This window comes from Mus caroli, unplaced genomic scaffold, assembly GCF_978045245.1.
Source record: "Mus caroli unplaced genomic scaffold, Mus_caroli_1 scaffold_2, whole genome shotgun sequence".
Lineage (NCBI taxonomy): Eukaryota > Metazoa > Chordata > Mammalia > Rodentia > Muridae > Mus > Mus caroli.
In genome coordinates, this window is record NW_028227257.1 from 155,330,740 (window position 1) to 155,574,532 (window position 243,793).

The 243,793-nt window shown below is 51.6% G+C and overlaps 19 protein-coding genes, 1 non-coding gene and 1 pseudogene across 39 annotated transcripts; 12 read left to right on the top strand and 9 right to left on the bottom strand.

Annotated features, from left to right (window-relative positions):
• The first annotated feature begins 4,584 nt into the window (after positions 1 to 4,584).
• On the top strand, positions 4,585 to 7,901 carry LOC110289389 (ficolin-1). Its single transcript, XM_021155565.3, has 10 exons — positions 4,585 to 4,780; positions 4,979 to 5,092; positions 5,198 to 5,251; positions 5,562 to 5,597; positions 5,888 to 5,923; positions 6,279 to 6,314; positions 6,431 to 6,558; positions 7,004 to 7,133; positions 7,220 to 7,354; positions 7,479 to 7,901. Exons 1-10 carry the CDS (start codon positions 4,693 to 4,695, stop codon positions 7,724 to 7,726), a joined length of 1,005 nt encoding a protein of 334 aa, XP_021011224.1. The 5' UTR covers positions 4,585 to 4,692; the 3' UTR covers positions 7,727 to 7,901.
• A 2,525-nt stretch (positions 7,902 to 10,426) lies between these two features.
• Positions 10,427 to 12,517, top strand: Tmem141 (transmembrane protein 141). The gene is made up of 5 exons (XM_021156089.2): positions 10,427 to 10,515; positions 10,764 to 10,830; positions 10,980 to 11,063; positions 11,263 to 11,370; positions 12,069 to 12,517. Exons 1-5 carry the CDS (start codon positions 10,462 to 10,464, stop codon positions 12,080 to 12,082), a joined length of 327 nt encoding a protein of 108 aa, XP_021011748.1. The 5' UTR covers positions 10,427 to 10,461; the 3' UTR covers positions 12,083 to 12,517.
• A 2,398-nt stretch (positions 12,518 to 14,915) lies between these two features.
• On the top strand, positions 14,916 to 23,677 carry Ccdc183 (coiled-coil domain containing 183). The gene is made up of 14 exons (XM_021156018.2): positions 14,916 to 15,033; positions 15,467 to 15,588; positions 15,953 to 16,030; positions 16,249 to 16,416; positions 17,052 to 17,156; positions 18,956 to 19,078; positions 20,352 to 20,477; positions 20,560 to 20,614; positions 21,019 to 21,119; positions 22,020 to 22,180; positions 22,555 to 22,723; positions 22,807 to 22,917; positions 22,992 to 23,088; positions 23,559 to 23,677. The coding sequence occupies exons 1-14, from the start codon at positions 14,964 to 14,966 to the stop codon at positions 23,675 to 23,677; spliced, it is 1,605 nt and encodes a 534-aa protein (XP_021011677.1). The 5' UTR covers positions 14,916 to 14,963.
• Positions 23,678 to 23,839: 162 nt separating this feature from the next.
• Positions 23,840 to 48,997, top strand: Rabl6 (RAB, member RAS oncogene family like 6). 2 transcript variants are annotated; one of them, XM_021155496.2, is made up of 15 exons: positions 23,840 to 24,243; positions 29,765 to 29,899; positions 30,877 to 30,924; positions 33,905 to 33,957; positions 35,512 to 35,603; positions 39,121 to 39,261; positions 39,625 to 39,730; positions 43,272 to 43,375; positions 44,339 to 44,691; positions 44,948 to 45,098; positions 46,164 to 46,373; positions 46,461 to 46,689; positions 47,054 to 47,222; positions 47,854 to 47,912; positions 48,026 to 48,997. In XM_021155496.2, the coding sequence occupies exons 1-15, from the start codon at positions 24,114 to 24,116 to the stop codon at positions 48,221 to 48,223; spliced, it is 2,178 nt and encodes a 725-aa protein (XP_021011155.1). In that variant the 5' UTR covers positions 23,840 to 24,113; the 3' UTR covers positions 48,224 to 48,997. The 2 variants fall into 2 exon arrangements, with proteins under 2 accessions (XP_021011155.1, XP_029329674.1); XM_029473814.2 differs by lacking the exons at positions 23,840 to 24,243; positions 29,765 to 29,899 and having other exon boundaries at positions 33,905 to 33,974.
• A 1,281-nt stretch (positions 48,998 to 50,278) lies between these two features.
• Ajm1 (apical junction component 1 homolog) lies at positions 50,279 to 55,072 on the top strand. Of its 2 annotated transcripts, XM_029474738.2 has the most exons (3): positions 50,279 to 50,422; positions 51,892 to 52,005; positions 52,090 to 55,072. In XM_029474738.2, the coding sequence occupies exon 3, from the start codon at positions 52,148 to 52,150 to the stop codon at positions 55,070 to 55,072; it is 2,925 nt and encodes a 974-aa protein (XP_029330598.1). In that variant the 5' UTR covers positions 50,279 to 50,422; positions 51,892 to 52,005; positions 52,090 to 52,147. The 2 variants fall into 2 exon arrangements, with proteins under 2 accessions (XP_029330598.1, XP_085691226.1); XM_085835100.1 differs by having other exon boundaries at positions 50,286 to 50,422; positions 51,922 to 55,072.
• Positions 55,073 to 57,116: 2,044 nt separating this feature from the next.
• On the top strand, positions 57,117 to 58,611 carry Phpt1 (phosphohistidine phosphatase 1). The gene is made up of 3 exons (XM_021156232.3): positions 57,117 to 57,362; positions 57,733 to 57,857; positions 58,333 to 58,611. The coding sequence occupies exons 1-3, from the start codon at positions 57,206 to 57,208 to the stop codon at positions 58,423 to 58,425; spliced, it is 375 nt and encodes a 124-aa protein (XP_021011891.1). The 5' UTR covers positions 57,117 to 57,205; the 3' UTR covers positions 58,426 to 58,611.
• A 2,923-nt stretch (positions 58,612 to 61,534) lies between these two features.
• Mamdc4 (MAM domain containing 4) lies at positions 61,535 to 69,147 on the top strand. The gene is made up of 28 exons (XM_029474385.2): positions 61,535 to 62,014; positions 62,091 to 62,264; positions 62,352 to 62,477; positions 62,656 to 62,786; positions 62,859 to 62,943; positions 63,088 to 63,213; positions 63,407 to 63,544; positions 63,628 to 63,716; positions 63,816 to 63,989; positions 64,231 to 64,315; positions 64,400 to 64,588; positions 64,693 to 64,806; positions 64,901 to 65,032; positions 65,135 to 65,259; positions 65,340 to 65,451; positions 65,588 to 65,704; positions 65,776 to 65,910; positions 66,017 to 66,153; positions 66,243 to 66,462; positions 66,552 to 66,689; positions 66,775 to 66,893; positions 66,987 to 67,077; positions 67,202 to 67,348; positions 67,463 to 67,597; positions 67,693 to 67,820; positions 67,898 to 68,006; positions 68,465 to 68,640; positions 68,803 to 69,147. Exons 1-28 carry the CDS (start codon positions 61,744 to 61,746, stop codon positions 68,863 to 68,865), a joined length of 3,786 nt encoding a protein of 1,261 aa, XP_029330245.1. The 5' UTR covers positions 61,535 to 61,743; the 3' UTR covers positions 68,866 to 69,147.
• A 913-nt stretch (positions 69,148 to 70,060) lies between these two features.
• Positions 70,061 to 74,279, bottom strand: Edf1 (endothelial differentiation related factor 1). The gene is made up of 5 exons (XM_021154852.3): positions 74,073 to 74,279; positions 71,921 to 71,972; positions 71,424 to 71,584; positions 71,061 to 71,154; positions 70,061 to 70,292 (listed from the first exon to the last, which is right to left on the bottom strand). Exons 1-5 carry the CDS (start codon positions 74,277 to 74,279, stop codon positions 70,231 to 70,233), a joined length of 576 nt encoding a protein of 191 aa, XP_021010511.2. The 3' UTR covers positions 70,061 to 70,230.
• An 8,687-nt stretch (positions 74,280 to 82,966) lies between these two features.
• Positions 82,967 to 113,910, top strand: Traf2 (TNF receptor associated factor 2). 7 transcript variants are annotated; one of them, XM_085835102.1, is made up of 12 exons: positions 85,699 to 85,715; positions 87,064 to 87,463; positions 93,832 to 94,071; positions 95,836 to 95,914; positions 96,206 to 96,304; positions 102,619 to 102,780; positions 104,797 to 104,871; positions 105,556 to 105,630; positions 107,678 to 107,959; positions 108,304 to 108,481; positions 112,336 to 112,484; positions 113,151 to 113,910. In XM_085835102.1, exons 3-12 carry the CDS (start codon positions 93,863 to 93,865, stop codon positions 113,367 to 113,369), a joined length of 1,527 nt encoding a protein of 508 aa, XP_085691228.1. In that variant the 5' UTR covers positions 85,699 to 85,715; positions 87,064 to 87,463; positions 93,832 to 93,862; the 3' UTR covers positions 113,370 to 113,910. The 7 variants fall into 7 exon arrangements, with proteins under 7 accessions (XP_085691227.1, XP_021012094.1, XP_021012097.1 ...); XM_085835101.1 differs by lacking the exons at positions 85,699 to 85,715; positions 87,064 to 87,463 and adding an exon at positions 82,967 to 83,036; XM_021156435.3 differs by lacking the exon at positions 87,064 to 87,463 and having other exon boundaries at positions 85,633 to 85,715.
• On the bottom strand, positions 89,110 to 89,417 carry LOC110289987 (cytochrome c oxidase subunit 7A2, mitochondrial pseudogene; annotated as a pseudogene).
• A 13,903-nt stretch (positions 113,911 to 127,813) lies between the features above and the next one.
• Positions 127,814 to 132,487, bottom strand: Fbxw5 (F-box and WD repeat domain containing 5). 3 transcript variants are annotated; one of them, XM_021150595.3, is made up of 9 exons: positions 132,382 to 132,487; positions 131,116 to 131,331; positions 130,740 to 130,897; positions 130,253 to 130,427; positions 130,023 to 130,171; positions 129,429 to 129,858; positions 128,969 to 129,116; positions 128,667 to 128,879; positions 127,814 to 128,586 (listed from the first exon to the last, which is right to left on the bottom strand). In XM_021150595.3, exons 2-9 carry the CDS (start codon positions 131,306 to 131,308, stop codon positions 128,331 to 128,333), a joined length of 1,722 nt encoding a protein of 573 aa, XP_021006254.1. In that variant the 5' UTR covers positions 131,309 to 131,331; positions 132,382 to 132,487; the 3' UTR covers positions 127,814 to 128,330. The 3 variants fall into 3 exon arrangements, with proteins under 3 accessions (XP_021006254.1, XP_029330211.1, XP_029330212.1); XM_029474351.2 differs by lacking the exon at positions 130,740 to 130,897; XM_029474352.2 differs by lacking the exons at positions 131,116 to 131,331; positions 132,382 to 132,487 and having other exon boundaries at positions 130,253 to 130,441.
• Positions 132,488 to 132,943: 456 nt separating this feature from the next.
• On the top strand, positions 132,944 to 134,595 carry C8g (complement C8 gamma chain). Of its 2 annotated transcripts, none has more exons than XM_085835103.1 (7): positions 132,944 to 133,167; positions 133,286 to 133,422; positions 133,606 to 133,676; positions 133,760 to 133,867; positions 134,130 to 134,226; positions 134,303 to 134,341; positions 134,423 to 134,595. In XM_085835103.1, exons 1-7 carry the CDS (start codon positions 133,030 to 133,032, stop codon positions 134,574 to 134,576), a joined length of 744 nt encoding a protein of 247 aa, XP_085691229.1. In that variant the 5' UTR covers positions 132,944 to 133,029; the 3' UTR covers positions 134,577 to 134,595. The 2 variants fall into 2 exon arrangements, with proteins under 2 accessions (XP_085691229.1, XP_021006267.1); XM_021150608.2 differs by having other exon boundaries at positions 132,950 to 133,167; positions 134,130 to 134,231.
• Positions 134,596 to 139,295: 4,700 nt separating this feature from the next.
• Lcn12 (lipocalin 12) lies at positions 139,296 to 142,292 on the top strand. 3 transcript variants are annotated; one of them, XM_085831021.1, is made up of 6 exons: positions 139,296 to 139,459; positions 139,783 to 139,919; positions 140,642 to 140,718; positions 140,792 to 140,908; positions 141,040 to 141,141; positions 142,196 to 142,292. In XM_085831021.1, the coding sequence occupies exons 1-6, from the start codon at positions 139,346 to 139,348 to the stop codon at positions 142,222 to 142,224; spliced, it is 576 nt and encodes a 191-aa protein (XP_085687147.1). In that variant the 5' UTR covers positions 139,296 to 139,345; the 3' UTR covers positions 142,225 to 142,292. The 3 variants fall into 3 exon arrangements, with proteins under 3 accessions (XP_085687147.1, XP_021012262.1, XP_085687143.1); XM_021156603.2 differs by having other exon boundaries at positions 139,318 to 139,459; positions 140,786 to 140,908; XM_085831017.1 differs by lacking the exon at positions 139,296 to 139,459 and adding an exon at positions 141,695 to 141,706 and having other exon boundaries at positions 139,777 to 139,919; positions 140,786 to 140,908; positions 141,040 to 141,151.
• Positions 142,293 to 146,017: 3,725 nt separating this feature from the next.
• LOC115030478 (small nucleolar RNA SNORA48) lies at positions 146,018 to 146,165 on the bottom strand. The gene has a single exon (XR_003836074.1). It is a non-coding gene; the product is annotated as a small nucleolar RNA SNORA48 (small nucleolar RNA).
• A 19,148-nt stretch (positions 146,166 to 165,313) lies between these two features.
• Ptgds (prostaglandin D2 synthase) lies at positions 165,314 to 168,351 on the top strand. Of its 2 annotated transcripts, none has more exons than XM_021156212.3 (7): positions 165,314 to 165,514; positions 165,960 to 166,099; positions 166,178 to 166,254; positions 166,876 to 166,992; positions 167,145 to 167,246; positions 167,719 to 167,777; positions 168,229 to 168,351. In XM_021156212.3, exons 1-6 carry the CDS (start codon positions 165,401 to 165,403, stop codon positions 167,736 to 167,738), a joined length of 570 nt encoding a protein of 189 aa, XP_021011871.1. In that variant the 5' UTR covers positions 165,314 to 165,400; the 3' UTR covers positions 167,739 to 167,777; positions 168,229 to 168,351. The 2 variants fall into 2 exon arrangements, with proteins under 2 accessions (XP_021011871.1, XP_029325802.1); XM_029469942.2 differs by having other exon boundaries at positions 167,719 to 167,744.
• Positions 168,352 to 173,715: 5,364 nt separating this feature from the next.
• Positions 173,716 to 179,598, top strand: Paxx (PAXX non-homologous end joining factor). 4 transcript variants are annotated; one of them, XM_085835104.1, is made up of 7 exons: positions 173,716 to 174,040; positions 174,112 to 174,172; positions 174,328 to 174,380; positions 174,468 to 174,658; positions 174,749 to 174,814; positions 174,964 to 175,048; positions 179,165 to 179,598. In XM_085835104.1, the coding sequence occupies exons 1-7, from the start codon at positions 173,916 to 173,918 to the stop codon at positions 179,166 to 179,168; spliced, it is 585 nt and encodes a 194-aa protein (XP_085691230.1). In that variant the 5' UTR covers positions 173,716 to 173,915; the 3' UTR covers positions 179,169 to 179,598. The 4 variants fall into 4 exon arrangements, with proteins under 4 accessions (XP_085691230.1, XP_021011708.1, XP_021011706.1 ...); XM_021156049.3 differs by lacking the exon at positions 179,165 to 179,598 and adding an exon at positions 175,125 to 175,340; XM_021156047.3 differs by lacking the exon at positions 179,165 to 179,598 and adding an exon at positions 175,121 to 175,340 and having other exon boundaries at positions 173,717 to 174,040.
• On the bottom strand, positions 176,031 to 177,990 carry Clic3 (CLIC family member 3). The gene is made up of 6 exons (XM_021156051.3): positions 177,902 to 177,990; positions 177,052 to 177,161; positions 176,848 to 176,973; positions 176,605 to 176,711; positions 176,347 to 176,522; positions 176,031 to 176,266 (listed from the first exon to the last, which is right to left on the bottom strand). Exons 1-6 carry the CDS (start codon positions 177,935 to 177,937, stop codon positions 176,108 to 176,110), a joined length of 714 nt encoding a protein of 237 aa, XP_021011710.1. The 5' UTR covers positions 177,938 to 177,990; the 3' UTR covers positions 176,031 to 176,107.
• A 6,815-nt stretch (positions 179,599 to 186,413) lies between the features above and the next one.
• Positions 186,414 to 206,600, bottom strand: Abca2 (ATP binding cassette subfamily A member 2). Its single transcript, XM_021183865.3, has 48 exons — positions 206,427 to 206,600; positions 203,142 to 203,235; positions 202,007 to 202,118; positions 201,759 to 201,922; positions 201,407 to 201,534; positions 201,151 to 201,261; positions 200,697 to 200,915; positions 199,967 to 200,334; positions 199,566 to 199,725; positions 198,722 to 198,850; positions 198,465 to 198,629; positions 198,292 to 198,388; positions 197,819 to 197,992; positions 197,647 to 197,749; positions 197,459 to 197,573; positions 197,155 to 197,345; positions 196,856 to 197,006; positions 196,575 to 196,779; positions 196,271 to 196,435; positions 195,989 to 196,169; positions 195,697 to 195,909; positions 194,530 to 194,726; positions 194,263 to 194,445; positions 193,883 to 194,067; positions 193,659 to 193,779; positions 193,148 to 193,384; positions 192,862 to 193,068; positions 192,518 to 192,620; positions 192,113 to 192,432; positions 191,825 to 192,038; positions 191,633 to 191,738; positions 191,431 to 191,542; positions 191,280 to 191,340; positions 191,023 to 191,197; positions 190,827 to 190,942; positions 190,598 to 190,745; positions 190,330 to 190,453; positions 190,063 to 190,195; positions 189,853 to 189,970; positions 189,551 to 189,729; positions 189,210 to 189,351; positions 188,976 to 189,110; positions 188,379 to 188,482; positions 188,213 to 188,305; positions 188,026 to 188,128; positions 187,804 to 187,941; positions 187,518 to 187,718; positions 186,414 to 187,117 (listed from the first exon to the last, which is right to left on the bottom strand). Exons 1-48 carry the CDS (start codon positions 206,490 to 206,492, stop codon positions 187,082 to 187,084), a joined length of 7,302 nt encoding a protein of 2,433 aa, XP_021039524.1. The 5' UTR covers positions 206,493 to 206,600; the 3' UTR covers positions 186,414 to 187,081.
• Positions 206,601 to 209,609: 3,009 nt separating this feature from the next.
• Positions 209,610 to 212,283, bottom strand: Fut7 (fucosyltransferase 7). Of its 3 annotated transcripts, none has more exons than XM_085831025.1 (2): positions 212,238 to 212,283; positions 209,610 to 210,625 (listed from the first exon to the last, which is right to left on the bottom strand). In XM_085831025.1, exons 1-2 carry the CDS (start codon positions 212,281 to 212,283, stop codon positions 209,610 to 209,612), a joined length of 1,062 nt encoding a protein of 353 aa, XP_085687151.1. The 3 variants fall into 3 exon arrangements, with proteins under 3 accessions (XP_085687151.1, XP_021012618.1, XP_085687152.1); XM_021156959.2 differs by lacking the exon at positions 212,238 to 212,283 and adding an exon at positions 211,596 to 211,749; XM_085831026.1 differs by lacking the exon at positions 212,238 to 212,283 and adding an exon at positions 210,731 to 210,758.
• A 14,638-nt stretch (positions 212,284 to 226,921) lies between these two features.
• Npdc1 (neural proliferation, differentiation and control 1) lies at positions 226,922 to 233,276 on the bottom strand. The gene is made up of 9 exons (XM_021155406.2): positions 232,983 to 233,276; positions 230,035 to 230,181; positions 228,668 to 228,808; positions 228,390 to 228,563; positions 228,224 to 228,290; positions 228,057 to 228,144; positions 227,729 to 227,808; positions 227,414 to 227,510; positions 226,922 to 227,315 (listed from the first exon to the last, which is right to left on the bottom strand). The coding sequence occupies exons 1-9, from the start codon at positions 233,092 to 233,094 to the stop codon at positions 227,223 to 227,225; spliced, it is 999 nt and encodes a 332-aa protein (XP_021011065.1). The 5' UTR covers positions 233,095 to 233,276; the 3' UTR covers positions 226,922 to 227,222.
• Positions 233,277 to 235,014: 1,738 nt separating this feature from the next.
• Entpd2 (ectonucleoside triphosphate diphosphohydrolase 2) lies at positions 235,015 to 240,462 on the bottom strand. Its single transcript, XM_021154064.2, has 9 exons — positions 240,255 to 240,462; positions 238,808 to 238,925; positions 238,170 to 238,320; positions 237,870 to 238,029; positions 237,561 to 237,788; positions 236,780 to 237,034; positions 236,578 to 236,697; positions 235,631 to 235,765; positions 235,015 to 235,559 (listed from the first exon to the last, which is right to left on the bottom strand). Exons 1-9 carry the CDS (start codon positions 240,369 to 240,371, stop codon positions 235,356 to 235,358), a joined length of 1,488 nt encoding a protein of 495 aa, XP_021009723.1. The 5' UTR covers positions 240,372 to 240,462; the 3' UTR covers positions 235,015 to 235,355.
• Positions 240,463 to 243,793: the final 3,331 nt, after the last annotated feature.

Below are 243,793 nucleotides of genomic sequence, written 5' to 3' on the forward strand. Positions count from 1 at the left end.
AAAAAAAAAAAAACAAGAAAGGAAGAAAAGGAAAGAAAGTCCATTCCATTTTCTGTTGTCCAGCCCAGGGACATCAAGAAGGCACCAGTCAGGGGCAGAGGTTGACTATGTCCACATGGAGGTCAGGGTTCATCACTGCTGGGGCAGAACATGGACCACAGGTGCCAACATGGCCTCCTGGACCACAGTGATGGAGCGTTGCCATGGGATCCCATGGCCATGCAGTTAGGGTGAAGGTGAAGGCATCGTTGTAAGGTATTGTACTACATCCCATGGAGCCTGTTGGGCAATGAGTGCACAACAGCCTCTCTCTCTCTCTCTCTCTCTCTGTATGTATGTGAGACCATCTTTCTCTGTGTCACTATCTCTCTCTGTGTCACCATCCCCCTCTCTCTGTGTCACCATCCCCCCTCTCTGTCACTATCCCCCCTCTGTGTCACCATTGCCCCTCACTGTCACCATCCCCTCTCTCTTTGTGTCACCATCCCCCCTGTGTCACCATCCCCCTCTTTCTGTGTCACCATGCTCTCTCTGTGTCACTATCCCCCCTCTCTCTCTCTCTCTGTCACCATCGCCCCCTCTCTGTATCACCATCCCCCCTCTCTGTCACCATCACCTCTCTCTCTCTCTCTCTCTCTCTCTCTCTCTCTCTGTCACCATTCCCCCTCTCTGTCTCACCATGCCCCCTCTCTCTGTATCATCATCCCCTCTCTCTGTATAACCATCCCCCCTCTCTATCACCATCCCCCCTCTCTCTGTCACCATCCCCCCTCTCTCTGTCACCATCCCCCCTCTCTCTGTCACCATCCCCCCTCTCTCTGTCATCATCCCCCCTCTCTCTGTCACCATCCCCCCCTCCCCCCATCACCATCATGCTTCCAGTCCATCCTTTCTCTGTTGTGCTGGCCCTACTCTGTTTTTCTCTTCCCACTGTTGAGGTTCAAGAGTGTCCCCACAAACCACAGGAATACCAGTCTCAGTTAAACAGGGATGGTTTATTGAATGCACACTCCAAGACGGATCAACCAGGGTGACAGCTCCGGCTGCACAAGTGGAAGCTACACACTGGACATTTCTCAGGGCCAGCTTATAAATCATAAAAACCACAATGAGCTCATATGCAGGTGCTGGAAGTGCTGCCCAGTGACCGGCCCTGACTCAAGCTGTTTTAGACAACCAGTTCATGGTGACCTTTAATTTGATGGGTCCTAAAGTGAAGCTTGTGGTTCTGGGATGTCTTGAGATTAACAAACCTCAGCACATACAAAACATATAAGGGTATGTGGTCATCTTGACCTTGCTCTGAGTCCAATTACTTTTCTGTGTCAATGACTGGCAGGCAGATTACAGCAACATTATGAAATAGCTGGGGAGTATGGAACAAAATGGCTACAGCTGTGCTGGGCAGAGGGGCCTCAACACTCACCTCTCCATCACATCTTTATTCTTTGTAGAGGCACTCACCACTCTGCACCTTGAGGTGGCAGGCAAGCCTGGGTCTGTAGCCAATACTTCAGATTCGCTGAGAGAACCTGTCTCAAAATATAAGGTAAGATAAATATCCTTGCATACCAATAGGCTTATATCCTAAGATCTTAATATACATGTTGAGGAAAATATATAAGAAACCCCCCCCCTAGAAAAATAAGATAGTGGACAACTGAGGAAGACATGGGTATCAGGCCTACACACTCACAAACTAGAAAAGTAATGAACGCTTGTATCCCTGGCCCTGGAGGAGCAGAGACAGGTAGATCCCTGACTTCGATGGCCAACCAGTCTGGCCTACTTGGCAGGCTCTAGAGACCTCTACCCCACCACCCACCTCTCTCAAAAACAAAAACAAAAACAAAAAATAAAATAAAACCAAAAAAAACCCAGTCAATTCAGCAGACGTGGTGGCCTGAGTTTAACCCCCAGAACCTCACTCACATAGAAAACCAGAAGCAGTTGTGCATGATCCCCGGGCCTCTGCAGGGAGTTGGGAGCTGGAGACTCAGCCAGAAGCTGCTGCAATATAAGCCGCCTGCTGCATACAACACTTATAAGCCGCCTGCTGCGTACAACACTGCAGAAACAAATGACCTTGCTTCAACAAAGTACAAGGCAAGAAATGAGTCTCAAAAGCTGCTCTCTGACCATACATGAATAGTGACAGGCACATCCCTGCACCCTCACAAGCATATCACAGCCCACATAGAGACAGACAGACAGACAATAGTAAACTTTATTTTAAAGGTAGACAGATGTTGAGCATGGTGACACACATCTTTAATCCCAGCACTTGGAGGCAAAATCGAGCAGAACTTCAGGGCCAGCCTGGTCTACATAGCTAGTTCTGGGACAGCCAGGCTACACAGTGAAGCCCTGCCTCAAAAAACAAACAAACAAACAAACAAACAAATAATTGACAATGTGGGCAGAAACAGCACCCAAGGCTGACCTCTGCCCTTCACATGCATGTGCGCACACAGAATTATCAACTACCGAAAAATACGCCACAGTGATCTTATAACCACATTAAATGGAACAGATAGAACTCAAGTGGGAAGGAATTTCTCCTCACAAGTTCCCAGTGAAGTTTTTATTTTGTTTTTGTCTTATTTTAGAAGTAGTGGGGAACAAAGCCAGTGCTTCATGTTAGCATCCTACCACTGAGCTACATCTCAAGCCCAGTTCAAAAAAGATGGAGTCTCATATGGAGTCTTACTATTTAGCCCTGAATGACTTGAAACTCACTATGTCTACCAGGCTAGCCTTAAAATTGTATAGATTTTCCTATCTCTGCATCCCCAGTTTCAGGACTAGAGGCATATGACACCATTCCTGTCCAAATTTAAAAATTAAGGAGGAAAAAAAAACTAAAATAATTCAACTGCATAGTGTAGGAAAGTGATTAGCAGCTAGGCGGTGGTGGTGCACACCTTTGATCTCAGTGCTCAGGAGTCAAAGGCAGATGAATCTCTCTAGTTCCAGGTCAGCTAAGGCTACACAGAAAAGCCCTGTCTCCAAAAAACCAAAACCAAGGAAAAAGAAAGTGATTGGCAGGGTTGAAGAGACAGCTCATCAATACTGCTTTTGCAGAGGTCCCAGCTCTCAAGTCAGGTGGCTCAGGACCGCCTGACATCCCCACTCCAGGAAGCCACTCTATTCTGGCCTCATCAGGTACCTGCTGTGTACATGCACACATACACACAAATACAAATAAAATCAAGAGGCAGGAGCAATGGCTTAGCAGCTGAGCACTGGCTGCTCCTCCAGAGGACCAGGATTCAATTGCCAGCCCCTTCATAGAGGCTCACAACCATCTGTAAACTCCAGCTCTAGGGGATGCAACACCTTCTTCTGGCCTCCATGGACACTAGGCATGCAGGTAGTGCACAGACATATGTGCAGGCAAAACACCCATTATGCATAAAGTAATAATCTTTAAACAGAAATAAAAATAAAATCTAAAAAAAAAAAATGATGCAGGTGTAAAGTTGGCTGAAAGGGGGTAACGCTGGAAAAGTTCTCCACATTAGACTCTTTTAGGTTTAACATTTTTTAAATGAATTATTTTATTTATTTACATCCCTAGACTTGTTATTTTTAAAACACCTTCGGCCTGGGCTGTGCTCAGCTTGCTGCAGTTGGAGATGGGGGAAGCCATTGCTGTTAGAGAGCTGGCTACTCCGATGAACCTCAGGGTTCAGGCCTGGGGCAGGAAAGAGCACTTCCTGCAGGAACTAGTGCCAGTGAGGATAGAAGGGAAGTCAGCAGCCTGGAGGGACAGAGGGAGGTCAGCAGCCTGGAGGCGTGCTGGGGAAGGAATGGGGGAGCACAGCTGGCCTAGTCCGGCCTGCAGGCACTCAAGTCCCTATGGATCCCCTGCTCACTATAAACCCTAGCCTGGCCGATGCCAGACTTTGCAGTAGGTAGGTATTAAGGTATACAGGGCAGGACTGGAGAGATGGCTCAGAGGTTAACAGCACTGCCTGCTCTTCCAGAGGTCCTGAGTCCAATATCCGGAAACCATGTGGTGGCTCACAACCATCTGTAATGGGATCTGATGCCCTCTTCTGACATCCAGGTGTACATGCACATAGAGCACTCATATACATAAAATAAATAAATCTAAAAAAAAAAAAAAAAAAGCGATGCAGACAGGGTAGTGAGAACGAGGGTTCTGCTGGCTTGGAGGGCCAGGCTCAGCTCTTTCATGGCCCAGCCAGAACCTCACACTCTCTCAGGAAGGCTTCTTCTGTCTGCTATCCATGGATGGGAGGCTGAGAGGTTCAGCTTTTGGCTCTGGGAGCTCAGTAGAAGCCTTGGCCAGCCTTGCCTTTCTGAGCTAGTTCTTTGGGAATCTATTCTTTGGAGAGAAGCAGAAGAGGAAGGTAGAGGAGGAAGAGGAAGGTGGAAAAGGAAGAGAAGGAAGTGGTGTCCTCCTGCCCCCAAATCCCCAGTGCTGACTGGGAAAGTGTGCTGAGTGTGTGAGTACTGTACTCATGTGCTACAGGGAACTACTGGGTGTGGCGCTGGCCATCTGGTGACACACAGGAAGTGTGCCTGGTGTTAATTTGCACGCCTTCTCAGGAAAAAAGCTGAGCCGTGAGGAATCCAGGCAGTGAAGGTCTTCACTTTGTTCATCAGTGCCTCAGCCTCCGTCCAGAGCCAGGGAGTCAAGAAGTGGCTGCTGGACCCAGAGCAATGCAGTGGCCTACACTGTGGGCCTTTTCAGGACTGCTCTGTCTCTGTCCCTCCCAGGCTCTGGGTCAGGAGAGAGGTGCCTGTCCAGGTGAGAGGGGTCTGCTCAGAAGTGTGGGCACACACATACCTGCATATGCCTACACATGTGGCAGCAGGAAATGGGACATTTTAGAAGGGCAGCCTGAAAAACACATCCAGAGACAGGCTGCATGAATGTTAGTGGGTACGGAGAGCTGTGGTTTTCAATGCTGCTCCAAAGCCACCCCTCTTTTTTTTTTCTATGCAGATGTTAAGGTCGTAGGTCTGGGGGCCCAGGACAAGGTGGCTGTCATCCAAAGTTGCCCTGGCTTTCCTGGCCTACCTGGGCCCAAAGGGGAGCCTGGAAGCCCTGCTGGAAGAGGTATCAATCTGGACGGGAGAGGGATTTCCCCTTAACCTCCCCTTGGCCCAGCTTCCTCTAATCCTACCTAGGAGGTGGGATCCAGTTTAGTCCTTGTGTTTACAGGAGAACGGGGCTTTCAGGGCAGCCCAGGGAAGATGGGACCTGCCGGCAGCAAAGGTAAGAGGGAATTCTCACATGGGTCTATCTGCCTAAGATCCAGACAGGTCTTGAGAGTGGTGCCAGTAGCACCTGAGCCCACACACACCATCCTCCCCTATGTCCAGATGCATGCCTGCCCACTTCCTACAGGCTGGGCATTCATGTCTCTCTCCTACAAGTTCTGCTCGCATGGATGGACACACAGGTGCATGCACACACACACACACACACACACACACACACACACACACACACACACACACTGAAGTGAAGAAGAGCCTCCTCCCTGGTGGAGGCAGCACTGTAACAATGTCCCTTCTGTCTACAGGAGAGCCAGGAACCATGGGGCCCCCGGGAGTTAAAGGTGAGCCTAATAACCAAGTCTTCTTAGGAAGGGACCAGGAAGGACAACTCCACATGGAGCAATATGGGATTAGGGTCTTGTTGGCTTAAGGGGAGTCTTGAATACAAAGAAAGGTGGGTGTTCCCAGAAGCACTACTTCAGGGATCCCCAAAGTCTCCCTGGATCATTATGCATATCAGAATGTTGGGGGCTCACAGACTAGGCGAGAGGCTGGAAGCTGGGAGGGGTACAGGAGAGGATGTGGCAGAATTCCAGCTCTGGGACAAGGCTAGTATGCTGTCTTCCTCCAGGGGAGAAAGGCGATACAGGAGCTGTGCCATCTCTGGGTAAGTACATCCCACAGTCTCTTCTAACGTTTCCAGGGTCTTTACCCTCTGGTGGTGAGTGAAGAAGAGTGAGCTTCAGGGGCTGAAGTAGCTCGAAGCATCTGTGGGACCAGCCTGCCTCCCAGCCAGCACCCTGACCTATCCCAATGCTGGATATGGTCACAGACATGACAATGCATAACAGCAGCCAAACACAAAGGAGCCTAAGCCAGCAGGGGCCAGCCAGGATGGGTGTGCTGGGCTCTTGAGCAGGAGGGTACGGCACCACGTATGCCAAGTAGAATATGGAGTCGAGGGGAGTTATAGGTGATGGGAAGGGACCAGGGAAGAAAATAACACTCATGACTCTGCCCAGGTGAAAAGGAGCTGGGAGACACCCTGTGCCAGAGAGGTAAGTGACCTCCCAGCTGGCCCCTCCTACTTCCTGCTATCAAGAATACAGCAGGACCCCACCCACGGAGTCTACCCCAGATACAGGCCAACCCTGCCCACTTCCCCATGGTACAGGAGCCCGGAGCTGCAAAGACTTGCTGACACGGGGCGTCTTCCTGACTGGCTGGTACACCATCCATCTTCCTGACTGCCGGCCACTGACTGTGCTCTGTGACATGGATGTGGACGGTGGGGGCTGGACCGTGAGTGAGGAGGCTCAGTGTGGGGCAAAAGAGGTTTGCGCACAGCAGCCACACTCTGGAGAGCTGAAGTCAGGGAGATAGCAGAGCAACCAGGAAAAAAATAATAATAATAATGTGGTGCTTCACCCTCCAGCGAGACCCAAGCACTGGTGGACCAGATCTAGAACTCTGTGAAGAGAGTTAAGTGGGCGACAGGACCCCAGTCACAACAGATGCATCAAAACATGTCAGGCCTGGGCCACTATCATCTACCAGTCACCTTCTCAATCCCCTGTACTCCTTGCCCCTGAAAACCAGTCCTCACCCATGAGGTTCTTTATAGGAGTGAGAAAAACAAAACAAACCAACAAAAACCAAATAGCCAACCAAAGCCCTGGCCTTGACATCCCTCGGGTTCCTGCTCTTAGGAACCTGATACCCGTATGCTCCCCTGCCCACGCCACAGGTTTTTCAACGACGAGTGGACGGGTCTGTCGATTTCTTCCGAGACTGGAACTTCTATAAAAGAGGCTTTGGCAACCTGGGCACAGAGTTCTGGCTGGGTAATGACTACCTGCACCTGCTCACAGCCAATGGTGAGGAAGCAGTCTCTTGGCCATCACCTGCCTTCCACTACGCTGCCAGGTCTGAGCCTTTTCCTTCCTTCCACCCATCCTGCTAGGGAACCATGAGCTCCGAGTCGACTTACGAGATTTCCAAGGTAAAGCCTCCTATGCCAAGTACAGCTCATTCCGGGTGTCTGAAGAACGGGAGAAATACAAGCTGACCTTGGGGCGGTTTCTGGAGGGCACTGCAGGTAAGTCACACAGAGAGCTTGAGGCCATTGGTGGGGATGGGGAAAGGGGCCTGCAAGTTGCCCTTGCCCATCTGGGATGGGCTCTGCCTTGGCCCTGAGATCTGACAGGTCTGAGTCTTTGCAGGAGACTCCCTGACAAAGCACAACAACATGTCATTTACAACCCATGACCAAGATAATGATGCAAATAGCATGAATTGTGCAGCTTTGTTCCATGGAGCCTGGTGGTACCACAACTGCCACCAGTCCAACCTCAACGGGCGCTACTTGTCTGGCTCCCATGAGAGTTATGCGGATGGCATCAACTGGGCAACTGGCCAAGGTCACCACTACTCCTACAAGGTTGCTGAGATGAAAATCCGAGCATCTTAAGGTGCCCCAGTCTCCACCCAGCCTTGCAGCCATGTCCAGGCCATGTGGGGACACTGAAGGGAGGGATCTCTAGAAGTTGAAGTCTGTGTGCTTAGCTATTGTGGGCTCTCTACACTCCCCTCTGGACACTGTCCAGCCCTGACTACTATGCACTAATAAAGGTCAGAGAAGCAGAGGCCTGATCACTGTGAGGGACTGCAGCATCGAAGGGCAGCAGGCAAGGGAGGACCCCACACATCCATGGTGGCCTTGAGGCTGAGACCCAGAAAGCCACCAATATAGCAGCACCAGGAAGGAGTCAGCTCAGCCTTCCAAGACCCGCTTCCAGAAACAAACCCATTAATGAGTGGAAAGGCCTACTGGACACCAACTCGATCCCTGCTGTAGCCCTGAACAGAGAAGTGCAGCAAGGGTCTCACGGGGCCTGGAGTTCCTTCCCACAGTCTCTTCTACCACAGCAACTCTATGGCTACCCTGGGCACAAGGGACGTAGATGAAAGTGGCCAGTGCTGAGTATAGTCTAGCCCCAGGAAACAGAAGGCAGACAACTGGAGGATGGTGACCTCAGGAACTCTGGGAGGACAGTGTCCTGCTGACAGACACAGGGAAGCCTTGGGGAGCCGGAGGCTCGACCAGGAGCTCAGAGGGCCCTGGGCAGATGCTTACACTGGGCAGACGGTCATACCATACCTAAGAGCAAACTGGGGCCCAAAGGACTGAGAGTTGCTGAGAGCCATCCTTGGCTTATTCTCAAAAAACAGGTTTCTCTCTCCTGGAAGGTTCAGAGGAGGTAGCCTACAGTCAGCCCCATAATAACGGAGCAGTGTTCTGTCCAGGCGTAGGCCCAGGAGTACAGAGACAGGACCCACCATGGGAAAGATGGTCCACGTGAGCAGGCAGGCCAGCCAGGAGCTCCCTGACTGTTGATAAGCACACAGCCAGCCTTGCCAATCATTTGGGATCCTGGAGGTCACCTGGCAGAGAAAAGCGAGCAGCAAGTGAGGGAGGTGGAGGAGCAACATGGGTGAGGCCTACTGACCAGGGCTCTGAGGAGGAGAAGCACCCAACAGCCAAGCCGAGAGAAATGGGGTGCAATAGGTGCCAGCATAAGGGGGGACACAGATAGTACCTTCACCCATGAGGACACACGGGCCATAGCAACAAAGTGGAGTCACTCTTTGGGGCAAATCTGGGGACACCAGGGACAGCCACTGTTCCTATGTTAGGGAAGCTGGTATCTTAGAGCCTGGGCCAGTAAACACAACCCAACTTGTCCTCCATGGAGCAGCAGGAAGGGCGGGGGAAGGGTCAAAAGCCAGGTGGGAGAAGGGAGACAACAGAGGCTGGAGTGGGGGTCTGAAGACAGAGGGGTCCCCACTCGGGGGCTTCTCCCTAGATACCCAGGGGCTCCCAAGAATCCTGAAGGGAACAGGCACTGACTGGGAATCCCTGTAGAGCTCCTTCTTCGTGACTCTTCCACTGTTTGGTACCAGCTAATGCCAGATGGTGACACTTGTGGGGCTTTTTTACTTTTAAAAGTATCTGTGTTGCTCTAGATTTTATTTGAAATATTATTTAATAAGCAATAATCAACCTTTTAAAAAAAACTTTTCATTTCGTGTGTGTGTGTGTGTGTGTGTGTGTGTGTGTTCTGCCTGCATAGATGTCTGTGTTGCACATGTACCTACTACCTGTGGAAGCCAAACAAGGAGAGTGGATCTCTGGGACTGGAGCTACAAACGGTTATGAGCTGCATGAGAGCCCTGGAAATCGAGAGAGCACTCTTAACTGCCAAGCCATCTCTCTAAGCACCCAATTATCATCTTGAAAGAAGGAAAGAAAGGAAGGAGGGAGAGAGGGAGGGAGGGAGGGAGGGAGGGAGGGAAGGAAGGAAGGAAGGAAGGGACGAAGGGAGGAAGGAGGGAAGGAAGGGAGGAAGGAGGGAAGGAAGGAAGGAAACGTGTAGCTGGGTGTGCTGACACATGCCTTTAGGCCCAGTACTTGGGAAGCAAAGAAAGGCAAAAATCTCTAGACTTGGAAGCCAGACTGCCCTACAGAGCAAGTTGGACAGCCAGGGCTACACAGAGAACCCTTTTCTTAAAGAAAAGAGGGGAGGGGGGAAGAAGATAAAGAGGCGGGGAGTGGAGGAAGAGGGCGAGGAACTCTGTGAACTTTTCCATAGGACCCCATGCCCTGATACCAAAAAAGGGCTCAAGTGAACTTCTGGAATTGCAAAGTCTCTACTCTGTTGTGGCTTTCAGAGAGAACCCTTAACTGTAGTCTTAAAGTCCCATCTCATGTAGTAAGAACAATCAATGTGGGGACTGGAGAGATGGCTCGGCGGTTAAGAGCACTGACTGCTCTTCCTAAGGTCCTGAGTTCAAATCCCAGAAACCACGTGGTGGCTCACAACCATCTGTAATGAGATGTGACTCCCTGAAGACAGCTACAGTGTACTTACAAATAATAAATAAATCTTAAAACAAACGAAAAAAATCAATGTGCTCTATGAGTATGAAAATGAGGGGTGAGGAAAGCTAGGCCTGGTTCAAGGTCACAAAACCCCCAATTTCAACTGCTCTGTCGCTCCCATCAGAAGCTCGCGGTTATAGGTCCCGCCCCCTAAGCCCGACAGTCAGAGCCTGACTGTCTCTGCTACGTTCTACGTTCTGCGCAGGCCCGAGTCTTGGGCCCCGCCCCGCCCCCAAGTCCTCCCTGGCAGAACCTGACCAACCATGGTGAATCTGGGCTTGTCCCGTGTGGATGACGCCGTGGCCGCCAGGCACCCGGTGAGAAGGCTAGCCTGGGGGCCAGAGAGCTGACCTGAGGCAAAATAGAGGCAGGGGAAGCCCCGTCAGGAAATGGTGGAGTGGGGGAACCCTCCTGCCTTAGGGATAGGGCACGCAAAATGGGTTTAGGGGAGGGTGGAATATATCCATTCTCCCTCGCCAAGGCCAGGTCGTGGCTAAAGGAGAAGCAGGAGGGAAGGAGGAAAGAGAACTGAGCCATGAACACCTTCCCCGCCCCCTAATCCCAGGGACTCGAGGAATATGCTGCCTGCCAGTCGAACGCCTTCATGAAGGGCGTTTTCACTTTTGTCACAGGTAAGAGGTCTTGGGGAGCAAAAGAATTCCTTAAAGGGGTAAAAATGTAACCTCTCGTCCCACCCTGTGCGTCCAGCAGGCGGCGCCAAGTCATCCTGCCTGCAGGTGCAGCAGGTACCCTGACCAGCACTTTGCTTGGCTCTTGGCAGGCACTGGTGCGACTTTTGGCCTGCAGATGTTCATTAAGAGGAAGTTTCCATACCCTGTGCAGTGGAGCTTCCTAGTGTCTACCAGTGAGTACTCCACGGTGGGTGCCTAGACCCTGAAATGCATCCATTACCAGTGACTCTACAGTGTTGGTGTGTTTCCAATAAAACCCAGACTGATCCAGCCTGTTTGGGCTGCAGCCTACCCACCCTATCTGCCCAGAAGTAGCTTGTGCCAGGTCCCCTTCTGAAAAGTGCACTCACCCTCCTGCTTCCTGTTCTCCAGTTGCAGGATCTGTGGCCAGCTACAGAGTGACAAGTATGGAGTGTCAGAAATGCAGCAATCTCTGGCTCTTCCTGGAGACCGGGCAGCTCCCCAAAGACATGAGCACAGGTGAGAGGGGACCAGAGGGACAGCAAGCAGTTTCAGGAAGGTAAGCCCACAAGACTCAAAAGACGGACTGAAGCCTTTCGATCTAGCCAGTCCTACTTCCCCCTGGAGAGGCTGGGGCTAGAAGCAAGCATAACAAAGATTGAGCAGTGCATTTCCAGAAGGAATATCCAGAAATTATGGTAACTCTGAGACAGAGGGAAGGGCCTTGTAAGGTGTGGGGCAGGACACAGCAGCTACACAGACAACCCAAGAAAAAAAGTGTCCAGGGCTGTGACCCTGAATTTGATACCAAGATGGTGACCTCAGGCCTTTTTTGTTTGTTTTGTTCTTTTTTTTTTTTTAAGATTTATTTATTATTATATCTAAGTACACTGTAGCTGTCTTCAGATACACCAGAAGAGGGCATCAGATCTCATTAGGGATGGTTGTGAGCCACCAGGTGATTGCTGGGATTTGAACTCAAGACCTTCGGAAGAGCAGTCGGTGCTCTTAACCACTGAGCCCTGTTTTGTTCTTCTGAGGAAGGGTCTATAGGCCAGGTTGGTCTTGAGTTCCTGCTTCTGCTGCTGCTTCCTCCCATGCTTGGGACCCTAAGTCTGTGTAACCACATCTGACAGGACCTTTTGTCATGATGGAACAAGATCGGGGACTCCAAAACCACAGACATAAATCCACCCGCCTCCCTTTGCCTCTTACAGATCCTCACAACTAGAAGCTCTCTGGCTGCTGAGGTGCAGGACGCGAAGCTGGGAAGATCCTAGAGCACAGATCTAATGTCATCTAACTCCAGGCTGGTCCTTCCTACCTCACCACGCACGCACACACGCACGCATCCTCTAGTGTCATCTCTCTCCTACACACACATGTGGACTCCTGCCTGAAAAACCTGTGAAGACTACTGCTGCTCCAAATCCAGGACTTGCCCAAGAGGCCAGCTCGGAACAAGGCTTGGGAGGGGGAGATCTTCCGCAGAGCAGCAAGGAGCCAAGATATCAGAGAGGCTTGAATCCTATTGCACCCAGCTGCTGGAGCAGCAGCCTGCATGTGGTGAGAAAGACTTGAGTGCTTTCTCTGATCTCTGCCCCAAATCCAAGGAGAATGTTGGAGAGTTGTAGCTAATAAATGGCTTATCCTTTTTCCTATGTGAGCTCTGAAGCAATTAAACATGTGCTCGTGAGGTTGTTCTGTGGGTGAAGCGCACCCTGGTATCTGAGCTTGATCCCCAGGAACCACACGGTGGATGGAGTAACCACTACCCCTGAAGTTGTCCTCCAATCTCCACATGCACACTGCGGCATATGGGTTCCCATTATGTGTGCACACGACATAAATAAATACAGGTCTAATAGGAAAAAAGAGAGGCCAGGCATAGTGGTGCACACCTTTAATCCCAGCACTTGGGAGACAGAGGCAGAAGGAGCTGAGTTCAAGGCCAGTCTGGTCTACAGAGTGAGTTCTAGAACACCCAGGGCTACAGACAGAAATCTTGTTTTGAAAAACCAAATAAATAAGAAAGAAAAGAAGGAAGGAAGGAAGGAAGGGGTAAGAAGATGTAATCGTACACCTCTATAGCCATACAGCTAACATTTTTTTTTTTCGAGACAGGGTTTCTCTGTGTAGCCTTGGCTGTCCTGGAACTCACTCTGTAGACCAGGCTGGCCTCTAACTCAGAAATCCACCTGCCTTTGTCTTCCAAGTGCTGGGATTAAAGGCGTGCGCCACCATGTCCTGGCAGCTAACATTTATTTTAGCTCACAGTTCTGGAGGATCAAGGCCCAATGGCTACTTGGTGGTGGCTATCATTCTGACAGAGTCCAGAAACATCACAGGCCTTCCTGCACATGGCCAGAAACAAAGCATACATGTTTCTTCCTATAAAGGCATCAAGGGTTGATTGTGGTGACCCTACCCTGATAGCTTAAATCCCAACCATCTCTCAAAGGCCCTACCTAACTAGAACACATCAGGGGTTAAACCTCGGCATGAACTTTGGAGGGCCAGACATCTTCAAACCTTGGCAGTGTTTTAAGAGCAGCACTGAGGTCAGGGACCCAGGCATCCTTCAATCTGCTCCCTGTTGTCATGGCGCTCACTTCCCAGTCTAGCTCATTCTGCCAGGTGGCTCCACCAGCTCCATCCCATTTAACAGGAAGAAGAAAGGGAGAGGAGGGCAGTTAATCTGCCATGTCTATATACACACTACTTGCCAGAACTAAGCCACTTGGTACATCTACTGTAAGGAAACTCAGGAAGGCAGCCCTGCTCTGGAGAGTCATTTGGCCCACTGTATCTGAGGGAAAAGGAAGAGCCAATAGCAGGGGATACAACTGACTCTGCCTCAGCTGGATACCAAGCCAGGTCACCTAGTGTTTCCTAGGGAGGTAAGGTGAGCAGTGTAGCCATTGGCAGCGCCTTCCAGTCCTCTTGAGGATGAGACATAGATCAGAAGGGAGGCAAGGGGTGAACATGGAGTTTAGACTGGACAGAAAAGTGGCTGAAAGGTAGGAGATCCATGCAAGGGGTCACAGGAAGAGAGGCACTAATGTGTCTAGAGTTACACACAGGGTCTGACTACATAACCTCCAAAATCAATACACTAAAATCTTAACCCCTGGGGACCTCAGAAGGTAATTACTGGAGATGGGTCCTTTGATGACGTGATTAGGGCTACTGATGCTGTGGGGACTAATCCCTTCTTTCTGGTATCCTTGTAAGAAGAAATTAAGAAACAGACAGGCACAGAGATACAACTATATGAGGTCAAAGGAGCTGAAAGCATCCACAGCCAAGGAGACACAGCAGCAGACCAGGCATGCAATACCCTGACTCAGCCCTCTACTCCCAGATTGAAGAATAAATGCCTAAAGAGTACTTAGTTATGCAGACACCTGCAAAGTAGGTGTCTGCACTAAGTGTCTCCCATAACCCATAGTGTTCTATGCTACTGATTGCTCCTGGCACACTGCTCTAAGGGACAGTACAGTGTAGGTGTGTGAACTAGTCTCTGCCAGTAATTTGTGACCCAAGATCTAGGGGGCTGAGGGATGCAGGAGTCAGGCAGGATGGCACCAAACAGGCCAACACAGGTCTGGGAAAGTTGGAAGAGATGGAACAGTGGTGGGCAGAAGCTGGGATGGTAAGCCAAGTCACCCAGTGCCTGGGCTTTGAACTGCAAGTATGGATTGGAGAGAAAGGTCTTACCGGGCACTGACTTGGCTTTACATGTGGGAGACTCAGTCAAGCTGCTTTGTGACCCTAGGGTCCAGGGAGGGAACAAGGATATGGGGAGGTACCGGGTGAGTGTGGCAGTAAGCCATCACAAATTCACTACCACTGTCAAGAGGGCTCTAGTGTTCAACAGAGCTCTTGAAGCAGCTGTCTCAAGACTCATTTCCCTTAGCACGAGAACCCAGAGATGACCCTAAGAATGGAATTCCAGAAGGATGGAATTTCAGGGTTCTCTGGGCATTGAGAACCTTAGTCCCCATCATAATGAGCTGAAATTCCAAAGACAATCTCAATCTGAGCAGGCAACTGCACAGGAAGGGTGAGAGGCACACAGAACCCCTGGAAGGGGGGGCCGTTAGGCCACCATGAAGGTACACAACGAAGCAGCTGTGGAGGCACAGATAACGGAGCTAAGGACCATCACTCGGCTCCAGGGTGAGCCTCACACTGGGTACTGCCGCTCTGCTCCGCTACCAGGCAGCTGTCCCTCCTACTACTCACCCAGGCCCCAGCAATGGGTCAGAGTCACAGAAGGGCCTGCCATCTGAGGGGTGACCTGTGCATTTCCCACAATATTGGCCCAAAGGTGGAGGGGTCAAGGAGAGGTCTGCCTGTTTCTCTGCAAGAGCTCTGAAAGAGACAAGGGTGTCCCACTCCCTTGGTGGTCTTGGCCTCTCCCTCTTTACTGGCCAGCAGATGACCACTTTGAGCAGGAAAGCTTGTGAAGGCCAGAACAGGGCGAGAGGAGAGAAAATGATCACAAAAGCGATGCAGTAATTCCACTGACCTCTCTGGATGCTTTGCGGAGATTCTCAGCCAGCCCTTTTACCCTACTGTCTGGAAATCTTGTTCCCTCCACCACTTACAGAACAATGTCGGGCACTCCAGATCCAGGGTGTGAAGGAGAAGACAGCACAGAACAAAGCTACAATGGGAATCCTGCGCAGCAACCTCCGCCGAGGAGCCCAAGACTGGGCTTTGGCTAAGAAGGTGCAAAAGCCCGCCCCCACCCCCGCCCCTGCAGCCTGAGATTAGGTGGTGGCTACTTATGCACACACTCTACCCATCTCTCTGGACCAGAAGGCCTGAAGGAGTGGGTTCCTCTGTAGCAAGTGCCCAGTGCAGGTTCCCCAACACCCACACAGAGTGCTTAGCGCCAACAGCAGAGACTCTTTGCGGACCCCATCACACCAGAGCAGGGATGACCCTGGAGGGGTCCTGTGCGGTCTGCTCAGGGGTCCCAGGACCAACGGTCTCCTTGCTGGGCTAGCAGCGAGTAAGAGGCACTGGGGGATATGCCTGAGTAATCAGTGCCAAGGGCCAGACTCCAAGCTCAGCCGCCGCCCCTCCACAGCATGATCAATGGACCATCTCCAAGGCCTGCGGGAAGGATACGTCCCTGAGGCTGGCACACGGCCGCAGTACTTTGGAGGTAACGAGGCAGGCGAGGACCGAGAGGATCCCTTGCCCCTCTCGGCCCCAGTCCCCGAGGCCCGCCCCCAGTAAAGGCTACAGAGCCGGCAGAAGGCAAAGCGCGTCCCCACCTCTTGCTTCCCAGTGGGGCAGCCACGGGTCTCCAGCCTGCTACCTTCCTGGGGTCCCCGCAGCGCTCCCTCTCGCACCCACGCACGGGCGCCCTCCCGGACCCAGGTGGCTCGGGAGAAGCTGCGCAAGTACGTCTTTGACCGTGTGAATACACACAACATACTGATCCACCTGGTTCGGCGTCGCGGACAGAAGTTGGAGAGCTTGCAGCTGGAGCTGGCCAGCTTACGGAACCAACCTGATGCTACTAAGGACGAACTGCGGCAGCTTCAGGTGACCGGGGACGGGGCTCCCAATTGAGCGCGGGAGCTTTCGAGAGGAGTGGGACTCAGCCAGCTAGGCTTCGAAGGGGTGAGTCTACGTTGGAGGATATGGAGATTCTGTTGCGGAGACCAAAGCCCCTTCAGACAAGGACTCTGTTATAAGGGCGGGGCCGCTGGTTAGACAGTGTTCATTGAGAAGAAGAGCGTCCGTGTAAGTCTGTTGGACTGCCCTCCAGTGGAGGGGTGGGGCAACATCAGAAGGGTGAGACGTGCGGGTGGGCCAGACCCTTACAAGGCTGTGTATACAAACAGGACAACTTACTAACAAGGAGCAGGGAACTGATGACCTGAGTTAATGTTTTATCACGCAGCTGTAAACATGACGTTGGGAATCAAAGCCATTTCAACATGGTGGCTGGGAGGTGGATAAGATGTACACTAATTACTTCATCTGCACGGCCTGAAATCAGGGGCAGGACTGAGGGAGCCCAGCATCCTTGTGTGAAAGCCTAGCCCCCGTCCCCACCCGCCACCCCTCTCACCCTCCTGGGCAGGGTTCAGTCGCTTCACACTGATGAGAGCTTATGAAGAGGTGGGTCTTCTCACCAAGCTTTTCCAATGATTGCATAACCCCACCACCACCAGATTATCCGCCAACTGGAGAACAACATTGAAAAGACCGTGATCAAGATCACCACCAGCCAGAACATCCACACGCTGTACAAAGTGCTGCTGGATTACCTCAAGAAGGTATAAAGCCCCTTGGCCAGAGCCCCGCCTGCGACTCTCCTCCAGGCAGCCCGAGAAGCTGCCCTAATGTGGAAATGTTCCTCTGAGAACTTCATTTTTGTTGTTCCACACAAGCATATTATGGGCTGCACCCAGAACTTGGGCTTAAGCCTGGGCATGGTAGCACAGATATATCATCTTAGCACTCAAGAGGCTAAGATGGGAAGATCCCAGGCCAGCCTGGGCTACACAGTGAAACTCTATTTCAAAAGGAGATGGGAATGATCACACACATCACAAAATCACAGACTTCTTTCTTTCACATATGATATGGCTTAGTTTGGAACGCTGAGGGTCCAAGATGGGCCATGCCCTCCCCCGCCCCCAGGAAATCCTGTGACGTGCGTCACATGAGTCTTCAGGAAAGACTCTTCTCTCTCTTCCCAAAATATGCTGAGCGCTCAATCTCCTGCCCACTTTGGATCTGGCTCTCCCCTGCTTTCTGTGAATCCAGGAGGAAGGACACTCTGACCCACGAAAGCCCCAGGGAGCCCCAGTCATTACTCTCGCGGAGCGCACTCCTAATACGGTGCTCATAGAGCAGAGCATCTGTAGTGGAGAAAGTGCTTCAGGGCAGCAGGGGTTCCTAAGAGCACAATGGTGGACAGACCTGAAAAGGTGGCCAGGCAAAAGTTAATACCCTCCCCCTCACGCAAGAAAGGGAGGTGAATGAGCGGCTTGGCTTGGGAGGAAGGGTCCGTGTGTGAGCAGTTACAGCAGCTTTCCCCTGCTGAGGTCACATGCCTGAGCCAGAATCTCAGTATCATGCTCTGGTCTGTCCCTTTGACCCGACCCTCATGCTGGAAGCTCAACTGGAGGCCCTCCCACCTGTCTTTCCTATGTTCACCCCTCCCCACACCCCTTCACTGGGGTATCCTTTGTAGAACTTTCTTTCCATAATAAACACACTTGAAACAAATCCCCATGTTCCACCATACTTTTTTAAAAATTGGCAAAGATTCAGCATGTATAGGTTTTGAAAGTAAAGTATTATCAATCCCCAGGCTGCCTTGACCATTGATGCAAGTGTGCTGCCTTACGGCTCTATTCAGCCTAACAACAACCTTTGACAAAGTCGGCATCACCATTAAAGGGCTGGGTATGACCACAAGATCACAGAGCTGGCTGGTTAGAGGCGGCCTTCACTTGGAGCCCTATCTAGTCCTATGCCCACCTTTCTCTCTTTCTCTCTCTCTCTTTCTTTCTTTCTTAAAGATTTATTTGTTTTATTTATATGAGTACACTGTAGCTGTCTTCAGACACACCAGAAGAGGACATTGGATCCCATTACAGATGGTTGTGAGCCACCATGTGGTTGCTGGGAATTGAACACAGGACCTCTGGAAGAGCAAGCAGCCAGTGCTCTTAACCACTGAGCTATCTCTCCAGCCCCCATACCCATCTTTCAAGCCCCTCTTTTCCACTTCAGATCAAAGATGTCCCCCAAGAAAACCCTCCTGGATTTTAGAGTTGGCCTTCGATGGGGTGGGTCTTTGAGTCATCATATCCTCTTGTCCTGGGTAGTGAGAGTCCATAGGTCACCAATGCCTATCCATGCTAGAACACTTCTTTCTCTTGCTCTGTACCTTGCCCAGATGCTGGGCCACAGTTGTAACCCCTATCGTGTCCTAGGGCTCACATAGTCTGAGCATGAAGGGTGGAAGAGAACCATAAGGCCCAGGAAAGCCAGCAGTATGGGATGATGGCAGGAAAGGAACCCATGGCTTCATGACCATTGTTGCCTTTGCCTGTCCTCATAGGTGCTGGCAGAGTACCCCACAGAGCTAGACAAGCTCCAGACCCTGGTGGCCAACTACTGCTCGGAGCTGTCAGACATGACAGTCATGTCCCAAGATGCCATGATGATTACTGACGAGGTCAAGGTCAGCCCCGGGCTTGGGGGTCTGGCACCAACTGGCTCCCCTGATCCTGCCTTGTGCAGGACCTCTCTGCACATCCCATGACTTTACTTCCTATCATCTCTCAATGGAGAAATCCCTTGTCAGTCCTCCCAGCTAATCTGCTCGCCCATGGGACATCTGAGCATAGAAGCCATGACAGATGCGGCTAGGACAAGAGGGCATCTAGTGACCTTGTCAGTGCCAAGATCCCTGCCTCTAGGGAGATGGGACTAGAGGGCCAGCCAGCCCTATCCTCCTGCAGTGGGGAATTCGTCGAGGAATCCACCACATCATATCTAGGTCACTGTGGCAGACAGAGACAGAGAGGTTCTGAGGTCTCCAGGGCGGCTTTCCAAGGAAATATGCTTGAATGAACTCTGAAGGAGCAGCAAAGTCAGGGGTAATCAGAGCTCAGAAAGAGAAGGGACAGAAGAGCCACAGCTCTGGGTTAATGCACAGAAATCTACATAGCCTCAGTGGAGGCAACAGGGTTCTCATGCTTACAGCCTCAGAGCAGATAAGGGGACACTTGATCAGATCCTGTTTTATGCTAGGTGTGGTGGCACAAGCTTTTAATCCCAGTACTCAGGCAGATCTCTGAGTTCAAGGCTAGCCTGGTCTACAGAGTGAGTTCAAGGACAGCCAGGAGCTACACCCCTGTTTTAAAACGCCAAAAACAAAACACAAGACAAAAACAGATTGTGTTTTATAATGGCGCACATTAACTACAGGTGCCAGAGCAGAAATCCTGGCTGTGTGGCCAGGCTGGCATAAGAGTTGGGGTGGCCAGAAGCAGAAAGGGCAGAGAAATCTTTAGGGGTGACCACAGTGAGCGTTAGTGACAGGAGTGTGAGAGAGAGCAAAAGCAAGCAAGGACGGACGGTGGTTTTCAGCTGCAGAGGCAGAGTGTAGGAGATAACAGGTTTGGGAATAAAGGGAATGAATTGCTTTTAGATGTGTTACATCTAATTTAATGAGTTCTAAGTGGAACATGTCAGGAGATTAAACTAAAGGCAAGGGCCCAGAGAAAAATAGAGCAGCTGGGCTACAAAGAAAAGCCACAGCATGTGTCAGCCAGGAGTCCTGGCACCAGAGGCAAAGGAACACCCAAGTGGATACTGGGAGCCAATAACAAGAATGGCCAGCTTTCTTCCACAGTCCAGTGATATGAAGACTGAAAACTGGCCACGGGCTTCAAGACCCTGGGAGGATCCTTGGTGAGATACCATCCCCACTGACTCTCTTGTGTCTCCAGAGGATCATGAGGCAAGGGGAGGCAACCTTCATCGAGGAGCGACGAGCCAGGGAGAACCGGCTGAACCAGCAGAAGAAGCTCATAGACAAGATTCACACCAAGGAGACGAGCGAGAAGTACCGCCGTGTACATCCCGAGCCACGCCCCATGGGGAAGAGCTGGGAGGACCCTCTCCTTCTCCTCCTCATCTGCTTCTTTCTCCTCTCAGGGCCGGAGGGACTTGGATTTCCCCTCCAATCTGATGACTATGGAAAGCGTAAAGGGTGAGTCTCAGCTCTTTGCCTTGTGCAGCCAAAGTCTCCAGTAGCCAGCAATGTCTAAGATCTCCCAGCCAGGTCACCATTAGGCCACAAATAACCTATGGTCACTAGGGTGAGGAAGCAGCCCCCCTGCCTCTCCCTGCCTGTCCCTGAAGAAGCTGACAGCCTTTGGCACAAGGTGGCTACAAAGATGCCATCTCTAACAACTAGGGCCCAGTTACCTGGTGAAATCTCAGAAAAAGTCCCAAAGTATTCTGAAGGGTCAGGCTGAGGAGAGCAGATACAGGTACAGGTCACATGAAGGCACCCACCATCCTCACTGACATCTCTGAAGCCTGAGGGTCTACAGAGCCACCAGGTAGCCATTCCTGCACACTGACTAGACCCTCCTTCTCTGCTCTGCCCAGTGAAGAAAAGAGAAACTTCCGTAGCAGACATACAATACCAGACAAAAGTGACTACTTTGGTAGAGAGGGTCAAGTCTGCTGTGCAGTGCTCCCACCTCTGGGTAAGTCTCGCTGGTGCTTGGAGGGTAGCTAAGTTAGGCCAGGGCCTGGGATACTCTGCAAAACGTTCACAAAGATTAGACCTCCCATGAAGGTCCCCAAATATGATGCTCCCAAGCCTGGAAAAAGTCTGGGATTTTTTTTGAGGTATGTAGCTCAGAAAAGAAGATACCCTCAGGGCCAGGCATGGTGGCGCACACCTCTAATCCCAGCACTTGGGAGGCAGAGGCAGGAGAATTTCTGAGTTCGAGGCCAACCTGGTCTACAGAGTGAGACCCAGGACAGCCAGGGCTACACAGAGAAACCCTGTCTCAGAAAAAAAAAAAAAAAAGAAGAAGATAGCCTCAGCACATGGCTGGCTTGTCCCCACCAGGTTCCAGGTACAGGACAGAGCCTACCAGAATCTGAAAGTCCAAATGCTAAGAACCTGGCCTCTCACCTCTGCTCTAGCCCCTTTCCAACTTGACAGCCACAGCGAACAGCTGCTTCTGACGGCCTTCTTTTGTGATAGACCCTCCTGAGTTCCCACTGTCAGTCCTTGAGCGCCGTCCACAGCATCTTGACTGAACGGGATACATGGTGTCTTCATGGTAGCTGAGGTTATTTACCCTCTGCCGACCATGAAAGCTACGTAACCAGGCTACACACAGGCTGCCATTCTGCCCAGCTCCTCACAAACCTCAGCACCCAAAAGCACTCAGTGTCACGACTGAGCCCCAAGTACCAAAAGCACTCAGTGTCACGACTGAGCCCCAAGTACCAAAAGCACTCAGTGTCACGACTGAGCCCCAAGTACCAAGAATTTGCACTCTCTACTGCAAGGGGCCCCTGAGAAACCAGGGCTAGGAAGCCCTACTGCCTCCCAAGCCCACACCTGTGTCTCTCTGCCCTGGTCTGGTTAGGACATAGCTGGCCGCTTCCTAGCTCAGAAAAATACAGAGGAGAACCTGGAGCTACAGATGGAGGATTGTGAGGAGCGGCGGACACAGTTAGAGGCCCTGATGAAGAAGCTAGAACTTGAGGAGGCTGTGCTCAAGTTCCACCAGACTCCCAGCGCTGTTGGGTATGTTCCCGGGCTCCTGGATGGCTCCACAGGTACAAGCTAGTAGCTGCACATATCCACTGCCAATGAACTTGTTCATCTGCAGAAGAGCTGAGGACCTACCCGCTTGACGGTGAATTATGAGCCTCTGAAGTTGCCACCTGGTTCTGGACCCCTGTGGGCCTACCCTCACTGCTGTGCCCACCTCCTCCTCACTGCTGTTCCCACCTCCTCCTCCTCACTGTTGTGCCCACCTCCTCCTCCTCACTGCTGTGCCCACCTCCTCCTCCTCACTGCTGTGCCCACCTCCTCCTCCTCACTGCTGTGCCCACCTCCTCCTCCTCACTGCTGTGCCCACCTCCTCCTCCTTACTTCCGTGCCTACCTCCTCCATAGCTTTAACTCTATCCAGAAGAAGATGAAGAACATGCTAGAAGAGGAAGAAGCAAGACTCAAGCAGGCCCAAAACAACATGAACAAGAGCCAGCAGCTGCTGCTGGTCATCCAGACAGGCATTGACAACCTCTACATCCGGCTCATCGGCATCACCTTGCCAACCTTCCAGGTATCAGCCCCGGGGAGGAGATGCTGTGTACAGGGTCCCTGTGTGGGACCACAGGAAAAACAAGCTGCTCCTCTGACCTACAGAAAGAAACAGCAGTCTCTGACACCCTTGATGTGTACGGCAAGCTGGATTATTGTGAGGGAAAGCTCATCTACCTGGCTGAGCGCATGCAAACGTTGTCCAGAAATGAGGAGGTAACCCTGGGCCATGGAGGGGTCCCCACAAAGCCCATGTGCTCTCCAAGGTGACAATGGGTGCTGCCCTGCAGGTTGACACAAAGGTGAGGGACACCTTGGAGTCATCAACTCTAAAAGAGAAACATAACACCAGAATTACCTTTGAGGACCCAGAAGAAGACATGATAGGTGAGGCTCTAGATGCCGGCCACAGGGAGATGGAGAAGGACGACAAGAACAATAGCTGCAACTAGATAGAGTCTGAACTCAAGACAAGAGATAGCATACATGGTGACTGGGCGCTGAAGGGAAAGGTTTTACTCGATAGACGTGACAGAGGTTTCTTTTTCTGAGACAAAAGGGGCGTATATCATGGGATGGGCCGGAAGGGAGCCCAGACCAAACTTTTAGAAGAATTTCTGCTACAGAGGCAACAAGGTGGGGTGAAAGGATAAGGACAGCTAGTGTGGATAATCTTGGCAAATCCTGGTTGTCTGGCACCTGGCCTTAGGTGACTTAGGGCAGGGGTCTCCAGTCATTGATACATGTCTGAAATGAGCTCCAAGCAGGAGATTGGCCTATGGCAGCAAACGCCAACGGGTAGAGGTGGGAAGCCTCTGGAAAGAGGGAGGCAGCCACTCCTTTTCTTGCCTGTTCAGAAACCTTCCAGTTTGCGGATGTGGACCATAGCTATGTCCCTTCGCGGGCGGAGATAAAGAAACAGGCCCAGCGGCTGATCGAGGCGAAGCTCAAGGGAGCCAAAAAGAAGAAAAAGTAAACCTGTCCGGGCTGTAGTACAGAAATAAACATTTTTCCAGAACTACACTAGAGGAAGGAGAAACCTCGGGACTCTTGAGGACCGGGAGGGAAGTTGATTGTTGGACCAGAGGGGGTTGGCGGCGGCGAGGTGGAGATGCTAGAAAAGGGCGGGACCTAGTGCGCTCTCTGCGCATGCGGCGGCTACGTGTCCCTTTTAGCGTCCCGTAGCCGCGCCGGCGCCAAGATGGCGGCGCTGACGGGTGCCTGGCTGCCGCGCCGAGGGCCGTGGAAGCCGGAGCGGAGCCACAGAGGCTGAGGCCCCAGAACCTCGCTCGAGGCCGCGCCCGCTCCGGCCTCGGGGGAAGCCTGGGCCCGCCGGACATGGTGCGAGGTGCGCTGTGCTGCTGCCGCTGCTGAGCTCGCAGGCCAGCCCGGCTCGCACGTCCAGCAGGAACATGTTCTCCGCGTTGAAGAAGCTGGTGGGGTCGGAGCAGGCCCCAGGCCGGGACAAGAACATCCCCGCCGGGCTGCAGTCCATGAACCAGGCGCTGCAGAGGCGCTTCGCTAAGGGGGTTCAGTATAACAGTGAGTGCGGGCCGCGCCGTCGGGCAGGCCGGGGCGGCTGGCAGGGCCCGGGGCGGCCACCCAGCCTACGAGGGTCTGCAAGAACCAGAGGGTAGGGGCGGACGGGTCCCTGGGTTCTGAGTAGTGGTCGTTCCTTGAGGGACATCACCTGACAGGAGACCTCCAGAGAAGAGCTGTGCGGCGACACTAGCGGAGCAGCGGTGGAGGACCCTGATTGGCGCGGGTACCCTGCGGAGAGAGACCATTACATAACCCGAGGGTGCGCGCGCGGGGCTGCGTGCGCCTGCCTCCTCTCCGCCCCCCGCGCCTGCTCTCACTTGAGGCTCCTGAAAGTCGGTCGGCAGTGGGCCTTGAGCCTTGATTTTGGTTTTTTGTTTGTTTGTTTGTTTTGGTTTTTGGGTTTTTTATTGTTGTTTTTGGGTTTGTAAGGGATATGCTTTTTTTTTTTTTTTTTTTTAATTCCAAGAGGCTCTTAACTCAGCATCCCTGACCCCACAAGAAGAAAAGTCCGCTCTGCCCTTCGTTATAAATTATGTATGTTGTGCAGCGAGAAGCACACGGTTCTCTTGACCTCTTTAGAGTTTTTCCATTTGCAGGTTGAACAATCAAAAGATTCTTGGGCAATGTCGTGGTCTGATATTGTTTACTTCTAAACTATTTCTATATTGCAAGATTTTTGAAGCGCGCCCGCACGCACACACACACACATACATACATGCACCGGCACATACACACAGTTCACTGTAAGTTGCGTCTCACAGGGTCAGTGATATTTAGGTAATAATGTGACATTATGAAACTTACTAGGAGGATTTTTTTGTGCATATTTAGAAGCAAACAGTGTATACGTGTTAACATGAAAGTTTGTATTTCTCTTGACTCTGGAAGAGAATATTGAGTCAAATATTCAGTGGTTTATGTTCTTTGAAATCTACGTTTGGATTCTTTATTTATTTTTATATAGTATTAATTTGCAGCCTAATTCTAGAAATTAGGCCTGAACTAGGAGCTTCTTGCTTTCTAAACTTACTACCCACTAGACCCACGCCCTGGGGTTCTAAAGAGGAGGGATCTAGAAGAGCTGAAGTCTTCCATATTTTCCAAGATGCCTTACTTAAAGGAACAAACCTGCAATATAATAACAGATTCAGGATTCTTGTAAGAGTCTCCACATTTTGAATTGTCTATTGCAGAATGCTGTCTGGGTGGCTCGGGAAGGCAGCACAACAATCTTTTTTGCAATATGTCAGGAGAATGAATAACTGAGGCAGGGAAAGTTGGACATGCCTTTAATCCCATCACTTGGGAAGCAGGGGCAGCTGGATCCTTTTTGGATCCTAATGGAGTCCAGGACAGCATGGGCTACATAGTGAGACCCTGTTTCAAAAAAGCAATGGAAAAAAGAACAAACTCAAAGAAAACCAGAATTTTAACAACCATAGATCACTGGGAGTGGTCTGAATTTCAGAAGCAAAAAGAGGAAACTGTGCCACCAGAGTAAAGAGAGTATACTAAGGGGCAGCACTGAGCTGATGACCTGGCCCTGAACAGGCCAGAATGCGCTGTGCTCGTGGTCAGTGTGAGATGGACAGCTTGCTGAGCAGAGGACCTTACAGAAACAGTCACTGCAGGGTGTTCTGTAGATAAGTGGAGCTTAAGCTGCAAAGGTAGAAGTAGGAGTTACAAAGCAAAGGTAAGCAAAGGAATAGGTCCATGTGCAGTAAGCCCTGAGTAAGCACTTGTTGTCAGTCACTGGTGATAATGTTTTCATAATAGACTTGGGGGCTGGGCTGGGTTGGGTTGGTTTGGTTTGGTTTTTAAACAATACTGAAATAGTTGGAGTCAGCCCCTAGCCCAGAATGGAGCTGATCAGAGTTAAGCATTAAGACTAGGGAGGAGGGAGGCATCACTCTATATAACTCTGGTAGTTCTGGAACTCACTTTGTAGACCAGAGTGGCCTTGAACTCATAGAGACCTGCCTGCCTTTGCTTCCCAAGTGCTACAATTAAAGGGGTGCACCACTGTAGCTGGCATACATTCAGAAATGTGTTGACTTTATTATCACAGTAAGTGTGGATGTTAAAATGTACATTACAACTTTTCCAATTATATACCAGGCAAATTGTGGGAAAGTTTGCCTAACTTAATAAAAGGCAAAGATGGCTGGGAGGAAACTATAATAGTAACTTTTTAAAAAAGATTAATTTATTTTATGTATATGAGTACACTGTAGCTATACAAATGGTTGTGAGCCTTCATCTGGTTGTTGGAAATTGAACTTGACGACCTCTGCTCACTTTGGCCAGCCCCGCTCAACTCCACTCGCTCAGTCTCTGCTTGCTCCACCCCCAAGATTTATTTATTATTTATTATTATACATAGGTACACTGTAGCTGACTTCAGAAGAAGGCACCAGAAGAGGGCATCAGATCTCATTACGGGTGATTGTAAGCCACCATGTGGTTGCTAAGATTTGAACTCAGGACCTTTGGAAGAACAGTCAGTGCTCTTACCTGCTGAGTCATCTTGCCAGCCCTAGTAACTTAAAATATCATTTTGAAAAATGTATTTCTTGGGAGGGCATGTATGCCTTGGTGCACACATGGCAAAGGACAGCTTGTTGGTTTTCTCCTATGTGCCTCCTGGGCATTAAACTATGGTTGTTGGGCTTGGTGGCAAGAACCTTTACATGCTGAGCTACATCTCCTAAACATTATTAAATGAAGTGGTAAGAAAAATTCCATTTTGCCAGGCAGTGGTGGCGCACGCCTTTAATCTGAGCACTGGGGAGGCAGGGGCAGGCGGATTTCTGAGTTCGAGGCCAGCCTGGTCTACAGAGTGAGTTCCAGGACAGCCAGGGCTACACAGAGAAACCCTGTCTCGAAAAACAAAAAAAGAAAAAAAAAAAAGAAAGAAAGAAAAATTCCATTTCTATTAGCAGACACAATGCATTCAAGAAATTTGAAGAAGGAGGAAAAAAACAAAGCAAACAACCCATCCCTCTAATTGGGCCCTGTGGCTTTGGGAGGATACATCTATAATATAACAGCAAACGGTAGGAGTAAAAGATGAAAAAGGATACTGGGTAAGTCTGAGCATAAGAAGACTGCTGAGCTATGGCCTGGCTCACTAGTGATGTCGTCTAGTGCACACTTCAAGGTGAAGCAATGGGTTTGGAATGAGGATGATACAGACTGATTCAGAAACAGGTTACCTGTACTTGACTTCCTCTGTCCCAACCTCTCAACCAAAGGACAGCCATAAAAACAGAGTCCCAGCAAACCCCTGAGGATGACAGTGAGTGGCAGTGGGGAGGTTGTATTCTGGTTTGGCTTTGTTCTGAAATAGTGCCTACTAAGTTTCTCCTCAAACTGTTAACTTGTATGCCCAACTGATCTTTTATCAGTATCTTGAGTAGCTGAGACTACAGACATCTCCTTCAGCTATCTTTTTGAAGCTTAAAAGCAGTTCTTTATTCTCCATTGCTGTGGGATGATTAATGTATAAAAAGTAAAAGTTTAGCACTCAGGCAACAGAGGCAGGATGGACTTTGGTTGGAGATGGGGAAATTAAAGATCCAGATGGTAACAGTTTCCGAGTAGTTTACGATGCAATGAAAAAAATTACCTGAAAATTAGAAAGCACTCTCTGCAGGTAGTGGTGGCACACGCCTTTGATCGCAGCACTCAGGAGGCAGAGGCAGGCTGATCTCTGAGGCCATCTGGCAAGTTCCAGAACCGCCAGAGCTACACAGAAACCTTATCTAGAAAAAAAAACAATAAAAAAAAGAAAGTACTTACAACTTATGGGTCCCAAGAGACCCATGTCCTCGTAAGACCCTGAGGTGAGATTGTAACTTGAAAGTCTGAAATAGTACTGGGAAAGTAGAAGGGAGGAAATGCAAGAAAAAACAAGAGCAGATTTTTAAAAAGAGCCGGTTGAAGCATTCAACAGAACATATGAGACGGTTGTAGGATGACTAATAGATAAATCTTGGACTAATGACTTAAAAGGCAAAACAGCCAGATAGGTAGCAAATACCTTTAATCCCAGCACCTAAGAGGCAGAGGTCTACATCGCTAACTCCAGGCCAACCAAGGCTCATAGAAAGGCTGTCTTAAAGGGTTGGGTGTGCAGAGATACCTCAGAGGTTAAGAGCACTGAGTGTTTTTCTAGAGGACCCAGGTTCAATTTCCAGTACCTACAACTCACAACTGTGTATGTACAACTGCAGTTCTCTCAGGGATCTGATGCCCTCAGGATCCTGCATGCACTTGGGGCACATGAACTCACACAGCCATACATGCATATGCATAAAAATTAAAGATTTTTTTAAAAGCAAAACTTAAAGAATTTATATCTAGAGCTGTAGAGCTCAGTGGTTAAGAATGCTTGTTGCTTTTCAGTGGGACCTTACAGTTGGCAGCAGGTGGGCATAGCTCTGAGAGCTTACATGTTACCCACAAGCAGCAGGCAGAGAGAAGCCCTATCCCAGGGACACCTCCTAATCTTCCTAAGCAGTCAACTAAGCCAACTGTTTGACCACTCATTCAAATATGTGCACTTCTGGGGGCCATTCTCATCCAGACTTTGGTTTGGAAATGGGGAGAGGCTTGACTGCAGGCAGACCAGACATCCTAGGAGGAAGAAGCAGGTGGGTAAAGGGACCCACAACCTTCCCCTCGCTCGCCCCCGCCTCATAAGCCTCCGTAGCTTCTTTAGACTCTCTCGAGGGTGTTTTTGGTGGCATTATCAGCCTCTGCCTGTCTCACGGTGCTGCCCAGGAAGCACCATGCTAACACCCATGCCTTCCCTGCCCATGTCATCATCCTCAGTCAGTCATGACTCTCGTCCTCCCCAGCAGAGGTGTCAGTCTGTCCTCAGCTTTGCTCTCGGTCCTCCTGGCTTTGCTGACACTGGGTCAGCTCCAGCTTTTTATTACCTTTTGGAAACACCTAGTGGTAAACTTCTCTAAAAGGTCTCGGACCTATGGCCAACACTCCATCCTGTTCACCCCATTCCTGGAACCCATGCCCGTCCCTGCCCAAAGTCAGGAGAGCCTGCTGAGTTCAGGCCTGGTACACCATGGAGTGAGTGAATTAGGATACAGACATACGGAACTACACCACAAACATGAGGACTGTGAGAAATGTCAGCAGGAAGCCATGTCCTGGGTACCGTCCTGGGCCCTACACACTGTTGGCTCAAGTCTGCAGCCCAGCCCTGATCCTAGGGCCCCTGGCAGTTCCTCAGAGTATATAACTCCAGGAGACCCAGGCCCAGATGAAGTACTTCAGTGCTGCCTCCCCTACCAGCCCTGGCTTCTGTTTCTGCCAGGTCTGCCAAGCCAGAATTGACCTGCTGGGGAACTGCTGGTATCCTCACGCAGTCCTCCCCTGCATGCCACTCGCCTGAGAAAATAGGGATCCGCCTTGACATGGAGCAGATGTGATACTTTAAAGTTTTTAAAGATGACTGATTAATCTTCCTTTCTCTTTTCTTCACCCATCCTTGCCCCAGTGAAGATTGTGATCCGGGGTGACAGGAACACGGGCAAGACAGCTCTGTGGCATCGACTGCAGGGCAAGAAGTTTGTGGAAGAATACATTCCCACACAGGAGATCCAGGTCACCAGCATCCATTGGAACTACAAAAGTGAGTTCAAGGCCTATAATAGTTCAATGCCACTTCTCCCCTGTACAGTATAGTAGTATCCTGCCTTCCTGGCTCCAAGAAGGTACTTTCTGAAACTGAGAAAATCCTACCCATGTGAGAGGCCCCACTAATTAAGGCTGCATGTGAATCAGCCCTTCTGGGTTTTGAATCTGACATTTCTCTGTGGTGCCTCAGGCCCAGGATACTCATAGTTACAAGTAAGGAAGCAAGGACATACCTTCAAAGACTAGAATTCCCTGGCCACCTCGGAGCAGATCCACGCAAACACATCAGCAACATACGTGGCTGCTTTGTCTGATAGGAATGCATTCTGTGATCCGTGGCAAGTGCTCACCCCTGGAGACCAGAGTGATGATTTTAACTCTTGTCTTCCCCTTCTGTGTTCTGGGGGTCTCCACCATCCTTCCAGCCCCGTTAGCCCTTAGGACATCCCAAAATGGAGAATTGCTACTGAGGAGGGCTGAAGAGTTAGCAAGAGCTTGTTCTCATGCAGCCTGAGTCTAGTGTCAGAGAAAGCCTTAGCAGTCTATGGGCCAGGTAGGCTGAGGACGGTGACGTAGGTGTCGGGGCTACAACTAACCTGGGCCTTTGCAGCTGACCTGCATTCTCACTGAGTACTGGCCAGTCAGGTAAAGGAGTAGGAGGCTTCGGGGAGATGTGACTTGGACAGCTGTGTTGTTTTCTCATCTGCCCAGGGTGTGAGTATCCGCTAGGGTACCTGAAGTGGCCCAGGGACCCACAGGCTTCTGAGTGTGAGTGGTTATGTGGCTTTGTCTGTGGGCTAATATATGCATTGCTCATGCCAGGGCCTGGAGGAATAGCCCTGAAACTCCTACAGCATGTATTGCAGAGGCCCCGGGGAGCTAGTGATACCAAATGCCCCTGGCCCCATTTGGGATCCTAGAAGGAAGGAGCTATGATACAATGGACTAATTTGAGAGTTTTTCTTGTTTCAGCTACTGATGATGTAGTGAAAGTTGAAGTCTGGGATGTAGTTGACAAAGGTAAGGTACATTATCTCCTTAATGCATGATAGACTCTAAGGCCCCTCCCCTTTCCACACACCCCTTATTTGCATGTCCTAGTACCCATCAGGTCTGGTTAGTCTCCCTTGGGTCCCATGTCCTACTTAGCTCTGTCACACAGAGTCACTTGTGGCTCAGAAGCATGTCACAAGCACCAGCTTTATCAACTCAAGAGTATAGGAGGTTTGGGTTTGCTGCCAACTGTTAACATCTGGGTTACATCAGAGTCCCTGTCTGGTCCCTTCCCTACGTGGTCTAGGTTGTGGGCCCTGGTCACTTCCATCCCATGTCTGGTGAGCAGAATAGATGTTCAACAGTGAACCTGTCACACATACTTTTCTCTTTTGAGCGTTTTGGGAGGGATGACCCTTATGAAGCACTGTTCCCAAAACCCTTCTGTGTATTTCCTCCTGTGTCAGCCCTGCACCCATAGTCACACTGAGCCCTAGAGTCTTAGTGGCTTGGCAGCCCTGCTCTGAGAGAGACAGAAGGGTACCTCTGTCAGTTGTTCTTTTACTAGGAGATGGCTTAATGCCATGTTGTTTGACAGTGACCAGTGAGTGGTCTCTAATGAGAATTTGTTTTCACAGGCAGATGCCCACAAGGCTCTTGCCTGACTTGGGTCCTGTTTATAGCTACCTGCTTAGCCCTCTGGCACTGGAGGTGGCCCTAATTATTGAGCTAGACAGTGTAAGTGCAGTGCACTAGCACAGTAGAAGTGTGCACCATGAGTGCGGAAGGATATGGAAGGTGGGGCCCAGTCAGTAGAGCAAGAGCACACTGGGGCAGCACGTGGGGCATGCAGGACTTCTTTCAGAGATTGCCCACAAGCAGTTTTAATTGGATTTAGAGAGAAGGCAAGCTGGAGTTGCATGTTGTTACTTGAACCCATCTCTGTCATGCATGTGGTGGAGGTCAGCAACCTCTATGTAGCGTTTCTTACTGAATGAGTCCCCAAGTCAGAGTACCTCGATAGACCCAGCCACACAGAGACCAGCCTCATCTAAACCTGCAGAGGTCAATGGCAGAACTCCTCAGAGTGGCCCTAATGACAGGATCTGATCTCATTCTTCTTACATTAGGTCTTAAGTTCCTCTTTGATCCTGGGGGTAGGAGTTCATAGTCCTCCCTGGTGCTGACATTGTATGTGTGCATGCAGGCCTCTGACCCAACAGGCATAGCATCACCTATTTAGCCACTAGCATAATAAACATGACCTCTGACCTCTCATAACCACTGGCCTCATCAGCATGGCTGTGCTGCATGTCCTCCAGGTACAGGACTTGGCCGGAAGATGTGTTAATAGATGACCTGCTACCTGAAGTCCATCAGTGTATACACTGAGGGCAAGAGTCACATCCTCATGAGGCCATCAAGTGACTTAGGCCAGCTGTTCTCCACAAACCATGACCCCATCAAGTCAGGCTGTGGAGCTACTGCTCCACAGAGGAGCCACCCCTTTGGAACCGCAGTGCCTTCCTAAGTTCTTGCCTCAGCTGCGGTCTCCACGTCTGCAGTCTGCTGCAGTGAATGCACTGTCCTATATAGACAGGGCTTTGAAGAGTGGGGTCAGAACTTGGGGCTGGATATCAGATGGGACAATAATGCAGTAGCCTCAGTCTCTCACTCAGGGCTCTTCGGAGTAGCATTTTACACCCTCAGCTGGCCCAGGAGCCCATGCAGCAGAGGTGACACCTCCACTGCCCAGGAGCCATGGAAGACTGATTCCTGCTGTGCTAGGCTCACACGCCCTCTGCCACCCTGCTCTGAGATCTCCACTCAGATCCCTGCTCAGATGCAGTCAGACTGAATCCCAGCACAGAGGTCCTAACTCTGGAAGTGCCTGCATGGTCACACCTGCTGCTACCTCTTCACCGTAGAGGGTTGGAAAGAAAGGACCTCTGCCTCTCCTTCCTCCCCCATCCCCATGATCTTGAATAGTGTCCACAGCAAGCAAAGGACCTTTAGATGTGAGAGAAGTTAAAGCAACTAAGGGCTCAAGGGCATTGGAAAGTTCTCCAGAGAACTGGCCAAGCAGTTGAGCTCAGCAGCTCAAGCTTTGTGGAGGCAGAGCCTCTAGTGCTTGTTCAGAAGCTTTCAGGGGAAAGCACATTTCCTTTACAGCAGCGTACAGCAAGATGCTGGGGGGCTAGAGGCCCATGCCTGATGTACCACTTGCCATTCATCCCATGATTCAGGCTGAATCATCACTGCCCTGAGCAGAGAGGCTGACCTGAGTGTGACAAGGACTCAGGAAGGACTGCAGAGTGTGTGGAGGTTCTGTGTAAGCACATGAACCTGAGTTTGTTCTCAGGAGATAATTTGTCTGCTGTGGAATTCCCAAGGTTGTGAAGAGCTCAGTTGGACATTTAGATGAAAAGGAGAAGGGACAGTGATGCCATCTTGTTATCCCTAGAGTCCAGTGTCAGACTGCTACAGGACCTGTGGTTGTCTGCCAGATAAAAACACTTCAATTACCATGAACAGGCAGTGTCAGGCTGGACGGACACTTCTCCGAGTGTGCCAGTGTCTTAGTGATACAGGGACTGTTTAAGGAACTCAGATTTGGTCTCCGAGCTTTGACTGTAGAAACCCTTTATCATGCTGTCCCCCATGCTTCCATGAGCAACCCCTTCATGAGCTGTCATGAGCGACCTCTTTACTCAAGGCAGACGTGGATAGGGAATCTTCCTTCCCGGCCTGTCCTATCAGCTGCTAAGTGCTGCATTTCCTATCCAGCTCTGCCAGCCTAGCTAGTTCACACAGTTTTGTATCTCTCAAACATGAGTGAGGGTGTCTGGACCTACCAGGAGGCTCTTTCAGATTGCAAGGCTGAATGGAGTGCAGTCCCATGTGGCATGAAGGCAGGTAGGAGGAGTCTGAGGAAGGATACTCCCCATTTATGCAAATCCTGGGCCCAACAATTTCATTCCTAATTTTTTGTTTGTCTTTTAATAAGGAAAGTGTAAAAAACGAGGAGATGGCTTGAAGACGGAAAATGACCCCCAGGAGGTGAGCCACATTGTCAGGTGGGTCTGTGCCAGTGTCATGAGCAAGGCGCCTGTGGGCACTCACTGGGCCTCCTGGACAATCCCATATGCTGTAGATGCAATAGTCACTGACTATCCTTAACTACTGTTGAGACTCTGTGCTGCCTGGGTTAAGTTTTAGGGTCACTGTCTATTTAGGGTGCCTGCCCTATGTGGTGCCTGCTCTGTTTCACTCCACAGACATCACAGTGAACTGTCATGTGAATGGCCTATTAGGAACCATATTTTACATCTCTGTCATGTGACTTTGTTCTTTAAAGTGCTGACATATGTTGGAGATGTGGCCATGACACCACAGGTGAGACCAGGTGGTCTTTGCTTGCTCCCTAGAAGCTAGAACACAGTGGACATGTTTGTGTAATCCTCCCTTCCAGTTGTTTTAGAGATTCCTGCCCTGTCTTCTCCTCTTTGAGGCTGGAAGTTTAAGTGATACATAGCCCCTTCCCAGCACTGTCCCATGCTATGTGTTCGGGAACTCATCTTGCTGGGGTTGGGTTTTGTTTTGTTTTTTTTTACCATTTGCATAATTTTGTTTTATTTTTTTGTAAATTTATTGACAGTTTCATTCACATATATATTCTGTTTACTCTTTACCTCCTCTTCTGTCTCCCTCCTACCCTGTCATCTGATCCCTCTTCCTACAAGTCCTGTCCTCTATGTGTGTCTGTGTGTGTCAGGAGCAGAGGACCCAGTGATTTTAAAGTAGGACCCTCTGTCTGACCACATGTTTGGAATTGTCCATTGACATTTGTTGTGCTCACTGTTGGGTACAGGAGTAGGACTGCAAGAGACCTAGCCTCCCTAGCCCGTGATTGACTGTTGACTGTGTTCCCTGAGTCTAGTTTACAGCCATGCACTAAATGGTCATTTATTCCCAACACTTTGAGCAACCAAAAGAAAAGATTTTTTTTTATGAGAGTAGCACTTATATACAGACAGAAACATAATATTAAATGCAGTATGGCTAAAGAACAGCTACGAGCCCACTCACCCCACCCATAGCTTGTGACTGCCCAGCCCTGGGGTTTGACCAGGTTTATTACACCATGTGTCGTTTTTTGTTCTTCCCCTGGAAACCATCTCAAGGGGCAGCTGACAGCTCCAGCACTTTCTTCTGCAAGTCCTAAGGCAGGCCTGCTCTGTAGCGATGGAGCTGGCTGCTCCAACTCCCAAGGCTAACCTTGTGTATACCCACAAGGGTTTCCTCAAGGTTTTTTTTCCCAAAAATGAAATGACTTTTTGATTAGAAAAGCCCCAGCCAAGCAGTGGTGGTGCACGCCTTTAATCTCAGCACTTGGGAGGCAGAGGCAAGCGGATTTCTGAGTTCAAGGCCAGCCTGGTCTACAGAGTGAGTTACACAACAGCCAGGGCTACAAGAGAAACCCGTCTCAAAAAAACAAAGCAAAACAAAAAAAGACTAGAAAAGCCCCACCCTGCATTTTTCAGGTGTTAGAAGGCCCACAAGTATGGGATTGGCCAGGGACACAGTCTTAGCCTTTCTTCCTTCTGTTTCTAGGCAGAGTCTGAATTGGCCCTGGATGCTGAGTTTCTGGATGTGTACAAGAACTGTAATGGAGTGGTCATGATGTTTGACATCACTAAGCAGTGGTAAGAGGGGCAGATAACAGGCAGTGGCTGCATGCCTTCATCATGTAGTACTGTGTGGTTCCTCTTAGTGTGGAACTACCTACTATGCCAGATGTGAGCAGAACCTCCTGACCTAGGGGACCGAGGTACCGATACCACAAGACGGGCAGAGTTTAGGCAGGAGTTGGCTCAGGCTTATAGCCAACAGTGGTAGGGATTGAGCGTCACCTTCTACAACCTTGCTGTCCTGAAAACACCATATAAAATTTGTCAGAATCAAGTGACCTGTTTTATTGGAGGGGCTCCCAGAAATACGCATACACATATACACACACACTCAGTAACTCACCAAGAAGACATATCTAAGATGAGTGACAACAAAGGACAAAGAATGAAGTGAGAAATGGGTCCAGAGGTTCAGTGAGCAGGTGCAAGCCTCCTGAAACCCACCACACTCCATTGAAAGGGGACATTGTGAGAAACTGCATTACATACCACTGTAAGACTGGAAACCCTCTTTAACCAACAGCAGGAAAACCAAGGGCCCCAGAGGCTTGCTTCCTCTATGAAAAACAGTCTCCTAAGGACACGATACTAGCTAAACATGGCGGTGCACACCTATTACCCCAGAACATGGGAGACAGAGACGGGTGGGTCTCTTGAGTTCAAAGCCTACATAGTGAGTTCTAGGCCAGCCAGGGCTACATAGTGCGATTCTGCCTTAAAGAAAACCCACTCCATTACAAGAAGGAAAGTTTTACTCTGCTTTTACAGTTCTATCAGTGTTAATGTGTGGAATCTGTGTTCAGATTGGAAAGAGAGAAAAGTGTTGTGTTACATCATGTAAGACTCTCATTGCAGATAGCTGAGCAGGCCAGCTAGATTTCTGTGCATCATCTATGTACAGAGGAACCATGTCTTCTTAGGCTTTGCACTTGTGCTATTTAAGAATAGTCACCCACTTGATTATACCAGCCTCCAACATGTGCACATGCTAAGCCTGGGATTAAAGTTTGCAGTGTGCATGCCACTGATTCTGGTTTGAGGGTCCTGAACTCATAGATCCTTGGGAGCCACCATCTACATAACATACTTTCTATAGCCTCTGTACAGTATTCATAGGCCCAGCTCCAACCTACCCAACCTTCGGGGACCTATGTGCTTAACTGTCACATGCAAGAAACCTATAGGGGCTACAAGAGGCAGGCTAGGCCATAAGCTCCAGTTCAGCAGTACACTTGTGTCATAGACACCCATATACAAAGCTGTTCTTCTCATGTACAGAGCAGAGTGCAGTGCTCTTTTGTACATGTACAGTGCGTTTGGCCGTGTGGGTGATGGTAGTCTATTGGTCTATTATTTGAGACGTGGCTTCTCCCATGTGACATTAGGTTTGGACACTGAAGGCCTCTATACTCCACTGAAGTGTCTTAGGATCTTTGCAATCTAACTTCACAAGACCCTATAGCTATAAGGGGGTATTATAGAGGAGTAGGTAGTGCCCTTAAGAACAGCGAGGACCCAAAAGACATGAGTTCTGGGCTACAGAGTAGGTAGGAGGCTAAGCCAGCTCAGGAAGGATGCACAGATGCATATTTGGGAGCCATGAGGCTTCATAGGCCCTTGTCACAAAGACCACAAGTACCACAGCCATGTCTTAGGGTCTGTCTTAGTCAGGGTTTCTATTCCTGCATAAACATCATGACCAAGAAGCAAGTTGGGGAGGAAAGGGTTTATTCGGCTTACACTTCCATACTGCTGTTCATCACCAAGGAAGTCAGGACTGGAACTCAAGCAGGTCAGAAAGCAGGAGCTGATGCAGAGGCCATGGAGGGATGTTCCTTACTGGCTTGTTTCCCCTGGCTTGCTCAGCCTGCTCTCTTATAGAACCCAAGACTACCAGCCCAGAGATAGCACCACCCACAAGGGGCCTCTCCCCCTTGATTGCTAATTGAGAAAATGCCCCACAGCTGGATCTCATGGAGGCATTTCCTCAACTGAAGCTCCATTTCTGTGAAACTCCAGCTGTGTCAAGTTGACACAAAACTAGCCAGTACAATTGACCCCTTGTTAGCTTGACACACAAACACATCACTAGTAAGCCTCAACCCTTACATTCTTATTCATCCCCAAGATCTAAATAACTTTAAAAGTCCCACAGTCTTTACATATTTTTAAAATTTTCAATCTCTTTAAAATATCCATCTCTTCTAAAATCCAAAGTCTTTTTACAATTAAAAGTCTCTTAACTGTGGGCTCCACTAAAATAGTTCAGCTTGTCCTGGGAGTCAGCAGACACTGTTAAGAGTCTGAGCACTGATCGTGAAGGATGGAAACATCCATGTTCACACAGCTGCTGCCATTTCAGGCTAGCAAGCACGCTTCAAGTGTCTTACAAGGATAAAAGGTGCAGGAGATGTTTCAAGCAAATGCAGCAAAAACAAGAGAAGCTGCCATAGTTAAAAACGTGTTTCGTTCTTAATTGCTTGGCAGGGAAGCTGGGTCATGCTCATTTCACTGACTGTGGGAGGTGTTAGTGATTTTTATAGAAACTAGGTCTCTGTGTAGCTTAGTCTAACCTGGAACGACCATACTTCCCAAATTGACCACAAACTCATAATCCTCTTAGCTTAGCTTTCTGAGTACTGCGGTTATTGGTATACACTACCACTCATGGCTCTGGGGAGGGAGGGGAGGGGAGCAGGGCATGGCTACTGGAGATTGAACCTAGGACCTTGCATATACTAAGTCAGTGCTCAACCACTGAACTATAGCCCCAGTCCTGGCTGGGGGTTACAAGCCATTTGGAGACATTGGGATGGCTTATAAAGTGGGACTACAGGGCACCCCCACATTAAGTCAGTCCTGGAGACCTGGAGACTTTGTAGACAGAATGGTCTACCCTGCAGAATAAGGAATGTCCTAGAGACAAACGCGTCACTAAGGACACTTCGGTGATGGTAACCAGGAGGCAAGAGCCAACAAGCAGGGAGAAGTGAATGAGCTACAACCCCAGCCTCAGTGTGTAGCAGAACTGAAGGACAGTTTACCTTAGGACATGCTCAGTTCAGAGTAAGTCTACAAACAGGTGAGGCTCTGGGCAGTTCTGGGGGGAGGGTGGGGCGGGTAGAAGGAAGTGGGAGGCTAGGGAGTTGTGTGATGGAGACCAGAGGACAGGCTATGAGAATCAGCTCTTTCCATGTGGCCCCAAAGATCAAACTCAGGTCATCAAGCCCAGCAGCAAGCACTTCTGTCCACCAAGCCACCCCACCAGCCCTTGAGGCCAATTCATAGCAACATAGACAAGTGTCATACCAGCTACAGACAAAAGAGCAGGCACCATGAATTGAGGTGTAGGGGAACTGTGCTCTCTGGGAGAGGCAGTGACCAGAGATGCAGGCTGAAGGTTGTAGCATTTGTTCATCTCTGAGCCCTGCCTGAGGTGACAAGTGCTCTGGGGAGTTTGACCAAAAAGGTAGTACATCCAGCTCTCTGAGGGTCCCACAGCTAAGGCAGAACACTCCCTCCCTTTTCAAAGGACCTTCAATTACGTTCTCCGGGAGCTGCCCAAAGTGCCAACCCATGTGCCGGTGTGTGTGCTGGGCAACTACCGTGACATGGGCGAGCATCGAGTCATTCTACCAGACGATGTGCGGGACTTCATTGAGCACCTGGACAGGTGGGTGCTACCACTTTTGCTCCTATGACGTGCTCTGGTGTTGTTGGGGGCAGCACAGGCAGGGTCTTATCCTGTATTGGAGATAAGATGACAGCACCTAGCCAGAGAGGGTAAGGAATTCCAGGTTTCCACGAGATGGTAATGCTGTAGAAGATGTGAAGACCATATATCAGGACTATGGGGCCTGCCTGGCTCTTGTCTGGTTCTTCAGACCACTCCCAGAGGAGTATGCTGCCGAACGTCCTTAGGAGCTGGCTGCCAGAAGGAAGCTTGGTGGTGGGATGCGTAGGCTTAGGTGTGGCCCTTGACCTTGAAGTCAAGCTACACTGCCCATCAAGTACCTTTATCTTTCTTTGAAAACAGACCTCCAGGTTCCTCCTATTTCCGCTATGCTGAATCTTCCATGAAGAACAGCTTTGGTCTAAAGTACCTGCATAAGTTCTTCAACATCCCATTTTTGCAGCTACAGGTAAGTGCGTACAAGGTAGGGCAAACAAAAGGGTAGCCATCATTTTTGTGACTGCACAAGAAGTGCCCTGCTTCCTAAGCCTGATAACACCCTTGGGCATCTTCTTGGAAGCTGGCTACTGATGTACGTAATGAGCTGGACATGGCACACACAGTACTCAGAGTAGTGGCCAAGAGTCGGGTAACTTGTCCTGCTCTTTAAGGGCATTGGAAGTCAGCACAGCCTGTAGAGGGAGCCCTTGTCCCCTGTGGGGCACCAGTTAAAGTGCACACTTCATTTCCCAGATAAACAGATAGCTATGGAGGAAGACCGAGGTGTCTTTCAACAAGAGGCAGGTTCCAGGGTATGCAGTTTCTGTGACTACATTCACGTGCTGGGCTGGCTGTGCTCTGGGAACCATGGCCCTCTGGCCAGCTCATGAAGAAAGGAAAACCTGTACCCTTGCCGCAAGCATCTAGCCTTCCTGATGCAGCGGAGGCAAGTAGAGTGGCCTTCAGGGTGAAGAGCTGTACCTATCCTGCTTTTTAATTAGTGCTCCTCTTGGAACCTTCTAGATGTATAGAAGTGGCAAAGGCTGTATGTGGAGGCACAGACCTGTAATCCCAGCACTCAGAAGGCTGAGTCAGGAAGATCACTTCAGGTTTAAGGTTACAGAAAGAGGTTCAGTAAGAGGGAGACCCATCTCAAAAACTCATAGTGGTACATGCCAGTAATTCCAGTACTTGGGAAGTAGAAGCAAGAGGATCAGAGGTTCAGGGTCATCCTTTCTATGTCACAGGTTCAAGAGCAGCCTGGGCTCCCTTTCTCAAAAACAGAAAAGGTGGCAGAAGTAGTAAAAAAAAAAGATGGCCATATCCCCACCCAGTCCCTATTGCCTGCAGTTTGTTTCTACAGTTGTCTAAACCAAAGGACCAGTATCAGTCTATAAACTAAAGGTTCCAGCTAGTCCCAATTTCTCCCCAGAATCCTACACTGCTTAAGCTCTGGTCCTTGTCTCTGGTCTTGAGGTTTGCTCTAGCTTCTCAGAGCGAGGAGAGCAATAGACTGTGGAAGGTGGAACAAGGCTCTGGGTCCTAAGCATAAGAACATAGAGAGGGCCAATCCCTGATCCACATCCCTTTTGGGACAAACAGCTTTGTATGAGGTCTCTGGTGAACAAGAAAAGGCTAAACAGGCCTGGCTACCTTTCTGGACCTGGGTACCTGTAGCCTCCCCTGCTCTTAGGAACCCTTCATACTTTATCCAAGACATCAAACTCACTTAGAAAGGTGAAGCTTTCCCTTCCTCCTCTCTTCCTCCTTTTGAGGAATGTGAGTCACCAAACTTCTTCTGGGGAGACATGCTTGGGATAACATGCTTATCTCCTCAATCCAGTTAGGGATCCCAACAGAGCAAAGTATGGATACCACCAGAGTCCAGCTTGGTGAACCAATGAGTTTTATTGGGGTAACTTACATCCATATGAATGAGGAGTTCCTTACAGGAGCAGAAATGAATCAAAGACGACTGCATCACCAAAGCCCACCCAAGCATGGGTGACAGCTCACACAAGCTGGGAACCTGGAGCACCCTGCACAGCCTTCCCATGCAACGATCTGGTCTGGATCTTCTTTGCAACCTTTCTTCTCTGATATTCAGCTTTTATTGCTTATTGGGCCAGGAGGGCCTCGTCAGTCTGGTCAGTTTCAGGGACTTCCTGAAGCTAGTTTCAGTTGTTCGCCTTCTTGTTTAAAGAGCTCTGCAGCATGGATGTTTCAGGCTAGGAGGAAACGGTTAAGCAAACTCCTCATGCTGCTCCATTCTGTGAAAGCTTTCCCACTGACTTAGACCGAGGGAGATCAAGGGACACAAAGGGATGCCAGAAGAGTCATTAGTGCTAAAAGCCTGAGCTGAGACCCAAACCAGTAGAGCTTTCCTCCATGGTTATTTGCAGGGAACCTGATGGCCACTGTCTGCTGGCAGGGTAGTGGGTACCTGGAAGCACCCATGGATTGAAACATTCCATCTTGGAGGGGCTGGCTGCTTTTCTAGAGAATGGCAGTTCAATACACAGCATCCACATGTTGGCTCACAATTGTCCATTGTCAAGGGATCTGAAATGCCTTTCTGAGCACCAGAAATGTACGTGAAACATAGACATAGCATGCAGACAAAACATTTACATGGATTAAATAATAATTTAAAAGAAACAAACATTACTTTTTGGATGTGGGAATGTAATTCTGTTAGGTTACTCACCTGCTATGCATGATACCCTGGGTTCAGTCCCTAGTACTGTACAAACCGTGTGTGGCACAGTCTGTAATCACAGTACTGAGGAAATGGAGGCAAGAGGAAAGGAAATTCAACATCACCTTAGCCGTATAGCTAGTTCCAGGCCAGACCCTGGTACAAGAAACATTAACCGGTCTTATTTTTAAAAAAATTTAAAAACATAAGTTAGGTGTGGTGACCCACACCTTTGATCCCACTGCTCAGAAGACAAATGTAAGTGGATCTCTGAGCCTTATCTACAAAATGAGTTCCAGGACAGCCAGGGCTTCACAGAGGAACAAAACACCATAATTCCACAATTATTTGAATCACCAGTTATTGGTCAGTATTCAGGGTAAGGTCTAAATAGACTGCATACAATATGTGATGTGGCTGTCTAGGCTGCTCTTGCTATAGCACGTGTTCAGCTTTAAGGTAGAGCCTCGTCAGTCTGTGGTACGCCTGCTTGCTGATCCTGAGTGGTGCTTGCATCGTTCTTGTGCATTTCTTTTCATTTTTCAGAGTATAAACAACCCCCAGGTCTCTTGGACTGTAGTTAACTCCCACTTTTTCTATTCGATTTGTTTGCTCTGTGCTGAAAGGACCCCACTGTGAGCCGGGGGCAAGCCCTGTTTCTCTGGAAGACAGTGCCTGTCTACCAGAGCCTCTTCCAATTAGGAACACAGTCCTTACACAGCCTGAAAAGCTGCTGTATTTTAAGATTTTTTTTTTTTTTTTTTTTTTTGGTTTTTCGAGACAGGCTTTCTCTGTATAGTCCTGGCTGTTGTCCTGGAACTCACTCTGTAGACCAGGCTGGCCTCGAACTCAGAAATCCGCCTGCCTCTGCCTCCCAAATGCTGGGATTAAAAGCGTGCGCCACCACCGGCTAAGATTAAATTTAAATGCAAGAAGCCATGTTGACTGACAGCCTTGGCAGTTGGACTCAGAGACTTGATTTGATCCGCTTTGTTCATCAGACTACAAGTGTGCGGTTTACCCAGGCTTACCTGGCAGAGCTGCTCACCTAGAGTTGCCCTGAAAGCTGCCCCTGCACCTAAAGCGCCTGTTTCCATGGTTTTGTGGCCTGATAGGCTATTGTAGCCAACAAAACGTGCTAGTGACCAAAGATGTGGAGCAGAAGGTGGCACTTTGTGGTGTGGTTCCCCATGGCCTATATCCTCCAAGCCATACAAGCTGAGCTTGCAGACAGCCAGACCTCGTGTCTCTCCCAGGAACAGACTGTAGAATGGGGAAGAAGCATACTCAGTTTTGTCTACTTCCTCTACAGAGGGAGACACTACTGAGGCAGCTGGAGACAAACCAACTAGACATCGATGCCACACTAGAGGAGCTATCAGTGCAGCAGGAAACCGAGGACCAGAACTACAGCATGTACGTGAGCCAGCATCTACAGCTCTGCTGGCCTTCACTACCCTGAGCGGGGAGGATGGGTCCTGTACCCTGTTGCCAGTAGGCTCTAGTGTCACAGATAAGAGCTGGGTGCCAAACTTTGGTCTGTACCTATGAGGCAGTGGAGAAAGCAGCATATACAATCAGCCTGAGTGTCTTGCAGCCAAGACCTCAGCAGTACTCTGTGTAGAGCAGTGTGGGAGCACCTGACTAGTGGCTCAGCAGCTCCTCTCAGCAGTCTAGGACCTGCATCCATGCTATTTGTCCTTGCCCAAAGCCCTTCCTGTTCACCTGTTGGGGGTATAATTATTAATAGTCAGATCAACATTTTTCTAGAACAGATGGACTAATACTTTGAATTGAGCTATGCTGACCTGGGAGCAGCCTCAGTCTCCCTACATTCCCTCTCAGTTCTTACAGAAAGTGAGGACATGAACTCCTGAAGATGGGTTGTGTCGACTCTGGCACTCCGCCCCCAAGTACTTTGGAGCCTACAGAACTTACAAAGTGCTTAGACATACACTATGGTTGCTATGTGTGGGTCAGCACATGCCTGTGATGAGAGCCACTCCTCATGTGCGATTGCTAACTTCCTCACTGACCATAACCAGCCACACTACTTCACTGTTGTTTGGCTAACAGCTACTGGCCTACCCAGATTCCACAGGAGTGGGTGCTCCTGCACCTCTGATGTGCAGCTCAGTTCCCCAGGCTGAGGAAATGCCAGTGCAGAGGGAGAACATGGGCTTGGGAGCTATGGTGCTAAAGAGACAGGATAGGCAAGGGATTAGTCTGGGTACCAGGGACTGGACAGTTGACTGGCAGACAGGCCCTATCCTCTGCCTAATAGTATAAATGTAAAAGGCACACTGATGCCTGAAAACCATGAGAAAGAGGGCCGAGAAGAAGCAGGTTCCTCACTCCATGCCCTTTTGCCCCTCCTAGCTTCCTTGAAATGATGGAGGCTCGAAGTCGAGGCCATGCATCCCCTTTGGCAGCCAATGGGCAGAGCCCATCCTCAGGCTCCCAGTCGCCAGTTGTGCCTCCAAGTGCTGTATCCACAGGGAGTTCCAGCCCTAGCACACCCCAGCCTGCCCCTCAGCTGTCTCTGGGTGTCTCCTCCACCTGTCCCTCAGCACCATCTCCTGTACCCTCTTTGGAGGCCATGCCCTCCTCTGTACACTCTTCAGCCCCAGCCCCAGCCCCAGCCCCAGCCCCAGCTCCAGCCCAGCGTCGCAGTATCATCTCTCGGCTGTTTGGGACCTCACCAGCTGCAGAAGTGACCCCTTCACCTCCAGGTAAGCCTGGGAGCAGCTCTCTCGTGTGAATTTGGGGCCACCTTCTGGCATCTTGAGCTTCATATTCCTCACTGGAATGTCCCTATGCCCCTGAAAAGTCACATGGGCCAGCCACTCCTTAGCCTGGTTGTAAAATAGCCTGGACCTTGAGCCTGGGTGCATGCCTTGTTAAGTCCCAATCCCACAGGCACAGTTTTAGGGCTTGCCTAGCATTGGGGCAAGGACCACATAAGGAAGAAACAGCATTTCTCTGTAGAGCCAGCTCCAGCTCTCGAAGCTCCAGCAAGAGTCCAGAATGTTGAGGATTTTGTCCCTGAAGATGGCCTTGACCGAAGCTTCCTGGAAGACACAAGTGTGCCTAAAGACAAGAAAGCTGGAGCCAAAGTTCCCCAGCAGGATAGTGACAGGTAAGGGTAAGCTTGATAGAGCCGAGCACAGGGTCCACCTCAAGGACCAACCAACAGAGCTTCCCCATCTCATTCATACCTGGGTCTCCAAAACACCATTGGGGGTTGTGGGCACAGCCTCTGGTGCTTACTAGGTTGGCAGTTAGCTTTGAGGACAAATGCTGAGCTGTGGCTGGAAGAACAGAAGGAAGGGCTTAGGTCATGTCAAAGCCCACTCAGTATAATCACTGCCATCCACCCTGGGGAATACAGACAAACGACTCCCCCAGGACTGAGGCAGAGTTTATGGCCACAGCAAACTAGAGAACATTAAGCTAAATCTTCCTAGGATAGCAGGACCCTTGACAGATGATGGCCTATCAGAGATACGGGCACTCTTTTTTTTGTTTTTGTTTTGTTTTTGTTTTTGTTTTTGTTTTTTGAGACAGGGTTTCTCTATATAGCCCTGGCTGTCCTGGACCTCACTCTGTAGACCAGGCTGGCCTCGAACTCAGAGATCCACCTGCCTCTGCCTCCCAAGTGCTGGGATTAAAGGTGTGACGCTGCCACGCCCAGCTAGGGATATGGGCACTCTTGAGGGCCCAATCTATGTGTAAGGTATAGTGAAGGCCACCTGGGTCTCCATATAGACCCAGAGAAGCAGGCCCTGGCCAGGTCTAATTTCCTGCAGCTAGCCCTTCTCACAGTCCCTTCTCTGAATTCTAATGACACTTGAACATCTGTCTACAGTTAAGTCTGAGATTATTCCCTCTCACAGATCAAATGTTGAGTGACTATTACCATCTCCAGCATCACCATGTTGTATGGGACCAAGGGCAGAAACAAATAAATTAGGGGCTTCTCTCTGGACTCCTCCCACTGATTTCGTCACTGACCAGCAACTAAGCAGTGCTTCCCTCACTATTTAGTCTCCCTGTTGTCAGCAGAATACCCCTGTAACAGCCCAGAAGGTCTTGCCACTGGAATATGGTACTACAGACAGGGCAGCTCTTCAAGCAGTGGGGTGGGTAATCAGCAACACACAGCCCCCTCAGAACCTCTGACTGCCTACCCCCCTCTTTGCAGTGACGATGGGGAGGCCCTAGGAGGGAACCCGATGGTGGCCGGTTTCCAGGATGATGTGGACATAGAAGACCAGACCCATGGCAAATCCCTGCTGCCCTCAGCTCCCATTCCCAGTAAGAACGTCAGTCTCTCAAGTGAGGAGGAAGCCGAAGGACTGGCAGGCCACGCTAGAGTGGCCCCTCAGCAATGCTCAGAGCCTGAGACTAAATGGTATGGGCTGGGATTCCCAGAGTATGGCCAGCTGAGGTGGCAACCCAGGGTGGCCTCTGAGTTCCTGGCATTTCTTCTTATGTGAAGGTCCTCCACCAAGGTCTCACATCCACAAAAGAAGGGAGCTCCCACGAGAGGCACGCCACTGTGGTCAGATGGTCTCACCACTGATGACTCTGAAAGACCCCAGGAAGGGAAGGACAAACAGGTGTCATCAGAGAGTGATCCTGAGGGGCCCATTGCTGCCCAGATGCTGTCCTTCGTCATGGATGACCCTGACTTTGAAAGTGACGAGTCAGACACACAGAGGAGAATGGTAAGAACAGGCGCTGCCTGGGCAGCTCAGACACCATCCTTCCAGAGATAGAGGACAATCAAGAAGGTCTGTTTCCCAGAGCCTGAGGAGAGGCAGGAGAATGTTCCTGGCTCCAGTGCCCCAGAGGCACAATCTTTTCTTCTTTACTGTGTGGCTGAAGCCTGCTGGAGAAAGTGAATGAGAGTCCATGGGAGAGGGCCCATTGTTCACATGAAGGCCCTGCTGATCTTTCTGAATCTGGGTCAGGTTAACCCCTCCCATCCAGCCCTAGCCCCTGGAGTCGTAAGTGAACTTGCCAACCTTGTTTCCCAGATCCCACGGAGTGGTCAGGGCACAATAGGCCTACCAGCTGCTCTCTTTCCAGGGCAGGTTTCCAGTAAGAGAAGACCTCTCTGATGTAACTGATGAGGACCCTGGCCCTGCTCAGCCGCCTCCACCCTCCAAGCTCCCAGGTGCTTTCAGACTGAAGAATGACTCAGATCTCTTTGGGCTGGGCCTAGAGGAGATGGGACCCAAGGAAAGCAGTGACGAAGGTAGGAGGGCCTGGAACCTGCTGGAACCTGGAGGTCCTTGTCTGTGGTACTCCTGTGTTTACATTTACATTGCCTATGGTTTCTCTTTTCACCGTAGTAATTAGCTGTGAGATTGGTGAAACTGTCACACCAGCTGGCAAATGTGCACCCAAGTGTGGTCCAGAATAGTCATCTAAACACTGTCACTGTCACTCCATCCGTGGTTCCCTATGGGTCCTCACCTCTGCCAAATGTTCTACCAACATTCCATGCTTTCAGGTGTCCCAAGCCTTTGGGACAGAACTCTTTTGGAAGGGGGAAAAACACACACACACAGGATGATAAAAGGTTACTGCAGGGAGAATACCTGGGAACCTTGGGCCCACGCTGCCTGGAGAAGTCCTTGGAGCTGCAGCCCAGGGACTTGGGCCATGTCAGCCCAGCAAACAGCTTAGGACTGTACTGTCAGGTTCTCAGCCCCATAGGGAGTGGAAGAAATTACTCGAAGGCTTGTCCAAGACTCACCAGCACAAAAATACATAGATTGCCTGTGGGACCACGCCCTGTTGGGAATGGGGTCCCTGCAGCAGTGCCTCTGCCTGACTCAACAAAGTGGTAGCAGGTAGGAGCTCAGCTGTCCTTCTCTGTGCAGATAGAGACAGCAAACTTCCCTCTAAGGAGAAGAAGAAGAAGAAGAAGAAAAGCAAAGAGGTACCTACTCTGTCACTAACCTCCCAACTAGCCAAGCCATCCAGGCTCTAGAAGGTGGGACTTAGCCTTGTGGGTTGCCCATTGACTCTAGTTCTGCTCTTCATGACCTTCAGGAGGAAGAAAAGACTACAAAAAAGAAAAGCAAACATAAGAAGAGCAAGGACAAGGAGGAGGGCAAGGAGGATCGGAAGAAGAAGAGGAAGCCCCCTCGGAGCAAAGAGCAGAAGGCTGCAGATGAGCTGGAAGCCTTCCTGGGGGGTGGGGCCCCTGGCAGCCGCCACCCTGGAGGTGGGGACTATGAGGAGCTCTAAACATGCCTAGGGCAATTGATTGTCTGGGAAGAGGTGGGCTGCCAGTGGCTAGGGAGGCTGCTGTCTATGCACCCACATTCCCAGGACCACCCTGCCACCTATGTCCCCCAGCCATTATGTCTGCCCCCATGTGGTCGGGCCCACTCTACATTGTTTTTTGTGCTGAAGACCTTGGTGGTGTTCAGGCCCTTGGGTCAGGCGCTGCAGGTGCTGGGCCTCAACCCAGCAGAAGCCTGCTCTGCAGGGAGGGAGGGGACAGAATAAAGTTGCAGCTGGCTTGGTGAGTCACCTGGCCTCCCAGAAAGAGCTGCAACCAGTCCCCGGTGTTTCTCAGGGATGTGCCTGGGGCCGAGAAGGGACCCACCAGGGTCTGTTTACAGAGGCAGGGTGTGGGGCTGCTTGGCTTCTCTAATGTCCACCACCCAGCCCCACTCCTGCTTGCCTTCCGGAGCTCTCCCAGAGCCACAGCATGGCTTGGGTTGTGGACCTTCTTCCCCATGGATCCAGAGTGGCACAGGGTCCTGCCCTGAGCACAGATGTGTCATGTGTCACTCGGGAGGGCATGGCAGCATCTGCTACTGCAAAGTGGCCCAGGCTCCACCCTGGGTAAGCCTGGCAAGAGAACACAACGTACCACTTCACCTGCGGGAGAGGCACTAACGGGCTGCCACTGTGTGCCAGCTGCGCCTCTGCCTGTTGAGCGCCTGCGCAGGTGAGCCCAGAGGGCACCTTCTTAGACACTCCAGACCCATACCATAAAGCTCTCTGATTTTACTGTGGTGTGTGACTCTTTTTCTGGTCCCCTAAACAGCTTGAGATGAGGCCAAACAATGGACCAGGTGCTGTTAAGCCAAAATGCTGGCCCAAAGGGTGGCCTGAGGACTTAGTACCTAGCCATACCATGTCATCCAGAGGACCAAGGTGGTCATGGCTCAGGGTTTACCACCACAGGCTGATACAAGGTTACAGCAGGGAGACTACCTGAGAGTCTCAGGCCCTGGTAAGGTAGTTGTGTCCTGCTCTGCACTGCCTCCCTGCCTGCTGGGAGTCTGGGGGCGCCTGCAATTGAGAATTTCGCCCCCGCTGGCAGCTCTCCACCCTCGCCCACTGTGGACACGTTGCCATGAGAACCCTCCAGAGGCAGGCAGTTATCACTGCTAGTGACGTTGGGGGTGGAGCATAGTGCTGCGCCTACTGTGGGCCAAGGCTGAGAGTACTTTCCTAGGACTTGTGGGGGTGCCATGAGGGGGGCTTCCCTTTCTCTTCTGCTAGGGAGCTGTGCACACAGAACAATTGGTAACTGAGCAGGCGCTATGGGACAAGCATTACCTGGCCCTTTAGCTCCCAGGCTTTGCACTCCTGATGTAGAGAAAGGGTCTACACGTAAATTACCCCCACTACTGCCCAATAAGCGGTAGCACCGGGAACTTGCCAGGTCTGGTGCCTAACTAGGCAGGTCTGGCGTTTATGGCCCATCATCTACCAAGCTAGGATGCTGGAAGGCCCAGTGCCTCTGGCAAGGGGCATGCAGGGCCAGAATGAGGTTGTGGCTTAAGGAGTGAACCTCATGAAGACCCCCCCAAGGAAGCAGGCGGCGGCCACCCAGGCCATATTGGACACTGGAGGTTGCAGTTATACTCCAGGCTGAGCAAGCCATCTGGCTCCCGGGCACCTGCCGAGATTTTGGCGTCTTCAGAGCCAAAGAGGACAGTTCCTGAGGAGAGGCCAATGGGGCATCTGCTCCCACCTGGGTCCAACCACAGACGTGTATTCTGGAAACTTCCCCAAACCCAGTGTCTCTGCAGACAAGCCAAGGCTTCTGGCTCCTTACAGGGCCCTGCCTGGAATCCTTCTGGCAGGCTTCTCTTGGTGCAAGGGACTCCCTGTTCAGACCGAAAGATTTGTGCTTTGGGGATGCTATACATTACCCTTCACTCTACACCGCCTAAATGAGAGCTAGGGCGTCTGTGGTCCCACTGTACACCTCCCTTACAACGCGGCCCCTTTAAGTGCCATTCTATTGGTAGCCACTTGGGGCAGTACTGAGCCGCCAGGCCAGGATCACAGCAGCTGCCTCCAAGCTTCTGCTGGTACCGGGTGTATGTATGTATATATATATTTATAGCGGGGCCAGGTACACACTGGAACCGACCTGGGTTATGCAGACTACTCGGGCTCGGCTCGTGGAGTAATCACCAGGTAAGAGGCAAAGCCAAACTGCCCAGCATGTGGAGCTGTTGGCACGGGAGGGGGCTGCACGGAAGGATGAGGAGTCCCCGCCCCCAAGCAACGCAGACTAGGTTCTTGCTGATGGCTGCTCCAGGACGGGCAAAGCAGGACTGGTATTTGGGAAGGGCCTTCAAAATACCTAGGATACAAGAGCAAGCCCCAACCCTATCCCAAAGGGAGCGTGTGTCACAGTGCCCGGCTCCTGACAGCTGCAACCAGCAAAGCCGACTGTCACCTTCCTGGGGCGGAGCCTCAGACCCTGTCATCTCACCCAAACTCTGACCTGGCACTGAGTTTAGAATGGAAGAGGTCTTAATAGGGTCGGCATGAACCTGGGTTTGGAACAAGCCTTGGTACTTAGTAACCCTGACTCCAAGGAACACCCCTCTAACAGCCCCTTGTACACCTGGACTAGAGACCTGAAAGGCCCATCCACTTACAAGTCCTGCCAGGCCCCAACACACTCTCAACTTCCTCTGGGGGAGATGTCCTGGGAGTAGGTGCATTATGGGGGGAGGGGTGTGTGTGTGTGTGTGTGTGTGTGTGTGTGTGTGTGTGTGATCGCCTTCTGAAACCCTTTCTCCAGCCAGCTCCAGGCCCTGGAGACCACAGACACTGGTGGCCCATATCTGAACATTAGCCTAGATCCTTTCCAGCCCATAGCTCCAGGGATGAACAACCACACGTTTCCATGGAGCTTTCCAAAGCCAGAGTGGGAAGGACTCTGTCCTGGGGAGGGGCTTTCCCGCCCTCTCCTCTGCCTCCTCCTAGCTGGCAGCCTCCTGGCTTGGTACACTAGTGGTAGTTTGCAGCTTAGGGGAAGGACACCATGAACTCGTGGCTCACATGGCCCCACGTGGTTCTGTAGCCTAAACCTGGCTTTAGCACACACTGGGGGTGGGGGTGGGGTCCATGTGCAATTCTGCAAAACTGGAGAGTCTTGCTCTGTAGCCTTCTCTGTTCCAGCAAGCTTGGTGGGTTTCATTCAAGAAACTGGGGTCCGAGATTTATGCAAAAGGAAGAGGAATTAGAGACCCAAGAAAACTCTCTGGGATCATTCCTCTGCCTAGGACCTCATCGAATTGAGGGGACTTACACCTCATCGAATTGAGGGGACTTACACTTGGTTAAAAAGGACTTGAGTGCTAGGAGAAGAGTTCTCTGCCCAGCCTAGTCGGCAGGCAGAAACCATTCATTAACTCACCTGGGACTCTGCATTTCAGAGGGGCACTCTGCCCGACTGATGGGAAGGGGCCGATCGTTCCAACTATAGGCACCAGAGGGCAGTAGTGCTGAGATCACGTACCGCTTTGATCTACCTAAGCCTGCCCAACCGACCCTAGTAGAGGGAGAGAATGCCTGGCAGGTTTAACTCAGGAGTTCCCTCTACAAAGAAGGTCCACAGTAGACTAAATTCTCCTGGACCATCTACCCCACAGGTCGCATGGACTGTGAGTTTTCTCCTGCAGGTACATCTAACATAGGCATGGGGTCAGCACCAGAAGCCTTGACCAAGACCTGCAGCCAAGGCTGCTCCATCCCCTATGCCCCAGGTAAGCCGGACCAGCACGTGGGGTGGGATGGGGTAAAGGGCTTGGGGTGCAGAGGAGGCTGCCCTGACCGGTATCTCCTCCCAGGGCAAAATCCCCGAAAGGCCGTGTGACTGGAGCTGCCAGCCTGGGGACGTCTTTTAAGATGACCCGCACGGACCCGCCGGACTTGCTGGTGTCGACCGTGTACCAGGACATCAAGGTGGTGGACCCAGGGCTCACATCCAAACGCCAGCCATGTGAGCGATCCGTGGCCCGGCCTGCTGCGCCCACGCCTTTCAACAAGCGCCACTGCCGTAGTTTTGACTTCTTAGAGGCACTGGACGAGCCCACCATGGAGACACACCCAGAGCCGCCACCTCCTGAACCTGCGCCACCGCGCGCCCGACCCAGAGACAGCGAGCCTCGGCGCCGCACCCGTTCCAAGAGCGCGCCCCGTGCGTCCCAAGGCCTGGCGACTGCTCCAGCTTCGCCCCCCGTACTGCAACGCAGAGGCCGGGAAGCCCAGCGTGCAGTGCGGGTGGAGGGGTCGCCGCGCCGGGAGCCCTCGTACCCTGCGCTGAGAGCTCTGGCTAATGAGCTGCACCCCATCAAGCTTCAGCCACAGCGGGGAGGCCCCGGACGCATCGCGCCTCTATGCGCCACCCCAGGCCGCTGCGCACCACCGGAACCACCCTCTGGATCTGTCCCCCATGTCCGCTGCCGTTTGGACATCAAGCCGGACGAGGCAGTGCTGCAGCACGCCGCCCGAAGCTCGCGATCTTGCGCACCTAGAGAGTCGACGTCCTGGGTTCGCACAGCCCCACAGTTCCATGGCCTTACAGTTCCCGGCCCTCGCCACGTGGCCCTGTCACGCACTCCCACCCCCAGTGACTTGTACTGTACAGACCCCAGAGCTCTGTACTGTGACGGGCCGCTGCCTGGGCCCCGGGACTACTTGGAGCACCGCAGTCAACCCTTCACAACGCCTCCAGGTCCCACCCAATTCTTCTACACCGAGGAGCCAGAGGGCTACGCAGGCAGCTTTACCACAAGCCCCGGCCTTCCCTTTGATGGCTACTGTTCCAGGCCCTATTTGTCCGAAGAACCCCCTAGACCCAGTCCAAGACGTGGGGGCAGCTACTATGCTGGCGAAGTACGCACCTTCCCGATCCAGGAGCCCCCCTCCCGTTCCTACTACGGGGAGACAACTCGAGCCTACGGTATGCCTTTCGTTCCCCGGTATGTCCCAGAAGAGCCCCGGGCGCACCCTGGAGCCCGCACTTTCTACACCGAGGACTTTGGGAGGTACCGTGAACGCGATCTACTGGCTCGGACTTACCCGCACCCGCGCAGCAGCCCACCCTGGGCTGACTGGGGTCCCAGGCCTTACCGCACCCTTCAGGTGATGCCGCCTCCCGCCCCTGGACCACTGTTGGCCTCGTGGCACGGCGGCACTGGCACAAGCCCACCCCGGCTGGCCACCGATAGCCGCCACTACTCTCGATCCTGGGACAACATCCTAGCTCCTGGCCCTCGTCGTGAAGATCCTCTAGGACGCGGCCGCAGCTATGAGAACCTCCTGGGACGCGAGGTTCGGGATACCCGGGGTTCATCCCCTGAAGGTCGGCGTCCACCAGTCGTAGTTAATCTGTCCACCTCACCCAGACGCTATGCAGCACTGTCGCTGTCCGAGACGTCGCTGACAGAGAAGGGCCGCGCGGGAGAGAGCCTGGGCCGCAACTGGTACGTCACGCCAGAGATTACCATCACAGACAACGACCTGCGCTCAGTGGAGCGCCCGACTGCCAAGGGCTGGGAATTGCCTGGAGGCCGACCACGGCAGCCCGTACCCACGGTCCCTGAGGGTCCTGCTTCAAGTCGCCAGCGCAGCCTCGAGCAGCTGGACGAGCTCATCACCGACCTGGTCATCGACTCACGGTCGCCAGCCCAGGCCCCGGAGCCTGCCGCGGAAGGTTTAGGCCGCCAACTACGCCGCCTGCTGGACTCACGGCCTGCGGGCCCTGGAGGGGCCACCCTGCTGGCGCCATCGCGCTCGCCCCCGGCCTCGGCTGGCAGTACTGAAGAGCCCACCGGCTCGGGGGAGGCAGCCGACGCCTCCCCGGAGCCCAGCGCAGACGAGGATGACTTGATGACCTGCTCCAACGCGCGCTGCCGGCGGACAGAGACCATGTTCAACGCCTGCCTCTACTTCAAGTCGTGCCACAGCTGCTATACCTACTACTGCTCGCGTCTGTGCCGCCGAGAGGACTGGGACGCGCACAAGGCGCGTTGCGTGTACGGCCGCGTGGGCAGCGTGTGCCGCCACGTGCTGCAGTTCTGCCGCGACAGCAGCCCAGTGCATCGCGCCTTCTCGCGCATAGCGCGCGTCGGATTTCTGTCGCGAGGCCGTGGAGTGCTGTTCTTGGGCTTCCCGAGCCCGGGCTCTGCCGACAACTTCCTACGCTTCGGCCTCGAAGGGCTGCTGCTATCGCCCACCTACCTGTCGCTGCGTGAGCTGGCTACACATGCGGCGCCCCTGGGTAGCTATGCACGAGAGCTGGCGGCCGCAGGAAGGCTCTATGAGCCGGCGGAGTGCTTCCTGCTTAGCGTGTCCGTGGCTGTGGGCCCCAGCGCTGCACCCCCGGGAGCCGCTGCCCGGCCCGCGCCGCGCACTCCTGGGCCCACAGTGCGCAAGTTCGCCAAGGTGGCTCTGGCCGCTGGCAGCCCGACGCGTCCTCCTCCTGCGCGTGGCGGAGAGCCAGATATGGAAACGTTGATCCTGACGCCACCTCCAGGTACTGCGGGCCTGGACGAAGAAGGTGAGGCTGGCCGGCGCGCACGTGAAGTAGCCTTCATCCATATCCAACGTGAGCTTCGAATGCGCGGCGTCTTCCTCCGCCACGAATTCCCACGGGTCTATGAGCAGCTCTGTGAGTTTGTGGAAGCTAACCGGCGCTTCACGCCCACAACCATCTATCCCACGGATCGGCGCACTGGCCGCCCCTTCATGTGCATGATCATGGCTGCATCTGAGCCGCGTGCACTAGATTGGGTAGCCAGCGCCAACCTGCTGGACGACATCATGTGAACCATGGAACTATTAGGCCCAGGCCCCGACCCCGAGCCCTGCCTACTCTACTCAGGCCCTGCCTGATCCATCACGAAGGCCCCCAGAGTCTGGACCAGTTGGTTCAGCGCCTTCCAAGTCCCTGGGCCTCCTTTAGTCTTATACAGATTCTCTGCCCTGAGCTCCACCCACTCCACACCTCTAATTTTGCCTGGGAGCCCCCAACCCCACCCCTGTCCCGTTTCCAACCAGCTGCTTCTTTTCTTTTCTGTTCGTAACCGGGCCATCCAAATTCCACATCCTGGGCTCTCCCTAAGCCAGTCAAGGAGAGGGGGCTCCCCAAGGGCCCGGTCCTCGCCCTCGGTGCTCCCCACTGGGAGGTGGGGTGGGACTGAGGACCTCTGGGCTCTGCTCTGCTACACTCATCCCATGGGGACAAACACAGTTGGTGTATGTTGTGGGTGCTTGCTATAGCTCTCCAACCCTTCTAGTCCAGAAATCCATGTTAACCAAAGCCCGATGTCCTTACTTCGAGCACTTCCCCTAACCCTCCTGTCTGGGGTGTGTCAGGCTCAGAGGGCTACTCCTTGTGCACCCCTATGAGGTTGAGGCAATGGGCGTGGCCAGCACTGTACACTTATCAGTGCCGCCTGTCCTTCAATGCTCTCACCATAGTCTGAGCACTTGTGGACAAGTTGGAATACTGGGGAATTTTCAGGTCAAGGCCAAGGCACAATCCACCCTGCCAGATGGAAACCTGAGCAGGGGAAGCAGTGTGGGCAGCGACCCAGCTAGAGTTAAGATCTGGGTAAGGATTTGAGTTCCCAACACCTACCCAACAAGATGGCCTTAAAAATCTGCCTTCCAGAGAAGATGGAGAGGTGGGAAGTGTGTGCTGATGAATTAGCAGGCAACCCTACAGAGAGCAGCTCCTACCACTGAATGACTTGGGAATGAGTAAGGAACAGGGCTGCCCCTAATTAGGAACTGGACTAGGAAAGGTGCTTAGTAGTGAGCCACCAAGTGTGGGTACGGTTAGGTAAGGACTCGGTGCTGAGACCTACCCCGAATCCAATCCTGTGTGCAGAAGTGCCCTGACTGCACTCCAAGCTGAGAGAGAAGCCAAAGCCTGACGTGTTGTGGAGAGGTCTAGGCTTCCCTAAGCCCCTTGCCTGACCCCTACAACCTAAGTGTACCTGGATCTGAGCCCAGGACTTTGTGGAGGGTGTGACCCAGAGAGGGCTTGCGACTAGATTCTCCAAGCCCTCTACAGAAGCCCCAAGCCCTTAGGAGCTCTCAAAGTTCAATTGCAAGAACCTAGGACACACACCTATGCACGAGGGTGTGCACACGCGCCAGCTACCCTCTACTGGATGTCCCCGGGACACTCCAGCTGGCTCTCTCTCCTTGGCCCCTGTCTTAGCACATGCCCGGATGCCGCTCTTGCAACACTTGCTGCCCCGCCGCCTGCCGCCCTCCCCAGGGACTCCACAGTCCCTCCTGCGGCAGACTGGCAAGAACGCCCCTGACGAGAAGGGCAAGTGCTTTCGAACCAAGTAAAATAGAACTTGAATGTAGCTGCTGCTAATAACTCGGTAGTGGTGGTGGTGGTCGTCGTCGTCGTGGGCGGGGGGAGCGTTCCGTCAAAGCTTTCGGGAGTAGGAGCTTAACAACCGGCAACCGGAGTATTGTGGAAGGGGAGGCCCGAGGGTGTAAAGTGGAGTATGCAGGGGAGTACTTGAATTTGGAGAGACCTGAGAGAGATCCTCGGGTTTACGGGTGTTGGGGAAGAGAGAACTTCGGATTTATGGTTTACGGATTGAAGCCTTAGGACTCAGGAGTGGAACCGGGGTGCGTCCTTGCATCCTCTTTTGCTGCCCTGCAGCGGGTTGATTTACAGCACCACCGGTTAACTTGTGCCTCGGCTCCTTTAACTGGGACTCAAGAGCCCGATCCCAAAGCTGCAAAGAACTGGGTTGCAATTGGCCAGTCCGTGTCTCAGATTGGAGGTACAACTGGCTGAGGCTCTGGGCTAGGTAAGCATTCCCTCACGGGATTGGCCGTGGCTGCCAAAGGGCCCGCCTCCCTACGCATAGGCCTGGGTCGGGTTTGGTAAGGGGCTGTGGGGCCCAGAGATCGAGCGCTTCGGGGAACATGGCGGTGGACCTCGGTCAGATTCCTGATGTAGACATTGATTCGGATGGCGTCTTCAAGTATGTGCTTATTCGAGTCCACTTAGCAGAGCCTTCCGGGGATCCGGCGAAGGAGTGCAAGGAAATCGTGCGTGGCTACAAATGGGCTGAGTACCACGGTGAGGGCGGGGCCTCTGTGCCCTTGGAGGCGGGACGAAGGTTAGGGGCGGGGCCTTACAGTTGCTGGTAGGGGAGTAGTGACTGCTAATATATCATGACTTGTACTAACACATAGCTAGGCTGACCTAGAAACGTCGGGATTTGGGCAGAAAGGAGTACCATGACTGGGATCTTTTTAATCCCGTCTCTCACTTCGAAAGTGTCTTCTTCCTCCCGTTCATCTTTTTGCCAACGGGGGAAGGGCTCATCTCCTCTTGGAAAATGACCACCAAGAGCTGGAGCTTCTGACCCCATATCCAGCCCTAGAGTTCAGTGTGGGGCCAACAAGGGCGACTAGGGCATATCCTGAGGCCACTCTCCCCACCCCAGCGGACATCTATGACAAAGTGTCAGGCGAGCTGCAAAGGAATGGCTATGACTGTGAGTGCCTAGGCGGCGGGCGCATCTCCCATCAGAGCCAGGACAGGAAGATACACGTGTATGGCTACTCTATGGTGAGCTCCAGTCCCCAGGTCTCAGCCAGACTGCAAAGCTCACCTTTGTGAGCCTGACCCCACCCCCACACCACCCCCACACCACCATTCAGGCCACCTCTGGGACTCTGAAAGTTAGAGCTACAGAACCCTTACTTAAGGGCTGTATGGGTTTTCCTTTCCCCACGTTTCCCAAATGACACCTTGGGCTACATCCCCGACTTGCTCCAGATCCTGATGGGTCTGTGTCCTGACTCTCTAGGGGCCCTTGGAGCCACCAGTGCTGGGGTCAAATTCACAGTCCTGACTATGTTGATCCTTTTTCCTAAAATCCACCTTAGACCCTCAGGCATCACTTGAAGAGCCCTTTAGTCCTCATCATGTTCCCAGTATGATTAGGATGGTAGGATTTCCTTACCATGACTGCTATTGCTGCAGCTTCTGGGTGGGCTCCCAAAGCAAAAAGCTAGCAAACTGGCGGTCCTCCTTTCTCTAGGGTTACGGTCGTGCCCAGCACTCTGTTTCAACTGAGAAGATCAAAGCCAAGTATCCTGACTATGAGGTCACCTGGGCTGACGATGGCTACTGAAGCTCTACCCCACCCCCCCAACCCCTGGACTAAGTCAGGTCTCTGCTCTTGCTGTGTTCTGTTTTGAGGGGCTGGCCCTGTGCTTTACTTTTGTACCTTAGGCAGCATACCACCTACCAGGCCTTAGAGGCCAGACCAATCTGGTCCATAGGAATTAAAAGCATTGATATGCCTACTAGTCCCTGACTTGTGTCTTGCCTTCTCTACCTTTGGATTGCACCGGACAGACCTGCTCAGCTTCAGGGGCCCTGGGGACTATTGGTGCACACTCAGCCCCCTAGGTTCAGATAAGGGGGCCCTTGCATTGCAGCCATTTATGGCTTGATTGCTCCTCCATGAAGCTGCTATCCCCAAGGACATCTGGGAGGGGGCCCCACAGGCCTTGCACAAGAAGTCAGTTCCTGGCCACCTAAGGCCTGGGGTGCCCACAAGTGCCCCCTTCCTGTAGTTCATCCAGGAGTCCCAGCAGGAAAGGGTCCTGGCAGCCATTATTCCATCAGCTGGCAGGCTACATTTTTTCATCTGTTCTCAGGCCAAGCCTGATATCCCTGAGTGATCGCAGGAACAGTCATGCTTGTGTCTCCTTCACTTGGGACTTTAACTTCGATGGTTCTTAGTCCCTGGACCATGCACACTCTAATTAATTCTCTGTACTAACCCCACTTCACCATACAGGACAGTGGGTGGGCACCAGCTTAACCCCTGCTCTAAAAAGTCTCACGCACCTTATGACATTATAGTGAGTCTTAGGGAGAGCCAGGGCTGGGGCCTCCCTCACCAGACTTGAGCCAGCCTTCGTCAGCCTCTGGAGACAGCATGCAGACACTACTGAGAGAGATACCCTGTATAGGCTAAGAGGCAGCTGAGATACCCTGTATAGGCTAAGAGGCAGCTGAGATACCCTGTATAGGTTAGGGGGCAGCTGAGATACCCTGTATAGGCTAGGGGGCAGCTGAGATACCCTGTATAGGTTAGGGGGCAGCTGAAATACCCTGTATAGACTAGGGGGCAGCTGAGATACCCTGTATAGGCTAGGGGGCAGCTGAGATACCCTGTATAGGCTAGGGGACTGACCTAAGGCGAGACAAGCCCCAAGGTCTCAGTCAGTCAGTCATAGGCAGAGTCTAGTTCCATGTGACAAGATCTTCAGAACTCTTGACAGTCTTCTTGCCTCAGCTGTGGGCCTTTTCATGGGAGAATGAGTTTTTGGGCTCATCAAGACTTTTTCCAATCACCAACCACACAGCACATATCTCAGAACAGTTTTTGTTTTGCTTCATTTTTTTTTTTTTAAAGATTCCTTCCTTTTTTTTTGGAGACAGGGTTTCTCTGAAGATTTGTTTATTTAATGCATATGAGTACACTGTAGCTGTCTACAGACATCAGATCCCATTACAGACAGCTGTGAGCCACCATGTGGTTGCTGAGATTTGAACTCAGGACCTCTGGAAGAACAGTCAGTGCTGTTAACTGCTGAGGCATCTCTCCAGCCCCTTGTTCGTTTGTTTTTTTGGTTTTTTTGTTGTTGTTGTTGTTTTTGTTTGAGACAGGGTTTCTCTGTGTCCCGGAACTCTCTTTATAGACCAGGCTGGCCTCAGACTCACAGAAATTGCCCTGCCTCTGCCTCCTGAGTGCTGGGATAAAAGGTGTGGGCCACACACCTGGCCACTCAGGGCAGTTTTTAAAGATGAATAGGAGACTAAAGATGGAGCTCGGCTGTTAGAGCTTGACCAGGAACAGGAAATCCCCGTGTTCAACCTAGAGTACCTCATAAACTAGCACACCTATGATCCCAGCACTTGGGAGGTGGAAGCAGAAGGATCAGAAATTATCCCCAGCTATGTAGCAAGTTCAGGCCAGCCTGGTCTAAGTGAGACCCTGTGTCAGTACACACACACACACACACACACACACACCCCAGAACAGTTGGCAGAGTGGCTTGAGTTACAGATGGTGTGAAAGAGAAGACACCACACCCCGACATGGGACTTGTACTGGTCCACAGCGGCAGGCTGCTGGTACTGGGTTTGTCCTGATCTGGTCCCCTAAGCACAGAGCAGAGGAAACTCTGGACCATGTGCTGGATGGCCATGTGCAACCACTGAGCAGACTGCCCTGATGTCCTTGACCTGCACCAGGGTAGGCTGTAGGCCCCAAGAGAATCTTAGAGCCTTGCAAGTGGGGTCCCCTGCTTTTCCACGCTCCAATAGAAACTTTCAATGGGAAGGGTAGGGCAGGGCTGGGTAGACACACAGGATGGCCAAGAGCCGACCTTTGGTCAGAAAGAGCCACGTAGAGGCCCCCTCTAGGGATACTTTTACAGCTGGATGCTTGGCCTGTCATCATCGGATTGGACCCAGCCAAGGGGCTGCAAGTATAAAGGAGCTGAGCCCTTCCCAGTGAGAGCTAAGTCAGCCTGTGAGGCCACGGTGGACTGATAACTGAGAAAAGTCTCCTCTAGACTTCACAGCCTCACTTGAATTGGGACCTCCTCTAGCCTGGCCATGTGCCTGCCTAGCCACCTTCTTTCAACCTGGGTCCTGTTTATGGGTGAGTAAACTGTTGCCTGATGCTAGTTGGTGTGATGGGGACATGCAGGACAAGCCAACAGGGCTGCAGATTGCCCACCTAAATCTTATCTCCCTGTCCTAGAGGAGAGGCCACAGGACATCATAGGTGACCATCTCCCTGTCTCTCTGAGCCGTTGCCTGCTGTTCCCATTGTAGAACTTGTACAAGTCCCTTGGTCATCTATCCATCAGTGTGTCTTCCTTTTTTCTTTTTTTCCCCCCTTTTTCTTTTTCTCTTTTGGTTTTCCAAGGTAGGGTTTCTCTGTATAGTCTTCGCTGTCCCGGAACTAGCTCTGTAGACCAGGCTGGACTCGAACTTAGAGAACTGCCTGCCTCTACCTCCCAAGTGCTGAGATTAAAGGCATGTGCCAACATCACCTGGCTCTATGTGTCTGCTTGTGGGGTGAGGGGTGGGGACGACCCTACTGGTTACCTTCTAGTTCCTGGTCATATGGCTCCTTCTTCTTAAGACCCTTTTTCCTGTCCCTGGCATGCAGGGGCTCTGTGGGGCTAGGGAGGTGGGAAGGCGTTCTGTTGACTTTCAGTGTAGATCCCCTGTGGCGGTTCTTGGTAGATGTCATGGTTCCTCTCTATATAATCTTATAGGGCTGAACTCCAAAGTCAGTTGACAAATATCCTGGCCTATTCAGGTCTGGGGTTTCTCTGGATATAGAATTCATACTGTTCAAAATAGCCAATCAGGGCTGGCAAGATGGCTCAAAAGGTAAAGGCATTTGTTGCAAAGCGTAATGGCATTTATCCAGTCCCTAGGTTCCACAGTGGAAGGAAATAGAAGATTCCCACCTCAGCTGTCCTCTGACCTTAACGCCTGTTGCACTACACATATATGTACACAAATAGGCACTCACCTTGCCCTCTGCTTACCTGGCCCCACAGTTACCCTGCCAGCTGCACAGTCGCTAGGCAAGACCCAGGTCCCCAACCACTGCAGAAGCCCCATCAAAGCTGTATGCAACTTTGTGTGTGACTGTGGAGACTGTTCAGACGAAACTCAGTGTGGTGAGCTGGGCCGGTGGGCGTGTCAGGGAGTGGTGGTATAAAAGGCAGACCCATGACCCCTAACCCACTCTCATAGGTTTCCATGGAGCCTCAACTATCCCAAGCACCTCCTTCACCTGCAACTTTGAGCAGGACTCCTGTGGCTGGCAGGACATCAGCACCTCAGGCTATCGATGGCTTCGAGACCGGGCAGGGGCAGTGCTGCATGGTCCTGGGCCTCATTCTGACCATACACATGGCACTGACTTGGGTAAGGCCTAGGGAATCCATGTCCACTCACCCCCTCCCTTCTAACTTGGTTTCTTGTCTGGTCTCCTAACCTCTGACCCTGGACCAGGCTGGTATATGGCTGTGGGAACCCACAGTGGGAAGGAGCCATCTACTGCGACTCTGCGCTCTCCTGTCATGCGTGAGGCAGCCCCTACCTGTGAAATGAGGCTCTGGTACCACATTGCCTCTAGAGGTACATGCTCTGGATCCCTGAGGCCCAAAGCTGAGTAGCTCTAGGAGAAGGCTGGGTGAAGAAAAAGTAGCTAGAGAAACAGGAGGATGCTCCAAAATGAGGGCCAAGGTACAGCTGGTAGACTGGAGGGAGACACCAAGGGGCTGAAGATGCCTCAGGACCACTCAAAATACTACAGATGTCGCTGAGCTGCGGCTGGACCTGACCCATGGTGTGGAGACACTGACTCTATGGCAGACCTCAGGACCCTGGGGCCCTGGCTGGCAGGAGCTGGCAGTGAACACTGGCCGCATCCAGGGTGACTTCAAAGTAAGCAGGATGGCCTGCCAGGCTGGGCACTATGGTGAAGGTTTTGGTCCTAAGGACCATTCCTCTCTCCAGGTGACATTTTCTGCCACCCGAAATGCCACACACAGGGGCGCTGTGGCCTTGGATGATGTGGAGTTCCGGGACTGTGGGCTACCCAGTAAGGCTGCACACGATCCTGTCCAAACCTGGGAGACCCCCTTTTGCCCACCTTCCTGAACACAACACCTCCCCCCACCTTATCCCACCCCCTGAATCCTGGGGCCAAAGAGAATGAGAGTGTGTTAACTATTTCCCACCCCAGTCCCTCAGGCCAGGTGCCCCCTGGGGCACCACCACTGCCAGAACAAGGCTTGTGTGGAGCCCCACCAGCTCTGTGATGGTGAAGACAACTGTGGAGACAGATCTGATGAAGACCCACTCATCTGCAGTGAGGCTGGGGCCATCTAGGGCCGGGCAGGGTGAGGGATTACAGAATGAAAATGGTAGACTAAACCTTGACCTCTGAGTCCTTCAATCTGGGTGGGGCAGCCACTGTTTCCCTGGAAACAGGGCCATCTGACTGCAGAAAGCCCTGCTCAGTGGCCCTGAGAGTTCTCCCCCACCCCACCCCCAATCCTTAGGCCACCACATGGCCACTGACTTTGAGACAGGCCTGGGACCGTGGAACCAGTTAGAGGGCTGGACCCGGAACCACAGTGCTGGCAGCATGGTGAGCCCTGCCTGGCCCCACCGAGATCACAGCCTCAACAGTGCATACGGTGAGGTCTCCAAGGGGCCCTGGCCATGGCCTTTTCCACCCAGCTTCTTGCAATGACCCTGGACCATATTTGGCCTCTCATAGGCTTCTTCCTCGTCTCTATGGCCAAGCCTGGCACCACTGCTGTCCTCTACAGCCCTGAGTTCAAAGGCTCAGTCTCCTACAACTGCACGGTGAGATGGATGTGTCAGAAAATGAGATACACTGAGTTGCCTTTTCTGACTCTCTAGATGCCAGAGACCCCTCACAGCCTGAGATTTCTTCTGTTCCAGTTCACCTTCTATTACTACCTGCACGGGTCTGAGGCCAGCCACTTCCAGCTGTTCCTGCAGGCACAGGGGCTCAACACCCCCCAGGCCCCTGTTCTACTGAGAAGCCGCCATGGAGAACTGGGGACAGCCTGGGTCAGAGACCGGGTTGACATTCAAAGTGCCCATCCATTTCGGGTGAGGCTAGTCAGGCATTGATTGAGATCTGGGGGTGGAATCCAGGGTCCAGGGAGTCTGGCCTAGAGCACACACAGGAGAACACTAGGGATTCTTTAGTCACTCCTGAAGACTGCTCAGTGGGAGAGGCTCAGAGTGTTGGGAAATTTATGAAGTATAGCAGTAAACAGATGGGGAGGGTACCAGAGAGACGACAGGACAGAATAGTCCTTGGTCCTTGCTGAGCCCTCCCTGCCCTCAGATCCTTCTAGCCGGGGAGACGGGTCCAGGAGGCGTCGTGGGCCTAGACGACCTTATCATGTCCAGCCACTGCATGCTTGTTCCAGGTGAGCTGCCCAAGGCCTTGCCCTGGCTTGCCCAGGAGGTGCAAGGCCATCACCCACTCTGACCTGACTTCAATTCTATTGTAGCTATGTCCACCCTGCAGTCATCACTTTCTGGACCTGTGCCATTAGCCCTCTATCCCCAGACATCCATCAAGCTGCCCCAGCAGACCTGTGAGCCCGGACATCTCTCCTGTGGTGACCTGTGTGTGCCCCCCGAGCAGCTGTGTGATTTCCAGAAGCACTGTGCAGAGGGCGAGGATGAACACAAGTGTGGTGAGGCCAGTCAGAGCCTGCATGGCTCCACACGTTTAGGGAGCCCAGGCAGGCCAGAGAATGCAACACTGCTGGGCTTTCAGAGCAGGCTATTGTTGTTACAGGCACCACAGACTTTGAGTCCGCCTCTGCTGGGGGCTGGGAGGACATCAGTGTAGGAAAGCTGCAGTGGCAATGGGTTGAAGCCCAGAAGAGCAAGCCTGCTGGGGATGCTCCTGGTGAGGCCCGCACTTCCCCACAGGAGCCCCTCCTCAGAGCGTTTGTAAATTACAGACACCTGAGCAGTGACGGGGTACCCTGCTCTTCCCACAGGGCACTTCCTATCTCTGCAGAAGGCCTGGGGGCAGCTAAGATCTGAGGCCCGGGCTCTCACACCTGCTCTGGGCCCCTCTGGCCCTCACTGTGAACTCCACATGGCTTACTATTTTCAAAGTCACCCCCAAGGTATTACATGTCCCTGGTCCCATTCAGTCCCCAGAAGCCTCCTGCATGGCAGACAGGATCTTAGGATGACCCACCCCCACCCATACTAATTCCCTTCATCAGGCTTCTTGGCACTGGTTGTGGTGGAGAATGGCTTCCGGGAGCTGCTGTGGCAAGCCCCAGGCGGCAGCAGCGGGAGCTGGACAGTAGAGAAGATTATTCTCGGGGCACGGCACAGGCCGTTCCAGGTGAGGCTGGCAGTCCAAGATGGGAAATCTGTACTGAGCTAGCCCCTAACTGACAGTCTTTCTCCCCTATCTGCCTAAAGCTGGAGTTTGTCAGTCTGGTGGACTTGGATGGCCCTGGCCAGCAGGGGGCTGGGGTGGATAATGTGACTCTGAGAGACTGCAACCCCATGGTGACCACTGAAAGTGACCAAGGTTTCTCCTGCCCATCTCCCATCCCTACCCAGGAGCTACTTACTACCTAGCCCACCTCTAACCCTGTCTTAGGACAGCTGGGAAGGGGGCAGATAGCAGTGCTGACCTCACCCCCCTCAACCCCCCACCCCCCCAGAGCTCTCCTGTAACTTTGAACGGGACTCCTGCAGCTGGCACACAGGCCACCTCACAGATGCCCACTGGCACCGTATAAAAAGCCATGGCTCTCAGCTTGACCACACGACTGGCCAAGGTAGGGGAGTCTCTTCGGCCTGGGAGGGGTCAACCTGAGAGTCTTTCTGTAGCTGTTTTCCTTCCCTGAAGGCTTCTTCATGTTCCTGGACCCCACGGACCCACCTGCTCGAGGTCAAGGTGCCCTGCTGCTCACAAGACCTCAGGTGCCAGTTGTCCTCAAGGAATGTCTCAGCTTCTGGTACCGCCTGTATGGGCCCCAGATTGGTGAGAGCCTCAGCTGTCAGAGCCTCTGTTCAAATTCTGGTGCCCACTGCAGCCCGAGGCAGCAGGAGTTGGGGGCTGGTCCTGTCTAAACTTCACTTCTTTGCAGGGACACTGTGCCTGGCCATGAGGAGGGAGGGGGAGGAAGACATACTACTGTGGTCCCGGTCGGGAACCCATGGCAACCGCTGGCACCAGGCTTGGGTCACTCTTCATCACCAGCCAGAGGCCAGCACCAAGTACCAGGTAAGGGCAAGCTTAGCACTTGGTAACCTTGTAGGGTCGCCCCACCACCACCACTACCCCCCCTTCCAATTACCACTCTCCACCCTCAGCTGCTGTTTGAAGGCCTCCGGAATGGGTACCATGGCACAATGGCCCTGGATGATATAGCTGTGCGGCCTGGCCCCTGCTGGGCCCCTAAGAGCTGTTCCTTTGAAGACTCTGACTGTGGCTTCTCCCCAGGGGGCTGGGGTCTGTGGACGCACCAGAGTAATGCCTCAGGCCTTGCTTCTTGGGGTCCTTGGATAGACCATACCACAGGGACAGCCCAAGGTACTTTGTATGGCAAACAGGGGTGGGGGTAGGTTGTTAAGAGGGCTAACCAGGGCAAGGCAAGCTGATGCTGGTCTCTCTTCCCCAAGGGCACTACATGGTGGTGGACACCAGCCCAAATGTACTGCCCAAGGGTCACGTGGCCTCTCTGACTTCAGAGGTACACCAGCCCCTGTCCCAGCCTGCCTGTCTGACCTTCTGGTACCACATGAGCTTCCCCAATCCAGGTGAGGAGCTATAGAAAAGGGAAGGACTCCTGTCCAGGCCTGGGAGCTACCAAGGCAGTGAATCTAGCTGGTTCTTGGTGTTTAGGCACCTTGAGGGTCCACGTGGAAGAGAGCACAAGGCGTCAAGAGCTCAGCATCAGTGCCCATGGTAGATCTGCCTGGCGCCTGGGCAGCGTCAATGTGCAGGCTGAGCAAGCCTGGAAGGTGAGTACCTGAGCGGAAAAGAGGAGAGCCACCTTACTTTCCAAGGGTTGCCAGGACCTGCCTGCAGGATCTGTGTGGCTCTGTATCCTATAGGTAGTGTTTGAGGCTGTGGCTGCTGGTGTAGAATATTCCTACATGGCTCTAGATGACATTTCCCTCCAAGATGGGCCCTGTCCTCAGCCAGGTGAGCAGCTTGCTATAGCCTGAGTAGCACTATATCTATACCAAAACTCTGACTTCCACCTAGCCCTGCCTGGGAGTAGTGCTACTCACTGAGGCAGCTATGCTCACCTGCCAATTCCTTGCAGGGTCCTGTGACTTTGAATCTGGCCTGTGTGGGTGGAGCCACCTGCCCTGGCCCAGCCTGGGCGGGTACAGCTGGGACTGGAGTAGTGGAGCCACCCCATCCCGCTACCCCCAGCCTTCAGTGGACCATACCCTGGGCACAGAAGCAGGTGTGCATTGGCTGGAGCAGGGCATGGGCTGGTACCATCTCACAGAACTGAGCAGTGCTCACTCAATTTCCTTCAAGCTAGAGATACAGATGCATCTCACCCTCTCATTTCCAGGCCATTTTGCTTTCTTTGAAACCAGCGTGCTAGGTCCTGGGGGCCAGGCAGCCTGGCTGCGCAGTGAGCCACTGCCAGCAACGACAGCCTCATGCCTCCGCTTCTGGTACTACATGGGCTTTCCTGAGCATTTCTGTGAGTGGCTGGGCCCTGGGTATAGGGGAACAGGGGCTCAGGTTAGGCACAAAGGCATCTTCAGGAACCTGACCTGCCTTGGTCCTTACTCTCAGACAAGGGTGAGTTGAGAGTGCTCCTGAGCAGTGCCCGAGGCCAGCTAGCTGTGTGGTACCAGGGTGGGTACTTGCGGGACCAGTGGCTGCAAGTCCAGATTGAAGTGTCCAACTCTGAGGAGTTCCAGGTGAGGTTCCAGGTGAGCTGTCCTCCCTTCCCTCTCGTCTGTACCTCCAGATACTCAGATTTTCCCTTCTCTGTCAGATTGTTTTTGAAGCCACTCTGGGTGGCCAGCCAGCTCTGGGGCCCATTGCCCTAGATGATGTGGAGTACCTGGCTGGACAACACTGCGAGCAGCCTTCACCTAGCCAGGGTAAGTACTGGACTCCAGCATGGCCAGACTTGCCCTGACCCTGCCAGGCTTAGGTTGGCGGTCCAGATAGCTGGAAGTACGCTGTGCCCTGCTCGAGAGACCAGCGGAACCAAGCCTGGATTCTGTGCTCTCCCCACTATGCCTCATGGGCTGAACATGGGGGCTGTATCAGCTTTTACTGTCTCCTCCTGGGTAAGAACTATCTCAAAGGAACTGCCAGGTTAAGCCAGAAACCCCAGTGGGTGTGGCAGTCACTGGCTACCATCATGTATGCCCAGAGGAAGAGGTAGAACAGGTCTGCCGAATTGTGCATACAGATCAACAAGAATCCTGGAGCCAGCAAGCACTGCAGGAGTCAGGCAGCCCCAGGCTCACTCCTTGACAGTAATCCTGGGATCAGAACCTGACAAAAGAACTGGGAGCTATGTGGAGGTTCAGATGGCCCTCTTTGTCCTCAGGTGAAGTGGCAGCACCTGTGTCTGTGCCAGTTGCCGTTGGAGGGGCCCTCCTCTTTTTCATGTTCCTGGTGCTCATGGGCCTGGGGGGCTGGCATTGGCTGCAGAAGCAGCACTGCCCCGGCCAGAGGAGTACAGATGCAGCAGCCTCTGGCTTTGACAATATCCTCTTCAATGCGGTAGGAACCACCAAATGTGGGCACATGGGAGATCCTGCCTCCATGTTTAATGAGGGGAAAGCAATAGTGGGCCAGGACGCAGGAAGAGACACCGCGTCCCATCCTGTCAGAGACACACTGCCTTTCAACAGCAGCTGTCCAATATTCCTTCCTTCTTCCTAGGATCACGTTACCCTCCCAGAATCAATCACCAGCAACCCACAGAGCCCGGCAGACCTGGCCTGACATGGCATCTCTCGCAGCATCTAACCCTCACAAGCACCTGACTGTCTGCATGTGGGCCTGGATGTCGGGACCGAGTCATATTTATCTTCGCCAGCTCTTTCTCTATCTGGTGTCTTTGCCCTCCTGTGTGATGGAGAAGGGTAGAGGGGTCCTTGTACCAAGAATAAATGCTCTACACAGTGAGGGCAACCCAGATATTCAGGCTGCACTCTATACATGTATTATGTACCTGGCAGGGTATATTGTAGCTGGCCTATAGGACTCTAAGAACCCACCACCCATGCCAGCAAGGAATGGCCTCTGCTTCTAACTTACCAGGCGGTTCTGTACCCAGTGAGGATAAAGCTACCCCACAAATGGGGGTCTTGGAAGTATAAAAGCAACTGGATATGGTACCATGAAACTGGTCTGGAAAGGAGAAACGTTACCGGCCCAGATAAAGGCCTGAACAACCCTAGGGCTGCAGATGGTGACCTGAGGTCACTGGGTGTGGCCATCCCCCTTCGGAGCAGGGCGCCAGAAGGCAAACTGCACTTCGGCCTTCGGACAAAAGCTTTACGAACAGATCTGGTGCTGTTACACCCAGTCAGGGGCCTGATGACGTGAGGGTGACACATCTGAACCGGAAACGGCTCCCTCCACGTGATGCCTCAGCTGTGGCTTCACTGAGGACTGGGGGCCCTCCGAGGGCTGTCCTCGGGGAGAGTGGACAACCAGACGATCCCTTCCTACACCAAGGAAACCTGTCCTCACCAAGGATACCATGTGTTTCAAGCTAGGCTCCTGCCTATCCAAAACTCAGCTGCATGGGAGGAGGCGGTGGGGCGTGGCCAGGAGCCACCCTGCATCTTCAGGCATTACAAGGCTGACTGATGCCCACTTCTCTGAGCAGACAGGGAAAGAACTTTCAAACTCTCGAGGTCCCTCTGGGGTAGTAGGTATCATGAAGGGAGCTCGTCTCCACCCTCCAAGCTGTGGTCAACGGTGAGGAGAGAAGACTTCAGAATGCTATGTATGTACTGCTCCTCTCCAGCAGAGCACAGGCTCTTAGATGGACAGGAGGCAAAGGTCGAGGGCATCCACACTCCTCCCAGGCCTCAACTTCCCTCTGCAACCATCTGTCCATCAGACAGAAGGTGCAGGTTCACACCCCTGCTGAGCGTCAGAAGGCAGGGAGGAAAAATCCAGGAGGCTATCACTTTACAAGGTTTGCTTTGTTTGACAGCAGTTATGGGTTGAGGGGGCACACAGGCCTGACCCCCCGTGTTCCGTTTGACCATGTGAGGAGACCCACGGCAGTGCTGGTGGTCCTGGGGGACCAGCCAGGAGAGCTCAGCCGGAACCACTGGCTTCGAGGCTTTGTGTTCATTTCGCCTTCGGCCCCTTCTCGATAGGCTTCCCGATGTCCTTCCCCCGGAGCTTGAGGCCTGAAACGAGCCAGCGAGATGCTGACCACTCTGCCGCTTCCTGCACCCACCCAACCTCCCTGCTCAGCTTGAGCCTTCCATCACCACTGTCCACTCCTCACGGGGCCTCCACACATACACACAAGGCTGCTTTCACATCTGACCTCAGAGTGTGGGCCAAGCATCTCAGAAAGGGTTGAGGGCCAGGCTGAGCACGGTGGCTCACGCCAGCAATCCCAGAGCTCAGGAGACTGAGGTAGGAAGGCTGATGTGAGTCTGAAGCCAGCCTGAGCTACAGTGAGTCTCTATATAAAAAAAATCTAAGCCAGACGTGGTGGCGCACGCCTTTAATCCCAGCACATAGGAGACAGAGGCAGGCAGATCTCCATGAGCTTGAGACCAGTCTGTCTACATAGTTGAGTTCCAGGACAGCCAAAAAGTAGGTAAGTATATAACAACAACAATAATAATAATAAGCCTAAAAAGATGAGAAGACAAACATCTTGTAATCTTGTCCCAGATCTGCAACACTGCATTAGACCTCCATGGAGGGGCACACAGAAGTAAGCACCCTAGGTATCCTGAGAGCAGCGTGCTCTGGCTGGACGCTAGCTTCAGAAGACCCCAAGACACCATTTGCTTAGGGTTCTGGAGTCCCATCAACCATCAAACCCTTAGGAGGGACTCTGGTGGTATGGCCTCAAGAGGACGAGGGCCTGCCATCTCAGCCCTCACCACCCCTTACAGAAGGGCAATGCTTTGCCCAAACCTGCTAGGGAAGACACTCACCGATGGCTCTCTCAATTTTGCCCAAAACCTGGTTATTCGGAATGGCCCGTCCACTTTCATAGTCTGCGATGACTTGCGGCTTCTCATTGATTTTCTGAAGAAAAGATGCACCTTAGCCATACTAACTCAATGAGATGGGCTGCAGAAGCCAGGGGAGGTGCCCACAGGCAACCACCTTTGGGGTCTTTGGTAGCCCCATACAGACAGGTCTTGTGCAAGAGAGAGCTTCTCTGACCTGGCTTTCCCAGAGGATTTGGGGAGTGCTAGGGTAAGGTCCCAAAGCTACCATGCAGTGAGCCCACCTTCCCTATCCTGTCTAGTCACCTGTCACCTGTGCCCGCACCACAGCTGCCAAAGCCTCACCGTGGCCAGGTCCTTCTGGGTCAGGCCTTTGCTCTGCCGGCCCCGCTGGATCACTTTGCCCACCTCCAGGGTCACCCTGTCGTGATGCAGCTCCTCTGTCTCCCGGTCTAGCTTGGCTGTGTTTTTAGTGATGGAATGCTGCTTGTTCTGGCCAGCAGCCCCTGGAGGCAATGTGAGCAGAACAGAGCAATGATGGCTTGCAATCAGCACAGGGGAAAGATTTCAAATAGAAACCAGACTGACAGGCCAGGTCCAGTGGACTTCCCAGACCTCAGAGCCCTGAATCTGAATCTTCCCAGAGTGGTAGGAAGAAGGTAACAGTCCCCACTGACTTCACGCCACACAGAGCTGTGACAACAAGTCAAGAATATTTCCTGGCTGTCCAGTCTCTGCTCCTGACAGGTCCTCAGGGTACCACCCCAGGGCATCAGACCATATCATCAGACAAGCAATTCCCAGCACACCCTTGCTTTGCAAGTAGAAACTTGAGTACCTACATTTCTTGGATGTCTCCACATCTTCTCCTCGTCGCTGAGCCGCTAAGATGGCCTAGAAAACCAAAAAGTGGTTTTCAATCAAAATGAGCCTTGGGGGAGCACGGAGCACAATTTAAGCAGCTGTTTATGGATCATGTGGTGCTAACTCTACAAGCCTGCCACCCAATGCTAGGTAAAGCCAACCAAACTCACCGTAAGAGTGTCCCCTGCCTGGCTCTGGTTTTTACTTCCCGTGTTTTTGGCAAACACATGGTCATCTTTAGTTCAGACACATACCTGGGAATTTCCAGGTAATAAACAATTCATAATTTTAAAATGTGTGTATTTTCTGAAAAGCGTGATGCGATTTCATACTGTGCCCACTGTTTCACCTGAGACAGTGTCTAGTGTCTGTCCTCTGTCCAGTGCTGTCTCAGCAGTGTATGCTACCTGCCTCTTACTCATCCATCTGTCAACCTTTTTGGATCCCAGATAACTGCCAAGGCACCAAAACAGACTTTACGTTCGAGAAATCATGATGGAGGAGCCTGATGCTACATAATAAAGGCTTGGTGATTCGCATGGCTTCAGAATATCACTGAGATCATGTACCACTTCATACCATCCCTAAAAGAAGGGTGCATATAGGACCCCAGGAAACCACACTGGCACAACTCCTATTATAGGGTACTGTTACAGCTGTTCTTTTCAACCATTACTTATGACTGGCTTACATGAGTATTTGTCTGCATACAGCACCCATAGAGCCAGAAGCGGGTGTTGAGGTCCACCAGACCTGGAGTTACTGGCAGGTGTGAACTGCCATGTTGATGCTGGTACCTGACCTTGAGTCTGCAAGAACAGCAAGTATTCTTCACCACAGAGCCAACTCTCCAACCCTTATTACTATTTCTTACTGTGCCTAATTTATGAACTTCTTCATGGGTGGGTATATATGAGTAGGAAAACACACACTACATACAGGATCCAGCACAACTCAGTTTCAGGCATCGACTGAGCAGCCTCAGAATGTGTCCCCAAAGAAATAGGGGTACACTGTATACAAATATCTAGATAACATGCATTGAACTACTGCTGAAAGAACCAACTCACTTTTACACTAAGACAGGTGTGAGCTGGGTATGGTGGCACAGGACTGTGATCCTAGCCCTCAGAGGGCTGATTCAAGCCTTCTTAGTACTAGATACACTAGACCCAGAATTCAATATCGGAGCACGCGCACACACGCACACACAGTACAGGCGATCAGGTTCTTTATTGGAAACAGAGCTAGTTCTCTTCCAAACTCTGCTTCAAAGCAGAAAGGTGTGGAATGCTGCCCTGGCTTCCTTGGCCAGTACGGTTCCTAACGAGAGATGACACACCCCACAGTAGTCTCAGTAGTCTCCCTGGAAGCAGGACCACTAACGATGATGCCTGGGCCACAGTAACTGAGTATTAACATCCTGCTTCAGAGGAGTGGCACGTGAGCGTCTCTGTGTAATATGCTCAGACTTTCTACACACTTAAGGATGATTCCAAGTTCTCCTGAAAAGAGGACTGTGGACTTGGCTTTGACTATGGCAAATAACTCCAGCTCTGGTCAGGGAACCACAGCATCCAGGGCTCAGGGACACAGAGTACACCTATGGAGTGGACATCAGACCAGTGTCTCACACAGCCCTCTTTATACGCTGACATCGCCTGAGTGGAAGCCACCAGTGATGCCAGCACAGGCTGATACAAGGTAAGGGCAAAACCTTCAGGCAGGACTGCCCCTACCCTGGTTCCCAAGTTTCCTGCGCCTAATGCCCACGTTGCCCACCCCACATTTAGTGACCAGCCAGGTTCTCTGACCCACACTTGCACCTGTTCTGAACCCTGTTTCCATCTCCATCCAGGTCCCCACCCAGGCCTGTCCCAGTCCAGAGCCCAGGCCACATTCCCATCCCCCTGCTCCGACCTTTGCCCCAGCCTCGCGCAGGTCAGCTGCCCTCTACCCCAGTCTTTTCCCGTACTCCATCTCCAAGGAATACCTGTTGTACCCCAAGGTCCCCACCCTCGAAAGGTCCGTTCGGGTCCCCACCCACTGCCGGATTCCCCGACTCGGCCCAGCGACCGCAGAGCGCCGTGCGGCCCTGCAGCTTCCCGCCGCCCCCCGCTGGCTGAGCACCTGCTTAGACTTGGCCTGTGCGGCCGTGGGGCCCTTCTTGCGCAGCACCGTCACGGTGTCCCAGTCACTCTCGGCCATGGCGCGGCGGGGGCAGCGGTCCGTCCGGCGGCTCTGGCAGCTGCTCGAGACCCGGCGCGGCGACGCGACGTCCCTTCGTCGCCTCCCCGCTTCCGGCGCCAGAGCCTCGGTCCCGCCCCTGGTTCCCATTGGCCGGTGGTTCCAGGAGCCGGCACTTCCCGAGCTCTGCGGCCAATCCGCACCCGGCTAGTCTAGGGACCCGCGGGGGCTGCCCGCGGGCGGCGCGTGGAGGGCGACGCCTGATCGCCGCCACGGTTCCAGTCCCTGTGGCTGCGCAGAGCGGAGCGCCAGGGGTGGGAAGTGTGTGGGGACTGAAGGGAGCGGAGAGTGAGGGACCCTAAAGGAGAGAAGAGCGGAGAGGACATGGAGAGCAGATGGGAGGACCGAAGAAGAGAGTGGAGGATCCCGAGAAAAAAAGTGCAGAAGAGAGGAGAACCTTAGTAAAGAGTGGGGACCCGGAAGAGAGCTGGGGCGGAGAGGGAACACAGGTATCTGCGAGGGGAGTGTGGCACGGAGAAGGGGACCCTGGAGACCTACACGCACGCCATGCTAGCACAGGTGCCGTACAAGTGGGATCCTACTGATCCCAGCCGGTCTCCACCACCTTTTACTTCTGGAGAACCTGGGCCAGCGTCCCCCACACCAGTGGGTATACACCTGTCTCCCAGGCCACGCCCTAGGAGACCCCAGGATAGAATAGAGTTAGATAGAATCCAGGTTCTCTTGTGCTTGTAGCTTAGCATTATACCAGCACTTTGAAGTTCCTTTGGAGGTGCGCTCTGGGAGAGAAACAGCAGTTGGCAAATTTTGTGGGGCCAGAAACATGTGAACCATTGATGGCTTCTTTGGAATACATTGAAACAAAATTACTTTAAAAATAAACTCAGCCGCGAGGTGGTGGCACACGTCTTTAATCCCAGCATTCAGAAGGCAGAGGCAGAAGAATCTTTGGGTACGAGGTCAGCCTAGTCTACCAAACGAGCTCCAGGACAGCCAAGGGTACATAGAGAAACTATGTCTCAAAAAACAAACAAAAACACCCTATAAATACAAAAATACACACACACAAAAGGAGCCTGGAGAGATTCTCTCTCCAGGAACTGCTCTTCCAGAGGTCCTGAGGGTCCTGAGGTCCCAGAAACCACTTGGTGGTTCTTGACATCTGTATTGGAATACTATGCCTTCTGATGTGTCTGAAGACAGCTACCGTGTACTCATATACATTAAATTAATAATAATAATAATAATAATAATAATAAAGTAAATTACTTCTGCAACACCAGTATTTGCCAGGTGGAGATATGAGGATCAGAAGGTCAAGGTTATCTTTAGCTACAAAGCAAGTTTGAGACCTTCCAGGGCTACATGAAACCCTGCTTGGGGAGGAAAACAAAATGATTATAGAGGGGCATAGTGGCTAAGAGCATTTGCTGCTCTTGCAGAGGAGCTGAGAACAACAGGGTGTAACTCTTAACTCCAGTGGCATTGATTCCCTCTTCTGGCCTCTCAGGGCACTAGGCACACAGTTGGTGTACAGACACATCTAAAGGCAAAATGCCCATACACTTAAAACAAGATGGAATACACACCACACACACACATACATGGTGGTGGTGGTTTGTTTGTTTAAAGGCTCACTGTGTGGACTGGCCAGTCTGGAACTCATAAAGATCTGCCTGCTTCTACCTCCTGACTAGTGGGATTAAAAGCATGCACCTTCACTCTGGATACCAAAAAATAAAATAAAATAAAAAATTTTTTAAATCACACTTTAATTTTTTTTAATTAAAAAATGGGGTGACGGCTTTGCAGTAAAAAGCACCGACTGCTCTTCCAGAAGACTTGAGTTTAATTCCCAGCACCTACAAGGTGGCTCCCAGCCATCTATAATTCACCTCAGGGGCTCAGATGCCTTCTGGCCTCCACAGATGTGGAACACATGCTGTGCATAGATTTACATGCAGACCAAATAGCCATAAATAGAAAATAAAAGGTTTAAAATCTGTGGGGGTTTTGTTTTGTTTTGTTTTGTTTTGAGACAGGGTCTCAGTATGTAACTTTTGCTGGCTTGAATTTGATATGTAGTCCAGGCTGGCCTAAAAGATCACAGGGAGCCACCTGCCTCTGCCTCCCGAGGGCTGGAATTAAAGGTGTGCACCACCACTCCTGGCTAAAAAATTTTAAAATAAATCTTAACAGTAAGTTACAGAAATACAGTTTTTTTTTCCCCTCCTGATGTGCATTTGTTTTCAATTTGGGGAGGGATGGTGTGTGTGGAAGTCAGAGGACAAGGTGGCACACACCTTTAATTTCTGCACTTGGGAAGCAGAGGCAGGTGGATCTCTCAGAGTCCCAGGTCAGCCAGAGATACACAGTGAGATCCTGTCTCAAAAAAAAAAAGTGGTGATAATATAAAATTGTATATTTATATAAAGTATATGCATATAAATATATATTCTATACATAGCATATAAGTATAAATTATATACTACATACTTATATAATTTATACTTATATAAATGATAAATATATATTTATAAATATAAAATTTATGAAGCCATATAAACTGTGTGCCTCTCTCTGCTTTTGCTTACTGTCTTCAGCTGTGTTCTCTGCCCTCTCATGAGCTTGGCAGAATTCTTTCCTAAGAGGATAACTCAGACATTTTCCAAGGGTTCATCCAGGTTTCTCCATCCTGAGAAAATTCAAGACATCTCACTGATGAGCTCAGTGGTAACAGGCACTACAGGGCTGACCCTGAGACAAGAGTTCTGATAAATACAATTGCGTCCGTGAATGGTAAAGGATCTTTTGGCTGCTCATTATGGAGCTCAGTCTGGCCTGGAACTCAGCTCCTTTCTCAGCCCCCTGGAAACCCAGGTGAGTGGCTGGCTGGTAGGAGTGTTTCTTTTCTTTTCTTTTAAATGTTGTATTTATTTTGTGTGTGCATCCATGTGTGGGTGGAGGGCTTCCCAGGAGTAGTGAGACACACTTGAGAGGACAACTTCTGAGAATCAGTCTTCTTCTGCCATGTGGGTCATGGAGAAAGGCCTCAGGTCGGCAGGCTGGGCAGCGAGTGCTTTGGCCCTCAGAACCACCTCAACAGCCTGAGCGTTTTAACTCTACTCAGATGGGGCTTGCGGGAGGGATCAATTCTTTTTCATTTTTGTACCTTGAATGATTGTTTGGAAAAGACTCCTGGTGAGTTCTGCATCTTTTGAAACTGTCTCTGCAAAGTGGTATTCTGAAGTGCTGCACTGGTACCCCCATCATCCCAGTGGGGACAGAGCTTGATCTTAGGGATGATAAGGACACAACTGAGAAGCTGAAGGACAAGAAGCTGATTCCCATCACCTACCCGCAGGAGCTAGCCATGGCAAAGAGATCTGTGCTGTCAAATACCTTCATCACTGTCATCACTCACACAATGAGGCCTCCAGCCAGTGTTTGGATGAAGCTATCCTAGGGGTTGTGGTAAATGTCTGAGCCCCTTGTTCTTGGCCCTGTCCTTGAACCTTTTTACCAATGCCCTGTTCAAAAACATCAGAGCCTTTGCATTTGATGTTAAGTTTGTTACAGATTTTTTTTTTTTTTTTTTTTTTTTTTTGGTTTTTCGAGACAGGGTTTCTCTGTGTAGCCCTGGCTGTCCTGGAACTCACTTTGTAGACCAGGCTGGCCTCAAACTCAGAAATCCGCCTGCCTCTGCCTCCCAAGTGCTGGGATTAAAGGCCTGCGCCACCACACCCGACTCAGATTAATTTTTTTTACAAAGCCATTTTGAACTAATGAACCAGTCAATAATTTTAAGGTTCTGTCTTAAATGTAACAATTCCAATTTACAGTCTATTAAAGTTCAGCTGTAAAATGAAAACAAATAAACAAAGCAACAACAACAGAGGAAAAGACTCCCCACTGCTGATCTCTTCCCCTTCACTTCCAGGTGACTTAAGAATCCAAGCACTGGGGCTGGTTAGATGGCTCAGTGGGTAAGAGCACTTCCGAAGGTCCGGAGTTCAAATCCCAGTAACCACATGGTGGCTCACAACCATCCACAACGAGATCTGACTCCCTCTTCTGGAGTGTCTGAAGACAGCTACAGTGTAATTACATATAATAAATAAATAAATCTTTAAAAAAAAATCCAAGCACTGAGCCGGGCGTGGTGGTGCACGCCTTTAATCCCAGCACTCGGGAGGTAGAGGCAGGCGGATTTCTGAGTTCGAGGCCAGTCTGGCCTACAAAGTGAGTTCCAGGACAGCCAGGGCTACACAGAGAAACCCTGTCTTAGAAAAAAAAAAAAAAAAAGAAGAAGAAAGAAAGAAAGAAAAGCAATATTCCTGACTGTAAATCACCTTAACCCATCCCTCTTAGCTGTGGACGATAAATTCAATAATCACACCAAATGACTTCACCCCACAAAGTGAACTGAGAAAAGAGCCTAGGTAATTTGATTCTGCAGATTTTCTTGTGGTGTTCTTGGCCTCTCTGACTCCTTCAAACTGTAAGTGTGAGGAGGATGGAGGATGAGAGAACTGCAATCACTAGAAGGAGCCTCTCTGGGACAAGATAGAAACCCAGGGCAATGAAAACTCCTAGGAATCTAAGAGGGTGACCCTAGATAAGACCCCTAGCAACAGGGGACATGGACCTGAAATGGCTATCTCTTCTAATGGCAAGACTTCTGATAGAGGAATGGGATTACCAACTCAACCACAAAACCTTCCACCCACAATTTTTCCTGCCACCAAGAGGTGCAGATATAAAGAGGGAGCAAAAGCGGGGCGTGGTGGCGCACGCCTTTAATCTCAGCACTCGGGAGGCAGAGGCAGGCGGATTTCTGAGTTCGAGGCCAGCGTGGTCTACAAAGTGAGTTCCAGGACAGCCAGGGATATACAGAGAAACCCTGTCTCGAAAAACCAAAAAAAAAAAAGAGGGAGCAGAAATTGAGGGTATGGCCAACTAATGACTGGCCCAGCCTGAGACCCATGCCATGAGAGGGAGCCCACCCCGATACTGTTAGTGATATTCTGCTATACAGCAGACAGGAGCCTAGCATAGCTGTCACCTGAGGCTTTCCCCAGCAGCTGATAGAAACAGAGGCAAGGATCCACAGCCAAACATTAAGCAGAGTTCAGGGAATCTTGTGGAATAGGAAGGTCTATATCCTGACCCACAGACAGCAAGGAAAGACTGTGCGCCACATTAGGGAAAGCTTGAGCATTTATGAGGCCTCAAAGTCCACCCACACAGTAACATACCTCCTCCAGCCAGACTACACCTCCTAATAGTGCCACTCCCTATAGACCAAGCATTCAAACATGAGTCTATGGGGGCCATACCTATTCAAACCACCATATCAAACCAACCAACCAAAACAAGACACCCAAAACCTGGAAAAAAAGAAACCAGACTATACTGTTATTTCAAAACTCGGTTAAGTGCTAGGCAGTGGTTGGCAGAGGCCTTTAATCCCAGCACTCAGGAAGCAGAGACAGGTGGATCCCTTGTGAGTTTGAGGTCAGCCTGGCCTACTGATAGTTTCAGGACCAGCAAAGCTACACAAAGAAACTCCATTTGGAAAAAACAAAAACAAACCAAAGCAGAAATACTGATCTGTTTGGTTTCAATTTCACGCTTATCTTGCTTTCCTGTGTAGCTCAAGCCCCGGCGCTTGCCTGCCTCCTGAGTTCTGGGACGACATGCAAACACTGCCATGCACTGCCATGCACTGCCATGCTTGGAGGAATGAATGTTTAACCCACCATAAAGTTTATAAAGGTGCAGACGAGGTACAACGATGGTGATGGAGCTGTGCTTCTCCACCAGCCAACTGTGAGCCCCTGCCAGATGCAGAAAGTGCCATGAGAAGGAGAGGCTACAGAGAGGGTCCTGCTAGCTGGACGAATTTGTCAGGATGGCCTAACACCTCAGGAAGCAGAAGACTGTCCAAGTTCCAGGGCCAGGGCCAGAGGCTCCATTTTGGCCTGTTCTTTGGCCCAGGGCATAATGGCTGAAAGAATGATAGTGCTCTGTTTTCCCGGAGACATATAGAGGTGCCTACTCTCTCCAAGTAAGGGACCAACAACAGCCCAAAGTACAAGTCTACTGCAGTCCAGCTTGGCAAACCAATGAGTTTATTGGATATTTACAAAGCATGGATAAGTGGTTACTGAGAGGAGCAAATCTCAAGACATCTGTAAAAGCCGGGGAGTGGTGGCTCACGCCTCTAATCCCAGCACTTGGGAGGCAGAGGTGGGTGGATTTCTGAGTTCGAGGCCAGCCTGGTTTACAAAGTGAGTTCCATGACAACCAGGACTACACAGAGAAATACTGTCTCGAAAAACAAAAACAAACAAACAAACAAAACATCTGTAAGAGTCTCACCTCAAGCCGGGCGTGGTGGCGCATGCCTTTAATCCCAGCACTCGGGAGGCAGAGGCAGGCGGATTTCTGAGTTCGAGGCCAGCCTGGTCTACAAAGTGAGTTCCAGGACAGCCAGGGCTACACAGAGAAACCCTGTCTCGAATAACCAAAAAAAAAAAAAAAAAAAGAGTCTCACCTCAGCACAGATATTGACTTCCTTATGGCTGTATAGATGGAGTCTCCCTTTCAGCAAGCCTTCCACCTCATATACTCTAGCACTTCCTGAGAACAAAGACTATGAATATTTGAGACAGAATTGCACACATCTGGCAGGGGGTTGAAGGCAGGAGGGACTGAGATCGCAGGCCCTTTCTTCTTTGAGGGTGTATCTTGAGGATCACCTGTGAATAGTCACAGCTACTTCTGAAGCTGGTGGTAAAGGCTGATATGCTTGGAGGACCTATGGAGAATATGGTATGGAGGGGCAGGGACACCCAGCTGTGACAGGAGCTGTAGACAGGAGACCCTGGGACCTCTTCTGTGTTGAGTTACAGCTGTGAGTCACCACAGGCATCTCAGACATGTGGATGAATGGCCTTGGGACTCCAGTTGCTGGGTCTGAGTGTGTGGAGAACCGGTGTAGGTGGGTGGATCACTGTGAGCCTGCCCTGTGACATCCCAGTCACCTGTCTGATGCCAAGATTCTGCCCATTCAGTGCTCTCACTCCACTTTCCTCTCTGGCCAACAGGTGGCATACTTGCTGTTTTCTGGGAAGTTTAGGAAGACCTATGCTCTCTCTGCCCATCATCTGACAGCCAGCCAGATTGAAGGATGGATGTCACTGGGCCCTGGACCACATGAGCCACAGTTCATAAATGCTCCCATTACATCTTGTACAGATGATGGGTCTGTGGTCGTGAGAACTCAGGATCACCAGGAAAGACAGCAGATTCACCCGGAGGCTCTAAAACCTGAAGGCAAATGCAGCAAGGGTGGTAGTGCTTGATGCAAAGGCTTTGAGGCCAGGCTGGGCCTTTCTCTCTGCCTCGGGTTGGTGGCATGTGTGCTGAAGATGTGACACATTGAAGCAGGTTGGAACCAAGTGAGCTGCCAGAGCGTGCTGGGGTGGGCTATGATGACTGGACAGGACAAGTGTGTACAGTAACATGTATGTGGAGGTCAGAGTACAACCTTGGGTGTCGCTCCTCACCTTACACCTGGAGACAGGGTCTCTTGTTTGACACTGCTAACTTAGGCTGGGCTAGCTGGTTTGTAAGCATCCAGTAATTCTCATCTCTGCTTCCCGTCTTGCATAAGGCACACTGGGACTACAGCGGTAAACAACCGCATCTGGCATTACACAGGTCCTGGGGGGCTGAACTCAGGCCCTCCCACTTGCACGGCAAGCATCTTACCCACTAAGCCATACAGAGCTCATCACTTACCCTGCATTCCTGTGCCTCCAGAGACTCCCTCATTCCTGCTGCCAGGACACTGGTCTAAAAGTACTCACTATGAAGTGAACATCACTGCCTGATGAACCCCTATAATGGCCCCCAAGGAGCCATCCAGAAAGGCCCTCAAGTCTCCTGTATTCCCCAGGCAGTTGCATGAGTGCAGACGATTTGCGAGTTAATATTGGCATGGGCCGTTCTGGAAAGCTCTAGTCAGCTGACTGCAGAGTAAGTGTGGAAACTGTCTTCTCTCAGAAGCAAGCATGGGGGCTGGCCTTTAGATGCCTGAGGAAAGGGAACACAAGAGTAAACTCTTAAGGTGAGTGGACATGGCACCTCTGGGACTGCTATCAACACCAGAGGAGCATCCTCTGTGCGGGATACTGTGAGGGACCATGTCAGCCTTTCTGTCTCCTGTCCCTTGCACAAACTGGGCTCTGTCCCAAAAGGCAGACTATCTGAAGTGAGGCGAGGGATTCTAAAGGGACAGCTCAACCTGGAGGTCCGAGGGAGCAATCAGAACCAGGTACCCCAGTGCACAAGCCACACCAAAGAGGCAAGAACGGCAAAGAGAAAGACAGCAGGGAACCGCATTGCCCAAAGGGTCACAGTTTGCTTTGAGAAGCCTTCAGACAGGAGTGGGAGGAGGGTCGCGCTGGAAGCTGACTCCTCAGAACCAGTGGGAAGCTACCTAGTGTCCTGGTCTTGGCCAAGTCAAGGCAGCTGGTGTCCAATACATCGGCTTTGATTTATAGTCAAGCCCACAGGCCCTCAGCTCACAACATTGTGACCCATGACAGCAGCTTTCTCTTTAGTACCCTGGCACCTGGGTACAGTCACATGGTCCAGGTCCTGCTGTCAGTGGTTCTTGGCTGACGCTAGTTCTCAGGGAGTAAGCAGGTGCCGTGTGGGTCCTCCTGAGTCTGCCCAAGGGACACCCCAACCTCTGCCTCACCCTCAGTGGCTGTCTTGCTGAGTAACTTTTGCTTTCTTTTTAGCAGGAAGAAACCCACATGGGAATCCCCTGAGTTGTCCAACAATCACAGTGACTCACCCATTTCCCAGCCAGTGAGTGAAATGATTCCCCAGGATGTCAAACAATTCTGTACTGGTGGGTGGGGCAGTGAGAGCACCTCCCATCTCTTGATCTGGTCTAATTCTGGTACACACTCTACAGACCAGCCCCTCTCATCCCCTCCCCCAAAGAGTGCACATAAAAATCTCCAAGTAGAAAAGTCTAAAGTGACATTTTTGTGGCAGCAGGTGTTGTACTGGTAGGCTATGGTTAAGGTTGATATGACAATGACAGTCTCTGGCTCTGTTGCCTTTAAGGTCTGTGGGCACAGTTGCCGATGAGATCTTTGGTGGATGTGGGTGAGGGAAGGTCTGGAGCATGGAGCACACCTGCATTTTGCCCCGAGGGAGCAGATGCTCTCAGCGAATGAGCTTACATTTAGGCTAGGCTGTTAGCTTCTCAGGCTCCTCGGGGCCCTCAGGAAACATCTCTTCCCACTGGTAAAGAAGGCTCCACAGGTGTGGACTCACTATCGTGAATAAGCCCCAAAGGCTCCAGGAAGCTACTTGACCCAGCAGTTGCCTGAACTTCAGCAGAAGAGGACAACTTTGCTGTCCTATGGGTGGGATTCCTGATTCAGTTAGGGGAATTCCAACTTCTACAGGAGCAAGGGTGTGCAGTCAATGTGGTTGGATCAGCAGTGCCTGCTGCAAGCAGCTTTTGTCCCAGAACCGTTTTCATAGCTGCAGGATCTCACTTGGACTCCCTCAGCTCCCAGAATCCTTGCAATCTTCATTAAACTGCTACCAGAGTTATTAGGGTCAGAGCCTGTTTTGGCATCCTGAACAAGCCCTGCTCAATCATTTGTCCTCAATAAGCTAATCAGAGGGGAACTTTACCAGTGAAAAGCAGAAAAGATCTATTCAATGTATCCATATTAGAAAGAAAAACAAAGAGATTCAATGACACAGCCTTCGCCATATCTACCTTCCAGCTCCTGGATGAAGTAATTAACTTCAAGTAGAGGCTGGAGGTGTGCATCACTAAGTAGCCTGGGTCAAGGTGTGGTCCTGTCCATCACTGACCCATCATTGTCTGAGCTCGGCTAGCCTGCAAGATGGCCTGAAGTTGCACATCTCTTCCCAGGAGACAAGTTTCTTCCTTGGTTGGCCCCAGGCTTCAGCCTTTTTTCTCCTTCTGAGACTCCTGGAGAATAATTAAATTTCCTGGGGTACATTGTTTCAAGAGTCTGGTTGCCAAAGAGAAGAGCATAAGTGTCTCTTAAAGTCAGTTACAGAATGAATGCAGGCAAGAGACAGAGGGTAGAGTGTGGAGGGAGGTGTCCATCCTTCCACACTGTGATATGACAGCTACAAATGTTGGGATGCTATCCTGGGATACATGCTGTGGATTGGACACCCCTGATGGTGAGCTCTAAATACTTTATGTGTATATACATATGTGTGTGGTGTTGTTTATATGTAATATATATATATATTTTTTTTTTTTTTGCCTTTTTGCAGGAAGAGCTCTCAGAGTTCTGAGAGAAGTTTGGTTTGGTTCCCAGCTCACAAGAGCCTCTAACTTTTTTTTTTTTTTTTAAGATTTATTTATTTATTTTATGAGTACACTGTAGCTGCCTTCAGACACACATCAGAAGAGGGCATTGGATCCCATTACAGATGGTTGTGAGCCATCATGTAGTTGCTGGGAATTGAACTCAGGACCTCTGGAAGAGCAGTCGGTACTCTTAGCCACTAAACCATCTCTCCAGCCCCGAGCCTATAACTTTTGCTCTAAGGAATAGAGATGGCCTCTTTGTATGGAATCCCTGGATACTTCACTCATGTGCACAGACATACATACTTATAATTTTTTAAAAAGATTTATTTATTATATGTAAACTCACTGTAGCTATCTTCAGACACTCCAGAAGAGGGTGCCAGATCTCGTTACAGATGGTTGTGAGCCACCATGTGGTTGCTAGGATTTGAACTCGGGACCTTCGGAAGAGCAGTCGGGTGCTCTTACCCACTGAGCCATCTCACCAGCCCCTTCAAACTTTTTAAAAAACCTTTTTATTGGTTCATTGTGCATTTCACATCATGCACCCCCATCCCATCCATCTCCCCCTCCTCTTGTACCTGCCTTTCATCCTTGCAACCTCTCCCACAACAGATGGAAAAAAAAATCTCGTCGCGGAAGCTGTAGTATTACAGTTTGTTCCACAGTATACCCTTTTGTCCACACTTCTTTGTTCGCAAATATTCATTGCAATGTTAACTCTTTTAAACTTTTAAAATTACATTTATTCGTCTATTTGTGTGTGTGATTAAATAATGCATAAACCCCTGCTCTCTTTCCACGATGTGGGCCCAGGGCTCGAACTCGAGTTACATTTGGTGGCAAGTGACTGACGTCCACGAAGAGAGAGGCTCAAGGCAGCTTCCTCAACAACCTTGCTAGGAACCGGAGAAACCAGCTTAGCCCCCACCCCCTGCGCCACTCTGACTAATCACCGCTCTCTGCGGTTCCGTGCTCGTTCCTGGTAGGTTCCTGCTTCCGTCTGTCAGAGGGCAGAGTCAAGGCGGCCTATTTGACAAATCGACGCCCGCTGCTGCTCCCTGTGAGCTCCTGGTAGGCGCGTACGTCTGTCCGTCAGACGGGGCGGGCCGCGGCAGCGGGGGTGTTTCCCGGCGAGCGCTGAGTTCCGGGCGCGCGAAGACCGTTGGGTGAGGCGGCGCGGATCTAAGCCGGGGGTCTACTCTCAGCGGCGGCCGGGCTGGGGTCAGGCGCGGGGTGGGAGTGGCGGTTGGGGGTCAGATGCGGGGCCGCCGCCGTCTGGGTGAGGTGGGTGGGTAGACTTTGCAGAGCGGCGGAGCCGGAAACTGAAAGTCGCGGGAGGGGGGCCGGAAAAGTTCGCGACGTCCGCAGCGGTGCGTGGCTGCGCGCCTACCGCCGTGGCTCGGGGTCACAGCTGTACGGTCCCTGCCCCAGATCTCGGTCTGGGATCGCGCCTGAGGGACCCACGAGCCCCACTTGTCCTTACTGGTCTTGAGCGAATACCTGGTCTCCCAGGCCACTTTTACAGCTCACCTCCCACCCACTTATGCTTTTTGGATTGTGCAGTCAAATTTGGTCTGCCAAATTTGCGTCGCCTTTTCTGATTCTGACACCGGGCTACACAAATCACGGACACCACCTCCCCCATAAGGCCTCTTCCCTCTTGGTGGTTTACCTTCCCTGTCCTCCTCTATTTTTTTCAGATCTCACCTTTCTGCCCCTCAGAACCTCTGTTTCTCTGGAAACAATCTTGCTTTTTGTAAAGCAGTCTGGCCTCGAACTACTGAGTGCTGGGATTAAAGGGCCTGCGCCACCACCGCCCTGGAAACTATGTTGATGGAATAGATGCATATGTGTCAGGGTATGGAGACTGATCCCAGGGCCCTTCACCTCCTGACGCCTGCCTAATGGAGGTTGGACCTAGTGTATATTCCACATGATGGACTTGAGGCCCTAAGTAGGTGGAAAGGACATGAGATTGATTAGAACTCAAAGGCGTACTCCCGGCGGGCCCCAAAATCGGAGAAACAAACTTACAGCTCCTTGGACACAATGCAAGGTCATTATTGTCTTGTGTGCAACTCACTAGCTTGGAAGTCATCTGTTCCTGGCTACCAGTCCCCCAGAGAAGTCACAATTGACCTTGCCACCACGGCCCCTCCCTGCCTGTGTAACTGACTGAGAAAGGTGGTATTTAGTGACCCAAAGTTAACTGTTATCAGGTGGAGACCCCAAGGAATCCCAAATTGATGTTTAAGTCTTTTAAAAATTAACTTTATTGCCGAATTCTTAATGACGGATTTATAAATACTTGAGTTTTAAAAGCTGAAGGGTTGTTCTTTATCAAGCCTTGTGTGTACAACTGGAAGGCTGAGTGCTGTCAGCAGTTGTGTCTCTGGTCTGAACTGGTGGCTTGTTGTCTGCCTAGCAGGTCTGTGAGGTGTTTATCTGTTGGCTGTTTTTTTCCCCTGGGACCCTCTAGTCTGTACCTAACCTGACTATTCTCTGACGATACAGGCTGCCTGGAACCCTGTTCCTCTTCTCCTGTTTGCCAGTCACCATGGGTGCCTCAGGAGTATCTCCACTATCTCCACACACCTGAGCAAGGGCCATGTGCATTCATAACCTAGTCTCACTGGCTCCTGGGCTGCAGCACACTGAGCACTTCCAGTCAGAGCTCTCTGGGAATCCCTGCTGTGGTTCCTCCTGCACCCGTGAAGTAGCAGCAGGCTGGACTGCACAAAGGACATGGCAGCAGCCAACTTGGAGAAAACCTTCTTCCAAGAAGGAAGTGTTTCCTGCTGTCCTCTCACTACTGGTTTCTGAGAGTTGGTTTGGGGTTTCCTTCTTGACAGTGGGGTGCCAGGCCTCCACTTCCCATGTGGTTGCTACATGGATTGTCAGTGTAGCTTGGCAGGTGGGTTTCATGGGGTGGGAGCTTTTGCAGGCATGGACAGGATGACCTGGAGATAAAAGAAAAATCTAGAAAGAGTTGTCCATAGATCCTCCAGATTATGCCAAGGATGGGCTGTGCGGCTTCCAGGCTTATGCTGAACATCTGTCCCTGTGTACTGGCCTTGCCCCCTTTACACAGAGGGTTGGAGACAGCTTGGATGCCACACTGGACATCCATCTCATAATTGTAGTGTGCTCGCCCTGTTCGGGTCCATAGAGGAGGAGACACGGTGGCTGCTGCATCTAGGATCTGGGACCCAGGTGGGCAGTGGAGTTGGTATTTGGGGCAGGTTGTAATTTGGGTGGATGGTTCAGAACTGGAAATTTGAGCTAAAGAAAGTCAATGATTTGGAACCTGGACATAGTCTCAGGGTTGCCGTGCTCAATTAGAGCACAGGGCATGGGTTGTGAGAGGAGGTGAGTTTGTGACAGGCTGGACAGTTGTGTTGCACAAACGGATTCTGTGCTGTGTACCTACTATCACTTTATGCCATTACCAGCTGGGCCATCTAGTTATTGATGTGGCTGCAGCCGTCAGTAAAGGGTCCAGGAGGGGAGAGCTATAGAAGCTGGCATTCCTCCTTCCTCTCGCTAGCTCTGCACTCCTTGCCTTCTGACGGCCAGTACCTGGGCTTATGTTGGGCATGGTACAAACCTGTAAGAACTGATGGGAGCCAGGGATAGGGAAGACAGGTGGGGTTGGGCAGCTGTAGCTTTAATGACCAGAGCTGGGAAGCCATTGAGGTTCTGAGCTGAGTTGGCCCAGACTTCATGCTGTGGTAAAGGTCCCTCTGACTCCCAGGAGGCCACAGTGGCAGCAGAGAAGCTATGCAGTCAGGGCTGGAGCTGTCCATTCGTTGTGTTTGAGTGTTGAGGTTCTAACAGCCCTGGTGCTACACACACACACACACACACACACACACACACGAGGGAGAGGGAGAGATTTGAATTCCAAATCTGTTATTGCTAGGCATGTGAGATTGAAGCAGAAGAGATTGCTTAGGGGCATATCTGGGAGGATAGACATGGAGTTTAAAGCCCTACTGTGTGTTGTGGCCTTTTTCTTTCCTTTTTTTCTTTTTTTTTTTTAATTTTTAATATTTTTATTACATATTTTCCTCAGTTACATTCTTTTTTTTTTTTTTTTTTTTTTAAATATTTATTTATTTATTTATTATATGTAAGTACACTGTAGCTGTCCCCAGAAACTCCAGAAGAGGGAGTCAGATCTCGTTACGGATGGTTGTGAGCCACCATGTGGTTGCTGGGATTTGAACTCCTGACCTTCGGAAGAGCAGTCGGGTGCTCTTACCCACTGAGCCATCTCTCCAGCCCCCCTCAGTTACATTCTTTTTTTTATTTATTTCATTTTATTTCATCTGTACATTGTAGCTGTACAGATGGTTGTGAGTCTTCATGTGGTTGTTGGGAATTGAATTTTTAGGACCTCTGCTCACTCTGGTCAATGCTACTCGCTCAGTCCCTGCTCACTCCAGCCCAAAGATTTATTTTATTATTATTATTTTTGTTTTTTTTTGGTTAAGGACTGCTTTATTGGTAGCAGTTAATAGACATCAATAAATATTGATCCCCAAAGAAGAACTCAGTTACTCATCAGATTCCTGGTCCATCGAGCGTTGATGAAACTGAACCATGTGAAGACTGGGATGACGACGTCAGTTCTGCTTCTTGGGAAATGCAGCCATAGCTAACAGATAGATGGCATAGGCTGTGCCACCAACTAACTGTCAGAGCCACTGTGGCTCTGTAGAGGAGGGCATCAGATGGACTGGCATCCCATTGTCCTCCTGAAACAGCTTTTGTTTCTCTGGAACTTAGTTTTCACAATGCCTTCGTGAAGTGGTGCTGATGGCCCTCTGGGCAATCTGACGAACGGCCAGCAGACTCCACAACATCTTGGTTGTTGCCCACCAACCGCGACTACTGAACGCCAAAAATCCTACTTTTTTTTTTATCATACATAAGTACACTGTAGCTGTCTTCAGACACCCCAGAAGAGGGCATCAGATCTCATTAGTTGTGAGCCACCGTGTGGTTGCTGGGATTTGAACTCGGGACCTTCAGAAGAGCAGTCAGTGCTCTTACCCACTGAGCCATCTCGCCAGCCCTGTGGCCTTTTTAAAATTAAGGTTTACTGAAAGTTATTTTTTATATTTTGTGTTTGTTTGCATGATCACCACGTGAGTGCAATGTCTGCAGAGGCAGCATGAGGACATTGGGTGGGTCCCCTGAAACTGGAGTTAAACAGGTGGATTGTTACCTACCATTGTGAGTGCTGGGAACCAAATCCTGGTCGTCTGGAAGAGCAGGGAGCACTCTTAGCTGCTGAGCCATCTCTCTAGCCCTACACTTTCTGTTACTTAAATTAATTTGCTCTTTTACAGTTGTGTATGTAAACGCCTTCCAATTACTGGTGCCCCCCCCCCCAGGTCAGTGTTCCATATAAAACCTATCCTGCATTCAAGTCTTGCTAGAGTTCTTTTGTGCCAGCTGGGGGCTTTGGCATGGGGTCTCACTGAGCTGCTCCGGACACCTGTAAGCTCCTTGGCTCTAGTGAATTTCATCTCACAAAGCAGATATAAATGTGATGCCACCAAAGAGAAAGGGACAGAGGTCTGCCCTCCTAACCAGGGCTAGTCACCGTCTTGGGCACTTAGAGTAGATGTAAGTTATACATATTCTCTATGAGCTAGGATGCAGGATTATGATTGGCTGTGGGGTGTGCCAGCTGTGTCCTGCAGGTGACAGACAATACAGCCTTGTCTTGGTGCTGTCACCACTGTGCAGGTCCCCTTCGGGAGTCTCAGCCTTAGACAGGGATGAGTGCCTTTGTAAAGGGTACCAACATGAGTGTGTAGGGGTCACTGTGCTGCTGTTGAGTGGTTCCCAGGGGTGAACAGGGAGAGAGGACAAGTTCGTGGTGCAGAAGTCATGTGTACTTGTCTTAGATCTCAAGGCTTTCTGCTTGTGCTCGCCAGTAAGTTCCCCCATTTTCAGGGAACAGATGAATTTTCTTCTTTGAGACACACAGAACAGTTTCATGTGAGCTCTGCAGGCTGCTGGGCTCTGTTCAGGTTAGGACTCTGGCTTCTGGACTCAACACCCTCAGTCAAAGGTTGGTTCACAGAAACCAGCAGGAAAGGCAGAAACAAGACACTAGTTCTGAGCATCTGAAAAACATGTGGTGAATGAAAAGAAGGTGGCAGGTGACAGCTGTCCTTAGTGCATTGTGAATGGTGTGGGATTGTTTTAATATGTGTCATCAGAATCAAAGTACGCTTGAAGGAGTAGTAAGCTACTTGTAAGAGTTCTTTATGATGAATGGTGCTTTGAAAGGCCATGCTGGTGTTTATTCAATCATGGCCTGTTGGTGCTTGGGTCTCTGAGCACCTGAGAAGGAGGGCCTAGGGCTGGAGTGTTTGAGAGCAAAAGGAAGCAGTGGGGTCAAGGTCAGGGGTCAGGGTACAGTCAGTGTAGCAGTTGTGTAGTTGGTGTTGTTCTGAATGTGGCTCGACGCTGTGGGCAATGATGTTTAGGTGTGCAGAACAGAGAGCAGGGTGTCCGTCAGAGGAGGCAGGATTGCAAGGGTTGGGCACAGAGAGGACTCAGAACCTGTGGGCTTGATAGGTCCCTAGGGTGTGGGGAATTGCAGGCTGGTCTCCAGTTGAGCTGAGGTCTGAACCCTGATGGTCATAATTCACCTACATGACACAGTAGGCGTTCCCTCATGCTCTTGGAACTCTGGCCCCTGCCTAAGGTACCACCTCCCACAGCCCCACAAGAGAAGCATGGTCAGTAGTTACATAAGCAGTGGCCCAAGCTGCTGACCTTCAGGCTAAACTCCTCCCCAGTTACCTAGCAACAGTGAAGACCATTAAAAGGGCTGTTCAGCCCCCACCTCACTCTCTTACCCTCTTATTCCTTTGTCCTCTCACCTCTCACTTCTCTTTCCTCTTCCCTTTCTGTTTTCTTCTTTCCTTTCCTCTCTTTCTCTCTCTCTCTCTCTAGCCTTCTCTCTCTCTCTCTCTCTCTCCCTCTCCCTCTCCCTCTCTCTCTCTCTCTCTCCCTCTCTCCCCTCTCTTTTTCTACCTTCTCTCTTTCTCCATGCATTTCTATAATAAAGCTCTTAAACCATAGAGGGTCTCTGCTCCATCAAGACCCGCCGCACACTCTGGTCATTGTTGGGAACTTCTTCCCCTAACCCTCTCTCCTACAACCCTGGGGCTTTAGCAAGGTAGCTCCGGGGTTCCTGATTGGGGGCTGCCCCTTTTCCACCACCCCCCCCCCCCCTTGCCATGGGTCAGGCATGCTCACCTGGGGCCAAGTAGAAAAGTGTCCCGCTGCTCTGCCTGTGTCCACCTGCCCAGAGCACAGGAACTCTGGCCGAATGTTAGGCCCCTTTCCTCCCCACTTTTCCCCAGAGACCCCCTTTATTTTTGTTCCCAACACTAGGGCAGGGAGGAGGGAGGTCCAGCCTTGGCTGACTTGCCAGTCATTTTTGCAGGCCAGTAGACCTAGAGCCAAGTGACTCACTGTGGCAGCAGACCCACAGTCTGATTTTCCACACCATAGCTTTCCACCAGTGGTTTGCTGGACAAGGCCTTGTTCATGTCAGGGTGTGAATGCCCCAAGGCTTTGAGGGACATGAAGACAGCAGGTCAGTGGGGCCAACAAGGTTTGAAGGACAGCAAGGCTCTGTCCAGCAATTGTGCAGGCATGAGGCGGCCATTGCTGCTGTCGTCCTAGAGCCGGGCGATTGCCTCTGGCACTAAGTGTGGGAATGGTTCTGGAAGGTGATTCGTTAACTGAATGAAATGTGACTGGGGTTTTGCTGGGAAGAGGACTCTGGGCTGCTGCTGCTCATGACCTCCCTGCCTTCAGCACACCTCAGATACCAGACACTTTACAATCTATATCTCAGGACATATAACCCACCTCTTCCTTAAGCTCAGCTGAGACTGAACCCCTACTTCAGAGCTAAGACCTTGGGAGGTCGTGGCCATCCTCCCAACCCACATCCCCAGATGCCTCCTTGTCTCATAGGGACTAGCCTGCTCTTTTGTGAGAACCAGCTGTATTCCCACACCCTTCAAAGGCTCTAAGGAACCCTGGTTGGCAGAAAGGATGGTTAGCAGCTGCTCCCGGCGTTTAGACTGTCTTGGAGATGGAAATACAGCAAGGAGGTTGTCACTGGGAAATGGTGGTCCCCAGATGTGAGAGGCTATTGGAAGACTTAGTGGTACCATGTTGCTACCTTAGGTCGTCCAGGACACCTGCCTCAGCCCGAGTAGACTTCTTCCCAGAGATCTACCTGAGAAAATGGGTGAGAGGAAAGCCCACTTGCTGTGTAATTACTCTGGGAGTTGAGAGGGAGCCCAGTAGAGGCTGCTGTGCTAGAGGATGAGGGAGGAACTTGGCATTGAAGAGCCAAAGTTGATAGAAAAGGAAAACGCAATGGACCAGGCTGAGGTGGCTCTTTTGGCATGGCCGGTGATGTTTAAAGGATGTAGGAAGAATGGGCTCCAGTTGGCTTTGAGCAAAGTGTCTTGGAGAAGATGACAAGTGCTAGATCTAGTCTGACGGGAAGAGGGGCTTGCAGGCTGTGGGCCCACTGTGTGTGTGGAGAACTGATACCGAAGAGGAAGCACAGTGATCAGTGTCTTGGTCTGGTTGTGTCTCGTGCCCAGGTAAGGCCACCACCAGGGTGTTGTCTAGGACCTGCCCTGCTGGCCTGTGGTAAGCTTCAGTAGCCGTCCCCATGTTTACTGTAGAGACGTGAGTGTGGAGTGGAAGACGCTGACTGTTAGTGTCAGCGGGAAGTACTTGCTCCAGCCAGGATTGGTACCAGCAGGTAGGAAGCTCATTAATTAGTTATTGTGGGAGCCACCAGACCTGTCACCCTGATTGACATCTCTTCCCACATTTGTAGCAGGGATTTAATTGTCTTATCTGAGAAGCTTCCCAGAACTTAAAATCCTGGTTTTAGATCCTCTTACAAGGTCAGTGTAGCATAATGACCCAGGTACCTCACCAGGTCACCTCCTGGTCGGCTCCTCTCCTCTCTTTTTCCCTCTAGAGCAGTGTTCTCAACCTGTGGGCCAGGACCATCAGAAAATAGGTATTTACATTACACAACAGCAACAAAACTACAGTTAGGAAGTAGCAATGAAAATAACTGTGTGGTTGGAGGTCACTACAGCATAAGGGACAGTAAGAAAGGGCGCACCATTAGGTAGGTTGAGAACACTGCTCTAGAGGATTGTTCTGAATTGAGGTGTGATACAGTCTGTGTTTTTTTTTTTTTTTTAGGGCTTTGTGGTGTGTGGGGGTTATAACTCACATGGCTGCAGCCAGTGTGACTTCCCCTGGCTCCCTAGATCTGCTACAGCCTGGCTTCTCCAAGACCCTCCTGGGGACCAGGTTAGAAGCCAAGTACCTCTGTTCAGCCTGCAGAAACATCCTGCGGAGGCCTTTCCAGGCCCAGTGTGGGCACCGCTACTGCTCCTTCTGCCTGACCAGCATCCTCAGGTGTGCATCCATTCTCTCCAGGTGGGTGGGTCAGCCAGGTGGCTCTGAAGTCAGATTGCACACTGTCCTGTAGAATGGTTGCCAGTACAAATTCTTCATGGATTCTGGAGGCTTAGCTCAAATCAAGAATGTAAAATTTATTGGGCTGGAGAGATGGCTCAGCGGTTAGAAACACTGACTGTTTTTCCAGAGGTTCTGAGTTCAATTCCCAGCAACTACATGGTGGCTCACAACCATCTGTAAAGTGATCAGATGCCCTCTTCTGGTGTGTCTGAATACAGCTACAGTGTACTTATATACGTAAAATAAATAAATAATTCTGTTAAAAAAATATAAAAAAAAATTGATTGTTTCTGGATAAGGTGGAACGTCCCTTAATTTCAGCGCTCAGGAAGCAGAAGCAGGAGACCTCTGTGAGTTCAAGGTCATCCTGGCCTACAACTGAGTTCTAGGGCTACCTAAAAAAAAAGAAAGAATGGAGAACTGATCATAGCAACGTATGGCAATAGTAGTATATTCTCTCTCTCTCTCTCTCTCTCTCTCTCTCTGTGTGTGTGTGTGTGTGTGTGTGTGTGTGTGTGTGTCTGGTCTGTCTGTCTCTCTCTCTCTCTCTCTCTCTCTCTAAATTTTTGTTCCCAACTCTTGGGAGGTAGAGACTGGAAGATCAGAAGTTCAGGGTCATCCTTGGCTGTGTAGCAAGTTCAAAACCAATCTCAGCTCTGTGTCTCAAAAAATAACAGACATCAGAGAACTGGCTCAGTGCATGAAAGCACTTGCTGCAGGTTTGACAGGCTGAGTGTGAGCCCTGTGATCCACACTTATGAAGGAGAGAGCTGACTTGTCCTCTGACCTCCACCAGCACACCTTGGTACATGTTTATACACACAGTACATTTTAAAAATGTAACTAAAAAATTAAAGAGGCAGGGTAGATAAAGTGCTTCCCATGAAATCAAGGCTTGAGTTTGGTCCTTTCCACCCATGTAAAAACCTGGGCATGGAAATATGCACTTGAACTCACATCATATGCCTGGAGATGGAGTCAGGAGGGTTCTTGGGGTTCATTGTTTTGCCTAATCTGCATGTTGTAGGTCCTGGTAAGAGTTCTAGCTGAAAAAGGTAGATGGCACGTAAGGAGAAGTACCTGGTATGTGACCTCTAGCTTCAGATACATGTATATGCACCCGTATTCATCTTCTCCCCCCCCCCCCCCCACACACACATTGGCTATATATTGGAATACTATTTTTGGACATGTAGGTTAAATATTGTATGTTGGTTTCACAGGCACTAGAAAGTTAGTGTGAGGATTATAGCTCCCTTAGGCTGCTCTGGGTGGGTAGATTGAATGTCACACAAGTGGGTGGCTGACATGTGTCACTTGCCGTAGTCTGAAAGGGCAGCAGCAGTGCACATGGAGAAATAAACACACCCACGTTTTTCTACCATGTAGTTTAGAGGCCAGGGCCTACAGTCAAGGCTCAGTGACAAAGCACTTACCTGGCATTCATGAAACCTTAGCTTGATCCCTGACATCACAAATTCAAAAAGAAAAAGGAGGAGATGGTTAGCCTTACAAGTTCAGGCCCTGATACCCTTTTCCACATTTCAGCTTCTCGTTTGTGGGTTTTCATGATATTGTACAGTTGATATACTAGTTTGTTCAAAGATGAGAAAAACAAAGAATGAACAGTGTGGAGCCGGGTTGTGGGCTGAGCAGGCAGTGCTCAGAGATTCTGCAGAGCAGGCATTTCAGCGGACTCTGTGTTTCCTCTGTTCCCACCAGCTCTGGGCCTCAGAACTGTGCGGCCTGTGTCCATGAAGGCCTGTATGAAGAAGGCGTTTCTATTCTAGAGAGTAGTTCGGTAAGTACTCAGTATTGAGAGAAACATGTCAAAATTAACAGAAATGTTTAGCAAGCGGTTTTGTTCTGTAGCACTGGTAACGGAATGAAGATTTGGGCGCTGAGAGTGGCCTCTTCATGACCCTTTAGGGTTGGAGAGGCTGAGAAGCGTGGGCCGGCTGGTCCTTCTGCCCCACGTGCTGGCTGAAAAGGGTGGCTCAGCTAGTTTTGGGTAGGGTCTCTGATCTAGATGTTGCTTCATAGACAGTCGGGTACTGGGAGAGGGTGTAACCCAAGGACATTCCTGTTCCAGGCCTTTCCAGATAACGCTGCCCGCAGAGAGGTGGAGAGCCTGCCAGCTGTCTGTCCCAATGATGGATGCACTTGGAAGGGGACCTTGAAAGAATACGAGGTAGATGGACATTTCTGTTCTGGCCCAGTGGCTGAGTCTCCAGCAGTGGGCTTTAAAAAATAATTTATTTCTATGCATGTGTGGTTTGCTTGCATGTATGTCTATGCAAGTGTATTGGACCCCTGGAACTGAAATTATGGACAGCTGTGAGCTGCCTACCGAGAATTGAGCTGGGTCCTCTGAAGAGCAGTCAGTGCTCCTAACTTTCTTCTTCTTCTTCTTCTTCTTCTTCTTCTTCTTCTTCTTCTTCTTCTTCTTCTTCTTCTTCTTCTTTTTAAAGATTTATTTATTTATTTATTTTATATAAGTACACTGTTGCTGTCTTCAGACACTCCAGAAGAGAGCATCCAGTCCCATTACAGATGGTTGTGAACCACCATGTGGTTGCTGGGAATTGAACTCAGGCCCTCTGGAAGAGCAGATGGTACTCTTAACCGCTGAGCCATCTCTCCAGCTCCCATGCTTTTGAGTCATCTCTTCAACCCCTACAAAACATTTCTCATAGAAGCCATGTTCTAGTCTTGCTAGAACTGGCCTGGCCAATGTATGTGAAACAAGTTCCTCCTCAGAGCTGGCCATGGTGGCACACTCCTTTAATGCCAGTACTCGGGAGGCAGAGGCAGGCCGATCTCTGAATTTGAGGCTAGCCTGGTCTACAGAGAACGTTCCATGACAGCCATCACTTCATAGAGAAACCCTGTCTCGAAAAAACAGAAAAGAAAGGAAAAGAAGGGCCTTTTTCTTTCTCTGAGTATGCCCGTGACCCCAGCACTTGGGAAGGTGAGGCTGGAGAATGCTGAGTTTCGGGCTAGCTGGGCTACCTAGCGAATTTTGTTTTTGTTTTGTTTTCTTTCTTTCTTTGTTTAAAGAGTACCCTTTTGAAACCTAAATAGTGCGGGTAGGCCTGTTCCATAAGTCTGTCACTTCTTTCCACGTCTTAGTTTCCTACTCCAGTTCCCCAGAGGTACAGTAGGACGGGAGTGCCTTACGTAAGAAGCTAGCGCCAGGCTGGCCTTGGGAACACCATTGTGTTGCTTTGGCTGCAGAATTTTCGTTTTTTGCAGGAAGCTGCAGCTTTTAAGCTCAGTGGGAGTCTGTGGTGTATATCATACCCACCAGGGATTTCTCTATTGTTATTTGTTTTCTATTTCTTTTGAGTCAGTCTTTCTATAGCCCTTGTTGTCCTGGAATTCAGAGATCCACTTGCCTCTGCCTCTTGAGTTCTGGGATTAAAGACATGCACTACCCTCCCTCACTCACAAGAGTTTTCTTGCTGTGAATTGTGTTGACTCTGGAAGTTATGTAAGTAATGGGTATATTTGTTTTGGTCACAGAAAGACATCTAGAAGGCCAAGAGGAAGAGGTGGTCTATGAAAGGGACCAGTGTAGTGTGAACATTAGCATGAGCTTTTTTTTTTTAAGTATGTCACCTTTAGGCATCTTGAGTTAAACCTGCATTACAGAGGCCACTTGGTTAAGTGACACCCCTCCAGTCCACCAAGTTTCTCATTCCTCTTGTTGCTCTAGTCAACAACCTTCAAAGAAGTTTTTGATTCCGCTGGACATGGTGATGCACACCTAAAATCACTATTCTTAGAAGGCTGAGACAGGAGGACCATGTGTTCAAAGGTGGCCCAGGCTGCTAGTGAGGCCTTGTCTTCCCTATGCCTGCCTCTTGTGTCCCGTGACCTGTTGACTGGTCACACTTTGTGATCTCAGGCCTTGGGCTTCAGTCTCTAGCTGAGCAGTTTGGGCTTCACTTGGGTGAACAAGAAACTCGGTTTTTTCTAGCATGGTGTCAGGACCTGATCAAGAGTCATAGTCCACACTGTATCCTTAAAATGAAATGCTTAGTGCTGTCTGTGAAAGAGATGGCTCCTAGGGAAGTGACATGCTTGGTGTATTGGGTGGATGCAGGAAAATATGGGTGTAGGGCATGGAGGCCTATAGAACCTGTTTGCTCTTGAAGGTGTTTTGAGAGACCCCTGGGGCAAGTGGAATAATTCTTCCCAGGCCTGTGGTAGGCTTTAGATTCCACCAAGATTTCTGTTGCCTCCAGGCCTGTGGTACTGTAGGTCAGTGACTGTGTGGGCCTCTGACTGATGGCCAGGGACTGCAGCCAGGCCATGGGCTTGGTGCCATGTGGCTTTGTAGGCATGCAGGGTGGAAAGTCCCTGGCTGCACCCTTTGAGAGCTCTGGAAAGTCCCTGAGATGAGTTGGGTTTGGTCACATGGGAGGGCAGGCACAGCTCAGCCTTAGCTGATTTTATTGATAAAAACTTGTCGCTGGTGGCAAATGTCACAAGCCAGAGAAGAAATTACACCCTCTTTGTGCCGTCATTACCACAGATAATCTTCTCTTCTGCCTGTCACAAGTCTCTTTATTTCTTAGCTTTCACTGGAAACTAAGGTTGTAACTAAAACATTTTTTTTTTTTTTTTTTTGGTTTTTCGAGGCAGGGTTTCTCTGTGTAGCCCTGGCTGTCCTGGAACTCACCTTGTAGACCAGGCTGGCCTCGAACTCAGAAATCCGCCTGCCTCTGCCTCCCGAGTGCTGGTAAAACATTTTTTTATGGTTTAAATTATTTAAAATATTTGAAAGATGGAAAAAAAATCCTGCTTAGCCTTTGGCTCTGTTTTCCTTTATGATGATGTCTTTCATTCTGAAGATGAATTGAAAGCTGTTTTAAAGTCTGTTGTCCTGAAGGCAAGGCCTGGTGCTGCACTAGGGAAAGCAAAGGCTGCCAGATCTCTGTGAGTTCCAGGCCAGCCTGGTCCCTACATAGTGAGTTCCAGGCCAGCCTGGTCCCTACATAGTGAGTTCCAGGCCAGCCTGGTTCCCACATAGTGAGTTCCAGGCCAGCCAGACTACAGATTCCAGGGGGCAGCTGACACTGGGAAGGCAGGTGTGCCGGTCGGCATGGCCTCATCGTGGACTTGCTTTTCACATTTATTTATTTTATGTGTATGGGCTTTTATCTGTATGTGTATATGTGCGTCACTTGCATACCTGGTGTCCAAAGAGGGACCAGAAGAGGGAACTGGCTCCCTTAGAACTGGACTTAAGGTTGGCTGTGAGCCACCATGTGGGAGCTGGGGGTTGAACCTGAGTCTGCTGCAAGAGCAACAAGTGCTTCTAACCACTGAGCTCTCTCTCCAGCCCATCGTTAGAGTCTACACAGTGAATTCCAGACCAGGCAAAGGTATATAGTGAGACCCTTTTCAACCACACCTAACCACCCCCACCCCCCCAAATTTCAGTTTTAACAACTATATTTTCTTAAAATGTTAAATTTGAATTCTGCTTGAATAAATGCTGATATATTTAGATTGTGTCTGCTAGGGGAGGGGAGTTTGAGCTTTGTCCTTGTTGCCTGAGTATGTTGTTACAAGTGTGTCTTCTGTAATCCTTTGTGGTCAGGACCTGAGGACAAGCATTCATTCCCTGGTCTCCCCCAGGACTCATCGAAAAAAGTCAGGTACAGCAGCATACGCCTGTAATCTCAAAGTTGAAGAAGCAGAGACAGGAACATCTCTGGGGTTTGGTGGCCTGCCAGCCTGGAGTATTGAGTGAATATTCAAGTCACTCTCAGGTTCTGAGCTTAGCTGGGATTTGAAGCAGCCAGTGCAGGGCATGGAACACAGGGCCATGAACACACAAAGCACACACTCACCCACTGAGCCTCACCTATCCCAGGAGAGAAACATTTTATTGAAATTTGTCAGAATCCAGGTTTCAGAGAATGGATTGCATAAGGTCCTGTCTCAAAAAAACAGTATGAGAAATATAGAGAAACTCTGAGCAGAGGACTGAGAGCCAAGTCAGTGCTAGGCTCCTGGGCCTCCAGAACTTCTGTCAGCTGTCTCTCAGCCCGAGTTGGCCTTTGAGGATTACTTCAAAGCAAATGTAAGCTGCCTTGTCATTTATCTTGTTTATTTTTTAGTATAGAGGATTAACTCCAGGGTTTTGTGCATTCTAGGCTTTCTTCTACCATATTACAGCTTTGTGTAGTGTGTGTGTGCCTGGGTGTGTGTGTGTGTGTGTGTGTGTGTCCATGTGGCTGCGCATGTGTGCATGAGCATTTGGAGACCAGAGGTTAGCATTGGGTGTCATTTCTCAGGAGCCATCCACTTTACTAAGATAGTTTCCTATTGGCCTAAGCCCAGCACTTAGTCTAGGATGCCTGGCCATCTTACCTGAGGGTCCTCCTATCTTTGTTTACCCAACATTGGAATTACAGGAGCACACTGCTATACGTGACTTTTTAAAATAGGAGGTTTGAGGGTCAAAACCCAGGTCTTAATGTTTGTGTGGGATGTACTTTCGTCAGCTGAGCCATTTCCCCAGCCCCAAGTCATAAGTAGCCTTTTAGTTAAATTATAGTAACTTAACTAATTTTTTTCAAATACTATTTATTTATTTAATGTATATGAGTACATTGTAGCTGTCTTGAAACACACCAGAAGAGGGCATCAGATCCCATTACAGATGGTTGTGAGCTACCATGTGGTTGCTGGGAATTGAACTGGAGAAGCAGTCAGTGTTCCTAACCACTGAGCCATCTCTCTAGCCCCAACTTAACTGTTTTTGTACATTAGTCTTACCTTCTGTAAACTGTTATAGCATAATAGCTTGAGGCCCTTCCCCACCCCCCCCCCCACCCCCCGAGACAGGGTTTCTCTGTGTAGCCCAGGCTGTCCTGGAACTCACTTTGTAGATCAAGCTGGCCTCAAACTCAGAAATCCGCCTGCCACTGCCTCCCAAGTGCTGGGATTAAAGGCATGTGCCATCACGCCTGGCTGAGGTCCCTCTTTGTGCTTGTTTAATAGCTAGTTGTTGCACACTCAAGGAGTTACAGGATCATGGCACACGGAGCCCCTTGGGCTGGAGCGTTAGTGTGGTTGTCTAAGCCTTGATGTGTCCTAGCTTGGGCTTGCCAAGCACTTAGACTGAATGCACCACTTCTGCTTTTCCCGACTACAGTCCCACCTCCTTCCTAGGATTTGATTGAGGGCCTCTCACCCTGTTGTCTTCTTAGAACAACCTTCCTCCAGAGTTGTTCGGATAACTCTGAACAGCTAATTTGATCTTTATGGCCCTGCTGTTGGGTCTTTTCTCACCTACTGGACTGTGTCTCAGCCTCAGGAACTTGCCTCTTACCTATTAACCTTCTCCTAGAAGTTTTCCTCCTCTGTAGTTCGCTCTGTGTCTTCTGCTTCCAAACACACGCACACACACACACACACACACCACACACAAGACCATAGCAAGAGAGAGACAGTGGTGAAGGTTTCCAGGGGTGGAGGAGTCTGTGCATGGAGATAGAGTTAGCACTTAGGAAGAAGAGAGTTCTGTGGATGAGCAATGGAGGCTACACAGCACCGAGTGTGCTTCCTATACTGACCTGTGTGCTTAATGTAGACCATCCAGGCATGGATGGTACACATCTTTAGTCCTAGCACTCAGGAGGCAGAGGCAGGCAGATCTCTGAGTTCAAGACCAACCTGGTCTATAGAGAGAGTTCTAGAACAGCCAGGACTATATAGAGAAACCCTGTCACACCCCCCCCCCCAATAGTATAGGGAAGAAAACAAAAAGATAGCTTAGCCAACAAATTGCTAATGCCATGTTCCTCTGGTGACCAGTGTCTTAGTGGTCCACTGCTGTGCAGAGACACCACGACCCAGGCAACTCTTATAAAGGACAACATTTCATTGGGGGCTTGCTCTTAGTCGGGAGCTGTCTGGCTTACAGTTCAGAAATTTAGTCCCTAATTGTCATGGTGGGAAACATGGCAGCATGCAGGCAGACATCTGTCTCTTGATCCACAGGTAGCAGAAGGGGGCTCTGTTACACTAGGCAGGCATAGTTTGAGCATAGGAGACTTCAAAGCCTGCCCCCAAAGTGACATCCTTCCTCCAACAAGGCCACGTCTCCTAATAGTGCCACTCCTTACTGGCCAAGCATTCAAACACATAGGTTTATGGGGGCCATACCTATTCAGATCACCACAGAAGCTGATATGGGGGTGGGGTGAGGTGCCCGGGTGTGTATGGTTGAAGAGTTGGGTGTCCTGGGGGTGTCACTCACTAGAGAGCAGCTGTAATGAAGCAGCTCAGTCTAGCACAGCTAGGAGTCAGCATCCTTGGTTTCTGAAAGTGAGAGAGGATACAGTGGCCTGTGTCTATACAGTGGTTCTGAGGGGGCAGACTCCATGATGGGCAGGCTGGACAGCATGGACAGCAAGCCACTTGCATATGCTGTGGCCACCTGCATGTCTGCATGCTATCTTCATTTACTTCTTTTGTTGCCAGAGCTGCCACGAAGGACAGTGCCCATTCCTGCTGACAGAGTGTCCTGCATGTAAAGGCCTGATCCGCCTCAGCGAGAAGGAGCACCACACTGAGCAGGAATGCCCCAAAAGGAGCCTGAGCTGCCAGCACTGCAGAGCACCCTGTAGCCACGTGGACCTGGAGGTGAGCTGGGCGGGGCGGGGCAGCCTAGGAGGCAGTATCCACAGCACGGGCAGTCGCCTAGCATTTACTGCCATGGTTGAAGTTTGCTTAACTTCTTCATATTTCTCTCCATAGCGTCATGGAGATGAGAAGGTTTTTGGTGGAACTGGGTAATTAGTACTGACTTACTTTAAAAAGTGATTTATAGCCAGGCAGTGGTGGTGCACACCTTTAATCCCAGCACTTGGGAGGCAGAGGCAGGCGGATTTCTGAGTTCAAGGCCAGCCTGGTCTATAGAGTGAGTTCCAGGACAGTCAGGGCTACACAGAGAAACCCTGTCTCGAAAAAACAAAAAACAAAAAGTGATTTATAAAATACAAAAAATTCAGGAAAAGAATTTTTAAAGAGGATGTACAAATGGCTAGCAGCTAAGAATACTTATTGAAGCCTGGCACAGTGGCGCATGCCTTTGATCCCAGCACTCAGGAGGCAGAGGCAGGCGAATTTCTGAGTTCAAGGCCAGCCTGGTCTACAAAGTGAGTTCCAGGACAGCCAGGGCTATACAGAGAAACCCTGTCTCGAAAAACAAAACAAAACAAAACAAACAAAACAAAACAAAACAAACAAAACAAAACAAAACAAACAAAAAAAAATATTTATTGTTCTGTCAGAGGACCTGGGTTCAGGTCCCAGCACCTACAAGGTGCCTAACAACAATCCCATAGCACCAGTTCTACGAGAGCCCTTTTCTCTCTTCTCTGTGCACCAGGCAAACAAACACTCATATACACAAGATAAATAAATCTAGAACATGTATATTTTGAGACAGGTTCTCACCTGTAGCCTTCCCTGAACTGGAACTTGCTATGTAGACCAGGCTGGCCTCAGACTTACCGAGATCCTTGTGTCTCTGCTCTAAAATGCTGGGATTAATGACTTCTGCCACCTTACAGGGCTAAAAGAATTGTCAGGTATTTTAGACCTACCTGAGTGTGGTGAATTGGTGCCTATAATCACAGTCCTCAGGAGGTTGAGGCCAGCCTGAACTGGATGGTAAGACCCTGTCATGATCCCACCTCTCTCCAAATGACAAGAAAAGTTGAAGCACAGAAGGCAGAGAAAACAGCAGCTATGTGTCACTTCTCTAGACTGTTAATGAGCAGATCCGATTAGATCTTATAAGACAGGTTCTCATTTCATCTATGGAGTTCAGGGTGCATTATCGGTAGCAATGTGCCATCACTTGAACAAGGGTCTGAAATGGTCACCTTCCACAGAGAAAAGGTGTACCTTAACTTTGAACTGAGAGGATGGGACTGTGAGGACATGTGCCCAGTGGCCTAAGGAATTTTCATATGACCCCACCTCTTAGATTTCATCACATGCCCACGTGTAGTCCTATGTTAGGGACCAATCCTTCAACACATAGATCTTTAGATATGCCAGAGCATATCTAAAATGTAACAGTGTTTGCTGTGTCCCTTTCTTGGCTTGTCCACATTCTCACTGTGAGAAGGTAACCATCACTCAGGTTTGCTGGAGGCGGAGACGTCAACTTCTCTTTCTTAGCTGCCTGCCGATTTGCTTTCCACATCTTGGGTGTTGGCACTGTTCTTCTGTTGTATGATATTGGATGTTGGGTGCTCTGTAGTGGTTTATCAGGGTCTCTCCTCAGGGAAGTTTGGCTGTGCCTTGGGGCCATGTGAGGACAGGATAGTGCTAACAAAGTGCTGTAGTCATTTTGATCTCTACATGGCTCCTTTGTTCTAGTCAGGTGTTGGAAGATGGTGTTCCTTGGTCCCTTTTGTGTTTCCTGGAGGTTACAGAGGGAGAAGTCTTAAGTCTGCAGTTGTGAGGGTGCCTGTAGGCTCTCACTCAGGGTTAATCACAACTCTCAAGAGAGTCAGAGGGACCATGAGCATATCAGGCTTCTCCTAGGTGCAGGCTGCCATCTTCACTACTTCCTGTCTCCCCTCCTCCTCTACTTCCCTGTCCTGATGTTGGCATCCCCAACTAATGTTCCTGTTTCTCTTTAAGGTACACTATGAGGTCTGCCCCAAGTTTCCCTTAACCTGTGATGGCTGTGGCAAGAAGAAGATCCCTCGGGAGAAGGTAAAGCATTTGCTTCCAGTGGGGTGGTTTATGGCCAGAAGCCGCAGAGTGAGGTCTCTGTGCTATTGCTAGGATGGGCATGTTCTTGGGCACGGTGGCTTGTCCGCCAATATTCATTTGAATTTTTTTGCTGTTCATTTGTTTTGAGGCAGGGGTCTTACTAATAGCCCTGAGTGCCTAGAAACTGCACTGGAGACAAGGCTGGCCTTAAAGTCATGGAGATTTGCCTTAACATCATGTTTCACCATGTCTGATGTTCCCCACCACCCCACCCTCTACCAGAATTTCACGTAGCCCAGGCTGGCCTGGAACTTAATGCATGCTAAGGATAACCTTGAACTCCTGATCCTCCTGTCTCCACCTGCAGAGTGCTGGGATTATAGGCATACACCCATAATCCTGGTTTATATTGTTACTGTTGGGCAAGTTCCTTTTTGTGGGGGTGTAGTGTGGGGTTGGAATTCAGGGCTTCAAAGCTTTCTCCCATTGAGCTGGACTTCCCTCTTGATGACAGAAGTACACCTCTCACCACAAAGAAATAAGAGGATTTATTTTTGAGTTGAGTACAAAAGACTGGCCTAAGGACATAGACTTAGTTACTCCAAATAATGAGTTTCGTGTGTGTGTCTGTTTGTCTGTCTGTCTGTCGTAACCCTTGGTAACTTCATTCTTCTTACCTTCCAGTTTCAGGACCATGTTAGAGCATGCAGCAAATGCCGGGTTCTCTGCAGATTCCACACAGTTGGCTGTTCAGAGATGGTAAGCCATGGGGCTGCTCTTAGGGACTAGGAACCTGGGTGGGTCTTTCCCTTATGATAAACAGTCTCCAGCTCTGGCTCCTCCTACGTTCTTCCACCTCTCTGTTATCTCTCCTGGCTATCTCTCAGCACCCCTTCTTGCTGCCCTCAGGTGTCCAGGCTTGCCCTCTTGAGATCTAAGAACACACAAGTATATGTGCTCCTGGCACCTTGCACTTCCCGGAATGCCTAGTGGAGGCCTTAGAGCTACACCTTGGTCTTCTGTGTTCTTGCCATCTACTTCTTCCCATCTCTCCCATGAAAGGAGAATACACTTTAGCTCAGCTGCCTAGCCAAAGTCCCCGTGCCCAGAGGTCTGGCAGATCTTCCTCTTGTGTCATATTTCACATGCATGCTGACAAATCCTTGGCTGTTGGCAGATGGATCCTGTCCCTCCAACTGCTATCTTGTCACCTCATCATCTCCTGCCTGGACACAGGCTTTATGTATTAGCCTATCTTGCCCCTTCATATTCAGCCTGTCACAGGCTATTTCTTTCTCTGTACAGTGGGAGCCCCCATGTCCTTTCATGACGCATGAACATGTGCTGGTCCACAGTGGGCCTATAGGATGTGAACATTCAGGGGAAGAGGAGGAGGCAAGCTGAGGATGCCGTGTCTGGGGCAGGGCGTCTCTGCTCTCTTGTATGGAGTGGTGGGGAGAGTTACAGCCGCCATTTCAAGGCAGCTGAGTTCCCTGCAGAAGGTAGATTAGAAGCTACCAGGAGGGGCTGGTGAGATGGCTCAGTGGGTAAGAGCACCCGACTGCTCTTCCGAAGGTCCAGAGTTCTAATCCCAGCAACCACATGGTGGCTCACAACCATCCGTAACGAGATCTGGAGCCCTCTTCTGAAGTGTCTGAAGACAGCTACAGTGTACTTACATGTAATAAATAAATAAATCTTAAAAAAAAAAAAAAAAAAAAAGAAGCTACCAGGAAACGGAGCTGCTGTAACCTTGAGCCTAGGATCTGTGCGTGTTCAGTTTGTGGGGAGCTCCAGTTCGTCTCTGACCTTGTTTGTGGGAACCTTGCTGACCTAAGCTGAGGAAGCCACTAAGCTGACTAGTGCCTGCCCAGGAGGTGCAGGGTCACCTGCTTATGTCCCCTGTCGTCCAGGCAGCTGTGCCCCCACTGGGAACACAGATGTCTTGCTTTCTGTTTACTTACGTTTTGAGTGTCTTTGTAAAATTATTTTATTTTGTTATGATTTTTATTTTTTATTACATTTGTGGGTACATAAGCCATGGCAGCATGCACATGAAACCAGAAGAAGCTTTTAGAAGGACTCTGTCCTTCCAACATATGATCAGGCTTGCGGACAGCATCTACATGCCAAGCCATCCCTAGTTTTGCTTGAGGTTGGGTTTGTTGTTTTTTGTTTGTTGTTTGTTCTTTGTTTTGCTTTGTTTTTAAAGATTTATTTATTTATTTTATGTGAGTACACTGCTGCTGTCTTTTTTTTTAAGATTTATTTATTATTATATCTAAGTACACTGTAGCTGTCTTCAGATGGACCAGAAGAGGAGTCAGATCTCATTACAGATGGTTGTGAGCCACCATGTGGTTGCTGGGATTTGAACTCAGGACCTTCAGAAGAGCAGTTGGTGCTCTTAACCACTGAGCCATCTCTCCAGCCCTGGGTTTGTTTTTTTGTTTTGTTTGTTTGGGGTTTTTTGTTTTGTTTTGTACTTTTGTTTTTTGAGACAGGGTTTTTCTGTGTATGTAACTCTGGATGTCCTGGAACTCACTCTGTAGATCAGGCTGGCCTCGAACTCAGAAATCTGCTTGCCTCGGCCTCCCAAGTGTCCATCATTGTGGGCAGCACGGGAGCAGGCAAGGTAGGCAGGCAGGCAGACATGCATGGTGCTGGAGCGGTAGCTGAGTGCTCACATCCTGAGAGAGAAGCACATGTCCTAATGGATGTCAGTCCAGTGTGGCTCGTGGTACCGCACTGTCCAGGCTAGTTCTGTACAGACACCATGCCAAGAGCTGCTTGTCCTGTCCCACAGGTGGAGACTGAGAACCTGCAGGATCATGAGGTGCAGCGGCTACGGGAACACCTAGCCCTACTGCTGAGCTCATTCCTGGAGGCCCAGGCCTCCCCGGGAACCTTGAACCAGGTGGGGCCAGAGCTACTCCAGCGGTGCCAGATTTTGGAGCAGAAGATAGCCACCTTTGAGAACATCGTCTGCGTCTTGAACCGTGAAGTAGAGAGGGTAGCAGTGACTGCAGAGGCTTGTAGCCGGCAGCACCGGCTAGACCAGGACAAGATTGAGGCCCTGAGTAACAAGGTTTGTACTTAGCTGGAATAGTAAGTCCTGGATCTTTGGAGCCTGGGCAGTGTCAAACCTGTCTACACTGCATGACTTGGGCTTTGGCCATCTGCTTTCTGAATCTTATACTCTGTGAGGCTCAGTCAGAGCATTTGATTTTGTCCTAGGAGGGTACAGCATCAGTCATGACACTGTGCTGGGGCTGTGGAGCTCCCGGGTGCATGTACATCCAGAGCCGTCCATGTGAACTTGGAACCTGTTCCTAACCCTGGGGACAGAAAAGACTCCAGAGGCTAGCAGTGGGGGAGGAGGGGGCTCAGGGCCACACCATATGACAGAGTTAAGTGGTCTCTGCTCTGCAGGTGCAACAGCTGGAGAGGAGCATTGGCCTCAAGGACCTGGCCATGGCTGACCTGGAGCAGAAGGTCTCCGAGTTGGAAGTATCCACCTATGATGGGGTCTTCATCTGGAAGATCTCTGACTTCACCAGAAAGCGTCAGGAAGCCGTAGCTGGCCGGACACCGGCTATCTTCTCCCCAGGTGCCATTTGTGCTCTTCCCATCAGCCTCAGAGGCCCAACAGAATGGCTCCCTAGCTGGGGCAGGGCACATGCTCAGCTGGCACCAGGAGTGTCTGCATCTAACGCTTCCTGGGAGTTAGGCATGAGGAGCTATGGGGTGCCAGGTTAGATGTGCAGAGTATGCCCCTTGTCCCCTGCAGATGAGCATGGTGGCTTTAGAGTGGATAATGGAAAACAGACCTTTGCAAACTGGGTCACAGCTTCAAGCTTGTCTGACTCCTGCCCAACTGGATTGAGCATTAGTATTTCCTGTAAGCAGGAGTCCTGTGAGAATGTTCCTCACTCTCCTTCACCTGCAAGGCTCTGGAGGGGCTCTGGAGCTCCTCTGGCAGGGCCTGCTACGTGCATGCTAGAGTCTGGGTATGTCATTGTAGGCTATGTATGGTTGCTTCCCTTGTGCTGCCTGCTTTGCACTTCTTACCGTACCACTGTGGCTACCTTTCTGTGGACTTCGGCGTACCCCTGAGATCCCCACAGATGGTGTGAGGGCCCAGGCCTTGTCTTTTTCCCTTGTTAGCCTCTTCTTCCTGCTCAGTAGTTTGCTTCATAACTTAGTCATCGTCTATCAGAAGGTGACCTGCACAGCATTTATTTCTAGGCTTCCTTTACAAAACCTTCTCTGCAGTAGAGGTTCTAGGATCAAGGCTAAGCCCTTAGGAGACCCTCTCCTTACTGGCTTGCCTTGACACTGGTGGTCCCTGCCCTTGCGTGAGAAGACGGAGCACTCTACTCATCTCTGTAACATGGCTTCAGTGAGGGCTAGCAGTAAACAAACCTGGAGACTAGGAAACCAGTGTCTTAGGTGGGAACCAGAGGCACATGTGGGCAGCCTGGGAGCCGGATATGATTTCTAGAGTTGGGTAGTCCATGTTGGCACTGCCTTCCACCCCCTCAGGTGACTTAGTAAATGTTAACTTGTGAGGTGTGCAGGCCCAGGTTAACAGAGTTCCACAGTGAGGCTGGTAAGGATCCAGCATCAGGAGCCCAAGTCCCTTCCAGCAGTCTCCTGGGGCCATAGCCAGGCAAAAGCTGGTTTGTGTAAAGGTCGGCTTTAATATTGTTGGTGAGTTGGGTTCATGTAGTAGGCAGAGGTACAAGGAACAGGAAGGCGGGTATTGACACTGCCTGCAGAGGCTTAGCTCTGGTGAGTGGAGCATGGGTTAGTCCTGTCGTGTGGCTGAGAGCTGCTGGGAAGCCAGCTGAGACTGTATTGTTGGGTTCTCCACCCAGAGGACACAGCTTTTCACTTATGGCTGTACATCATGGCAAGCAGCCTGTGGTCCAGAGCTGTTCACTTCCCAGCTAGGAAGCAAAAGAAAGAGGGATGCAATGAGTGGAGAGCCCACTGTCTTCTTCAAGTCCCACCCCCGTGACTGAAACACCTCCTCTCAGGCCCCACATTAGAAAGTTCCTCCATCTGCAGGCAGCGCCAGATGTTTAACAAACGGGCATGGGGTGGAACATTGCAGACCTACATACACTAAAGAGTGTGCAGTGGCAGGTGCCTAAGGGTTCTTAAGGGTTGTGATTACTGAGGCTGAGATCCACAGTGACCAACTTTATGTGGAGATGCTGGTATTAATTCTGGAGTCCAAATACTGAAAAGCTTGCTGTCTATCTTTATAGACAGGTCCTACCTCAGGACAAAGAGACCAGTTTGATTTTCTTCTGTTATTTGTGTTCTGAGTTTCATTGGCTGCACCTGTCCCAGGGTGCTGCTCCCACGCACCAGGTCTACCACCCATGTACAGTGGCTTAGAACGTGCCCTCAGGCGCTCAGGGGTAGTGCTGCTCCAGCCCGTAGGTATTCCTTGACCCAGTCAGCCTCACAACCAACTAGTTACGTAGATCGTGTATCGTTTGTTAATTTTTGAGACATGTTTTTTTTTTGGGGGGGGGCGTGGTTCAAGACAGGGTTTCAGGTTTCTCTGTGTAGCCCTGGCTGTCCTGGAACTCACTCTGTAGACCAGGCTGGCCTGGAACTCAGAAATCCGCCTGCTTCTGCCTCCTGAGTGCTGGGACATGGTTTCACACTATAGCTCATGGTGGACTCGGATCCATTATGTAGCCCATGCTGAACCTGAACTCATGTTGGGAAGCTTGTGTTACTACGTCCAAGTCTCCTCTTACGCAGCCTTCCCATGTCCGGGCTGTTGTTTGTTGTTTGTTACCTGTGAACCAGAGCTTCCCAACCTCCCAGTGCTGTACCTCTTCACTACAGTCCCTCAGGCTGTGCTGACCCCACTATACAATGATTTTGTTGCTACTTCATAACTGTAGTTTTACTACTGTTATAGATCATAATGTACATATCTGATACGTGCTGTCCTAAGGGGTCACAAGCCACAGGTTGAGAGCCGCTGCTCTAGGGCCTGAGGAATGTTGACTGTGCTGTTCTCAGTTTCTGTTTCTCGGATGCTTCTGCTGAAGCAGGGTTCCTGTGGCCTGATCTCCCTTCATAGCTTGTTGAGAACCCTAGCTACTGGGTTTTTGCCACCATTTTTGTCACTTTGAGGTTATTGAAATTATCAGTTAGCTTTAAAGGATGGACGTAGAAAGATGCCTGACTGGATTTGTAAGCTCAATCTCTGGAACCCACATTAAGGATGGTAGGAGAAAGGAGTTACAGAGACAAAGTGTGGTGCAGAGATGAAGGAGTGACCATCCAGAGACTGCCCCACCTGGGGAGCCATCCCATAGACAATCACTAAACCAGGACACTATTGTGGATGCCAACAAGTGCTTGCTGACAGGAGCCTGATATAGCTGTCTCCTGAGAGGCTCTGCCAGTGCCTGAAAATTACAGAAGTGGATGCTCACAGCCATCCATTGGACTGAGCACAGGGTCCCCAATGGAGGAGCTAGAGGAAGGACCCAAGGAGCTGAAGGGGTTTGCAGCCCCATAGGAGGAACAACAATATGAACCAACCAGTACCCCTAGAGCTCCCAGGGACCAAACCACCAACCAAAGAGTGCACATAGTGGGACTCATATGTAGCAGAGGATGCTAGTCAGTCATCAATGGGAGGAGAAGCCCTTGGTCCTGTGAAGGTCCCAGTGTAGGGGAATGCCAGGGCCAGGAAGCAGGAGTGGGTGGGTTGGGGAGCAGGGGGAGGGGGAAGAGGATAAGGGGTTTTGGGAGGGGAAACCAGGAAAGGGGATAACATTTGAAGTGTAAGTAAATATCTTTTTTAAAAAAAAAATAGATGTTAGGAGAGACCAGGCAGCAATCAGTGCACAAGGAAGGCAGAGGCCAGCCTGGCCTACAAAGTGTTCCAGAACTACATAGACACTCTGTCTCAAAAAGCCAAAACAAAAGGCTGGGAGGAGAAGCAGCTCCCAGAGCTCTTCTTTGGTTTCCACACACACCCTGGCAGGGTCCGCCCTGTAGGACTGCACAGAGTGCACACAGTAATGGCTTTCCTGAAGAAGTGAAATTGGAGGCCATCCTGAGCTGCATGGCAAGAGTCTCTGGGTGGAGGGAGGCTTTCTTTTTGTTTGTTTGTTTGTTTGTTTGTTTGTTTTTTGTTTTGAAACAGGGTTTCTCTGTATAGCCCTGACTGTCCTGGAACTCACTCTGTAGACTAGGCTGGCCTTGAACACAGAAATCAGCCTGCCTCTACCTCCCGAGTGCTGAGATTAAAGGCGTGTGCCACCACTGCCTGGTGGAGGGGGGTTTCTTTTGTGAGGAAACCCTTTTTTGATACTTAGCAAAAGCTGTGTGATGGTTTCTGTTTTCCCCTTCCTGAGGGTGGGCTGCAGGGAAGGAGCTGTGTCCTGCCCTGTCCTCACTGACATGTCTCCATACCTCCAGCCTTCTACACAAGCAGATATGGCTACAAGATGTGTCTACGGGTCTACTTGAATGGCGACGGCACTGGGCGGGGAACTCATCTGTCTCTCTTCTTCGTGGTGATGAAAGGCCCCAATGATGCTCTGTTGCAGTGGCCTTTTAATCAGAAGGTATACAAGGCAGCCCCAGGATTCTAGGGGATCTGAGGGTGGCATTGGGTACAGCTTCCAAGTGGCCAGGTTTCCAAGACAGTGTATGAATCCATGCACATTAGGCTGTGGTTCTGCAGTGATTTCTCAGTGCTGATTCTGACACCTGATTGGCTTCATGACCCACACATGTTTGAAAATCTCCTGAGCCCCCTCTGTCAGTATTCAAAACCAGGACTTCCTTAATTAAGGGATTGAAACTCCAGAGAGCAGAATCTACTGAACATGGTCTCTTTCCTTCACCGCTCAGGGCCCAGCTCTCTCCTTAGAAGCCAGTACAGGAGGTAGAGCAAGGGATGAGGACTAGCAGGCCCAGAGATCCTGGCTATCACGGCTCAGACCCCTGTTCATGTGAAGTACTTTGCTTCCCAAGCAAGCTTCAGAATCAGTAGACGAACACTACAAAGAAACAGCACATGGGAACATGTGTATAGCACTAAGCTTTAGCCTCAGTTCCCAGGCACTGTGAGCACGCAGTACCACCGTGGGCATGCGTTGTTTCTGGATGAGAAGCTGACTAGACTGGCCAGTTGTCTAGGCACACTGCTGTGGGAGAGGCAGGACAGGATTGCTGTGGGTTTCAGGTGACTCATGAGCCTATTCCCTCCCTGGATTGACTTCTCGCAGGTAACATTGATGTTGCTGGACCATAACAACCGGGAGCATGTGATCGACGCATTCAGGCCTGATGTAACCTCGTCCTCCTTCCAGAGGCCTGTCAGTGACATGAACATAGCCAGTGGCTGCCCCCTCTTCTGCCCTGTGTCCAAGATGGAGGCCAAGAATTCCTATGTGCGGGATGATGCTATCTTCATCAAAGCTATTGTGGACCTAACAGGACTCTAGCCACGCCTACTAAGAATAGCAGCTCAATGAGGAGCTGTCACATTAGGCCAGCCAGGCCCTGCCACACACAGGTGGGCAGGCTTGGTGTAAATGCTTTAGGGCCTCAGCCTAAAGCCAATCACCATCACACAGAAAGGCAGGAAGAAGCCTCCAGTTGGTCTTCAGCTGGCAAACAGTTGGACGGTCCACTGAGCTCAAGGGCCTGGTGGAGCCCGCCGGGGAGCTTCTCAGCTTTCCAGTAGGAAAGCTCCTGCTGTCTCCTCTGTCTGGGGAAGGGAGAGACCCATGGGTGGGTGCTCAGAAAGGGCCTCTCCAGAGAGAGCCTCAAGAGCTGCAGCAGGTACAAAGTGACTGGCCTTCCCCACCCCATCCTTTGGAAAAGAGGTAGGGGCTGCACAGGAGAAGGCATGCGCCTGCAGGGTGTAGCCCAAGAGAGAAGCTCTCTGACACATAGGCACTCACTGGAGAAGGGCCTGCCTGGGCTGCACAGCCCTGCCAGGTGGCCTGTATGGGGGAGAAGTGATTAAACTGTTGAGATGACTGTGCCGAGTGGTGTTCATCTGGCTCCTGCTGTGTCTGGTCTTGGTAGTGGTGACCCTCTGGCCATCACTTCTGCCTTACTCATTCTGGCCACCTCTATTCCTTATATCCTTCAAGCCCAGTGACCACTCCATTGTGAGTCTGCCCAGGCCTTTGTCTCAGGATCCTTGCCTGGTTTGCACAGTAGGAAATGTGGTGGGCAGCATGGTGTGAGCTGTGAGCATGCTGTGATGGAGGTGGACCCTGCCGGGCCCAGCTGCAAGCATGCCCAGCTGCGAGCATGCTGTGATGGAGGAGGAGGAGACACTGCCCTCTAGACCCCTTCATGTCCCCTGTGGACTGTTGTGCTCCTAGTTTGTCTGACTTTTCACATCAGATTTACTGGTTTTAAAAGGTACAGAAACAGTACAGCTGTCATCGTGGTGTCACACTGACCTCACTCTGGCTGTGCCCTGTAACTTGCTGGTGGAGGGTGCATCTTGTTCCTTTCTCTCCTCTGTCCTGTGAGTTCTAGGCCTGCCGGTCACCTAGTGGACCCAGAAGAGCTGGTTATCTCTTACACATGTTGTGCCTGCTCTGCAGAGGGGTACATCTAGGGCCTCGCAGTGTGTGGGCAGGACTCAAGCATTTTATTTACATGGGCTCTGGAGTAAGTTGTACTTCTCTGAGGACTCTAGTGGACATCTTTTTTTTTTTTTTTTTTTTTTTTTTTTGGTTTTTCGAGACAGGGTTTCTCTGTATAGCCCTGGCTGTCCTGGAACTCACTCTGTAGACCAGGCTGGCCTCGAACTCAGAAATCCGCCTGCCTCTGCCTCCCAAGTGCTGGGATTAAAGGCGTGCGCCACCACGCCTGGCTTCTAGTGGACATCTTAACCAGGATTATTGTTGTAGGATTTCTCTATAGAAATTGTCCATTTCTGTCTGTTTTTTCTTTTTTTTTTCTCTTTTTAAATTTATTTTTATTTTTATTTTTTATTAGATATTTTCTTTATATACATTTCAAATGCTATCCCGAAAGTTCCCTATACCCTCCCTCCGCCCTGCTCCCCTACCCACCCACTCCCGCTTCTTGGCCCTGGCGTTCCCCTGTACTGGGGCATATAAAGTTTGCAAGACCTAGGGGCCTCTCTTCCCATTGATGGCTGACTAGGCCATCTTCTGCTACATATGCAGCTAGAGACACCAGTTCTGGGGGTACTGGTTAGTTCATATTGTTGTTCCACCTATAGGGTTGCAGACCCCCTCAGCTCCCTGGGTGCTTTCTCTAGCTTCTCCATTGGGGGCCCTGTGTTCCATCCAATAGCTGACTGTGAGCATCCACTTCTGCCATACGAGACAGCTATAACAGGGTCCCTCCAGCAAAATCTTCCTGGCATTGTGCTGTGTCCATTTTTTCTACTTAGTTTCTTCCTGCTTTGTAAACATTTTTGATCTAAGACTGATTCTTGGTTGTATTTGACCTTTGACCTTTTTTTTTTTTTTTTAGATTTATTTATATTTAAGTAGCTGTGGTCAGACACACCAGAAGAGGGCATCAGATCTCATTACAGATGGTTGTGAGCCACCATGTGGTTGCTGGGATTTGAACTCAGGATTTTTGGAAGAGAGCAATCAGTGCTCTTAATCACTGAGCCATCTCTCCAGCTCCATGTTTGAACTTTTTTGATGTGGAAAATTTCAAAGCTAGCAGGGCAGTGGTGGTGCATGTCTTTAATCCCAGCACTTGGGAGGCAGAGGCAGACGGATTTCTGAGTTCCAGGCCAGCCTGGTCTACAGAGTGAGTTCCAGGACAGCCAGGGCTATACAGATTTTTGAAACCCTGTCTCCAAAAACCAAAACAAAACCAAAAATGCATGTCCCCGTGCCTGGGTAATGTGGTACTGGGGATTGCACTCCAGGCCTCCTGCAAGCTCTCTAGCAACTCAGCTGGATTTCCAACCCAGAGTGGTGGACTGTTACATTGAAGGTGTTTTCTTTCCTTTAAAAGGGAATGGAGGGGGCCAGGGTGTTGTACAGTGGTGGAACACTTATGCTCAAGGCCCTGGGTTCCATCCCTACTGTGTGTGCATCTAGCACACAGGAGCTGAAACTGGAATGGGAAGAATAGAAAGGTATGGACAGGGCTGAGCATGCTGGCACACACCCTTAGTCCCGGTACGAATAGGCAGAGGCAGGTGGAAATCTGTTCCAAGCCAATCAGTGCTACGGTGAGATCCTTTCTCAAGAGACCAAACCAAAAACAACAGAATCCATAGGGCAGTGTGAGGAGCGGAGTTGTGACAGACAGAATCTGAACCTAGGCACAAGGTGAGGCCAAGGAGGACTAACATGGGGCTGAGTGAGGGTGGTCAGCGCTCTGCCTATTGATTTCCATGGGTGGGGAGGAACTTCTGAGCCATGCCTTGTAAGTCAGTTTGCTGTCAAATGAGACAGACGTTGAATTGTCCTCTTCTACAGGGAAGAGGGGGATTCTGCCAAACTGGCTCTCTGGAGACAGCTCATAAGCAGGTGTGTGCATCGCTGTGCATCACCTCCCAGGGAGGGGACTGCCTACACATACACCTCACAGGCCCCCAGATTTTAGAGTCACCATCATTGCTCTCTAACCACACCACTGCCTCTTATCAGCACATTTGGGATAATAGTAATAGAATCATAATGCCTTTTGACATGCTGGTTTCTTGTTTTGTTTTGTTTTGTTTCGAGACAAGGTTTCTCTGTGTAGCCCTGGCTGTCCTGGAACTCACTCTGTAGACCAGGCTGGCCTGGAACTCAGAAATCTGCCTGCCTCTGCCTCCTGAGTGCTGGGATTAAAGGCGTGCGCCACCACCACCTGGTGAGGCAGGTTTTCTTTGTGTATCCCTGGCTGTCCTGAAACTCTGTCTAGACCAGCCTGGTCTTGAACTCGGAGAGATCTACCTGCCTCTGCCTGCTGAGTGCTAAACGTGTGAGCCACCACTGCCCAACCTGTGATTATATTTTTTCTGTGTGTGGTGTGCTTGTGTACACATTTGTGAGTACCTGTGAAATTCTGAAGTTCATTAGAGTCTGCCATCACTCTCTCCCCTCTGCCTCCCAAGTGCTAGGATTAAAGGCTTGCGCCACCACGCCCAGCTTCAGCGTTGGCTACATTAAAAACCCTGCCATAAACAAAGATGCAAACAGACCTCAGAAAAAATTAAAAAAAAAAAAAGTGCAGGGCTGGAGAGATGGCTCAGTGGTTAAGAGCACTGACTGCTCTTCCAGAGGTCCTGAGTTCAATTCCCAGCAACCACATGGTGGCTCACTACCATCTGTAATGCTTCATATACATAAAATGAATGAATAAATCTTTTTTTTAAAGTAAATCAATAAATAAAAAAGAAAACAAAAGTTTTTGTTGTTGTTGTTGTTTTTAAAAAGTGCCAAGCTCTTACATGGCCACACCATTGCATAATCTGCCAAGGAATTGTTTTTGACTTTTCTTCTGTGACAGGATCATTCCATGTAGCCCTGGCTGCCCTATAACTCACTGTGTAGGCCACGTTGGCCTTGAACTCACAGAGATCCACCTGCCTATGCCTCCTGAGCACCAACACACCCAGATGTATGTGTTAGTGCATGCATGTATTCATGTATGTATATGTACTATGTGCATGCCTGCTGTGTATGTATATGTACTATGTGCATATCTGCCTGGTGTGTATGTATATGTACTATGTGCATGCCTGGTGCCCAAGGAAGCCAGAAGAGGATCTCAGATCCCTGGAACTGTAGTTACAAGTGATTGTGAACCACCTGGTGGTTGCTGGGAACTGAACCTGTGTCCTCTGAAAGAACACACGCTGTTAGCTTCTTTTTCTTCAGCCTCTAAAGGTTTTATTCTTTTGTGTACGTGGGTCTGTATGCAGGTGCCTGGAGAGGACAGAAGAGGGTGTGGGATTCCTGGAAGATGGAGCTGTTAAGTGGGTACTTTACAGCCCCTGCCCTCATTTTCTTTCTTTCTTTGCTTCCCCCTTGCTCCTCTTTGGCTCAGTCTCAGTGTGGCCATGGCTGACCTGAAACTGTAGATGGGAGCAGGATAACTTCAGACTTGTGAGATTCTCCTGAGTGCTGAGACTGCAGGCATGGGCTGGCCTCCTTCCTGATGATTCTTCTTTTTTTTTTTTCTATGTGTGGATCAGAGTCTTTTCTGGCACTTCAAGTCCTGTCACCTGGATGAAACACCACTACTTGGTCTGTCTCCTTATACAGCTAAAATAATCAGTATCTTTAAACATCATTAATAAAATCAGATTTTCTTCCTGGTGAAGAGATGAAAAGTTTAAGCCATGAGCAGTGCAGTGTAAACATGATGTAGATGAGCCCTCCTGCCCGGCCAGCACTGCGAGGACCTCGGTCTGTCCTCCTGTCTTAGTTACCTTTGCTGTGATGAACTGCCATGACCAAAGCAGCCTGCTCCAAATCACTGGTCATCATCAAAGTCAGGGCAGTGTCCTAGTCAGGGTTTCTATTCCTGCACAAACATCATGACCAAGAAGCAAGTTGGGGAGAACAGGATTTATTCAGCTTACTCTTCCACATTGCTGTCCATCACTGAAGGAAGTCAGGACTGGAATTCAAGCAGGTCAGGAAGCAGGAGCTGATGCAGAGACCATGGAGGGATGTTCTTTACTAGCTTGCTTCCCCTGGCTTGCTCAGCCTGCTCTCTTATAGAACCAAGACTACCAGCCCAGAGATGGCACCACCCACAAGGGGCCTTTCCCCCTTGATCACTAATTGAGAAAATGCCTTACAGCTGGATCTCGTGGAGGCATTTCCTCAACTGAAGCTCCTTTCTCTGTGATAACTCCAGCTGTGTCAAGTTGACACAAAACCAGCCAGTACAGGCAGGAACCTGGAGGCAGGAGCTGATGCAGAGGCTATGAGGGGTGTTGCTTACTGGTGACTTTAGTTTGTGCCACGTGGACATCAAACTGTTGAGCACACTCAGGTTTTCCTTTTAAAGAACATTCTGTATCAGAGAATGATGGCACACACCTTTAATCCTAGCCCTTGGGAGGCAGAGACACAGCTGGATTCTGTGAGTTCAAGTCTAGGTTGCTTTGCATAGCAAGTGCAGGCCAGGCAGGGCTATATAATGAGATTTCAAAGAAAAAAAATCTGTTCAATGTGTTTCCTTCCCAGGCTAGTCCCGCTGTGTGAGTGAGTCACTTTGCTCACCTGTGGGAGCTTACTTGGGTGGTTTTCAGGTGTTTTGCAGGGTGACATCGGTGTTTTGGGATTGTCATGAGGCAAGCAGCGTTTCTCAAACGTTTACCCTAAGAGTGGAGCTGCTAGGTCATGTGTCAAGTTCATATGACTTGGTTTATTTTTGAGACACCTCTCAAATGCCAGAATTGTAGGCACAGCACCAGATCTGTGCAGTGCTGGGATTCTGTTTGTCTACCTATCTATCATCTATTTTAGGGACAGGGTCTCACCTTGTAGCCTTGGCTTTCCGGGAACTCACTCTGGACCAGACTAGCTTCAAACAGAGTTCTGCCTGCTTCTGCCCACTGAATTCTGGGATGCTGTGGTGAGCTCTTCCCTGAGGTGTGCCTCCAGGCTCTAAATACATTTTTTTGTTGTTGTTGTTGCAGGGTCTTACTGTCCAGAGCCTTAGACTCCCTAGTACTGGGTTAGAGTACCATGCCCCATAGAGAATACATTTCATCTCATCCCTTTGCTTATTGAGATAGGCTTCCTGTGTTGCCCAGTCTGATCTCAGACTCAGTGGCTCCTCTCCCTCAGCCTCCAGAATAGCTGGGGCTACAGGTTATGCCACCACCCCTGGTTTGGCGAATTTATTTTAAATGTGGCTGTGTCCCCAGTGAAGTACCCTGCAAGCTGCACTCTTGTTGCCCCACAGCCCCAATAGCACTTGGGCCTCACAGTGTGTTTTCAGTATAGCCCCTAACCAGCATGTCATGTCTTGCCATGCTTTAAATTACCATGTGTTTTACCTATTTTTAAGTTGCATATTCTCTTAGGTTGAGCTTAAGACTTTTGTTCTGGATACAAGTCTGGTTGAATACATAACTTATTTGGAATTTTTTTTTAGCTTTATCTTTTCATCTTGTGTCTGTTCTGTAGGGAAAGCTTTTAGATTTGATGAGATGTTTAGCAGTGCTCTGTGTAGGTTATGTTTTCAGTGTCTTGTCTCAAATTTGTGTGTCGCACAAGCATGCATAACACGTACTTCTGGGGAGAGACATGTTTAGGTTTCCTCAGGCACCAATCACTTTTTTTTTTTTTTTTTTTTTTTTTTTTTTTTTTTTGAGACCAAGTCTTTCACTGGCCTGGAATGCTGAGTAGGCTAGGTTGGCCAATAAACAGTAGGAGTCACCTGTCTCTGTGTCCCTGGTGGTGGAATCATGAGCACACACAACCACTTCCAGCCTGTTTTGTTTTGTTTCATTTTGTTTTTCAAGACAGGGTTTCTCTGTGTAGCCCCTCTGGAACTCACTCTATAAACCTGACTGGCCATGAATTTAGAAATCTGACTGCCCCTTCCTCCGGAGTGTGCACTACCACAGCCACCCAGGGCTCTCCCAGCTTGGTGTGTGTGTGTGTGTACTTCTGGAGATTGAGTGATTGGGTTCAGGTCCTTACACTTGCCTTGTAAATGCTTTACCAACGGAAATATCTCCCTAACCCTTTCAAAATTCTCTGCTAACATCAGATCATGACAGTTTTCTGTTGTGATCTCTTGTCATGACAGTGTTTCTCATGTGACAGTTAGGTATATTGTTTCTCATTTGTCTTCACAGGTGTAGGGTTTAGATGAATTCTGAGATCCAAAAGTAATTAAATGGAAAGGTTTTCAAAAATAAGCAATGCATACATCTTAAGCTGTACAATCCATACGTGGTAAATTCTTAGTGTCGTGATGAAATCTCATCCCATCCTGGTGTCAGCTTCCCACCCGTGGCACCTGAGATGTGACCCATTCCCTTCAGCATCTCCACTCTGTCTCCTGCATGCTTGACCACTTGCCCATCTCAGGGACCAGAGGACACGTGCATGGAGGCCTTCTATCTCTGTGACCTTGTTTTACCTAGTGACTGCCTGAGCACAGTGCTGCTGCTGTTCAGGCCTGCCGAGAGACACTGGGGCTGCTGTGTCTTATCTGTCTATTGTGTGTTTTTATGTACTCATTAGTGGGAGGGGTTTGCTTTTGTATTTTTTTAAAGAATTATTTATTTTATATATGTGAGTACACTGTAGCTGTTTTCAGCCACATCAGAAGAGGGCATCAGATCTCATTACAGACAGTTGTGAGCTGCCTTGTGGTTGCTGGGAATTGAACTCAGGACCTCTGGAAGAGCAGTCAGTGCTCTTAACCATTGAGCCAACTATCCAGCCTGTTTTTTTTTTTTTTAAATGTGTTTGTAGGTACAAGTGGTATATGTGCATGTAGAATCCAAAAGTTGACATCATGTGTCTTCTCTCTATATCTTTACTTTTTTGGGAGTAGGGAAGACAGCTGCCTGCAACTTATTTTCTGTTTTGTGCAGTGACAGTTTTGGGATCAGGGAAGCTCTGTGGGATGGGAGTGAAGAGGCAGGGAGTCAGATGCAGCCTAGCCTCACAGAGCCCTGCGGTCAGGATGAGTGAGGCCTGATATTGGCCTGTGGGGATTGGCTGGCTGGCTAGCTCGGCACAGTTTGAGGAGGCAGGCCACCAGTAAGCATGCTGCTGAATGGTGGGGTGGGTGGTGGGTGGGATGCAGTGGGGTGGTGCCTATGAATGGGGGAGTGGAGTGGGTGACTAGTGGCCAGGATCAGCCTTGGGAAGCCTGAGTGCTGGGGCACTGTGTCCCTAAGTATGGCACTTTCTACAGGTGCTATTGCTGAACCAGGGGCCCAGGCCCTTGGCACCTGTAGTGGTCTTGAGTGGCCCCAAGCAAGCCACTGGAAACAAAGGCTGCCGGGACCTCGGCTAAGAAGCTCACTGCTGGGAGGCAGCAGGAGGCCACTTCTTGACACACACATAGATACCTGTGATGGTTTGTATATTCTTGGACCAGGGAGTGGCACCATTTGGAGGTGTGGCCTTGTTAGAATAGGTGTGACCTGGTTGGAGTAGGTGTGTGACTGTGGGTGTGGGCTTAAGACTCTCACCCCAGTTGCCTGGAAGTCAGTCTTCCACTAGGAGCCTTTGGATGAAGACGTAGAACTCTCAGCTCTACCTGCACCATGACAGCCTGGATACTGCCATGCTCCCACCTTGATAATAATGGACTGAACCTCTGAACCTGTAAGCTAGCCCCAATTAAATGTTGTTTTTTATAAGACTTGCCTTGGTCATGGTGTCTGTTCACAGCAGTAAAACCCTAGCTAAGACAATACCTTTAGTTGGTTGGTTTATTTTTTGAGACAGGATCTCACTATGTAACCTTGACTGGCCTGGAACTTGCTTTGTAAACCAGGCTGGCCTTTGAACTCATAGAGGTCTGCCTTCATCTGCCTCCTAAATGCTGACGTTAAAGGAGTGCATCCCAATGACTGACACAGATACCCTGTTTTGAGACAGGGATTCTTTTTGTGTCCCTGACCGACCTGGAGCTCACAGAGTATGTGGAGCACGTTGGCCTCAAGCTCTGAAATCTGTCTGCTTCTGCCTTTTGAGTGTTGGGATTCCAGGTGTGCACCACCAAGCCAAGTGATTTGGTGTTTTTCTGTTTCTGTTTTTGGTTTTGTTTGTAAACAGTGTCTCACTGTGTAACCCTGGCTGGCCACAGATGCCTTTCAGATTTGCTTTTTTTTTAAATCTTTTTTTTTAAAGATTTATTTATTATAAGTACACTGTAGCTGTCTTCAGACACTCCAGAAGAAGGAATCATATCTCATTACGGATGGTTGTGAGACACCATGTGGTTGCTGGGATTTGTGGGATTTGAACTCCAGACCTTCGGAAGAGCACTCTTACCCACTGAGCCATCTCACCAGCCCAGCCATCTCGCCAGCCCCAGATTTGCTTTTAACATGTGTATGTGCATGGACATGGCTTTAGAACTGGATAATGGTTGGAACTGGGAGGATTAGAAAAACTGACCAGAAAGGCCTGGATTTTCATCTATGGGTGACCAGGGAGACTCTAGTGAGGGTACCAGAAGGTAGCCCTAGAAACATCTGAAATATGTTATGGCTGACTCTGGCAGCGGCTGAGCCATAGTGACCCCAGCTGGCTGTCATAGTATGTTGCAGTCAGTAAAGGGCACTGGACATTACAGGGGCAAATCCTCCTGACCATCCTAGTGAAATCCTCCTGACAATACCTAGTGAAATCTTGGAAATCTTTGGGCTGCCAAAACTGTAGGTAGGGCTGCCAGGTGCAACCCCTGCCTAGGGGACCTGCAGTCAACAGACTTGTGTGAGCTCCTGAGGCTGTCACCCCAAACCCCGCAGAGCCACCATTGCCAGGCAGGACTAAAGATTTTTTTTTTTTTTTCAAGACAAGGTTTCTCTGTGTACCCTTGCTGTCCTGGAACTCACTCTGTAGACCAGGCTGGCCTCGAACTCAGAAATCCGCCTGCCTCTGCCTCCCGAGTGCTGGGATTAAAGGTGTGCGCCACCACTGCCCAGCAGGACTAAAGATCTTTGACTCACACAGATTCATATGTAGAAACATGTCTCCAAACAGACAGTATTTGGAGGTGATTGGATTATGAAAATAGAGCCTTTGTGGGCCTGGAGACTTGTACCCAGCCCCCCACCGTGTGAGTGTGGTCAGAAGAGGGCCTTTGATTACCTAGGAAACAGCCCTTATTAGGCCCCAAGTCTGTTGACCTGGTCTTGGATTTGTGGCCTCTGGAATTGTAGGAAGTAAACTTGTGCTGTTTGTGAGCCTCTCAGGCTGTGGTGTCTTGTCAAAACAGTAGAGTGGACTAAGACATAGGGCTGCTCAGCCTTAAATAAAATGCTTGGAAGTGCTGAGATTTGCTTGGTCACCTAAGCTGTTGTCTGGGTTGGTAGATTTTTTTCCATGGGTACTGTAGAAGGGTATGTCCTGGAGTAGGTAGGAAGCTCTGCCTGTGCACACCTGTCCCGTACACGTAGTTGATCTTCAGAGGCTGAATTGTATGCCCCCCACTACCCCCTGAGAACCAGGCCTCAGAATGGGAACTAGGGCCCTTAGAATGCTGAGCAACTTTAAAAAGTCATCAGTCATTCTGAATCGACTATGGCCAGTGTCTTTGTAAAAGCAGAGCCTTTGACATAGACACACATAGCAAAAGTGATAGGTTATAGGGACAGACACCTGGGTGAGGACAGAACAGGAGAACTGCCACAAACCAAGATGGGTTCGAGTCACCAGAAGCCAAGGAAAGCAAGGACAACACTCCAGGCCCTGCTGACCCCTCCTTCCCCAGAGCCAAGGACTCTATTGTTAACATTTTGTCTATGCTCCGCCCCACAATTACCTGGCAACAGCCAGATGTCAACTCACTATAAAAGGGGCTGCTTGCCTCCTCATCTCTCTCTTGTTCTCTTGCCTTCTTGCTCCCTGTGCCCTCTCGCCACCTCCCCTCCACGTGCTTATGGCCAGCCTCAACTCCTCTCTCTCTCTCTCTTTCTCTCTCCTCTCTTCTCTCTCTCTCTCCTCTCTTCTGTCTCTCTCTCTCCCTCTCTCTCCTACCTCTCAACTTCCCTCCCCATGCCCTGAATAAACTCTTATTCTATACTATCCCGTCAGGGGGAAGGAATGCCTCAGCATGGGCCCTCAGAGGCACCCCTTCCCCCATAACTGACTACACATCCACCAAACATATTCCTTCTATCTTTTTATAAAGACACCACCTATTATTTGTGCCTCCTGGAGTGTCCTCTGCTGCAGTAGCAGCAGTGGCAGCTCTGTCTTGGATGCTGGCTGTCACTGGGCTGCTCTTGCTAAAAGTCTCCTCTCCACAGGGCACTGTTCCATGTACTGCCTCTCCATGTGCCGACTTTGATGGCCTAAGGTGGTTAAAAGTTCTGACCTGGGTTCTGGGGTGACACTTGTCCCTCCTCGAACCCAGCTGTGCTGGCAGGCTTTATTTAGGGAGGCCCCAGGCTTGCTGCCAGGCCTCACATCAGAGTTTTTATTCAGTATGTGTTTTGAGTTGTGTGTGGTGGTTCACATCTACCATCCTACCTTTCAGGAGGCCCTCACATTTCAGGCTAGCCTGGGCTACACAGTGATACCCTGTTATAGAAAAACTTGAGGGGCTGGAGAGATGGCTCAGGAGTTAAGAGCACTGACTGCTCTTCCAGAGGTCCTAAGTTCAATTCCCAGCAACCACATGGTGGCTCACAACCATCTGTAATGGGATCCTATGCTCTCTACTGGTGTGTCTGAAGACTGGGACAGTGTAATCATATGCATAAAATAAATAAATCTTAAAAAAAGAAAAAGTTGAAAGTTTATTTTTTGTTTGTTTGTTTAATGTATGTGAGTTCACTGTAGCTGTCCTCAGATACACCAGAAGGGGGCATCAGACCCTATTACAGATGGTTGTGAGCCACCATGTGGTTGCTGGGAATTGAACTCAGGACCTCTGGAAGAGCAGTCAGAGCTCTTAACCACTGAGCCACTTTCCAGCCCTGAAAGGTTATTTTTTTATAGGACACTTGATATGCTTAGGTTTTTGTGTGCACTGTTCTCTGGTTTTCCTACCTATAATGGAATGGCTATTTGAACATTTTAGTGTACTTTCGTTTATTACAATAAACTATCTCTCTTTTGCCCTGTAGGGACAGTGAGAAGGCTCATTAGGTGAGGGGTTTACTAAGCGTATGATCTAAGGGTCTTCAGAACCCACAAGGTGAAAGAGAACCAACTCCTGCAAGTTGCCTTCTGGCCCCCGAAGTACTGCATCAGTGCCCCCCCAAATGTGAGAAAGAATTAAATACACACCAAGTTTTCAGTGGTCCCCGTGGAGTTGTTATTTGAGCTTTAAGTTTAATGTAGAAGTTCCACAGTTCAATTACACCTGTACTTAAACTCCACCAACAGACTTGAGGGTTTGTTGTTGTTTTCACTTTTCTGAGGTTCCTCTTCACGCTCCTCATTTGGCCATTTAGCCAGGTAGTTGGAATTCTAACCACCTGGCTGCCCTGCCTTGCCCTTCCTGACTGAACCATATGGCAAGAAGATGGGGGGCGGTGGGGGAGAGTAACACACATCTCACCTTCTTGGGACTGTAGCTGCAAGACAGTGTAGCGGTCTGCATCCACCACCAGGGTGCCAAGACATTGAGGATATGGGGCCTCCTGCCCTGCAAGTCCCCAGGCTCTCAGCCATTGCATCCATCACTTTTAGAGCGGCATCTGTGTAGCCGTAGCCCTAGACACCGTCTATCTGTCAGGCCGCCTCTCCTGAGTGCCAAGTTAAACACTCAATCGCTCACCCCAGCCACTACAGGTGGGGTATGGACATCTCTCCTCCTTTAAAGTTATTATATTTTTATTTTGTTCATATGGGGACACATACCCCGTGGCTGGCCAATAGAGGTTCTCTCCTTCCAACATGTGGGTCCTGAGGCTTGGTGGCAGGCTCCCCTACTGAGCCATCTTACCTGCGCTGTGTAAAGCCCAACATTTAAAAGGCTGAACTTGTAGTTTGTTACTGTTAGTTTTCACAGTTCAGTTTCAAATTTCTACATGCCCCTGGTTTCTATTTGGCTTTGTGTAATGTGTTGCTTCCATTCTACAGATACTACTGTTCTCTTTTTACTTTAGATTTAGACAAATCCAAAGTCCTTTCTGGGACTTTGCTGTAACTCCTCAGAAGTATATTTGCACTCAAATTTGGGCTGCTCTCTTAGGGCAAGAACAGATTCTTACGGGCTCGGAATTCAGTTTCATGCTCATCTTGTGAAGAATGGTTAGCACTGTTGCCTTTGGGCCTTGGTGGGGGTAACCATGCTAGACACATGTATCACCCCGAGCCCTGGCACAGCCTCCACACCACTGGTCCTCCTCCCATCCTGCTGGCACCGCTATTCATGCTGATGGATACTTACTGCATCTTGCCCTCCAACATCAGCAATGGGTCACAGACCAGGCCTGGTTTCCCTGGTGCCATATGTCCCTGGGGTCCTGCCCTAGTCCCCTTGATGCAGCCAGATGCAGAAGGATGGGAAGTAATCCCTGCTCACTTGCTAGCTTGGACCTGGAAGGACACTTGCCTTGTTCATTCACTTGCTCTGGATACATTTTCTGTTCTTGGTAGGAGAGCAGCTTTTAAATGATACACTACTGTACTGGGCTGCTTGCCCCGTCACACTGTGGTCACTCTGGAAGCTGGCCCTGTCAGAGTCCCAAATCTTCCCTACTGCCAGGACCATGCATGGAACCGTTAAGTGTAGGTGCATGATGTAAGCTCCTCGGATGGCCTAGAGCTACCCTCCTGCACCCCGGGACCTCACACATTTTCAGAGGTTACGGTGGCACCAAGAATGGAACTCAAGGCATGACAGGCAAACACCATTACCACAAACCACAGTTCCCAGACCTCTCACTTTCTCAAACCAGGGTCTAACCAAGTAGCCTAGATCAACCTTGGATTTGTTTTGTATCCAAGCAGGCTTTTAACTCCCCGTCATCCTGCCTCAGCCCCCGAGGAGCAAGTATTGCAGATCTGTATCACTATACCCTGCCCTGGGAACTCTCCTGAGGATGGAGCCAACCCTCTTTTGGGAGCTTGTCCAGGCTGGGCTGGTCAATCTTCCTGCACCCATTAGCACTCACAGCCATGCACAGGCATCCCTGAAGTCAAAGGACTACGCACCCGAACCAGCTCACTCTTCAGTCTCCTGGAGGACCAGAGGCAGACATCACCATGACGACATTGGCCAGCAAGGCCTGGGGCCCCTCGCTACAAACAGACTAGATGGCATGTGCTGTTGCCAACTGTTTATTCAGGCCCAAACAGTTCATGAGTGCAGCATGCAGCACCCATAGTCCACTGCAGGCCACTCAGTAGCAAAAACTGAATTATCAGAGACCAGTGCCTGTGGCCTGCTGCCCAGGGTACACTCAAGACATCCAAGGGTGTGGGTTTGGCTGAATATGAAAGGTACCCAAGCAGAAGCCAGCTTGGACCTGTGTGAGCTGCCAACCCAAGGGAAGAGGGTAGGTGAAGAACAGGGTTTCCAATGTCCTGTGTACCCCAAGCTAACCAAGAGGCTAGCATGGGATCTGGTGCTGCCAACAAGGGCTACCCTAGTGCTAAGCCTTATGGCTAAGTGAGCAGGTTTTGTGTGTGTGTGTGTGTGTGTGTGTGTGTGTGTGTGTGTTGGGGTCAGGCTGCCCCTCCTAAGGCATTGCTGCTATGAGCTACTCTGTCCCAGTGCAGTAAAGAACCACAGGGTACCATTTTCCCAGTAGGTTCCAATGGCTCAAATCACTGAAGCCTTCAGCGCCTATGACTGGCAAACCAGGAGAAGAAGGGGCGGGGGCGAGGGCGGGGGCGGGGGCGTGGAGCTTGCAGAACACGAACAATGCGTGGTGAGCGCCAGGCTTTGATAGTGGCATCGTCGCTGGCTGTCAGCAAGAGCTCCTGCTCCTGGGGGCTAAAAGCCACAGAGTTGACCACATCCTCATGCCGCAGCTTGGCTAGGCAGATGTTGTAGTGGCGGTCCCAGATATAGCCATGCCGATCTTCAGCCCCACTGTGGGATAGCATCTGGATGAGCCCACACCCACCTGCTGAAGCCCATACCCAAGCCCTGGAGCCCACCTGAGCCCACACCTGGCCACAAAATCCCTGCTGACATCCAAGAAGATGAAGAAGCACTCGTCATTGGGTGTGTAGGCACGGTGCGCTCGAAGAGCTCGCTTCACCTCTCGCATGGTCTTGAGATCAAACACCAGCAAGTCAATCTCCTCCGCAATGGGTGGTGGCTGCATGGGGTCGGCTACCACTGAGCCAGGGGGCCAGGCACGGCTATTCACATACAGGTACCTGAGCAAGGGATAGGATACATCTTAGGTACAAGCATGCTATTAGATACAGGGCCAGCTGTGGTGCCCCACCTGGCTCACCAGGCCCACCTGTTATCAGGAGACAGGCCCATGCCAATGATGTGCCCATGCACATCAATGACATGGTCCAGTGCATCAAAGAAGGCATCAGAGCCCCGGCCCTCGCCCAGCACGGGCCCTGCAGTTGTCATCTGGTGTGGCAGGATCTGCTTGATGCCTGCATGGAGACCAGGGTGAGGGTCATCCAGAGCCTGCAAGGACATTCCCACCAGGGCACTCCCAACCCAAGAACAGCCCTAAGAGTCCACAGACACTGTCCACACTCAGACTCAAGCACAGTTGTGCACCCGCTCACTTGCTGACCAATGCCCTGCCTGGGTTTTCACCACTCTTACACAGGATCAAGTCTGCCAAGGCAAAACAGTATCTCAATGCATGAGCCAAGCTTTGCCTACAGACTTGCTGGTCTGGGGAGCAACACAGTGGTTGGTGACCGTCCAAGGCCCAGCCCTGCCCTGCCCACCATTACCGATCTGATGCGGTGAGTACGTGAGGCAGCCAGTGGTGAAGATGAGGTACTTATTCCTGGTGTCAGTGTCATTACACTCTGGGGGCTTGGTGTGGCCCTGGGCCAGCAGCTCAGCCACCTTGGTCTCCAGTGCACAATCCGATAGCTGTCCGTGTCCATCCAAGACGCTATCAAACACACGCCGTAAACCTTTCTTGACGTGGTCAGAACCAGAAGTGTGCAAACCTGGGTCAGTGGCCTCTTCTTCAGTGTCCCCACCTAGGTCAAAGACTCGGCAGGGGAGCCCAGCCTGGTCGCTAGCATCCAGCAGGAGGTCCGGGCTATCAAAGCGGCTACAGTCAGCCACCATCACTGTGCGGATGGTGCTGGCATTGAGGTTCTGGATCTTAAAGAGCCGCTTTACCACGTTGACATTCTCTGACTCCACATCCTGTGGATAACAGTTGGGTGCTGGTCAGAGGGCCATGTCTGGGGAGCAGCCTACCCTGGGCCCTGCATCTTGCCCTTCTATGTCCAGCCCTGCCCATGCCTTCGTCTCTATTTCCCTGCCCTACCCCACCTGTCTGCCCAGCCTGTCCCTGTCCCGGTCTGAACCTGGAAGGCATTGTTGAGCCACAGCACTGAGCAGGAGGTGATATCTCCAATGCGGTGCAGGTTCCCCGAAATGAGGCTGGTTTCTGTGAGCCAGCAGCCAAACACATCATAGGGCTTGTTTCGCACACGGGACAGCAGGGCGAAGGAGTCTGGGGGGAAGGCCACAGCTGGGCAGACTGCTGGGACAGCAGACAATGGGACAGGTAGCCCAACCCAACGCCCACACTTACCTAAGCTGATGACAGCTATCTCGCCTGAGGAGGAGTTATGTGGCCCCAGGAACACCCCTGAGGCCAGCAACAGTGAGTCATCCTGGTTGAACTGGGAAAACTGGGTGTAACTCCAGTTGTATGGCCTCATATCTGCACTGTGCAGCAGTGAGATGGTCAGGTCGTTGTTCCAGATCTGTTCCAGAAAGGCTGCAGGGTAATTACCAGGCCAGTTCACTCTGGCAGCACAGCAAGTCCTGACTCTTCTCCATTGAGGGTTCTGGGTCCTCATGGGGCAAGAACCTCGGCCTAGGCCTGTACCACCCACTCTTATGACATCGTACCAATGTAGAGGGCTGACCCTGGGAGCTAGAGATTAGAGCTGTTCTAAGCTTTGGGTCTTGTGTGGTCCAGATCAGGCCTCCAGGCACTATGTGGACCTCTCTGCTTCTCTCACCATTGGCTTCTCTTCTCACTGAGTTCTGCTGCATGGGAGAGGCACCCTCACCTTCACCGTGCAGTCCTTGGAGCAGGAGGCAAACTGGTACCCCGAGTGGGAGAAGCTGAGGTGCAGGACCTGGTCAGTGTGCTCCTTCAGTGTCTGCACCTCCACACAGGGTACCATGTCATAGAGCCGCCGGAACTCCTCATACCAGGATGTGGCCGCTGTGGGCAATATAGTGTCACTCCTGCATGCAAGGCTCCCTCACTAGTCAAGATTGAGAGCTGACAGACAGCATGGCTACTGGGAGCTGTTTTGTAGGGACTCTGGAACTCACTACTCACTAATTAGGTCTCAGCCACAGGGGACACCCTTCTGCTCACAGAGACTCCCTCTCCCCCAATATCACTGAGCCAGCAGGTTTAGGGGTGTGTGTACTGACCTGGGTGGCGGGGCACATCTCGAGCCACCTGGTAGTAGCGGTAGAACTGCTCCCTCCATAAGAACTCATCCCGGGATACAGCCTGCCATTGGCGGCATACCAGCCCAGCAGCCAGCACATCTGCAGGGCCCAAACTCAGGAAGATCTGGTAGACAAGGCTGTCGGGGAGCAGGGGCAGGCCCCCTTCATCCATCGTGACATTCTGCCCAGACGGTCCTGAAACCCACCAGTGGCGGCTCTGAACCCAGGCCCCCTCATCCCCAACCCCAGAGAGAGACTGATGGTCTGGGGTTCCAGACATGGCAGTCCTAGCTAGCCCCACCAACTGCCCACCCGAGAATTCCACTGCACTGAGCATGTGCGGGGGGAGGGGAGGGATGTGTGCATCTCTCTTTGTGTGTACAAGTAGCACTGCCCCACCACAGACCCAACACTTCTTGAAGGACCCAGACAGTAACGCTGCACCACCTCACATTCTCCAGGGCACCAAAGGACTTGCTGGACCAGACAGCAAGCCCCTGAGTACTACTAGGCCAGGTAGAACCTGCGAAGTGGGGGGGGGGGCAGCCCCACTTTCCAGGTGGGGGCCTTTGACGACTTCCCCAATGCTCCAGGGCTCAGGGAGACAGGTGAGCACAACGCAAGCAAACAGGTCTGGGCTGCCCAAACTGGCAGGTCCAAGGTTTAGCACCCCATCCTGTCTTTGACCTTGCTGCTACAGGACTTCAGGCCAGGGCTGACTTTCTTCTGAGAAGGGGCTCCTGCTAGCCAGTGGCATCTGTCGTTCTGGCCTCAGGAGACAGCCTGGCCAGGAGGGTGGTTAAGTGTGAGTGGGGTTTCTGAATGTCAGAGGAGACGTCAGGGACCACGCTTTGCTGCTTAGCTAGAGTGGGCAGCAGCTCCTTCATTCACCCACTGAACACCGGAGGGTGGATTGGGACGACGTCAACCTGTCAAAGCCATCACTGGCCAGATAAAGCCACCAAAGACTGTACAAGTGTAGACATTGAAGGAAAAAAATATGGTGACAGTAAACAAAGCCCGTGAAGGTGATAAAGGCCAGTTAAAGTAGGACAGGGCAGAGAGAGGCCCATGACCGGGACCAGGCCCGAGAAAATAAACGAAGGCCAGGATCGGGGACAAGGGACACCGAAGGTGGCAGAAGGCTGGTGACTGCAGGACTGGGAGTAATGGGGCACAAGGCTCGTGACTGGGGACAGGGCAGATGACACAGGTGAGCACGGCGGGGCCAAAGCCGGGACTCACCGCGGTGCCTCTGCCCGCTGCGCTGCGCCCGGCTTCCGCCGCCGCTCTAGTCTCCGCCTCCACGTCTTTATGGAGGCGCCAGGCTCGACGCTGAGAGCCCCGAGGCATCGATGGACCCGTCCTCCCCCCACTCCCCCTTCCCCGTCTTGCGCCTGCGCCTCAGGCTCCGACTAGCAGCCAGCGTTTCTTATGCGCCTGCGCAAACTCTTACTCTCCCGCTCTGACTCACAGAACAGTACTCGCTCCTGGCTACCCTAAAGGACTGAGGAATGAGCCAGGCTCAGCTGGGCGGGTTCGAGACTCTGCCCCTGCTCTCTCTGCTGCTGGGCTTTGAACAAATGACTTTATGAGCACGTTCTTGTTGGTTGTGGAGTTAAAAAGCATGCAGAGGGTTGAGCACTGACCACAAGTGGAAATAGGGGTGCAGAGGTTCAACTTTTAACTTTGCACTTGGGACACAATGCCCAGCTCCTGTCAAGGCTAGGTTCTAGGATGGATCCTGGACTGGGTTAGGGGTTCAATAATCGGAAGACAGATGTGGACTTCCTGGACTGTGCTTCCTGTGGCACTGGACAGTGGACTCTGACCTAGGACAGTGCACTCCTCCACCCCCCTGTCCTGTCACCTACGGTCCGTAGCAGGTTGGCCATGCTGTCCCCAGGGGCTGTGTTGTTCTTCACCCTGCTCTTGACAGCCAGTTCGCTGGGCCAAAGGACTCGAAAGCCTAATGGGTCTACCTCCCCCATCAGCACTATCCAGGCCCAGGTCAATTTCAGTGCTCAGCAGGTAAAATCTGGGAGTGAGTGGGGATAGGTAAAGGAGCAATAAGAACCTGCCTAGCTTGGCGGGATTGATCCAGGGTGCCCCATTTCCCCAGTCCTGAGCACTCATAGTCAACTTCCAGTTTGCAGGGACATGGCTCCTTGTGGCTGTGGGCTCTTCGTGCCGCTTTCTTCAGGAACAGGGACATCGAGCTGAGGCCACCACATTGCACGCAGCTCCCCAGGGTGCAGCTATGGTTGTCAGCACCTTCCGAAAGCTGTGAGTCCCAGCAGGACTTCACCCCAGCCCCTGAGCCCATCTTACTCCGCCCTCCTGACTCTAAACCTCATCTCTAGCTCTTCTGTGGCCTAGATAGCTATCTATCCCATATGGCCTCTCCTGGGTTGGAGTTCCTAGAGTCTGGGTGCCTCCTTTTATGACATACCTTCTTCCCCTCCCCAGAGATGGGATATGTTGGCAGGTACGCCAACTCTTTGGGAACACAGGGGTCCCTGGCCGCTTCTTGTTCCAAGGTGAGGCAGGGGCATCAAGGGAGAGGGTTCAGGGCTGGAGGCAGAGGGGAAGAGACTGATGTGCTGTTGTGGTTCTGCCTCAGTCTCACGGGCCCGTGGACCAGTGCATATGGTGGTTGCTGAGACTGACTATCAGAGCTTTGCCATCCTGTATCTGGAACAGGGAAGGAAGCTGTCTGTGAAACTATACGGTTCGGACTAGTCCTGTGATCACACGTGACCTGTGCTTTGCATCCTCAAAGTCCATATTGATGGACAGGGTGTCCCCAGATGGACACACACCTCTTCTCATTCCTTTTCTATCCCCATACTCTTGGCAGTAGGCACCCTAGATGAACAGCTACACATGGGCTGGTGTGGGGATTGGATGGGGCAGGGACACACAGCTGACCTGGCTGTGTGTCCTGGGTTCCCTGCCATGTTGAAAGCACTGGAACTCTGCCTATCCCACAGTCCGCTCACTGCCAGTGAATGACTCTGTCCTGGATGTGTTTGAGCAGCGAGTCAGGGAAGCCAACCTGACAGAAGATCAGATCCTTTTCTTTCCCAAGTATGGTGAGTGTCCCCAGCCCAGTGACCCTCCTGGGTGACACCCGACCCTCTCTTACTACTGCCTGGGCCTCTAGGTTTCTGCAAGACTGCGGACGAATTACACATCCTGAACGGTGAGTGGTCAGCAGGGCAGAGCAGTGAAAGGCTGTGGTCAAGGTCTTTCCTGCCCCTGCTAAGGTTTTTATCTACTGCAGAGGTGCCGAGATAAGGCCATCTAGTGGAGAAGCTGTGGACAGTGGGCTACCCTCAGAGAGTTCTGAGCATCCTGAATGCACTCTTGGAGTCTCTCCTTTCTGTCCCCAGAAGCACCCCTTCATACAGCTCTGTTGTCCTAGGTCTTTTCATTAAACATCAGACTTGGCCCTGGGTCTTTTGTCTTTTTTGTTAACCTGGATAAGAGTTCCACCAGGCTCAGGTGTGAAGGGAATTTGTGTGTGTGTGTGCACACACATACACACACACACACACACACACACCTTGGCTATTTGAGGATTCTGTCCTAGGGAGGTGGGGCTGGAAACAGCACTGAGTTCTTGCTCTCTCCCTGAGCCTGTTCCTCTCTGCAATGAGGACACATACCTTCCCTTACTCTCCAACCCCAGCCCTCTGCTCTGGCTTAGTGCCCATGGGGTGGGGTGGGACTCAGGGTCCTGCTAGGGTATCTTCCCTGGAGAGGGGTGTAGGCCTACCAAGAAGCCCTTTAGACCCCTCCTAATCCTTGACCCTGGAGGCTAAAGAGCCAGAGGCCCAGGGGCACTTGCTAGGGAGATACCAGGATGTGTTTGAGGACGTGGTTGGAGCACATAGAGTGGAAAGCTGTACCCCAGGAGCAGGGAGTGGGCAGACTACTTAATGAACCGGTTAGAGGTGAGCATGGTGCTCCTAGAATGTGGGTTTCATTTCTGATAGAGCTGGCCCCCAGGATCACCTGACCGACTGTAGTCAAGGTTACCAGCTCCAGGGAGCGGGAAGCAGGAAGCCTGTTGTGCATATGCCCTTAAAGGAGGAGCTGGGCCTTTTCTCCAGACAGAAGCAGTGTTCTTTCAAGACCTGGGCTGGTTTGCTTGGCCCTATAGGGCTGGAGTTCCGGGAACTGGGCATCATCCCAGATGTAGCTGGGCTCCTGTCTGCATTGCTGCCGGCCTGACAACTTCCAGCACTTATTTAAGAAGCATTTCTCAAACGCCCCAAGCCCTGAGGACACAAAATAGGCAAGTCCTTGTTCTTCCAGGGAGTGTGAAGTCCAGGCTCAATCACCTACTGATGACAGGAAGGCAGAGCTTGACTAACCCCTCTGCTCCCCAGTCTACCATGTCCTCCCCTCTAGCAACGCCCCAAGTGAGCTGCAGTACTAGCAGAACTGCTGTATGATTCCTGGAGCAAAGTCAGAGGCCTTGTCTGCTGGCATGTTTTTAGGAACAAGAGCTCCAGGGATACTGGTGGGTGGCTGCTCTCAGGGCCATAGCTGTCCCAGAGGAGGCTCTGATCACACAGGGTCTCTGGGCAGCTGGACTTTGGGGGAGCAGGAAAATAGACTGGAGAGTAAGTGAACCACCAGGGGCCTTAGAAGGAGGAATTTTAGGAGACTGTCCTGCCCACAAACATAGAGCTCACTGACGGAGCACCATGGCCTTGTGCTGCCTGGCTTGGGCTCACTACCCTAGCTCCAGGGATACTTTTCCCTTTTTTTCTTGTGTTCCATAACAGAAAGTGATGTTTCCACTCTGGTAGGGGTTGGGCTCATGTGGCCCTCTGCCTCGTTGCCTTATGGGTCTGAATGGGCCAAGCATGGGCCATGCCATTAGCTTTTGACATAGAGCTCTAGAATTGACACCCATTTTAGTCTCTCTCTCTCTCTTTTTTTTTTTTTTTTAAATTTAAAAGTGTCTTGCTGGGCGAGGTGGCGCACGCCTTTAATCCCAGCACTGGGGAGTCAGAGGCAGGCGGATTTCTGAGTTCCAGGACAGCCAGAGCTACACAGAGAAACCCTGTCTCGAAAAAAAAATATATAAACCTTCTGTTAAATTTGAAAGTATTAGATATTTTAGTGATAACTATATTACACACACACACACACGTGTGTGTGTGTGTGTGTGTGAGGATACTTGTGGAGGACAGAGGACAACTTGCAGGTGTTGGTTCTCTCCTTCCATGTTTAATAGATTCCGGGGATCACACTCAGAAGATCAGGCCTAGAGGCAGCACCCTTACCTGTTGGGCTAACTCACTAGCCATGCACATATTTTTTACTTATCTCTCTCTCTCGTTTTTTTTTAAAGAATTAATTATTTATTTTATGTATCTGAGTACACTGTAGCTGTCTTCACATCCACCAGAAGAGGGCATCAGATCCCATTACAGATGGTTGTGAGCCACCGTGTGGTTCCTGGGAGTTGAACTCAGGACCTCTGGAAGTGAGTAAGAATGCTTGCTGCACAATCAATCATGTGGGCATGAGTTTGGAGCTCCAGAATTAACCTAAAAATATTGGCATGGCTGGTCTCACCCACAACCCTACACTGAGTTAGAGGCAGGCCAGAGGCAGGACTACAGAGTCTGCTGCATTCAGCATAGGTTCCAGTGAGAATGGCACCTCAGGGGAATAGGCAGAGGGCCACCAGTGTCCCCTTGCTCTGCTTGCTTGCACAGCCACACACACACACACAGGTATATACAGAGCATCCACATATTCATACACAAATGTTTCTTCTAATTTGTATATCACCTTTGATTTTTTTGTAAAGATTTATTTATTTATCTTATGTATGTGAGTACACTGTAGCTGTATAGATGGTTGTGAACCTTCATGTGGTTGTTGGGAATTGAATTTTAGGTCAACTCCACTCTCTCCGGCCCAAAGATTTATTTATTATTATACATAAGTACACTGTAGCTGTCTTCTGACACCCCAGATGAGGGCGTCAGATCTCATTACGGGTGGTTGTGAGCCACCATGTGATTGCTGGGAACTCAGGACCTTCAGAAGAGCAGTCAGTGCTCTTACCCGCTGAGCCATCTTGCCAGCCCTCACCTTTGAATTCTAATAGGTAATTTATAACATCTAAGAAGAAAATAACTTTAAAAATATATAGTGGCCACAGGGTTAGAGGACTTGACCCTTAGGGGCTGCAGAATAGGTGGCCTGTTCTGCTTACCTGGACTTAGGGGGTTGTGCCCCTTCTCAAGAGGCTGGGCCAAGCAGTAGGGCACCTGCCCTTCTTGTCCACCCAGGTGCTCCATGTACAGGTAGCACCCTGGCTATGAGGATAGCTCAGGAGCTTCCTGCCACTCAGCCCAGTGTCCTGGGAAAGAATTTTGGGGCAGAGGAGTGAGTCTTCACGGAGAGAGGAGACAGAACACGTTGAAGAAGTGTTTTGTTCTGCCTGTCCCTGTTGTAAGGAAAGAGGAAGATGACTGAGGAGGACAAAGAGAACAGTGGGCAGGTAGGAGGAAGAAAGAGGAACACCAGGGAGGGATCCTAGACAGGGCATAGAAGCCAGAAGGAGGGAAGGAGGGCTGGCTTCCAGGGTGGCTGTTGTAGAGTGGGCTGGTCTGAACTTTGTGCTGTTATCATCTGAGGGCCCCCCTCCTCACAATCTTGGTCTTGTATGAAGGACTGGTCAACTTCAGGACACTACACAGGACCCCAGATCTCTTTCTGTCCCAAGATGGTCAGACCGTTTCTTTGCTGTAAACCCAGTGTAACCCACTGGGCACTGGTTGGAGGCTCCACCAATTACATTAAAGGTGGGAGGGGCTGTGCCGCTACCAGTTCAGGACGGGCTTGAAGGGAAATGGAGTACAATAACTACGGCAACCTCCAAGACCTGGGAAGAGCACAGCCGGGCATGGTGGCTCACGCCTTTAATCCCAGCACTCGGGAGGCAGAGTTCGAGGCCAGCCTGGTCTACAGAGTGAGTTCCAGGTTCCAGGACAGCCAGGGCTACACAGAGAAACCCTGTTTTGGAAAACCAAAAAAAAAAAATAGAGCACAGCCAGGACACTGTGTAGGACACTGGGTCACCATAGGACTTAGCTCCTGAGGCCAAGTCCCCTTTGTGAAGTTTCAGCAGGCCTGGGAATGCTTGGTCCATCAAAGGCCAGCTTGAGCCAGACCTGCAAGGCCTGATCTTCCTGCTCTCCATGTCTTCTACGTGCACTGCTCTGCAGAAAAAACAGCACAGGGAACTGGCTGGGATGGCACTGAACCTCCTTCAGGAAGTTCACACAGGAACTACCTACACTAAGTTTGCATAGCTTCTCTCTTGAATCAACAACCTGTGACCAGAAAGAAGATGGCACTAACCACTCACAGCCTCTGAGGCTGGGCTTCTACCAGCATCTTGCTCCTACAGCACCTTGAACTATAGGACCCCACTCACTGAAGGCTACGCCCATAGGGCTCCATCCCCATTGGACCATCCCATGGGGCCTGCACTCCTATAGGGTCCTGCTCTTAAAGAATGAGACTTACAAGGTCCTGCCCCCACTGTGCCTCCTCTCTTAAGTCTCCTACATTGTCCTTCCCCCAGCCCCACCCCTCCCATCTGCAAGGGAGGCCTTTTTGAAATCCTCCAGTATTTCTTATCCAACCCTGGGGTTCCCGAGGCCCCTCCCTCTCCCTCTGACCAGCGCTGTGTTCTGATAATGGACAGACAGTGCTTAAGCCCACACCAGTTTTAGCACAAGTTCGGTAGGGGGCATGGAACAGCCTGGGGGCTAGCAGGCCTGATCCATGGATAAGAAGCCGTGGACACTAGAGATAGTTATGATGCCCACCTAGAACAGGTTGTTCCTTGGCACGAAGGCTAGATAAGGTGAATGTGGGCACGTTTCTGACTCACCTGTAGGCGCACTTAGAACAGGTGTTTGGAGTCACAGGATGGCCCCAGCTGGGTCCAATAGGTTTTCTCTTCCTTGGCTAGGACTCAAGAGACCCTGGCAAGTGTTTAGGGTCTGAGAGGGTCAGCCCTGCCCTGTTTCCACACCCACCTGACTGCTGTAACACTCAGGGCCCTGGCCACGTAGGCTGTGAAGAACCAGGCTTCTGAGCAAGCTTCACCAGCAGCCGCTCCTCGGGCAGGTTGTGTTCCCATTGGAGCCTGGTGGCTGTTGGGATGGGCCCTCGGTGGGCTCTGTGGCTGATACTCACCCTGGCCCAAATCCTGGAGAGTCAGATCTCAGCCATGTCTCAAGGCTTTCCCCAGATGACGAGCTTCCAAAGTGATCAGGTACAGGGCTTTCAAAGGAGAAGAAGCAGGTGGCCGCTGGCCAGGGTCCCGGCTTGTGGAGGGAGGGAGCATGCAGGCCTGTGGGCACTGCTCAGGGAGGCCAGGGCAGAACCTGAATTAAGAGTAAACCCATGACCAATAACTTTCTGTACTTACACTAATGGCTTCCTCCATGAAAGGAGATGAGCAGAGGCTTGGGACCACCACCTGGCTCCCGGCCAAGGCCACCCTCTACCTGCAGGTAGAGGTGGGGTCCTAGCTGACTGTGGGCTGCTCAGAGTAGGGTGGGCAGGGGCTGCCTATGCCCACCACCAGCCATGCAGTTTCAGGGAGAGTGGTTTGTCCTCGGTCTGGCAGACAACACCTTCAGGAGAGAACACCGGACCTTGCTGAATTTCTTTACTACGTTGTTCGAGCTGAAAGAGAAAAGTCAGTTTCAGGTGACCAACTCCATGACTCGGTGAGTGGGGTGTCTGTTGTGCAAGCAGTCAAGGACTTAGGGCTGTGTTCTGGGAGCCTGGCATGGCCTAGACACACTGCGGGTTGAGGAACCACATTTGGAGGCCAGGCCTAGCACAGCCTGCTTAATGACATAAAGTCCAACTCAGCTGATGGGCTGGAGACCAGAGGAAGGCATCTGGTGACTTACTTGGGCCAGTGTGACTTACCAGATGGGTTTTAGAGACTCTTGTGCGGTCAGGGACCCCTTTCTCGGTCTCTGTCTTGGTTCTGTCTGCCCTACCTTGATTTCTTGGGCAGGTTCTTGTTCTCTTAGTCTTAACAGTGGCAGACAGCTCCAATTTGTAGTCTGTTCTTGACCTTTTTTGGAGCTAGTTGGCTTGGGTGCCAGAGGGGGCTAGCCGCAGAGACCCAGAAACACTTTATTTTTAACATGACAAGTCCCTGTAGATTTGAGTGTGTGTGCTTGCTTGAGCAGAAGCCACTCTTGTGGCATTGGGCCAGACTTCTAGGAAGGGCACAGAGTAGCTGAGAGGACCCCAGAGCCAAGGCCTGGGGAATGGGGAAGGCCTCCAGTCCTCTCCATCCTTCTGGGATGCAGACCCCTCCAAATGAATGGCTAAATTTTTTTCTTGGTGGTCTACCAAGATGGGCCTGGCTGACTTCCTTAGTCTTGTGCCCCACCTCTGCCCCTGCCTCTGCCCCTGCCTATCCCTCCCACAGGGGCAAGCACTGCAACACTTGGTCCTATTCCCTGATCCCAGCAACCAAGCCTGGGCAATTCACCAGGGACAACAGAGGTGAGAGAGACATGGGTGGGCGGGAGGGACATGGCTGTCTTGGGAACCTGACATGTGTGTCCCTCAGGGTCAGGGCCTGGGGCAGACAGAGAGAATATACAGGTCATAGAGACAGACTACATCACGTTCGCCCTGGTGCTGTCCCTCAGACAGACAAGCAGCCAGAACATCACAAGGGTCAGCCTTCTGGGTGAGCCCCTGCTTCCCTGGGCCCTATGCATAACCTTCCTCAGGAGGGTGCTTTCCTGGGTTTGGGACAGCTTGGGGGCAAATACCTCACTACCGCAAAGTACTGAGAGCCATCTTGTCCTCTGGCCACAGGTAGAAACTGGAGACTTCCTCATAAGACAATAGACAAGTTCGTCTGCCTGACCAGGACCCAAAACCTCACAAAGGATAACTTCCTCTTTCCTGATTTGACTGGTAATGGTTTGCATGCAGTGGGTGATGGGACCTGGAGAACCTGGACTATGGTGGCACCTCCCTTGGCCTTCACAAGTCCCATAGCCACTCTCCAGGCAGGCACTGCAGATCTTCAGGGGATGTGTGTGGGGCCTTACAGTCCCAGACAGTCTGAGCCAAATCACAGAGTTTACCTGAGCCAGAAGGGAGGTATTTATGGCTCATGGTCCTATCTGAGTCCTAGGCCATTTTGTTCCAATCCTGTGTCCCTGTCACAAGCTGCCCTCTCCCCACACAGATTCTCCTGTTCTGGGACTGTCCTCTCTACTCTGGTTCCTTGTTCGCAGGACACTGGAGTTCCTCCATGGAAGCCCCTGAATACAGACAGCATATTCCTAGTAGGAAAGTCTTGGAGATCCTAAGGCTGAGAGGCTTCAGGGTTGAGCCCTGTCTTCAGCCTTATGCCTCTTATCACTGGCATTAGGGCCTCTCCCCAATCTCCACCCAGTCCAGGGCCATTTCCCATCATGCCACCTCTGGTACAAAACTGTCCAGCCACATTTGAACACTCAAGCATGTGCTACAAGTGCTCAGACAGACATATGCTTGCACACATCTGCTCATACATGCACCTTCACCTCTCACCCTTGTCATTTCTAGATAGGTTCTTGTTGCATAGCCCAGGCTGGTCTGGGATTCATGATTCTCTTGCTTTAGCCTCCTGGGTGCTGGTATTTTTGTCCTGTGCCACCACACCTGGGTCACATCTCATACATTCACACGTGATCACATGTGTGTTTGCACTAACCTTAGCACTCATGGTATCATATTACCATCATATACCACAAGTCTAGGATCCTGTGGGGACAGGCAGTGCTATACAGGGGCTTCTGGAGGAGCCCAGACTGGTGACAGAGTGCACTCTACAGGGCATGTCTCCTAATCCCCTCCCTGCAGCCACTTCTGGTCTCATCTCCCTGCCTAACTTCCAGTTTGTCTGCCTGTTGTCCCTCCTAATTCACTCCCTGGATCCTCCTCGTTATCCACCATCCCAATACTGTCTCCTCCCCATTAGACTGGTTACCGGATCCACAAGTCTGCTGAAGAAGGAACTGGTTCCTGCCAGTAGAGCCTCATCCTGCCTCTGCTCTCAACACAAATAAACACACTGCCTATGACTCCAGACTGTGACCATTGTGATCATGGAGTGGGTGAGAGCATGAGCCTCTAACCCTGCAGGACCATCATGGTCATCCTCTGAGTAACCCCACACTGGCTTCTCACCCCATACAAGACTCCACTCCTTCCCTGTGTGAGATTAAGAGTCACCCCTATACTTAGCAGAGCTCCAAGGTGGACATAATGGACTGTGGTAGGCCCAGGGCATGCCCTTGCAGCACTGGGTCACGTGTGGCAGACAGGAACACTCAGAACCCCAGAGCAGGCAGATGAATCCTTGATGATGATGCCCCGGGCTGGAAAATGGACAGGGCATGCCTTCCTTCTGTGGGATGTGGAGACAAACATTTCTAGGCCTGACCTTCATTCTAGGGAAGTCATTTAGAAATAGAGAGGCGGCCAGGCAGTGGTGGCACACGCCTTTAATCCCAGCACTTGGGAGGCAGAGGCAGGTGGATTTCTGAGTTCGAGGCCAGCCTGGTTTACAGAGTGAGTTCCAGGACAGCCAGGGCTACACAGAGAAACCCTGTCTCGGAAAAAAGAAAAGAAATAGAGAGACACAGAAGGTCCAAAGCAGTGGGTTCGGGACCTAAGCATCCCAGCTTCAAATGTGCAAGAGGTTGTCAGCATAATGTTCACATTATCTGGTCCACAACAACAGGCCACTGCTTGGCATTAACCATGCCTAAGCCCATCTCAGTCCTAACAGGTAGAGTAGGACATGGTCCAAAGCCATTCGTAGAGATGACTCCAATGACTCCATAGTCGTTGGCCTTGATAGAACTCAAACAGCAGAGATGGGCCACCAGACTTAACCTTTACCCTTCTAAAAATATTTTAGTGTTTGGGAGGGTGGCACAGGGATTGTGGGAGTGGAAGTGTTTACAATTCCTCTGATGGTAGATCTTCCCCGCCCCCTAGGGATATGGTGGCCTCATGCCCACTTCCTACTGAGCAAGTTGTAGAGAAATCAAGCACACCCTGGACCATGGCTGGGACATGGTGGGTACAGACCTGAGGACTTTCCTGATGACACCAATAAGACCAACCCCAATTCGAGTCTCAAGGGATACCATAAGTAGAGCCTTGGAACACAGTTCAGCATTCTGTTGCTATCTGACCTCCAAATCAAACTCAACAAGGGAGGCCTGGTTTCTTTCACCCTTAATTGTGTCCCAGATGTATCCAAGATGGCACCTCTCACGGAGAAAGTGACAGGCACCTGACTCACTGTATGACTGGAGTGATGATTAGCTGGCTGCAAGATGCATGAATGGGTGGCTGGTGGCTGCATGATGCATGAATGGGTGGCTGGTGGCTGCATGATGCATGAATGGGTGGCTGGTGGCTGCATGATGCATGGGTGACTGGTGGCTGCATGATGCATGGATGGCTGGTGGCTGCATGATGCATGAGTGACTGGTGGCTGCATGATGCATGGATGGATGGTGACTGCATGATGCATGGATGGATGGTAGCTGCATAATGCATGGATGGATGGTGACTGCATGATGCATGGATGGATGGTAGCTGCATAATGCATGGATAGATGGTGACTGCATGATGCATGCATGGGTGGCTGGTGGCTGCATGATGCATGGGCTGCATGATGCATGGGCGGCTGGTGGCTGCATGATGCATGAATGGGTGGCTGGTGGCTGCATGATGGTAGGTGGCTGGATGGACAGGTGTGTAGTTGAACAGATACATGAATGGATGAACTGGGAGGGGTCTCAGACGAGATAGAAAGGAGAAAGTGAGCTGAGCCCTGTCAGTCACCCCCCCTCCCTCACACTGTGGATGCAGCTCGATCAGCTGCCTCATAGTCCTGCTTCTGTTCTCCCTCACTGTGATGGACCTACGCTAGAACTGCACTGAGATAAACCTTTCATCTCTCTTAAGCTGCTTCTTGTCAGATATTTGTCAGAGCAATGAGAAAAGGAATAGCACAGGCTCGCCAAGCACTGAAGCAGGCTTAGCCTTCTTTTTTTAAAAAATTTTTTATTGATTCTTTGTGAGTTTAATATCACGTTCCCTCATACCTGCCCTTCACCTTTGCAGCCTTCCCCTCAAAATAAAAAACCACACACAAACAAAAAGCACAGAAACCATCTCACCGTGGAAGCTGTAGTGTGTCACAGTGTGTCCCACAGTAGTTCCCTTTGTCCACACATCTTCACTTGGCGGATATTCATGGTCATGAGTCATCGGTCTGGTTTGAGATCTCTGGCTTCTGTGACACCATCAATATTGAACTCTCACTCCTGGTTATTCTGTTGTTGTCCTATGTCACAGAGATCCTACAGCTTTAGATCAGCAGGACTGTCCCTTTTAGACATCCCAAACGTTCACAATTGATACAGATTTTGGAGTGGGCCAACTTGGAGCCCTGGATCTGGGCCTGGGTGGTAGGTGAACTGGTCAACACTCTCCCTTATCCAAATCACCAGGGCAAATTCTCCAGCACTATTCAGGCTAGACCACCCAATACTGCCATCAGCAGGAAGCCGGATCGGCTCTCCTGTTCTCCTGCCATGGGACCGGTTTACCCACACCCACACCTCTAGAGCCAGTTCCACTGTGCTGCCCAGTCATGGTGTGGGGCCCACTCTCCCAAGTGCTGCAGCCTTTGCATGGGCTGGTCCAGCTCTCCCACTCTCACACCCTCAGAGCTGGCTCATTTGAGCCATTGGCATCAGGGCCAGGTCCACTGTTTTGCACAGGTGAGGTGCAGGACCTGCTCTCCCAGGTGGTACAGTGACAGGGCTAGCTCTCCTGCTCTCATGACTGTTTCAGGTAGTGGGGCAGGGCGGGTTGTGCGTGAGGTGGCAGAGGACATCACCCTTGTACCTACAGTATCTAAGCCACCTCACTGGCAGATGTGTGGTGGGGCCAGCTCTCTTTCACTCACACCCTTGGGGCCAGCTCACTCGCCCATCCTGCACCCCACCCCTCCAGGACCAGCTCCTCTGTGCTGCCTGGATGAGGCACACTCTCCCAAGTGCTGCCACCAGTAAAAAGTGGGGCCAGCTCTCCAGAGTGATCCAGCCAGTGAAGGGTGGGGCAGTTCTGCATGGCTCTTGGACATTTACAGATTTCACACTAGCTACCCACAACAGGGCCATTCCCATGTTCTCTAGTGAGCCATGGGCATCATCACTGACTCCTGTCACTGTATAGCTACAGGCCCAGACATGGCCATCAATGGCAGCTCGGCTGGGATCTCACCATGGCTCCAGGTGGCAGGCTGGCCACTCACAACAGGCTGTTCCTCTTCACCCTCGAGTCTCCATTCCATCTCTCTTCATAATACTCACACTGCTCCACTTCTTTCTCCCTCCCATCTATCCACCACGTATGTGCACATTGGGGTGGTTCCTGCTGCAGGCTGGGCATGCAACTGGCAGGCCCTGTGTGACACCATCTATCCAGGCACCATGATGTGGTGGCAAGCAGGTCCGAGATCAGGAGAGCAGGAATGTGGGTGGCATGGCAGTCTGCAGGTCTCTGTCTTCCTCTTTCCTTGTTGCCCTGTATGGTGGTAGGCAGGTTTCTGTGTGTCTATGTCCTGCCTGTGCTGTGGGCAGAGGACAGAGGGCAGAGGGTAGATCTGTAGGTGTCTTTCACTACCAGGCCTGTGTGGCAAGGCAGACCAAAGATCTCTGTCTTTCCCCTCCGATGCTTTGCTGCCCGAACTTGATTTGAATTGATTTGATTATTATGTGTCCAAGGCATAAGACAGCTGTGGCTACCAAGCCAGGCATCAAACTAGGATGAACAAAGGACTGCCATCTGCTCTGCCCCTGACTGATATAAATAAGAACAGCGCCACCAACAATGTGTCCCTTTGCCCATTGCCAGGGGACTTAGCCTCCATTTCTATAAACCAAGCCTCCCTTGTAGAGAAGGGAGTTTGACATCAGGGGCAGGTGACCATGCCAGAGGGTTGTAGCCATCCATGATTACCAGGGCCTGACCTCGCTGGGCGCTAAGTTCAGACCTGAGAACAGCACAGCCTCTGTTCTCATCCTAGAGCTGGATCCACAGAGACATGGCTGCTGATCTCCTAGATGGCTGTGTCTCCTGACACAGAGAATTCCCCTTTGGAGCTGAGGTGAGGTTCCTCTTTCCATAACAGGAACTAAAGAACCAGGACATTGTCCAACACTAACAAGAGGTTTGATCCTCAGAAAACTCGACACCATCATAATACCATTTGTATTGTGGTTTTCACACATCCTTTTATAGAAATCATGGGTAGAAGATGCCATGATTCCTATAAAAAGAGATAGCCTCCACTATGATTTGATAGGGGAAAGGGTCACTCACAAGACTATGCCACCACCTCAGAAATATTAAACAACAACAACAACAACAACTTACAATCCACAAGGCAGGACCCCAGGAAGTTCCTCATCTCCCGGCAGCAGCTGCCCATTCCGGTCTGCTTTGGAATGTTTGCTTTGAAAACAATAATCCTATGTAAATTGTTTCTAAAGAATGAGGGTCTCCCATAAGCAGGTGGACTAGCCCTTGGCCATAAACTGCGCAAAGACCAGCAGAAGAGGCCCTGGTGAAGTCAGAGGAAGAAATGGCAGAGCACAGACATAATGAAGACAGGAATCTGGAGAAGCAGAGGGTAACCAAACAATTTCTGAGAAAATATTCTAGTGCGATAGATGGAGGAGGCAGAGAAGAGAAGGGTGGTCACAACAACAGACTGTCACTGAGGGTACCACCACCCCAGAGTCTGAGATAGGTGTGTGTGTATGTTACATGTGTCTCACAGCCTGAAACACACATTTGAAACACTACAGACCTTTCACTCCAGAGAGAGACACCGATCTCTCACACAGTTGGAGGCTCCTGCTTTGACCTGTGTCCACATCAGCGTGCAGAAGACACTGTACAGGGCTGGGCACAGCAGACGGCACACGGCGGCACAGAAACCACACAGCCTCTAGTCATTGTAGTGTCCCTTTTATATTCTTTCCTTCCCAATCTCAGTTCGATCAACATGGTGAAGCAGTGAGGAGCAGCAGGCCAGTCGCTAAGCTAGCTCCACGTGTCCTCTGCCCGGCTGAGGCAGCCTCAGCTGCACTTTGCTTGTCTTCCTTTAAGTGATCCTGAGACTAGATCCCAGGAGCTCAGGGTCTCGCAGGCGTGTGCACCATGCTGAGCTTCCTCTTTGCCTTCACAAGGCCATAATTTCCAGAAGACCTTACCTTTACTGACCTTAAATTTGGGTGTTTTGTGTGCTGTGACCTTCTCCATCTATCGCACCAGTAGGTTCAAAAGGTACCCCAGGCACCCCCAGTTACACCGTGAGCATCTTCTACTCTGAAACAGAACTCCACTTCCTCTTGGCAATGGGAGATGAGTCCCTCTAGCCAACACAATGACTCTAGTTCAGCCGTGTGACAATGACTGGCCAGTTCTGTAGTATGAAGACCCCAGTCAGATAGACTCCTTGTGTACTGAGCGCTGAAGGCTAGCTGACCAGTCAGAAAACCAACCCTTGTGAGTTGGTGATCGAGTGGGAGAACCTTCCTGCACTGGCAGGAATCCAGCAGTGGGAAGGCAACGTTTGACCATACTGTTGCTCTTAAAACAGAGCAGTCATGAGCTGGGCGTGGTGGTGCACGCCTTTAATCCCAGCACTCGGGAGGCAGAGGCAGGCAGATTTCTGAGTTTGTGGTCAGCCTGGTCTACAACCTGTGTTCCAGGACAGCCAGGGCTATACAAAGAAACCCTGTCTTGAAAAACAAACAAAAGCCGGGCGTGGTGGCGCACGCCTTTAATCCCAGCACTCCGGAGGCAGAGGCAGGCGGATTTCTGAGTTCGAGGCCAGCCTGGTCTACAAAGTGAGTGCCAGGACAGCCAGGGCTACACAGAGAAACCCTGTCTCGAAAAAACAAAAAAAAAAAAAAAAAGAAAAAAAAAAAAGAAAAACAAACAAACCAACAAAAACAGAGCAGCCAGGCTCTCTGTCTCTGCTGTCCAGGGCAGATGTGACTGTCACGGCAAGAACCCCTGCACTTGTTTGTGCGGTCTTGGGAGACAGGAGCAGTGCAGTGCAGAGGGGCAGGGGTAATTTCAGAGAGGCCTCTTTGACCACTTTGTTGCCTCAGCCTGCTTGCTTCTCTCCACCTGCCCCTTCACACTCTTCCTAGTCATGGATATGGGGACACAGGAAATGCAGAGGTGTCCCAGTATGGAAGCGAGGCATGTTTGTGAGCTTCTCTCCCCTACACTCAGGCTTTCAGGGGTCAATGTCCAGAGGCGAGCATGCAGGGACCAGGTCCTGCAGGATTCAGTGTGCATGCAGGAGCTGTGCTGTACCAGAGGGCAGAGGTCGGCATTGGGGAAGGGGTTCGAGGGGTGGGATTGGAAATGAAATAGTCTCATTTGGGATCCTCAGCTAGATGTGGGGTGGGAATGGGGCTTTGGCATTGCTCCCCAAATGGGGTTGGTTCTCTTCTAGGTTCTTTTCACAAAAGGAAACCCTGTATCTAAACCCTGTATCACACATAGCTGCCTAACTGCTGGGACAACAAACCCAGCCCTTGCCAGGTGGCCAGATAAGTCTCTTTACTTTGGCCTATGAGCAGCCCTCCCCATCACCACCTGGGCTTGCTGGGCCTGGACCAGCCTGCTGACCCTAAAGCTGAGCCTGCAGTTTGCTGGAAGTGAAATGGGGTCAGCTGGATGAGGACCAGGCTTGTGAGGGGCCCCTCCCATCGCCACCTGGGCCTGCTGAGCTCCAAAGCTGAACCTGCAGTTTCTTGGAGGTGGAAGTTTGCAGCTGGGCAGGAGATTGGGCGTGTGAAAGATCTGACTCAATGCCACAGAGCAGCCCTTCCTCAAGACCCTCCGAAGGAGCTTGAGAAAGTAACCAAGGAGCTGCAACCCTATAGGAGGATCAACAATATGAACTACCCAGTACCCCCAGAGCTGCATCTCTAGTTGCATATGTAGCAGAAGATGGCCTAGTCAACCATCAATGGGAGGAGAGGCCCTTGGTCTTGTGAAGATCATATGCCCCAGTACAGGGGAATGCCAGGGCCAGGAAGTGGGAGTGGGTGGGTTGGGGAACAGGGTGGGGGAAAGGTATAGGGAACTTTCGGGATAGCATTTGAATGTAAAGGAAGAAAATATCTAATAAAAAAATGAAAAAAAAAAGACCCTCCCTTCTGGGCCCTAAGGCCTCCAGTCCCTTTTTTATTATTAATATTTATTTACTTACATCCCAAATGTTGTCCTCACTCCCACTTTGCCCAGGCCTCCAGGTCTTAATTGCTACCCTTTCTCCAGGGGAAACTGCTTTCCCTAATGTTACCCTGGTCCCGCCCTACTGCAGTTCTCTTAGAGTCACAGGCATGAGGCTCCCTGGGGACACCTACAGGGTCAGGATTTTGCTGCTGGGATGACCCAGGGGTCCCTCTGCTCTTCATGGCCCACAGGGAAAAGTAAGGAGATGTAACCACCTCACTTTTCAGGCCTGTGTGTATCTGAGACAACCCTGCCATGCTTTAAGTGGGTGATGTCGGGATCTAGTCCTAGCCCTTTGGGCTGTTTATTGGAGGGGGAACTAGAGGAGGAAGTAGGGAGGTTGGTCTCTAAGTTCTACCAATGACAGGGCTAGCCCTTCCCATCAGGCTTGGTAAGAACCCTTCATCCCTCAGCAGGAGTCAGATAGGTGGGATGGGAGCCGACAGAGGATTGGGTAGAGAAGCAGAGGAGGCTTGGAAGGACATGGGGGTCAGCAGACCAAAGCAGGGTGGGGAGGAGGGCTGGAAGGGAGGGAGAGGACCTACTTGAGTGATGAGCCACCCCCCTGGGTGGGAAATGGGACAGGCAACATCAGCAGCAGCCCTCACACCTCTCTGGAGGAAAGTCAAGTCCCTACTTGAGGATTTCTCCTTGGCTCTTGGGTCCATTCTCAGCTCTGGGGTTGGAGCTACCCTGTCACTACTGGGGTTGGTAGGTGTAGAGTGTCAGGTCCTGGTTCCCTGGCATGCTCAGTAATTGAGGACTGTGATAATCAGCCAACATGCTTGATCAGCTCAGCGAAGGGCTTGCCTGTGGTCAGGGAAGACTCTGCATGCTGCAGATCTACCCCAACCCTGCTCACTTCTGTGCTCTGCAGGCTTGGGGCTTAAGACTGAGCCTGGACTACCTGGTCACAGAGTCAGAGCCTAACCTCGGGAAACCAGAGGCTCAGCTGGAGCCAGGCCTGGTGAGCAGGAAGGATGGCCTTGTGGAGGCCATAGACCTTCAGATCCCCCCAGGCTGTATAGCCCCAGGGCTGTCTGTCTATGGTTTGTCACCACCATGACAACAACTCAAACAGCTGGTCAGAGGCACTGCCCACTGTTTGATGTTGTTCCCAGTTGAAAATGACAATTGGGCTAAGAGGCTGGGCAGCGGGGTGAGAAGGAAGCTGAGTTCTTGGCGCAGAGGATGCAGCCCTGTCAGGACCTAGAAGTAGGTTGCTTCCATAGTCAATAGGAACCTATAGGTTCCTGTAGGTGAGTAAGATAATGGCCAGGTGGGGGCGCCAGAGATGTGCTGGCTGCCATAGGATCTGAGATTCCAATTGATGGATCTCACACTAGGTCTGGGCCTCCAGAGAAGCCTGAAATTGTCATAAAGGTCTGGATCCTTCCGCCTCCTGTGACAGACCCAGAAGAGGCTTCTTAGACCTGGGACCGGGGAGAAGCAGGTTGAGGTACTAACAGTGACCTTGGAGAAGGGTCTACGGTTAAAGTGAGTTTTCTTCTGCTCCTCATCTTCTAGGGCAGTGGGCATCATGGCCATCATGACATGGTACCCTTGTGGCCACGGGATACCCTTGGCAAAAGCTGGGAAGTACAAGGGACTGACCCTAAGTTGGATAGGAAGTCCCTGGAATCCAGGGCCAGGAACTGCCAGAAGGGTCAACTGGACTCTCCCTGGCCTCCTGGGTGGAGTTCAGAATTGCAGTGTGCAGAGCGATTCACACCCACTACCCCTTGGCTTAAAGGGGGCTTTTCATGGGTCTTCTATATGGCCAGTGCTCATGCCAAACCATGGGGCTCTGAAGGAGCCACTTCAAGTAATCCTGTCTTGAGCTGGGGAAGGGAACACTGGGAAGGGAGTACTGGGAGGGGGCACTGGGAAGGGAGCACTGAGAGGGAGCACTGGGAGAAGCACTAGCCTGTTCAGGGAGATAGCAAGGATGCAGCAGTGGCTACCTTTGGGAGCGAGAACAGAAAAAGGTACTTGGGTGCCCACAAAGTCAGGCTGTGGTGAGGATTCAGGCTGCCTCTGCTCTGGCTTGATGGCAGCCCCTGGGTATCATCTTACAGGGTTTTATTCTCTTTGCAACTAGCTGTAGCCACCTGGATGGTGAGATAGGCATGAGGCTCGCACCTCTCAGAAGTGACTCAGTTATGATGTGGACCCTCACATGGGCCTGGGTCAGCATCAGATGGGAGATTCACACGCTGTGACAAATTTGCCTGTATTTTTACAGTAGAGGGACATTTCCACCTGATCTGAGTGGGCTGTTGTGCCCTTCCTGTGGTTCTGGATGGATCAGGGACCCAACCAACCTCTTTTGCTGTTCTAGTGGGTTTCCCAATGAGTGAAGCAAGCATGTGGCCCTTCAAAGACCTGTGCTTGCATGTTCCTGGCAGCTGTACGTGAGAGACCCCAAATTGAAAATAACACGGTGTCCATCAATCACCAACTGTAGGTAGAAGGTGGCTCCACATGGCTCCAGATGCTGCGAGTTGCTACCATAGCAATTCACTGAGCTCACAACCCATCAGGATGTGTACATTATGGCTCCCCTTACAGACAGAGCAACTGCTCTGCAGGGGCTGACAACTGCTGTGGCTTGGAGGGCAGCAGGAGCAGTGGAAGGAGGAATCCACAAGGGAGCTGAAGGAATCTTTTTAAAGTTAATGTTATGTGTATGTAGGTGTTTTGCTTGCATGTTTGTCTGTGTACCACTTGCATGCCTGGTGTATTCAGAAGCCAGAAGAGGGTTTTGGATGCCCTGGGGCTGGAGATACAGTGCACTGTGAACTACCATGTGGATGCTGGGAATCAAACAGGGGTCCTCTGGAACAGTATTCAGTGCTCTCTAATTTTGGAGTCATTTCTCCAGTCTCAAGGAATGGATGTGTGTGTGTGTGTGTGTGTGTGTGTGTGTGTGTGTTTGGAGACATGGTTTCTCTGTGTATCTGTATAGCTCTGACTGTCCTGGAACTCACTCTGTATAACAGGCTGGTCTTGAAATGCTGGGATTAAAGGCATGTACCACTACCCTCTGGCACCAAGGATTCTTTTAAAAAGCTACTTCTTTCTATCTTTTATTTATGTATGTGGGGATGGAGGGATGTCTGCAAAGGCCCTGTTCAGTCTTCTGGATATGTAGTTACAGGTGGTCATGAGCCTCCTGACATGGTGCTGGGAATAAAATCAGGTCCTCCTCGGGAAGACCAGCAAATCCTTTTAACTACTGAGTCCTCTCCACAGCCCGGGCAAGTCTGGGTCCTCTCCACAGCTCAGGCAAGTCTGGGTCCTCTCCACAGCCTGGGCAAGCCTGGGTCCTCTCCACAGCCTGGGCAAGCCTGGGTCCTCTCCACAGCCCGGGCAAACCTGGAACCCAGTAACTAGACCAGGCTTGTCTTCAGCTCACAGAGCTCCACCTACCTCGGCCTCCTGATGAGGGAATCTTTGTTGATTGGTAGATGCTCTCACTGTCTTAATTAGGATTTTACTGCTGTGCAGAGACACCATGACCACAGCAACTCTTATAAAGGACAACATTTAACTGGGACTTGCTTACAGTTCAGAGGTTCAGTCCATTATCAACAAGGCACAGAGCATGGTGGCATGCAGGCAGACATAGTGCTGGAGAGGGACCTGAGAGTTCTACATCTGGATCTGCAGGCAGCACGAAGAGAGAGTGACACTGGACATGGCTTGAGCTTCTGAAACCTCAAAGCCCATTTCCTGCAACACACTTCCTCCCACAAGACCACACCTACTCCAACAAGGCCATACCCCCAATAATGCCATTTCCTGAGTCTATGGTGGCCATTTTTATTCAGACCACCACATGCACTATCTCACCATTGTGATGATGGTTTCCTGAATACACAGGTGTATTGTAACTTCTCGAAAATTAAAAATAAAATCCTATAAAACCCAAAACCACAAAGATAAAGTTATGTCACAGAGACTGTCATTAAGCCGGAGCAGAGGCAGTCTTAATTCTCCACCATGGCAGCTTTAAGCCACCTGAGTAGTTCTTTCTGCCCTCTTTCCCAAGGACAGTCCCAATGCATTCCCTTTGGTTGATACTGAAACAATTTAAGCAACACAGTGACTAAGGAAGTACAAAGTTAAGCCCTGGAGAACAAACAGAGATCCTTGAGTCCATACTGAGATAGATAAGCTAGTGAATAAGAAAACACAGATATAGAAGAGACTGGCACCCTGTCAGGCCGAGCGCAGTCTCATTGGAAGGGCAGGGTGAGTACATCTCAGTCCTCCCAGAAGACAGTGAGAAATGAGCCCAAGCAACATCTGCTTCCAAAGGCCCCAACAACAAACCACGAATCCTGGTTCCTCCTGAGGAACCAATGATTTATTGGGCTTACTCACAGTGCCTGAGCGAAGCTTACAGACAGGAGTGTGAACCGAAAGCAGCCAAACCAGAAAGCCTGCACCTAGCTAGCTGCACCAGTGTTTTTTCCCTTCCTAGAGACTTGCCAGGTTCAGAGATCTGGGAGCCATGCAGGAACTTTTGCAAAATACCCAACTAGCACTGTCCGATACCATCATGACTGAGAAGCAATAACTGAAAGACCTTCCCCAGCCCAGAGGAGCCCAAGGACCATGAATCAACTCCTCCTGCGGGGCCTGGATCAGACACAGAACTAAACAAGCCTTTAAATGGGCCAGGACATTTTTCTTTTGTTTTTGTTCTGTATTGACTCCAGGGCTGCATGCCAGCCCAGCACTCCACCAAGTGAGCTAGAATTTTGATTAAAATACAGACTTTCCGTGGTTTAGCATCTCAATACTCAGTGTTGCTTCATGTGGCCTGGTTAACTATGCCAGTGTTCCACTAGTGCCGGGTGCTTTAACAGGAGCAATGTCCCATTTTCCAGCCAAATCTATCACTGTTTGAAAATCAAAATATATGTATTTGTATCACCTGTTGGTGTTGTGTGTGCAAGCACATGTATAAGTCAAAGGACAATCTTGGGTGTTATCCACCTGTTGTTACTTTTATGGCTTTTTTTTTCTCTGAGACAAGGTCTCTCATTGGCATGGAACTTGCTGACTAGGCTGCGCTGGCCCCCAGTGCAGGGAGCTGCCTGTCTCTACCTCCCCAGCACAGGGATTGGAAACATGTACCATAAGTCCCAGCCAAGATCTTTTATTGTCTCAGCTATATTCCTGGTCCTTATATATTTATTGTTAAGGTTGTATGTATTTTTTTTTCTTTTCTTTTTTTTTTTAATTTTTAATATTTTTATTACATATTTTCCTCAATTACATTTCCAATGCTATCCCAAAAGTCCCCCATAGCGCCCCCCACTTCCCTACCCACCCATTCCCATTCTTTTGGCCCTGGCATTCCCCTATATTGGGGCATATAAAGTTTGCAAGTCCAATGGGCCTCTCTTTCCATTGATGGCCGACTAGGCCATCTTTCCATACATATGCCGCTAGAGACAAGAGCTCCGGGGTTCTGGTTAGTACATCATGTTGTTCCAACATAGGGTTGCAGATCCCTTTAGCTCCTTGGTTACTTTCTCTAGCTTCTCCATTGGGAGCCCTGTGATACATCCAATAGCTGACTGTGAACATCCACTCCTGTGTTTGCTAGGCCCCGGCATCATCTCACAAGAGACAGCTATATTTGGGTCCTTTCAGCAAAATATTGCTAGTGTATGCAATGGTGTCAGCGTTTAGAAGCTGATTATGGGATGGATCCCTGGATACAGCAGTCTCTAAATGGTCCATCCTTTCATCACAGCTACGAACTTTGTCTCTGTAACTCCTTCCCTGGGTGTTTTGTTCCCAATTCTAAGAAGGTGCACAGTGTCCACACTTTGGTCTTCATTCTTCTTGAGTTTCATGCGTTTAGCAAATTGTATCTTATATCTTGGGTATCCTAAGTTTTGGGCTAATATCCACTTATCAGTGAATACATATTGTGTGAGTTCTTTTGTGATTGTGTTACTTCACTCAAGATGATGCCCTCCAGGTCCATCCATTTGGCTAGGAATTTCATAAATTCATTCTTTTTAATAGCTGAGTAGTACTCCATTGTGTAAATGTACTTTTTTAAAGACACTGTATTGCCTAGACTGGTCCCGAGCTTAAGATCCTCCTGCATCAGCCTTCTGAGTGCTAGGGCTACAAGCCGGTACCAGGACCCCCAGCTTGAACATTCCCTTTTAAAAGACAGTCTCTTTGGCAACAGATGAGTTCCTATGTGCCCTTTTCACTTCACCATGCCTTATGGTCTCCCAGCACCTTCTCCCTTCTCGTGGGTGTCTCTTCCATTGCTAAAGTTCATGTTGTTGATTTGTGTTAGGTGTTTTGTATTGCCTTTTCCTGTGCCCAAGGTTGAGCTGCCTGGGTTCCTCCTCTTGGCGCCTGTTCTTCCATGCTCTTCACAGAATGAATGGCAACAGAGAGACAGCAACCTCCCTGAAGCCTGCTTCCAGAGCCCATTTGGCCTGGGCATCCAATGTAGTTTCCCGGATTACGTATGGTAGTGCAGAGAATTGAACTACCAAGGTATCTAGGGAGCATCTAAGTTGGTCATCAGGGTTGCCCCAGAGGCACAGTTCAGAACCAGGGTGATAGAATCCTAGCAACCACCTCCCCCAGCAAATGGAAAAGAGGCCAGAGGGGAAGAAGACAAGAGGAGGCTTCTATGGTCCTCAGGTAGGCACCACAGTCAGAGGCTTCAGGGCCAGCGGAGGGCTACATTCAAGGTCAAGAGAGAGCAAAGAGCTGCAGAGCTGTAGCCCCATGAATGGCCATGGCCCAGATTGGCTATGTGGCCTGAGCAGGTGGCCCTGGGCCAGCTCTGGCACAGCACACTCTGTCCCTCTTTGCCTAGTCCAAAGAATAGCTCAATCTGCTCCCAGGCAGGGGGTGAGAGTGGGTGCAGAGCCTATGCTCAACAAACCAAGACAAGTGGGGGTGGATTCTAGAGTGGCCAGTTAGGCTGGGCACACGGTGGACCCTATCAGGTATCTGCTGTCATCTTGCCCAGCTTGGAGCTAAGAGCTCTGTGCGTGTTTGTATGAGCAGTGAACAGTATGGAACATGTAGGAGGAGTGGACAGGAAGGACTGGAGAGGTGTTTGTGGAATGGAGGCCTGCCCAGGAGTGTGAGGAAGCCAACTGGTACAGCTTTTCTCCTATTGGATGTAGAGGCGGGAGCTGTCTGCTTTGGGCAGGGCTAGTGTAACCTCAGTGACAGCTTGAATCCAACACCTCACTACCTCCTCCACCAGCCAGGCCACTGCTATCCAGGACTCCGCTGCCTGGGATCAGCCTTCTCTACACACATGGAGCCCCTGGGGATAGGTCTCACCTTGCTGGTGATGATGCAGACCCAGGCCCAAGGCCCAAGAAGGCATGAAGGGCTTCCTCAAGCCCTGCTGCCCAACATACCTTTTCACAAGATCTGCCTTCTGCCCAGCCTTGGGAAGGAGATAGTAACTATGAACCCTGGCCAGGCAGGCCCAGTTCTCATGGGTAGGAACAAGAAATGGGGAGCTCAACCCAATGGCATCCCGGCACAGACTTCACATTCCCCGGTGGCCCTCAAGACCGTCCAGGTGGGGACAACATTCTCTGTCCATGTGGTGAATCTGAGGCTTTGAAAGTCATTAGGTCTCTGCCAGATGCAGGAGATGTGGCTTGGGGCCACATCTGGGGTGGGAGAGGGCTGGGCCTGTCTGTCACTAGTCCTACAGTTCCAAGGAGAGTAGTCCATCTTTGGCTTGATGGGCCACGCCTTTAGGGTGGGAGATGGGGTCCCGTTCCAAATGTGGGCGACAGCCCATTTGCCACTGCATCTGCTCCACTCAGATGAGACCAAGTTCTCATGACCGCTGCCACATGAGGGAACGGTGGGTAGCTGGTAGTGGAAAATCCAGCATCAACAGGCAAGTGAGAGACGCCCCCCCCCCCACACACACACAGCAGTAGGAACTGTCTACCTTGAATGAGCTCATGGACAACTTCCAAATACATGCACCTGCTTATTCTGGAACCTGCAGTTTGGAGGAGAAATCAGCAAGGCAGCAAGCAGGGTCAGGCACAGTGAAAGGTTGAATCCAGGAAGATGCTCAAGCCTAAGACAGGCACAAAAGTCAGGACCAGGTAACACAGTGAGTGACTTCAGCTCAGGGACCAGTGGGAGCTCTGGGAAATCCAGGCTGCCATGAGGCATGACCTGTCTTGGAAGCATGAGAAGCAGGGCCCTTCTAGAAGACCCCAAATTCTCCTCCTCCTATTGCATCCCACATTCCCCTCAAAGACCAATTCAACCAAAGGCTCCCTCCTCTCTGCTTTCTTCTATTCTCCCCAGGACCGCGGCATATGAACACTGGGTCAGCTGAGCCAGGACCTCCTCAGAGACTGGGAAGGTGAGTTCTTCCTGTCCGAAACCCCAGGAAGGCCAAAAGTAGCCCTGAGTCAGAGAGCATTCTGGTTCCACACTCAGAGCGACTGTGATCATCAGTCCCCTTCCCAGCCTGCTCCTCCAAGAATTAGTGTCAGAAAGTTACAAGGTGGACTTGGCACAGAACTACAAGAGTGCTCCTCTGGCCCTACACATAAGGACTAAGGGCCAGGGAGGATACTAGGCCTTGCTGCTGGGTAAGACGCTGGGTGAAAGATGGGTCAGCAGGGATAGAGGGGGGGTCATCCTGGGTGAGGCATCAGTCCCTTAGTGGAAAGAGGGGTCCTTCCCAAGACCCCTCAAGGAAGGAATAGAATCAGAGGGTCCCCCCTAAGGCTCATCTCTCATCCTGACACAGCAGGGAAGGACCTGGACTCTTATCAGAGAGGAGGCTTATTAAGCTTGCTGAGACACTGGGTATCCTCCAGGACTGGGTCACCTTCTTGTTCAAAACTGGTCCAGGGGCCCAGGAGTTGTGGGAGGGGGCGCTGGGTTGCACAGATGTCTGTGAGGTGGCCTTGGGCCCCGAGGATGATTGTGCATCAGAGCTGGGGACTCTGACAAACTAAGAGAATCACACACTCGGCCCTGATCCTTGAAGGCTAGAGGGCAGAAGATTGGGAGAAGGTCCTCCAGTTACACATAGGGCAGGTACTGGGACTCAAGAAGGATGTCTGAGGCAGAGCCTGGGGGGAAAAGCCTACAGCCAAGCAGTAGGTCCTGGGCACAGGAGGAAGGCCCACAAGTGAGTGAGATACAATACTTCTATCTCAGTATGAAGGCAGGATACACTCAGGGCTCGATTCAGGTCTCAGCAGGTACAAACTCTAGCAGGAGGCACCAGATAAAGAGTCTTGTGCAAAGTGAGAGTGGGGTCTACTGTACAGCTCCACCTCCAGGCCTGACACTGACAACTTGGGCTACACACTGTGAAGGAATTGGAAATGAGACATGAAGTTAGGTCCTGGCTTTCATAAGGGGCATTATGGTTGGTAAGGTTGGAGCCAAAGTTTTGGCTTCATAGTTATACCAGAATCAAGTATGCATGAAAATGGGGGTGGGTGGGGGAGGAAGGCAGGTCATGCCAGAAATGTGCCTCCTGTCAAGTCTCTGGGTACCCTGGTCTGGGTCATCCTTCCTGTTCCACTTGAAGGAGCTAAACCAGGCCTGGGTTGAGTAGGGAAGGGGCTTTGGAGGCGAGATCATGCGAGTGTGTCTTTAGAATGCTGGGCTCCCTAACATGGCCCCCCTAGAGGAGGATGATCCAGTCATAAGTTATCTGTGAGTCTGTCTGGTAAAGGTGGAAGGCCATGCGGGAGGGGAGGCATCAGCTAAGACCCTGTCATTTGCTCTTGTGACCTTCCTATGCCTAGTTCCTCTCGCTCTCCCTGCACCAGGCTAGCTCTTCTTAGGCCCCTCCTGCTGGGGTGTGTCTCTGCTCAGGTCCTTCTGGCTCTAGGTTCTCTCTCATTTCCCTTCTTCTCCTTCTTCCCTTTCTTTCCTAGGCTAGAAGGCCGTCAGAGTTGGCTGACTATGGAAGGCTCGGCTCTCATCGCGTCCCAACTAGACCCACAATGTCCCTACTCACTCAGCCCCAACACAATAAATGCCTGTGACAGAGGAATGGGCTGGCTGTCCTTGCTGTCACGGGGAGAGTGAGCTGGATGGGTGGGGGCTCCCAGCCCTTCCAACATGGTGAGCCAGACCTAAGCAGAAGCTCGAATATCTGATTTGGGGACTGCAATGTCCTCTGGGGCACTTGCCTTTGTTCATTCTCCTTTGTTGACCTAACTCCTTCCTTCACCTCAGAAGCAGAGAGACACATGCACTTGAACAGTACCTGGCTTCAGGCTAGGGAGCAGAGAGCCTGATGTTACCCCAGGGATCTCCTGAAGCCCAGATCCTAGGTGGGGCTGAAAAGGAAGTGTCCAGACACGCTGCTTCAGAGTGTGGTGCCCAGCTACCACACCTTGCTAGGCACTGCATGGGCTTTCTCAGAGCTGGGGGCCAGTTTCCCTGAGTCCTCTTAGACCTCATAGTGAAAGTCAGGGCTCTGTCTCAGGGATGGACTTACATTAAGATCCAGATACACCTTTAGTTCGAGTACTCAGGAGGTGGACATTTGTAAGTTCAAGGTCAGCCTTCTCTATATAGGGAGTTTCAGGCCAGCTAGGGCTACACAGTGAGACCCGGTCTTAAAACAAACAAAAGCAAAAATAAATAGATAGATAGATAGATAGATAGATAGATAGATAGATAGATAATAAAAAATCCAGACCCTGTGGCTATTGTGAACCCACATATGGGAGCCAGGAGACGCTAAAGGCCTTGCCAGCCAATCTTGCCCTGGAGACTCAGCCTGGCCAGAGAGGAGCAAGCTGTTCCCCAGTCTCCCTGGCCCTCCAGGAACACTGTTTAGGATGCTGTAGCCCTCCTGGGCCTGCCTTGTTCAGGCTATTCTCTGGTCTTGATTGCTGACTGCTTCTGGAAGCCAGGGTAGGCCTTGGAGAGCCATACTGCCATCTACAGCATCCCCCCAGCCCCGATAGCCCCGATAGCCCGGCTGCTGAAGAATGTGGGCCTGCTCCCTGCTGAGACCAGGCCAGGCCCTCTGGCAGCTCACCAGCTTTCTGGATACTCCATTACAAGAAGAGAGGGTCCCACCAGATTCCCTGACTTCCAAAGGCTGCCTGCCCAGACCCAACTTTCTGAGCAGCAGTTGGCCTGTTCATCCTGGCATAAGAGACTCAAATCCAGGGACTTATCTTACCCCAGCCTTCCTGCTTCCACTTGGTCCTAGACCCTACAGAGCTGAGAAAGGGCATAGGCAGCCTGGAAGTTTGTCAGGGAGAGACAACCATGTCCAAATCAACAGAGGCAAGCCCAGCAGCGACAGAACACAGCTGCTAGAGGAGCAGGCTGTGGACTTGAATGGAGACTCAGAGACAGTCCAGAGTGTGGCCTTCACATCTTGGTCAGTGGGCACAGCCTGGAACCTCCACCCAGTCCCTAGTTTTCTCGTGCTAAAGACCAGGGTACCACACTAAGGTCAACTTTCAGAGTCCAAAATATTCCACTCAGCTGCTTCTCTGTGACCTAGGGCAATGACATTCTTCCACTTACAGCCCTTTGAGGAACATTTCTGGGAAGGGCTCTGAGACGACAGCAGGCCTGAGAAGGTGGGGGCCTAGGTGCACTCACACACTCATGCCCTTTTAATACAGAGGGCCTAGGCTCTGGCAGCTGGTGGGCTGGGGGACTCGGGGACTTACTCTGCCCCTGCTGTCACTCAGCCAGCAGTCACTACGGTAGCTCAGGTTCCACCAGGTCTTGAGGATAAGCTATCTTTGGAGATGTCACAGAGATGGCCTCCCACTCAGGGTACTGAATATCCCCGGAGCAGAATCTGCCTCCCTATAGGACAAGGCTGGGACTGTGTTTCTCGAAGCTCAGACCTTGAGATCCTTTCAAGGCTAAGTCCAAGAGTTCCCTGGTGCTCAGAGTAGCCAGGTCTTACCCCAGCCAAACAGTTCGTGTGTGGCCCGTGTGCTGACTCAGGCTCTTTCCACTGGGGACAGCCTGGAGAAAGGCGAGGCAGGCCTGAGACTAGGTGGGGTAGGGCCTCTAGGTCAGTCTGCCCTCAGTTTCTGAGAATCCTCATGCAGCTTGATTTCTATGCTACCGGTAAGGCTGAGCGGGAAGGCCTGACCAGAACCAGGCTGAGGGGAGGAACACAGTCCAAGGCCTCATCTCAGCCCAACAGAGGCCCCTACTTACCGCGAACAAGTCCCCATGACTTGGTCGGCCCACATTTAACAAACTTCCAAGAGCTCCTGCAGAGTAGGAATAGCTCCACTCCTTTTGCACACATAAGGAAACTGAGGTGCATAAAGGCATTGGTCTGAGTGACACTGGCCTGAGTGACATTGGCTTGAGTGACATTGGCCTGAGTGACATTGGCCTGAGTGACATTGGCTTGAGTGACACTGGCCTGAGTGACATTGGCCTGAGTGACATTGGCCTGAGTGACATTGGCTTGAGTGACATTGGCCTGAGTGACACTGGCCTGAGTGACATTGGCCTGAGTGACATTGGCCTGAGTGACACTGGCCTGAGTGACATTGGCCTGAGTGACATTGGCCTGAGTGACACTGGCCTGAGTGACATTGGCTTGAGTGACATTGGCCTGAGTGACACTGGCTTGAGTGACATTGGCCTGAGTGACACTAGCCCGAGTAACATTGGCCTGAGTGACATTGGCCTGAGTGACACTGGCCTGAGTGACATTGGCCTGAGTAACATTGGCTTGAGTGACATTGGCCTGAGTGACACTGGCCTGAGTAACATTGGCTTGAGTGACATTGGCCTGAGTGACACTGGCTTGAGTGACATTGGCCTGAGTGACATTGGCCTCTGCTGACCCAGAATGGCACCTCTGTCCTGCTCAGACCATCTCCTCCTGGTTCTGAGCCACCAGAGGAGGCAGGAGGGGATTTGGGGAGAAGCTATGCTTTAACACACAGCTGTCCTATGGTTCATGGGAAGTAGATACCCTCAACCTCATAAGAACTTAGGAGAAAAGACCTCAGTGGCAGAGTTGGCACCCAGGAGCCTGTAGAGGCTCAGCCTGGGGGGACCTAGGGACTTGCTTCACAGCGCCGGCTGAGTTCTGGCATGCTGTGCGTTCATCTGTGTGAGCCTGTTTCCCTCACAGGACACTAGTGAAAATGGACACCAGGATCCTCAAAATGGGATGGTAAGAGCAGGGGAGGATGGACCCCAGTACAGTCAGAACCCCACTAAACTTCCTGGAAGGCTTCCTGCAGGTGTTCAGGCTTCTCTAGGAGAGAGGTACAGGGGGCAGGTGCTGATAAAGACACACTTGGGAGATGAAACCAGCAACCCTCTCAGACGGGAGACAGGGCCAGAGGAGGATTTGAAAGGACTCTAGGTACCTCGCTCCTTGTGACTATGGCTTGGGCCATTGAGTAGATTGGGACAGGACACTTCGGGGGCAAAAATCTAGGTGGGGAGAAGCCTTCTACTGTGGTGGGGATTGGCAAGCCTACGGACCTCAGAAGCTTGTCCCCTCCAGAGGCAGCCCAGGACCAAGGGTGCTGTCCCTTCTCAGTGACCTTTACCCAAGGCTCCACCAGGATCGGCACCATTCCTTCTCCGGTGGAGCAGTCCAGCCTGAGCAGCATTGTGGATGGGTGCGGAGTAAGGTGGGGTCCTGGGGCTGGTCCAGAAGGGGTACACAGGAGTGCATGGTCAGCAAAAGGCCCATAATGGCTTGGAAACAAGGCAGCCCCTACCTCCCAGGCAGGGTTGACTTTGGAATTAGAACCACCAAGAGTCAGTCTGAGTGCCATGGTCCTTCCAAGAGGACTGGATTACTTCATTGTCATTAAAACCACAGTATTCCTTGCAACAGCTGGAATTGTCAGGCTGTCCCTGACTCTGTTGCCTGCCTGTGGATCCTGTTCCCCTAAGTGGGCTGCCTTGTCTGGCCTCAGTGGGGGAGAATCTGCCTAGCCCTGCAGAGACTTGGTGTACCTTGGAGGAGAGAGATAGGAAGGGGGAGCTTCTACCTTCTCAGAGGAGAAGGGGTGGGGGTGAGGGAGAGGCTGTGGGAGGGAGGACTAGGAAGAGGGGGCAGCAATTGAGCTGTAAATAAATAAATAAATAATGGGGAAAAAAAATCAGACCACGGTATCTGGGCAGAAATAACTTTAGAGAAGAAAGATTTATTTTGAGGCATGGAACCAGGAACAATGGAGAAGAGAAAGCAGCAGGAGCAGAGGCCAGAAATCACCTTCAAAGGCCCTTCTCCAGCGACCTACTTCTAGCAGCGAGGAGACCACACCTCCTAAAGGTTCCACAGATCCCCAGAGAGCCATCCAGCAGAGGACGTTTAAGCAGAGTGCTGGGGACATGTCAGATCTAAACCACAAGAGGCTCCCACACTTGGACGTACTTCCCATTGCTCTGCTTCAGTCATCTACAGGACCCCACACACAGGCCAATGCTCCCGATTTCACCATGTGGCTCTTCTGTTTGTTTGTTTGTTTGTTTGTTTGTTTGTTTGTTTGTTTTCCCGAGACAGGGTTTCTCTGTGTAGCCCTGGCTGTCCTGGAACTCACTCTGTAGACCAGGCTGGCCTTGAATTTGAAAATCTGCCTGCCTCTGCCTCCCAAGTGCTGGGATTAAAGGCGTGCGCCACCACCGCCTGGCATGTTGCTCTTCTTGCCCCTATCCTCAGCCCCTCTGGAGAAAACTCCCAGATCAGCCGCTGACCCTGGCTGGGGTCAGGCTCTGTGGTCAGCTTCCCTCTGACAGATCCTCTCTCCTTAGGTTCCGGGCATGGATGGAGCTGAGTGTTCTGGGCAGGGAGGGGCTGAGGTGGGCTGAGTAAAGGGGTTCTGGAACCTACCCACTTCCGGTAGCCCCAACATTAGTGAGAAAGCAAGAGACCTTCCTCACAAAGACCACTCAGAGGTTCATACTAAATGATCCTGTGCCCCAGAACCCAGGATAAATAAATGTTCCTGGGCCCCAGGGACGGGATGAAGGGCAGTGTGGGCTGGTTCTCTCTCTCTTCTGTGGTCATTGGTGTCCCATCCAGAGACAGATCTTGGAAGCCAGGAAGAAGCCACAGACTCTGTCCTTACCTATAGAAGCTTGAAGCCCACTGCTTCACCCTTCCCACCCACCACCTCTATGGGAGCTCAAAGGGCCATCATGTGAACCCCAGAAGCTGACCACGGGGGAGGCTGTACTCAACATGCCGGTTCTTGGATTTACTTCAGGGTAGAGTGCGTGAGCTTCTTTATCTTGGTGAGGGTTCCTCATGACTGATAGCCTTTCAGGACCAAATGTTCAAGGCACAAATGGTGCTTTGTGTTCCCTGCTGGGGTCATGGGACTTGGAGAGGGATGATAGGTAGGGCTTGTGAGAAGCAGGTCTTAGCCCTAGGTGGGAAGTGACTAGATTTTCCAGCAGCAGGGAAGCGCCAGAGTACACATCCGGCACCATTCCCACTGTGAGGTATGTGGGCTTTGCCCGGCAGGAGTGGGCAAGGCCTGAGCCAGTTCTGCCTCTGGAACTGGGGTTGGGGGCAGGCAGAGGTTTCTTCTTCTAGGAGGTGTGGGGCTCAGCTGGAACCTCTTACATAATTAGCAGATGAGGCTGCAGCTGGGACAGCCCCCCTCCCTCACACCAACATCACGAGCCTTCAGTGGGCAGTCCTTGGGCTTTGGGTGGAGGCCAAGCCTGACTCATAAATAGGGGGTCTCCACAGTGCCCTCTGCTCGTTCTGCTCAGTCTTCCTTGCTTTGTCCACATTGCTGGCATCAGGCCCAGACACCTTCTCTGCTCTGAGCAAATGGCTGCTCTTCGCATGCTGTGGATGGGTTTGGTCCTCCTGGGTCTCTTGGGATTCCCACAGACCCCAGCCCAGGGCCATGACACAGTGCAGCCCAACTTTCAACAAGACAAGGTGAGAGGGTCCCCTACCCCACACCCAAAGAAGCAGAGCCCTTAGGGCAGAGCCAGGCTTTCTCTCACCAAAGAGGGTGTTCTGGGCACTGTCAGCCTGTGTGCTTGTGCATGGGAGCTGGCTGGAACCACCCTGGCACACAGCCTGGTTGGTCCACCTGACTCCGTCAGGAATGTGGTATCCTCTGATACCCACTTTACCCAATAGTGGACTAGGATGAGGGCTGTGACAAAGACAAGGAGTTCAACACCCTGGGGAAGGGGGGGGTCTCTGCTACCCACTCCTCCATGGGGCGATAAGCCAGCCTGCTATAAAGGGAACGGAGAGGAGAGAGAGGCATGCTGCTAGGACCTGTGTGGGGAGGAGTCAGAGGAGGGAAGACCAGCCCACCAGGGTCTGCCCATGAGGGGCTCATGGAGCAGACCCAGGCATCCACTGGTCGCAGTTCATGGGGCGCTGGTACAGTGCGGGCCTCGCCTCCAACTCAAGCTGGTTCCGGGAGAAGAAAGCTGTATTGTATATGTGCAAGACAGAGGTAGCCCCCTCCACAGAAGGCGGCCTCAATCTCACCTCTACCTTCCTCAGGTGAGACAAGGGGGTATGGCAAATTCTGGGGGGCATCCTGGGGCTTGGTCCCTTACTTCAAGGGTAATCTACCCACAGGAAAAACCAGTGTGAGACCAAGATCATGGTACTGCAGCCTGTGGGGGTTCCTGGACACTACACCTACAACAGTCCCCGTGAGTGAGCCGCTTCCTTATCTGGGTACAGCCCTCTGTCCCAAAATTGTGGGGATAGCGGTCACAGCACATCCAAGGCCAGGTCTGATTGTGAGTCTGCCTCAGGCACACGGGGCTACCTCTCTCTGGGGACTTTAGCCTCTCTGAGGCCCACCCACATTCTTCAAGGTCCCTTTCCTGCCCAAATGGAATTTTCCAGTACTCTACTGCTCAAGTGGGTCACATACAGGCATTCCCCAAATCCTACCCACATTTCATAGTTTCTATCCAAGGACCTCTTTCCACCCCTCACCTGAGCTCTGGCTCCCCACCAGAACCCTATTCCCTTTGCCTTCCGGCTATATTGTAACCCAGCCTGCTGATGTCTTGGGTCTAAGTGTTTTCTACTCTCTCCCCAAGACTTATGGTTTGGAGACAGTGTTCCCAGGCTGTTCAGGCAGGAAGCTAGAAACTGTCTGGTGGCCACCCAGGGGGGACAGGGAGGACAGCCAGGGCAGATGTGGATGAAGAAGACCTGAGACCCTCCCCACAGAGAAGCCCCCAAAGGCCACCCGCTCTGAGCAGAGGGGCGGAGATGTGGGAGCCACATGATCCAATCAGTGTCATTTCTTGGGTTTCCAGACTCGGGCAGCGTCCACTCGGTCTCAGTGGTGGAGACCAACTATGATGAGTACGCTCTTCTATTCAGCAGAGGCACCAAGGGCCCAGGCCAGGACTTCCGCATGGCCACCCTCTACAGTAGGTATCCCAGCCCACAGGTCCACGCACAGGGGAGATGCCTGAGGTTGGAAACTGACCAAGACCTGACCCTAGAGGACAGTAACAAAGGTGTGTGGGAGCAGGGCGGGGGCTTTTTGCCTCCTGACACCAGACCGTTCTTTATCTACCAGGCAGAACCCAGACTCTGAAGGACGAGCTGAAGGAGAAATTCACCACCTTTAGCAAGGCCCAGGGCCTCACAGAGGAGGACATTGTTTTCCTGCCCCAACCGGGTGAGGGGGGCTAAGCGGCTGGGGAGGGAATTATAGTCGGATTAGTGCAGCCTCTGGTTGCAGCGAGTGAGGGCGACTAGGGCGAGCTTAGCCTTGCCCTGCTACCTGATAGTCTAGGGGGCTTCAAGAAATAAATGGAGGTGTCAGTCTGTCCGACATTATTACATCTACCTACAGCCCCTTTTATTGGGAATCCTGTTCCTGGTGGACACCTAGCTCCCCTGTCTGCTAGCCCCCTAGCTAGGAGTACAGGGGTGATACTGGAACAAACAGATGGAGAAAGACACCTTTTATGTTTTAAAGGACAGATTGGAGCAGAGGTGGGATGGAGTCTGAAGTTTGGGGGCTCAGCCAAAGCTAGTTCTCCATGGCCTTGGGGAGGCTTCTTAGAGTCCAGGGAGAAGCATGGAGTCCTGGTGAATGTGTGTCTAAGCCTGGTGCTCACTACTTCCCTGGGCTTCTTTCTTGGCAGATAAGTGCATTCAAGAGTAAATGCAGGTGAGAGAAGTCAGTCAGAGGGCTGGTCACATGGTAAGCGCTACTCGGCCACTTACTCAATAGGGTGGCCACTGAGTGGTCACATGACGGGAGTGGTGTGGATACAGCTCCCAAGCACAGGCATCCAAGTGAGGCAGTCCAAAACAAGGTATAGTTTCAATACCAACGGCTAAAATAGGGCTGATGGCTCAGGGCTCGTGGGGAGAAGGATAACAGTCCAGGCGATGGGGAGAGATCGCCGTCCCGTGAAGCCTATCCCACAGCAGGGGTCTCCAAGGAGCCAGGATGGGCAAGATCAGGAAGGGGAATGGTCAGGGATAAAGATGGCAAGTCAGAGAGCTCCACATTAGTGCCATTGACTGTGCCTTTGGGACTATAGGCTCTGGAGGAATATTCTAGGAGGCCCTGGCCAGAAGTGCTGTTTGGGTCCCACTGGGGCTAAGGGTGCTGCTGTGTCACTGATGGCTCTTGTTCTTCTGTCCAGGTGACCTGGCCTCAGGACTCCTTTGCTCTGTCACTCTCAAAATCCCAGCCCTGGCTCCCCAAAGTGCCTCTACAACCTCCAGCTTTGCCTTGACAAAGAAATAAAAGTCCAAAGCAAGTCAGACGTTTGCTTTTGTCTGTCTGTCCTCTAGGCCTCTGGGCTGTCCTATATCCCTCTTATAAATTTCTCAATATAATGACCAGGAAGATGCCTGTTCCTGCTCAAGCCCTGACTAGGAACAGCCTGACTGATGTGCCTGGTTCAGCAGCTACTCTGCATAGGGAGGCTGCAACCTCACCACATGCCCCAGCCAATCTAGTCACAGACCTCAGCTAGGCTGCTGTCACTTAATTGCTAATCCTTCAAACATGTGTCCACCCCTGTGCATCTGGGGAGCCTCGGATCCCATAAGCTTTCAATGTGGGGTAAGAATCTTTGTATTAGACAATACATTTGGAAGGACAAAAAGGAGTTGTTTTACAGATACAGATTGACAGAGTGGGCTGGAGAGGCTGCCTGTACCTCTGCTCCTACCCCAACCCTCTGACTAGAGCCCTAGTCAAAGGCACCAAAGCCACAGATGGCCACCTAATTAGCCCCACTTTTCTTCCAGATTTCCACCTGAGCAGCTATTCCCAATCCCTCATCTCTTTCCCTCTGGTTCATAGTGAACAGGTCCTAGACCCAACAGACCACACCAAGTCCTGGGTCAGTGAAGAGGGTTGCCTCTAGGAAGTCTTCCGGGAGAAGGGGGCTACACTATGCCTGATCTGACATGCCAGAACTGTTTGGCAGCCCTCAGGCCCGGAGGCCACTAAGCTCCTGCCCCTGACTGCTGAGCTCCTTACCCGTCCCACATGAAACATGGGCTGACAGGATGTGGTGGTGTGAGCCAGGTACAATTCAGTCAGCGGTCTGGCACAGTCACTGTGTTCCAGGACAGGCCAGCTATCTCAGGGCATCTTGGGGATATGAAGGCCACTGAGAAGCCATGACAGTCCCTTGGCCTGGAGGATCCTCTGAATGCTGTGGCTCTGCTGATTTGTTCTTTGCCCTGCTTAGAGTGTCCCCGGCTCAGGTCCCCAGGCAGGACAGCCTGATGTCAGCCAGGGAAGTCCACACCCTCCCCACACCCTCTCCTTTCACCTTCTTCACCCCAAGCTTTTGTGCACACTTTCTTTGGTTCCAGCCTGTCAGGGTCTTGGACTTAAAGGCCTCCATCCATTTGTTACAGTAGACCAGAAATGGCCTTGTGTATACAGTGTCCTGGACCAGAAGTTGGAATAAGTTGTCTCAGTCTCCAAACACTGGCTTACAGTTGTTCTAGGTACAGAGGTTATGGGCCCTGGACACTGAGCTTTGGCAGGAAAGCAAGAGATCATGACAAGATGAAGTGGGCTCTTGCAGCATGCAGAGGATTCTACCCAGCTTCCCTGCCCTACCCTGCCATTCAGAGGACCCAGCACACACTTGGGACTACATCAGATAACCAGGGGTTCCAGGACCATGAAAGATGCACGTGGTCCTAGTGAGCGCCATGCCCAATGGTGGCCTGGCTGTCATGTGGTATCTCACACGAGTGATCCTATGAAACTCACCTTCAATTTACCCTCAGACGAGGAAGTGTGTAACTCAGTGAAGTGAGTGGGGTGGGGATCAGATCTGTCTCTGGCATACCAAAAGTACAACCCATAGACTCCAGACAGCCTGGGCAGTGGAGACCCAAATAAGAGCCACAGAAGCCCGCTCTCCAAAGGACCTTGGCCTACACTGAAAGTCTGCCTATGGCCTGTGTGAGGAAACAAGGTCTGTATGTCTGTGTGCATCTACGGAGGAGGCTGGAGATTCTACACACCCTCCTTTCCCGCTTCCATCACCCTGTAAGCTAAAGCACTCAGTCCCCTTGTGAAGGCCAACAGGAGACCCCATGACAGCTCTGCATGGGCAATGTCCTCAGCTCACTGGGGCTGCCTGAAAACGCAAGGCAGATCTTGGTGTTGAGCACCTTCAAGGGTCACTGGTGGCTCGGGTGTGGAGATCTTTCTCCCCAGGCCAGGTGGCAGATGACAGGAGAGAGAAGCAACCTTCACCAAGAGTGCCCTAGCCAGGCAGTTCAGCAACCCAGGTGAGGGGTTTGGATAGCCAAAAGATTGTCATTTGGCAGCAGGGAAAGAAGTGGGGTGGGGAAGCTCATTGTGTAGGCTGCAGGACTGGGGTAGCCATCTTGGGAAGTGTCCCAGGGGTGGCTTCTATGTTGGGGAGCTTCCTAAGTAGGCAGGCATCTTTGAGTCCTGATCAGCAACCCACCTTTCACTTTTAGTCATGACCTAGAGTAGCATTCCTGTGCTCTTCATGGACAAACCAGAGCTTTTGCTGTGATGTACTTCAAGACAGAGAAGCAACACTCTCCAGTCGTTGGCAGAGGAGCTGGTCCTGATAACCTCCAGTACCAGACACAGACTCCCTCTCCTGGAGCAGTGTCCCCAGCCTGGGTGGGAGTACTGCCCAGGACACATTTCATCACCTGCTCACTCATGGAGAAAGAAACTTTGTTTCTCAGAGTGTCTTCTTGAGACTTCCATGTTTAAGAGTCTGTAGCAGGGTGGCCAGGTGTCTAGGCCAAGTGAAGGGGCAGAATGTTCAAGTCAGTACACACAAGAGACTATCACTGGCTGAGGGTGGAGGACTTAAGGAAGGGACAAAGGCATTCATGAGATCTGCTTTCTCAACAAATCAGTGTGTTGGGCACAGATGAGTGTCCTCAGAGTTCCCTCCCAATGCTCCACTCTAACACCAACATAGAACTACATTGGGCATGGTCTCCAGCAGGGAGAAGGCAGGGAGGGCTGGCCACCATAGCTTCAAACAGCTGCTGTGTCCCTCCAGATCCTTACTGCCCACTTTCAGTAATGTTTGGGGTTTTCAGTAATGCTCCACCTGCTCCTTGTATTGGGTCCAGCCACCTGCGGGATCAGTTGGCTCATGATGCCTCTATGCTGAGTCTTCACCCAAAGAGCTTCCTGTTTTTCTCTACAGCTCCCCAGGCACAATAAACATTTTGGTGAGGCTGACAGAAGCAGTGTTTCATAGGGGAGTCAGAGAGTGGGTGGTGGGTGGCAAGGCCTGTCTAAATCTGGAAACCACATAGGCTGGGTCCTTTAGGGCAGTAGCTGCAGGGAAAGGGCTACACCTTAGTTCTTCTTGGGAAGACCCAAGGTGCCTAAAGGCCCTTCTTGGACCCTGTAGTCCTCCCCAGCATCTGGCCTAAGAGTATGATACGGCTGGTTTAGCTGCCCTGAAGCTCCCGCTTTGGAACAGCAATTACATGAGGCAAGCCATATTCCACCCTGTTCCATGTGTGTCCTGGGTCCCGGGAGCCACTGTAGACAGATTCAGCTTTCAAGTACCTCAAATAGAAGGCCACTGAGATGCCTCTAAAGGCAAAGGTACTTGCTGCTAAGTCTTATGACCTGAGTTTGATCCCTGGGACCTAAGGATGGAAGAAGAAAACTAACTGCCCTTTGACCTCTGACCTCTGTACCATGACACACATACACCCACTCACAATAAAATGAATAGAAATGCTTAATAATAATAAACTGAGGGAGGTGCTCACATTGGCTCCAGTCTCTACTTGCACATATGTGTGTATATGTGAATATGTAGAACACACACACAGGAAGGTAAGTGTATTATTCTGTATAAACAGTATAACTTGTTTGGCTTGTGTGTGTGTGTGCTAGGACCCTGTTGTGTGCTGAGCAGGTACCTGGGATCCTTGGGCTTCAGCCTTTCCATCTGGATTTACAAGTGTGTTCCACCACTCCCTGAAGTACCAATGTTTGAAGAGACAAAATTGTCCTGAATTGTTTGAGGGTATAGTTCAGTGACACCTGTAATGCGAATATTATGCAAAAATTAATAAAATAAAATAGAATTTAATAAAAATACTGATTGTAAATTTGTCAAAGTGTTGATAATTCTTCCATCTGGGGCTCATTATGCTATTATTTCTGCTTTGTAGTCGGTTGAAAGTTTTTCACTCAAATTGGTAAAACAAACAAAACAAAGCAAACAAACAAAACCAGCAGCTCCATGGGAGGCTGAAAAACAAATCCTTGCAGACTTTAGCAGCCTAGAACAAGAAGTAGCAGTATCTCCAGGTCCTTAAGGTCTGGGACAGGCCCCTCGAGTGGAAGAGGATGTCGTTCACCATCTCCCAGACCCGAGGCCTGGACAGGACTCTGCTTCCTGGCTCAGGCTCAGGCTCGGGCTTGGGCTCTGGCTCTGGCACAGGCAGGCCTCCATACTTTGATATCAAAGGTTTTCCTGGGTTGCCTTGTGCTGTGGTGAGCAATGCAGTAGGGATGGGAGAAATGACAGACATCATTTCTGCCACATTCCAATGGCTAGAATAGAAGCAAGACCTTAGATGCAGCTTCTAGAAGGGGTCAGACAATGGTGGAGATGTAGGCAGACATCAAGGCTGAGCCAGAAACTCCTAAAACCAGGATGTACGGTACACAGTGAAAAGCAGGGAAAGTAAGACATGGGAGAGAGGGATGGAGACTTGGCAGAGGTGAAATATTCTACGTGGATCCTCAAGAGGACACTTTCAAAAGAGCTACAGGTAAGTACACCCCGCTGGAGACAGGCAAAAAACCATGCACTCAAAGGCTCTGGTCCTAGGGTTGAGCAAAACTAGAGGAAAGTGGGAATTGAGTATGTTTGGCTGATGGCACTTTTCAAATGTTAGCACAGTTCACGAAGTTACTAACCACTCTCACCATGGTTCTCATAGGTTCATGCTAGCCCTCTTCCACAGCCTTGGGAAGACTTCTGTTCCCATCGGGGCTCCTCCTGAGCACACCCTTTGCTGGGCTCCATTCTCTGCAGGTGGCATCGGCCCCTACTATGCAGGCCCTGTGTGGATTCTCATGAGCATTTGCTGCAATGTGAGTGCTGTCCTGTCGGATTAGTCATCTCTCCCATTAGATCTCAGGTTCCAGAGACCTCCTGTTGGTGAAGGTGTCCTCAGGGCTGACAGGTAGCACACAGAGGGGGATGACTCAGACAATGGGAGGGTATTACCTGGGAGAAAATTGCATCTCCAAACGTTTCCACATGTACTGTACTTACTCTTGTATTTTGGTTTGTTACAACTCAGCTTTAGAAAGAGATGTGTTTATATCTAAAGTGACAGGAAGGGACAAGTGACCAACAGTTTGGAGGCCCTGCAGGACAAGCCCATGGGGGATAGATAGGAAAGAGGACCGGCATTGAAGAGCGGCAGATATGTTGCTAAGAAGGACCCAGAAAAGCGGAAGAGCACAAGGAGTGAGGCCATAGTAGATCTCTGTTTGGGTGCAAGGGCCAAAGGACAGAGCCCAGAATAAAACTGAGTAGCTAATGCGCTAAACCCCGCCCTCCGAGTGCTTCCCGCCCCGCCCCACGTGCTAAACCCCGCCCTTTAGTCAGCCTCATACTCAGTGCCTCCTGGTGCCCGGAAACAATGTCAACCTTGAGTACCGCCCATCCCAGCAGCCTTGTCCTTCCGTCCCTCCAGACACCAGAAGTTCCGCCACCGAGCGGACACCTTAGCTTGTGAGTCACCGAGTTTGTACTTCTGCGCAGGCGCCCTCAGCCCACTTCTAGCTTGGCTCCTGCGGCGAGACCGCCCTCATGTCATGGCTCCTCCGCTGTTGTCGCTGCCGCTTTGTATTCTGCCGCCGGGTTCGGGCTCCCCCCGCCTGGTGTGCTACTGCGAGCGGAAGAGTGGTGGAGACGGGGACCCCGATGACTTCAACCTCTAGTGAGTGGAATCTAGGGATGTGGGGTGCGGGAGCATAGCGGGCGCGGTGCCTGACAGCCCCTCCCACCCAGTGTGACGGACGCCGCGGAGCTCTGGAGCACCTGCTTTTCGCCTGACAGCCTGGCGACGCTCGTGAGTAACAGTACTGGGGATAGGAGACATCTGGGAGCTTGCCACCCTCCCCCTCTCCATGGCAGTGGTTCTAATAGCATTTCCAGGGTAGGTCAGTTTGGAATGTCCAGTGGGTCCAAGGTCCTGGGCGGTTAGTGACAATTCCTTGTTCCCAGCAGAAAGCCCGATTTGGCCTAAGTGGGGCTGAAGATATCCATTCCCGGTTCAGGTGAGTTCCAGTTAGGGAGGCCATGTGAATGAGGAGCTTGGGGTACTGCTAACACATCCTGGCCATAACACACATCTCCCTCCTTAGGGCAGCCTGCCAACAGCAGGCAGTGACTGTAAGCCTGCAAGAAGACAGAGCATTGATAACCCTTTCAGGGGATACCTCTGCCCTGGCCTTTGACCTCTCCAAGGTGCCCAGCCCGGAGGCAGCCACCAGGCTGCAGGCTTTGACTCTCAGCCTGGCAGAGCATGTATGCAACCTAGAGAGGCGGCTGGCAGGTACTGTATGTGTGGGCACCTGTACCTTCCCTCAGGCATGCTTTTGCAGACCCTCCTGGCATTGAGTGAGATGCCACGACTCTCTCTCAGCTGCAGAAGAGACCATCACTAGCTCCAGGAAGAACACCCAGCCAGCAGGCACTCAGTTCTTACCAGGTAAGGGGTGGGCCTGGCATGTGGGCTGGGGCTGTTCTTTCTCTGGAACTGCCTCTCCAGATGCCTCATGGGAGAATCTTTCGATGTGGACAGAGTTCTGGCCAGGGTTCTTTGGAGTTCAAGATTTCCCTGATCCTATTTTCTGGCAGAACTTGATCACCAGAGAGGCAGCTCTGGGCCTGGGGTCAGGAGACGGTGTCCAGGGGAGTCTCTCATCAATCCTGGCTTCAAAAGGTACTTGCCACCTGTCTTCCCTACCCTGGTCCCTTCCTTTTCTTCTATGTATTACATACTCTTGTCTTCTAGTAAGAAACCAGCTGCTGGTGTAGACTTCGATGAGACCTGAGGACAGCAAAGCCTGTTACTTGGCCAGGAGCCTGTCTGCAAGGAAAGGGGAGATCTAGGACCCACTAATCAGAGACACCCTTTGCTTCACTCCCCCTGTGGTCCTGCTGTTGGGCAAAGGCGCCTCTCATCCCTTCTCCGTCAAATAAACTGCTCCCTCAGGGAGAGATGCTGGGCCAGACTTGACTTGTGAAGATTGGCCTTGGGGAGGGGGCACGAGAAGACCCCTCTGGTGTACTGTGGAGCCCTGGGATGCAAACAGATGCATCAGGCTCTCGGCATCCAGAAGGCTCTCCTGCCTAGGTCTTAAGGCAGGCAGCAGAGCTTTCTCAGACCTACTGTGTTGATTCTGCATGGCCAGCACAGAAGCTGAGAGGGTCCTGGTCTGGTAGAGCCAGAACTCTCTAAGGCTTAGAATGGTGTCCCACACTTGCAAGCCCTACCCAGGTAGCACAAAGGCGTTGTCTTGGAGGCCACCACAGGGCATTAGACAGTAGAAGCCCCTTATAGGAGATATGGTTGGCCCACAGCCTGTGGCTGGACTGAGGAATGTAGGCCTGCCCCCACCCACTTGGCCAGGATCCCAGAGGCTGAGCTTCATGGGGCTCTGCTCCCCACCCTCCTTGGCCATCCAGGGCACCCCGCCCAGCTCTGGCCTGACTGGTTTGGGAGACTAATCCAATCCCCTAGATCCCTGATGCCTCTGTGCCGGGGCAGCTGTAAGGGGCCCCAGGCCTTTGTTCCACACCATGGAGGAGGATGAACTGTGCTTTGCCCAGTGGACTCTCTTGTCTTCAGCATTTGGGGCCACCACTTTTAACTCTGTTTCTCACCATAGGGTTGAGGTGGTGTAGTTGTGGATCTCTGGCCATTTGGACGTTCAGGACACAATTACTTGGGGCAGAGATGCTTTATGGGGCTGCAGATGAGTGTATGAAAGTAGGGGGGCTAACGGGGGTGCACAGCAGGCTGGTAGGCAGCCAGGATCTCTGCGCTGTGTGGACACGTATACTTGAACTCCTTCTTCTGCAACGCACTGTCCAAGTAGCGGCGAACGCAGGACAGTTCCGCGGGGATGGGCAGCTGGCGGAAGTGTGCACACACGGTCTGTGGGTGCAGCAGAGCATGGTGAGGGTCTCACTCGATGGCCCCCACACCCACACCCTACCCGCTGGTCCCTTACTCACATCCACAATGTGCAGCTTGGGTAGCAGACTGCAGTCAGCCAACGTGAACTGGTCACCATCGAGAAAGCGGCGGTGGGACTCACGAAGATGTGGCTCCTGCGCCAGTTCATGGTCCAGTGGTGAACGCAGGTAGCTGTCCAGCCTGGTCAGGGCCCGGAGCAGCTGCTGATACAGGGCTTGGGGGCAATGGTAACCATGAGGACTCAGCCTTGACCTTGGGTTAGCCCTCCTGCCTAGACCTGCTGGCCTGTGTCTCACCATTGTCCTGTGTAGGCACTGGGTTCTTGATGAAGGCAGAGAACTTGTGGAAGATGTCATTGCCCGCTGTGTTGGACTCCCTGTACCTGGGTGCCAGGCTAGGGAAGCTATGGGTGTGAGTAGTTTGAGAATTCCAGTCAGACCCTCAAGTACACTGTGCCTCAAAGCACCCTTCCTAGGCACTCTCCCAGGTGTCCCCCAAGGAGGTCCCATCTTTGCCCTCCTGCCCCATCAGATGCTCACTCAGGTGGCCCCAATGTCTCCTCCAGAAACTCCTCGATCTGCAGTGTGTCTGTCTTGACATCCCCGTCGTACAGCAGGATGGGCAGCTGTGAGCCTGGTGCAAAGTCCTTCAGCACATCCAATGCCCTGTGAACACCAAGCAGAAGGGAGGTGGCTGGCCTGAGGTGGGCAGAGGCCAGGCAAGGGTCCAGGGTGGTGTCTCACCTTCGAGTGTCCACTGTGGTGAGTGTGAAGGGCACACCCTTGAGGAGTAGGACCATGAAGAGCCGCTGACAGGAAGGGCAGTGTCCTACGCTCTCGCCATCCTCACTGGCCTGGGTGGGTGGAACAGAGGTGTCAGGCTCTGGGCAGACCCAGGAATCCTGACACCTGGCTGGGTGGAACTCTGCCTCCCACTGCCATTGGCTCTGGAGGCAGGCTAGGGCTCTGGCCTGGTTGGGCATGGCATCTACAAGTGTCTAGTGAGGGCCCTTGAACTGATCGCTGGAATGGGGAGGACAAAAGAAGTTGGGAGCTTAGAGGCCTAGGCTTGGGGTCCTGCCAGAGGGTTCCAGTCACAGAGACTGACTGCAGGGTGGGGCAGGCCAGAGATTCATCCTCTAGTTATTAACCCACACAACTGGGTATTGACGCTAACAGCTCAGGGAAGGAAGGGAAAGAGACCAAAGAGGAGACCAGGACCTGCTCCCACTCAGGTCTGAGCACTGGCCTGATAGCTAAAAGGGCCATCTCTGGCAAGCCCCCAGTCTGGCACATGATCCTGAATCTGTACTAAATGCCAGGTGCCAGCTACCAGATTGACACCTCACCAAGAAGCTTTCTCCCAGAGCTGGGCCAGGTCCATGAGCCAAGGGGAAGAGCGGGACCCAGGCTCTCTGATCCTCCTTATGGTAGCTCCTCACCCAGGATGCCTGGCTCTACTCAGCCCTGTGTGGGGCAACTCAAACCCACCACAAGGATAGGGACTTGGGCACCATTAGGAAGACCCACCCCTCCTCCCAAATAGCAACAAGAAAAAAGCCCAGCTCCCCTTCCAGCCCAGCCTGCCCAGAACCTTCACAAATAGCTGGAGCTTGGTGGTTTCAGCCATGGTGGGAGCTGAGGCATCCAGCGGCGGCAGCAGCAGCCCAGGGCACAGGGTGTGCCTTGGGAGCTCTTTAAGTCTCTCTGATGCCCCACCCTCCCCAGGCAGTGGGCCCGCCCCACGAAGCCACCTAGGCAACAGACAGGTTTCCAGAGCAGAGCCTGTATAAGACCAGAGTGTCCGTGCTACCAGCGACCACAGGAGACCTGAGTCTCAGGGCCAGGTGTGAGTATGGGAAGTTGGCTCACAGCAAAACACTGAAGCCTCAGTGTGGTTGTGAGGGGAGCTAGTGTGGTGAACGCAAACTGGGTTGATCTCAGCCCAGGAGCTGCCTCACAGCCTTCTGCGGCTCATTCTCCATTGTCAAGTCCTTATCCCAGAAAGTCAGCCAGGGGGTGGGAATGAGTGGGAAATGCCTCAGTTTACCTGTCTGTGTGACAAGCCGTTTCGGGAGAGATGCCCCCTCCCTCTGACAAAACCCAGTCAGGTAGGGTGGACCCGCATTCCAAACATGTTCGTGGCCGGCAGGCTGATAAGCCTGGTTTTGGTGTTTAACCCAGCTGAGCAGTGGACTCCGTGCCCCCATCCTGTCCACACAGGCTCAGAGCAGCTTTCTTACTCTTAACCTCGACCTTCAGTTGGCACCAGGAAGGGTTAGAAACTACTACCTAGTGGCTGAGGTCCCCAGCAGGAAGGAAAGGGCCAGTATGGTCTGACCCTATCAGGCACAAATCTGCCATTCGGCCTTCCCAAGCCCACTGGGCTTCACAGTGGGAGTGCCTTTGGCATTCTTTGTGTCTCAGCCTGTGTTTCACAGCAGCAGCCATCCAGGAGAGCTGTTCTTTAGAACCTGTGCTCACAGAGAACCAGCACTGCCCACTGGCTAAGACCAGGACCTAGGGATTGCTTTCTTGTCTCTGGTAGGCTGGTGCCATCCAGGCTACACTGTGAAGCCAAGGTGGCTCCATACCTGCCCACTCACCTGCTCACGTGCCTGACTCCTAGTCAGGGCCTCAGCTGTGCCAGGCTTCCCTCCTCCTTAGCCCTGCCTTGTCATTTCCCTGACCTCAGCCAGAGTTGAAGTGGAACACAGCTCTGACATCCCTGGAACCTGGATTTGTGTCGGAGGCTCGGTTCCTCCTCTATCCGACTCTTGACTCCTAGAGTCAGTTTTATTTTGGCTTCATACTGACATGGTCAGCTTTCTGTTTCGTGGTTTTCTGTCCTTTGCAGATGACAAATCATCACTGTGGGGCAGCCCTGAAGCCTTTCCCAACTGCCAGTGGTCACCAGACACACCGTATTTATATATTTTTGCAAAGTTGACCTTACAAATCCACAAGGAAGGGATGAAGTGGACATACAACATGAACATGGCTTAGAGAGAAAGAAACAAGCCAGAGTGACGCCAGCTGGCACTTCCTTGTTTCGGGGGAGCTGTGGACATGTCCTGTGTCAGTCTGTGCGTAGTGGGAGCCATCGGTGCTCCACTCCCATGCTTGCAGCTTCCTGGACTCAGCTACAGTTTGCCTCCCAAAATCCAGGGTCACCACTGCACCATTGAACTGTGTCCCACAGGGTACCATCACAGAGAATGGACAAAAATGGGCCCACAGATGCATGCCAACAGAGTCTGATATTATAGGTTTATTGTTTTGGAATCTTAACCCCCTGGATCTGTGATTTTTGTTGGGGGAGATATTGTCCTTAAAGAGGCAATCAAAAAATGAGACCACCCAGTAGGCTCTAATTCAAAATGACTATGTCTTTTCAAAAGGGGAGTTTTGTGGCTAAGGTATTTTTCAGTGGTAGGGGAGATTTGAAGCCAGAGGCATGTGCACAGAACATCCTGTGAACATTATGACAGAGGGGGCAAGGTGGTAGGCCTATGCTCCACGGATTGATTGTCAGAGTGTACAGCAAAGTCTACAGGTAGGGGAAGGGCCTGGAACACATTTTTCCTCAGGGTTTTAGTGGAGCCAGCCTTCCCTAAGCCCAGTCTCTCTTTTCTCCGTCTGGTAACCACAGCAAAGCAATACAAACGGAAAACACAGAGAACTGAAAAAAAAAAGATTCCAGATCATGAGGCTCCGCAGACTCACTGAGAGCAAGAGGCCTTGGTAGGGAACTTCTGACAGGAGGAACAGGTGCCAACTTTTGCTCTGTCACACACGATGTGCACTTTCCAACCTGAGAATTTTTTGTTTTGTTTTGTGTTTTGAGTCAGGGTTTCTCTGTGCAGCCAGCCCTGGCTGTCCTGAAACTTGCCCTGTAGACCAGGTTGGCCTCGAACTCACAGAGATCTGCCAGCCTCTGCCTCCTGAGTGCTGGGACCAAAGATGTGTGCCACCACTTCTAGTGGTGGTAAATATTCTAAAAGAATGAGAAGAGAGTCAAGCCTGGTGATGCAGACCTGCCATCCCATCTACTTAGGAGGCTGAGGCAGGAGGATCAAAACTTCAAGGCCTCCCTGGGTGACTCAGTGAGGCTCTGTCTCTAACAAAGTGGGTTGAATAGAGCTTAACTCAGAGGTAGAACAATTCCCTAATATGTGAGGTCCTCACTTCAACCCCAACTCCACCAGTACCCCACCCTCCAAAAACCTTACTGCCACCTGCTTCAGCTGAACCCATGACTTGCCAGGCCATAGGATCTCACCCTGAAATCTCTAATCCATGCAGAGCATCCCCTGGAAGCCCACAGACTCAAGGCTGGCTCATGTCTCTTTCCTTGTACATTTCTCTCCTGACACAATCAAGAGGGTCTCCTCTAGAAATCCTGTTCCTGTACAAAGTTGGAATGTCTTTGTTTTTGTTTTTAAAAGACACAGCCTCATGTAGCCCAGGCTGGCCTTGAACTTCTAAACCTCCTGTCTCCACTCCTCAAGTGCTGCGATTGCAGGTGCACTTCACTGTGCCTCTCCTCTAACAGCTCTGTGATGAAAAGAGACACAAACCGGTGAGGGACTAGGGTGAGGTGGCTGGGGTACACTGGAATATTAGTAAAGACTTGCTCAGGTTTCTGAGCTCTGCCTGTAGAAAATACCTAGGTGTGGTGACACTCCCATAGCAGTAGCAGAGCCTTGATCCCCCCACAGGGTTCTACCATAAACTGTCACATCTCCCCGGATTCATGTGTTGAAACTCTCATAGTTATGGTACAGGATTAGGAGGTGGAGTTTATCAGAGTGGATCTGAGTTAAGGGTGGAGCCCTCATAAGTAGAATCTATAATCCTTTTTTTTTTTTTTTTTGGTTTTTCGAGACAGGGTTTCTCTGTGTAGCCCTGGCTGTCCTGGCACTCACTTTGTAGACCAGGCTGGCCTCGAACTCAGAAATCCGCCTGCCTCCGCCTCCCAGGTGCTGGGATTAAAGGCGTGCACCACCACGCCCGGCAGAATCTATAATCTTACAAAGGAGCCCCATCAGGATTCCACATAGGGAACTCTGGTCTTAGATACCTAGTCTCCACAACTATGAGAAATCAACTGACCAGTAGTAGTTCATGGGCCCCCAGCCCTCTGAGTTATTAGAGAAGCCCCAGAGGGGAAGGGAGAAAGGTCTGGTCTGTGTGGTGTTCAGAAAGCAGGGACAGCTCAGAAACTGTCAGGGCAGGACAAAGGAACACAGGCTAAGCCAAGCCAGACATGGTGGTTTATGGCTTTAATCTCAGCATTAACCCTTCGTGGAGGTGGGGGTGGGGGACAAGGTTAGTTATGTCTTCTGGGAGAGTCTTAGTGAAAAATAAAGAAATATTCTGTAGAATATTTGTAAAAAAAAAAAAAAAAAAAAAAAATCCCAGCATTTAGGAAACAGGCAGCCTGGACTGCACACAGAGATCCTGTCTCAAAAACAAGCAACAACAATAAAAATCAATGGCCAGCATTGATGGCTTAGTGGTCAAAAGCACCAGGCATTTCAACATAAGCCTAAATCCTGCCTCTGATGCCTGGAGCTGATGGCTGATGTACAAACAACTCTAAAAGCATGGAATGTGCAGGCCTCAGCACACACATTCACATGCCCACACACACCCACACACTCAAATAATAAGGAAAAAAGTAAGTGCATTAGGTCCACAATGACATTATTTTAAATAGAGGAGGATTCCATAAGAATGCCTATCAACACATGCAGAAAATGAAATAATCACAAGTCCTGGGCAGGGGACTGCCTCATTGTCTCAGTCCTAAAAGAGAAAGGTCCTCCCAACTCCAGGACCCACTGACCCTCACCAGGACTCCTGGCATTGGCATATCACAACCCACAGTATTCTTCCCAAAAGATGTCCAACTGTATCACACCCACTCAAATCTCTCCACTTGTCAAACCTGTCCTGGTTTAGGGACAGGAAAAAAAACAACTCTGCCAGAGACTCAGCTGGCATAAATAGAGGCAGCTACTGCTACTCTAACTGGGCCTAGAAGAAGTTTTTTGTTTGTTTGTTTTTTCTGTTTCTTGCTTTTCTGGTTTTGGTTTGGTTTGGTTTTTTTTTTGTTTTGTTTTGTTTTGTTTTTTCTTTTTTTTTGTTTTTTTCGAGACAGGGTTTCTCTGTATAGCCCTGGCTGTCCTGGACCTCACTTTGTAGACCAGGCTTGGCCTCGAACTCAGAAATCCGCCTGCCTCTGCCTCCCGAGTGCTGGGATTAAAGGCGTGCGCCACCACACCCGGCTGTTTTTTTTTTTTTTTTAAGATTTATTTATTTATTATATGTAAGTTCACGGTAGCTGTCTTCAGACACTCCAGAAGAGGGCATCAGATTTTGTTACGGATGGTTGTGAGCCACCATGTGGTTGCTGGGATTTGAACTCGGGACCTTCAGAAGAGCAGTTGGTGCTCTTAACCACTGAGCCATCTCGCCAGCCCTCTGCTTTTGTTTTTAGACAGAGTTTTACTTAGCCCACGTTGGCCTTGAACTATGATCCTCCTCCTGTTGCTCCTGAGTGCTACAGTATTACCACCAAACTGGTTAGTTCTTTGTTAACTTGACAAAAGCTAGAGTCATCTGGGAAGAGGGACCCTCATTCAGAAAATATCTCCTTTAGATTGGCCTGTAGATAAGTTTGTGGGGCACTTTCTATCTATCATCTATCTTTCTTTCTTTCTTTCTTTCTTTCTTTCTTTCTTTCTTTCTTTCTTTCTTTCTTTTCTGAGACAGGGTTTCTCTGTGTAGCCCTGGCTGTACTGGAACTCACTCTGTAGACCAGGCTGGCCTCGAACTCAGAAATCTGCCTGCCTCTGCCTCCAGAGTGCTGGGATTAAAGGCGTGCGTCACCACTGCCCCGCTTCTTTTCTTTTTAATACTTATTTTATGTATATGAGTACACTGTAGGTGTCTTCAGACATTCCAGAGAGGCATCAGATCCCATTACAGATTGTGGTTGCTGGGATTTGAACTCAGGACCTCTTGAAGAGCAGTCAGAGCTCTTAAGCACTGAGCCATCTCTCTAGTCTGGGCATTTTCTTCATTAATGATTGATAGAGGAGGGCATGCCCAGCCCACCGTGGGTGGGGTTGCTCCTGAGCAAGCTCTTAGATTGTATGAGAAAGCAGGCTGGAAGGAAGCCAGGAAGCAGGGTTTCTCCATGGCTTCTGCTTCAGTTCCTGCCTTGAGTTCCCTCAGTGATGAAGAGAAAGAGGAAACACTTTTCCTTCCCTGGGGGATTTCTGGTTGTGGTGTTTCTCACAGCAATAGAAAGCAAACTAGGACACCTAGCTTTTCTTCCCCTCTTAACACTGCATGGTATGTCCCTCGTTTAGTCCCAACAGATCTTTCACCAGGTTGAAAACTTCAGAAAGTGACTCCTTCCTAGTCCCGGCTGCAGACCGGGCCATCTCCAATGGCCGTAGATTTGGTGGGCACTGGGTAACTGCTCAGCCGGTTTGCTGTAGGCTGGTCTGTTGATGGTTATCTTGTGACAAAATAAGGCTAGGGGCAATAGTGCCAGCCGGCTCTGTAGGCCTGCAGGCCGCATACGGGGTTGCGCTAACTGGCCCCCAGCCTGCAGCCTGCAGCTGCTCGCGTAGCAAAAGCTTCTGGCCCATGGCCACCCAGATGTGTCTGTTCCTTCCAGGCTGCTCAGCTCTTCAGCCTGCTCAGCCTGAGCTGGGGATGGTGGTGCCCTCATGGCTCCTATGTCCTACAGCTTTTTAAAAAGCTATGTAGGAAATGCCTCAGGCTCCAGGGTGATAGCACTGTCTGTGTTGTTTCCAGAGGGAGGTCCTTGCATGTGATGGTGGGGAACAGTGGGGACAGGGCGCAAACAGCTTGGGGGTAATGTAGTTGCTAGTTCTGAGCTGCTACTTATTTCTGATGGGTAAGCTCAAGAAAAGTTGTGCCAACAGCCATAGGATGGGTGTGGTGACACACACCTTTTGTCCCAGTGCTGGGAAGGAAGATTTCTGAGTTCAAGGCCAGCCTGATCTACAGATTAATTTCCAGGACAACCAGGGCTCTATAGAGAAACCCTGTCTTGAAAAAACAAAAACAGGGTATTCCAAACCATGAGCGCATGCAGAGGGAGTGGGGTACACACTGTTCTTTTCTTGCAACTGTTGTGGAGGTTTCAAAATTAAGATGGTGGGGTTACACCTTAGGATTGTCACAAATTCAGAAGCTTAGAGCCCTTCATCCAAATCCATGTCCTGTCTTTACGGCAGGAACTAAGTGCACTTCACTGGGTCCCAGGAGCCCAGGCTCTTAAGTCTCTGCTGGAATTCACAATCCTGTTGTATGTGTACAGGCAAGAGAACAACTTCAGGAGCCATTCTCCGGTGCCTGCCACACTTCTTGTTGTTTTTATGGTTATTGTAGCTTGTACCTAGAACCTCAGGCATGCTAGGCAAGTGCTCCACCAAAGTGCTCCACCACTGAGCTGTGCTCCCAAGCCCCTTCCTACTTTTGTCTCATTATGTAGCTCTGGCTGGCCTAAGCTTGTTATGTAGACCAGGCTGGCCTTGAACTCATAGAGACCAACCTGCCTCTGCCACTGCCTCCAGAGTGCTAGGGTTAAAAGTGTGTACCACTGTGCCAGTTTACTTCTAGAGGTAGGATATTCATCAAGTGGTCCAGGACAGCATTGACTTGTTTGGTAAACCAGTTCTGCTTCAGCGCCCCAATAGCTGGGACTTCAGGCCTGTGCCAAAAGCCTAGTATTTTAGGTTTGTTTCTTATGATTTATTCTTAATTTGTGTGTGTGTGTGTGCCTGAGGAGGCCAGAAGAGGACACAGGATCCTTTAGAACTAGAGTTACAGGTGGTTGTGTGACCTGAGAACTAAAATTCAGATCCTCTGGATGATCAGGAAGTGCCAACTGCTGAGCCATCTCTCCAAACTCCTAAATTAATTTTTATTTGTGTGTATGTGTGCATATGTCTGTGAATATATACCACATATCTATGTGTGGGTGTAGGATCTGTGGAAAGCAGAAGGTGTCAGATCCCTGGGAGCTGTAATTACAGGCAGTTATGAACTACCCAGCATGGGTGCTGGAGACTAAATTCTGATTCTCCACAAGACTATCAAGTGTTCTTTCCCAAGAGCCCTCATTCCCACTTCTTAACATGCCCACCCTCGCTTTCCTGTTTTGCTTCTCAGGCCAGAGAAACCTCAGCTCACTGCTGGGGCACCAGTTCTGGTCCCAGCCTCTGGGACCTGTAATAGGCCACACAGTTTCTATAGCCTATAGGAACATAGCACCTTTCACTCCTGACTACCACCCTCCTTTCCTCTTCCTTCACTCTTGCATATGGTGCCAGCCAGCCCTCTATTCTCCTACCTTCTGTGTCCCTAACCCCTAAGCACTCGAAAAGTCTGAGGTGTTCCCAAACAAGACAGACATGTGTGTGAAAGCATCCTGTTTCCCTAACTCACGGCTGGCAGACACAGAGCCCATGTCTAGTTAAGCTCAGAGCTCCCAGGTTCCATTTCTCCTGAGCCCTATGCTTCCTGGGCCCTACTTCCCGCTGGATCTTGTTTTCCTAAGTTCCATGCTTTAGGGCCTTTCTCTACTTCACCACCAGGCAGGGCTAGTATGAGATATGAACTTCATCTCACTAGAGACCCACCAGCATGGGCCCATCACCTTTAGGAAGTTCTTCTTATGCACCCAGACTCCAGTGCCAACCTGGAGGTCTCCTCCCAGGACCCTCCTCCACCTTTCAGGAAGTAGAGACAGCCCAGCACAAACAGACTCACTGTGGGTACTAGGCCTAGTGGGGGAGGCTGAGATGAGGCACGCAGCGCCTGAGAGATAACAGCAGTGTGAACTGCACCACCCTACCCTCCCATAAGCCCACTCAGGACCCACCCACAGAACCAGGGTCTGGGCTGCGTGGGCAGGTAAGGGGAAGGACGATGGATCTCCCCGTGTGGAGCACCCCGCCCTTCACATCTGGTTCAGTCAGACCGGGCGGGCGGCTGTACCCTAGCCCAGTGGGCCTGCCTTCACAACTCCCTCCACCACAGGCACAGGCTCCCACAGGTAGGTGCTTTTTGCTTATTTATTGAAAACAAACATCTGTGTGCTATATACAAAGTCCTGCTCCCATGTGGGTGGCAGGAAGGGCCAAGCTGGACGGGAGAGCAAAGGCAGATTGAGGGGGTAGGGAGGGAGCAGTGGCCCCTCACCTAGCCAGCAAGCCCAGCTTCTCCGTTCCTGTCATTCCACCAGGGCTGAGGCAGCCACATTCACGGCTTCCCATGGTAGCCTAACTTTTGTACCACAGCCAAGTGAGGGAGGCTCTTAAAGCAAAATAAGTAGGCAAACTGCCCCATCCCCAACTGCAGTCAAGGGTGTCCATGGAAAGACAGCTGTGCAAGATGCTGGCCTGGGTAGACTTGCGGCCGCTGCAGAGAAGGGTCACAGGATACTTGGGGCAGCCCATGTCACCCTGGGAAGGTGGATGGTGCTGGGCAGGGTAAGGGGCTGGGCCAGGACCCAAGGCTTTAAGGCAAAGCAGGGTGAGGGTATGTGCAGCCCAGGGCCAGGCCAGCCTTTGGCACAATTCGGGGAGGATGGCAGTTGGGAGGAGGGCAGGAGCCCTTTGGTCCTGAACCTGCCTTTCCAGGGCCTGGCATGTGTGACTAGGGGCTACGGCCACCGCCTGACATCTGCCCCACACAGCTGCATCCCTGATGTGGCTCTTGATGGTCAGCAGAGCGTATCAGTGTTGAAGGAGAGCTGGGCCTGGTGAAGAGCAGACAAAATGGGCTTGGGAAGGCATCTTCAGCACCCAAATGGGAGCTGAGGATATTCACGCTCTACCTGACTTCTAGCTGGGCACTGGCACTCCCCTGAGCATCCTCCCCCTACTAAGTACTCTATGGTGTCTGTTCCTCTTGGCCAGTTTGGTAGTCACTCCCCCTAGTCTTTGGTTTCTTGTAATCCTCACCACTGCATTCAGTTTTTGCCCATTCCAGCTTCCCCATATCCACTCAAGGCCTCAACATGCAGACGACCCTCTCTGCTCCACGGCCAAGCAGCAGAGAGAAGGCAGAGCTACAGCTATTTCTCTCACTTAGGTCCTTCAGTGTGAGCCTGGGGCAGCCTGAGCCGCAGAACCGCCGGGAGGGTGCTGACCACTCACCCGCTCTTCCTCGAAGCTGATGAGGCCCTCATCCTCTGTGTCCAGGTCCTCAGGCTCATCAGCCACCAATGCCCGGAGCTCTGTGGGTGCGGGGCGGGGCCTCAGCAGGCTGAGTAGTCCAAGGGGGGACGGCAAGGTCGAGGGCTCAGCCTCTTGCTGCTCCACATTATCACTCTGCTTCTTCGCAAAGTTCACAAACACCTGGGGACAGGTGGGCGGGGCCCGCCGGTGAGTGGTGCAGGCAAATCCAAGAGGGCACACCCCCAACTCCACGCAGCACACTCACGTTATCCAGGGTGGTCTGGCTGACCGAGTAATCCTCGATGCCCAGCACACCCACCACCTGCTCCATCTTGCTGAACACCTGAGCCAGCGAGATGTGCTCTGACTTGAGCTGATACTGCACCTTTGTATGGTGTCTTTCCTGGAGGAGATCGGGGAACCATGGAGGTCAGGGGCTGCCCGGGCGGGACATGCTCTCGCCCTTACCCCATGTAACCACACCTACCTTGAGCATGGCCTCTGGGAAGTTCCTGTTGAAGAACCGCACCACGTCCTTCACGTTCTGGCTGCTTTTGGTCCTCACAGTAATCATGTAGCCATCCCCAAACCTGGTGGGACACAGGTGTGGCCGGGAGCCCCGCGTGGTGTGGTCCGACAGCCCTCCCACCTCCTGCACCCCCTGCTCGGCTCACCTGTTCTTAAGGTGCTGGATGCTGCCCAGGCAGCGCAGCCGCCCGTTCACCATGATGGCCAAGCGTGTGCACAGTGCCTCACACTCCTCCATGCTGTGGACAGACAGCTCAGGCTGGCACCAGAGGGGCTGCCAGAGGCCCACGGAGGGGTGGGGGAGGGGCACACCTGTGTGACGTCAGCACCACCGAACGTCCCGTCTTGATGAGATCCAGAATGAGGTTCCACAGGAAGCGCCTGGCCTTAGGGTCCATGCCAGTGGTGGGCTCGTCCTAGGGCAGGGGTCAGTTCAGTCAGAGACACAGCCCACCTGTACTGGCTAGTTTTGTGTCAACTTGACACAGCTGGCGTTATCACAGAGAAAGGAGCTTCAGTTGAGGAAATGCCTCCATGAGCTCCAACTGTAAGGCATTTTTCTCAATTAGTGATCAAGGGGGAAAGACCCCTTGTGGGTGGTGCCATCTCTGGGCTGGTAGTCTTGGGTTCTATAAGAGAGCAGGTTGAGCAAGCCAGGGGAGGCAAGCCAGTAAAGAACATCCCTCCATGGCCTCTGCATCAGCTCCTGCTTTCTGACCTGCTTGAGTTCCAGTCCTGACTTCCTTGGTGATGAACAGCAGTATGGAAGTGTAAGCTGAATAAACCCTTTCCTCCCCAACTTGCTTCTTGGTCATGATGTTTGTGCAGGAATAGAAACCCTGACTAAGACACCACCCAACCTGGTTTTGCCGTCCTTGGCTGACCAGGAATCCTACCCCTAAGACTTACTAGAAAGATGAAGGCAGGGTACCCAATGAGGGCAATGGCTGTGGAAAGCTTCCGTTTGTTGCCTCCACTGTAGGTGCCAGCTGGCTTGTCTGCATACTTTGTCAGTTCCAGCTTCTCCAGGGCCCACTTCACTACCTGGCAGGGCCGAGCGAGGAGGTGTGGGCTTCATCTTACAGAACTCCCACCAGCACGTGCACACTGGGGCACCTCCAGCTACTTCCCCGTCGTCCTCACCTGTGCCTCATCCTTCCAGGGGATGCCACGCAGCCGCGTGTACAGCTGCAGGTGTTCACGAGCTGTGAGCTCATCAAACAGGGCGTCAAACTGCGGGCAGTAGCCAAGGCTCTGCTGTACCTGGAGCAGGTCCTTGAGTACACTGGGGACAGAGGGTGATCAATACCCAGGACAGTATGCTCACCCCACACCTGCCCTCCTGGACCCTGAGGTCATGGTCAGCACACTCCTAAATCCACACACACACACCCTTGCACCTGAGGGGGGGGTCTCCCACCCACTCACCCCCAACCCCAGCATCCAATGCTTCCCTGTGTGTATCCAGGGTATAGGAACCCCACCTGTGTCCATTGACAAAGGCCTCTCCCCCTGTTGTGCTCTCATCTCCAGTCAGCATCTTGAAGGTGCTGGTCTTCCCTGCACCATTGACACCAAGGAGCCCAAAGCACTCTCCAGGGCGCACACCCAGGCAAAGGCGGTCCACTGCCAGGATCCGGCCAATCTTCCGAGACTTGTACACCTGACCAAAGAGCCTTCCCTCTCAGCAAAGGGTGGGGACTCCTGCCTGGCTTGACTTCACCCCACTGCTGGGACCCACTCCCTGCCCCACTCCCCACCTACTTTCCCATAGCTCAGAGCCCACCTTGGTCAGGTTCTCGATCTTGACCATGTCATTGTCGGCATCGCCACGGAGCACTCTCTGTCGCTCACTAGCCACATCCACATCGTCTTCCACAGGTTTAGTAGACACAGGCAGGCGTCTAGGGCAGTAAAGTTGTCAGGGCTTGGCCAAGCCACACACCCGGACCCCCCCACCAAGGGTCCCCAGCATCACCCAACACACTCCACTCACTGTGGCTGCCGTAGGAAGTTATACTGGCACATGATGGTGAGGAAGAATCCCACGAAGCCCTCGACTGTCATGGCCACCAGTCCACGTGTGACAATGTCCCACTCGAACGGGGACTTCATCTTGTCAAACTGGCCTGTGGAACTGCTGGTTCAGGGTTCTGAGAGCCTTAAGGATCCCCGTTGTTCTTGGAACTTAAGAGTCAAGGACTAGGCACACCACTCTGTGGCCCCCTGAAGGCCCGCACTGTCCACCCAGAGCCAGACTCACCAATCTTGGCATAGTATTCATTGATGTACTCATTGTAGGCCATCTCCATGAGTCCGTGGCCCAGGTTGTAGTTGGGGAAGATGAGGAAGCAGCTTTTCAGGTAACTGTTGACAACCTTCAGATCCTGGGGGCAGCCATAGCTCAGCATTGCTGCCCCAAGCCATGCCCTGCTGTGCCCATTCACCCCACCTTCAGATCCTGGGGGCAGCCATAGCTCAGCATTGCTGCCCCAAGCCACGCCCTGCTGCCCATTCACCCCCACCTTTACCTTGTCATGCTCAAAAAGCTGCAGAAGGAAGGTAGCCACCGTGGCCGTGATGCCGATGAAGAGGTTGATAACGATGAGGAACACGTAGGCTGAGCTAGGGACCTCAAACCAGAAGGAGGCTGGGTACATGATGGGTGTGATGGACCACCTGTGGACAAACAGTGGTGGTCACAGGGCACCCCCAGCCACACCCACACCCATACGCGCTCCACATCCCTCCCCAGCTTACCCGTAGAGCAGGAACAAGGAGAGCACCGCGGGGAAGTTGGTGGGTGACGTGTAGGCAGGTAAGTCAAAGACAAAGAGGATGATCACGCAGCAGGTGGCTGGGACCAGGTAATTGAGCTGCAAAGGTGAAGGTAGAAGATGAGACCCGGGCATGGGGATGGGAGTCAGGGACAGGGAGGGACCATGCGGGGGCACACCATGTCCCACACGTAGTTGGCCAGCCAGTAGATGACAGGGTTGCAGCCGCTGACGAACTGCAGGTGTTTGGCCTTGGTGGATTTCTCTGCCACAAGGAAGACCACAAAGCTGGCTGGCACGAAGGACATGGCCACAATGATGAAGATGGCGATGACCACATCTGTGCCCTGCAGTCTAGAAAGGGACAGCACTCAGTTCCAGGAGGTGTCAGGACGCGGTGGTCCTGCCCCTCCTCAACTTGGTCTGCCTCACTCACAGGTAATCCAGGGAGAGGCTAGCACTGGTCTTGTTCATGGGGTGGTTGGTGACGGTGATGCCTGCACACGGGAAAGGGGTAGCTTTAGGCCCATGCAACCATTCCAGCTCAGCTGCACCCCTGCCCGTCCTTCAACCCTGATTCTCCTTACCATAGGCTGCTGGATTGCCCTTGCTTTTGGGTAGGTTTGCACGCAGAATGGCATTGTTGAGGCTGTTGAGGTAGGTGGGCATGCTGTGGTAGCCCTTGTTATTGTAGAGCACCTGGGGAGGGGCAAGTACCTCAGAGAGGCTCAGAGCCATGAGTTATTAAGCTTAGGACCAGGTGCCCAAAACCCCAGGGCAGCCGCCTACCTGAGCCACCCTCCGCACTGCAATCTTCCGCACCATAGGAGGGACCCGGGCACCAAAGGATGCTGGGATAGACTTCTGAACATTACCAAAGGTGATGGCTCCATATCTGTACAAGACAGGTGGGAGGGTCACTGAGGCTCGGCAGCCATCTGCCAGGCACCCCTTGTTCACAGCCACTTCAGGCCAACTTACCGGTGTAGTCGGAAACGGTCAGAGGTGAAGAGCAGGTACTCAGAAACATTGTGGCCGGTGATGTCAGTCAGGATGTCACCTGTGACCACTCTCATCTGGGGTGGGTGTCCACCCACACTGCTGGGGCATGAGAACCCCGTGCCCTGTGCAGAGCAGGTACAGCGGACTGGCTCATGCACTAGGCGTGGCAGAGAAGGTGCCGACGTCCACGTCTCTGTGGGCACAGTGCAGCATAATGAGATGGGTCACTCATGCCTGTGCCCCCAGGAGCCTTCCCTGAGGTGGTACCTGGCCCAGCAGTAGGTGGCAGGGACATGTTCCAGGCTTGCAGTGAATCCTCATCTGGGGACACGGGTGAGTCGGAAGGGGCAGGTGAGGGTGGAGGTGGCACGAAGTTGGACAGTGGCAGCCCCTGTGTGAAGGACTCCAGGCACATACTGTCGAAGAACCGTGCCGCCAGCAGGCGGGACTCTCCACTGCTTAAGTTCAGCATGGGCCCCAGGGAGCCGTTGGCAGGAGACTTGAGCACACAAGTGGCACCCACACCAGAGGGCAGCCGGAATGTGCTCACCAGCTGCTGGGGGCTGGCATCAGGTGACAGCCGTAATCTGAGGACATGACAGTGAGTTAGGGGCCATAAGTCTCGACTCTTGCCCTGCCCTGTGCTACAGCCCCACCAGCCCACGGCCTCACCGGTACTCCTGGCGTTCCTCATTGGCATAGGGGATAAAGTTGCCACGGGGCTGGGTGTAGTTGTGGTACTGAGAGGGTGACAGGACCAGTGGAGGTAGGTCACCTGGTGGGTGAATACGGAGACCTGAGCAGACTGCAGTTACCCAGACCCAACATAGAGAGGGCCGAGCTTGTGGGGTATGACTCCTCAGGGGACAGATCCTCTCATGAGCCCCTGAGTAAGGTTTAGAGTGTGAGGAGAGGAGTAGAGGACTGTTCTACAGGGGGCTGGGAGGAAAATGAAGCCAAGACCCGGGGGCAAGACAGTAGCCTCGCCCCATACCACATAGGCCAGGCAGCCTTACCAATCTCAGGGACGGACAATGCCACAGTCATGGCCACACAGACAAAGAAGGCAGGCAGCAGAATCTGAGAGCAGAGAGCTTTGGAGTTCCGACGAGCGCAGTGGAAGCGCTTCACCAGGAGCCCATGGAACTGCCGCATCTTCAGCCACCAGCCCTCGAGTTTGCGGCTGCCCTGGCCCACCTGAGCCAGGGCCTCCATTTCTGCCTCTGTGCAGAGAGGCAGAGGTGAATAGCCAGTCCCACGCCACCCTTCTGGACCCTCCCCAGTTCCCCCATTAGCTTCCACCTTGTAAGCTGACATTGTCTGGGTCTTGCAAGCTGTCAAAGAGGGGACGGTAGTCACCGTAGCCGTCAGAGTAGCCGGTGCCCTCCTCCCCACGGGCAGAGCCCACAGAGGATGCAGACTGCAGCGATGCCTGGGACTGTGCCAGCTCTGAGCACCGAGCCAGGTTGCCAGCTTGACCCCCCACAGCTGTCAGGCCCTCTGCCCCAGGCAGCACATCCTTCCGGGACTCCTTCACATCTGCAAACAACAGAGGCAGTGAGGGAGGGAAGGCTTGGGCCAAGGCTCTCTTCTCCAGGACATCTTAGTGCCTCAGTCCCTAGTGTCCACCCATAACCCCAGGCCCTGCCTTGATCCCAGCCTCTAATTCGCATACCTATTCACAGGTAGGCAGAGCTACCATACCATCCACCATGAGCCTAGCCTGACCCCACTTCCAGAGACTACAGAAAAGCAATGTCCCCAGGGCCTTCTATGGGTAGCTGGACTGACCGCCAGCCTTGGGGACTCTTACCAGCCTCGCTGTTCTCCAGTGACTGGTCTTCTTCAGATACCTTGAGGAACACCTCCTCCAGAGTTGTATCCATCAGCCCAAAACTGCTCAGATGGAGTGCATCCAGGCTGTGTTCCAGTTGCTGCAAAGAGATCGGGTAAGGCAGCGCCACGGAACGCAGGCAGCGACATGTCCTTCTCTCCAGGCCCCTCGTATCCCTAGCCACCAGAGCCAGCCCCACACACCTGAAAGAGACGCTCAAAGGCCCCCTTCTTGACGGCCTCGCTGGGCAGGATGTAGGAGAGCTCGGTGCTCGTGTCTGAGACCAGCAGGGAGGAAGCCACATGCTTGCGGATGAACTGGGACACTTGCGGCTCCGAACAGCTGCTCAGCCGAGAACAACCTGAGGGGCTGGAAGCCAGCCCTGGCTCTGGGACGGAAGGGGGAGCAGAAGGAGATTCGTGAGAGGCTGAGGAAGAAGGGCCCTTAGTGAGCAAGCAAGTGGAGATGAGGCTTAGCGGTGTCCCAAGTCCCCATGAAGTGAGGGTAGGGCTGCACCTCTCCTAGGTAAGGAATCATGGGGCACGGAGGACCAGAGGCTGGGTCAAGTCGTCTCAGCACAGACCTTGGGAGGTGCCAGGTTCTGCAGGCTGCTTGACCAATGTGAGGCGGTACCCATCGCCATAGGCTCCCTTGAGGAAGAGGGGAGAGCCACAGCATTTGAGCTTCCCATGGGAGATGATGGCAATGCGATCCCCCAGCAGGTCGGCCTCATCCATGTGATGGGTAGACAGGAGGATAGTGCGGCCTGGGGTAGGCCAAACACCAAGGTAAGTGAACAGACACCACCGAGACACCACCCCCGCCACGGCCAGCCCGCCAGCCTGCTCACCGGGCTTGTACTTCAGAATGAGGTCCCAGATGGCACGGCGAGCATAGGGGTCCACGCCAGCCGTGGGCTCGTCTAAGATAATGGCTCTAGAGCCACCCACAAAGGCAATGGCTACTGAAAGCTTGCGCTTCATGCCTCCAGACAGTGTCTGTACCAGTGAGTGCCGCTTGTTAGAGAGTTCCAGGTCCTCAATCATCCTGTGGGCCCCAAAGGTGGGGGATGGGAGGGAGCAGATCAAGGATGGAAGGCTGACAGGGGAGAGCCCTCATCTCCCCATGTCCTCACCCCTCTCCCTGAATTCCACATGAGCATCCACAGCACCTCCCTCTGCTCATGCCCTTGTGGCACGTAAACCCATGCCAGGAAGTTTGGTGGGTAGAGCCGGTTGAGACCCGGGAGAGTAGGTGAGCAGTCACCTGAGATTTAGGCAACTCCCTGCTCTCTGCCAGACTCCTGACTTGGAACACCTGCCATGCTTCTCACATAAAAGAAATGTGTCCTATGATCACATAGTAGGCCCAAAACAGAGCTCTCCACACTAATGAGACATCTAGAGGCCCAGAGGGCTTAGCCAATAGACTTCCCTTCCCAGACATTCCCCCCTGCAAAAGGTATGTAATCTCGGGTCAGACCCTGAGAGAGGGCTTATGCATCCATTTTCCAGCTAATAAAGGATAAGGTTAAACGTGGGCTGTTTCTCTCATCAAGACCCACCCTGAGGAACCTGGGGAAGGCCTTTGTCTACAGACCCACAGCACAATTCTCTCATGAAAGGCCCATCTGTGCTTTCAGCCTGCCTCTGGCAAGCTAAGGGCAATTACTGCTGGGACAAGTCGGAGCTCTTCCCTCCACCTGCCCCCAACCCTGGAGCTAGATGCTGTCCCCAGCCAGTAGGCCCCTGACTCTACTCTCGGCCCTTCTACAACTCTCAGCAGCCGTCCAAGAGTCTGAGAATCCCATGCCTCCCCGCCCCCTGCTTCATCACAGTCCAGGGACCTCTGAACCAGCGCAGGCTCCCCCATATCTCAGACTGTGCTTATCCCTGCATTGTGGGATAAGTGCAGTCAAACTGCCTGTGCCCAGCAGTGGGGCAGATTCGGATCCACATGCCCGCCCGCCAGCCCACCCGCCCGTCCGTCTGCCCTGTCAGTCCCTCACTGTGCTCACTTGTCCGTCTCTTTGCGGATCTCCTCCTGTGCCATGCTTTTGAGGCGTGAGTAGAACCAGAGGTGCTCCTCCACCGTGAGCCGGTCAAAGAGCACATTGTGCTGTGGGCACATGCCCAGGTTCTTGCGGATCTCATCCATCTCGGTGCGGATGTCATGCCCATAGATAGTGGCTGAGCCCGACGTGGGTGGGAACAGTCCAGTCAGGATTGACCTGGAGTGGGGTAAGCAGGGTCACAATCCACCACATCCTCCTGTTAGCTAATCCCTCCTCGCAGTCCCTAGACACTCACATGGTCGTGGTCTTGCCGGCCCCGTTGTGGCCTAGGAAAGAGACCACCTGATTCTCATACAGATTGAGGCTCAGTTTGTTTAAGGCCAGCTTCTTGTCATTCTTATAGACCTTGGTGAGCTTGTCCACACAGACGACCAAGGGCAGGTGGGTGGGCTCTTCCTCCATACCACGGGTCTCCTCTGTACCAGGGCAGAGTCAGCAGGCTGGGGGCAGCACCAAGGCCACCCCAGACCCCCAAACCCAGCACCCATCCCAGTCAACATTCTGACCCTCGCCTCACCAAAGTGCCGGCTCTCCATGGCACAGGCCTGGTCCTCCTCCATAACGCTGAGGCGCGGTGTGTGTGCCCATGGCCAGCTCCACTCCCAGGCCTCTGTCCGCCCACTGCCCAGCCAATAGGACTTCTGTAGCGGGAAGTACCAGGGCCGGGGCAGCCCATACATACCTGGGGGTCGAGGAGGGGAGAGCTGACAGGGGGGCCTGGAGGTGACGACTATCCACCAGGTGGGCCAAATACCACCCAGAGGAAGGCAGAAGCCCAGTGACCTTGTCCCACACTGGTCCCTCCACAGATGGGCCTGTACCTGGGTGCACAGCCTCAATGTACCAAGTGAGCACGCCGTAGACCACTGTGTCCACCATAAGCATGGTGACAGCAAGGAGCAGATTGAAGTCATCTCCTTCCACTGGGGACTGGCTGAACGTGTGCCACTGGATGCCCACTCCTGCCACTTCATACAGTGCAAAGTACTTGGAACCCAGTCCAAAGGCTGTTGTGGACATCAGGGACTGAAGAAAGATGGGTGTCAGTAGATGGGATGGAGATGCGCACCCTATCCTGGCCCCACCCGGCCACAAACCTCACCGCAATGCACTTCTCGAAGGCAGTGATCTTATCATGGGCTACCTCCTCGCGGATCGCTACATACATGTAGGGAACGTAGCTCAGGAAGTAGATGATACCGCCACAGGCTGAGGCCAACTTAGCCTTGGAGTACAGCACAGACACCAGGAAGCTGCAGTGGAAGGACCGCGTAGCCATTAGCCCCAAGACCCTTCACTCTTGGCCTGCAGCCCACTTGGGCTGCCCCTGTGGGGCCCAAAGGAGCCCTAAGAGAGAGTCTGCCTATTTTTAACCATTTCCCCACTCCCTGCAGTACTCACCAAAACATGATAGTGGCCACAGCATAGACGGCAAGGAAGAGCCAGATAATGAGCACATGGCTGTGCATGAGCACCTGGCCATACTTGAGGATGGCGGTCAGAGCTGTCACGGAGATAGACAGCTGCACAAAGCCCGTGATGAACCAGGCCACCCAGTGCACGGCGTTGTTCAGGCCCATCGTCTTCATCACCTGTGGGGCGGGCGGGTGGGGCAGAGACGAGAGGAAAGGACTGCACTGCCGCCCCTCCCCTCCCACGCCGGCTGCCCCTCCCCTAGGGGGCGCCTGCAGCCACCCAGACCCACCTCCTTGAGCCTGTGCTCTTTCTCTGCCACAATATGCTGGATGGTCATGGCCACAGAGTAGACCCAGGAGATCACCATGCACAATGGCATCATGTGTTCAATGACAAACAGGAAGCTGAGGGGAGACAGGTGTGAGGTGGGGCTCGAGCCTGAGACCCACCCCCAAACCTCTGCAGGCTGGCACTCACTCGTCACGGGTGTAGCAGGGGTATGGGAACATCTGCACGTAGTTGCCAGGTTCGACCACGTCATGCCCCACAAATGTGTTGATGATGGCGCGCTCCATCATGTCTGTGGGTTGGAGGTGGTGTCAGGGCGAGGCCGGGCCCCCTCAAATCCCATCTGGGCTCAGAACCTCACCCTGGATCCAGACGAAGCCGTAGAGGAAGTAGAAGCGACCGCCGGTGTTGGGCCCTGGACGCCAATAAGCACGGCGGATCTCGTTGGTTTTCTCCGTGAAGCTTGAATTCTGGCGAATCTTGTAATGTACATGTGGAGGGAGAGAGCCATCCTTCCGCGTCTGGAAGATCACGCCTGGAACAGGAGGCTGATGAAGTGTACGGCCAGAGGATGTACACAGAAGGCGTGGGACACAGTGAGGTGAGCGCTCCAGGAGTGGAAATGGGACTGAAGGACAGGGCATGAGGCGGAGCTAGCATGCCGAGTGTGGGAGCGAACTGAAGCAGGCTTGGGAGAAGGTAGAAATGGGACAAGGTCTAGGCCAAGGAACTGGAAGAGAATGGGACACAGTAGGGATAGGGTGGGATTGAGCTGGTGAGAGCGTAGGTCTGTAGGAGACAAAGGACCTTGTGGGAGGAGGGAGAGGAACTCACTGGCAAACACTGTGACATTGTCCTGGTAGGCCTGATTGAGAGTGTAGTTCACGATGCTCTCCTCATCAGGAAACCCCTTGAAGATGTCCACACTCACCTGCAAAGCGGCTAATGTTGGAGCTGGCCCTGAAAATGACTCAGGGAGGAAGGGCCATGGGGCTCTCCCAGCCCACCTTGGACATGAACTGGATCCAGCCACAGGCTGCGTTGTCTATTGTGTCAAGCTGTTGCAGGAGGGCTGTGCCATTAGGCAGTGAGAAGTTCTGGCGCAGAGCAGGTGGCAGCTCCTCCAGGGACAGGTTCATTGCTTCAGGGTGTAGCTGAAGATCAGCTACATACTAGGGTAGAGGGTTGAGTTGAGGGTGTGGCTCGGACCGTCGTAAGCAGAATCACCGACCACAGGTGCCCACCCACCTTGTACCCACAGCACCTGCTGTAACCACTGCAGATGCTGCTGCAGCCTGCCTTGCTCCAAGAAGCTTCGGATCTCTGTGGAGATGTTGAGCCAGACCTGGGCGTAGTGTGTAATGTTGCCCACAAAGGCAAAGGTCTCATTTGCCTGCAGAGAATGAAAGCTTGGTGCAAAGGGCTTGAGAAAAGATCCAAGACAGTCTGAGAGTCCTCCACTTCCTCACATGCCCAAGGGACCAACCCAACTACTGTCCCTACTCATGCCAAACTTCTACCCAGGTCTCTGTATAATTTCCTGCAGTAGCCACGTGGGCTGTGAGTCCATCCCAGCTGTGAGCCATGCATTTCCCAGCTCCTTCCTCATAGCCTTCCTCATGCCCCTAGAGTGCCTGATGTCTGGCCATGATATCTCCCAAAGAAACTTCCAAGGTCTAGGCCTTGCCATACCCACTTCTAGCCCTGGCTTATACTACTCTAACAAATTCTCTCCCCAGGCTCCAACAGTCCTTGTACCCTGTTCATTTGATGCTACTGGTGTGGGGGAGGGGAGGGTGTCTCTGAACATAACCACCCTGGCCCAGTCAGCATGGTGAGGGGTGAGGGACACTCTAGCCAGACCAGCCAGCCTTTCCAATTCATCTCCACAGAAACTCTCAGGAGTTCCCAACAGAAAAGCTGCCAAGTGCCACTGTACCTCTAACCCTAAAGCTCCCCTCGGCAGGCACACCAGTCTCTAGACCTCATGAAGTCAAGCTTATCTCTTAGCAGTCCTGCATAGAGTCCTGGGCTTCCAAAGCCCTCACGCAGGCTCCTGCTGGGGAGACAGGCACAACTCATGACCCAAATGTGCCAGACCCACACACCTTGAGGATAACGCGGTCAGCTTCAGAGCCCGCTGGTGCGTACAGGATTTTGGGGTTGCTGGTCATGAGGTGCACAAGAAGGCCCAAGTTCCGTTGTTCCTTGCTTGTAAAGCCCAGGGAGCTCATGTTGCCGCTCCGAAGCGCTTCAGGCTCGATGGTGCTGGCAGAGACAAAGCACCAGAACAGGGCAGAGATGTCAGGATGGCTCAAAGTGAGCCCTGGGGCAGGGCTTAGGAACAGAATATCAGGCTAAGGTGGGGGCACGGAGTAGACTTAAATGTCAAAGCAGATAGCAGATAGGACCTTCAGAACAGAGTCTATGCAAAGAGCCAAGTGATGGGCTCAACTCCCCATGACCCTCTGCCTCTACCCCTTCCTCTATCCCTTCGCTGCGGACCTACCGGTTGTTGCCACACAAGATGGGTTGCAAGCCAGCCCAGAGCTGCACAAAGGCTGAGCACTGCCCTTGCAGAGTGTCAGGAGAGGCTGGGGTGACAGGTGACTGGGTGCCCTCCTCAACAGTGGTGTTGGAACCTGGATTTGCACCTATCCCGGTGCTGTTGGCCAGGCCATTCAGGCTGCTGGCTTGAGGTGCAGAGGCCTGGCCAGCACAGGCACCTTGAGGCAGCAGCAGGGCAAGGGCTGATAGGACATCCACATCCTGCAGAACTTTCTGGGCATCCAGCAGGTCCCCTAAGAGTGCTGGCAGGCTCTGTGGGGATGGTGCCTGTGGCTGGGGATCTGAGCCGTTGGGGACATTGAAGCCCAGCTGAGGGGAAGACCAGGCATGTGGAAAATGCAGGCTAGGAAACTTGGTTGGAGGTGACTCAGGGAAGTGACTAAGATCAGGACTGGGGCAGGGAGGGTATCAGCAGGGGACAGTACTTGAGTAAGATGAGGGGCGGTCCACAGTTTGGGAAGACCTGGCCAGGGTTAGAGGTACAACTTGGGCAGAGAGATGGGGAGGAAATGAAGCCTGAGATAGTGTAGACGGTACTGAATGCTCTGTTACCGCCAGCCCATGCATGGCCTGGGAGCAGGAGTCTCTCCCATCCTCGGGCTCCAACTACCCCAGCACCTCCTCCAGGCTGGTCAACAGGTTTGCTGGCCAACTGGCAGGCAGGGCCTCACCTGCTGAGCAATCTTGGCTGTGTCCAGCTGGTTCCTGAGCTCAGCGGCCAGATCACTGAAGCGCTGGGCACGAGCTGTAGCCTGCCCACTGCACACAGCATCCCGGTAGCCCTGAAGGTCTACCTGATGACCCTCAGGCATGGTAAGAATCCGGCCCAGTTCCCCAGAGCCTGGAGCACATGTGAGCTGTTCCAAAAGGGCAGGAGCCAGCAGCAGCTCCTGGGGGCAAGGCATGGGGAACTGGTAAAGTTGACATACCAAGAAAGGGGTAAGGCCCTACCTGAGGGAGCACAAGAGCTTGCTGTGACCATTCACTGTGCTGGCTCTATGCTGGGGAGCACCTGAATCACTGCCAGCCCCCACTTCCCCATGCACACCACCGATCCCCAGAAGGTATGTATAGCTGAGGAAGCGCCTTTCCTTCCATCCCTCTCCTAGGGCTAAGCCCCCTCACCTCCATTTGGAGCAGAGGATTGCTACCCAGGCGGCTCCAGGGCTCCTGCTTCCTAAGGAAACCCAACTTTCCATCCAGGTCAGGCAAAGGACCAAAAAGCAAGCGATAGACCTGCATTGGGAGAGGTCTGGCTCAGCAGCGGCTCCAGAGTCCTGAGGGGAGCTCAGGTACACTTGCAGTGCCCTTCCCCACCGTGACCAGGGGTGATGGAGGAAGCAGAGAGGCATGGCTACCATGGATACATGCCCTGCCTCACCTCGGAAGGGTCCACACGGGCAGCTAGGAGGGCTTGGGCCGTGCTGTTGGGCAGTGACAGGTTCTGCATCAGGAAACGCCAAAGCTCTCTCTGGTCCCTGGCCACCGAGTCCAGAGAGAAGGATGAAACTGGACAGGCAGGAGGATGGGACTGAGGGTCCAGCTCTAGCTAGGGCTAAAATGCCCCAGATAGGCTACGCACAGAGCTAACAGCACTGCACTGGACCTGCCTCAAGCACACAGGTAAGGGACAATGTGATGCGGACACAAGGTCCCAGAGTGATGAGGCAGGCTTCCAGTGACAGCAGCAATTAGGGCCTCTCCACCACAAGCCATCCCCATGCAGTCCACACCTGCAGGTCTGGCTGAGTGGCTCTCCCAGGTGCCAGGGCCTGAGCTGAGGGCCTCCAGACGTTGGCGCAGAGCCTCGAGCTCTGAGCCCAGGCTGGGTCGCACTGGGTCGAACAAGTTGCCCTCCTCTACTACACGGTTGAGGCGTTCCAGAAGCTGGGTGACCCTGGAACACCGTAAGACATCAGCTGTTGCTATGGGGTAGGGGTGAGGGTACCTGCCTCCCAAGGGGTGAGGTAGGGGTACTCACGTGGAGTTGGCATATTGCAGGAAGCCAAACTCATCACGCTGGCCATCAGGGCAAAGCGACTGCATGACGGGCAGGATGCCGGCTGATGTCAGCGGTGCTGCGGTGTAGAAAGCTAGTGGGAGCAAGAATGAGGGAGACGGGGCCAAGAGTCGTACAGAGACAGTCTTCCTGATATGCTTCAGGCAGACTAGGGTTGGAGCACAGAGCACATGGCCCCAAGCTGTGCTAAGGCAAATGACTCTGCAGGTCAGAGGTCAGAGGGCCACCTGCCATCCCCTCTCCTGTAACGCCCAACATATCACTCCTTAGCCTGTGCAGTGCACAAATGTCCCAACTATCTCCCCTTCCAACAGAGACCGAGGTAGCACAGGAGGCACCCCCTTGGCAGTGACCTCTGACCTCTCAGGCCAACTGGTTAGCAGAGTGAGTGCAACAGCCCTAAGGAGTCTGAAGGGAAAGTCGCTGGCCATCCCAGCCTCATCTCGGGCTAGCCCAGGCTCAGCCCAGGAACCCCACCCTTATAAAGCACGGCCAGGCAACCTCACAGATACCCTGCCAAGAAGTTACTCCAGTGGCTTGAGCAGGATATCAGCTATGGCCCAGGTGGCCTGGCCCTTCACTGATCACCACCACCCATATGACAGCCCACCACCCTGAGTCATAAGCCAGCCTTTCCTGACCACGGGCAGTGGCTTCGACAGGACCCAGCTGCTAGAAGGCTGTTAATGCAAGCAGTAGGGGTGCTTAAGCCGCAGCAGGAGGACCTGCCAGGCCATCCATGGCTGCCACCCGAGCCAGCAAGGAGGAGATGGCTGCTCACTTACAGACTGCATGCAGGCCGGGCCGAGGAGGACAAGAGACCATGCGGGGTGGGGGACAGGTCAAAACAGAACAGAGGAGACTGGTGAATGCCTGGCCCTCCAGAAACAGGCAACTCCATCATTCATGGGCACCATGGCCAGCCATGACCTCCGTGACCTAGCCATGTGTGGCTAGGATCACACAGGGAGCAGGCACTCGGGCCGTGGCCTCAGAGAGCCTCAGGAATGGGGACACACTCAGGCGGACTCATGCACAGAAAGGACGCTGTTCCCTCCCTGCCCACCCACGTGCCCGGGCTACGCCTACACCTCACCTTCCTTCACAGAGATGGTGGGCTTCTTCTGCCGCAGTCCCAACAGGATGAAGAAGAGGACAAGCGGGATGAAGATCTCAAAAGCCAGGACCCACTAGAAAGGGTGGGCCACATGAGGCCACATGCAGTCTGTCCACTGCCTGCCCTGGACTGTACATGACAAACATGTGCTGGCCTAGGCCCTCCTGATCTCCTCAAAGGACCAGCCTAGCCACAAGCACCCAGTGGCCATGAAGGGTCAGCACAGGTTTCTCAGGTCCCGCCAAGGTTGTAGTCCCTCCCAGTATACCAAGACGACGAATGCTATGTGGTACCACTAAATGGGGCCCCTAGGTTGCCTGTCAAAGCATGGACCACCTACCTACTCTATGAAGAGGTCAAAGGTCAGCCAGTTTGTGGTCAACTGTGACCCATTCATTGACCCAACCAATAGGACAAATGGGTACAATCTTGACCACATGTGGCTTCTGAGTGCCTTGAGCCCCTACAGCATCTCTCCTCTCCTCTGCCACAGCAGCCTTGTAACTCTGTGCTGGACTCAGAGAGGTGAGGCCTGGTATAAGCAAGGCCCAGCAGGTGACCAGGACACTGAGCCTCTGGCTAACATGGTCCTTGTGGCAAGAAGCCTTTTTTCCTGCCCTAACCTCTCAGGGCCAGGCTGCCAAGGGAGGCCAGACTCACCTCCCATACCATGTGGAGAAAAGGGGCTTTACCAATTCCTGCCCCCACCTCAGCTCAGGGAGGAGGTCCAGGAAATAGACCGGGAGCTCCTGCCTCTAAGATCCCAGAAAAGAGAGGCTCAGCCCCGCAGAAGCCGTCCTCCTCCATAGCTCTTCTGCCTCAGGTCTCCTTCACCCTCATCACCATCTGAAGCAGACTCTGAAGCCCCTCCCAGGAGTGTGGGTCCATGCCCAGCTTGTCCCTGGTTGTGCCCACTGTGCTGACAATAGCTCTCTGTGATCCAGAACACCCTGCTGTGTTGTCTATACCCTCACCCGCCTCAGCCTGTGCCAGCCTCCACCTCCTCTCCAGCCAGGACGGAGTCCAGGGCCAGCTGAGGAGGTGGTATGTACACCCGGGGCTGCAGGACACTGTGTCTCACGCATACAGAGTGGCAGGGGCTACAGCTCAAGAGACAGCCCTACCCACACTTACCCTACCACAGGCACATCTGCCCTGCCCTGGGCACCTCTGCCCGAGTAACTGCAGCACAGGCCAGGCTGGCTCCCCTATCACTATAGCAACGGCTGCGCATGAGCTGCTGGGAGAAAGAGTCCTAGCTGGGAGGCGGAGGGCAACAGAGGGGCATCTGGTTACAGGCTCATAGCACAGGTCCAGCGCTACCTGTCTTACCTAGGTGACCGCAAGTGACCTAGGGATTCTGTCCCTCAAGACAAGTCCCGTGCTTCCACACTGCCCCAATATCACCATGCTCACCCTGGGCCTGAGCAGCCTTGTGCTTGCTGTGATGGGGGATGGGGAGGGTAGCAGGTGATACCCACGTGTGATGTTAGCTTCCACCACAACTACTTAATACTGGTGATCCTCCTAAGGATGCCAGGGTGGACCTATGTCCCATGTACTACCCATGTCCCTACAACAGGGCAGGGTAGTACTTGAGCGAAGGAAGCAAGCAGGGTAGAAGTCCTGAAGTCCCCTCCAGATCACAAGCTTTGCATGGGCACACCCCTGACACCAGCAAAGACTGTCTTCCTGGAAGAAGACAGTCACTGCTGGTAGCTCAGCCATAGGTTATGGATCTCCTCTGTGGTCTAATTGGTCTCTGGGAATGTTGAAGCATGCAAATCCAGGAAAACCCAACAAATCCACATAACAGGCAGGGGTCAGCCCTAGGGAAAAGGCAACGGGCACCTCCAACTGACTGTCACACAGCTGGACTCTTCTCCCAACTTGCTGTGGCAGGAACTATGTTGTGGCCTCTATTCCCAAGCCCTGAGGGGTCTTCCTGATAAGCAACTTTGGGCTAGCTAGCACTAAGGCATGCCTACATACACTCTGTGTCCCTTCTCCCCAGGGACTCAAAAGCTATAGTCACAGGGCTGCCCCTTCAGACCCCACACCAGCCAATCCCAGACAACCAGAACAGAGAATGTACCCAGTCCTGGCAATCAGCCAGGGCCAGGTGCCCACAGGAATTCTGCCAGGCTGTGGTGATGACTGCTACCCACCCTGCCTACAGACCAGAGTTTCTTATTATGAATCTAAAGTACTGAAAGAACATAGGTGGAGTGTTGCTGCCCAAGGGGTCCCTGGGTATGAGCTGGTTAAGGCCCTTCTTTTAGGTCCTGCACTCTCTTGTCTCCATCCTGGAAAATCCCAAGGGCCCTCGGACACTCTTGCTGGCCCAGGACTCTCTGGATGCCCTTGCTCTTCCAGGGACTGGGATGAAAACCAACACTGCAAACGCCATCCGTGCCTGGCATCCTGTTCCTCACACAGGACTCATACCCCAACACTCTTTATATCCTGCCTGCCCTAGACAGGTACTGAGAAGCTCAGCACAACCCAGCCCCAAGAGAGGCCCAAGGCAGGAGAAATCAGAGGAGCAGCCTCAGGAGAAACTGGCCCCAAAGGACGAAGGGGTGCTGGGATTTAACAGGTTGAGTCCACACAACAAGGACATTCCCAGGGATGAGAAAGCAAGAGTAAGGGTTTTGGACATGCCAGGATGGGTTAGGAAAGGAGATGAAGGGAGGAGAAGGTGGTGGTGGTGGTGGTGGTGGTGATGATGGTGGTGGTAGTGGTGGAGGAAAAGGAGGAGGAGGAAGAGGAGGAGGGCGGTAGCAGCAGCGGCGAAGGCTGTTTGGTACCAGCTTCAGCCTAAGGTGCTTGCCCAAGGGCAGAGTACCAGTAAAGGGAATGAAAAGACAGGTTCCTATGGGGGCCCCAGACACGATGGGACCAGGGCTCTGAGTCCCTAAGCTGAATGGTGTGTCCCAGCAAGCGCTCTGGACCAGGAACCTGCACCTAGCTCCAGTTGAAGTCCAGGGACCACCTGCCCCCACCCCAGCCTGCCAGAAAGCGCTGCGGAGGGCGCCGGCCCGTGACTCAGCCGTGCGCTGCGAGTGTCAGCGGACCAGGGCACAGCCGAACCCACTGCCGGAGGCCCGAAAGCCCGCGGAATCGTCCGGCCCCGTACAGGGTCTCCGGTGGCGCCCTCCCGGGGTCTGCGCGCGCCTGGACACTGCACGTGCACGCGGGGAGCGCACCGGCAAATTGGGCGCGCGGCCTGCGAGCCCCTAAGGGCGGGCGCGGCTCGCTCACCGGGCTCCGGCGCTTCAACGTCACGTTCTTCCAGAGCAGCAGCTGCAGCTGGTGCAGGAAGCCCATGGCCGGGCCGCGCTCCGCCGCTTCAGCGCCGCGGCCCTGTCCTCTGCGCGCCCCGCCGGGCCCCGCTGCCGGCCGCGCCGCTCGGCATCGCCCGCGCGGGGGCGGGGCGCTCGAGCCTCCAGGACCTGCTGCTCGCAGGCTCCGCCCCGGCGGCCGCAGCTACCGAGACTCGTCGCGCCCGCGCCCGTCGCCCCCACTTAAAGGCGTCTCTGCGCCCGGGTAGCCGCCAGGGGGCGCCCGCGCCCGCCTGCACCTGCGCACAGCACTAGGCCTTGCTGCTCACTGGACCCATAATGCAGTGTTTCCAAGATCCCTCACAGCCCCCATCTAAACCAAGGTCCCGGCTCGCACCTTTCCGAGGTCCAGGGAGAACCCGGGTACCCTATGCTTCTCCCAGGAGATTCCAAATATGAGTCTCCAATTGAGAGATTTATGCAGAGGGGTACCCAAGGTGTTTACTGTCCTGTTTGGAAATTAGATTAGATTGACCCTCCTCACTTGTAGAAACAGGAAGCAGGGTCAGTCACTCATTTAGAGGAGAGACATTGGTCCGTTAGGAGAATCCCACCATGGCTTGAGGTGCAACAGCATGATGTGACTTAGATATTTTAAAGAGGAGCCTGATGAGAGGGACTGCGATAGTTCGACCACCTTCACAAAAGCATTCTGTGTTCCTCAGAGTCGAGCCACCTGCTGATGAAATGGCGTTTACCTAGATTATCAAAATTCAGAGCAACAGCAGATCATGGCAGATTTACCTTTAACCCAGTGCTCAGCTCGGGGAGGCAGAGATAAGCAGATCTTTATGAGTTCAAGTCCACACTGGTCTACATAGAGAGGCCATATCTCAATAAAATAAATAATAGAGAGCAACCACACACGTGTAATCCCAGCATCAAAAAGGCAGAGGCAGAAGGATGAGGAATTCAAGGTTATCCTTTGGTTATATAGAGAATTCAAAGCTAGCCTGGGCAACATGAGACCCTGTCCAATACACACACACACACACACACACACACACACACTATGCAGGTGGAGACAGCTGTTTTGAGGTCCAGGGTATCATCCAAACACATTTCTTACATAGTTTTAACTGAGTTTAGAACACGTAAGGTGCATTTGCCTGGGGTCACTGCAGTCCACCTGTGATTTCCATGCCGGTGAGGCAGATGCCCAGCGGGCAGGGCAGCAGAAATGCTTACCAGGTATAAAGAGCTAGACACACCACGGGAAGGGCTGAGGTATGAAGAGCTGGACACACCACGGGAAGGGCTGAGGTATGAAGAGCTGGACACACCACGGGAAGGGCTGAGTGTGCATAACTGGAAACTGCTAAAGGTCAGAGAGCCCTAATTCTGACCTGAGAAAGTTAGGTTTATATTCAAAATGGTGCTGAGATATCACAAGTGTGAAAATTTACCACAGTCATCCATTGTGGCTGCCAGATCAGGCCTCCCCGCTCTAGCCAGACTGCACAAAAGGGGCTGGGAAGCAGGGGTGGCTGCGAAGACAGGTTGTCCCTTATATAAGAGGTTTACTTGTTACCGCAACACCACCCACCTCCCCACCTACTCCGTATTCATGTAAGCCTAGGCATCTTTCTGCTCTTAGAGCCTGGCCTTTGGTGGGTCCTTAGAAGTGTTTGAATGTGGGCCTATTGATACTGTCACAGGACTATTTTCTCCATATGGCAGGCAGGGGGCAGCAGAGGGCCACTAGCTGTGGCCCTGAGGACTGTGTCTGAAGGCTGCTGGCCAGTTTGGGTTTCCCGCCTGTGAATAGGAGGGGGAGGCTGTGTGGTATTCAGCCTGGGACATGCAGTTTGCTCTTAAAGTGAATGCAAACCGTCGAGGGCTAAAACTTCCCGACACTTCCCAGCTCCTCTCCTGGGCTGGTGGGAGAGGACACGAGACTCCACCCAGCCCCAGGCTCAGGCTCCTTCTCTCCAGTTAGCCCATGAGGCTAGATTAGGGCAGGAAGCCATGGGTAGGCCTTTCCCACAAACCACAGGGGGAGGGCAGCTTCCTGCCTGTACTGCCACCCCATCCCCGGACAAACCCAAGCCCCAGCCCATCCCAGGAGCTCAATCTGTCATACACTCATAGGCTCACCTCTCATCTCCTCCGGGCCCACCCAGCCCAACACAGTGGGCACCTGCAGCAGGCTCTTCAGTGAAAGCCCTAACGGATACCTCTACCAGCCATCATACATCACACCCCATCACACAGGACACACCTCCCACTGAGACCTATGACATGTGGCACCTCAGCCACAGCTGTGTCTGACCTCAGTTCTCAGGTCTGTACCTGCCATGGGCTTTGAGTTCCTGGTAAGGTACCACTTAAGCAAGGCTCTCAGGCAGAAACAAGAAACCCAATGGCTGCCAGAGGGAATTGAGCAGAGGAAGCTGGCTGGTGAGCTCTGCTGCCTAACAAACTTGACCAGGAGATTGGGGCTGGTGAGATGGCTCAGTGGGTAAGAGCACCCGACTGCTCTTCCGAAGGTCCAGAGTTCAAATCCCAGCAACCACATGGTGGCTCACAACCATCCGTAACGAGATATGGCGCCCTCTTCTGGAGTGTCTGAAGACAGCTACAGTGTAGTTATATATAATAAATAAATAAATCTTAAAAAAAAAAAAAAAAAAAAAGAGCACTGGCTAAGAAAAAAAAAACCTTGACCAGGAGATTTCTGTCAGTGTTTTTATTAGTAGTGCCTCTTTCCTGAGGGAACTGTGGTGTCAAAAGCCCAGAATCATCCGCACTGTCCTTCCACAACCCCCTGCGCCCAGTGTACAGTCTGCACCCAGAGTTCTAGAGCATGCATCTGTAACCTTGAGGCTAAGCACCTTGACTATAGAAGTGTAGGGTCCTGTGTTTGTCCCAGCTCCAGAGATACTACCTCCCCTTTGCATTATTAATTCATTGTCTCTTATCCTGAGCCCCTATTCTAAAGCCCACCAGGGTGTCTCAGCCCAGTCTTCTCCTTATATCCTGAATTCCTGCTCACTGAGCTAAAGCCTTGGGTTAGTCCCATGGTGACCAAAAGCCTGGATGCCCAGCTCTTTGGTTTCAACATCAGTCTCCCACCCACACAGCCTCTCCCAGCAGCAGGAGTTCAAGCCTGGAACCAGCTTTCAAGGTCTTCATAGACCTGGCTGCGGGGCAAGTAAGGGTAGCGGGCACAGATGGTGCAGAAGCGCTCCCTCCAGTCACCCAGGAGCCGCACACGGAGCCTGTCTCGCCAAGCAAAGAAGCCACGATAACGACTCTCATTCATGCTGACGAGGAAGACAGCCAGTTCACGGGCAGAGCTGAAGTCATCCACGTGTACAAAGGCATCTGGTGGCACAAAAGCCTCGTAGGTGGCCCGAGGAGGTCCCAGCGCCACGGGTACAGCACCAGCCGCCAGGGCATTGCGCCAGAACTTCTCAGTGATGTAGTCCCGATGCTGTGAGTTCTCAAAGGCCAGGTAGAAGCGGTACCGGGCCAAAGTGGGCAGCAGACAATTAGCGCACAGGGGCCGTCTGCTGGCACGACCGAACACATCCACTTGCAGATGAGGGGCCAGCTGCCGGTACAACTTTGCACGCTGCTGCCGCTCCTGGAAATTGCTGATCACCCAGGCAGCCATCCTGCTTTTGGCCGGTAGTGGGGAGGTGGTCCCAGAGAGAGGCTCCAAGCGACCGTAGGGTACAAAGATATCTGAATCACGCCGATAGCTCAGCACCCAGTTGAAGATGCCCCGGAAGCGATGGAGACCATGGGTATTACTGGGCGATTCCATGGAGGCCCAGACCCAAGGCTGTCCGTGTGGCCTCTGGTCCAGGGGCAGGCGAGATCGCCGGGTTTGCAGCTCACGGTGGTGGAAGACCACAGCATCAGCACTGGCTATCAGGCTCCGGTTAGCACTCAGAAGGCAGCTGGCCATGCCATAGCGAGTGCAGGTGTCACCAGGTAGCTCTGGTGGCCGGTTGGTGAAAGGCCAGTGCCAGATAAGGATGGTGAGTGTGGACTGAGACACTGGGGCACTTCCAGGAGCTGATCCCCGCAGCCAGAAAAGCCAGATTATCATGAACGTTGCACCTCCAGCCAGGCCGCCCCAGGCCCGCAGCCTCCGGGCGGGGTGGTACCCTGAAGCAAAATTAAAAAAAGGAGTGGCCCTGTCACCCGAGGCTCAGGGACACCCATAAATCCCCATCATCCCCAGCTGGGACCGCTCAAGGGCCAGGCACTCACCAATACAATTCATCTGGAGCCTTCTGGAAATTCACCAAGGAAAGAAGATTTTCAAATCACAGCAGCAGCCTCTCCAACAGAGGCACCCTGAAATCACAGCTGCTGCTCAGCTCAGCCTCTGGGGCTCCTCACCATCTACCAAGGTGAGGAAGCCAGGGACCTTCCCACTTCTGCCCCGCCCTACCCCTTCAATCTTTGGCATCAACCACTATCCAACCCCTACCCCACCCACCCCGTCTTCTGCTCAAAGAGGGAATTGAGACAAGAGGAAGGCCAAGACAAGGCCCCCTTCCCAACCATGCTGGTCCCTAGAAATGACCAGCTAGGCATATGGAGAAAGAGGAGGAAGAGGAGGAGGGAGAAGAGGAGGAGAAGGAGGAAGAGAAAGAGGAGGCAGAGAAGAATGAGGAGGAGGAGGAGGAGGAGGAGGCCTGCTTGCCTTTAGGAAAAGGAAAGGCCCTTGTGAGCACTCTGAGCAGAAGTGATCCCTTCCCCAATGAGCACCTCCATCCTCTGCCCACCACACAACCCCAGGGCACCCAAAGAGAGCAACTGCATTTTCCCAGGAGGCCACAGAGGCCCCTCCCTGTAATGATGATACCCACTTCCTCCAATCCCTCATTAATCTGGACCTGTTCTCCCAGATCCTCAGGCATCACAAACTACTGTTCTGCCACCTCTAGAAGATGCCTTGTTCTCAGAATTGTGATCCTCAGAAAAGGGCCTCATCACAGTCTGATGAGGCATCAGCACTTGCCCTGAAGGGCAGACCCAGGAGCTACCTGCAGTGGACTAGGGGGTGGGGGTGGGGGGAGTGCCCTGGGGATTCTTATCTTTCCCTGCCAAGACCTGTGAGCATACAAACCTTGAACTGTAGGCTCAGCCCAAGGTTCAGGGCTGGAAGAGTTGCAGGTTGCTTCCTTCCTGCTCTCCCAGGAGGGGGCTTTCCAGTCTGGAAAGGGAAGGAGTCTGTGTGTCCCTGGCGTGGACAGGCAGGCTGGTGGGCAGGGGGGTGGCATCCACTCCAGAAACAGGAAAGCTAGTCCCAGCCTCAGGTCCAAGCTTGTTTGGTTCCCCTCCAGCAGGCTCTGGTGGGATAAGCTATAGCTTGTAGCCAAGGTTCCTCTCCATCTCACCAAGCCTTCCAATCTGGGGATGCAATGACCCAGCACAGACCAGGGTAGGGTGGCCCAGCAGGGTCACTCAGAGCTTCAACCTATACAAAGCTTTTAGCTAAGCTTCCTCCATTCCCACCAGATCCCCCACTCTGCTGAGCCAGACACTATGGAGCCCTGTATGGAGAATAGCAGGCCAGGCTTGTCCATGTCCCAGAGTTCCAGACCGGGAGTTCTGAACAGGAGGACAGTGTTGGCCAGATCGGCCCCAGCATCCCTTTGGGGATCACCTCCTACACTTCGCTCTGCCTGACCCGACCCGACCCTATGTCACTCCAGCGCTTCTAGGATTCCTGCCCCCACCCCCACCGCCAGCCATAGTCTCACGTGACAAGGCTGCTGTTGAGACAGGTACCAAGAAACTGACAGCAGTGTCATGGCCAGGGCAGAGGCGAGTGCAGGCTGATTGGCACCTCAGAAGTGCCCTGCCCATCCCCTCGCAGGGTATAACTTCCAGATTGTGGTGGAGAGTTTGCGCAATGCCTAAAGGGGAAGGGAGGGTATGGGTGCCATCAGAAACTATCTAGCTGGTTTGAGGTACAACGTAAGGTGGGTACCGGGTGGGCAGCGGTACCCTTGCTTTTTCAGTCACTCTGTGCTTAGTAAGATAACCAGAGTGATATCTGCCCCTTTGTTTCCGCCCCGGCATCTTTCTTCACCTCTCCCCAAGCTGGTGACCCCAGGAGAGTCACATTCTGGCTTCAGAGTTCACTTCACCCCGCCCCACCTCTTCTCTCGTGTCAGGAACCCAGAAGGCTGTGGGGGACCTGCAGGAAGGGGGCCATCCTGCCAGCTTGGGGCCACAGGCTTCTGGCTGCCAGAGCCTGCTGTCCTTCCTGTTTGTGCCGCCAGGCTGGCTGGGGCCTTTGCCCCAGCCTCACCCACACCCACATGCTCTTCCCTTCCTGGGTGGATTTGAAGGAACCTCCCCCACATCTGCCTTGCTACTGTTATACTGACCCCTCCCCGTGCCAGCTCAGGTTGGAGGAAGGTCCCACAGGGTCTGTTAACTGTAGGGCACCTAACCATGAGAATTTGCCAACTGAGGAGTCAGTTCGGAAGTTTAGCTCAGAAATGGGGTCAGGGTGGAAAAGGGGGCGGGGGAATGTGAGAGATCATGAGTCAAAGGGAAAGCCAGGGTGCCTTGACATACCACCTCACCTCACCAGGCCTCCTCACTCACAAGGGCACCCAAATTCAGCTTTACATCTGGGGTTCCAGGATCAGGATCGCACATTCTATTCTACCCAGCCTAAGAGACCTTGTGGACCCTCCTCCAAGCAGAGCAGGGTACAGGCTGCATACCAGTCTGGGGAGAGAGAGAGAGAGAGAGAGAGAGAGAGAGAGAGAGAGAGAGAGAGAGAGAGAGAGAGAGAGAGAGAGAGAGAGAGAACACTTGGGGCAGCAGGATTTTAAGGAAAGTGCCTGCTTAGCCTGCCTGATCTGGACCCACTCCCCACCCCACCCCCCACCCCCCAAGACTGGTCAGATGTGTGTCTAGAGGTCCCCCTGGTGGCCATTCTCCAGAATCACTTGATCCTGCTAAGAAAGGCACTAACCCACTTAACAGTGGGGACTTAGGGCTCTAGGAACCTTCAGGCAAGGCTTGTCTTTGGAGAAGCATAGAGACAGGGCTTTATAGGCTTGCCGGCAGTAAAGGGGACACCTAGGTGAAGGAGCACGCTGCTGAAGGGTAACATGGCAGCAGGTTGGCAGGGGAAAGGTGTGGTCTCCGCAGTCTAGTCTCTCCTTTCCCATACTCTCTCATCAAGCCTGTCCTTAAACTTGTCTGGGTGCTGTTGTTTGATGAGCTACATATCTGCCAAGAGCTGGTTCTCTAGGGACTCAAGTACCACAGCCCAAGTTTTGCTTGTCCTTTTCTGGTTTGCACCAGGACAAGCTCCTCTGGGATGCACAGCTGTTGGGAAGTTGAGGCTGGAGTACCTAGAATCAGGGGCCACACCCTGGTGCCCCAGGCTGGGAGGGGCTGAAGGACATCACCTCCTAGGGGATTCGGGGATGAAGCTGGGAGGACTTTCTTTCTTTCTTTCTTTCTTTCTTTCTTTCTTTCTTTCTTTCTTTCTTTCTTTCCTGTGGGTGTTCTCTCCCCTCTCCCCTCTTCTCCCCTCTTCTCCCCTCTCTCCTCTCCCCTCTCCCCTCCTTTCCCCTCTCCACTCTCCCCTCCTCTCCCCTCCTCTCCCCTCTTCTCTCTCTCTCTCTCTCTCTCTCTCTCTCTCTCTCTCTCTCGTGTGTATGCCATATTTATTTACTTATTTATTTATTTATTTTGGTTTTTCGAGACAGGGTTTCTCTGTATTGCCCAGGCTGTTCTGGAACTCACTCTGTAGACCAAGCTGGCCTCAAACTCAGAAATCCACCTGCCTCTGCCTCCCAAGTGCTGGGATTAAAGGCGTGCACCACCACTACCCAGCATATACCACCTTTTTTGATACAGGATAGTCCACTGAACACGGAGCTCACCAACCAGCTAGCTTGGCTGGCTACAACAAGCCCCTGAGATCCCCTGGTCTTGGGGGTCACAGGCACACACCAACACTCCTATAATACTTATTTTAATTACTGGTTGGGAGTTAGAGAGGTGTTTAGCTGCTTTCCTAGAGGATATGGCTTGATTTCCAGCTCCTATGTGGTAGCTGACAATCATCTGTGACACAGTCCCAGGAGGATCCAACACACGAACGATTCTAACCTTAAAGGCACTGTACATGTGTGGAAATAAACACATTTTAAAAATTACTGACATTTGGGGATGGTGAAAAGGCTGAGGTTACAAGCTCATGCTGCTCTTGCAGAGAACTCAAGATCACTTGCTAGCATCTATTTTGGACGGCTCACAGCCTCCTGTAACTCCAGCTCCAGGGGCTCTGACACCTCCTTCTCACCTCTGTGGACAAATGCACGCACATACCCACACAGAGATGCATGTACATGCTAATTTAAAATAAAGTATTTTTAAATTGCCTTTATTTATTTATTTATTTATTTATTTATTTAATTTATTTATGAGTGTGTGTACACATGTACTGTACCATGGAGCATGGCATGTGTATGTGTGTACACATGTACTGTACCATGGAGCATGGCATGTGTATGTGTGTACATGTACTATACCATGGAGCATGGGTGTGTGTGTGTGTACACATGTACTGTACCATGGAGCATGGTGTGTGTGTGTGTGTGTACACATGTACTGTACCATGGAGCATGGTGTGTGTGTGTGTGCGCACATGTACTGTACCATGGAGTATGGTGTGTGTGTGTGTGTACATGTACTATACCATGGAGCATGGGTGTGTGTGTGTGTACACATGTACTGTACCATGGAGCATGGTGTGTGTGTGTGTGCGCACATGTACTGTACCATGGAGCATGGTGTGTGTGTGTGTGTGTACATGTACTATACCATGGAGCATGGTGTGTGTGTGTGTGTGTGTGTGTGTGTGTGTGTGTGTGTGTACATGTACTATACCATGGAGCATAGGGGGGTGTGTACACATGTACTGTACTACAGAGCATGGTGTGTGTGTGTGTGTGTGTACACATGTACTGTACCATGGAGCATGGCGTGTGTGTGTGCGTACACATGTACTGTACCATGGAGCATGGTGTGTGTGTGTACATGTACTATACCATGGAGCATAGGTGTGTGTGTGTGTACACATGTACTGTACTACAGAGCATGGTGTGTGTGTGTGTGGGTACACATGTACTGTACCATGGAGCATGGTGTGTGTGTGTGTGTATGTGTGTACACATGTACTGTACCATGGAGTATGGTGTGTGTGTGTGTGTGTACATGTACTATACCATGGAGCATGGTGTGTGTGTGTGTGTGTGCACATGTACTGTACCATGGAGTATGGTGTGTGTGTGTGTGTATGTGTGTACACATGTACTGTACCATGGAGCATGTGGAGGTCAGAAGACAACGTGCCATAGTCACCTCTCTCCTCCCATCATGTGGGTTCTGTGGACTAAATTTAGTCCATCAGGGTTAGAGTTGGTAGAAAGCACATTTACTTGCTAACCAATCTTTTTAGCCAAAATCTTTTTTTGGTTTTTGTTTGTTTGTTTGTTTTGTTTTTTCGAGACAGGGTTTCTCTGTGTAGCCCTGGCTGTCCTGGAACTCACTCTGTAGACCAGGCTGGCCTCAAACTCAGAAATCTGCCTGCCTCTGCCTCCCGAGTGCTGGGATTAAAGGCATGCGCCACCACTGCCTGGCTAGCCAAAATCTTTTAAATTACATATTATTTATTTGTGTGCATGTGTGTGTTGGAGTGGTGCATGTATGGAAATCAGAGGACAACTTGCAAGAATTTGTTCTCTCCTTCTTCTATCATGTGGCCAGGGGTTGACTCAAATAGTCAGGCTTAAGCCGGGCGTGGTGGCGCACGCCTTTAATCCCAGCACTCGGGAGGCTGAGGCAGGCGGATTTCTGAGTTCGAGGCCAGCCTGGTCTACAAAGTGAGTTCCAGGACAGCCAGAGCTATACAGAGAAACCCTGTCTCGAAAAGCCAAAAAAAAAAAAAAATAGTCAGGCTTGCCAGCAGCAGCATTTTACCCATTTAAGCCATCTTGCTTAAATCCACTCCCTGCCTGTTATGTGGCTGCTGTGAACCCCAGGTCCTCATGCTTGCAAGGAAACACTTTGCAAAACGAGCCATCTCCTCAGCCCCTGAATAGGAGAGCCTGTTTCCTAGAATACTGACAATACATTCTGTACCATGTTTGGTCTCACCCTGCAAGAAACTTGTTGATTTAAGAACATCTTTGTTTTTAAAGATTTATTTATTTATTTATTTTATGTATGTGAGTACACCATTGCTCTCTTCAGACACACCAGAAGAGGGCATCAGATCCCAATACAGATGGTTGTAAGCCACCATGTGATTGCTGGGAATTGAACTCAGGACCTCTGGAACAGTCAGTGCTCTTAACTGCTGAGCCATCTCTCCAGCCCTAAGGGCATCTTTCAAATGGATGGGTGTTATCCCAGGTTTGTGCTGGGGTAGAGATGGTCACTCTTTGGCATCTGTGCTGAGTGACGTCAAGAGGTTCTGTTAAAAGCCAGGTGTTGGTGGCACACACTTTTAATCCCAGCACTTGGGAGGCAGAGGCAGGCTGATCTATAAGTTTGAAGCTAGCCTGGTCTACAGAGTGAGTTCCAGGACAGCCAGAGTTTAAAAAGACAAAGCAGCTGAAACACAGATGCATCCTGCTGGGCTTCCTCTCACAAGAAGCAGATAGGATAGCTAGGATCCTAGGGGCCAGGCCTGCAGAAAGCTGAGGTGGGCTCAGGCCTCTGGCAAGTCAGCCCAGAAGACTGGCTTCTTGTTAGAGCCATCAAGGCACCCCTTAGCAGGGCCCTGGGACAGAGAAAGGACAGCAGAACTATTGGCACAAAGAAATTGAGCAAAATGGCTCTGAAAAGGGTGAAGCTATGCTCCTAGCCTAACAGTTGCATCACCAAGCCCCCATGGACCCCAGAGTAGGTAGCACAGACCCTAGGAACACACTGAGGATATCCAAAATGCTATAAAGGTGAGCATCAAGAACAGACCAGCAGAAAGAGCATTGCAAGCGTTGTGGACCTTCCCCTCTAGACAGGCTGAGCCCTGGGAAGTCCCCAGCTCAGGCTCCAGCCCCACAGGTGCGAGACAGGTGTGCTGAGTGCCAGGTTTCCCTTTGTTCTGGATGTGGTCTGCATCTCTCTCTATCCCAGTCCTCTGTGGGACCTCTGCAGACAGAGAGGTGCCAATGAGCACCCACTGCTATGCCTGGTGCTCAGCATCCTCCCTGTTTTTATCCCACACATTAGCCCAGAGGGAAGCAGGCTTACGGTAAAGGCCAGCTCAGGGCCACAGGCAAGTGAGACAGAAATTTTTGCTGTGGGGGACTCTGGCTCCAGAAAGGTGCTGCTTTGGATAAACCAATAGCTTCAAGCAGTGTTGGCCCCATTTCCCACTCATCTTCTTCACCACTCTTCAGGGACATGCTGATGTCTACACAGCTCTCTTTGTCTTCCCTATTGCAGGGCTGTCTAGGGCCTGTATACTCTCTACCCCAACAAATACTTATGAGTTCTGAATACAAACTTTGCCTCTCCATATCTATTGATGACCTGATTTCAGCACCTTTCACCACATTATTACACACACACACACACACCACACCACACGAAAACACACATGCACACACACACACATAAGCACACACACACATTAACACACACACATGCACATAAGCACACACATGCACATAAGCACACACACACACTCACTTTACCCCGAGTGTGTAACCATGCATTATGTTGGTAAATTGCCGCGCGTTATTTGAGTTCGCCTAAGAAGCTGGTTCTGGAAGGGGAGGTGCCATCTCCTCATCCCCTCATTTCAGACTCAGGCATATTTAATATTTATCTTAAAGTCTCCTTTGAGATCACTTGTCTAAGGATGGTATGCAGCCCCCTAACTCCATGACAGGAAGAGAACAGGAGAGAGAGAGAGAATATTGCATACTTGAGAACAGCTAGCGAGCTAAGCCATTTCCAACTGAGGTTACTATTGTTTATCCTGAGGAAGACAAAGCTGAAGTGTGGCCAGGAGCAGCTAGGCCACCAAAGAAGCCCAACTGGGAGCCCCGACTGACCACCACACCCTCCCCAGCCGGGACCTTTTCTTTCACTTGGATGCCTCCTTCTGCTCTGCCCAGGACTTGGTCGTGAACCCAGCTGATTGCCCCACAGGGCTTCCCCAGCAAAAATGTGCTGCACTGTTTGTTGGTATTTATTGTTTTTCAGACAGGATTTCTGTGTAGCTCTGGCTGTTCTGGAACTTGCTCTGTAAACCAGGCTGGCCTCAAACTTACAGAGATTCGACTGCCTCTGCATACTGAGTGCTGGGATTAAAGGACACCATACCCAGCTTCTGCTGGAGGTTATGAGCACTTAATTGATTGCGTTTTGTAATCTGTCTGTGTGTCTACCTCCTACCTATTCTTATTATTTGGCTTGCTGTACACTTAATACACTCACCCATTTGAAACAGAAAGTATGGTTAGGATAGGTCATTATTCCAACTGTCCAGAACATAACTAGCAAAGGTAGCAGGATGCTATTTCTGTTTTTAAGGAGTGACTGCTATAAAAAGTAGAAAGGGACCTAAGAGATAATGAAACTGGAGATGAAGGGAGTGCTCCCAGAGCACTCAACCTTACATGCAGCCACTGCTAGATCCAGAGGAACAAATGTCATCTTTGTCACCCTGCAGTGACAGGGTTAAAGTACAGAAGAGATCTCTGCCTCTCCTCCCTCTCTGCCTTTCCTTGCTAATGAAGGCTGCAGCAGGCCCACACCTTAGCACAACCGACTCCATGGTGGAAGTCCCTCTCAAATTGTACAACTCACTGTCAAAGTCCATAGTCACACATTTCTGTCCGTTTTGTTCCTCTGGGTTAAGACCTGTGCCCCCTTCTTTTGGGGATGTGAGTCCTTTTGGCTTTGCCAGGTCACCCAGAGAATCCCCCCACCCCTAAAAGCCCTGCACCTGCCCCACTCTGGGAGCAGCAGGCCTTGCTTGTTTGTTGCTTGACTCTTGCTCAATCAGGGTTGGCCCCTGTCTGGAGTGAGGAGGGGCTAGGCCTCTCCTCCAGGGACCCTTGCCATCTAAGTGGCAATAGTTCTCCAAGGTGAGCATTTTCTCTATTCAGTGCCTGCTCTACCAAGTCCCAGAGACGTTCTCTGAGCTGAGCCCAAGGAAAAGAGAAAGCTTTTATTTCCCTTTCATTATTTACATCATTTTTAACCAATTATCCATATAACTGGAAAACTCAAAGCCCACCATTCTCTTAAAAACAATTATAAAATAAAACAAAACAACAACAACCCAGCTGTGCAGTGGTGGTGCACGCCTTTAATCCCAGCACTCACAAAGCAGAGGCAGGTGGATCCCTGTGAGTTTGAGACAGCCAAGGCTACATGCGGGCGTCCCCCCTCCCCCTCCCCCATCGACATACGCAACCTGTCTCAAAGAAAACTGAGAACGATGCCAAGCAATGGAGTCTGACCAAGAGACTCTAAACAATTTCCACAGGTACCTTTTAGAAAGAATCAAGACAACTGCCAAAAAGATTTCCTTTGTCACCAGTCAGTCTCAGATAGTAAATAAAAAATTATAAAAATTTAAAAGAAATTATAGATAGAACTAGGTCCCAGTTGCTGGATGTGTCTTGAAAGAAAGTCAGAGAGCTGACTGCATAAATTGAAAGCCATGGTCACCTTCTCTGGTGATGAGAGGCAGTTAGACTTACAGAGAGAGGCTCAGCAAAATTTTGGTGTCTCATCCTCTGCCAGAAGAAACTGGCTCCCCAGGACTGGCCTCAGACCAGGTGCCTGAAATTGTTCAACTAACTAGTACAACTTCCTCCATCCAGATTAAACCATCCCCAATGACCTGGGAAACAAAAGGGAATATTGTAGACCATATTTCCTGATTTAAATAAACAGGCATTCTGGTGCCCTGTCAGTCACGCTGGGTCACCCCTCTCCTGCCCGTGAAGAACCCTGGCACCTCTGATTCTCCTGAGTCTGATTCTTCCAGAGAAACAGGTGTGCCCTGCTAGGACTGGAAAGCTGGACCTCAGCCTCCCCTTGGCAGAGGCGAGCCAACCCATCTTTGCTTTTGAATGGACAGACCCAGAGGCAGGCTATACACCTAAATTAGGTAGCACTCGAATGTAAAGACAATAAATGCTGACCTGCTCTTCATGAGAGGTTTTCCTGGGAAAATACACTCTAAGAAGACCACTGAAGGGCTCCTGCTAGGGCTACAGACAAAACATCAGCTAAGGAAGTCCAACTTTGCACACCAGAGGCTACCTAGCTTGCCTACCAGCTGAGGGGAGGCAAACCGTCTCAGAGTAGCTGCCATCCTAAACTCTAAGACTAGAGTCGCGTTTGAGAGTTCCTAGGTGCAGTTAGGTATCCCTGCTGCTGGACTCTAGAGTTTGGGAAAATAGCAAGGCACACACCAACACAGAAAGGGGCACTGAGCCCTAATCTGGACTGAGACTAAACAAAAGGCTTTTGAGGCTTTAAAAGTAGCACGAACCTCAGCTCCAGCCCTAGTGCTTCCAATTGGCTCAAAGCCTTTTGTCCACAAGACAAAAGACAAAAAGTTCTCACCCAAACTTTGGGACCATGGAAACACCCTGTGACATACATGTCCAAATGACTGGTGCCTGTAGGCAAAGGATGACCCACTTGTTGAAGAGCCGAGATGGTTACTGCTAGTTTAATAAAAGAGGGCAAGCAAGTTAACTCTGGGTCCATATCTTATATTCATAGCCCCCCAATGCACGGCTGAGGCATTGAGGTTCCTGAGGTCCCTGAGGAACACCAGGAAGCTGGCTCTCTACTGACTGTGGGACCCAGGACCAGGCCCTGCTCCTAGACCACCCTTGAGTCCAGTCTGAGAAACCTACTGCCATCAATTCAGCACCTTCTTGTCTATCATGCAGATGCTCATCTATGTCTGTCATAAAGATAAAGCCAGATACACAGGAGCTGTAGTAGTTACTTTATCTGAAATGATTTGGGCCCAAGCTGGGTACCACAGCACAGAGCGCAGGCCTGATAAATCTGACCCAGATGGATAGATGGAGACTATTACCATGGGCCATCACCAGTCAGTATACTTTTATTACAGGGCACATCCACGGTATGATCTACAGAGAAAGTAGGCTTCTCACCGCTGGAAAAAAAGACATTAAAAAAATCCTGGCTATCCCAGAGGCTATTTAGCTTCCAAATTGTTGGGCTACTAACCTGGCTGCTCAACAAACAGCCATAAGACCAATGGGGCCTGTTGATATTCTGATAACGGCAACAGTTGGTGCTGTCTGAAGAAGAAATGGACAGCTCAAATCCAAAGGTTGATGGAGGAGACAACTGTAAAAACTCTGGTAGCTGAACTTCACCAGGCTATTCATCCGTGGTCCACAGAATTATCGGTGTTGCTCAGACCAAGGTATGTTATACCTAGACTAGACTAAATGCTGGATTTGTGCTCAAATGAATCCAAAACAGAGAGTCCTTATCCAGGAAGTGTGCAGATGAGAGACTAATACACCCTGGAAAACTCTGAAAAAACTGACTTGACCAAGATCTGGCTCACTAGAGAAGGATAAAAGTACTTGCTGGCCTGGAGAGATGGGTCAGTGTTTAAAAGCACTGGTTGCTCTTCCAGAGGTCCTGAGTTCAATTCCCAGCAACCGTATAGTGGCTCATAACCATCTGTAATAGGATCTGATGCCCTCTTAGGTGTGTCTGAAAACAGCTACAGAGTACTCTTATGCATTAAATAAATAAGTAATTTTTAAGTACTTGCTAGTTTTGTTTTTAAAGATGTATTTATTTATTTACTTATTTATTTATTTATGAAGGCTCACTCTATCTGCATGTGCACTTGCATGCCAGAAGAGGGCATCAGATCCATTACAGATGGTTGTGAGCCACCATGTGGTTGCTGGGGATTGAACTCAGACAGTGTTCTTAACTGCTGAGCCATCTCTCCAGCCCTGTGTCTTTATAAATACCCTTTGGGGCTGGATAAAAGTGTTCCCACCCAGATAAAATTGCTCAAATAGTGCTTTAAAAGCTCCTCCAGGAAATTCCACCCATCCCGAAAAAACATAGCTGGGCAGTGGTGATGCATACCTTTAATTCCAGCACCTGGGAGACATAAGCAGAAAGATCCTATGAGTCCGAGGCCAGCCTGATCTACAAAATGAGGGTTAGGGTCCAACCACCATTGCTGTCAGGCCTGGACCTGGGTACTAAGAAAGACAGATACAGGGAAAGTATTAGCTAGTGTCACTACAGACCAGAAACGCATATTCATTTTGACCTTTGCTCACTAATGGCCACTTTAAATATCTGGTTGTATGAGAGAAAGGAAAGATATGGGAGTTTATCTCTGATAAAGGAATAGAGAGTTTACAATTCTATGCACGCCCTGTGGCTGAGCCCCTAGGTTGCCCAGAAACAGGGGAGTTTCCATTGCAAAAGTTGGGGTTTTAAAACTAACATTTCCTGGGAAAAAAATCCTTTCTGGCCTTTTGAGAGATTGAGAAAACTTGGGGAATCAAACTCTATGCCACAAAAAAGGGTCTTTGGGGATAGATTCAATCAATACTAGTTAAAAATCAGCCAAGATTGCTGTTTATGCTTAGACATGCAGACCCACACTACATAGGAATAGAAACTGTCAACCCATTGACTGATGATGAGATTCACTGTGACTCAGGGCAGCCCAGATTAATGTTAAAGGACTTACAAAGAACTTGCAAATACCCAAGCCTCTAACCTAGCTATTTCTCCTTACTCTGATGTCTGCTATTCAGTCCTATGAGTTAACTCATCTGGATAACAGCAGTATTACCAAGCCCCTGAGACTATCTGGTGCTGTCTGGTGCTAATGGTTTGCCTAAATGTGCCTCTTCTGATACTTTCCAAACTAAATAGACGGGTTGGTCAGGACCTAGAGGTATTAGAAAAACAGTTAGATTCCCTTGCAGAAATGGTCATACAAAATTAAAAAGATTTATTTTATTATTATTTTGGGGGGGGGGTTTCAAGACAGGGTTTCTTTGTATAGCCCTAGCTGTTCTGGAACTCACTCTGTAGACCAGGCTGACCTCAAACTCAGAAATCTCCCTGCCTCTGCCTCCCGAGTGCTGGGATTAAAGGCGTGCACCACCACGCCCAGCTAAAAAAGGTTTAAACTTCTCTTGATTGATATATATATATATATATATATATATATATATATATATATATATATATATGCTATGGGCTGGAGAGATGGCTCAGCGGTTAAGAGCACTGACTGCTCTTCCGAAGGTCCTGAGTTCAAATTCCGGCAACCACATGGTGGCTCACAACCATCTGTAATGGGATCTGACACCCTCTTCTGCATCTGAAGATAGCTACAGTATACTTAGACATAATAATAAATCTTTGGGGGGGGGGAAAGCTATGTATGGCTTGAAAAAAAAACATGTTGCTTCTATGCTAATTGATAAAGAGAATTTTTTTTTAAATCTTGCCATGATGTGGGTTGGGACTCAAAAAGAAAAAGAAGCAAAGATATGAATCAGGTAATTGATGCCAGTTTCTGTCCTCTTGGTCCCCTGGCTAACTATTCCACTATCAGCATTGACTGAGGCTGGGCAGGCCCCTTCATCTTAAACTATATGGCCAACTGTATGGTTCAGTAAAATTAATGGTCCTTAGGACCAACTAGACCTCTTTAGGGCAGGATGAGCCCACGATTTGACTCATTCACTAAGTTCAGTAGGGAATGTAACAGGACCCCAGAGCACAACTGACTCCATGATGGGAAGGCCATTCAGGCTGTAGAACTCAGCATACAGACAGCATCATATAGCAGAACAAAAAAAGACCTAATCCATCAAAGTCCACAGTTGTAGGAAAGTCTCAGAATGCCCTAACCTTGCTTTTTGGCTTCTGTATTTCTGCTCCTGGCTATGTGTTCTTGTTAACTGAAGTATGTCAACCCAGGGCGTGGTTTTCATGCTTAACAGTTCATCCTGAGAAAGGCTCAAAGCTACACTGGGATCCTGAGTACCCAGTGTAATCACTGGATGAATAATAAAGACTTTCTATTGGCTTAAACCCATGTCCCAGCAGTCTTCTCTAGTGAATACCCCATAACAAAGGTCACTGATAATTCCACAGGCTCTGGCTTGTATGTAAAACAGGAGGAAACTTAAAGGCTTAACACTATGGACAGATAAAATCTTCATTTACAACACTGTGCCATATATGTGTGTGTGTGTGTGTGTGTGTGTGTGTGTGTGTGTAAAATTTTGATTGAACTTTTGTTTATAGAAATAAGAGACTGTAAGTAGATGAGAAGTATATAAATTAGATTGTTATTTTGGTCAAAAAGAAAATAATATTGCAGACAAGGGTAGATTTTACCAAATACAATAAGATGTTTGTCCTGAAACTGAAAGATGAGGACAAAATTAAAAAATGCAAGCTGTAGCACTAAGTTGCAGAAGGCCTGAGTTGTATGAGAGCTGTGGACAGGATTTAAAGATGGTGTATGTCTAGTCTAATCAAGACAAAGACTAGGGTGGGGGGTGGGGTAACTGCTTGGAGAAACTGAGTCATAGCAAAATCAACACTTACTTAAAATTGTTTTGTTGGGCTGGTGAGATGGCTCAGTGGGTAAGAGCACCCGACTGCTCTTCTGAAGGTCCAGAGTTCTAATCCCAGCAACCACATGGTGGCTCACAACCATCTGTAACGAGATCTGGCGCCCTCTTCTGGAGTGTCTGAAGACAGCTACAGTGTACTTACATATAATAAATAAATCTTTAAAAAAAAAATTGTTTTGTTTTTGTTTGTTTGTTTGTTTGTTTTTTTCAAGACAGGGTTTCTCTGTATAGCCCTGGCTGTCCTGGAACTCACTCTGTAGACCAGGCTGGCCTCGAACTCAGAAATCCGCCTGCCTCTGCCTCCGAGTGCTGGGATTAAAGGCGTGCGCCACCACGCCCGGCTAGTTGTTTTGTTTTTATCTAAGCTTTCTCTAAATGTTACACAGAACTTAAAATTACAAAGCTAAAAAGAAAAAAGAAAAAAACAAAACCCCAGGAGTGGTGGCAGATCTCTGAGTTCTAGGCCAGCCAGGTGTACAAAGTGAGCTTTAGGACAGTCAGGGCTACACAGAAAAACCCTGTCTTGAAAACATTACAAAAAAGTTACAAAGTTAGTATAGTAAAGCCATCTTTTGGGGGATGGCCAAAACCTGGAGCTCTGCACCCAGGAGAATTAGAAGGTCAAAAGGTCTTCCAACATTTGACCCTTGCCCTGAATGGCCAGCTAGGACCCAGGGAACACTGGGACCCCTCCCTTCCTCTTTGTTATTTAGACCAGGCTGACCATGAACTCATAGAGATCTGTCTGCCTCAGCCTCCCAAGCATCCAGCTCACCTGTCTTCTTGACCAGAGGCCATAGAGCCTCCAGAGATTAGACTTTAACCAGTATATGTCCTACTGGAAGGAAAATCATGAAGGGACATGTTCCCTATGCTTTCAAAGGAAGTCATATGGTCAGCAGGATTCTGACCCAGTCCTACAGACAACACAACTTGTTGAGAAAAAAAAAAAAACTAAAGGAGCCAGGATGCTCCTCTTCATTCATTCAGTTGGCTGGGCACTCAGGAGACAGAGGCAGAGGCAGGCGAATTGCTAGGACAGCCAAAGGGGCACGTGCACATGCTTGCACACACAGTACTTTCATTCATTCAGAACTGAAAATATGGCTGCTATCATGGGTCTCTGAACCATAAAGGTCCATTTCCCAGCTCTGCACATGCTTTGGGAGGCAAGGCTCTGTGTACACCTCACCTAGATCTCTGCCTCATGCACCTTGCTATATGTACACTGTATTCCCCAGTTCCATCTGCTTGGCTTGTCTCCCTCACCCACCAACATATTACATACAGGGGTCCAGGAGTCTGTCCCTGTAAGAATCCTACAGGCCTATATGCTATTCTCTTGGGGGTTTGTCCTAGGTAGGTAACACGCAGGAATGGAGATACTGGGTACCCACAGACAGGCATATGCAAACTGCTCCTTTTCCTAACTCTTTTTATCCCACAGAAAGGGGTCTTCAGAATCTGGCCATCTTTGGGCTACTCTAGCCTTATGCTTCCACCCTTGATATTCCTAACCTGTAGGGCAGAAGAGTGGGTAGGTAGTAAGAGTGCGTTCCCACTGTAGATGATGAGGTTGTCCTGTGTTTGATTTTCCTCCAGCCTTCAAGCCCCTTTCGGAGGTACCACCTCTCTCTGGAATTGCAAGAGAAGGTCCCAGTCCCTCACTGAATGTCTATCCACCAAGGCTTCCCAGGGAGGTGGGTGACTGTGGGCTGATCACACCATCAGTGAACCCAGAAGCCACTCACAGGTTTGAAAAAAACTTTAATTGGCTTTTGTCTCCAGAACTCTCTACCCATGCCTGGGCTCTAGGGTTCCTGGACTTGGATCTCCAGTTTGAGGGTTCATACCAGACAGAGAATGTGCAAGCAGATGCTAGATCTCCCACATAAGGCGGAGAATCTCCCTGGCAAGGGAGCCCAGGGGTGGCGCCTCCCTCCTGCCAAAAGCATGCGGGGGGTCACAATGCTGCTCTTTTCCATGGGGAACACCAGGACTCGCTCGTCCCCACTGGTGGGCTGTGGGCTGCAGGCATGTGGGCCTAGGAGTCACTGCAGCGGCGGCAAGGAATGGGGACCAGGCACTGGTGCTGACAGCGTGGAATGGTCAAACAGTGGGTTGCGCACCTCCATCTCCCCTGTCTGTGAAGATACTGGGTCAAGCTCCTGGTAGCAAGGCCTGAGACAAGATGAGAGGAAACCCCAGCAGAAACCCCCCTCCACACCCTTGGGGCACTCACTGGCGCCAGGCCTGGGCACTCATACACAGTGAAGTCGCCATCTTCATTCTCCTCATCGGAGGAAGCTGACTCCAGTTCCTTTGGAGGTTCCTTATGCCTGGTGGGAGCAAAATAGCTGGGTCCTCTGTGCCTCTCCAAGGAACAGGGGCCCAGAGGCAGGTGCTCAATGTATTGTTGCCCTGGGTAGGGGCCATAGGCTGGGGTGCGGGGGCAGAGAGTAAGAGGTTTCGAGCAGGTAGGGAAGGATGACCAGGTGAGGTGTGGGTGGGGCACAGGTGCAGGAGAAAAGTGGCCACTTCAGACCAGGACGCTCACCGTTCTAGGCACAGCATCTGCTGTCTCTGGTGCTGATAATGGTACATCTCAGCACTGTGTGCCAGCCGCTGATCCCCAGGCTGTGGAAGAGGCAAAATCTTAAGCACATGTTGGGGTGCACAGAATAAAAGCGTGCCTGTGCCTGCTGGGCGGTGGTGGCGCACGCCTTTAATCCCAGCACTCGGGAGGCAGAGGCAGGAGGATTTCTGAGTTCGAGGCCAGCCTGGTCTACAAAGTGAGTTCCAGGACAGCCAAGACTATACAGAGAAACCCTGTCTCAAACAAACAAACAAACAAAAATCGTGCCTGTGGATGCAGAGCTACGCACCGAGACTCGTGGTGTTGAAGGTGAAGTGGGCCCCTTAGCTGTGGCAGCATAGTCAGCCTTCTGAGTCAGGCGGATCTCTCGCTGAAGCCTGAAGTAGTTTGAGGTTGAGAGTGTTGTTATGGACCTGAAGGTCAGATCTTACCCACCAACTGGAGTCTGAAGCTCACCTACACCAGCAGAGGGCTGCCACAGCCAGGGCAGCTGAGCTTGCCAAGCAGAAAGCCAGGATCAGCACTGTGGGAGAAAGGGGCAATATGGAGGAGCCTGAGAGTCCCCCATCTACCTCCCCTAGGGCCATCACATGTCTATACTTTGTTGCCAACCTGGACCTACCAAGGGTGAGGCCATTCCCATGCCTTCCCTGGGGCTCCAGCGGGGACATCTGCACAGGTCCAGAGGATGCCCGGGAACTCAAGGAAGTATGGGGTATAGGTGAAGAGGTTCCATGAGTAGAGGGGAGCCCGGGCTCCAGTCGTTGACCCCACTGTGAGAATCCCAGGGTAGCTGCTAAAGTCAGGCATATACATGTAGTCAGCAGGACTTGGCCTTTGGTTGAAGAAACAGGATCGGGATAGTGTGCATGGGGTTGGGGTGGGGGTGGGACTCCTTACCAGGCTCCAGGAGCTTCTGCGAAGCCTCAAGCAAGGGCTGTGTGGTCAGCCTTGAGTGCCCCGCCTCCTTCTCCTTCAGCGCCAGTTCCTGGGCCAGAGAATCGATCTCCTCTTCCAGTCTGGGCTGGGGCAGGCCCTCCCCTGAGGAGTGTGATGGGCCAACATATACAGAGGCACCCAACCCTTGACAATACCCTGCAGCAAGCAGCCTCCGGAGATGGAGGGTCCCATCCAAAGTTTCACTATCTTGGTTTCCATGGTGACAACTGAGGAAGCTTCTTTGACTCAGAGGTGGGGGAGGGTAGGGAAGAGGAGAAAAGTGGAGAGGAAGGCTAGGGTGTGTGCAGAGACCCACAAGAAGATAAAGGAATGGAAACCTCATCCTAACTAGTGTGCAGAGAGGGGTGGTCAGAGTGCTGGGAGTCAATACCCATCCTACCTCTCCCACCCCCAGGCACCTGCTCTGCCTAAGAGAAAGAAGACAGGAAGCCCTGAAGGGATAGAGGAATGTCAAAGCACACCTGAACATGTAGGCTCCTCCCAGGCCTTCAGAAAAGAAGTTGCCTGCAGCGGTGGGCTGGGGGTAGGGTGGACCCTGACTGGTTCTCCCTTAATACCCCACAGTCCAGAGAGAAGCTCCCAAGCTCAGCGCACTGTGGCATGGTGCATGCCCTTTAATCCCAGTATTTGGGAGGCAAAGACAGATGGATCTCTGTGGGTTCCAAGGTCAGCCTGGTCTACAGAGTGAGTTCCAGGATACCTAGGGCTACACAGAGAAACCCTGCCTTGAAAAACCAAAGCCCAAAATAAAAAGCTCCCACACAGGACTCAATCTTCAGCTTTCTTCCCAGGAAGCATGGCTGGCCGCATCCCCAGCACCTCGCAGGTAAAGCCCTCATCACTCCTGAAGAGGCATCTGGATACACTGAAGGACAGTGGCCACCACCATGGGGATGGCACCTCCCAACATGCTGAGTGGGGAGTGAGGGGACAGGATAAGTGATCAAGAGAGAAGAGCAGGTTGCCTAGAGGGTGCAAGAGTAGACAGCTGGAAGGGCTTTGGGAGATCTGTCATGGTCCAAGCCTAAGAGTCTGACCTCTCGGCCTCCTCCTGGGGTCATCCCTTACCCTGGAGGACCCAGCAGCCATAGGTCTCAGCCTAGTCCAACACTGCCTCAGCAACATCTTGAAAGGATGGAGGGGCTTGTCACTCTGGTCTTGGATTTGAGCATTCCATGATGCTCAGAGGTATGGGTGGCCACTATCACAGAGCTTTAGGATCCTTAGGTATGGACCATAGGGCAGGGGAGGGAGGGAGGAAACACATGCCACGCATCCATTTCCCCTAACTCTATACTCTGCCATACCAGAAGATAGGTGTTTTCTTGGCACACAGAACCCTCGCTGGTCTTCCTGGAAGGACTGAAGGCATGGTCCACAGGCATGTGCCCCTGGTGGGCATTTTGCCCGCCTCTTCAGTGCACAATCCAGGCTTCCAGGACAGGTGGTAGCATCTGAGTAAGAAGCAGAGGCAGGGCCCATCATAATCCATTTGGCCGACCTCCTACTGCAGCAGCTCTGCTTAGAACCCTTCCTCCACAGAGCTGGCCAGGTTGAGCTCTAATCATTCCCTGGTTTCCTATTGCCACGTCTCAGAGTCAGGAAGCATCAGTCCCAAATCTTACGGGAACTATCCTGCCCCACCCACTCCCCACAGTCTTGCTCCCAGGCCTAAGCCTTATGCTTAAAGGATAAACCGACCCTAAATGTCCAGTCAGCTCTCCAAGGCTCGGTTTTGACCTTTGTGTGGCCCAGAGCGAGCCAGGACCTTTCATTCAGATCGCCAACTGAGCTCTGTTCTCTCTTTGGTTCTGGAGGAGCAAAGGATGCTGCATAGACATTTCTCCTAAACATTGGTGCTCCTCTCTAGACCCCCAGCACATAATCCTATAACCTTCGAGTTAGTCTGGTAGTCCACAGAACAAATGCTCAGTCTAGAAGACAGTGGCTGTCTCTGCATAGCCTTTGTCTTCATGGCACTGGGGTTTGGGAGACCTAAGATGCCACTGGCTTAGATACAATGAGGGCATTGAAAGGCCTGGGCTGATCGGTATTGGGGATGCCAGTCTAGGTCATAGTTCTGAGTCACATTTTTGTCGCTTGGGCCCCAGAGCACAATGTTCTCTTGCCAAACAGTCCTATCCTGATGCAGCTACATAGAGCAGTGAGCTTTATGCCTCAGTTTCTCCTATGGGGTATACACTTTCAGTTGCTTCAGAGGTAAGGAATAATCCCAGCCTGGAACTTTGGTCTCTGTCTTGGGAAGCCAGCAGGGCCAAGGAAATACCCAGCGGGACCATCAACTGCCTGTGTCTCTGGCCAACCAGTTCCTTCCACTGCACGCTGCAGGCAATGCTGTGGGCCCCATGGGATGTGTTAACCATATCCTTCTACAGACTTTGGCTTAGTTTCCTTTGTTTTTGTTTTTGTTTTGGGGGGGTTTCATTTTTTGTTTTATGGTTTTTGGTTTTCCAAGATAGGGTTTCTCTGTGTAGCCCTGGCTGTTCTGGAACTAACTTTATAGACCAGGCTGGCCTCGAACTCAGAAATCCGCCTGCCTCTGCCTCCCAAGTGCAGGGATTAAAGGCGTGTGCCACCAATCATTACTTTCCTTTGTAATCTGACACTCTATATCTCCTGCAAAGAAGTTCCAGAAGCTCTGGTGGCACACTGAATCCCGGGCTAGGCACCTTCTGTCCACCATAGACTGTCAGCAGCCTCCAGGAACAGCAATCTGAGCTTGGGACTTGAGAGAGTTAAACAGCATTGTGCTAGGAGGCTTACACGGGCTCCACCCACCAGCTGGGCTCCAGGGAGGCAGACAGTCCCTGCCCCTGGTGCTAACAACCTAGTCAGACCTATACTAGAGGTGTAGCACAATGCTGGCTTTGAGCTGTAGGGCCTCCCTAGCCCACCTATTGTTTTATCTTAGATAGAAAGTCCCTCTCCAGCCTGGGTCTCAGAACCAATGGCAGCTGCAAAGTAACTGCTTTTCTAACCATGCTAGGCTACCGGCCCTCCCTGGGCACTAAGTGTGATAAGGGGACACTTAGTATGGGGCCATGCCAAGTCTCTGCATTCAGCTACAGAGGCCAGTGGGCAGAGGCCAGCACATGCCCAGGGCTTCAGTACTGTGCCTTAGTCCCATCCATGAGGGGTGTCCACCAGGGAGGCAGGCTATTTAGCATCTCTGGTAAGGCCCAGTCTGGAACTCCACCCTCTTCAAGAATCTCTTCCAGTCATGCCAACCTTCAGTCCAGTTCTTGGGTTGCTTGCCCAGCTCTTAAGGTCCCACATCCAGACCGATCTTATTAGAGTCCACATACCAGTCACCTCTCCATGCCCTCAGCTTCCTCATCTGTAAGCTGGGCTCAAAGCAGCTCCCACACATAGTTCCAGAAGAACTCAGTGAACATATGGGCAACCTCTCCCACTTCACTCCCCTCGGGGAGATACAATTTGGATCCTGTGGCTTCAGGACCCATCTGTCAAGAATGCTCTCCCAGAGCCAGGCAGTAGTGGCGAATGCCTTTAATCCCAGCACTTGGGAGGCAGAGGCAGACATTGAGGCCAGCCTGGTCTACAGAGTGAGTTCAGGACAGCCAGGCTACACAGAGAAACCATCTCGAAAAAAAAGAAAATGTTCTCCCAGTCAGGGAGTCACACTCTTCTAACAGTCACTACACAGACCTCAGACAGTGGTGCATGCCCTCCAGGGCAGGGGATGGGGCAGCTTGACCCCACTAAGTTGGAACAAGACCCTAGGCCTGGAACCCTTAAGACTTTCCATGAGAACCCCTCTACACACACACACACACACACACACACACACACACACACGACAGGGCTGACAGGCAAGGCCCACAGACACCAGGAACAACCCTGCCAACGGGAAGCCCCAGAGATACAGAAACAAAGACACAGGATCCCCCTGATGGGCCACCAGAAACCAGATGGCTGCAGACCCAAAGACACACACCAGACTGATTCAGGGACCCAGAGACAAAGACCCAAAGCGCATGAAATCTACATTCACCTCCAAGGACCCGAGAGAAGATTCATCTAGCATGGCCTTCAACGGGCCTGACCTGTTTACCCAATCCATGCCCAGCGGACCGGGCCTGCCTGGCCTGTGGGCCTGGGTAAGGCCGGGGCGGTGGCAGGGAAAACCAGGGCGGCGCCGGGGGCAGGATTCTCCGCCCCGCAATCCCAGCCCCGGAGCGCCCAACAGCCTGCGCCCAGAGCGCTCGCTCACCCGGGCGGCGGGCGGTGGCACCATTCAGGGCCGCTCCTAGGATGAGGCCGGAGAGCAGCAGCCGCAGCAGCCGCAGGTGCCGCGGGGAAGGCGGAGGGACGGGCGTCGCCATGCTTCAGCGCCGCCACCCGGGCAGCATGGCACCCCACGGCCCCGGGCTCGGTACCCACTCCGGGAACTGCGACTAGAGAAGCCGGGAAGCGAGAGGGGCGGAGGAGGAAGAGGAAAAGAGGAGGCGGTGGCGCTGACGTTGCGGCAATGGATCCGGGATGGGATGGAGGCGCGGCGGCCAGAGAAAAGTGTCGGGAGTGCGCCTGCGCGCTCCACCTGCGGGGGCGGGACATCTCCTCTTGTCTGAGCCCCCTCCCTCTGCATCCTGTTGGGGGGTCCCCTTTTGTCAGGCGTCTGAGGTCTGAGTGCTTCAGGCCCTCTAGCCTCTACAGCAGGATGCCTCCTCATTCATTACCCAAGAATCTGACTTGGAATTGACTAACGGTGGACGTCCCCAGGATGCACGCCTTCTTCTTAGTAGTCCGACTGCCAACCCCTCACCACTCACCCTGTTAGAATGGAGGATCTTAGACTAGGGGAACACCAGGGACAAATCCTGGCTATGTAGACTAGGCTGACTGTTACAGGTTTGCAAAATGTATCCCACAAAGGATAAAGAGGTGTATAGAGAGAGATATACAGGTGTACTCAGAGACGTACCCGGGCTTTCTAAAGCCACGAAGAAAAGCACACAAGAGGCTCACAAGATCAAGTCAGACTCGCCCCCGAATGGTACCACCAGGGGGCGAGAGTAACTTGACGTTGTTGACAGTTGTCTGGGAGCTGTCCAAGGTGGTCATGATCCCAGGTAATGGCTTTCAGCTCCCTTGAGTCACACAACATGGAACATACATGGTGCCTAGTGATCACCATTCATGTGCAGTCCCCTGTGAGCACACTCCACCCCCGCCAGAGACCTCCCCCTGGTTGAGTCATGAAGGCAATATTGAAGCTCAGTGTGGTGGTTCGTGCCTTTAATCTCATCTCTCAAGATGCTGAGACCAGCCTGATCTACATATCGAGTTCCAGGACAGTCATGAATATATAATGAGACCCTGTCTTAAGAATGAAAACCAGGCCTGGACGATGGTGGTGCACCCGGAGGCAGAAGCAAGCAGATCTCTGTAAATTCAAGGCCAGCCAGGTCTACAGAGTAAGTTCCAGGACAGCCAAGGTTACACAGAGACCCTGTCACATGCAAAAAAAAAACCCACAAAAACCACACACAGAGAAAAGAACAAGGTTCACAAACTTAAAGAGGAGACTGTCAGTGCAGGTTTATACATTTATCAAATGATTCTCTCTCTCTCTCTCTCTCTCTCTCTCTCTCTCTCTCTCTGTGTGTGTGTGTGTGTGTGTGTGTGCGTGCGCGCGCATGCGCTCACTGGCGGCTACCATCCCAACCCAGCCCTCAAGAGGCATGAACTGAACAGAAATAGTCTGAGCTAATTTTCCATAAAAGAAGCAAGGGAGAAGTCCACACTTTTTTTTTTTTTTCCCCAAGACAGGGTTCCTCTGTATAGCACTGGCTGTCCTGGAACTCACTTTGTAGACCAGGCTGGCCTCGAACTCAGAAATCTGCCTGCCTCTGCCTCCGGAGTGATGGGATTAAAGGGATGCGCCACTACGCCGGCGGGGCTACACTTTTCCACCTACAGAAACTTAGGCTGTGGGATGCAGGTGCCTCTGATCTTTAGGTCTACTGATACTTCAAGTGTAAGTTGGGGGGGAAAAAAAACTTGGAGTGCAGCCTCAATTCCTATGGATGTCATCAAGGGTTCTCTGAGTCAGAGAAAACTCAGATTCAGGGACAACCCCAGACCAGTGTAGGTAGGAGTGCCTCCATTACCTCGGGTCTGGTACAGAAAGGGAGGAAGCAAGAAAAGTGCTGACTTGGGACCAGGTTTTATCCGGATAGCCAACACAGCTGGCAGGAGGAACGAGCAACAAAGGATGCCCCACCCTATGGACACTTCACTGCTCTAGGAAAAAATCTTTTATTACAATTGTTTTTACAAGTAGGCATGGAGCTGACTCCTAGCCTGTAGACTCTGGTGCTTGCCTTTCTAAAGGCCCAGACAGAAAGTACCCAGGGTCCCGAAGATCAGAACAGAGGCTCCACTCGGAATGGACCTCACCCTGAGTCGCAGGCTAAGAGACCTGACATCCCAGGAAGAGAGCGGAGGATTAATTGAGAACACTCAGGGCTGCCCACGTAGACTTTCTGTGAGTGTAGATAAGGACCGTCCAGGCTGCTTCAGGGTCAGAGATGCCCTCGGGAAGAGAGATAGCAGGGAGCTGGGAGAAGCTCCCAGCGCACCCCTAGAGGGCGCCTGGGGACTTGGCAGAGCGCACCTGGCGCAAGAGCAGGACCAACGCCGCCAAGATCAGGACTGTGAAGAGCAGCAGGAGAGCAACCCAGGAGCTGAAGTGGGTGCCCTTACGTAGTCCTGGGAGGTCAGCGGGAATCAGGTTGGTCAAATTCAGCATATAGCCCAGCGCCCAGCCGACAGCGGTGTCTGCCGCCTAAGAGAGGGCGTGGCATCAGCCTCAAAGAGACCGCACGCGGAATCCTCCTGACCCCGCCATTTACCCACCTTCTTTTCGAAGACCACTCTGCTGAAAGAGCGCTCATCGAAGCGATAACCACGGCTCAATAGCTGATGTATGAACATGGCTACAGCGCAGTAGTCAGGCAGGCGGGTCTGCTGTCCGGGTACTCGGGCCTGAAGCTAAGAACACCACGAGAAGCTACGGGCCCCCAAGGTCCAGCATCCCCCTCCCCCTACAGCTCAGGCCAAGAAAGGCATGCACAGGAAATACACAGAAAGACCTAGTTCAAAACGCCCTTCCCAGGCAGACACTCCTCTGGGATAAACCTCGTGACTGCTGGAAGGCCTTGTGTTCTCCCCTCCCAACAGCTGGATGAGGAGGACAGCAAGGGTGGCCACCAGAAAAATAGAGGATAGCAGCATTCTTGCATCATAATTAAAGGAACAGGCGTCCAGGTTTAAGTGTTGCTCTCTGACCAACTGGCCCCACTTTTTTGAGACCTTCCTGGGTGCCTAAGATTAGAGGAACTTATTTCTCTAGGAGACATGGTGGCCACCTCACACTCCAGCTATCAGGGCCTCTCTATTCTTTCTGGAACTACTGTTCAGCCCGTGTCCAGGCCCAGTTTTCAATTTCTCCAGGCATACCCCAATCCCTGCTGAGTCTCTCTGTGTCTTCCTCTCCCACAAGTGGGACACTCGTTCCCACGCTTTGTCCTAGACACCTGCCTTTCTGTCCCTTTCTACTTTGAGGTCCTGTTGTCACAGAGGCGTTGCAATTCCTGTTCTACGTGTTCCATACCTTGATTTGTAGGATCAAACTCTGAGGAGACCACTGAAAATTTAGCTTACTCAGCCCCAAGCTCCCCACTTAAGCCCGGCTACTTCTTGAGGTAGTCAGCAATCTGAAATGACTGAGTCTCTCTATGGTGAGATAAATTGAAGGGGAAAGTGTCCTACCCAGATGTGGAGAATATGGGGACAGGCCTCACCTCAGCCCAGGTCTGGTTGCAGGTGGTCTCTGTGGCATCCTCCAGCTGCTTCAGGGTTCCCACAGGCAGCCCCATCACTGTCTTCAGGAAGTCTACAGTATAGTAGAAAGCAGAAAAGGCCTGTGGGAGAAAAGGGTGTGCAGTCACCGTGTCACCACATGCTTAGGGTCTCCCGTCCCCACATCCATCCACCCGGACTCACTATGAAGTTCCCAGCCACGGGAGGCTGGAAGACCCCATTGAAGGAGCATTGGGAAAAGGGACAGGAGGAGATGTTGAAGAGCCCAGAGACGAGGTCACGACAGAGGGCAGCGTTGCTGGTCCCTGACAGGCTGACAGTGGCACTGCTGTTGAAGGTCTGGGGACGCTGACCCATAGTGCATGGAGACTGGTAGACTTCCCGGAGCAGCACTTGGGTGGAGTAGCCCTTTGGCCAGCAGGGGTGGAAGCGATGGATCTGGGGAGTTAGTGAGAGTACAGATAGAATTCCCCACTCGAGCCATTGCCTTCCACCCCACCGCAGAGAGGCAGCATGATGAACTGTTCATAAGTCCAACTTGGGCAGCATCATTTTTGTGTTTGTGAACAACCATGGCAACCGTTACCTGATGGACAAACAGCAAACCTTTTGGCCAGGTATTCAAGGTTCTGAGATAACTCCCTGGCTCTCCTAATTCTCACCCCCCCCCCATTCCTAGCTCTTTATACCACCAAGTTCCTCTCTGCCTGTCTTCAAGCTGAGGCACACCTAGCTGAAGAAGCTAGATGTTGTTTGAGGCTAAAGGCAGACATCATCATGGAGACAGAAACCCACTGTGGGCCTCACTGCTATGTGTATAGCCATGGGGAAAGGAGGCCTCTCTTAAGGTTCCTGAGCTCAGTATGAGTTGCTTTTTGGCCCTGCCCTGTTGCCTTTTGTCCCTTCTCCCTCCCTTCCTCCAGAAGGCACCAGTATGGTGTTGTGGTTGAGTTTGTAGACACACCTGGAGGGCACTGGCCAGAAGCCTCTGGAGAACCTGGTCCCGGCCATAGCAGAGGAAGCTATGGGTATAGACACGGTAATGCTGGCCATAGAGCCGCAAATGGACCTCATTATCTGGATCTTCAGATGGACTGGTTGTCTCAAAGGTGATCTGTGTTGAGGCACCCCCAAGGTCCATGGCCCCCAGTGTTCCCTTCCTTGGCCGTATCCACCGGCCTACCCAGCCATACTGTGGAGAACAGAGGTTGGATTAAGACTGTGAGCTAGCAAGGCTGGCAGGACCCCAGGTTCTTTGGGCTGCAGGGCCCACCTTGATGAAGTTCTCCAGCAGGTAGTTGGCAGTCACCCAGCCAAACACCCCTTCATCCTGTCCCGAGAGGATGCGGGCACCACGGAAGTCAAAGGGGTACCGTGTGAGCGTCTGTGTCACTGCCTCCAGCACCTTGGCTGTGGCCTCTGGGCTGGTGAGGCTGTGGAATGGGGGGAGGGGGACTCTGATGGAGCTCATCCCAGGTGCCCTCTGCCAGGCTTGCCCTCCTGAGAGCTTGCTCTGGGAGGAGAGTTCTACTCTGCTGAAGAGCTGTGCAGGCCCCTGGGTATAAGTACTCACTTGAGTAGGCGCATGCCTGCTGTAGCTCCCAGGTAGAGTGGAGTGCTGGCATATCTGTCTTTGGGCACATCCCGAAGTGCCTGTTCAAGACATTCAACCAGACTCTGGCCTGCCCTAGAAGGGTCATTTGCGTAGCTTGAGATGCCACCACCTAGAGGGAACAAAGAGTTGGTCCCAGGCTTGGTGGACAGTTTCCAGCATACACTATTGAAGCTATTTAGACACACCTTCCCAAATTGGACACAAAGGGTCCAGGTGCCACCCAGAGTCTCTGATGCTGCCGCCTCCTAGTAGCTGTGAGCACAGGTGCCAGTAGAAAGACTTGGGCATTGTCAGCCTAGCCTAGCATCCACAGAACCTACAAGGATACACCCTTAGGTCTTCAGAGGCCCACCTGCCTCATCTATAGTGTAGAGACCTGTTTTGGGTCATTAAACCCCAAGGCTTCCACCTGCTCCCTAGGGCTTCAGTTTTAGAACATAAAGTACCCACAGCCCCTCCCAGGTCACTCCAGAGAAGCCAGATTCTCCTTTTGAATTCCTGGCTTGAAATGAGCCCCACCTAGCAACAAGCAGAGGGGGAATAACCATTTGGGCCTGCAAAGCTAAGACTGAACAGGAAGCCAAGACCATGCTCACCTCGAACATCGCAAGAGCTGTGCTGGCCCACGATACCTGTGTCATTTTCCTTGTCTGCTGGCCACTTGTAGACAAACATGGATGTGTGTGAAGAGCCAGCATCCAGAACGATGCCATACTGTGGATGGATGTGGTAGGTTAGCCTGAGGGGTGTAGGGCTCCTCTCACACTCCAGCCCTCCATTCCCAACAGATATGTATCACATTACACACTGAAGCTCAGGGTCAGCCCAGAGCATTCACAGCTTGAATGGAAGGGCACTGACTAGGTGACTTCCTGTGGTGATACCCCTCCCCCAGCTGCCTGAGGATGGCACTGACAGGCACCAGAAAGTAGACATCTTGGCACCTGAGGGGCGGGCTGTGCCAGGGGCAGAGGGTCCCATCTGGAACTTTGCTCTATTTAGGAGAGGCAAACATAAAGGCTTCTCTTCTTTCCTTCCCCGCTCTCCAGTGTCTGCTGGGACCTTAGCCTAACCATAGGATGTGAAAGTAAGGCCCACTGGGAAAGAAGACTGAGGCTGAATGGAGAAGGTCTCCAATCCATGCCCCTGCCTGGGCCTAAAAGCCAGGAACAGGGAGAGGCTGGTTTTGCAGAGCAGAGAAGGGCATCAGATGGGCCTTCTTTGCAGCTCCAAGGGGCTGGGCTCCAGCTCAGGGAGCCTGGCTGGACACCAACCTGGGGCATATGCCAGTTCTAGCCTGGGAAAGGGCTGCTGCAGTCCTCCTGCACAGCAGAGAACTCCTCCAGAGCCAGGCAGATACAAGGATTCAACTCCCACACCCCACAGCCCATCCCACATGGCTACAGAGCTCTTCCCCTTCCCTTCTAGGTCCCTGGGGCTAAGATGTCTAGTTCCCACGCAAACTCAGCAAAAGACCAACAAACGGTTAAAGGCTTCAGCCTGTGGCCTAAGGCGGCTGAGGATTGGTGATGTAGACCCCTTTAGAACCAGCTAGCTTCCTTTGCCCTCTTTCAAGTGTCACTGGTCAGACCTTAGTCTGAGAGGGGTTGGAGGTACCCAGTGTGTGCTGTCCCTTATCTGGAGCTTTGTCTAGAACCAATGCCCTTCTCTAACGGCGTGCTCGAAATGCTGCCTGGAAATGGCACTGGACTTGGGGCGGGGATTCTTGCCACAGCCCGGGTAGATGGCATGAAGGGAGCAGGAAGAAAGCTCCTCTGCGGCTCTTGCAGCTCCATCGCGAAGCCGAAAGAAGGGAATTCCCATGAACTTTGCCTCCAGTGCCTTGGAGCTCCGGAAGCGTCGCTGTCACCCCGCGGAATCACCCTTCAGTAAAACGAAGTGCGGAATCTAGGACCGGGCCGGAGGCACAGTCCCGCGCTGGTGTGAGAGCGCAGGGCGTTCTGGCGCGCGCCTACAGTCCCAGACAGACACCCCCTAACCCCGAGGCCAGCTGCTTCCCAGCGCCGCAGTGAGCGCGAGCACCTTGAGGGCGGGCGGCTCCCGGACGTCTTGGGTAGGGACGCACAGTAGCAGGAGGCCGGCGAGGCCCACAGCAGCCAGTAGCAGGGGCGGCACCAGTGACACCAACTTTCCAGCCATGGAAGCACGCGGGAGAACACAGCGGGGACCCCGGACAGCAGGCAGCGGGGAGGCCCGGTGGCCCGGGCCCCAGAGTTAGGCTCCGGGGCGGGGCTGTAACCGGCCCCGCCCACGTTAAGGCCCTCCCACCGAGGGACCTGCCCAAAGTCCGCCCTGCCTCTTTGGAAGACTCAGGTGAGTGAAGCGGTGTAGGTGACTCAGCCACACCACCCCTCCTTCCGCAGGTTCTTGGCTTGGTTGCCCCACAGCTATCAGTCACGTTCTTCCTTCCTGTCCACCCAGCATAGGGAATGCCCAGCTCTGTCCTGGAAAAGGATACCCGGTGTTGGGGTTTGGCTGGTTGTCTTGCTGTGCCCTCGGAGCCAAATTTGTTTCTGGCCAGGGAAGGGCAAGCCAGACAGACCCCTTTGTCGATATAATTAAGTTTCAACTACTGGATCGAGGCTCAGAAGGGCACAGGGGTTCAGCATCTGCTTGTGGAGCCAGCACAGGCTGCTGTGACGACTTCTCGAACTAATGATCACCGAGTGTCTCCTCACTGAAAAGGGCAAGGATGACCTGCCATCATATAACACAAACAGAAAATTGAAGGCAGATGAGGCTCTCTGTCTCTCGGGGCCTTGACCACCCCTGCTGCCCTCTTTGCCTAGGAGACAGACACAGAGACCTAAATTGAGGAGGTTACAGGGGAACAGGGGGACAAGTTACATAGGTCTCATCCTACAGAAAAAGTGTTCCAAAGCAAGCTTGCATCTTGGTCAACAAGAAGTTCCTGGACACTGGCTGGGGGTTGGGAAAGTGCTGGCTCTGACCTAACCCTCCCCCTCCTCCTGACCCAGTAAGCTAGGCGAACCAGGCACACAGACAGGACTTCTTGGCCAGCAGCCATGCCTCTTCATGCCCTTACAACATGGGAATTCCAGAAACACAAAGAATCCCATCCATGAGGCAGCAGGGAGCCATGTGGTGAGACCACCAGGGAGCAGGGCTGCCATAGCTGAAGAATAGCCTTTGCTGCTGGCATCAGGGCGATGCCTTGGCTACTGAACAGGCAAGGACAATAGGCCTGGGATTGCTGCCCTGGCTGAGGGTCTGGTGTTTCAGGCCCAGCAAAGGATTCTTTCTTCCAGCTCAGGACCCCAGAGGGGAAGAACCCTGGAGGTGACTCAGTCTCCTCAAAGCCCAGCTTGTGAGACTCCAGAAGGGAATCTCTGGGTGTGGTCAGCACTGGACATGAGGCTCCAGTTTCCTGCTAGCTCTCCCATCCCATGCCCCCCCCCCCAAGTTCTTTTGTCCATTCCTGATAGGCCAGAAGAGGCAGAGGCACCAGAGGCCAGGAAAGGAGGGGACACTGTATGAAAAAGCTGTGGTTCTGGGGAGCTAGCAGCCAATCAGCACCCCTCTTCCAAGCCCAACAGGGCTTCCTGAAGGGCAACTGGGGACCTGAAAAGATGAGACAGAGGTGGGGCAAGACCTCTGATCCCTTCCCTGGGGAAACACTCATGGTCAAGGACCCAGATTAGCCTGCCAAGAAGGGTGGAAGGCTGAGGGCTGGGAACAGCCAGGACAAGCCAGGGCTAAAGGAGGGGCAGTGGCTTTAGTCCCTGGGCAGGGTGGGCTCCAGATGTGTTGTGTGTGTGGCTTGGCTCTGGCTCAAGCAGAGGAATGTGGAGGCCTAGAGTCAGAGCCTCCCTCCCTCCCCTCCCCCTGTTCCTGTTAGACCTGGAATCTTAGCTGCCCTGCCTCAGTTTTCTCACCATGTCAGAAGCTAAAATCCCCCGACCTCTCCCTCCTTCCCTCCTCCTCCTCTTTCTTCTTCTTCTTCTTCTTCTTCTTCTTCTTCTTCTTCTTCTTCTTCTTCTTCTTCTTCTTCTTCTTCTTCTTCTTCTTCTTCTTTCTCTCTCTCTCTCTCTCTCTCTCTCTCTCTCTCTCTCTCTCTCTCTCTCTCCCTCCCTCCCTCCCTCTCTCCCTCTCTTCTTTCCTCTCTTCTTTTTTCTTGTTCTTCCTTTTTTATTTTAATTTACTTTCAGAGAGCCAGAGGTTCAGAGCAAAGGTTAGTGGCGCATACTGCTTCAGCAGGGGATTCAAGTTCAGAGGATTCAAGTACCCACATTAGATGGTTCACAACCTCCTGTAACTCCAGTGTGGGAGTGGGGAGGATCTAATGTCTCTGGGCTTCTTGGGCATCTGCATACAACTGCACAGCCCCACCCCACTCCCAGCTACCGCCAACACACACACACATACTACACACATTAAAACTTTTAAAAAATGAAATAGAATAAGAATTTCTCAGAGCTGGAGAGATGGTTTAGTGGTTAAGAACACTGACTGCTCTTCCAGAGGTCCTGAGCTCAATTCCCAGTGACCACATGGTGGTTCACAACCATCTGTAATGAGATTGGTCCCCTCTCCTGGTGTGCACAAAGACAGCTACAGTGTGCTCATATACATAAAATAAATAAAAACAATTTCTCTACTGTCTTTCTTTTATGTGTATGTGTGTTCTGCCTGCACATATGTGTGTGCCATGTGCATGCCTGATGCCCACGAAGGTCAGGGGAGAGCATGGGGGCTCCTGGAATTGAATTATGGACAGTTTTGAGCTGTGTGGGAGCTGAGAATGAAACCTGAGTCCTCTGGGAGAACAACTAGGGCTCTCAACACTGGAGCCGTTTCTCCAGCCCCATAAAATAAAATCCTTTTGCTGTTGTCATTTTGCTTTGGTTCGGTTTTTGTTTGTTTTCTCAAGACAGGATTCCTCTGTGTAGACCAGGATGGCCTTGAACTCACAGATCAGCCTGCCTCTGCCTCCTGGGTACTAGGATTAAAGGTATGCACCACCAATGCCTAGCTTAATAAACACATTTTAAAAATAAGTATTCTTATGTATATGAGTGTTATATATGTATGGGCAGGAAGATCTAGAACGGAAGCCAGAGATCATGGTGAGCTGCCAGAGGGTGCCAGGAAGTGAGTCTGGGTCCTCTGCAAATGCTCCTAACCATTGAGCCATCTTTCCCATACTCTTTCCCCCCACACACCCCATTAAAAATATTTTTGGTGTATATGTGTGAGTGAGTTGTATATTTATGTGTGAGGAAATGTGTGCACACTGATTAGTCTAAGCTGCTTGGCTAGCAAGCTCCAGGAAGCGACCCATCTCTGCCTCCATAGTGCTGGGATTATAAACATAGGCCACCACACCTACTTTTGCTGTTGCTGTTTTGTTTTATAGGAGCTGAAGATCACACACAGCCCCATCCTCCTGGTGAGCACTGAACAGACTGAGCTTTCCCCCTAGCCTGAGGACTTTTTTCTTTATGAATTCATTTAGTCATTCAGCAAATACTGGGTCCCAGTGCAAGCCAAAGATGGATTCAAGACATACACAGTGAGCAAAGCCTGATCTTGCACTCATG

Excerpts from the sequence above, each read along its gene's own strand:
- LOC110289389 (XM_021155565.3), top strand. The coding sequence starts at position 4,693 with ATGCAGTGGCCTACACTGTGGGCCTTTTCAGGACTGCTCTGTCTCTGT. Across the intron at positions 5,598-5,887 it reads GGGGCCCCCGGGAGTTAAAG|GGGAGAAAGGCGATACAGGA; the intron begins GTGAGCCTAATA and ends GTCTTCCTCCAG. Across the intron at positions 6,315-6,430 it reads AGACACCCTGTGCCAGAGAG|GAGCCCGGAGCTGCAAAGAC; the intron begins GTAAGTGACCTC and ends CCCATGGTACAG.
- Tmem141 (XM_021156089.2), top strand. The coding sequence starts at position 10,462 with ATGGTGAATCTGGGCTTGTCCCGTGTGGATGACGCCGTGGCCGCCAGG. Across the intron at positions 10,516-10,763 it reads CCGTGGCCGCCAGGCACCCG|GGACTCGAGGAATATGCTGC; the intron begins GTGAGAAGGCTA and ends CCCTAATCCCAG. Across the intron at positions 11,064-11,262 it reads GAGCTTCCTAGTGTCTACCA|TTGCAGGATCTGTGGCCAGC; the intron begins GTGAGTACTCCA and ends CCTGTTCTCCAG.
- Ccdc183 (XM_021156018.2), top strand. The coding sequence starts at position 14,964 with ATGAAGGTACACAACGAAGCAGCTGTGGAGGCACAGATAACGGAGCTA. Across the intron at positions 19,079-20,351 it reads TGATTACTGACGAGGTCAAG|AGGATCATGAGGCAAGGGGA; the intron begins GTCAGCCCCGGG and ends TTGTGTCTCCAG. Across the intron at positions 20,615-21,018 it reads GACTATGGAAAGCGTAAAGG|TGAAGAAAAGAGAAACTTCC; the intron begins GTGAGTCTCAGC and ends TGCTCTGCCCAG.
- Rabl6 (XM_021155496.2), top strand. The coding sequence starts at position 24,114 with ATGTTCTCCGCGTTGAAGAAGCTGGTGGGGTCGGAGCAGGCCCCAGGC. Across the intron at positions 45,099-46,163 it reads CCCCAGCAGGATAGTGACAG|TGACGATGGGGAGGCCCTAG; the intron begins GTAAGGGTAAGC and ends CCCTCTTTGCAG. Across the intron at positions 47,913-48,025 it reads AGAAGAAGAAAAGCAAAGAG|GAGGAAGAAAAGACTACAAA; the intron begins GTACCTACTCTG and ends CATGACCTTCAG.
- Ajm1 (XM_029474738.2), top strand. The coding sequence starts at position 52,148 with ATGACCCGCACGGACCCGCCGGACTTGCTGGTGTCGACCGTGTACCAG.
- Phpt1 (XM_021156232.3), top strand. The coding sequence starts at position 57,206 with ATGGCGGTGGACCTCGGTCAGATTCCTGATGTAGACATTGATTCGGAT. Across the intron at positions 57,363-57,732 it reads CAAATGGGCTGAGTACCACG|CGGACATCTATGACAAAGTG; the intron begins GTGAGGGCGGGG and ends TCCCCACCCCAG. Across the intron at positions 57,858-58,332 it reads ACGTGTATGGCTACTCTATG|GGTTACGGTCGTGCCCAGCA; the intron begins GTGAGCTCCAGT and ends TCCTTTCTCTAG.
- Mamdc4 (XM_029474385.2), top strand. The coding sequence starts at position 61,744 with ATGGCATTTATCCAGTCCCTAGGTTCCACAGTGGAAGGAAATAGAAGA. Across the intron at positions 66,154-66,242 it reads AGGCCAGCACCAAGTACCAG|CTGCTGTTTGAAGGCCTCCG; the intron begins GTAAGGGCAAGC and ends CTCCACCCTCAG. Across the intron at positions 66,690-66,774 it reads CATGAGCTTCCCCAATCCAG|GCACCTTGAGGGTCCACGTG; the intron begins GTGAGGAGCTAT and ends CTTGGTGTTTAG.
- Edf1 (XM_021154852.3), bottom strand. The coding sequence starts at position 74,279 with ATGGGAACCAGGGGCGGGACCGAGGCTCTGGCGCCGGAAGCGGGGAGG. Across the intron at positions 71,585-71,920 it reads TGTGGAGACATCCAAGAAAT|GGGCTGCTGGCCAGAACAAG; the intron begins GTAGGTACTCAA and ends CATTGCCTCCAG. Across the intron at positions 71,155-71,423 it reads CCCAGAAGGACCTGGCCACG|AAAATCAATGAGAAGCCGCA; the intron begins GTGAGGCTTTGG and ends TCTTTTCTTCAG.
- Traf2 (XM_085835101.1), top strand. The coding sequence starts at position 93,863 with ATGGCTGCAGCCAGTGTGACTTCCCCTGGCTCCCTAGATCTGCTACAG. Across the intron at positions 102,781-104,796 it reads GTAGCCACGTGGACCTGGAG|GTACACTATGAGGTCTGCCC; the intron begins GTGAGCTGGGCG and ends TTTCTCTTTAAG. Across the intron at positions 104,872-105,555 it reads AGAAGATCCCTCGGGAGAAG|TTTCAGGACCATGTTAGAGC; the intron begins GTAAAGCATTTG and ends CTTACCTTCCAG.
- Fbxw5 (XM_021150595.3), bottom strand. The coding sequence starts at position 131,308 with ATGGATGAAGGGGGCCTGCCCCTGCTCCCCGACAGCCTTGTCTACCAG. Across the intron at positions 130,428-130,739 it reads CCAAGGACTGCACGGTGAAG|ATCTGGAACAACGACCTGAC; the intron begins GTGAGGGTGCCT and ends TTTCTGGAACAG. Across the intron at positions 130,172-130,252 it reads GATAGCTGTCATCAGCTTAG|ACTCCTTCGCCCTGCTGTCC; the intron begins GTAAGTGTGGGC and ends CCTTCCCCCCAG.
- C8g (XM_085835103.1), top strand. The coding sequence starts at position 133,030 with ATGCTGTCCCCAGGGGCTGTGTTGTTCTTCACCCTGCTCTTGACAGCC. Across the intron at positions 133,168-133,285 it reads TCAATTTCAGTGCTCAGCAG|TTTGCAGGGACATGGCTCCT; the intron begins GTAAAATCTGGG and ends GTCAACTTCCAG. Across the intron at positions 133,868-134,129 it reads GCTGTCTGTGAAACTATACG|TCCGCTCACTGCCAGTGAAT; the intron begins GTTCGGACTAGT and ends CCTATCCCACAG.
- Lcn12 (XM_021156603.2), top strand. The coding sequence starts at position 139,346 with ATGGGCCCTCGGTGGGCTCTGTGGCTGATACTCACCCTGGCCCAAATC. Across the intron at positions 140,909-141,039 it reads CACAAGGGTCAGCCTTCTGG|GTAGAAACTGGAGACTTCCT; the intron begins GTGAGCCCCTGC and ends CTCTGGCCACAG. Across the intron at positions 141,142-142,195 it reads CCTCTTTCCTGATTTGACTG|ACTGGTTACCGGATCCACAA; the intron begins GTAATGGTTTGC and ends CCTCCCCATTAG.
- Ptgds (XM_021156212.3), top strand. The coding sequence starts at position 165,401 with ATGGCTGCTCTTCGCATGCTGTGGATGGGTTTGGTCCTCCTGGGTCTC. Across the intron at positions 165,515-165,959 it reads CCAACTTTCAACAAGACAAG|TTCATGGGGCGCTGGTACAG; the intron begins GTGAGAGGGTCC and ends CACTGGTCGCAG. Across the intron at positions 166,100-166,177 it reads CTCACCTCTACCTTCCTCAG|GAAAAACCAGTGTGAGACCA; the intron begins GTGAGACAAGGG and ends ATCTACCCACAG.
- Paxx (XM_021156047.3), top strand. The coding sequence starts at position 173,916 with ATGGCTCCTCCGCTGTTGTCGCTGCCGCTTTGTATTCTGCCGCCGGGT. Across the intron at positions 174,173-174,327 it reads CTGACAGCCTGGCGACGCTC|CAGAAAGCCCGATTTGGCCT; the intron begins GTGAGTAACAGT and ends CCTTGTTCCCAG. Across the intron at positions 175,049-175,120 it reads ATCAATCCTGGCTTCAAAAG|TAAGAAACCAGCTGCTGGTG; the intron begins GTACTTGCCACC and ends CTTGTCTTCTAG.
- Clic3 (XM_021156051.3), bottom strand. The coding sequence starts at position 177,937 with ATGGCTGAAACCACCAAGCTCCAGCTATTTGTGAAG. Across the intron at positions 177,162-177,901 it reads AGCTCCAGCTATTTGTGAAG|GCCAGTGAGGATGGCGAGAG; the intron begins GTTCTGGGCAGG and ends CCACCCACCCAG. Across the intron at positions 176,523-176,604 it reads AGTGCCTACACAGGACAATG|CCCTGTATCAGCAGCTGCTC; the intron begins GTGAGACACAGG and ends ATTGCCCCCAAG.
- Abca2 (XM_021183865.3), bottom strand. The coding sequence starts at position 206,492 with ATGGGCTTCCTGCACCAGCTGCAGCTGCTGCTCTGGAAGAACGTGACG. Across the intron at positions 198,389-198,464 it reads GGATCCAGTTCATGTCCAAG|GTGAGTGTGGACATCTTCAA; the intron begins GTGGGCTGGGAG and ends GCCGCTTTGCAG. Across the intron at positions 193,069-193,147 it reads AGACAATGTCAGCTTACAAG|AGGCAGAAATGGAGGCCCTG; the intron begins GTGGAAGCTAAT and ends CTCTCTGCACAG.
- Fut7 (XM_021156959.2), bottom strand. The coding sequence starts at position 211,749 with ATGCCACCCCCCTGCCCACCAGCCTGCCTGTCCACGCCAGGGACACAC. Across the intron at positions 210,626-211,595 it reads GGCTGAGCCTACAGTTCAAG|GGTACCACCCCGCCCGGAGG; the intron begins GTTTGTATGCTC and ends ATTTTGCTTCAG.
- Npdc1 (XM_021155406.2), bottom strand. The coding sequence starts at position 233,094 with ATGGCGACGCCCGTCCCTCCGCCTTCCCCGCGGCACCTGCGGCTGCTG. Across the intron at positions 230,182-232,982 it reads TGCCACCGCCCGCCGCCCGG|ATGCTACCACCTGTCCTGGA; the intron begins GTGAGCGAGCGC and ends CTTCTTACTCAG. Across the intron at positions 227,511-227,728 it reads CAGATGCTGTGCCTAGAACG|GCATAAGGAACCTCCAAAGG; the intron begins GTGAGCGTCCTG and ends TGCTCCCACCAG.
- Entpd2 (XM_021154064.2), bottom strand. The coding sequence starts at position 240,371 with ATGGCTGGAAAGTTGGTGTCACTGGTGCCGCCCCTGCTACTGGCTGCT. Across the intron at positions 238,321-238,807 it reads CAGCTCTTGCGATGTTCGAG|GTGGTGGCATCTCAAGCTAC; the intron begins GTGAGCATGGTC and ends TGTTCCCTCTAG. Across the intron at positions 237,789-237,869 it reads TGCTGGAGAACTTCATCAAG|TATGGCTGGGTAGGCCGGTG; the intron begins GTGGGCCCTGCA and ends TGTTCTCCACAG.